The following is a 243,793-nucleotide window of genomic DNA, read 5'->3' as shown; positions in this document are numbered from 1 at the left end:
GAGCATTTGACTCATTGATCATCGCTGGCTGGTTCGGAGCTTCGTCTATTTTGTCCTCCCTAGAGTGCCTAGTAAAGGGTACCTCGTGAGTCCTCCATAAATGAAGGCCTGTGACGCAGCTGCCTTTCCCTGAGCTATACTGCTGGGCACCGCAAGAAATATTTCATGTGTTAATCCTCACAATGACCCTGTGAAGTAGATATTTATATATTTTAGTTCCTATTTTATAGAGGAGAACATTGAGATTTAGAGAGGTGAAGTAACTTAGTGTAGCCAGAATGACTGTCTCTCAAAACCCGAATGGCACCCGAAAACACCACATGAAAAGGTGCCTATTCCCCATCTTCATGTTTTTCAAAGTACCCCTGACCTGGCTAATTCAACTCTATTTCTTTCAGAAAAACAAATCTGGAGCCTCAGTCCTATTGGTCCTGGGATCTGTCGCACGTTCCCGGCCACACCCCTGCCCTCCCAAGCGTTTTCCCTCCAGAAGCCGCACACAAAGCGGATCCACCCTGCGGACGAGAGCGCGCGGGCCGCCTTTCCGCGCGCGCCCCTCCCGGGCGCGGTGCGAGGACCGGCGCGCTGATTGGTTGCGCGCGGCCCGGGCCCGCTGCCGGCTCCCGCCCCGGCTCTCATCCCGGCGCGGCGATTTGCCGAGCGGCGGCGCGCGCAGAGCCCGCAGCCCCGCGCGCCCTACCTGCCCGCTCCTACGCGCCGCTCCTGCATGGGGCGCCGCCAGCGGCCGAGGGAGCGTGACTGCGCTGCGCAGGGCGCTAGGAGGCATTGTCGCCGTAAGTGGAGCAGAAAGCGGCCCGGATCGGGGGCCCACGCTTCGTGCCCTGCACAGTAAACGTAGTCTCAGGCTAAGCGCTGGAGGGGCTGGGGGAGAGAGGGAGAGAACTGTCCCCGTTTCTGCAGCGTCCCCTCCCCTCCCCCAGGTCACCCGGTGGAAAGAGCAGTGGTGCACCAGCTGCGGCTTCTGCGGCGCCAAAGGGGCCCGGCGCCGCGCCGGCTCTGGCTTGCAGACTGCGGCTGGACCCTGGCTGGCTCAGGAGAGTGGGCACAGCAGTGCCAGGGAATAGGGAGCTCGGGGAAGCGGTCCTGAGCGGGCCTCCATTCCCCGCGGGAGGCGCCCCTGCTGGGAGAAGCCGTTGTATATTTTGTTCCTGAAGCGACACTTTCGGGGTTCGCTTCCGCTCTGGGAGCTGCAGACGCCTACCCCAGGGTGTGCCTCTCGGCCTCCTGGGAGCGCGGGAGTCCCCGGCCCTCCGCGATCACCAGCGTTCTCTCCTCTGCCTACTTTATTCTCTCCCCAGTCCCCGCCTGCCCCGAGAGCGGAGGGCCGGCGACGAGGAGCCATTGGCTGCGGGCGCCGGGGGGTGGGGTAGACGGATGAGGCGGGCTCCTTGCGCGAGGCGCGGAGACCCTGGCCTGGCCTCTGCGATCAGAGCTGGGAGGCCCAGCCCAAGGATGGTTAGATGCCCACAGGCAAGCACACGCAGGACGCTGCGAGCCCCATGGCTCAAAAACAAGGCGCCGGCCTTTCCCACTGACGCCCCAGAGGGCTTTTTTCCCTTGGGTGGAAAAGTGGGTCAACTTTGTTCTGGCTTGGAGTTGGCCTTCGGGGCTACTTGGGTCCAGTCCAGCCGGCGGCCTTTCACCTACCCGTCGGCTCCCCCGTTTGGCGTGGTCCAGAGGGCCCGCTGGAGCCGGCGGTGGGGGGAGCTTGCGCACATGGCTCAGGAGGCTCGAGTTGCCCTTTCGGGGCGGCTGCCAGGCTCTAAAGTTCCCAAGTGACCACACGAGTAACTAAATATAGGAGCAGCTGGTGCGGACGGGGTGTCGGAGCAGCTCCTTTGCACAGATCTCCGGGCTCCAGATAAGGTAGAGTTCTCGCTGGTGAGGGCGGGAGCCGTGGCAGAGGGCTGCTGTCAGGGTTTAAGCAAAAAGCACCCCTCCCCCAGCCTTCAATCTAGGGGAAACCAAGTTAGAGACGCAGGAGGACAGTGTTGCCAGCTGTCGCAAAGCAGGACTTTTTTTTCTGGCGTTCAATTCATTATATCCTAACTTACTGTCTATACCTGTTTACTCACCTGTTGGTAATGCCTTAGTGTGAGAAGTGCTTAACAGTTTGCAAAGACTTTTCTCAAAAGTTATAGATCATTTGCATCTCAGAACAGCCCAGTGAGGCAGGCGATGTTTCCATTGTACAGATGGGGCTGCTCACAATACTGATGACTTTCCAAAACTCTGGTTGGTTTGGGCAGCTCCCTTCACAAAGCTTTCCACGGTCCCCTGCGAAGAAAGAGGACAGCCTTAGAGGAGGGCCTCCAGGCCCCTGGCCCCATACAGCCTGGCTGCCTGTCTCCTCCTTTCTCTCATTTTGGGGACCTCTGCTCAGCCCCTGTCTCTGTTCCCTCCTCTCAGCCATGCTGTGTGCCTTCATGGCAGAGGGCACACGTGCTCCTTGGGTCTAGTGTCAAGGCCAGCGTCTGGCTCATTCTGCCTCTTATCCCGAGTCTCTCTTACCGGACGGGAAGCTCGTTCTGCCCCAGGCCTTGTCTCCCTCGGTGCGAGCTGTGTAGAAGGTGCCCAGGGGATGTGTTGGATTCAAACCTTCCCCGGGACTTTGACGCACACTCTGAGGAAGGGCAGTTGGGATGTGTGGAGAGGGCTGTGTTGCTGGGACAGCAGCAGTGTGAGTATGAGTTTGGATCCTGTGCAAAAGGGTCTCCAGGATTTGGAGCGCTTTCCTTGAAATTTTCTAAGGCTGCCCTCCAGTGCTTGGGACAAGCAGGGGCCAGTAGAGCCATCGGATTGGGATGCCCCAAGCCCAGACCAGACCCGTGTGGGCTGGTTCTTGTTTCTCCCCTTTGGGACACACTCTGACTTTCTGCCACCACCACCCCTGCCTTTGGGGTTGACCAGACCCCTCAAGGAGCCCAGAACTTGAGCTCGTGGGGGTGTCTTGGTGTCCTCTGGTTGGGTTCCGGCTCCAGGAGGGCTGCCGTGCACGCCGATGGCTCCCACTGGCCGGCGTGATATTTCTTTTGTGGGATGGCATGAGACTGGGTGGCCAGCAAGGTGCTGATGGGCTGATTTTGGTTGACTCAAATTGTTTATATAGACAGGGGCCCCTCACATCCTAGGGGTGGCCCTGCCTAGGGGGCTTTGCCCTCAGTCAGAAGTGGGTCTGTAACTCTCTCCCCCACATCCCCCAGGCCTCTCTCCAGGCTCCTGTTACATGCTCAATAAGTGCTTGCTGTATTTTTGTCAGAGAGGCCGTGTTGGGTTGGGGCTGAAAGGAGCAGTCAGTGAAGTTGGACAACCTTGTAGGAACCGTTTCAGGGACTCACTCCAGATTCCCACTATCCCAAGTTTATTCTTCCTTCAGTTCTGGGCCCCTTTTACCCCATCTCAGGTCTTATAACACTCGTGGCCCTGCCACCCTGTCACCTCACAGCCCTGACTGTGCCAGAGCATGACAGGCTTTGTCATCTGACCTGGGAGAGGGACTGTGAGCTGGACTTTATGAAGGAATCTTCCACTGGGGGGAGGGGTGGTTTTGCGTGCAGGGAGGGTGTTTTCCTAACCATTTAGTGTGGGTGGTTGGGTCGAGGGCACATCTATGCTACACCCAGAGCATTCTCTGGAATGTAAGGGGCCCTTCCTCCTAGTGAATTTCTCTGATGCTCAGACTTTACAGGTTGCCCCTATTCCTGCTTCGATGTCCATCCTCTGACCCATACCGTGGGGTGTCTGAGCTTGCACAAGGGCTGCGGTTTTTAATCTGACTACTTTTGGTCCTGGGCTCTATGGCCTAAGGCGCCACCACCCCCACCTGGTGGCAGCTAGTAGAATTGTAGGCATAGTGCCTGATTGAGAGTAATCAGCCTAGCCCCCACCAGGGTTAGCACAGACCCTGGGCAGCTTGGAGATTTACCTTTCCTTTCCCCTCTGCTGTGAGGCCAGGGTTGCCTCAGTGATGTTTAGAAAGTTCTTCCTCATCAGAACACAGGTCAAAGCTAATTCCTCTATTTCTAGCTGCTGCTCAATACAGCTCTGTGATTATTGATGATGAATACTGGAGATGGGGAAGGAAGGGAGCATGGTATGGTGGGAAGAATCCTGGGCTGAGAGCTACGAGACCTAGGGTTTTGTTTCCATCCAGCTGATTTTCCTCCCTTCTTGGGTCCTCAATATTCCCATTTGTGAGGGGGTTGGAGTAAATCAAGATTGCAGCAACATTGCTCTGACTCAGCTTAGGGGAATGGTCTTAAAGGGAGCATGGTGAAGGTGTTGGGTCCAGTTTGCCAGACTTCTTGCTATTCCCTCCTCTCCTACCCTGGGCCACCTTATGCAACTTGCCCACCTGGCACTGTTATGTGTTTGAATGTATGACCTTTTTCATTTAGACAGTGTCTTAGATTTGTTGTAAGAGTGAGTTGACCTGTATTTAGATTTGAAACCCAAATGATGGCTGTTGATCATCATCACCACCCTTGAGGGATACTAACTGAGCCTCTGTTTTTGGTGTGTGGTGTGAAGTGCAGGGGGAAAGCACAGTATACATCTGCTCCCTGCCCTAAGCTGCCCGCAGGCCAACTGGGGAGACAAGTGTGCGTATTAAAAAAAGCTCATAAAAAACCCAAGTGGCTTGTGCTAAGGCTTTAAGGGCCACTGAAATTCAGAGGAAGGAGAGAACACGGAGGGCTGGGGCAATCAGGGAAGACTTCCTGGAGGTGGAGAGATGGAAGTTCTATTCATTCCTCAAAGATGAGTTCCACTGAGTTGTTTGTTCAAAGTCACATGGATATGAAACTGGGATTAGATGCTAGTGTCATGTCTGCATGTGTACTGCTTTATCCTTTCAGCTAAGATTTATTGAGTACCTACATCCTGGGCCTTGGGCTAGAGCTCAGAGTAGTTAAGAATCTTTCCCACAGCTTCTCAGCTAATAAATAGCAGAGTTGGGCTTTAGGCCTGTTTTCAAAAAACAATCTTTTCCCACTGCACCGTGGTCTCAAACTTTCCGTGTCAGCCTCCTTGGGCGGAAGCACACGCATACTGGGCTCGCCACTAACTCTCCCCTAAGCAGGTGGGTGTGCTTCTCCAGCCGCCCCTCGCCTGCCCTGCCTGTCCAGTTGAGCACGTGCGGGCTTTCTCTTGGTATCTGTTAGCAGCTCTGAGCACTGCCCCATCCCCTTTCCCTCTGCCCTTCACATTCTTCTGCCTTTGACCCGACAGGGAGTTCATGAGAGCTCCCTGAGCTGCCTGTGATGCAGGGATTGGGATCTGGGGGCAAAGAAGGGTGCTGACCTTGGCCTCCAGTTCGTCCTCTCCGTGGGGTGCTGCTGCAGGTGGTGTGGGTGACTTCTGTAAAGAAGAGAGCACTGGGCGTGCAGCTGGGCTGGCTGGATCATTGCCACTTACTCACTTAGACCTTGGCCAGGTCATTTAGTCCCTCTCTATGCCTCCATTTCCTTCTCCGTAATAAACAGGGAGTTGGTGCATCCCCTGTGTCTTTAACACCTAATAATTTTGGTTGTGTTCCTCACCCTTCTTTAAGCCTCTTCTCCCCCGGGGATCCAACTTCCCCATCTCTCATGTTCCTACCCAGCCTCCCTTTCCCTCGGAGTCTTGCACATAAACTCGGTATCAGGCTGACAGTCAGGTCTGCAGGCTAAAACTGTGCCCTGCGCTCCATTTTGAGACGTGGGAAGGGAATTCTTAGAGACCCCCCCCCAACCCGCCAGACTGAGCTCTGACCAGGCAGGGCTGTGTTGCATGTGTCTTTGTGTCCCCACTTCGCAGCACACAGGAGGAGCCTGGCAGAGGCAGGTGGGCGAAGGGGAGCTGGAGGAGCCATCCTAGGGGTTGTGGACAGGGCATCAGCTCCGAGGCTGTGGAGGGACAAGTGTCTCTCCCCTGCAGTTGACTGAGCCCTGCCTCCTCCCCGCTGCTCCGCCTGTTAAGTGAGTCACAGGCCAGTGCACACCTGAGTCCTCACATGCGCCTGACCACTAGTTCAGGCCCTGGCCCCGGGTCTGATGAGGTCACAGGTGTCGATCTTCCTGGGAAACCGGTAGGGCTGGGCTGCCCCCACCCTCTGATGGGCAGATGGGCCACTCTGAAGGTCAAACTGGATGTGGCCTGGGCTCTGGGTCCCGAGGGAGGAGGTGAGTGGTCTGGGCCTCCCCACCCCCCCCCCCCCGCCCCCGCAGGCTTCCTGCAGCCTGGGTCCCGTGGGAGGGTGGATTCACGGGTGGGTTCCTGGCTGGTGGGCGGGTGTTTCACGGCCCTGTGTCTTCCTCAGGTGCAGATCCCCTTGTGAGCAGCAGACCGGCCTGGTGGCTGGCAGCAAGACACCTCGTCTGCATGCTGAAGAAGATGGGTGAGGCCGTGGCCAGAGTTGCGAGGAAGGTCAACGAGACAGTGGAGAGTGGCTCGGACACCCTGGGTGAGCGTGGGCGCGGCCTTTCCAACCGCAGGGCGCCCGTGTGTGGTTTGTGGAATCAGTTTAGAAACGAAATAGAGAGAAGAGGTGAAAGAGGCAGTATTGGTGTGGCCGCTCGCCACGAGAAGTGTTTCCCGGCATCTCTCGCAGCCGTGTTTAGCTTGTGTGTGCTGGGTCCCAGTGTAAGGCATATTTCTGACTGTGGGTTGTGGTCACAGAGGTTTGAAAACCACTGAGTGAGGGGTTCCGGCTGCCGGGGGCCTGTCTACCTGCCCTGGACTGCCGAGGACTCCAAGTGTGTGTGCCCTCGGGCCAGGTGACGGAAGCTGGCGCTGCCACGGAGCCCCAGGTACCAGGCCCTGTGCAGGTGCCTCCTGCCTGTTGCCTTACTGACTCTGCACAGCCTCCCTGTGGTAGATGGTACCCGCCAGGCATGACAAGCCCCAGTCTTCAGATCAGGAGGAGATGGAGGGTCGAAGGCAAAGTGGGCTTTTCTCCGGTCACCCAGCGGGAGGCCCCTTTTCACTCCACTGTTTGACTTGAATTGTGTCTTACGTATTTTTCGCTTTGAATTGGTCATAGCATTTTAGTCTGTACAGTTACCCCAAGACTCCAAGCTTTTAAGCAAGGCATCTCATTTAGTTGAATTCAACAGATATTCCTGACTCTCCGCCATGTGCGTGGGTCAGCAGGGGCTGCAGTGGGCGCGTCTCGCCCACTGGAGTGTGAGGGCCGCTGGAGAGCCACAGGCGTGCTGGGGGAAGCCAGAGGAGGGGAGTGCTGTCCTGCTGTGGGGGTGATCATGCAGGTGGACGGTATGGGATTCGAGGTGGGCCTTTGGCGCATGGAGAGGCATTCCGTGGGCAGGTAGAGATGTGTGTGCCTGTGTGTGTCTGTGTCTGTCTGTCAGTCTTACAATGGAGCATTTCCCTGGAGGTTACTGCCTGAGCAAAGACCCAGAGACTGGAAAGGGAGAGGCTTTCTGTGAGCAGCCTTTGTCAGGTGTGTCTGAGGCTCCTGGGAGGGGGTGGTGGCCCAGACAGCGGAGGGACACTCAGCCTTCAAGCTGAGCTTGGCCACCACCTCTTCCAGGGAGCCCTCAGCTCTACCCCGTGTACCCCTTGCTTGCTTCCTCCTCTGTAGCACCCACTGAGTATCCCTAGAGGGCAGGAGTCTGTCTTTTGTCTCTTGTCCCCCGACCCCCAAGAGCCGGGGCAGTGTCAGGCACTTTGTAGGCACAGAGCGGTGTTTGTTGGACTGAGCTGAAGTGAGAGAAGCATCTCCTCTGTGAGCAAACATACTTAAAGGCTGGCGTTGGTTTTGGAGAGAGGTCTTGGGGGGGGCGGTGCGGGGAGTCTTCAGCTGGTGAGCGGATGGCTGAGGCCCTCAGTTCTGGCATCAAGCCTGGTCACTCGCACGGTTGTACTTACCACAGTGTTCAAGGCTCTCCACTACTTACACGGCCTGGATTTGAATCCCCACTCTGCCCCCTGCTAGCCTGCGACCTCAGCAGGTCGCTTAACCTCTCTGAGCCTCGGTTTCTTCATCTGTAAAATGGGGTGGTGACTGTGCCTACCTCATTGGGGGGTTGGGAGTAATTGTAGTGTCTGTCAGGTGCTTGGCATGTAGGTGGCTCAATAAATGGCACCTATTATTTTTAAAGTTTCCTCATTCCCAAGGGCTGGAGGTGCCTAAGTCCCTCCCATCCAGTGTCACAAACACACCTCCTCCAGGTGTCAGCAGCCACCTGACTGGGGGAGCTCCTTCTCAAGCCCCTGTCCTGGGTGTGGAACCAGCTGCCCTGCCTCTCCCCTTCGGCTGGCTTCCCCTCGCTGCCTCCCTGTGCACAGGCCCAGAGGGACGGCTGCTCCACACGGGCAGGTGTCTCGCTGCAGAGTGGGAGATCCCTGGAGAGCTGGGCTGGAAGAGCTGGGCTCCAGGCTGCTCTTGCCTCGCACAGGTGGGGCAGCATCACTGGTGCCCCCAGGCGCTCCTGGGTTCTCCAGAGCCAGCTTGCCCCTCCTGCCACCTGAGCTTTGGCTCCCAGCCCTAGTCGCCCCACTCCGGGTCTCTTCACCCCCAGGAAGTGGGCTTCTTTCCGCCGGGCCCCAGTCTGCCCCTCAGCTTGAGTTGAAGCCGCCTTCCTCCAGCCCCGCACCCCTCCTCAGCTTCATCCCTTAGAGTTTTCGAATGAGCTTGCTGAGTAGAGAACTCTGCACTGTACTGAGCTCCTGTCCCCTGAACCAAGCCCTCCTCTCCAACCACACCTTTTCTCCCCACGTTACTTCTTTCCCTTTTAAAGGCTTCATGCCCATCTGGGCTTCCCTGGGTCCTCGTACCCCTGAGGGACCTCTGTCTTCCCTCCCTGGCCTCGGACGACGGCGTGTCCAGCCAGTGGACCATCAGGCCCCACAGCTCTGCTCCCCAGTCCTCCCCAGGGATGAGGCTCTAGGCCTTTGGGGCTGACTTTAAACACTGGTCGTTATCTCCGAGGAGCAGGATTTGGAAAGGCCTGGGAGAGTGTGGGACGGGAGGGCGTGGCTGGCTGGGACAGACGCACTGAGGCAAAGAGGGGAAGCAGGAAGGACCAACCAGAGCTGGGGAGGGAAGGAGCCAGCGTCTGTCTGGGGCCTGCTGCGCATCAGGCGGCCTGATGGGCACGGAGGTTTCATGTCTCTTTTCATCTTTTCTATAGTCTTTTGTACTTCCTGACCGTGTTCTTTTGAAGAAAATTCGATACCTTTAGCTCTTGGCGTGTTGCTGTCCCCCATCCCTCCAGTCTCTTTTCCTGGAATCCCCCTCAGGCCCTCCATTCTGGGCCTCTATTGCTTTTGTGTATTTTCTTTCTCTTCATCTCTCTGCTACATTCTGAGAAATTTCCTCAGATCCGCCTTCCATTTCCCTGTTTACTTCTTCATTTGTATTTAATCTGCTGTTGAAGCCATCCATTGTTTTCATTTTTAAGGTTTTATATGTATATTTTTTTTCTGGCGAGGAAGTTGCCCTGAGTTGACATCTGTTGCCTGTCTTCCTCTTTTTGCTTGAGGAAGATTGTTGCTGAGCTAACATCTGTGCCAATCTTCCTCTATTTTATGTGGGATGTCACCACAGTGTGGCTTGACGAGCGGTGCTAAGTCCGTGCCCAGGATCCGAACCTACAAATCCCAGGCCGCTGAAGCAGAGTGTGCGAACTTAACCACTACGTCACCGGGCTGGTCCCCCTGCCTTGAATTTTGAGAAATCAGCGTACAGTTTAGAGTCTGGAACTTCCTTCTCCTGGTGGGTTCCAGGGGGCTGGGCAGGCCTCTGGATATATGTGTGTGTGTGAGTGTGAGAGAGAGAGGGGATGAATATGGACATGGATATGACCCATCTCCGGGGAGCTGAACAGCTAGGCGGGAGCCGTGAGATAATCAAGTGGGGAGAGCGAGGCTGGTGAGAGAAGCATGTGCCCCCTCTCCTCCTTCCCTCCCTGCCAGGCTCACCCGCACTTTGGCCAAGTGCTTTTCGCCTCCTGCACTCACCAGCAGATGGTGCCCTGTCACCGGCCGACCAGGTGACAGGCAGCTGAGCCGGGGACTTGACCTGGCTGTTGCTGGCTGTGAATGCCTGGGTCCTGACAGGGCTTCCACTCCCGGCCCAGCTCCTCCCTGGCCGCCTCCCACAGGGATCTGATTTTGCAGGCCCTTTCTTGAGCAAGGGTACTCAGGAAGTGTGGTATTCAGGAAGCACGCAATATGTACTCAGCCAGATCAGAATAATATCTTCCCTCGGGACAGACACTGCCCCTGGCTCATTTGTCAACAAAAACACATTGAGCACCTACTGGGTGTACCCCGTGCCCCAGGAGTGCTCAGTCTGGAGGGGGAGGCAGACACACACGTGCACACACTCACACACAGTCATACTCTCGCACACTCATCCTGAGGAGGAGAGCAGCCAGGGGCCATGGTGGGAGCAGTTTTTCTGGCCTGATGGGGTGGTGGTCTTGGCCCTAGTTGGAGCTTGTCAGCCTGCAGTTCCCGACCCAGGGCCCAGGCGGCTGGTGCCGGTGGGGGTGAGGGCTGTGTGTTCTGCTGCGATGCTCCTGGCCCATGGAGGCCTGAGGGTCAGCCAGGCTCGGGTCAGCTCTGAGGGCGTGGAGGAGGGAGCGGGCTCTCACGGGGCCGCCCTCAGCCGGGCCAGGGCCGCCTGTCTGTTCACCACGAGGTCTGGAAGCCTCAGTGTTGCTGTCCTCGGCTCCCTGCCTCTCAACGGGGAAGCAGGCTGAGAGTTTGCCAGCAGCAGAGGGGACAGTGGTACCCACAGCACAGGCCCTCTGCTCCCCCAGCTCTGCTTCCCACACAGCGTGATGTGAGGGGCTGCCTAGAAGCCTTTGCCTACAACCCCCTCTCTAGACGTGGTCTCTGGACAGGGGCATCCTGGGAGGCCGAGAAGCGCCCTTCATTGTCTCCTCCACCCCCCTTAGCAGAGGGCTTTTCTCTCTTGAGGGCCCCGTACTTATTTGAAGTGAAGCCTTTGTATTCCTCTATCAGTGTTCTCAGTCTTGGCACTCTTCACTTTGGGGGCTGGATAATCCTTTGCTGGGGGCTGCCCCATGCGTTGTAGAATATTTAGCAGCATCCCTGGCCTCAACCTACCACGTGCTGGTATTACCCCTGCCACTCACTCCCAAGTTGTAACAACCAAATTTGTCTCCAGGCACTGCCAAGTGTCCCCTGGGGGCAAAACTGCCCCTACTGAGAACCACTGCTCTAGGAGGCCACGCCAGTAAGTTTTTGAGCCTGTTGTCTGGGGTGATCAGCTCTGCCAGGGCTGGACTGGAGCCGAGTGGAGTTTGGTTGGTGAGCTGAGAAGAAGATGGGAGCCCTGTTTTATGGGAAGGGCCCCAATCCAGAAATCAGGAAGCTGGGGTTCTGGACCTCACCCTAACCCCAAATGCTGGACCAGTTTCCTGTCTGGGGCTCTAGCCCTGACCTTTTGTAATTCTCTCTGTGCTAAATTATCATTGGCTTCCCCTTGCACAGAGAGTAAAACCCAAGCTGTACCACAAAGCTGGGGATGACTGACATCTGCCAACTTCTCCCACTGCACTTTGAGCTGCTTACATCCAGCCAGATTGGACACCTTTCAGTTCCTTGAACGGCTGAGCCCTTTCCAGCCTCAGGGCCTTTGCACATGCTGTTTTCTGCTCTTCATTTGGCTGGGCCCTTCTCATATGTTAAAGTTCAGCCTAAATGTTTCTTCTTTGGAAGAGGCTTCCTGACTTTTTCTAAGTCACCTTCACCCAATCATTTTTCTTAAAAAGAAGAAAAGCTGTGAAAATTTATGCATGCGTAGGAAAGTCCATAAAACCACATACACTTAGTTCAGCAGATTTTTATAAAACAAATACTGAAGTAACTACCATCCAGGTCTAGACATGGAACATTACCAGAATCTCCAGAAGCCCCGCTCCCCCCCCAGAGGTGGCCACTGTCCTAACTGGTGTCATGAACTTTTCCTCCCTTCTCTTGAGTTTGTTCATGCTTTCTTGAGTTTTTCTGGCCCCCGGATTCTGGAGAGAGCAGGCTGTGGGGGATCAGGCGGTCTTCTGTAGGCAGGATGTGCCCGTGCAGAGAAAGGGGTGGAAGTGAGGCCCTGGTTGGGGGGCGGTGTGTGAGAATATTATTCGGAGGCAAATAGCCAGTTTGGCGAGGAAAATCAATCGAACTTTCAGAGAGCCAAGGGCTTCAGTGGCGCCAGGTGGGCACGGCGCGGCGGCCTGAGGGGCAGAAATGCAGCGCTTGGGCCTGGGGTGCCCTTCTCGGTTCAGAGGCGAGTGATTGGTGTCAGCCCTGCCTGGGGCGCCTGTGGAGTTCTGCCTGCTTCTGAGCTGGACCTGGAGAAGTGGACACAGAGAATGCGTCTGGCGGGCAGGACTGAGCTCGCTGTTCCGGCAGGCCAGGGGAGGCCTGGGGGTGCCTGCAGACCTTTCGCCCCATGCCCTGGTCTGGCTTTGCCTCTCTGTGCCCAGGTCGGCATGGGCTCGGTGGGGGCCTGTCTGGACCCCAAGCCTCAGGTGCAGAAGTGGCCATGGAGGGAAAGAGAGCAGCTCAATATTGGAAGGCAGCTGTTGGATGGAGAGAGAAAAATTGTTCAGTGGAGCTAGTCAGGGCATATGCACTCAGAGAAATACTATTAAAACTGTATATGTTTAATTTTAAAAACAATAGGTATTTCACATGCCTAGTGCACAAAGCACGAGGCCCAAGGGTAAGCAGTGAGAAGCCAGGCTTTCTCCTCTGTCCTCTGTTCCCTGGGCCCTTCCTCTCTGACACAGCGTTGTGCTCAGAGCGTGTCTGTTGGGTGGGTGGATGAATTCCCTCGTCCCGTGGTTACAAATCCCTCAGCCTCTCGCCTTAGTTCTCCCCCCGATCTCATCCTTCGGTCTGCAGAAATGGACCCAGCTGTGAGAACTGGTCCCACCCTGAGGGGTCTCCAGGGAAGCTGGGGGAGGTGAGCTCCCTGCACAGCGAGGAGTCTGAGACCTAGATGGCGCCGTGACTTGAGGAGATGCCGCACGCCCTGGAGACAGCGCTGGGCAGGGAGCCGCTCACCTGGGTTGTAACATACTTTCAGACCATAGAGTGAACTAGATGAGGATGGATCCTGCTTCTCCTCTCCTGAGCGCTGGTGCAGCCTCGTGATAAGGGGGCTGCCCAGAAGAGGTGGCATTGCAGCTGAACCTTAACAGATGGAACAGGTTTGGGGGTGCAGGTGTGGGACGGGAGTGAGGGGCAGGGCATTCTAGGTGAGGGGGTCTGTGTGAGCAGAGGGGTGGGTGATGTGCAAGCCGGCGCTTGTGATGGGAAGAGCAAGGCTGTGACATGGAGGAGAAAAGGGATGGATGTGAGACCAGAGGAAGGGAAACCAGGGAAGAGGCACAGCCAGGCCTGTGCTGGGGTGGCCCTCTCTGGAGTGGGGCCAGCGGGAGGCACATGAAGAAGGAGAGGCTGTGGATGGCGGTGGGTGGCTGATTGGTTGTGGGGGGTGTACAGTTTGAAACCTGGTCATGATGTAACAGAAACAGGCAAGTCTGAGCCATTTGGGGTGGATAAGGGAATTCTGATGAGTTGGGGTTCCCGGGGGGACACCCCTGAAGAAGCACACAGCAAGGGGACTGGAATTACCAGCGTAACCAGCTGGAGATGGAGATTTCCACAGAAGTGCTGCTGCCCCAGAGGGGCCCCGTCTGTCTCGGCCCCCACCCTGATTCTGGGGCTCCTGTCAGCCCCAGTGCATCCTTCCGCCTGCCTGCAGCACAGACCCCCGCCTGCCCGTCTGCCCTATGTGTCACTGGCACTTGAAGCAGCACTTTTAGAAGGCAAAATATTTTTTGAAATCGCTTGGATAATTATGCAGCTTCACAAAACCTATGTTGGCAGAAGAATGAAAATGTTCTGCCTCAGAAAGATAACCTAAAAGATAATTATGTGGTATCAAAAGCTTGTGTCGCTCAAGGCTGAGGAGTTCATTGAAATCAAAGACTTGCAGAAATGCAAACATGGCTCTGGGCCGCGGAGGGAGCTGGGGACGGAGGTGTGTGCCGGAGGGGCCTGGCGAAGCCAGTCATTCTGGAGCGGAGCCCTGACAAACCACAAGCTGTAAGTGTGGTGACAAAGACTGAAATGAGTGATGTCTGTTTTCCCTCAGAGGTTAGAAAATTGTGGTTTATTCCGAGAGACGGGTGCTGCAAAAGGTCATTATCTTCAAAGATGAGGTTGAATTTAAAAGCTTTTTAATTGGCATCTGCCTCGTCTAGGTTGACTGTGTTTTGCTGAGATGTGTGTTTTTGCCATGCACCCATTTATCCCCAGGATTCCTTATTCTCTCCAGTTCGTTTCAGCAGGTGTGTATTCGCTGTGTGCTGTGTGTCTGTTTAACGCAATGTGGAGGGCGGGGAGGTGGGAGGAGGTGGCCAGAGCTAATCACTGAGCTCTGGCAGAGGTCCTGGTAGGCTGTGCACTTGCTGGTGTTTCTGCCTAGATTGTCCTTTGCCCAGATCTTTGCATGCCCTCCTCCTTCTTTTCACCCTTGTCTCAGCTAACTATCGCTTCCTCCGAGAAGCCCTCCCTGGCCGCCCCTGTGAGGGTTGCCCCTGCCCCTGCCTCGGTGACCTGCTCTCCCATTACGCCATTTTATTTTCTTGAGAGCAGTGTCACTGCTTGACAGCCTCTCAGGTGTTTGTCTCATCTTTACTGCTCTTCTCCCCGCTTACACTAGAGTGTAAGCCCCTTGAGGTCAGGGGCTCTGTCTTGCTCACCCCCGCATCCTTGGACAGTGCTAGCATGTACTGGGTCCTCAGGAAACACGTGTCAAGTAAATACTTGCATCGGATTTGCCTAACACCTCTGGACAGGTGGTGTTTTCACATCACTCATAGAAGCAGAAACTGAGGCACCATGAGCTGCGGTGGTTTGCCTGGATTCTTACAGCCAGCAAATCCTGTGCCAGAATTTGAACTTGAGTCTGTAGGTCCCTATGCTGCCACCCACCTCAGTGGGACCTAATCCCTGCCCTCCAGGAGCTCTCGGCCCTGCTGGGAGGAGTGAGACAGATGCATCAGTCGTTTTCACGTGAGGCGCACAGGGTGAGCGTCTGACAGGGAGCAAGCACGCCACGGGTCGGGGCTCGGGGGCAGGAGCAATCACAACAGTTGAGGACGGGAGCAAAGGCTTCATGGCCTTGTAATGTGGTGTTGACAGGAGAGGAGGTTTTTGAGGATAAGGGAGGATGTTCTACTTAATGGGAAGAGCACCAGCAAAACACAGAGGTGGGAACACAAAGGGAGTTTGCAGGAAACAGTGAGCACTCTGGCTCGCCGGAGGGTGGGAGTGGAGTCACAGCAGGATGTCCAGAAAGGGAAGTCAGACCCGGGTCCCTCAGCAGGAATGCCAGGGTACAGAGAGTGGGTCATCCGTGTGGCATGGGGAGTCCTGGAGGTTCTTGAATGGGGAGAGGTGTTCAGGTGATGGGAATGGAAGGGTGGGGGCAGGCCAGGGAGAGGCATTCCTCTGTGAAGAAACGGCCACCGTCGTTGTCAAGGGTTATAAAGCTGCTTTCTTTCAGGTGCCAGTACAACCGTATTAGAATAACCACATCGTTGCTGCAGGCGGCACAGTTCTTGCTGTGAACTCAAATCCTGGACAAATACTAGCTCGCTGTTTCCTTCATTTGTAGCCCAATTTCCCAAGGCAAAGCTTCCCGATGGTGAGGGGTACGGTGAAGTTCAGGAGTGTTTGCCCAACTCTGTGCTCGGCCTGAGGGGTGGTCAGCAGGAGGCGCACGCTCCTCCGGTCAGGCTCACCACTCAGGGATGCTGGAGGCTGGTCTGCAGGTATCCACCAGCTGGGAGGAGAGGGTCCAGGACAGGCGCTGAGGTGCGTGTCCCAGGATTGGAGGTGAGGTGGTTGAGGCACCCTTCCTGGGCAAGGTGGGCTGGCCAGAGGGTTTGTGAGGACAGGGAAGGGCCTTCAGGCTGTGGGAACAGCGTGAACTGAGTCTGGGTGGTGAGCGAGCTTGAGGACCGGCAGGTGGGCGAGGTGGGACGTGCAACTGGCAGCTGGGCCCGGGTGTTGGCTGGGTCAGAGGCTGAGCACCAGATACTGCTGGGAGGCGTCTGCTGCTGCTTCCTGCATCCACTCAGTGGTCCCACTGCGACCTCAGGAAGGCCAATTACTGCTCTGAGAAAGCCTTCCTTACAGGGCTGGATTCCTTGTTATTTCAAGCCCTGAATGATTGAGGAGGAAAAAAGGTGTTGTAAAAATCCAATCAGTCAATAACTCTGCAGCTATGTCTTGCTGGGGTGCTGCCTCTGTTGGGTAAGTGCTGTCTCCCCTGCTCAGAAGCAGGCTCCTGGCTAATTGCATTGTCTGGCATCTCATCACCCCTGGAGACACCCACACATTCCTTGAGGGTAGATGTGGGCTCCTGCCCTCTGGCCAGCAGCCTCAGCTGTGGCGAGGGTGCCACCAGGATGGTCCCAGGGTTACTCTTCTGCCTAGCAAGTGAGGCCGGGGAAATTTACTCTGGGATGTGCACCTGCTCCTCCTGGTCGGCACTGGAGGTGTTGGGGAGGATGAGAGGGGAAAGGACACTGTCCCTGCTGGCTAGGAACAAGTGTTTGCCTCCCTTTCACCATTTGCACATGACATTCATGGCTTTGGTCGTGTCAGAGAGCCAGCTGTACCCTCATTCATAGGTAGAATAAGGTGGTCTATCCAAAGTTGGGCTGCCTTGGTTTGAAGCCTGGCTCTGCCACTTATTAGCTGTGTGACCTTGAGCAAGTTACTTGAGCCCTCTGATCAAGGGGTTACTGTTTGTGTATTCCCTTTTGTACCTACATGTTACCGATGAATCATTGATTAAATTAAAATAATTTAATATCTCAAATGGGTGACTGTGTCATTTGGTTATATTCTGTGTGGGATTTACTTTTCTTTTTTAATTTGAGGAAGATTAGCCCTGAGCTAACTTCGGCTGCCAATCCTCCTCTTCTTGCTGAGGAAGACTGGCCCTGAGCTAACATCCATGCCCATCTTCCTCTACTTTATATGTGGAATGCCTACCACAGCATGGCTTGACAAGCGGTGCCATGTCTGTGCCTGGGGTCCGAACCGGTGAACCCCGGGCCCCCAAGTGGAAAATGCACACTTAACTGCTGCACCACCAGACTGGCCCCATGGGATTTACTTTTGATTTTAATTAAAGGTAGGATTTTTTTTTTAAGGTGTTTGGCTGGCTTGCCAGGAAGAAGCAGGGATGGTTTTGGCACGTCCCAGACGCCACCATAACACACAAGGTTGTCTCCCTGTCGTGAGGTTGTTAGAATAAGTGACTGCCAAGGGTCCTCTCCCTCCTTCAGGGAGCAACGGAGCTGAAGCACATCCTTGTAATGAATTCTCACGTAAACACCCTGTCTTTGCATCCTTGTAGCAGCGTCTCCTGTTTCCTGAGCACACGCTGTCTGCTGCGCTCTGCTCTAAGCCCCTCGTGGACATTATTTCATGCTCAGAACCACCCGGTTAGTTGGATCATCTTGTCCTCATTTTTTAAAAATTGAGGAGTAATACACATACCATGAAATTCACCACTTTAAAGTGTAATATTCTGTGGTTTTCAGTGTATTCATAAGGTTGTGTAACCATGACCATGATCAATTTTGGAACACTTTCATCACCCCAAACAGAAAGCCTGTACCATTAAGCGATCGTTCCCTGTTTCTCCTGTCTCCCCCAGCCCCTGGCAGCCAGCAGCCTGTTTTCTGTCTATGGATTTGCTTATTCTAGACACTATAAGTGGAATCATATAGTGTGTGGCCTTTTGTGACTGGCTTCTTCACTTAGCACACTGTTTTTGAGGTCCATCCGTGTTGTTGGTACATCATCCCTTTTCATGGCCTAATGATATTCCATTGTGGGGAGAGACCACATTTTCTTTATCCATTCCTCAGTTGATAGACACTTGAGCTATTTCTACTTTTTGGGTATTGTGGATAATGCTGCTCTGAATATGCATGTACAGGTTTTTGCATGAATTCTTGTTCTCATTTTATTGAAGGGGAAGCTGAGGCTGGGAGTAAATAACTTGCCCAAGACCCACAGCAAGAAAGAGCCGGCCCAAGAAAATCCTCGATTTGGATGCCAAGAAAGAGAAAGCCCTGGGGCCCGTGCTGCAGCCGCCACTTCCTTTTTAGGTCTCTGGCTCTGGTGTGGTTAGTCCTGACTGTTGAGTGATGGCCGCTGGCCAGGGGGCCAGAGCGCAGCTTTGTTCTCTGAGGCAGACACGTTATTTACCGGAGGCTCCGGTGGTAGGTCGGGGATCCGATCCCATGTGTGTGGCATTTGTCTTGGGCTGTGGGCTGCGGGCTGCAGGAGCCCCTCTGAGCGTGGCCCTGGCGGATGTGAGCCCCGTTCCTCATGTTCCCTTCGAGGCGGATCTGCATGGACCCAGCCCAAGCATTTAGGGAAAACCTTCCCCGTGGGAAGCTGCGTGGGAGGGATTTTACTCTCTTTGAACCAAGGATATTTGTGAGAAGTAATAGTGCTTGTAAAAATATCGCACAGTACAGAGGTCTATAAAGTGGAAGTAAAAGAAGGAATTCTCCCAGACCCACGGCCATGTTGTCAGATGGTTGGTCCCCCACCCCCACACTCCCAGAAGACGCCTCACCCACTCCCCTTCTCCTGGGTGCCTCTTTCCCTTCTCTCCACCTGCTGTCCAGGGCCCAAGATAAGGGCTATTGTGGTGGAGCTTGCTGGACTTCCGTGGTCCTCAGTGAGCTCCTTCTCCTGTGAGCTTTTCCCTCCAGAGTGCCTGGCACAGGGAGAGGCCAGGAAAGGCTGCTCTAGAGATCAGGGGTGAAACACTAGCAGAACCCCCAGAAGACCTGAAAGGCCTTGTCTCTGGAGAAGGGAATTAGTCAGGAGGGAGCAGGCTCAGGGCTTCTTTCTGTCTGAACCCTTCCAGGGCCAGTTAGCTCTGGACACGCTGTACACGAGTAGCTGTTCAAGCACAGCCTGAGTGGGCGCCGTGGTGTGCCGGAGCAGTCCTCGGTACCTGCGTACCTCACCTGCCAGCTTTGGACATCGAGTGGCGTTTCAGAGACTGGCAGCCCGGGTCACGGAGGCCCAGCTGTTGACAGTTTTGCTTCTCTCTCCCCTGGCCCTCGAATATGCCTGGGGGTGCTGGGAGGTTGCTCTTCTGTAAGGGGTGCTGGCTCTTCCCAGCAGGCCCAGATCTTTTCGTTTCCATGTCATAGAAGAAACTGTATCAGCCTCCAGAATGAGAGCCCACCCCACCCAGGCCCCTCTTCTGCTGCCTTTGCACATCCTGCGTCCCGTTCTGTTAAACTGAGCTCTCGGGGTAGGTGAGCCAGTCTGCTGGGGTTTGGGTTGCAGCTCTCCTCTGCCCACCGTGCCCCAGTTTCTGCAATGACAAGATGGGAATGAACATAGTAGTACCTGCCTCATGGGGTTGTTAAATTAGATAAAGTGTGCCAGGTACTTGGAGAAGTCTCAGGCACGTAGGAAGTGCCATATAAGGGGAAAGTATTATTATATCACTATTTTGGGGGGACTGTCCTCTGACCATGGTAGGAAGAGAATTAGTGTAGACTTATGTAGTGTCGTGGAAAGACCATGGGCTTTGAAGTCAGACTACTCTGGCTTCAAATCCCAGCTCTGTACTCACCAACAATGTGATCACCCCAATATAGTGCGTGTTCCAGCATGTTCTAAGGCACGGACATTCAGAAACGTTTGGCTACAGATTGCAGCCACTTCTCTTTGACAGGAGCACCGGCCTGAGAGACTTTGCTCAGTAGAATCATAGTCACAGAATATCCAGCCTGGCTCAGACCTCAAATATCCCATAGTCCAAACCCCCATTTTACAGAAGAGGAGACAAGCCCGTGGAGAAGTCGTTTCCCTGTGCCCCCGTGGCAGACAGCCGAGGGGCCGGGTGGAGAACGTGGGCCTCCTAACGACAGCCCAGGCTGCTTCCACACCGGGGGTCGCCTGTGCCTCCTTCAGAGCCGGAAACACGAACCAGGCAAGAGAGAGGAATGAAGAGTCAGTGGCTCTGTCGTGAAAGAGCCTGGTCTGAGGGGAAGTGGGAGGCACACAGGTAAAGTGACTTTCCGTGAGTGAGTAAACCCAAAACCCCTACACAAGCATAGACCAGCCAGCACTCAGTAAATGCGAGTTACTGTCAGCACTGTCACCATTCTCATCAGTCAGGGCCAAGTAGCCACAGCTGGTGGGAGGCCTAGTCCCTCAGAGCTGGGCATCCTCAAGCTGGAGCAAACATCAGAGTTGGAGGGCTTGTTAAACCGCAGATGGCTGGGCCCCGCCCCCAGAGCTTCTGATTCTTAGGTCCAGGTGGTGCCTGAGGATGTGCATTTCTAACAAGTGCTGAGATGATGCTGATGCTGTGGGTCTGGGGACCACACTTTGAGAACCACTGCCTTGGACCAGCCTTTACTACTGAGAGTGGTCCTTGGGCCTGCCTAGTAGAAACGCAGGGTCTCAGGCCCTGCCCTGGATCTGCAGCGTCAGAATCCTCACCTCACTAGGATCTCCAGGAGATCTATTTGCACATTATGGCTTGAGAGGCCATGGTGCCATGCAGAGTCCGCCACCCTGGCTGCATGTTAGAATCTCCTGGGCAGCTTTGGAACCCCTCCCTCCCCCATTCCCAAGCCCCAGCTCACACTAATTAAGTCAGAATCCCTGAGAGTGAGACTCGGGCATCAGAGCCTGTGAAGCTCCCTGGGTGATTCCAATGTGTGGCCAAGTGTGAGAACCACCGGCTGGAGTCCACGAAGGCAGCCGGGAGGGGTCTCAGAGAGACCAGCTCCAACCCTGGCACTTGACCTAGATGCAAACCAAGCGTGTAAGAGCCAGAGGGTCCTGCCCGAGGTCCCACAACCCATTAGTGACAAAGCCAGGCTCCTGATACTGGATAATTTTTTTTTTTAAGATTTTATTTTTTTTCCTTTTTCTCCCCAACGCCCCCCGATACATAGTTGTATATTCTTCGTTGTGGGTCCTTCTAGTTGTGGCATGCGGAAGCTGCCTCAGCGTGATTTGATGTCCGCACCCAGGATTTGAACCAACGAAACACTGGGCCGCCTGCAGTGGAGCGCGCGAACTTAACCACTCGGCCACGGGGCCAGCCCCTGGATAATTCTTTTACCAGCTCTTTCAACTCTCAGTCCCCTTAAATAGTTCCATGGTAACTGCAATATACCAGTGTCTACAGGAATCCATTGTAAATCTTGGAAGACCTGTCTGCTCGTTGGAAACATACCATCTCCCACTTTGTTTTGGAGTGGCCGACTATCCTGAGTGAGAGGTGGATATTCTAGGGAGGTTGTGTAGTATAGTGGTTAGGGGCACGTATCAGGCCCAGCTCTGCCACCTTCTAACCAAGGCCCACAGCTCTGTGCCTCAGATTCTTTCTCTAAAAACGGCAGTGGTGATAATAGTTCCCATCTCGTGGAGCTGTTGTGAGGGTTGAGTTAATATAACGATGCTGAGATCACTGACTTGCACACAGGAAGCACTTTATAAATGTTAATTATTATTTCATTACCTGGATGACCTTGAATAAGTCGTGTGACCTTGAGCAGTCCAATCCTGGACCTTCTCTGTGAGTGGGTTTTCTCCTCTGTTAACGGGGTTAGGACTAGAGCTGCCCTTACAGGGTGGTTGTGAGGGGTAGGTGAGATCGTAGGTCTGAATCCAGAGCACAGATTCTGGCTCACAGCTGAGGTCAACAAATGGCTGCAGTGCTGTGTTACAGACTGAAAGCCTGAATAAGTTCTTCTGGCTGGGGCAGGGCCTGAGCTGGGCCGGTCCCGATTCTCTGAAGGGAGCACCTGAAACCATGGTGCTTGAAGGTTGGGGAAGTTTTTGCCTGGAGAAGGCTCGTCATGTCCTTCATTCTCATGTTATGTAAAGGTTTGTGATGCAGAAGAGGGCGCAGATATACTCTGTGTGACCCAAGAAAGCAGAAGGACCAGTGGGTGTTGGCAGGGAAGCAATTATTATGTAGTTCATGAAAGAACTCGCCAACAGTTACAGTCATTCTGAGGAAGGGGAAATGAGCTCCCCATTGCTGGAGGCGTTCAAGGAGAACTCTGTGCCCTCTGGTGGAGACATTGAGAATTTCAGGCCTGAGATTAGAGGCTGTGTTACTCAGTGTTTCCCGTTTGCTCACTGATTGAAACAATGCTTGGTTACTGATTAGAAACACCTGGGATACTTGTTAAAAAAGCACAAATTCCCTGGCGCTGTGCCAGACCCACTGCAGCAGGGCCTCAGCGGGAGGGGCCCAGGACCAGCCTCTCCAGATGATTCATACTGGGAAGTTTGGAAAATGTGGGCTAAAAGACCTCATCTCCTTGTAACCCTGAGAGTCCATAAGCAAAGATGTTTTGTGAAAGAAAGATGTTCTGGGCAGGACCAGGCAGGCACACTGGCTGCAGAGTTCCTCCCACAGCCTTGGGAGTCTTGCTGTTTGGCCGGGCCGCGGAACCCTTGTGCCTGCCAGCTTGGGTGGCTGACCCCTTCTCCTTCCGCCCTGTGACTTGGTTGGCAGGGGCTCTGTGACCCTCTCTGCTCTTCCCCACTGCGGGGCGCTGTCACCAGGCCCACCTGTCAGTAGGGACTGACCAGGGGCCACAGTTCTGTGGTTCTAAGAAACAATGCAAGCTTGACCCAGCTCTCCTGACTTGCACAGAATGTTCTGTTTACTTCTTAGGTTTTGCTTCTTTTCCTCTGGTTCTGCCCACGAGTTACTTTTCATCAGGCATGCATTAGAATTAATGAGATAACCTTTAATGAAGGACCCAAGCATTTTGAATAAAAAGCTGCTTTATTAACACAAAGTACTGTCCTAATTAGAGGTTTGGGGACATGCAGTTTGGCTCTTGCAATAATAATTATAATTATGAGAATAATTACGCCTTGTGTTTATTACAGTGACTTCCCCCAAGCGTCTCTATTCTCTACTGCAGTGCAGGTGTCGGCGGCTGGAGGCCTGGGGAATTGCGTGCTGGAGTCCAGCTGTCCAGACGTTGGTGTTGCTCCCTGTCATTAGTGTGCCCAAGCCCCTGTTGGGGTCTGTGAGCGTGCACTACCAAGTAGCATGAATGATTCTGGTGCTAGAGCCTTCCTCTGAGGTCTCGCAGAGCAAGGGTGAGGCGCCAGGAAATTGTAGGAGAAGGCAGGGCTCAAAGGTGGAGTCCCAGGGGAATGAAAGTCCTCTGGGCCTTTGCTCATGCCATGGCCTATGCCTGGCTTGCCTTCTCTCTCTCCTCTCTGACTCTAGTAATCTGTCATCCATCAAGGTCCAGCCTGAATCCAGGGGGACCAACTGTCCTGAATTACCCAGGACTGAGTAGGGGTCCCCTAGGATGCAGGACTCTCGGTGCTGAAATTGGGAACATCCTGGGCAAACCAGGACACATTGGTCACCCTCCTGGAATGTTTGCATTCAGATTCATTGCACTCCATCATCTTATCAAAATGACCTTGAACCGTTTACCCATCAACACGGGCCTCATTTTCCTCCTGTGAGGGCAAGTCATGGTTGTTGTGGGAATTTAATGAGTTACCATATAAAAAGTGCCTAGGACTGTGCCTAGCACGTGGAAAATACTCAGGGATGTTAGCTACATTTGTTTTACTGAGTAGAATGGGACCTTTGAGGCCACCCGGCCTCCGCCTGGTTCAGGAATCCTCTCTGTGGTGACCCTGCTGGATCACGCTCTGTGATGCTGTACTCACCTCCTCACGTGGGAGCCTTTTCTTTATGTCTGGTGAACTGTTCCTGTACCGTCAGCTCTGAGGACCCATAGAGAATGGGACCCTCTTCTTGATAACATCCCACGGCTCCTTGAGGACGACTCACCTGTCTCCAGCCTGGGTCTTCTCTTCCCTGGGTGCGGTACCCTCTCCTTAGTGGGACCTGGCCCCCAGCCACATCCTGGCTGTGTCCTCTGGAAGTAGTACTGTCTGCCCCCGTGAGCCCCAGGGCCCAGCATTGAACTTGACTCAGCTCAGGGGGCTTTTCTGCACCACAAACAGGTATAGTGGGTATAGATAGACCTATCCTCCGAATTAGACCTGGCGAAGAATTTCCTGGGAACAAAAGGTAACTGGCTCATGAAGAAAGCTATGGGGCCTCTGTCCCCAGAATCACGGGCTCTGAACCGGAAAGGGCTACAGGAGTTTGTAGCCAAGGCCCTGGTTTCCACTAAGATGCATAGACTCCCCTTTCTCTGGCCCAGCCTAGAGGCAGGCACCTGGGCATGTTCTTGACTCAAGGGGACAGGATGCAGAATGATTAGGACCCCTGACTTCCTGACCAGCCTCACCTTTGTCTCACTCTCACTCCTCTACTTTTGGCTGTATGACCTTGGGCAAGTCACTTAATTACAGTTTCCTTGTGGGTACAGAGAGGATACTTCTTACAGCCTGGCACATATGAAATAGTAAGTGGTACTGTTTATGGTTATTGTTGTCCCCATCCCCCTGGACATGAAAGTGAAATATCGTGCTCCCTGTGCACAGATGGGAAGATGACTGGGCAGGGTTGAGATTTGTTCCAGCGTGTCTTGGTACCTGGATCTCCATATTCTTGTCCCAGGAACCGTGGAGGACTGTTCCCAAGATCATGGACTTCTTTCCACAGGGATTGATGTCCATGTGCCATGTTAGTGGCTGGTGGTGTGGCTGGATGGGGGTGTTTGCATCACATCCCAGCAGAGCGCTTTGCCATCCCTGGCAGCTAGGCTGTTGTGAGAAGGAACTTCGGGGTGTACCCCTCCACACATGTACCAGCCTCTGGCAGGCAGTTCTGGGGTCAGAGGATGGAGGGAGCAGATGGAGTCCCCAAGAACAAAGAAATGATAGTGAAGTCCCTGGGCACAATGTGTGCCCGGCACACAGTGGGGCCTTGATAGCTGTTCACGTAGAGTAAATGGAAGCAGCAGGTGTGGAGACATTCCAGGCCCTCGGCCCCCTCCAGGTGTGGGGGTGAGACTCTTCTGTGGCTGATGTCGCATGGCCAAGTGAGGCTGCAGGGGCCTGGCGTGGCTTGAATTGGAGACTGGGAGAGGGCGCGGTGGAGGGTTGGGGTGGTGTGTGTGGTGGCCCAGGTGGGAGGAACCAGGCTGTGGGCTGGGAGTTTCTGGGCTCGTCTGCTCAGGGGAGACAGCTCTTTGAGGACCCTTGGAAATAACTGGAGCTGCTTTATGGCTTTATGTCTCTTCTGCCTTCATCTTGAGCACTTTCTCTCCCCACTTTGGGGAGCAGGGGTGCGTTGTACGGTCAGTTCTTCAGTGGTGCCCGCGTCCTGCGAGTTCCATCGCGTAGTTCCTGCTCCAGTCCAGTGCAGAGCGTGGCTGACTTTCTTTTGCAGGCCTGCCTTTCTCGTTTCTCTTATTGATGAGCAGCTGGCTGCCCTCAGTTTATCCTTGAATTTGCCAGGTTATTTTTTCCAAAAAAGGCTATTTTTGTGATAAACGTTTTTCTCTTTTTTTTGGAGGAAGATTAGCCCTGAGCTAACATCTGCTGGCAATCCTCCTCTTTTTGCTGAGGAAGACCGGCCCTGAGCTAACATCCGGGCCCATCTTCCTCTACTTTATATGTGGGATGCCTACCACAGCATTGCATGCCAAGCAGTGCCATGTCCACACCTGGGATCCGAACCAGCGAACCCCGGGCTGCCGAAGTGGAACCTGTGCACTTAACCACTGCGCCACCAGGCTGGCCCCAACATTTTTCCCTTTTAAAAGTAAAGTATCACTATCTATACTTAAGAATATTTTTATATAGACATGTAGTGGTACTTTACTTATTTGGTATAAAATAAACAGTGGGACTGTAAATAGTAATAAATGGCTCACATCCTTTGTAATAACCGTTTAACATTCTGGTTACTTTCTTTTGGATCTTCTTTCCCAGGCATGTATTCTTTTGTACCTAGTTGGAATTACAGTGTGCATATAATTTTAAAATTCTGCTTAAAAAAACCCCTAGGGGCCAGCCAGTGGTGTACTGGTTAAGTTCGTGTGCTGTTCATCAGCAGCCCAGGGTTCGCAGGTTTGGATCCCAGGCACGGACATACATGCCACTCATCAAGCCATGCTGTGGCAGCATCCCACATACAAAACATAGAGGAAGACTGGCACAGATGTTGGCTCAGTGACAATCTTCCTCAAGCAAAAAAGAGGAAGCCTGGCAACAGATGTTAGCTTGGGGCCAATCTTCCTCCCCACCCCCCCCCCACCAAAAAACCTAAATGCTATAACTTGAACTATTAAATAAGAAGAACAATGAACAGACATAGGTTGATAATACTATTTGAGGAGCTTTACCAACATTTAGGGGGAAAAATGCCAGAACTCCAAATAGAAAACTAGCAAGAGACATGAAGAGGATTTTCCACAGGGGAAATAGAGATGGTTAATTCACCATGAAAGATAATCAGTTTCATTGTTGAAAGAATTGCAAATTAAAGCGGGGGATACCATTTCCCCTGATCATATTAGCAAAGATTTGTTTTTTAATCATCCTTTTACTTGTTGGACAGGATATGTGTAAATTGGAATGAATGTTCTGGAGAGCAGTGTGACAATGCAAATCAGGAACCATGTATTTGTTTAGTAATTACGTTTTCTCCCTTGTGAATATCTTATGTCCTTTTCCCATCTATCTCTTAGGTGGTCTCAATTTTTTTATTGAACTATATTGAGCATTTTAAAGATTTTTTTTTTTTTCCTTTTTCTCCCCAAAGCCCCCCGGTACATAGTTGTGTATTCTTCGTTGTGGGTCCTTCTAGTTGTGGCACGTGGGATGCTGCCTCAGCGTGGACTGACGAGCAGTGCCATGTCCGCGCCCAGGATTTGAACTAACGAAACACTGGGCCGCCTGCAGCGGAGCATGCAAACTTAACCACTCGGCCACGGGGCCAGCCCCTATATTGAGCATTTTAAATAGTAAAGGTAACTCTTTGTTAACCTATCCTATTTGACTACCCTATTTATAGATCTTTTTCACAATCTGTTGCCTTATTTATTTTTTTAAGTATCCAAGTGTTTTGTATTTTTTGTACGGTTATGTTTGTTGATTGGTTCTTTGTGATTCTTTTGTGGCTCCTACATTTAGAAAGTCATCCTGGGGCCGGCCCGGTGGCACAGCGGTTAAGTGTACATGTTCTGCTTCAGTGGCCTGGGGCTCACCCGTTCGGATCCCAGGTGCGGACACGGCACCGCTTGTCAAGCCATGCTGTGGCAGGCGTCCCACAGATAAAGTAGAGGAAGATGGGCACGGATGTTAGCTCAGGGCCCGTCTTCCTCAGCAAAAAGAGGAGGATTGGCAGCAGTTAGCTCAGGGCTAATCTTCCTCAAAAAAAAAAAGTCATCCTCATGTAAGAGGTGGTATAAATGTTAAATTCTGTTTACTTCTGATTTTTTTTTTGTTTGATTTCAAAAAATATTGTTGCTGTTCAGAATAGGATCTTTAAAACCTTTATTTTATTACCGGCATGTAGGAATATTGTTGAATTTGCATGTTTGTTTTGGAATAAGCTTCAAAGGCTTGGAGGCCTGGGGGAGCCCGGCCTCCTTGGGGAGACAGGAGATTGCTGAGAGGTGGGCAGTGCTGTCTGAGTTGGTGAGTGTCCCTGGGGTTCAGGGGTTGGGGGGGCGATCACCAGTAATGGGGTCATCCAGGAAGCTTTCCAGAAGGGCTGGGATGGGAGCTGGCCTTGAAGTATAGAGAGGATTTGGAGAGAGTCAGGGGCGCGGGGGGGGAGAGTGGGAAGGGAGGAGAGAAGGCAGGTTTGTAGCATTCCCACTACGTAGCTGGCAGGCACTTTGTTAGGACTTTTAGTACTTTTTGTTACATTTCCTTTTCCTGATACCCCTGCTGGGTAGGTGGTGACACCCCCGTTTTACAGGTGAGGAGACTGAGGCTCGTGGAGCTTAAGTGACTTAGATGAGCAGGACACCTAATTTCTGAGTCCCCGTGCTTTCAGTGTCTCCCTGCTGCCAGATATAAGAAACAGCCTTATTGAGATGCAATTCACCCCTTTAAAGTGTCCAACTCAGCGGTTTGAGTGTAGTCACAGAGTTGTGCAACTATCACCACAATCCGTTTTAGAACATGTGCGTTACCCCCACAAAGGAGCCCCCACCCCTTAGTTGCTGTCCCCCAATACCCCCAGCACGAGGTGACCGCTAATCTACTTTCTGTCTCTATCTACATATTTGCCTCTTCTGGACATTTCATACAAACGGCCTCATACGATATGTGGTCCTTGATGACTGTCTTCTTTCACTCAGCATGTTTTCAGGGTCCGTCCATGTTGTAGCCTGTGTCGGTACTTAATTCCCTTTTATGGCTGAATAATATTCCATTGTGTGGATATGCCACATTTTGCTTGTCCATTCGTCAGTTGATGAATGTTTGGGTTGCTTACACTTTTTGGCTGTTGTGAAAAATGCTGCTCTGAATTCACGTGTAACGTGTTTTTGTGTGGACGTATGGTTTCATTTCCCTCAGATGTGTACCTAGGAGTGGAATTATTGAGCCACACGGTAACTCTAAGTTTAACCACTTGAGGAACTGCCAGACTATTCTCTCCAGCAGCTTCCCTGCTGCCTCTGGTGCAGGCTTGCTTTCACAGTGACGGGACTGAGAAGAAGGTCAAACCACAAAGTCTGTGGGAATTGCCTGTTTTCAAAGAAGTAGCTTATTTGTAAAATACTCTCAAGGCTCAGCTCCACTGTGGAGACTTTGATGCTTCTGGAGGGACTAGTGAATTCTGCAGCCCTCACAGACACTGCTGTGAATGCTGGGCATCGTGGTGCCTTCTGCATTCTGGCTGGTAGGCTGTGGTAATAGAGAAGGTGCTAGAATAAACCCTGAGGTTCAGGTATGAGGTAGGGACAAGTGTGATTAATGGCGATGAGGAAGGCTCTTGGAAGGCGGAGGGCAGGGTCTCGAGCCTGGTGCAGGGGAGACAGGCAGAAGAGCAAGGAGGCCGGGAGAGGAGACAGGGCCAGGGTCCACGTGGTTTGGGGCAAGTCCTTGGACAGCTGCGGCCACTAACTCCAGTCTGCCTTTGTTCTTTGGCTGCAGATCTCGCCGAGTGTAAGCTGGTTTCCTTCCCCATCGGCATCTACAAGGTCCTGCGGAACATCACCGACCAGATCCACCTCATCACACTGGCCAACAACGAGCTCAAGTCCCTCACCAGCAAGTTCATGACCACATTCTGTCAGCTCCGAGGTAGGCCTGGTCAGTCAGGCCAGGAGGGCGTGGCTAGCCCTTGTCCTTCAGGCTCCGACCCCGTTGGGGGAATGTCACCAGGGCCAGTCCCCACTCGGCTAGATCCAGGACATCATTCCCAGGGGGAGGCTTTGAGGATGGACCTGTGTCCTCCCTGCAGCCTGGAAATCTCTAAGCATCACTCCTGCCTCTAGCTGGCTGTAAATCAGATTGACTAATGGTCAGGGGCGTGGGTCCTGGAGTGATTCTCTTTTTCTGAACAGACCAGCAGAGTGTTTGTGGTCTTGAGGCCCAGGAATAGTTATTTCTTGATAGACTTGAATGAGCTCCCTTCTGACCACCACCCCCACCCCACCCCAATCTGGCACTATTCTCTTGTGCTGCTTTCTCAGTTCGAGAGTGACAGGTGCTGGGGTGTTGATGTTTTCTCTGCTGGACATACACAGACCTAGCGGACGAAGATGCCTGGCAGGGAGATGGGCAGGAGGCCAGCAGGTGGACATTGTAGTTCTTTTGAAATGGCTCCTCCGGATGGATGAGCAGGATGCAGAGCTCCTGCAGTGCCCACTCCTCCCTCCACAGAGCAGTCCCTCCATGCTTCTGCAAGAGTCCACAGCTGCCCAGTGACCCATGGGGTAGAGCTGCAGCCTGGGCACTTGGTGTGTGTTTGTGAAATGGGGGGACAGGAGAACTGGGCGGGGGCACAAGAGGCAGAGGAGAAGTGTTTCCTGCCTTCTGGAATTCTTTATCTGATAGGAGCATGAAAAGGGTCTTAAGGGTCTGTTTAGAGAAACCAGTACATAAAATGCTGATGGAACATGAGAGACTTGAGCAAGCGTCTCTCATACAACTGATTTTAGGCTCCCTAGAGGAGCTCTGGGCATTGGGCAGAGCCCAGAGCGGAGAGGGAGGCGTGAATTGGCAAACCCAGTCTGAGGACAGGAAGCAGCCTGTACGTGGCTCAGAAGGGAGCTACAGGCAGGGCCTGGGAAGGAGGAGGGATTGGTATGTGTCGACACTTCTGAGTGAAGCTCCCGGAACTCATTGCATTTGTGCTGGCTAAGCTAAAGTACTTCGGACTGGGGGGCAGGAGCTCCTAGGGCAAGGTTTGTCTCCCCAGAGGCATCTGTGGGCACTTCGAACCAGGCCTGCCGTTCTCGTCCTTCCTTTGCTGGTGGCTGCTGCTTACATGGTGAGATGGGTCCCCACAGCCAGCAGGCCCTTTGGACCAGCAGCTCTCGCCCTGGCTGAATTAGAATAATCTGAGGAGCTTTGCTACAGACATGGTTGCCTTGGCTCTACCCTAAAACCAGTTGAATTAGAGTGTCTGGGCATGGACCTGGGCCTAGGCATCTGTTAAAGCCTGTACCAGTCATTCTAAAGTGTTGGCAGCCAAGGTTGAGACCATAGTTCAGGGGCTATAAATGCAAATGCCTAGGAGACTAGCATGTAAGTCGTGAGTGACTCAGATGGGGCATGGCATATGACGAGAGGGAGTGGTGTGGACTGTGGCAAACTAGTGCGTGCTCTGCTCAGCTTCTGCCAGGTGTGCCATGAGATTGTTCTGATTGTTTTATTCAACAGAAGCTGGAAGTATGGATTTTTATGTGGGTTTTACCAATTTTTACATAATATGGAAGCTGATAAAACACGTTTGCAAGCTAGGTTTAGCTCATGCACCACCAGCTGAGACAATCTCCTATAAATTATTAGAGCTGTCTCTGCCATCTCATTTCATGGATGGAGAGGGAAGGTCAGGGAGAGAAGGGCCTTGTCAGGCGTCTCAAAGCAGTACATCCAGGTCGCCCACCTTGCAGGCCAGGACTGCCTTTCCAGGCCACCTGCGTTAGCTCAAGGGTCCCCTAGAGATGTCTGCTTTTCAGAGGATGGTAGAAAGATAACAAACAGGTGGTAGGGGTTGTCTGGGACCTCCAGGAAGGGCACAGTCAGGCAGTGGGGCTTCCTTTGGGTAAAAGGAGAGTTCATTTGTGCTTTTCTTCATTCACCCTTCCCTTGAGTACCTGCTGTGTTCCAGACCTGTGTCCAGAGGCCGAGGAACAAAGGCCAGTAGGCCAGGTCTCCCCCTGAAGGAGCCCAGGGATGCAGAAGAGACTCGACAACAACACCGAGTGCTGATAGTGGTGTGGAAAAACCTGGGGCTGCCGGGAAGAGGAACTGATCCTTCCTGAGAGTGGCGTGGGCAGTGGGGTGGGTGTGGAGGCAAGGGCTTTCAAAGGAGTTGACATTTACCAGCGCCTTGTGGGGTAAGTTGGCCCTCTCCATGGGCATGGTGACAAGTGCTGGAGAAATGGGTCTAGAGCCCCGTGCATTCGTGCCTCAGCGTTGGAAATATATTTACCATAATACCTTTCCAGTCGGAAGTCTGTTGGGGGATGCAGTTTAACTCCCTCCTGTGCCACCGCTGGCTCCTGACACCCCCACACCGCCACCAATTACAAAGGGACGGCCGTAGTGTGCCCGGTAATTGGATTTCACAGAGGTGGCAGCGATTGAGGGATGGTGACCCCGGGCAGGGAGGGGCTGGAGCTGAGAGACGCACCTGGCTCCCGCAGAGATGGCTCTGGGCCTAGCTTTTGTTGTGGTTTTTCTTTCAAATAGAAAATCCCTCTCCTTTCATGTGTGAAGAGGAGGCTTGAATAGGCCGTCTGGACTCTGCACCATCTGCCAGCATCCTCTTCTGAGCTCTTGGTGGAGGAGTTGGGCTGCCTTGGTGCTGGGGACAGAGCCATGTGCTTACTCCCTGCCTGCAAAGTTCTTTCCCCTGGGTGCCCTGGGGACAGTTTTCTGCTAGGCTGGTGGCCTTCTCAGAGTTGGGTCATCCTTAGATGGTTCCATTGCCTTGATATCCGTCACCCATTTTATGGAAGGTAAAAGCCAGACCTGAGAAGGCCAATGGCACCATGGAATCCACCCAAAGGACAGGTGGGCCTTGTGGAGCGTGGGTCCCAATGTCTGGGTTGGCGTGCAGATTTGGCTTTCCCCAATTGGTTCTAAGTTGGAGGTGGGCCAGCAAGTAGGGAAGCTGTCAGTTAGTAATCCAGTCCTGGCCACCTGGGGCTGGTTGTTACAAGAGGTATTATTTGGCTTCCTGGATTGTCGGTAGATAGCAACCTGACTTCCTGCAAGTCTCACAGCATACTAGCTTCCTGGGCTGGTTACCGTAGCAGAGGGGCTGGTTACCGTAGCAGAGGGGCTGGTTACCGTAGTAGAGGGGCTGGTTACCGTAGCGAAGGGGCTGGTTTCCTGGGCAGGTTGTGGGTCAGAGTTCTGTTTTTATATTTGGTCTGGCCGTTGTCTGTGTGTTCAGTCTCTCACAGCCTGCCTTTCAACTCGGTTCAGCAGTGCCTCCTGAGCACCTGTTCTGGGCCCGGCCGTGTGTTCGAACACGAGAGTAATAACATGAGTCCAGGTTCACTGGGCACTTAGCCCTCCCAGCTCTAAGCTGAGGGCTTTACACGTGTCATCTGGTTTAATCCCCATAGCACCCAACATTTGGGAAGGATAAGAAAACTCAGATCTAGACCCGGTCTTTGAGGAGCCCACAGTCCCTCAAGGGAGGCAGGTGTGTAAGCAGACAGCCCTTGTAAGGTGAGGGCTGGCGAGCAGGCATTCACTCCTCGTCCGTTGGGCGTGCAGAGGGGGCCGAGGTCAGTGCTGCTCTGGGTGGGGGGCAGGTGACTTTGCTGCGTCTGCCATGTCAAAGGACTGCGTCCCGGGTGTAAGCAACAGACGCTGATTGCTCACGGTTCTGGAGGCCGCAAGTCCGACTGAGGTGTTGGCAGGTCTGGTGTCTCCTTGGGTTGCAGACGCCTCCTCACTGTGTCCTCACGTGGCCTCTCCTCTGTATCCTGGTGTCTCCCTGTGCCCTAATTTCCTTTTCACGTAAGGACACCAATTGGATTGGATTAAGGCCACCCTGAGGGCCTCATTTTAATGTAATGACCCCTTTAAAGGCCTTATCTCCAAATGCAGTCACTGTACAAGGTCCTGGGGACTAGGGCTTCAACGTAAGAATTTGGGGGGACACAGTTCAGCCCATAACAGCGGGGAAGCAGAGAATCTCTGGAGGAAATGGCTTAGAGAGGGCCCTTGACAGATGAGTAGGAGTTTGCCAGATGGAAAAGGGGAATTCCTAAGGCATCTTTCAGGAAGATGGGAGGTGTGTTTCGGAAATGACTAGAAAAATGGTTCAAGACTGACACTTCAGAGCAGAGGGATATGGTGTGTCGTCAGGGCTGGCCTGAGGGTGACATCTGCCCAAGTGGGAACATTTGGGAAGAGTCCTGGGAGAATAGGTTGGGATAGGCCTGTGGAAAAGGCAGAAAGGTGTCTCAGACAGGAGAAGCAGCGTGCGGCAATTCACGAGGCCAGGAAGGTGGGCGAGGCAGCAGCATGGCCAACAGTAGGTGTCTCATGGGCAGGACCTTGAGTGCCAAGTCCAGGCCTTATCTTTATCCAGCTCCCTGGGGAGGTCCTGGGACCCTTCCACCCCCAAAGTGGAGGGTCCCCTTACCAGGATGGCCTGCCGCAGGGCGAGGCTGGGTTCAGGCTGGCTGAGATGGGCTTCCTGGTGGCCGTGGGTGGGCAGGAGTCCCGCTGTTTTGGTCAGCTGGCTGGGTGCCTCCCCGGAGGCTAGCTGGCCTGAGGCCCTGCAGCTGGAGAAAACTGGGCCTGACAGAGCTGGGTGCCAGGGGCTCCTGAAGAGGCGATGAGTTGGGGAGCTGTCACCCGGGGGACTCCTGGGCAGCGTGGAGTGGAGACATCCTCGCTAACTTGCAGCTCGTTGCATGCTGCGATTTTTCAATAGTAACAGGCTTCTTTTCCTCTTCCTAATGTTTCCCCAAGCATGTGTTCTTTGAGCTCCCTCTGACCGGGAGATGCCAGGGAACCGTAAACCCCAGGAGGAAGTGCTGGGGTCCCTTCCTTAAAACCAAGGGCTTCACGCATGTGATATCAGGAGAGCGAGCCCTGCAGGGTGTCTGCACAGGACTCCTGCTGCTGCCAAGTAGCCTGTTGTCCTCACCACAGGTGGCTCCTGGTGGCAGCAGCTCCCTTGTTTGCTGCCAGAGAAAACGGGGTAATTTTCCTCATTACCTGAGCCATCAGGAAGCTCAAGACAGTTGGGGGAAGCCCTGGGGCTTTCCTTTGACCTTGGCAAGCCGCTGGTGCCAGGGGGGCCCCATCATTTCCTCTGCTCACCAGGGATGGACTTGGGCTCCCAGGGCCCACGTGCCAGTGCCTGGGGTGGATGCCGGCGGAGGGAAAGGAGAAGCTGGTTTGAAGAACTGGGTTCCTGCAGACAGAGGAGGGTGAAGGAAGACAGGGCTCGTCCCTCTACTCCTCAGGTCACACCATCCGAGCTGCGCTGTCCATGGGTCAGGAGTCTTTGGAGGTATTTGGGGGCAGAAGGGGGTGTACCAGTACATACTGTATGTCAGGGCCCCAGAGGGCTTCTTTCCTGGTGATCAGAGAAGGGAGGAGAGGTGGGACTGTGGGTCATTGGTGTGATAATGATCCAGAGCCACAGAGCTGGGAAACCATCCTTGGAAAGTGCATCAGGAAGGAGCTGGGGCAGGTGACCCCACCGCAGTGGGAGAAGGTGGGTCATAGCCATGATGTTCTTCTCACACTTCCCACTTGGGCTTAGCCCACTGAGTTTACTTTTCTCTAGCTGATGCCACTTAGTGGATGGAGGGGGAGAGAAGAGGGGATCCAGAACTGTGCTGGGAAAGTGGGGCAGACATTGAAGCTTGGCAGAGGTCAGATGGATGCTGATGTCTTGGTTTTAGTCTGGGATCAGGCAGATCTACTCTGTTGGGCGCACATTTTCTAGTTCCCCCTGCACAGCCCACCATTGGAATAGCAGGGTCTGGGAGGGTCCATCTCACCTGAGTTACCCATAAGGGGCAGCTCTTGGATCAAGAGAGACAATGATAAGGTTGTGGCCTTCTGCATCAGTGTTTGCCGTCAGTCCTCAAGGGTGTCTGTCCCCTGGGGTTACCTGGCTGAGCTCAGTGGGGCAAAAGCCAAGCTGTTTATGATCCCTGCCTGCATGCATATAGGCAGTGGGTCGGCTTTCCTCAGCAGAGAAGTAAAGGAACCCAAATGTCATGGGCTTCAGCATCCTTAGGATAGATTCGCAGAGATAAGATTATCAAGGCCAGCAGGTGAGCATTTTAAGCTGTTGGTACACACTATGAAGTCATCAAGCACTTGTGTCACCCTGAGCCTGGGACCCAACAGGAGATGAGGAGCAGCCTGCCCTATGGGTGGGTCAGGACCCACAAGATGAGAGGCTGGGCTGTTTGGTGTTCAAATCACAGATGCTGAGTTCGAGCCCAGTTCTGGGGTGTGATGTCTTCTGTTTGCCCTCTGGATCCACTCTCTGTGCTGATCCTAGCCCTCTCTCACCCTCTGGCTGTAGTGGGGTGCAGCCAATGGGGGGCCCCTGCAGGAGATTGGAGGAAGAGAGGAGATAAGATCCGTGAATTTGTTCCCCCGGCCACCTCCCTGGGAGGTCCACCTTTGGCTGGCTGTGCCCCTGTCCAGAGGTCCTGTCTCTCAAGACAGCCACTACACGACTCCCTCCTTCCAGGTTTCCTCTGGGTAGTAACGGCTCTCTGCCCCTAGGCCTGGGTTACTGCACAATCCCTGGAGGTTCCCCTGGAGCCTCCCACGTCTTGAATCATCCTACTTTGAGTGTACCATCTGATTCTGGTTGGGGCCCTGACTGATGCTCTCTGCCACTTATTAGCTCTGTAACCATGAGCAGTTTGTTTAACTGCTCTGTGCCTCAGTTTCCCTCTTGGTACAATGGAATAATAATGATAATAGTCTCTATCTCTTGGGGCTCTTGTGAAGATTAAATGAGTTAACCCTCTTACAGTCCTGGGAGTAGCTGCACCCCCAGCACTGTCCATCACAGTACCTGGCACATAGAACTTGGTGTTCAAAAATGAGTATCTAGTAGGTGAATGAATGACTTCCCACCACACGGTCAGCAGAATAATGACCCACCAGAGATGTCCACGTCCTAGTTCTTGGAACCTGTGACTATCTTACCTTGCATGGCAAAAGAGACTTTGCAGATGTGATTAAGTTAAGGACCTTGAGATGGGGAGGTACCCTGGATTAACTGGTGGGGCCCTTGGATGTAATCACAAGGGTCTTTATAGAGGCAGAGGTGGGAGGGCCAGAGTCAGAGAAGGACGTGCGACAATAGAAGCAGAGATTGGCGTGATGCGGCCACAAGCTTCTAGAAACTGGAAAATCAAGGAACGCATTCTCCCCTAGAACCTCCGGAAGGTACCCAGCCCTACTGACAACCTTATTTTAGTCCTCTAAGACCCATTATGATCTTCTGACCTCCAGAACTGTAAGATGATAAATACACTTTTAAGCCACTAAGTTTGTAGTGATTTTTTACAGCAGCGATAGGAAACTAATACACACCAGAAGGATTGAGGACTTCCTGCCTTGGTATCCCCATCTTGCTTGCTTTTCCTGTCCTCCCACCCTACTTCACTGTGGAGCCAGGGCTGCGCCCCAGAGGGGAAGGCTTCCCAGGGAACCACACTGCCCACTTTCCTCAGCTCCTCCAGCCTCCAGCCCCTCCTGGAGCACAGAGTCTAGATTCTGGGGGAGTTCAAAATTATTCTTGGTGTGTTTCGTTCAAATCCATGGTAGGATTTGAATAATTATTGGGCCACTCTAAGCTTCTACCTTCTCATCCTAGAGTGGACATAATGATATTACTTCATGGGAACTATAGAAATCTCATATGCTATTAATTTATCTTTATGTATCCTTATAACCAAACTATATCCTTTTTTTGGAAAGTGACAGGAGTAAATAGAATAAATTCCCTTTGGAGGGGAGTTGGGGGCAGTCTGGAGAGGTATTCCTGCCTCACAAACAGGAGAAGACAACCCCCGAAGTCAGCGGACCCCAGCTGCCCTCTACCCACGCACACCTGGAACACTGGACATTGTTTGCAGCTACATAAACTCGTGCCTCAGTCCTCTGGAGCCCAGCTAGCATTCCCACCCTCTGTAACATGGGACTTTGCAGTTTCCCTTCATTGCCTTGCTGGGGCTCTAAGCGCAGACCTCCTTTGCTCTTGGCTTTGAGATTTAAAAGAGTTTCCATCCCCCCCCCACCCTTCTTACCCACCTCCTGTGCATTTCTCTGGTTGTTATAAAGCTCTAAGGCTTCATGTGAAAGAGTTCCCGTTGGTGTTGTTGAATAAGCAATAGATGCATACAGTACGGTATTCCAAGGGTTGGAAAGGGTAGTGGGGGAATAAGGCTCCTTCCTACTCCTGCCCCCAGATAATCCAGGTCCCCCGCCCAGAGGCAACTACCATTACCAGTTCTGGAGATCTCCTGTGCCAATGTGGGCATCAGTGTATTTAATCTTGTTAGCGTTTACAGGATACCATAGGCAGGCACTGTTGTAAGCACTTTGCAAGTATAAAATTATTTAAATCTTTACAACTCTGTACGGTCAGTACTGTTTTCTCTTTGTTTTAGATGAGGAAACTGAGGCAGAGAGCACATAAGTAACTTGCCTGGGTCACACAGTGAGAAAGAAGGGGTTGGGACTGTGGGTCCAGCTCCAGAGCTCCTTTATAAACTACTGATGAGAGCAGAGTGGAGGCACTGTTTGGCAACTTGCCTTTCTTACTTCATAATATGTTTTAGCAATCGGTCCATGTCAATACAAGAGCTGCCTCATTCTTCACAGGGCGACACAATGGTTAGTAGTGCACTTCCCAGCCCCGGCCAGAAGAGTATCTGACCCCTTCCCTCTGTTGGCCCAAGGAGTGGATGTGGCTTTTGGAAACTTCACTCCTGTCTCCTCACCCTTTGTCCCCTGCGGGCAGCGGCTGTCTCTGTGCTGATCATGGCCCATTTGAAGGACACATTGCCCTGCAGGGGGGAACGTGATTGCTCATTGATGCAGGTTGCAGCCAAGATGCTGACTGGTCCTCAGTGGGCAGGTATTTTTGGTGCTGACACATTCCTCGCTGCCTGGCTACACAATTATTGCAGGCCAGCCTCATCTGTCCCTTAATGGAACCAGCAGGCCTTCTGTCTCCACTGGAGTCAGTCTGAGGCCTCTGAGTCAGCCTTGGCAGCTGTCCAAGATAAGGATGATGCGGAAGCAATAAGAAGAACTTGAGGAAGGAGCAGTCCATTTAACAGACACCGGAAACCACCGTTCAGTAGGGATAATAAGTAAGGGAATGTCATGATGGGCTGCTCTCAGGCTGGGGACAGTGTTGGGAGTGGGATGGAGAGGGTCTTCTCCAGAGCCCCTGTTCATCCGAGGAGCCCAGGTTGTTCGACTCTGAACCCTGGCGTAAGAGCGCAGGAAGAAACATCTGGAGTCCCCTAATGCAGCCCCCAGGCCCAGAGGACCTCAGCCCTCCCCATCCGAGACAGAGGACGGCAGGCCCTGGGCATTATTGGGACATCAACAATAAGAAAGAATGTGTGTGGCCCCAGTGGGGACGAGCAAAGCTGGACGAGGCTGCGGTGATGTTCAGTTGGAAGCTCAGCACACTGGCCAATCAGGTGGCTGGGCCGTTGGCCACACTGTTGTTCTTCCTCTGAAGTGGAAACAGCACAGGAAACCTCACGTGTCCAGGTTGGGGTGGCATAAATTCCCAGGAGTTAGGCAAGGCTGGGCCTTTGACAGGCATGGGGACTATATCAGGGAAACTGCTTTCTTTGCCCTCTCCCGGTGGCAAGGGGGCCTGGAAGCAGTTCCATGGTTTGGTTCCCACTCAAAACCTACCACATCTATTATGAACAACTTTGCACTCATAAATTTGACAACTTAGAAGAAATGTGCCAGTTCCTTGAAAACCACAAACTACCAAAACCGAACCAAGATGAAATAGACAATCTGAATAGTCCTATAACCATTAAAGAAATTGAATTCCTAAGTAAAAAGATCCCAAAAAAGAAGTTTCTAGGCCCAGATGATTTCACTGGAGAATTGTATCAAACTTTTAAATGAGAATTAACATCAATCTTACGTAGTTTCTTCCAGAAATAGAAGAGAAGGACACACTTTCTAAACCATACTACGAAGCCAGTGTTACTTCAGTTTCAAATCTGGAGAAGGACAGTACAAAAAGAAAAGAAAAGGAAAGAAAAATACAGACCAATATCTCTCACACAAAAATTCTCAGCAAAATACTAACAATCAAATCCAGCGATGTATAAAAAGGATTATATGCCATGACCAATGGTATTTATCAGTTTTTCCAAATGTGCAAGATCTGGCTCAACATTTGAAAATCAGTCAGTGTATCTATCATATCAAAGGCGAAAGAAGAAGAATCATACAGTCATACCTGTTGACAAAGAAAAAGCAGTTGACAAACCCCAACACCCATCCATGATTAAAAAATCAGCAAACTGGGAATACCCAGGAAGTAGCTCAACTTGGTAAGGAACATCTATGAAAGTCCCATAGCAAACATCAGACTTAACGATGAGATGCTTTCCCCGTGAGACTGGGAACAGGTAAGGATGTCTGCTCTCATCCTGAGAGTTCTAACCACTGCAGTGAGACAAGAAAAAGAAATCAAAGGCAAGTACATTGGAAATGAAGAAATAAAACTGTCTCCATTTGCAGGTGACGTGATTGTCTACATAGCAAACCCCAAGGAATCTACAAAAAAAAACCAAAGCCAAAAAACCCTCCTGGAACTAATAAATGAGTTCAGCAAGTTCCCAGGATACAAGATCAACTCAAAACCTAGCAGATTGTGCACACTCATCCTCCCAATGCTTTCCTTGGCTTCTTGTCTCCCTTGGAGTAGATCCACTGTTGTCTCATAGGTCCTGCATAACCTGGTTCCAGACGCATCTCGACAACTTTCCCTCACTCACTCCCTGCTCCAGGCATGCTGACCTCTTCTCTGTTCCTGGATGTGCCCAGTTCTTTCCTGCCTTAGGGCACTTGTCCTTGCTATTGCCCTGATAGCTTTCCCTGGGGCTCTTTGCACAACGGGTTCCTTCTCATCCTCCACTCTGGCCTTAAAGGCCTTCTTAGCCATCTGAGATCATGCTGTTGATTTGTTGTCCTTGTCATTGCTTTCTCCCCCACTGCTGTGCGGGCTTGTTGAGGGAGGGTCTAGAGTTGCACCTGATCGCCCCAGGGTCACACGGTGCTGCTGGGTGTTGTGTGTGGGTGAGCGAGTGGGGGCTGTTTTGGTATCACTGTGACTGACTTTCCTGTAAGCCCTGTGTCCCAGCGGCATCCACTTTCTCTTTTATTTCCCCTTTTGATTCTTGCATTTAATGTTAGCTTTCACTTTTATTTCCACAAAAGGCTTTACAATCCAAGAATTAAGTCTCCTGGGTCCTGTCCCTCTCTAACAGAAATAGTTCTATGTATGGACTGCTTTTACTTTCCAGAGATTATCCTTTTTGTGTGCATGTACAGGGCTGAGTATATAGTAGGAGCTTGGTAAATATCTGTGTTGTGCAGCACACCGTGCCTTTCACAGCACTCTCAACCCATCTTCACAGCCCTGCTGTAAAGGGGCAGGGGAGTCCTTCTCGTGAGGCCATCCGGAGAGAGGATGGGCCCAAGGACACCTGACCCCTCCCCTAAACAGGCGGGGATTGGCTGAGAACCTGCCCTGAGCACAGGTGCTGCAGGGACCAGGGATGCGGCAGCACAAGAGCTGGGTGCGGAATGGCCCACTTCTCTTGGGGAGTCTGGCTGGGGCTCCAATCTGGTTTGGGGGTTGGGAGAGGAAAGTCAGGTATCTGGGGGAGAGACTGGGGTTTGTGTGGACTTGGACAAGTTATTTCATCTCTCTGTAAATTGGGGGTAATGGTTATAATAAAATTAAAATGATGATTGCGTGTATACTACTAGAGTACCTGGAACATAGTAGGCCTCAACAGATGTTAGCCATCATTGTTGGTCTTTGTTGTAATCTCCATGCCCAGTGAGCTAAACCTTTGATAACCGGCAGAAGACCTCTTTCCTGGAAACCCTCCCCCTGCTCCAGCCCAGCCCTCCAGCACTTTCTGCACTGCGGCAGGAGCCTGACTCACTGGAGCGGGCCGGCCTTGCCCCTCCAGAGTGGGTCTGGGCCCCTTTGAAGCTTGGCAATGGAAAGGCTCCCCTTCCTTCCCAATTTCAGCACAGCCCCTTTGATTACTCCCATGCAGCTTACACGGCTGAATGCCAAGGATGCGAGCCCCGCCTGCCCAGCTGCCACTCCCTCTCCGCCGTCTGCTTTTCAGGAAAGCTTCTGAGCTGGCGAGAGGCCGCCTTTCAGGTGGATGCAGCCCCTCCTCCTTCAGCTGAGCCTTTCCTTAGAGCCTGCCACCAGACAGGCTGGACGTCAGAGAGCAGCCTTCCCCGGGGATGTAGAGCTGAGCTGGGGTGGGGGGGTGATTTTGTATCCACAAGTCTCTTAATCTTCAGAGCAATGATCTCCAGAGAGGGATCCACCGAGCAAGGACTTGGAAAGCTGCCTAAGCTCTACTGAGTGATAAAGCAGGTCTCAAAAGAGGATATAGTGCGTGATTCCATTTTTGTTTTTCTTAAAACAATATCTATCTAGCCATCTATTAGCGTGTACATAGAAAAATATGGAAGAATGCATACCAAACAACATCGGTCCTCTCTAGGGGTGGAAATACATGGGATTTCCATTTTTCTGTGTTCCGTATTTTTGTGATGACAGTATTTTTACAGTGAGCATGCACTGCTTTATAAACGGGAAATGCATTTAAAGTTAAACAAACTGTATCAGTCAGGATAGGCCAATTTTGCATCAGGAATAAATAATCCCAAATCTCAGTGGCTTAAAACAGCAAAATCTTGTGTTTCCAGTGGGGATAGCATTGGGTTTCTGTGGTCGTTGTCAGCGTTGTTCACGTGCCTGAATGCCAGGCTGCCTGCCACCTTCTGGAGCGATGGAGGACTGGACCAGGACTTCTGTCGAGAAAACGGCTCCAGCACAAACAAAGCCCAGGGGGTCTATGCCCAGAGTGGGAAAAATGGTAAAACAGTGATAAGAAATATCTCCCTTGGTGATAACACATTTCAGCAACAACCTCTCATTTTAAGCAGTGCGCATTTCTGAGGCTTCTCGAAGATAAACCAGCTGCAAACGTTATTCATGTCAGGGTGCTGGGAGTCAGTAAGGGGAGTGGCTAAAAGCACGGACCCTGGAGCCAGACTGGCCTGAGGTCAGACCCTGGCCCTGCCGGTTCCCACGTCTTGATGTGTAAAATGGGATTCATTCAACGCCTGCTTTAGTGAGTGAGCCTCAGGATTAAGTCGAGGTGAACCGTGATCTGCGGTTCAGAGCAGACGTTTCTGGAGGCAGGGGTGCCTTGTTTGGCTGTGCTTTGTAATTAGCTGAGCCGGTGAGGCAGCAGTCTTGGCCTTCTGACCCCTGGGCGGCAGAATGTAGGGAGTTGACACTGGTTTGTAAAGTTTGGAAGGGTAAGTCTCCTGGGGTCTATCTGGCTGTAAGCTTCTCCAGTTTCAGGGCCATCATTCTCTCCAAGCAACCCTGTTCTTAAAGCCCTTTGCCCACCCCTTTGGAGGCAGCCCAGTGTCTTTGGAGCCAGACAGGTCCAGTATAAGATTTCAGCTGCCCCACCAATACTACCGGTGTGGTGCTGGGCAAATCATGTAACATCTCTGAGCCCTCAGTTTTTTCATCTCTAAAAAAAGAGATAATAAAATCTTACCTCTGAGTTGCTATGAAAATTAAAGGAGATGATATGTGTATAGCACTTGGCATACAGTAGGTGCTCAGTAAATATTTAACTCCTTCCTTTCCTTAGGTGTAGGAAAGAGAAAGGACATAAATCATTCAGTCAAGAAAACCCAGACCATAGAAGCATGGTGGGCTGCCCCGGGCGCCCAGGACCTGGAGACAGAGCAGGGATTTGATTAGGGAGGGGCATGTCTTTTCATCTGCTGAACCTGTGACCACTGTTTAGTAGGTCCAGGCTCAGGCCCAGGCCCAGGAACAGGTAGTGAGCGCTCTGGGCAGAGAGGGTCCCTGCCCTCCTCCCTCTCCCCTAGCCCTAGGAGGAGTGGGTGTGACTGTGCAAAGGCCTGGGCACGACGTTCGTTCTAGCAGCATGTGAGCACAGGAGATTTGCAGGGCTTGAGTCATGGCTGGAGCAGGATAGAGACGTAGATCACTTTACAACATAGGAGGCAGGAACAGACAATGGGGAAAGGACGGTCTCTTCAATGAATGGTGTTGGGAAAACCAGACACCCACATGAAAAAGAACGAACTTGACCACTATCTTACACCATACACAAAATTTAACTCAAAATGGATTAAAGAATTGAATGTAAGACCTGAAACCATAAAATTCCCAGAAGAAAATATAGGTGGTAAGCTCCTTGATGTAGGTCTTGGTGATGAATTTATGGATCTGACTCTAAAAGCAAAGGCAACAAAAGCGAAAATGAATAAATGGGACTACATCAAACTGAAAAGCTTCTGCACAGCAAAGGAAACCATCAACAAAATGAAAAGGCAACCTACTGAATGGAATATCTATCCGTTAAGGGGTTAATATCCAAAATATATAAAGAACTCACACAACTCAATGACAAAGCACCAAATAATCCAATTAAACAATGGGTAGAGGATCTAAATAGACATTTTTCTAGAGAAGACATGCAGGTGGCCAAGAAGTACACGAAACAATGCTTAACGTCACTAATCATCAGGGAAATGCAAATCAAAACCACCGTGAGCTGTCACCTCACACCTGTTAGAACATCTGTTATCCAAAAGACAAGAGAGAACAAGTGTTGGTGAGCATGTAGAGAAAAGGGAATCCTTGTGCACTGTTGGTGGGAATGTAAACTGGTACAGCCACTATGGAAAACAGTATGGAGGTTCCTCAAGAAATTAAAAATAGAAGTACCGTATGATCCAGCAATTCCACTTCTGAGTATTTATCCCAAGAAAATGAAAACATTAATCTTAAAAGATATACACCTCCCTATGTTCATTGCAGTATTATTTACAATAGCCAAGATATGGAAACAGCCTAAGTGCCCATCAATGGATGAATGGATAAAGAAGATGTGAGATATATACACACACAACACATATATAGAATACTACTCAGCCATAAAAAAAAGAGTGAAATCTTGCCATTTGTACAACATGGATGGACCCTGAGATGGAAAACTCAGCAGGTCCACAACCCAAGCACTCATCTTACCCCAGCCCACCCACCTCTATCACCATCCCCTCTTCCAGCCCTTGCTAGCAAGCCGGGAGCTCAGAAGAGAGGCCACTGGGTTGGGGCGGGCAGCTTTCCAAGTCTGCATGAGGAGAAGCCGTGGCTGCAGGGGAGGAGAGCTCCCAAATGGCCGGGCCTCTTCTCCCTCTTTTCCGGTCCCCTCATTCCTCCCCCGGCCTTGCTGTGACTTAGGAGATGGGAAAAGGTGCAGTTCGGCTGCATGTGGTCTTAAGAGGCAGGGGACCTGGGTTCAGACCCTAGCTCTGCCATTTATGAGCTGTAGGATTTGGCCTTAAGTACTGAATGTCCAAGCCTCAGTCATCTTATCTGCAACATGGGGGTGACGCTAATGCCCACCTTGTGGGGTGGTCATGAGACTTAAAGGAGACCATACAGGGAAAGCAATTAGCACAGTACCAGCCCCTAAAAGGTGCTTGGTAATAGTGTTTATTTTTTTTCAGGAGAGACTGGTTGTGGGTGATCTTGGAATGGCCAGAGAAGGCAGAACCAGCTGGGCAGTGCCAAGCAGGTGGCTCTGAGTTCAGGCCCCAGCATTGGGTTCCTAGATTTAGCAAATAAAATACAGGATGCCCAGTTAAATTTGAATTTTAGATAAACAATGAATACTTTTTTAGTATAAGTATGTCCCATGTAGTATTTGAAATGTACTTATACTAAAGAAAAATTAGTTTATTTGAAATTCAAAATTGTGTCCTGCATTTTATCTGGCAACCTTCTACCAGTGGCACAAAGGCAAGGAGATGGGGGTAGGGAGTGCTGTAACTGAGGCAAAGACTTGGCCACTGCTCAGGACCCTGGCTGCTCCTGGAGTAGAGCCAAGGTGCGTGGGGTAACCTCCTCCCTCAACTGGACAGATGGACACACACACACACATACACCCTGTGCTACAGGGTAAGCGCCCTGTGCCAGGCCTGGGAGCAGCAGGAAGAATTTGGGGAATTTGTGGTCAAGTCAGCTGTCAAAGTCCGTTTATCCCTCCATTTGTTCATTCGTTCATTTGGCAAACCTTTCCTGAGCACCCTCTTGGCAGGCCTTATGCTGGGTGCACAGGAGACAAGGATGAACCGCACTGGTCCTAGCCCCTGAGGGGCTCCTGGTCTGGCTTTGGGTCCCGGTTTGGTAATGTGGCTTCAGTCTTCTCCCTTAGAGCTGAACCCTGACCTGTTCCAATTCCTGGACCTGGCCCAGGGCTTCCCAGGGCGCTGCTGTCCTCTTTGTTAGACATGCCAACCCTGCCTGCCCGCCTGCCTGAGGTTCTCACACCCCACAGGACCAGTTCTGCCTAGTTCCCCATTTTCTCTTTCTTGGGCCCCTGCCCTCTCTTCCTGGGGGCTGCTTTGCTCTTCTTGGCCCAGCAGGACCTGGGTACCCACAGTGGAGGGAGAGGTGCCTCTTCAGCCTGGGCTTTATCTATGGGACTTTGGAGCCAGGCAGAGGGCCACCCATACACCTGCTCCTGATATCAAACCTAAAGTGAGTTTGCTCACCCATCACGCAGCAAGCCAATCTCTGACACCGGGCGTAGTGGAAGAAGGTAAGAATTTTATTGCAAATCAAAACTACGATGCACGGCGTGCAACACATAGAACAGACAGGCACGCCTGTGAGGACAACTCTTAGAGCTTCAGCCCCCAGGGCCACATGCTCCCCCTCCCCTACCTAAAACCCCAAATAAAAACACTTGCTTGTAGCTTTTTGGGGAGTTTGGGATTACAGTGTGAGCTGCCCATTCTCCTTGCTCAGTGCTTTGCAATATATTTTGGCGATTGACCCCTTGTTGGATATATGATTTGTAAATATTTTCTCCCAGTTGGCGGGTTGGTTTTTTGTTTCTATCCTGGCTTCCTTTGCCTTCCAGAAGCTCTTTAGTCTGATAAAGTCCCTAGTTGATTTTTTCTTTTGTTTCCCTTGTCCAAGTAGACATGGTATTTGAAAAGATCCTTTTAAGTTTGATGTCAAAGAGTGTACTACCTACATTTTCTTCCAGAAGTTTTATGATTTCAGGTCTTACCTTCAAGTCTTTGGTCCATTTTGAGTCTGTTTTTGTGTATGGAGGAAAATACTGGTCTACTTTCATTCTTTTGCATGCAGCTGTTAATTCAGGGAAATATTAATTCCTTCACCCTCAGTTTCGCTCCTACCCTCAGCATGATGTCCCCTGAACCTGGACATGAGCAGTGAGTGCCTAGCAGCCTGCGAGGCAAGCCTGTTTGAGCTGCAGAAAGAAAGCCTCTCTGGTCATTCTGGGTACTTCTGTTTAAGGATGCCCCGGTCCCTAAACCAGCCTCAGGAAAGACCTCAAACGTGTTACCCTGAGCTGGAGTGAGGGATCCTGGGGGCTTCCTAAACTGGTCGTGACCCCTGGTTTTCGTCTCCGGGGCACTGGGCAGAACCTTCTCAGCTCTCAGTGTCCCAGACTAGATCGGCCTGTCTCCACCATCTGCAGGCTGACTGGCGGTAGGACGTTCCTACCCTGAGTATAGTGGCGGGGCAAGCAAGGCTCCCGCCAGTCAGGGACAGTCCCTTGGGGTCCTCCATGGTGGGAGCAGGCTGCCAGCTGGGGCAGGGTGCAGGGTGAGGCCTCCGAGACCTCCAGAGAGTGACCTTCTGTCAGCTTCTGTGGCCCCACGGCCCTGCACACAGAGGCAAGCTCCCAAAAGGCTATCAGAAGCTGCCTCTAGGGGTGGATGCTTCTTGCAATTCTGAGCCACTTTGTGGTTATAATTAGACTCAGGCCCAAGATGGTTTGATAAAAGCCTGTCTTTTTTTTTTTTTTAATAATTCTGAACACATCAAATATTGGAGGTAACAAAATCAAGAGATGGGAGATTCTCTTCCCCACCCCCCACAGCAGTTACCCTGGTTGCCCCCGAGCTGTGGGGTCTGGCCCTGTAGTATGAAGGGACCAAGCCAGCATATGAGACCTCTTGCAAGCTCACGCCCTGTGTGTCAGTGATGCTGTGGCCGTGTTTATCAGCTTCCCGCTGCTTGGTGCTCCAAACATCTGCTCCCCAAAGGCCTTAGGACCCTGCAGGCGCTTTTCAAGTAGCAAAGGATGGTCTTGTGTTCATACGGTATCAGGCAGAGAGCATTTTCTTCTCGTCTAAGCCTGAGTCTAGTAGGTTCTCAGTGCTAACTGGATTACTGGGTTCACTAGGTGCCCTGTGTGCTTTGCCATATCTGTCTGCCTGTCTGTCATCCATCCGTCTTTCCGTCTATCTCACATACTTACATAGGATTTACTGTGTGCCTAGCACTGTTCAGAGCCTTTTTCATGTATGAATTCATTTAAATTCACAGCACTCCTACAGAAAGGGTCTACTACTGTCCTCATTTTACAGATGAAGAAACTGAGGCAAAGATAAACAACTTGCCCTAGGTCACACAGTCAGGAAGTAGCAGAGTCTGAATTTGAACCTGGAGACATCAGGCTCCAAAGCCTGGGTTTGTCACGTTGACCTTAAACAGCCAGCCAGTTATTTCTCAAGCAAGAGTGGATCTATTCAAGATCAACAAAGAATTGCAATTTGGGATGTTCATGCTACGGCAAACCACAGGCGAATCCAGAGAGAAAAGAAAGGGCTTGTTTTTATAGAGCAAAAGGCTGGCGGGGGGGGGGGGGGGGGGGGGGGGGGGGCCTGTTGTAAAGGAAAGTCCAATGGCTACAGTAACAATTCTGGGGGTGGCGGCTCCTCCTTGGCTGGGCTGTGTTGCTTCTCGCTGGCTGGGCTGTTGCCAGGAGGGGAGGGAAATCTTCCTTTAGTAGTAAAAAGGTTGCACTTCGTGCCTGAGATGTAAGCACACCTCTCTTCCTGTTTAGAGTAATTGGCGGTGTATCACAGGGCAGGAGAGCTTCCCCTACAGATCTTCTCGACTTCAATTTAGGTGAGGTTTCTTTTATTAATTCCCACAGTCGTGCTGGCACTGGTGGCCTCTCACCAGAAGCCGTGGGAGGAGTGGTGCTGAGGGACCTCCCCTGTCTATGTGGGGCCGTACCCCAACCTCGTCTGTAACCCAGCAGATGAGACCTGCTAGGGGATGCAGTGAGTTCCAGGAAGGGAGGACCCACAGCTGGCAGTGAGGAAGCCTTCCCAGGGTGGTACAGGTGTGCTGGACTCCTGACCATGGAAACGAAACCAAACCTGGGGACAGCCAGGACAGTTGAGGATGTTGGCCACCTCCCTGTCTGCAGTGCCGAGCCATGCCTGCCACAGAACTCAGCAACTGGAGCTGTGACCTCGAAAGTGTCCTCTGATCACCAGCTGCTGTCCCGGGGAGGCCAGGCTGGCTCCCTAAGTGGTCCATTATAGGCCCCACTGGCAGACAGGCTGTGAACCTGGGATTTGGAGGTGTCGTGGCAGCCAGACCCCACAGAGCCTGGCAGTCGTGTCCCTAGAAAATGAGAGCTTAGAGAAATGCACCAAACAGGAACCAAACAGCCAGGAAAATTGGGCCATGTTCTCATCCGAGAGCAAATGTCCATTCCAGGGAAGCAGCTTCTAAGACTCCACAAGGCAGCCACACCCTGCCTGGCCCTGGCCGGCCCAGTGCCACTCACCCCCTGCCTGGAATGTGCATTCCACAACCCCCTCCACTGGCGTAAATCAGCTTGGGCCCAGATTCTTCATCTGGCAACAGCGTCCAGCGAGAATTGAATAATGCTTTTATGGAAAGCAATGATAACTGTTTCCATTTTAGACAAGTAGAAATGAACAAATCAACTTAAGTAAAAACAGTGGTATACATGGAACAGAAATTTGGCAAAATTGTGAGAGTGATACTCAAATGCATTCATTTATTCATTTGTATACTCATCAAATATTTATTGAGTGCTCGCTGTGTGCTGGGCACTGTTGTGGGCGCTTTTCTACAACAGAGGCCAGCCCCACCTCGTGCGGCTTCCATTCCCATGGGGGGAGCAGACAATATGCAAACAAGTCACAGTGTTAGGTAACAGCGATACTGTGAAAGTAAATACTGCAGGGGACAGAAACTGCTGGGAGAGGGTCCTACTTTAGTAAGGTGACATTTGAGCAAAGACACAAATGAAGTGGGGCAGCAGCCTTGCAAATATATCGGTAAAGAGCATTCTAGAAAGAGGGAACTGTAAGTGCCAAGACCTGGAGGCAGCAGCATGCTCGGAGTGTTTGAGGAAGCTGCCTGGCAAAGGCATGATTGGGAAGTGCTGGACTAGATGTTCTCTAGCGTGCCTCTGACTCTGTGACATTATAACGTGATCTGGACGGGGACGTTTTCTGGTTTAAGGCCTGGCTGTCTATGAACCTGTCTGCTGGAGGGGTCCTGGGTTTGTGTGGGGAGCACAGGTTCTGCTGACAGAGCCTTGCCTTCAGGATGTCCCTGAAGATGGGAAAATGAGAGGTAGGCCAGGCCCCCTGCGCTGTCTGTTGCCTCCTAGGGGGAGAAGAGTCATCGTTCATGAAATATTTGCTGAGTGATTGCAAGAGCCCCTCAGGGGGCTGGATGTAGGGAACAGAGATGAATCAGATACAGTTCTCGACCGCCAGAGCCCCAGCGTGGGGGAGCAGGGGGCCTGCAGTGTGGCTGGTACTCAGGTGACTCAGGTGTGTGGATCCAGAGGGCTCTGGTGGTGGGGCTCTGTCCTCCCTGTGGAACCCTGGGAGGCGCTGTAGGGACCTCAGAGAGGTTCATCTCCCACATCCCAGGGCCGCATCGTGGAGCCAGAGTGGAGTGTGGAACATGGAGAGAGAAGCAGGGCCAGCTGCATAACTGGGGGGGCGGGGGGGGGGGGGCTGGGGCAGACAGGGCAAAATGGAAAAGCAGAACCCTCGTTCAAAAAGCAGGAGAAAATTCCTGTTAAAGGGACGTAGGAAGCTTTTTCCTTTCTTCCAAGATCTCTCTCTCAGTGTGTCATGTTGCTTTTCGTTTGCTATTTAATGTCCTTCTAAGTAAGGAAAAATTAAAACTTTATTAGTGTGAATTTTACCATTCATCTTTATATTGTACAATGCCAGTTTTACATGCAAATATCAGAGCATTTAACTCACATATAGAATCATGAAATTATGCCATTTGTATTTTGCGGCTTGTTTCCAAAAAGTGCCTCGAGTGGGCCAGAAGGACAAACTCCAGCCAGGCTCGGGAAGGCTGGGAGGAGGAAGAGAGGAGGTACGGGCTCTCTCAGTGCCTGGGCTCTGGGGTCTGGGGAGGTCCAGCCAGGCATCCAAGGGTCTTTAGACCTCTGCCTCAGGATGCACTCAATCTCTGGGTCAAGGGTGGGCGAGAGGCTCCTTCCTGCCAAGAGTCAGCCTCCAGCGGCCACCCACCAGACACACTTTGATGCTGCCAGCCCAGGGGCTGGGGGAGGCGGGGCGGGGTGGGGGGAACAGCTGACACCGTGCTCCCCTCTGAGATGCCACGGGCACACGTGCCTGACTGACCCTCCCTGTGCTCAGGCCCCTCCTGGGATGGAGGGCTGCAGCAGTTGCAGAGTAGGGGCAAGGAGGGGAGGCCAGTGTTATCCTGGGGTGAGAACAGGCAGGAGAGCGGGCTGCTGAGAGCCTGTCCTGAGAAGACGGTGGGAGGCAGGACCACGTGCGAGCTGAGACTCCGTGGCTCCAGGTCTACCTGCAAAACACAGATTCAGGAGTAAAATTATTAAGGCTTTCAAGATGGCAGCGCAGAACATTCAACCCCAAGTGTGGGGCCTTTCTGAGCCTGGGGCCCTGTGGGCCTGCGCCGGTCATGTGCCCATGAAGCTGGCCCTGGGGAGAAGAGCTGAGGTCATTGTTCAGGTCACTTGGCATTTCAGGTCCTCAGTTTCCTTTAGGGCAGATGGGGTGGGAGGCTCGCTGAGGTCCCACGTGGACTGGACAGGGCCTGGGAAACCAGCAGACACCAAGGCCCCTGGGGGCGCTCTCCTCATGGTTCTGCTTCTGTCTCCCCAACTCTCCTGCTTCCTCTGCTTCCTCAGGTTCCTCCCTAACGTTTGCTGGGCATCTACTGTGTGCCAGACACTGGGTGAAGCACTTTGCATTCATCTGATCTTCACAACAGCCCTGTGCTGTGGTGATAATAATGCGCGTACGAATGCTAACCCTGTACCAGCACCCGGCCTCTCAGATGTCACCCTCACCAACCCCATGAGGCAGGAATTGTTATTAGCCCCTTCTGTAGATGAGGAAACTAAGAGCTAATAGGTTAGATAACTATCTGAGTGAACAACTTGTAGGTGGCACAGTTGGGGGTTGAACTCAGGCAGTGGGGTCCCCAGATGCCCCACAGGGGGGCCCTGCATTATGCTACCTCCCCCTGCCGCCACATTGACTCCTGGCTTCCGCCCCTCATCCCTCCCCTTGTGCAGGGCCCCTGCGGGTGCCCTGGCTCTGCAGGACACAGCATTTCGGCATCAGCCTCCACCACGCCCAGCACTGCCTCGCCAGGTTCCCAACATAGGGACTCCCACTGGCCCAGCTCACCTCCTCACACAGGTCGCCGGTCAGCTTTTGGAGCAGCTGCTCTACGGGCAGGAACCCACACGCCTCTGGTCTGCTGTGGCCGGACAGGGGAGCAGGGTCACGTGACACAGAAAGAACTTGGCTGCCCGGTGGCTCCTTGAGCAGGGAAGCCATGGAAAGTGATGTCTCTCAAATGGGCTGCGGGATGCGGGGAGCCCAGGGGCTGCCCATCCTGACCTGTCCCATCAAGGCCCAGAGTTGAGGCTTTGTCTGAGGGAGGAGCCGGCACATCCTGACCCTTCTGCTAGGCCTGGGCTTCTGTCAGGAGGGCCTTCCAGTCCTCACTGCCCTCCTGGCCCAGGCAGGGAGAGAGCACAGCGGGCAGTCACTGTGGTCTCGAGGTTGCTCCCTCTCACCTCTTCTTCTCATCCTCCCCCCACATGGCAGAGCTCCGCTTGGAAGGAAACTTCCTGCACCGTCTCCCCAATGAGGTCAGCACCCTGCAGCACCTCAAGGCCATCGACCTGTCCCGGAACCAGTTCCACGACTTCCCCGAGCAGCTCACCACCCTGCCTGCCCTGGAGACCATCAATCTGGAGGAGAACGAGATCGTGGGTGAGTGGACCCAGGCGGTCTGGCCCCTGCGTCTGTCTGCAGTTCCTCCCTTTGGGCTCCCCTTCCAGAGTGAGGCTTGCAGGGCACAAGGCACGGGGCTCTGGAGTCAGACTTTCACAGACACGAGGGCAGGGAGGGGCCTTCTGGTCTGAGATGCGCGACTACAGGGCACTGGGTCTGGGGAGGTCACCTTTATGAGGCCCTGCCACCTGCTTGGCGCAGAGGGCTGGGTTGGACACCTGCTTTCAGCTGGTGAGTAGAAGGTCTCGGCTTTCCCCACGGTGCAGCCCTGGACTAGCTGGGCCGCCTTGGGCCACAGGCTTTCCCTCTCTGGGTCTCCATCTGCCAGCCTAGGCTGCCTCTGAGACCCTTTAGCCTTGTTCCTCTAGACATTTACTCCTACCTGCATCCCCTGCTTGTCCTTCCCAGCCTGCACAGTGAGCTCATCACCATTACTAAGCCGGGGTCACTAGGCAAACATGTTTGGAACAGCCTGTCTGTGCCCTGCAGGATAAATATGCTCCCCCCAGGGAACCAGAAGTTCTCCCCCTCTGGCTCTAAAATGTGCCTTCTGCTGAGGCGGGGGAGTGGTCCCTTCTTTCCTTTTGCATCAGTTATGTACCTTTGGGTCTCCTCAGGGCCTGAGCATCCTCTCCAGCTGCTGTCTCATCTCCCTGGAGAGAACCTGGCATTGACCAGGGTCCCTCCATGCCCCTCCTCCTCGGCTCCCTGCTTTAGCTGCCTTGATGTGCTCAGGAAGCCCACCTCCAGGCCCATTTCCCCCTTTCTCACAACGCCTCTAATGTTGATGGTGTTAATGATAACCCCCTTCAGTTATGCTTTTATTTTCGTAAGCCCGTTCACAACCATTATGCCATTTGATTAAGAGCAAGGGCTCTCTAGTGGTTTGCAGCTGCTTGATGGAGAGCAGCCTGCCTTGTGCATGCGGTGGGGAGCGTCTTGTCTATCTGCCAGCAGGACTCTAGCCCTGGCTAGAGCTAACCTCTGAGATTCTGGGTCCATCCTTTTACAGTTAGGTAAACTGAGACTCAGAGAGGGTATGAGAGACCATCAGGTTCACAGTGAAACCGCAGAAGTGCCAGGATGAGAATACATGACTCCAGCTCAGCCGTGTTCCTGGGAGGGGCTCCCTTGCCTGGCCTGTGGGAAGGCCCTGGGCATGGGCCCTGGTTCAGTCTTGCCCTCCCAACACCAGGATCCCTGAGTGGTTTGCCCCTGGATTTGGCCCCCTGGCCCTTTGGGCCTCCGTGCTGTCTTTAAGTGGAAGGGACATGCCCAGAAGTGCCTTTTCGAGGTTCTCCCTCCCACGCTGCCTTGACCACCTGGAGTCTTGCCCTGAACCCTTTATTCCCTTATTACCAGGCATTCCTGGCCCTCTTTGCTGGGCCCTTCCTCCTCTGCCTCTTATTTGAGGCCTTCATGATGTGTCCACTTCCTTTTGCTGCTTGTCTAAATGGGTCAATAACCAGGCAGGGGCTACTCTGGGCCGATGCCAAGACCAGAGCCGGGCATGTAGCTGCAGGCAGGCGGGTCAGGACGGGCATTGGCCGTTGGCTTCCCCACTTTCTCGCTGCAGTCTTGGAAGACTCACATCACCTCTCTGAGCCTCAGCTTCTTCTCACCTTTCCCCTACCCCAGAAGGTGGCCCTTCACCAGGCAGGGAGCAGGGTGAGTAGGCTGGCTGCAGTATAAGAAGTGACTTTCCCTAAAGCAGGCAGTACAGGGTGGCACAGATCCCCTAATGCTTCCCCTCCCACGAGGATGACATCAGCCCTCAGTAGTAACAGCCCCCAGAGCAAAGATCGGCTGTTTTGACTCATTCTCTCACATACTTCTCTCTGCCTTTCTGCAGAGGGACAGTAATAACTACATGTGGAAGCATCTCTCAGTTTCCCAAGCATGCTCAGCACAGGCCCAAGGTAACAAGGTGTTTGTCCCCATTTGACAGATGTAGAAACTGAGGCTCTAAGAGATTCTCCTAGGCTTCATAGTACACCTGGCCAGGTAAAAGAGTCAGCCACTGGGCTGTTTCCTAGTCAATTTGACCTGTGACGGAGCCCCCTGCTGCCAGCCTGGGCCAGGCCTGGAGGATATGGAGGTGCTGGGAGCTGCCCCTGTCCAACAGGGGCTCCTGCTTCTCCTCAAGTGCCCAGCAGCTCCCAGACTCACTCAACTGATCCCAGGGCCCCCTCCACTGCAGGAGGCCTTGGGAGTTCTCCCCGCTCCCCCCCCCCCCCAACTCCAGATGGAGAGAAGGGGCACATGGAGTGATCATTCCCTTGCTGGAGTCTCCTCGCTTCTAGTTCCCACCTCTCTCCGATCCATCCTTGTTACTTGGATGGCTACAGGGAAGGGCCAGGCCACAGCCTCCATCACTGGGTTGGAGGAGAGAGGGCTGTGACCGCAGTGGAGAAGATGAGGGCTGCATAGTCCTTTATTATGGAAATAGCTTTGCACCACTCCCCAGTGTAGCTGATCTGCAGCATCTCATTGGGATAATTGCAGTGGGAGCTTAAGATGCCTGGAGGGTGGCCCTTTTCTCCCTTCAGAGCCTTGAGAGTGCTAGAAAATTTTTTTGAGAAATAAATTTGAGACACATGAGTTCTCTTAAACCTTTAGTTCAGTGAGTAGAGAACAGGCGGCTCTGAACTCGAGCCCCCAAGTGCATCAGGAGACTCCCTCTGAAGGGACCTCCCCAGAGGGTGCGACGGGCCTGCCCCAGGAAGACCTGCAGGCTGGCAGCATCCTGGGAGCTGCCAAGGTCAACTCCATCATCTTCTTTATGAATAGTGCTGCCACCCAATCTTCCTCTACTCTCTGGGCCATAATGTGGAGAGAGGAGAGAGGGCTCTAGTCCATGGAGGGGAGAAAGGACAGGACCTCAACAGGGCACAGAGGCTGGGAGAGACAGGGAACTTCTGTCTGCTTGCTGATACCAAGCACTGGGAGGTGGTGGTGCCCGTCCTTGGTGCTCACCCCTGGCTGAATGCCCTCAGGTCATGTATCTGGGTAGCACATTGTGGCCTTGTTGCTGCCACCTTGTACAGACAGTCCTCTGGTCTATGCTTGTGATGTCTCCATGTCCTCTCATCTCTGGAGCCACCTGCTCTCCGCCCCGACCCAGCATCGAGCAGGGTGTCTGGCATACAGCATGTACTCAGTTGGTTGGGAGCACTGTGCAGAGCAGGAATTCCAAAGCCTGGAAGGCCCTCTGAAATGACTGAGACTCAATGGGGCAGATTGTTTCAAGGTGCCACCTATGATAGACCACTAATGAGTCATCCCATCAAATGAGTAGGTTGAGACCAGCATGTGACAGAGTCCATCATGTAGATCCTGCTTTGTGACTTTTTATTTCACTTTTACTGTGTACTCACACAGATATATGTACTGGGTCATGATAAAAAATATCAAAAGCCACTCCCATGAGTTGCTGTGCAGAGATTTGGGTCTGTTCTCAGCCAGCCCAGCCACCTTTCCCCTCATGGAACATCCCCCACCAACACACACACCATACTTTCGTCCCTCCTCTCCTACCACCCATATCTCTGTCCCTTGTGGTCGCCACCACCTGCGTCCTCCTGGTGACTGATTGTCCAGATTGGAGGGAGGATGTACAGTGAGGTCCCCACTCACCCGAGTGTGGAGCCAGGTGGATGACAGGTTCAATGCCACCTGACTGTTTACCCCCAGCCCTCCCGCGTTACCCACCCTGCACAGCCTGCATGCTCAATCTGGAAGTCCTTCCTCCTGTCTTACTGTTTTCTCTGCCTGTGGCCACATCCCCGGAGCCTGCAGGTCTGAGCCGGTTCAGATGAACATGAAGTAGTGGAGGGCAGGGGCCTCTTGCCTGCCTCTCCCAGCTGGCCTCCTGGCACACACACAGCAGCAGAGGCCGCCATCCACGTGGAAGGGTTCCTGGTCCTTGGGGACAAGCCTGCCGGGATACGGTTGTTTGCTCTGGGCGCTTCCAAGCAGGAGGAAAGGATTTGTAGCTTAGGGTATTTGTTCAGACGACAGTCAGTTCCAAGTTTCTGGGATATGGGATGGAGCCTATAGTTTCCCAACCAGAAAGTGGTATGTGGAAGCTTCTAAGTGCTTACAAACAAGACTGCCTGGGGAAAGGATAGACTCTGGAGAGAGAGGGGCTACAAAGGTGAATGAGAAGCAGGGAAGCTGCTTCCAGGCTGGGGGGAGGTGTGAGTGGAAGCAGATAGTAAAGTACCAGATAAGACATGGTCGGAGCGCCAGGGCGAGCCCAGGGAGGATGCCAGCAGAGGGCGGCTGTCCTTGTGTCCTTATGAGGTGCAGTGCCCAGGGGAGCCCAGAGAGGGTTTCGGAGGAGGTAGAGGTGTTCAGTCTGACTGTGAGCAATGACATGGGGAGATGAGGGTCACCCACCTCATGAAAACCAGGAAGTCCGTTCTTCCACCCCAGCGCCGTCACACATGACCTGAAGGTGGGTGCAGGGGCAGCAGGAAGTCCCAGCTTCCTCACAAGAACTCAGTGCTCCCCAGCAGTGTCATCTGTTCCTGGAGCACGTGGTGGCGAAGAGCAAGTCAGGTATTTGAGAGGCTTTCTTTTGCTAAACAGGAGACTATTTCCGTTAAGCTAGAATTTAACTTTCTGTACCCCTCAATTTGCTGGGTTTTTTTCCTTGTGCACCCACTGTTCCAGAGAGAGCAAGAGATCGTAGGAAAACGAGCTCTCGTTAAGAATTTAACAAAAAGAGCAGTAGCACTTTGAAAAAGAAAATATGTGTGCCGCTCAGGGATGCTCTGGGCTGCATTTAGTTAATTCTGCCCTGGTACTGTTTCACTTCTTACTGTCAAGGCCAATGGTTCTCAAAGTGGGGTCCCAGGACCAGCAGCATCTCCTGAGAACTTGTGAGAAACACACATTCTCTACCCTGCCCTCCTCAATCGGAAACTTGGGGGAAGGGGGGCAGCAGTTTGTTTTAATAAGCCCCTCCCCAGGTGATGCGGATATGCAGTAAAGTGTGAGAACGCCTGCTAAGGCTCTGGCTTCTCAAAGTGTCACCCACAGGCCAGCAGCAGCGTGGGTATCCCCTGGGAGCTTGTTAGAAATTCCGCATCTCAGGCTCCCCCTCCACCTCCCGACTCAGAGTCTCCTCCTGAGCAAGATCTGCAGGTGACTTCTATGCACAGCACGGGCTCAGAAGTGTAAGCCTTTCCTAAAGCACCAAGTGCCGTCTCTCCGCAGCCGACTCTGCTAACGGCACCACCGTCCTCCCAAGCGCAGCCGCTCTTTAAGCCTAGTGAATTCCTCAGGGGACAGGCCACAGCTCCCACGTCCGAATCCCCCTGGAGTGCTTGTTAGAAGGGAAGACTGCCGGTTCTCTCTCAGACCTACCAAATCAGGATTTCTGTGGATGGGGCACAGGAATCGGCATTTCTGACAAGCGCCCTAGGCCGGGGCAGTGGTGTGTTGATTAAGAATCTCTGTGCACTGATGTCTCTACTGTCTTCTCCTCCTCTTTTCCCCACATCCATCCAGTCAGTGCCTAGTCGTCCTGCTCTATTTCTTGAACATCTGTTGCACATTTCACACCTGCCCCCCGACTTCAGTCTTTCATCATAGTTTATCTGGGCCATGGTGCCAGCCCTCAGACATAAGGTTTCCAAAGTACAAGACCCTTGTCCCCTGGGATATGAGGATGGGAGTAGGGGGCACTGTGGGGACTTGGAGGGAGCATGCCTGGCCCAAGAGGGGCACCTGCACCCCAGCCATGGCCCAGTGGATCACTGCAGGCCCTGGCCCTGTGTCACAGCATCTTCTCCCTTCTCTGGGCAGGTAGTGGGGGAGGGGCAGATCCTTCCAGGGAGCTGCAGCTCCACTCTGGTTGCCATCAAGAGAAGTGATCCTCCAGAATGCGATGTCCCCGCCATCCTCCCTAGCCTGGGGCATAGATGCCCACCAGGACCTCAGGATCTCCCACCCCTGACATTCACCTTGCTGTTCCAGCCTCACCCGGTTTCACAATGTCATAGGGACCAGGGGGAATGTGGCTTTGTGTCACTTTGGGGGCTCTACCAAGCTGCCCCTCAGTGAGAGGTTCTGCAGGCTCTCGTAGCTCTGGGAACGCACCTGTGGTTGGGGCATGAGAGAGAAGCACTGGCACCAAGTGCTGAGTGAGTGGTGCACGTGGAGGCGGGGCAGGGGAGGGCTTCGGGGAGGGAGGAGAGGGAGCGAGGAGGACCCGGTCCTTTTGTTCCATAGCACAGCCTCTCTGTCCCTGTGCTGGGTTGGGAGGAGAGCTCACTGCTAGTTCTTTCCCTGGAGCCCAGAAAATGGTTTTTAAACAAAGGAAATCCTGGAGGAGCAGAAGTGAAAATAATGCTCTGTTTGATCTAAAAAGATAAGTGCACAGACTTTTCAAAACCTAATCGCTATTGATGCCTCGCACAGCTCCTCTGTAATTATCTCATTTATCTGCTCAATCTGCTCTCCTGGATCGGTGGGGTTCTCCTCACTTGTCAGCTGAGATGAGAGGCTCAGGACAGTTTGCACCCTGCACAAGGACGCGGTGGAGGCAGGGTTTGAACCCAGGTCTTTGGTGCTCCAGAACCCATGTGTCTTTGATGTTCCAGAGCCTGCCAGGTCTTCGTTTGATGGAAGAGGAGGGTGTGGGTGGCTGCATGAAAAGAGGTGCAGGATGCCACGTGTCTGGTAGACACCCTTAAACTATTTGCCAGGTCAGGTTGGCAGGTTGCAAGGGGATAGCTTTCCCACACTGGCCCCCTCAGCCCTGGTGAGAGTCCTGCAGGTGCAGAGGAAGCAGCTCTCCCGGGGGGCAGGGGGCCCTGGCAAGGCCCCCTTAGCCGGTGTTTCACAAGGGGCTGATTAGCAACATACTTCCTGTAGCTCCCTGCCTGCTGCGGAAGGCTGGCAGCCTCTAAGACAGGTCAAAGCAGAGAAGTTGGCCTCTTTCCCTCCTTCCCCTTCCCCACGAGGCTGCCAGGCTCTGTGGGGGTGGAGGGCTGCTCTAACCTGAGTGTGGACTAGTAAGTGGTGCCTCGTGTCCTCCAGCACCTCTGCCCAGAGCTATAACCAGAATATAATCTGGCTGGTCGCATCTTTCGAGCTCCTGCATTTTCCGCTTTGCACCACTTGGGCTTTAGCCAAGGCCTGGTCCTGGTCAGTGGAAGATGCCAGGCCTTACAGGAGAGCCCCATTCCCAGGGAGATTTCACATTAAGGGGAGACCATGCCAAGGCCGCAAGAGCTTTGAGAGGTCAAGCCTGCTGCCCAACCCACTGACACTCATCAGGACAGGGAAGCAGGGCATAGGAAATCTTGGCCATGGCAAATGCTTCTGGATACAAGGCCCTGCCTCCTGGCAGACTGGACAGTGGCGCAGTGAGGGCTTTGGGTCTTCCCAGCTTGCCAGGGCGGCCTTGATGGGTCAGCACCAGCTGCCCTCAGAACTTCCCTGGGCCAGAGAGGCTGCTTGAAGAACGAGCAGGAAAGGCTTCTCAGTGTGTCCGCAGGCCCACCTGCCTGTCTTCTCTCTGGATGCAGAGGGATACCCTGTGTGATAACAAAAGCAGAAGTCAGGGCAGGCTCCTCTTCTGCCTCCTCCTGCTCCTCTCCTGCTGGTTTGTGGCCACTCTGGGGTCAAGAGCCGCCGACGTGGACTCCACTCAACCCTCCCTACATTGTAGTAGTCCTCCCTCCCTCATCTCGGCTTCTCAGATTCTGTCGCAGAAAAGACACAGGTCTGAAGCCCCGCTTACATCATTAGCACGAGCAAGTCACCTCACCCCTGCATGAGGTACCTCCGTTTCCTGCGGCGGCGGGGACAGGCGTGGGGTGTGGCAGTCCCAGCCTTGTGGGCTGGAGCCGGGTTCACTGCGATCCCTTCCCACCTCTGCTAATCCAGCGGCCATTCAGCCCACCCAGAATCCCTGCTGCATGCTGCCTGCCCAGCCTCTCCCCTCGCTCCTTGCCCTCCAGCCTGCTGGACCTCCTCTTGCATTTACCCAGAGACCAGAACAGAGGAGGCAGGGGACACTGCTATACGGTTAGAGGCTACCCAGTGGGCAGGGCTCCGTGGGCCAAGAAAAGTTTCCCAAAGTTATCCTTCTAGAGGATTTGGAGTGGCCAGCTCCCAGGAGAATTGTGGCATGCTCCCAGGTCCCTTGGAACCCACCTTGCCTCCCCGAACCACATACGCACACCCTGAATCAGGCTGCTGCTGTCATTCCTGATCCCACTCTCGGGTCCGAGGAAGAGGGGACTTGAGACAGGCACTTAGTAGATGAGAAGAGTGACCACAATATGCAGGCTTCAGACCTGTCAAGGATTTGACTAGGCAGGGGCCCTCTAGGCTGGCAGGTCTGGAAAGACAAAGTCATACCCCTGGATCTGGGTTCCAAGCCCATCTGGGGGAAGATGGAGCCGTCCCCTCCCTGGACATTGGGTTTGGAGTTCCCCCCAGCACAGCCAGCTGGCAATGGTCTGAGCTTTTCCCTGCCTCCCAAGCACTGTCACTGTGCCCAGGGGAGGATGACTCACCCTCCAAGGTGGCAGCTGCCCACGTGCCGCAGCAGACTCATGCTCTCTGCCCAGCCCGCCCTGTCCAGCGCCTGCCAGAGCGCTGAGTTGTGTCCATGGGCAGTGAACGGTAGGTGCAGGCATCGATCGGGCTAGCAAGCAGCTTGGAGAAGCAATCATTAGACCAACAGTGCAGGGACTGCTTGCCAGCTGTGGAGCCACGCCGAGCAAGAGTCAGCGAGTACACAAACAGGCTTCAACAGCAATTAGTGCGAATTAGACGAGGCCTCAGACACGAAGGGGAGGGAAGCTCCTGTTTGCAGCCCCTACCCATGTGTATCTGCCAGCAGAGAACTAGCAAGCCAGGTCTCTGGCGCAAGACCTTTCGCACACTTGGTCTCTGCCCGTATGGCATTCTCTGTGCCAACCGTTGCGTGGCAAAGCTTTGATTACCCAGCACCTCCAATTATACAGGATGCTGTTGGCACTCTGTGAGTAGCACACAGGCGAACAGCAGGAAAATGAGTCCTTTGACATTTAAAACAAAACAATTCCATACTCCCTTAACCAGCCAGTCTCCCATACACCTGTCCCTGTCTCTGTCCAGAGTGCTGGAGAGCAGTCCCAGGGCTCGGAACCTCAGAGGTCAGCCTGGCAGAGGCCTTATTCAGAGAAGAAGAGGCACTCAGGGACACAGGCATGGATTTAGGCTTTTGGGAAGTGTTCATTCATTCATCAGTTGTTTTTTTGATTGAGCAACTTTCTGTATGGCCGGCATTCTGCTGGAGACAGAGGGGGACAAAGCATGCTCCGTGTTCTCTCGGGGCCCGTGGCATGGCTGGTTATACCAGCTGACATTCAGTGGCCATTTACTTCACGTCCCAATCTCCTGTAAGCATTTTTCTAGTATGCTGTTGTTTAATCCTCATGACAACCTTACAAGGAAGGTACTATTATTCCCCCCAGGTAGGGAAACTGAGGCACAGGAGAGTTAAATCACTTGGCCAAAGTCATGCCACCTGGGCAGAGCCAGGATTCAAACCCGAGCAGTCTATTCAGCACAGCCTTGCGTGGGGAGAGGTTTTTGCATGTAGCTGTAGGGAGATAGGAAGGCACAGGCAAGTTATGTCTGAAGCACATAACTTTAGTTGGGAGGAAACTCCCTTGGGGTGGAAAGACGGTGTATGATAATGAGGCGGGATTCCCCAGGCCCCGCAGGCAGCCAGCCTCGCTCCCGACAGCAGTGCCTCACAGAGTGAAGCAGGTAGGCAGCATACCCCAATGGAAGTGCTATGTGAGGATTTTCACCAGATTCTCTCATTAAGCCTCACCAGGAAGGCCAGTGGTGCTCAAACTAGCTGTACACTCAAATCACCTGGGAGCTTTAAAAAAACCTGTGTCTAGACCCCACGCCAACTAAGTCAGAATTTCTTTTTTCTTTTTTTTTTTGAGGAAGATTAGCCCTGAGCTAACATCTGCCGCCAATCCTCCTCTTTTTGCTGAGGAAGACTGGCCCTGAGCCAACATTCGTGCCCATCTTCCTCTACTTTATCTGTGGGACGCCTGTCACAGCATGGCTTGCCAAGCGGTGCCATGTCCACACCCAGCGAACCCCGGGCCGCCAAAGTGGAATGTGTGAACTTAACCACTGCCCACAAGGTGGGCCCCTAAGTCAGAATTTCTGATGGTGAGTTTCACCCTTGGTGATTTTTTATAACTCCCCAGTGATTCCAGTGTGCAGGCACTGAGCTAGACCAGAACCTTCCATCAACAACTGCCTTCCATCCCTGAAGAAGCTGTAACCTCTCTCTTCCCCCTCCTCCCGTGCGTGGATGCATGCATGCATGCGTGCATGTGTGTGTGTATGTGCGTGTTTGTGTATGTATGTGTGTAGCTACATTAGGATGAGAGGAGCAACCAGCTCGGCCATGAGAGCTGCCACTTGGCTGGGAGGGTGGCAGAGGTGAGCTCTGTGGACTTGCATCTTTCCCTGGGGGTTCCTCTTTCCCCTGGACCCTGGGCATGGTGCTCTGCTGCCCCAGTGCCCACAAAAGCCCCTCTCCTGGTTTCCCTGTAGCACAGCCCGCTCACCTGGTACTTTAGGAAGGAACTTCATCTATAAGCCAAAGGCAACTGAGAACATACAGATAGCAAAACAGAAGGCCAGTTCCCAAAGAACAAGTTTGTGGCAGAGAATCCTGGTGGAAGCGGAGAGCAGTTGGCCTGAGCTCCAGCACCTCTTACTTGGGCGCCTGCGGGCCTGCCCAGGTGGGCTGCTCAAGTTGGCTCACCAGTGGCGTGCTGGAGGCGCTCACTCAAGTTCAATGACCTCTCCTGTGTAGCCTGAAATCAGCCATGGTGGGAGTATTACACCATGAAAAATCAGCAAATGCTACAAATCAGAGGTTTTTGCCCCTCAAAGAGTTAAACCTTCGCCAGCACACTGCTGGCTCACACCCTTCCCACTTCCTGCTATCATTGGTGTCCTGACCACTCTCCCCCACCACCGCCTTCAACTCACTTTGTTTCCCAGAAACTGGTTTCCCTGGTGGGGCCCTACATACCTCTTTCCCACCTGGTGGCTATCTTAGGAGCTTTCCTTCCTATTTTTCCAATTGTAAGGGAGGTCTTATTTCTCTGACAATGATCTTAAGCCTGAGAAAAAAGATTTGTAAAGTTGGTATCAGCAACCTTAACTTCCAAGCACGGAGAAGGATTTGCGAAGGAGCCATTGGCCCATCGCCCACACCCCTGGGGGAGGAGCCTTCAGGGCAGGCGCCGACTTTTCCATCCGTGTGTCCCATCACCCCGCACTTCCGGACACACGGCCGACACACGACCGATGGGGCAGTTCCGGTCCTCTGTGCGGGGGTAAGACACGTGCACGCCACCAGCTGTGAGGGAGGGAATGGGAGATGCTTCATGAGAGGTGGCAGCAGAATTGTCATTCTTCTCTGAGGCTCTCCCCAGAGCACCTAACTAAACCAATTGGAGGAAGTAAAAGAGGCCTAGAGTGTCCTGGGAGGGCTGGGGGGATGGGGCACAGGGCCCTCCAGGGGCTGAGGTGCAGGGGGCAGGTGAGGGAGGGCCTTCAGCGGGGAGGAAGGGATGGCCCAGGGGAGCAAAGACCAAAATCTGACCGGGAAGATAAGCGCCAGGCATGGGCCAGGCAATTTGAGTTGCTTATTTGGCTGTCTCCAGAGCAGCCAGTAAAAAGACTGTGTTATTTCTGAAGAGAATTGTTCGGCTCCGGCTTTGGCTGCATGTTAAATCGAGGCCGGGGAGTGTGCAGGAGAAGGCTGTGGCAGGTGGCCCACTGGATGCCATCAGCCCCGCTTTGCTGGCCAGCTGGGCGTGGAGGAGGGAATCGCAGCCAGGGCTTTGCTCCTCTTCTGTTTTTCTTTCCCTGCAGTTTGTACTTAAGGAGAAAAGAAAGTGTCTCTAGGTTCAGTAGTGGATTCTAAAGACACTCTGTGCTTCCCATCCTTCGATGGGGATGCCCACAGCACTGTCTGCATCTCAGTAACTCCATCCTTCTTGGGGAGCACCATAGGGTCCCCTCCGCCATCCCCTTTGGCTCTGTGAGGCAGGAGGACTGTTTTAAAGATGACAGGTTGAGGTTCAGAGAGTTAAGGGGCCTGCCCGAGGTTGCATGACTTTATGTGGCCTATCCGAGGTGAGAGCCTAGGTCCCTGCCCTGTCCACTCTCCCGGAGGGCCTCTCTTTCAGCAGAGAGCTGAGAACGCCTGGATCCACCAGCCTTCCCTGAGGGCCGAGGAGCTCGGCTTGCAGGATTAAGGGTGTGCAGTGTCCTCTGTGCCCCTGAGGGTAGGGGCTCTTCCTGTTTTCTTCCTGCGGCACCACCACCTCCCGCCCCCACTGCGATGCTCAGTCCAGGGCTCTGTGGGACTGAGCGAGGCTGGGTCACTGCCCCCACCTGGCTCCTGCCAAGCTTCTGAAGGGACAGACCCAGCATGAGTGAGGGATGTGTGTGAGTGTGGCCTGGGAGCCTTCTTGTTACAGGCACCATTCCCTGTCCTCACCATGTCACTGTAGTTTGCTGGCTGGTCTCTTGTGGCTTTTTGAGTGAGTGCGTGAAGCTCAGCTCAGCTCAGCTCAGCTCCGCACAGCACAGCACCCTTGATCTTAGTTGTTTTGGTCCCTAGGCACCAAGAGCTGCATCGAGGCTGAGATCTGGGCCAGGGCCGGCCTGGTTCTCAAGCATGGATGTGCACGCCACCCCCAGGGAGACCAAGGTGGTCTCCGAGGTGCCGCCCACAGGCCTGAGGCACTATGGCTGGGGTGCGGCCTTTCTATCTTTAACCAGCACCCCAGGTGCCATTGTAAGGAAGTTTTCCAAAGGTGCAGGCTCCAAGCTCACTGGCCGGGATCCCTTGGGGATGCAGAGAAGGTGAAGGGTCCTGCATTCTGTTTGGAAGGAGATCACCCAGGTCAGAAGTGGGACAGCCAGCTCTGTGCAAACTCTCCAGTGCGCTCCTGCCTGGGCAGGGTAAGGGGTGTCCTTTGTTTCTAAGCTGCCAAGGGAGCCAGAGAACTTGCTCTGGGCCACCAGGTTGGGGAGCCTCAGATCCCAGTTCCAGAAGGGACCTTCGATGTCATGGGCCCAGCCCCACCGAAGCAGGAGTCAGAGGTGGCTGGTCTGTGCTGGGAAGCTCACTCAGTGCCCCTTGCCACTTCCGTGGGCCCAGACCCTTCCTCCTCTCCTTTTAGACCGTGGGCCTCGTGTGTGAAGAAGAGCGCTCTGGAGCGCTCATTTTTGTCGTCTTGCCTCCAGCTGTCCCACTGGCACAAAACAAGTTTGCCAGTCACTGGTGCTGAAGATTAGTGAAGTGAGATCATGCTGACCTCAGGGAAGTACTTTTCTCTAAATACTGCCCACTCTGATTCTGCTATTATCAATTACTTTAAGCTTCCACCAACATAGCGGGAGGCTGGGATGGATGTCTGTGGAGGGAGCAGGCTGGGTCATCTGTGCAGCTGGGAGGAGGGCAGACGGGGCCTGGGGTCACCGGCTGCAGCCTTGTGAGATGACAAGAAGATGCAGTGGACTGTGCCCCACCTGTGCCAGGCTCACAGTGTTTAATCCAGGTGGGAGTCCTTCTTCCCTGCCCCAGGTTGCTGAGTGGCTTTACTCCCCACCCAGGGTCCTACGCCTCACAACAGAAGTCCATCAACACCACCATACGCTTGGGGGCAGTGTGAAAGTCAAAGGAACATTACTCTGGCTTCATAAAAGAATTCTAGAACCTCACATTCTACATTCTACAGTCACAGGCTGAAAGAGATGAAGTAACCCCGGAAGTCTTGTGGACTCATAGCCTCTCCTGATCTGTGTTAGTGAAAGTTGGAAACAACCTGAATGTCCAAAAATAGAAAGAGGAGCCAAAGTGTGGTCACTTTATGCCGTGGACCACCACGCAGTCATAACAATGTCACTGACTTGTAACCTGAAGAGATGTTTACATGTCATCAAGAAAAACACATTATGGCTTAGTATCTAGGATGCCATTTTTTAAATATTGGGGTGTGTGTATTTAAAAAGTTGTGTATTAAAAAGTTGGAAAGGCCATATACCAACACATTAGTATGATTGGTTCTAGATGGTGGGACATGGGTGATTTTATTTTGGCTCATCCATAATTTCTCATTTCCTAAATTGGATTACTGGTGCTAAAGGGCCAGTGTCCTATCACAACCTTGGTCCACAGAGGCCTGGCTCTGACCAGCAAACGTGCACAGAATGGGTCACGCCAGGGGAAGGGCCCCAACTCTTGAATGTGCTGTGGTCACAAAGTTGCTTAATCAAGCCGTGTTAATGGTGGATCCACTGTAGGCCCAGCCTGGGGTGGTCCTGAGCCTGAAAGAACTTATGATCTAGTTCGGGCGGTAAGACATTAATTCATTCATCCAACAAAGTTACCCTGTGGGCGCTGTGCCAGGTCCTGCATTCTCAAGGGGGACAAACATGCACAGGTTGCAGAGCATGATGCACGATACAAGCCTGGGAGAAAGGTTATGGGAGTTTGGGTGGGGACCAAGGGGAGTGCCAGAGGAGGTGGCCTTTGAGCTGGCATTCGAGGATGAGCAGCACATCGGTGAGTGGTGATAAGGGCATGGCCCATGGGAGAGGGGAGAGCTGAGGCCCCCCCTCCTCTCCAGGTGTGCCAAAGCCCAGAGGCCGGGCTTCTGTTACCCTCGGGCCACCGTGTGCCCTGTGGCCGTGGGAAGCTTGTTTAACCTCGCCAAGCCTCAGTCTCCCCATCCATAAAATGCTGATCCTACCATATCTTCCTCTCCACCCTCCAGCCATCTCCCCCTTTGTCAGGATGCTGCGAATATAAGTGATCTTTCAGCTTTGTCTAGAAACTCCCAGTTGGCCTCTTGGGCTTGTCACTTGTGAGCTCGGCTGCTCCGGTTTGTTGATTCTGCCAGTTTGACACAGTCTGCTGGCCCCATTGCTCCTTCCTGTAAGCTGCTCAGACTGTGTTAGCAGTTAAGTCAGGGGACGGAGATCCACCAGTCCCTGCTCTGTCCCTGTGAAGGCCGTCACCACCCTTCAGCCAGGCGGTTTGGAGACTGGGGCGGACCCTGGAGAGGGCAGCGCGTGGGAGACTTGAAAGTGGCCAGCTGAGAACCAGGCAGTACTGGAGACCAGGCCTGGGGGTGCAGGGATCTGCTCCGGGGCTGGGCTGCAGCTGCTCTGTGCGCCACATCCTGCACGCCTGCAGCAGCGACAGCACAGGAGACTGTCCTCTGCTCTCCCGCGCACGGCCACTCTGCAGGCTGCTGGCCTCCCCAGCTGAGGGATGGAGGAGTCACGGAGTCTAGAGTGAGAAAAGTCCTTAGCAACCCCCTTGTTTACCCTCTCTGGAGAAACTGAGGCAGAACCAGTGGTCCCCAGTGGTGGCGTATGGGGAGATAGGGTGACTTGGCAGCTCTGAGCCTCAGCCCCCATCTCTGAAGTGAGGCTGTATTGAGATGCCCTCAGCCCGGGTCCAGCCCTTAGAGTATTGCTCAGCAGAACCTGCCTGTCGAGATGACCTTCCTGGGCCAAGGCCCTGGTGGAGGGACACGGGGTCTGGCACTGGTCTTGCCCCTCTGTGTTGTGGGATGAAGCACATGGGCTTTGGGATCAAAAACTGTCCTGCCTTCACCACTTATTGGCTTGGTGGCCCTGGGCCCTGTCAGAGAAAAACCAGAGCTGAGCAGGAGTTAGAACAGTAAAAACAGATTTTATTCAGGTTATTGCAATGGGGGAAAGAGACGTCAATATAGAACCGGGCTTAATTCCAAATACAGCATCGCAAGTGGGAATTATAGCCACAGAGCAGGGTGGGGGTCAGTGGGTGGAAAATTACTAGGAGGAAGCATCAGGGGTGGGGGGGATTCTGGCTAAACCGTCTTCACAGGATTCTTGCTGAAGACAGGCCAGGGTGGTCAGACATCACCCGGGGGATGGTGGAAAATGAGGAACCCGATTAGATATCAAGGGTGATCAGATATTGAGAGTGGAGACTCTGGCTAAACCAGCTTAGCAGGATTCTCTCTCTCTCTCTCTTTTTTTTTTTTTTTGTGAGGAAGATTGGCTCTGAGCTAACATCTGTGCCAGTCTTCCTCTATATTGTATATGGGATGCCACCACAGCATGGCTTGATGAGCGGTGTGCAGGTCCACACCCAAGATCTGAACCCATGAAGCCCAGGCTGCCAAAGCCAAGTATGCGAACTTGACCACTACACCACCAGACCTGCCCCCAGGATTATTGCTAAAATTGGACAGTGAGAGACAAACACAGAAACTCAAAAGTTAGGCCTAATTGGAAAATCCAGGGGAGCCGGAGTAGAGTTAGAGAATCTTTGTCAGCCCTGAGAATCCCAGGCTCAGTTTCCTTATCAGCAAAACGGGTCATTGTGAGGAACCGTGTAGCACAGGGCCTCAAATATCAGTTCCCAGAAGTAGCCTCCTTTGCTGGGCTCATTTAGGCAAGGTGCTAAACCTCTCTGGGCCTGGATTTCCCTCTGTGTTACACAGGGGATAAAATACCCCATGAGATGATTTTACCTCTTAAAAGCTCAATGCAAGCTTTTCGTATCTGGGTGATCAGGGGCGGTGGGGATGGCGTCTGTCCTGCCCGACCACGCTGCTGGCTGTGCTGGTGGCCATGGCCATTACAGAGCTGCGGCTACTGTGAAGAAGAGGAAGCGTCCAGGTCATTAGCCCTCGTCTTCCCAGCCATCGTTGCTGAGGAAAATGGGGCCCAGGTTGCATGAAGAGAAGCTAGAACTCCCCTGGGCAGCCCCTTCCCTCAGCCCCCACTGCAGCAGCCGCTGCTCCCAGTAAGGGGCGGGGAGGAGCAGGCTGCCGGCTGCTGTACAGTGTGGCTCTAGCACACAGATAAGCTCTGGAGAAAGTGGAAGATGTGGGTGGGAACTGATACCAGCTGATTTTCTTTTTTTTCTGAGCAAGTTTCGCCCTGAGCTAACATCTGTTGCCAGTCTTCCTCTTTTCTTCTTTTTCACACGGGCTGCCGCCACAGCATGGCTACTAACAGACAAATGGCATAGGTCTGCGCCCAGGATTCGAACCCAGGCCACTGAAGTGGAGTGTGCTGAACTTAACCACCAGGCCACCAGAGCAGGCCCTGCCACCAGTTGGTCTTGCTTTCGCTCCCCTCCCTTGAGTAACGTCTGCTCACAGCCCTGCATACTGCATACGCCTTGTCTCTGCTGCTTTCGCTCCCTGAGCTTCCAAGTTTGCCCTCCACACTGGGTCCCTCCTTCGCTGCTCCTGTCCTCTCCATCCTGTAGGTCCCTGCCTGCCCGACGAGTACTGTCCAGCTCCACACACCACCCTGGAGCTGATCTTCCTGCTGGGGGCCTGCTCCTGGCTGCCGCCCAGCCTCATAACTCCCTCCCAGCTGCCCAGAGTCTTTCTGTGCCCACCATGTATGTATGCCAAGCGTGGTGTTTGGCCCTGGGGATTCAGGGATAAAGAAATGACTTTGCCCACAGAAGCTTAAGAGTTTCCTGTGCTCCCAGGGTGTGCAGGGCCACAGACTGGACCGCTGGGCTAACAAACAGAGCCAGGCCCTCAGGGAGCTCAGAGCCAGGTCACCCCAAGGTGCTAAGGGAGAGCAAAGTCCTACTGGGAGGGGCTGCCTGTTGACAGCGCCTGTGGACTCCAGTATGTCCCTCCTTTCTGGTCTAAGTGAGTCTCACCTGTCTCAGGTCAGCCTGGCCGCCCAGGGACTGGGTGATCCCGGCAAAGATGCTTCCTCCCACTGTGCCTCAGTTTCCCCAAATTCGAGAGCCCTCCCAGCTCTGATGGTCCTCTGCTGTGATGTGTATGGCCGCTGTCCAGCAACTCATGAAAATTAATACCTCAAGGAAGCTTCTGGTTGGTTCTCTCCGCTCTCAGCAGAGGCTACATCCAGGGCTTCTGACCTTCGGTGAGTGGCCGTGAGGGGCTCGGGGAGCTGTAGCACTTTTGGGAGAAATCTGAGGCCTCACATCTCTTCCCTTATCCTCCTAGTGGCAGACTCTGGCCAAGGTGTTGCTGGCCAAGCTCTGTGGCTGGTGTCTGCTTATCCTCAGGGATCTGGGTGGTGCTTGGCTGGTGTGTAGGCACCAGACTAGCCAGAGGAGCAGGGGGCCTACGCCTGTGGAGTGTGTTGCTGGAGCACTGCACTGGCATACTGCACACTGGCCTCTCCTCAGATTCTCCTGGCCTCCCTGCAAGGCAGGCAGAGTGACCCACTTTACAGATGGGAAAGCTGAGGTGCAGAGGTGCTGCCTAGAGCAAGACAGTCAGGCCCTGGAAAAGCCAGTCTCATTTTTCTGACTCAAAGCTCTGTTCCGCATCTTGACTACCTCTCCACCGCCCGCCCAGTATCATGTGGAATGAAGGATCTGGCAGCATTCGCCTGAAGAAGGTGGTGGGGTCTGCTGGCTACAAGTTTCACAAGTGTTGTTATGGACAAGAGGGACAAGTTTGTTCTACACTGTGAGCTAGAGCAGAATAAGGAGGCATGGAAAATTCCAGAATCAATCTGAGAACATCTCCAGGAAACCCTTTCTCTTAGGGCAGGTCAACAAAATGGAACGGCTGCCATGGGGACCTTAGAGGGCTCAGAGATTCTGTGACTCCTGCCCTGTGCCCCTGGCTTCTTTGGAGGTGGAGTCCCTGGGCTGTGGGTGGCCCGGAATGCTGTGAGTGTCCTGGTCAGGGGAAACTAGACACTCACGCAGAGTCCAGGGAGCCCTGCAAGAAGACTGTTTTCTATCTCCCGTTAGTGAGGAAACTCCTCGAAGGGTTGTCACGGCTGGTGGAGGGGGGAACATGCCAGGCTGGGGGCCGTTTGGGGGGTGGCATGAAGAACATGGACTCTGGAGCCAGCCAGCCTGGCTCCAGGACTTCCTAGCTGTGGACCTCGGGCAGGTTACCTAACCTCTCTGCCCTTCATTTTCCTCATCTATCAAATGGACATCATAATAGTGCTCAATTCATACAGCTATTATGAGGATTAAAAACCTTAACATAAAGAGCTTAAGTCAGCAAGCACTCAACACGTGTTAGTTAAACAAAAAAACACCATCAACAAGACTTGACCGGACATGGAGATCCCGAAGGCCTGAAGCCCTGCAGACTCCCACCTGGATGGGAACATCCTGGGCTGACGGCCTTGGGAAGAGGCCCCTGGGAACTCCCATAGTTGCTGAGTCACCTGCTGACTTGGGTTGAAGGCCTTTGGGTTGCTTTCCCTGCTCTCATCCCTGCCCACCCAGCTAGGCGCTGACACTGTGGAGCTTGCTGCGAACCACCAGGCAGCAAACCAGGGCCCAACTCTCCTGCTTCAGAGTGGAGCGTCAGTCTTTGCTCAGCCTCGGTTTCCTCATCTGTAAAGTGGGCAGAGGGGCACCTGTGCTGCTCTGCGCCCATGGCTCTGGGGAGAATCAATAGGGAAATGCTTTATCAGGTCAAGTGACATGCACCTGTGAGGAGCTGTCCTGAGCTAGTCGCCTCCCCTTCCCTTCTCAGAAGAGCTAGGAGGTAGCTACATCCCAGATACCAAGCCCGGAGGAGGGAGAGTATCTGTCTTCAGGGGATTCAGTTGTGTGGGCTCTCTCCACAGTGTAGAGAGCAGAGCCCAGAGTGGGCTCTCCTCACCCCCTTCCTGGCTGTGGAACCCCAGGCACTGCCCTCCCCTCACCGCGGAGCTCCAAGGCAGGGAAGGAAAGGGTACCACAGAATCCTTGCTGAAGTTCAGGCTCAATGTCGGCCAGCCTGGAGATGGAGGGCAGGTCCAGGCAGCCTCCATCGAAAGCCCTGGGCCAGCAGAGTGACTGGAGCTCCTGGCAGACTCAGCAGGAGTTCTGCAGAACACCTTAGATGAAGTTTACTTTGCTGGAGCAGTCAGTCCTGCTCCTGGGCATCCATCCAAAGATGTTGTCACACTGGCCCTTAAGAACAGATGGAGGCCACCTGGGTATCCCTCACTAGCAGAGTAGAGAGGTGGGGTGTGGTGGGGACACAGGATGGTGCTCTAGGCAGCAGTCCAAAGCAAACGGTTTAGACGTTCCTGGGACCTCATGGATGGATTGTGAAACATAGTTTGGTCAACGGCACTGTTAGTGTTGCGTCCCATCCCCCTCCCCACTGACTTCCTGAAGGCTGGTTCCAGGGTGGGGGCAGTGAGGACCCGAGATGCGCCTTCCTAGAAAGTAAGCAAGTGCATCAGAAAGTGCTGGGGGCACGTCAGAGACTAGAGCCAGATTGAAGGGGCGCCTGCTGGCCAACTGGGGCAATTTGAGCACCAAAATACTCCAATACGATAAGGAACTGTGAAACATAGGAGTCTACGTTGATAATCAGTAGATGAGTGGGAGAGGAGGGAGGGCTCTTGCTTAGAGTGAAATACTGGGGTTGGGAAATCTTCATTTTGCAACCATCATGAAGATCAGATCAGGCAAGCCTCCTCCGTGGGTGTTAAATCTAGGGGCGATGGATGCTAAATTTTGATGAGGAGCAGGATATTTGCATGCTCTTAAAGTGTGTCCCGACAGACTTCTTGTTAGTTGCAAAGGAGGAAAAAGAACAGTAATTATATGGTGGAGAAATCAGGTAACCCTGGACTGGGTGAAGAAAATTAACGTCACTTATGAGGGACAGATGGACACCATGTATCTCCGGATGCGACACCCCAAGAAGAACATGCCACCTGCGCAGTGTTTCAGCTGTGGATGCATAATCCCCATCTAATCCTGAGGAAACACCAGACAAACACAAAACAAGGGACTCTATCAAAAAGACAGGGGTAATGGCGTGACATTCTTCCAAAATGTCAACATCATAAAAGACAAAGGAACCCAGAGAGTCATGACAACTAAATGCAGTACCTGACCCTCCACTGGATCCTGTGCTGGACTAGGGGATGCTAAAAAGGACATTTTTAGGTCACCTGACAATGCTGAAATATGGGCCATATGTTAGATAAGCATTCTGTCAATGTAATTTATGAAATCGATAACTGTGGTTATGTAAGAGAATGTACCTATCCTTTTTTTTTTTGGTGAGGAAGATTGGCCCTGAGCTAACATCTGTTCCTAATGATCCTCTTTTTTGCTTGAGGAAGATTGTCACTGAGCTAACATCCGTGCCAATCTTACTCTATCTTGTACGTGGGATGCCACCACAGTGTGCCTTGATGAGCCGTGTGTAGGTCTGCACCCAGGATCTGAACCCATGAACCCTAGGCCACCAAAGTGGAGCATGCAAACTTAACCACCATGCCACTGGGCTGGCCCCCTAGAGAATGCCCTATTGTTAGGAAAGACACAATGAAGTAGGGATGAAGGACCTTGATATATGCATATTACCTTCAAATAATTCAAAAAACAATCGTGTGTGTGGAAACAGAGCACACTCGTGCACAAACGATAAAGCAGAGGGTAAAATGTTAACAATTGGTGAATCTTGGTAAAGGGTTTATGGTGTTCTTTGTACTGTTCTTCCTTTGTAACTTTTTATAAGTTAGAAATTATTTACAAATAAAAAGGTAAAAAGAAAATGATAACTTGAGACAATAATATTCAAAACGTCCTAAGTAAACAATTCTTACCCTGAAGGTCACATACTAGTCCTTCACCAGGCACGTTCCAGATGGTTCCACTTATATTAATTCAGGAATAGGCCAGATGAATCATGAGAAAAATCAGGGGTATAAACTGGGAAGAGAAGAAGGGACGCCTGTGGGCGTTCTTGGCACGTTCCAGTCGATCTGGACGGAGGTCCCCAGTGCAGACATGTGCACACCTCCTTGCACAGTAAGCATTTTACTGTCTGTGTATCTCCAAAACAATTTAGTGGTGCTTAGTGAAAAAACACAGAAATAGAATGAGATCTATAGCACAATACCTTTTACCTAAGCTAAAAATATGTGCATAACGTGCACCAACGTGGTCCAAAATTTAAAACAAAACAACCACAAAAACAAAAACTCCTCACCTCTGCCCAGCACACGGTGTCCTGGAGGCAGGAGCTGGCTCTCGCCATTACTGACAGCCTGCGACTGTGCCAGCTCGGAGGGGTGAGGCCCTGGCCCTGTCCTGGGCTAGGGTGGGAGGTCGTATGGGATCTGGGCTGCTCACAGAGTGGGATCACGGGGGGGTGAACACAGCCAGAGCTTCTCCCCGGACAGCGCTTGCATCCAGGGCAGCACAGCCCTGGGCCTGGATGGTATAGCATTGGGCTGGTTATCAGCTGCCTACTGTGTGTCCAGACACTGTTCTGAGTGCTTTGTGTTAACTCCTCTGATCCTTACAACAACCCCATTGGATAGGTGCTATTATTTCCCCCATTTCACCAATGAGGAAACTGAGTCACAGGAAGTTTGATTAATTGGCCTAACGATACACAGCTAGAAAATGGCAGAGCTGGAATTTGAACCCAGGTGGTCTGGATCACTCTCTAAACCACAGTATGCACCCTCCTAAGTAGAGACTTCCCTATATGGTGGTCTAAAACGGGGAACAGAAAAACAGATCAGGTTGTCCCACAGGGGTCCTGGGCCCAGGCGGGGGGCCTGGCTCCCTGAGCTGAGGGGTCCTACCGTCCTTGGTGTTCCAAACTGCCCGCAGGGCTGGGCCCCTTCTAGATGCCATTGATACAGCCTCCAGTCCCCCTGCTCCCTGCTTTCTCTGGCATGCTGCCGCATGCTTTTGCTCACCAACCTCGAACGCCCCTTCCCCTCATTCATATCCTGCCCACCCCTCAAGTCCGAGCACAGCTGCCCCCTCTGTGTCCAGGCTGGCTGCTCCCTCCCTGAGCTCCTACAGTCTTTTTGAGAACATGTGTTCCAGCCTGTGCTCAGCTAATTACAAGCTGGTTGTCTTAGGCAAGTTGACTTAACTTCTCTGGGCCTCAGTTTCCTTTAATAATATTATCTAATGTTCATTGAGTACTGTGTGGAGTTAACCACTTTAAAGTGTACAATTCAGTGGCGTTTAGTACATTCACAATGTTCTGCAACCATCGCTTCTATCTCATTCCAAAACACTGTCATCACCCCGTCCACATTAGGCAGTCACCCTCTATTCCCACCCCCCGCGGCCCCTGCAACCACTAATCTTTCTGTCTCTATGGATTTGCCTATTCTGGACTTTTCATGTAAATGGAATCATACAGTATGTGACCTTTTGCGTTTGGCTTCTTTCACTCAGCATGTTTTTGAGATTCATCCAAGTTGTAATATGTGTCAGCGCTCCATCCCTTTTCGTGTCTGAATAATATTCCCTTCTGTGGATGTACCACATTTGGTTTACCCACTTCTCCGTTGATGGACATTTGGCTATGGCGAATCTTGCTGCTGTGAATATTTGTGCACAAGCATTTGAGTACCTGTTTTCAATTCTTTTGGTTCTTCCCAGGAGTGGAATTGCTGGGATAAATGGCAATCCAAAAGTTTAACTTTATTTTGGGGGGTGCTTTCCTGCCTGTGTTGTTGTAATGCCCTGGGGGGCCCTGACAGCCTTTCGCGCCAGGCTGGGCGCCAGCAGCTGGGCCCCCCCCCACCATGCAGGGAGTGCCTCTCCAGCAGGGTGAGCTTCTCCCTGTTCCCTCGTCCTTCTTCTCTGCCTGCCTGGCCCCCTAACCTGTCCTCTCTCCCCAGCAGATGTGCCCGTGGAGAAGCTGGCCGCCATGCCCGCCTTGCGCAGCATCAACCTCCGTTTCAACCCGCTGAATGCCGAGGTGCGCGTCATTGCACCACCGCTCATCAAGTTTGACATGCTCATGTCTCCAGAGGGCGCTCGGGCACCCCCACCGTAGGCCTCTCTCCTCCTGCCCACCCACCAAGGGACAGAGGCCACCTGGCCTGACACCCTGAGGGGAGGGTGTCCCTAGGCCCATGGGAGGCCAAGCTTGGGGGACTGGGGGTGGGTGGGCGGAACAGTGCGTGGTGGGGGGGTGCAGCCAGTCCAGGATAGACAGCTTAGAGCAGTAGCGGGCCCTGGAAGGCCCAGAGAGAGGAGGCGCGGTGGGGGCTGGAGCCCAGACTCCAGGCACTCACAGCTTCCGTGCAAACTTGGGCAGACCCCCCACCCTCTCTGAGCCTTGTTATTTGGGAAAAGGGGTGGAGGGGGGAACCTTTGCCTCCTTTGGGCTCCTTGGAGGCTTTTTAGGCAAAACATGCCTCCAAGTTACCCTCCAATCCTCGGGCACCTTCTGAGCCCACAGATGAGCATCGCGGAGCATTTTCTGGGCGCCTGTGGGTTTGAGGCCTAGTTTCTAGTGCTGAGAGCCAGTCGCTGCCCTGAGACGCATAGAAGACAACCTCCATCTATTCATTGCTTCCTGAGAACCAGCCTGGATGAGGCCCTTCCCAGGGCCCTGTGGGTCTCTAGATTGGTGGGAAAGCTGTGGAGAGTGTGGCCTGGCGCTGCAGCGGGCTGAGAACATTTACATAGCAGCCCGAGGCCCAGCAGGCCGAGAGACCAGGGAACACATCAAGTCAGCTCTGTCCTTCCTCATGATGTCAGTGGGGTCAGAAGTTCTGAGTGCTCCTGGGGACGGACCAGGTGTGCCTGGCATCAACCCTTGAGCCGCAGGAGAAGTGGCCGGAGAGAAACAAAGCCACGTGTGCCTGTGGCTCTGGTCTCGGGTGATTGGGTGGCCACCCCCACCACACTCTCCTTCTGGCTGCCTTATCATTGGTCCATCTCGGGACAGAAGGCACCACGGACCACTGAATTTGTGATCAGCCAGCTCCCAGGCCACCACCCAAAGCCCTGCTGACCTAGTCACTTCTAAGCCCTCAGCCTGGAGTCTAGGATGTGACCAACCTTCCCTGTTTGCCCAGGACTGAGGGGTTCCCAGGACATGGAACTTTCACTGCTAACACTGGGACAATACCAGCAAACAGGGACAACTGGTCCCCCTGCCAGGTGGGGGCCTGGGGCTCTTGCTTTATGACAACGTCTGTGGTTTGTAGAACCCTTGACCTCTTGATCCCCAACTATCTACCCCCCACCTTCTGATCTGTGGAGCAAGCAGGCTCAGAGTCCAGAGCCCAGCTTGTCTGGACCTTGGTCTTGATCTATGGGAGACACCTGAGGCCCCATGACTTGGACAAGCCAGGCCACCCACATCCTATGTCCATGGACTGGTGGCCACTCTTCTACTCCTAGGATTAAGCTGTTCAGAGCTGAGAGCACTGGCCCTTTCTCAGAATACTCCCATTCCCTTTATCCCAGTCCTGGGGCCTGCCCCTGCCCAGGCGTCCTGTCTCTTGGCAAGAAGCTGACAGCTTGGGACCATTGTTGGTTCCTCACTGAGCACTTAGCGTTCCGAGAGATGCTGTGTTCCCTCTGCTTATCTCACAAGGCCTGGTTGGCCAAGCTCTGGGAAAGTGGTTCTCCAGGGCTGCAGAATTCAGCTGTGGACACTGGGGACAAGTTGGGGCTGCAGTAGTCCAGGCTGGCCTTGCCCCACCCACCCTGTGTCCTGGAGTGCAGTTTCTCCTTGTGGAAGAAGGGGTGCACTTTTCTGATACGCACAAAGGCGTTGTGTGGCCAGAGCCTTGCAACTCAAAGTGTGGTCTGTGGACCAGCAGTATTGGCATCCATGGGAGCTTGTTAGAAATGCAGAATCCCAGGCCCCATCGCAGACCTCCGGAATCAGAACCTACATTTCCATGAGATCCCAGGTGACTCCTGCAAGCACTTTACAGTTTGAGAGGCAAGGGCCAGGGGGCGACCCTGGGGATGTCCTCAGAGTGGAGGGTGAAAGTTCTCAACTCTCCCCCTGCCATCCCCAGGGCTCTGAGTCTGTGCTCCCCCTCCCTACACCAGCCCCCGGAAACCCTGGGCTTCTTAGAACTTTTCAGAGTCTTCATGGCACTCCCAGCGAAGGGAGTGACCAGCGGTCTCCAGGAAATGGGGGTCAGGTGTGCCTGGCCCTGTGGCCACTGCCTTTCTGGTTAACCTCTGCATGCCAAGTTCCTGCTTCCCCAGGTCCTCACCTCAGGCCTTGGGAGGGGTTGCTTCTAGAAGCTGTTTTCTTTCTGCTTGGCCAGTTTGCCCTTGCCTCTCTGGGAAAGCTGGGGCAGTCAGAGAAGCCCCAAATCAGAGCCCCCCGTGTGAATGAGCCCTTAGCTTCAGTCTGCAATAAAGAGTGCACTGGTTTCCTCTGCCTGGTTGGCGACTGACTCATTCTCACTGCACAGACCTCCCGTAGCCTGGGTGTCAACCCGCCCACCTGGGAAGAGGAGGGACTGCCCCTCTTGAAAGCGTGAGGTAAAGAAAGCCATTCAAGGTGTTCCTCAGAATATTCACGGATGGGCGCAGGCTGCAGCCACACAGGATTGACATGTGCCCTAACACAGTGCTGCTGCAGGGCAGCCGGACGTCAGCCCTGGGGGAGGCCCGGACACCTGGGAAAGGACAAAGGGACCCACTGTCCCCACATTTTTACTTTACTGATGGGAGAAATTACACTCTTGGTGGTTCATTCTGCAGGGTCTGTGCTTCCCAAAGAGGAGTCTCTGGACCAGCGGCATCGACATCACCAGGGAGCTAGTGAGACATGCACATTTCTGGCCCCACCCTGTATCTAGAACGAGACACTCTAGGGGTGTGGCCCAGCACTGTTTTAACAAGCCCCCAGCTGTTCTGATGCAAGTGAGAAACCGCTTCCGGGTACACACTTAAAGTCAGTCTTTGTTTTCTAAATCAGAAAGGCCAACCTGAATTTGCCTTGAGTTTTAGCCCAGACCCTGCATTATTTTTATTTAACAAATACATACGGAGCTCACTGGGTACCAGGCAGTGTCTAAGCGTGTTATAGATGTTAACTCCTTTAATCCCTGTGACGTCCTAGCCAGCTGTCTGAGTTGGACAAATCCCTTTCTCCAGGCCCTGTTTCTGTCTGTAAGGTGAAGGGGCTGCACCGGGAGATCCTCGAGGGCCTTTCTGGAACTCGCATGGTCACTATTTCTCCGATTCGGGGGCCCTACCATAACTGTCCCCTGAGCCTGGACTCAGGCTGCTGCCCACCCCCACCCAAAGGTCAGACGGAGGACTCCCATCTGACTCTGTCTCTTCTTGTCGAATGCTGACTCAAATATACCATCAGATCCCCCTATTGGTCCGTCAGAACTGAGCCGACTGCTCGCCGAAGGGAGAGCTCTGCCCGAGTCTGAGGAGCGTGTCGGCACCCGGAGGGCAGAGTCTCGGTGGATTTCGGGTCTGGTTTCAGGTGGGGCTCTCAGTGCAAGGGAAGACACCTCGACTGGGACTGAGTGCAGATCATGATATAGTTTAGGATCGGTGGACACAACAAGGGGTATGTTGAGGGGAGCGGTTGATCTTAAGGTGTAAATTCTCTTTTTATGCTGTTTGCTGAAGAGTTGAGCAGTTTGGTGTTCCTTTAAATGATTCTTTTGGGAATCTCCTAGAATGAACAATAAAATGATTTACAATTTACTTCCTGGGCAAGATTTTCCTGGAATAGTAGTACCGTCATGTTGAAGAAGATGGATGAATAACCAAGTCTTATTAATGTAGACAGTAGGCTGTGTGGGGTTGGAGGGGTTTTTCTTTCTTTGAGATATAATTGACACATGACATTATATTAGTTTCAGGTGTGCAACATAATGATTCAATATATGTATGTATTGCAAAATGATCACCACAATACCTCTAGTTAACATCCCTCACCAACATAGACAGCTTTGATTCTCAGTCTCCCCAGTACCATGTTGGACCCTAGACCCTTACTTTGGAGCTTCCCTTTACGTGAAATGTGTCTGTCCCTTCTCAGAAAGCCAGCCCTGGGCCGGGGAGCAGTTCCTGGAAGGGTGAGCATTGGCAGCCGCCCCAGAAGGCCTGGCCAGAGCCTGGGAGAGGTGCCAAGGCCTGGGAGATGACGTGACTCAGGGCATGGACTGGGCCGGGCCCAGGAGCAGCCAGACCTTGCTGTGGATGCGTGTCTCAGGGCCAGGTGGGGCAGAACCATTCCTCCCAAAAGGGACCCTCTGCTTTGGGTCCAAGCAAGAGCACTCTGTGAGCTCCTACTGTTTATCAGGACTGGGCAGGCACTGTATGATTTCTCATTTACTATTAGCAACACTCCTCTTGGTGCCCACTCTGCAGATGAGGCAGGAGGCTTAGTTAGGGGTCCACATGTGGCTAGGAAGGAGCAGAGCTGGGGTTTGAACTGGAGGCTGGCTTGGATAGAAGAAGCAATCACTTTTTCCAACTCGCACCTTCCTTCTCCCATCACATTCCTGTAAAGAGGCCTCTCTGAGCCTTGCTTTTCTCATCTATGAAATGGGTTCTAACCTGCCTTCCCTGATGTCGTGGGGGTTAACAGCAGAGGGTGGAGGAAAGCGGCCCTTAGTGGACAGCAGTGTGTCCATTTCACCTACCTGAGAATGTCCTCACCCATCTGCTTACGCCTGCCGTGTGTGGGCCCAGCCTATGGTGCCCTGACTAGAACCTCGCCTCCCCAGGCAGTGCAGAGCTGCCTGTCATACCTTTCTGGAGCACATCTGGATGCTGATGGGAGATTTACTCCCACAGGGAGTAAGAAGACCCACAGCCCACCGCTCATCCCATCTTCACAGTTCAGGAATCTATGAAGCTCCTGTCAGGCCTCAAGGACCACTGAAGACAGGATGATAAGGCATTCGACGCCTTGGCCAGGAGCCAGCTGGGGCTCATGCTACTCTGTGTACCTCCAACTTCTTACAGCCAAGGGACCTGTGTACCCTCTTTCCTGTAGACGGGAAGTACTTAAATTAGGGTATCTTCAAGGGTGGGACCTGCAGGACTGCCACATTGCACAATTCTGATGGGTGTCATTCACAATGCATTCCAGCTGATTGGCACCTGTTACATGGGAAACAATGTGAATGGGCCCCTGGAGTTGTGCAAGAGGTGGTGCTGGATCTCTGGACCATCAACGAGAGTCAATCACTGGAGTGCTTTAAGAAGCACATTCCCCAGCCCACCTGAGCCCCAGTAAACCAAACTCAAAGCAAGGCCCACACCGCTGCACCTTAAGTCTCTATTTCTCCTCCACACAGCACCCAGAGGGACCTTTTAAATCCTAAGTCACTCGTCTGCCCCAAGTCCCACAGTGGCTCTCCACTGCACTTCAATGTGAAGCCAAGTCCTTACAATGGTCTGCAAGGCCTGCCTTCTTCCTGTTACTTCAAGCTTTCCTTTAACACCCAGGTGTGCTCATGCCTCAGGGCCTTTGCATCCCACCAGGAAAGTTTGCTTCCAAACGACTAACAAGCAGTAGGAAGTCTTCCCCACTTTGGTCTTCCCATCCCTCCCAAGCCATGATATTGTGGCTGGGCCTTTTCCTAAGTGGAGTGGCCAAAAGCCAGAAGGCATGACCTGAGGGAAGATGTGCAGCCCTCTGATCCCCCCCACTAGCCTGCCACTGTGCCTGAAGTCCATCAGTATGAGAGCTTTGCTTCTGGTTAAGCATTGTCCTCTTCTTACCACATATAATCATAGGTTCTCTACCCACCACACAAGAGGGGCCAAATAAAAACTGGAACACCAGACTTACGGCAAGGAAAGGTTTTTATTTCGGGTGACATAAGCCAGGAGACAAGAGTGAGCCCTCAAATTTGTCCCATCTCCCTGAAATATGGAGGCCAGGGGTTTAAAGGTTGCAAGGAATGTGTCTGCTTGTGGGGAGGGGGAGCCTGTGGCCTTGCTGGTCAGCACTTTCCCACCAGCCTGCATTTGGCTGTGTGAGGCTGTTTGCAAAGAGAAAGATGGTGAGATAAAGGAATTTGCAGGTAGGTGTCCTTGGTTGTCTGTCTCCATGGTGGCTAGTGGATTCTGGTGCCAGGAAGCCAAGGAGTAAGCAGGGAAAGGGCATGAGTGCTTTGGTTTTAACCCCGTATATGCTGAGTTTAATGTAGGGGAACCAATATCAGGCCAGTATCAATTCCCCCCTATTTTATGTTCCTTCCTCAATCTTCAGGGATTTGGGGTGACAACTTCTCTAGCTTCTTCCTGCTGAATCAGAGCATAGGTTGCTCTATCTCAATGAACCAGTCTTTTAATAAGACAGTGATGCAGGTGGGCTCCCAAAGTTAGGCCTGTACTGCATAAGTAAGTAGCCAGGTATTTCATAAGAAGTGTTTCTAGAGAAACAAAAAGAAAAGGTTAATTGTTGGAGCAAATTATAAACCAGTTCCTGAGCCCAGGGGGCAGCCAATCGAAAATATTTCTAGAAGTCAGGGTTAAAGCATTTTTTGCAGTTTGAAATGTCTCTGATGGTGTCATTGGGTGTTCAGGTATCTTTCTGAATGGCTTACATAGTAGCAGGCATGAATCCCTCTTAAGTTTATATTAAGATGTCCAGCTTAAGTTTGCAGGGCTTCAGGGAAAAAAAAAAAAGAGCAAGTTCAGTTTTCAATGATTCTGAATGAAAATGATGGAAACATTGAAAATGTTAGTTTAGAGATCTGTAGCCAGATATTTCAGAAGACTAGATGAATTCAGGATCCAGTCCAGTTAACAGATATAAACCAAAACTTCAGACAATTAACAGAACTAGAATCTAATATCCATGAATGTGTATTATAGTTTTTATTTTTCTCTCTAAAATCACCCTCATTTTTACTAAAGATATCCAAATTAAGACCCCATTGGTTTGCAAAATAAGTCTAGTTTTAATAAACTTGGCTCAATTATTTACATAAGTATAGCAAGAATAGCAATTGATCATATAGGCTCTTTTAAATCTGCTTTGCTGAAAGTTTTTATAAGGAATCTCAGGTTGAACTTTAAAGGCCTCTCAAGGCCAGGAAAACCAGACCAAGAGCTTGTCATCAGACTCTGCCTGTAATATCTATAGATTTGGGTGAATTCCTCTCTTCTGAGGTCCTCAAAATATTGAGGTTCCTTGCACCTGCCAGATAAGTAACCTTCTTTACTTACCCAGGATGATTGATGGGAACACGTGAGCAAGATACCAGGCCAATATTTTCAAGTCCAGCTGCTGGACTGCTTCCCAGGAAATCTCAGTCAGCCTGGAGCTGCAGAGCCATAGGCAAGAGCCTCCTGGCTGGCTTGCCAAATTGTTACCACATATAATGATAGGTTCTTTAACCACCACACAAGAGGGGCCATATAAAAACTGGAACAGCCAGGAGACAAGAATGAGCCCTCAAATTTGTCCCATCTCCCTGAAAGATGGGAGGCCAGGGGTTTTAAATGTTGCAAGGAATGCAGCTGCTCATAGGGTAGGGGAGCCTGTGGCCTTGCTGGTTGGTGATTTCCCGCCAGCCTGCACTTAGCCTTGTGAGGCTGTTTGAAGGGAGGAGGATGGCAAGATACAGAAATCTGCAGGTGGGTATCCTTGGTTGTCTGCCTCCGTGGTGGCTAGTGGATTCTGGTGCCAGGAAGCCAAGGAGTAAGTAGGAAAAGGGTATGAGTGCTTTGATTTTAACCCCACATATACTGAGTTTAACGTAGGGGAGCCAAAATCAGGGCTGGTATCACTCTCCCTGTGACCTTATTCCAACCCTGTCAGGATTGCAAAGGGGATTCCTATAGACAAAGCTGAGAGGTTGGACCAGACCCTTTCCTCTCAGAGTGTGGTCCTCAGATGAGCAGCAGCAACAATACCCAGGGCCATGTTAGATCTGCAGAGGCTAGGTCCCTCCCCAGACCTTCTGAATCAGAATCTGCATTTTAACAAGCCCCTCCATGTGATCCAGGGGCATGTTAAAGTTTGAGAGGCATGGCATTCTGTGACTTTAAGGTCCCTCTCACCTTCTCAAAGTCTCTGTGATAGGCAGTGCCAAAGTATAACTTTGAGAAGCTAAAAACATGAATCTTGTAAATAGAAGATGAACATGTATCAAAGATTTTATTCAACTCATTAATTAATGAGGGAACCAATAAGATAGTAAAGCTGTTTCCCAGAGCATTTGAAGAACTGGAGTTATCATAGTCCTTAAAAAACAGTATTGGAATAAGATTGCTGTTACATACAACACTGATCAATGTCCTATAGGATAATAAATAGTCAACTTTAGAGTCGACTTTTTACTGGACACAAATCCACAAATTAACATGTAACTTCACAGAGTCCCTTAATTAATGGTAACTAAGAAAACCACAGTGGTACGTTCTTGTGGGCAAGCCTGTGGACCAGTGCTTCATGCGTGCAGTTATCATCTTGGCCTCACTTCTAGGTTTTAAGTAATATTTCCTAAAAAAATTCCCCTGGGAGGGCATTATTATCCCTGGGACCAAGTTGATCATCTGCTGTGTGTTTCTGTTAAATGACTGGGGACACCCAAAGCTTGAGGCAAAGGAAAGAACCAGAGGTGCAAAAAGGAGTAGAGAAGGAGAAAAGCATCTGAAATAAAAATATGTACTAGCAGCTTACCCTGTGTCTGTGACTATGCTAAGTGCCTTGCATTTCTTTTCTTATTTAATCCCCACAACAACATATAAGGTAGCTACTATTTTTATTTCCATTTTATAGATGAAGATGCTGAGGACTGGAGAAGATGAGAACCTGGCCAAGGTCAGACATTAGTCAGTGGGGCAGCTGGGATCCAAACCCAGGCCTTTTGACCAGAGTCAGTGTCTCTTAGAATCAGTGTTCAAGGCCTGGGGAATGGTTTACAAAAGGCCACGCCTCACCTGGAGGAGGCCCCTGGGCTGCCCCCAGAGAGCTGCACACCTTTCCCAAGAGGCTTCAACACCTTCCCAAAGACGTGTTCTTCCTGGCGCCATGGAGACTGACCAGAACCCCTCCTTGACCTGGAAGCCCTCACCACCGCTGCCCAGGGTGCAGGACCCAGCCAGAGAGCTGGACTGCCCCAGTGTGCCCCCCTCCCCAGCTCCTCCTCAGGAAGAAACTCCTTGCCCTGGGTTCTCCAGAGGAGAAGGTAAACTGTCAGAGTGAGAAAGTTCTGGTCCAAACCTCTCCGATTTTATAGATGGGAACACTGAGTTCCAGGGGAATGTTCGAGAGTGTTCCAGAGGGCACGTGGAGTAATCTGCTCAAGGACATGCGGGGAGCTGCTGGCAGAGCTCAAATGAATGCCCAGGTCTCCTGGCTCCTGCCCTGGTTTCCTTCTGGGCCCTTGCTTGGTCCTGACGTTTGGGAGCTCATCTGCTTAGCACTCCTGACCTCTGCTCCTTGGCCATGCTGTCCTAACTGTGCTGTGGGAATGAATCAGCCATTAGAACCCTCACTTGTCATTTATGAACGCAGATACCAACTCAGACCTCCTTCCTTGGGGAGAACTCACTAATAAGCATTTTAAAGCATTTTGAAGGAATTGGTCCTCAGAGGCTGGCTGAGGAGAGGGAGGGGTACCTCCTGGCTCCCAGGAAGGGACCCCACCAGCCTCCAGACCTCAGCCTCTCTGTAGCTCCCCTGGCTTCACTCTTCAAGGTGATAGTCCCTTCTCCCCTACCCACCACCGCCACCAAATAGATGAAAACACCAGCAGTGTGCCGGGGGTCTGCTTCCCAGGGACCATACCGCCACGAGGTTCAGACCTTCTTCCCCTTCTCTGTGGATTCTAAGCCTTTTCAAAATGGTGGCTATGCCAATGGCCTTCCTCATCCCAAAGGCCCACATGCATTTCCGATCAGGGAGCAATAGTCTGGGTCTCCCAGTGGAGATGCTTGGCTTTCCCACCACCAGGGAGGTATCCCACAGAGGACTGTGCAGCTTCATGCCAACCCTTCCTCAGGCACCTACCAACTCTCTCAGGCATCTCAGAACCCACTTCCAACTCTGCTTAGAGGAGAAGTTCAGGTGAGAGGCCAGCACAGGCCTTGTACATTCCATCCACGCCCACCGAGGGCCTGTGACCAGGAAGGATGCCAGGTCATTAAACCTCCAAGGAGAAAGGCAGTCCTTCAGTCATGGTATTGTCCCCTTTGACTTCCATCACTGCCCCCTAGAAAGCCTGATTCTAAGATCACCCTCTACCTCTTCCTCTGCTCCCTGTGGACCCAGGTCCACATTCATTCCAGTCGGCACAAGAGGCCCTTCTCCCTTCTCAATCCCACCGCCCTCCTGCCACCTCTTGGTACCCAGCTTTTCAGATGGAAATCAGTTTCCAGGATGGTAGGGCTTTCTGTGGAAAGGCCCTAGGCCACAGCTGTTGGAGGTGGGGTGGGATGGGGAGCAGCTCCCCTGAGGATGAGGAGCCAGGCCAAGGGCTTGGCCAGATTGGGCAGAGCAGGAAGCCCTGAAGAGCAAGGAAGTGATGGGACTCCTCGAGATGCACAGAGACTGGCCTGGAAGACTGCACCCGTAGTTTCTCAGATGCTCCCGGGGTGCCACGAACCTTGAGGGCAGGCTGGGGTGAGGGGCAGCAGGGCCAATGCCCAAGGAGTCCAGAGGAGTGTTCAGCCTCTTTCCTCCACTGTCCAGCTGTGCAATATTGGGTAAGGCATTAGCCTCAGTGGCTCCACGTGCAAAATAGGAACAATGGTGCCTTGCTTGTCTGAAGGGCTCTGGACTTGAGGTTCAAGGCTGGGAAGTAGCCCAGCCCTACGGTCCAGTAAACCTGGGGGAAAGGCATGCTCTGACTGTGCCTCAGGTCTCCTGGGAGCCCCTTTGGGGTAGGGAGGGGAGTGAGAGGAGGCACTTTTTTAATCTGCATGGAAAGCCCTTTCTCCAATCTATCTGGCCTCTACCCACAACTTTGGGGATGAGGACGGGCCCTGTATTTTTGGCACTTGACTTTTGATCCTCAACAACAGCCTGGAGAAGAGGATCATAAATCCCACTTTACAGATGGGGAAGATGAGGTTAGAGGGCTTAAGGGACTTTCCCTGCCCACTCATAATAAGTGGTGGAGGAAGGATTCACACCCGGGTCTTTCTATCCATGGCACTGCTCTGCCTGCCCCTCAAAGGCTGGGCCCACTGAGTTCATTCTGTGTGGTGCCAAAGGTACTTGGGCACTGGACAAATGTTCTGATGATGGAAGAAAGAAGTCTGTAGAAGAGGAGGCAGAAGGAAAAGAAGCTCTGTCATCCAGAACCATTCAAATAAAAAAGATGCGGGGAGGGGAATTGACCACAAGCTTACATTAATGCACTAGAATGATGTGGCTGCTAACAGAAGAAGAAAGGAGGGGAAAACGAAGAAGGAGAAAAAAAAGTGGAAAGAGAGACTGTTTTTAAAGCCTAGTCCAAGTATTTACTGTGGTAAGTGCTTTACTACATGGCAAATACTATTATTATCCCTATTTTGTATATCAGGGGAAACTGAGGCACAAAGAAGTTATACAACTTTCCTAAAGTCACACGTACACTAAATGGCAGTGCTGGGCCAGACTGACTTTACAGCAGTGTCCTGAACTCTGCATTGGTCAAAGGGGCTTGATAGGACTGTGACAGTTCTAGGTCCTGACCCAGAGGGATTTCAAGAACTGTGAGCACTTCCATAGGGAGGTGGACTCAAGATACTACGTAGCTACCATTTATTGAGCACTTCCCATCTGCCAGACACTCTTCCAAGGGCTTTCCACAGAGTACTCCTTTAATCTTCACACCTCTAGGAGACAGGTGGGATTATTTTCCCCATTTTACAGATGAAACTGAGGCAGGTCACAGGAAGAAAAAAGCCCAGAGAAACTCAGGTGTTTCGTCCACAGAAGGGCAGACTTGAGAGAGGGCACCCTCCCTGCCCCCTCCTGCTGCCTGAAGGGCCGTCCTGCGGGAAGAGGGCTTGATGGAAGGGCAGGAGGATCGGCTGCTGGGCCTTAGGATTGGACACCTGCCCCAGGGCAAGGTTAGACTCAATGACCTCTAAGCCCCTTCCAGCCCTGAGACTCTGCCAGCTACTTGGGGCAGAAGAAGAGCTAGAGGGAAAAGAATAGGAAGAAGCCTGATGTGACTGGTTTCCCCAGAGTCCCCCTGGAGTAAACCCATGGTCCCCAGTAAAGGAAGAAATGGGCCATTCACTCTCTTTGGTCTGCGTGGAACCAGAGATCTTGATTCATGTGATAGAAGTCTATGGTAGTGGTTGATGGGTGCCTTACCGTGGCTGAAATGGTTGGGGAGAGGCAGCCTCTCATCCAGCTCAAGGGACCATCTTTCGAGCATTTACCACGTGTTAGGCAGAATCTGACATCATCTGATTTACTCCCCATGAAATCATTTCACAAACGCAGAAACTAAGACTCAGGTGCTAGTAACACACTTGCCCAAGGATAAGCATCTAGTGAGCACCTGGGCCAGTTAACTCCACAGTCAGTGGTCATCCAAGGGACACACTGTCCCCACTCGCAGGGCTCAGAGCTGATAGGGAGGCCCACCTCCCTCCTTTGGCCCTCCTGTGTATTCACAGCTGCCTCTCATCCCCTTCTCAGGAGGGCCGCAGGGTCCTGGATACCAGCGTCGTGGCTGAAGGTCAGACTGAGTGGGGCAAGGACGAGGAGTGGGGACAGGGGTTGGGATCTGGGGCACCAGGAGAAGGGTGCAGAGTTATTGGACGTCGCTGCCAGGGCTGCAGCGGGCAGTGGGGCGTGTCCCCTAGTTTGGAGGGGTGCTCTGTCCCTTCCGAGGGAGCCGCATCAGGGAGGCGGGCCCGGGACGCCCCCGCTCGGCTGGGTGCCGCGGGCAGGGGCTGCGGCCCGCACAGGTGTGCCGGTTGCCATGGCGACGGCGCTGCCAGCCCCCTCCCGCCCGCCCGCCCCGGAGGCGCTGGGCAGCGGGGCGGCGGAGCCGGGCAGGCAGCAGCGCTGCACCAGAGTCTTCAGCCCCGGCCATTGGCCGGCTGACTCCGGGCCCGAGGGGAGCGACACCCAGCGAAGGGCTGGGGCCTGCGAGCGCACCATCCCTGCCCGCTTCCACCGGACTTCGGACTCGATCCGCGGAGCGCAGAGGCAGAGGCGCGGGCCGGGCAACCCAGCGCAGGGAGACAGCTTCTCCCCTGTCAGCTTGGAGGGGCCCGGTGCCTCCCTCCATCGGAGACTGTCCCGGAGCGGGCGGGAGTGGGCAGCATGGAGGGTGAGTGACCCGGGGACTGGGGGTGATGGGACCGGGGGTGGGCGCGGTACTGACTCAGGGGCAGTGAGAGAAGGGAAAGAAAAGGGCCTGGGGTGTCCAGTCACAGAGGGCTATCCAGAGCCAGACACTGTGACGCTGTGTGTGTGTGCATGAGACAGAGACAGAGAGACACTGAGAGAAAGACCTAGAGTGCTCTGTAGTGTGTGTGCCCGTGTGTGTGTGTGTGTGTGTGAGAGAGAGAGAGACAGAGACAGAAAGATAGAGATAGAGAGGGAGAGAAAGACCTGAGGTGTGTCGATGTGTGCATAGCATCTCCCTCCTGCCTGGGCAGGGGATCATTTGAAACCAGGTGAGGACAGCTTGGCTATTAGCTTTAGAGAAATTGTAACTGGCTTTGCCGCTAGAAGGGGTGGGAGTAGTGGGGGAGATGGAATTCTAGACAAGATCTCCATGCAGAGAGAATTTCTCTCCCTGGGGGAAAGGGGAGGGGACTATGGACCACATAAAGCTCCAAGCCCCTCTCTCAGCCAGTGTGGGCAAGGGAAACTTTATTTAAGCTAAGAAACTGGAGGACTGAAGGCTGGTCCACTGGCTTGCTGGGTGTCCTTGGGTTGGTGCCTAAACCTCACTGTGCCACTGGTTACCCACCTGTTGAAAGGAGAAACTTACATTCAGCTGGCTTCACAGGGTGGGGCTATGAAGGCTGTGAGGGTGAAAAAAGAAGATGTGTTGAATAAATTCATGCTGGTAAGAGAAGACTGCTGCAGGAGGTAATAAAACCCTGAAATTCTGAGCAAGTAATTGTAAACACTGCCGGCAAGAAAGAAAAGGGAGTTTTACAGAACATCTTGTGCGGCTGCACTTGTAGCTTTCCAGTGAGCTAGGGTTTGAAAAGTGCGCACACAAAAGATGCGATGAGGAATGCATAACCCAAGATGAGTCTGGAAGATTGGAAGGATCTCTAAGAATAGTGTTAGCAAGACTCTGAAGCCCGAGAGAAGAGAAGCTGGGGAAAACTGGGGAAGAAGCTTCAAAGTAAGTAAGGACAACAAAAAGGAATCTGCTCAGGGTTTGGGGTGCGTGGTGTAATCCTAATGCACAAGGGAGGACAGGCAGAGCAGGGCACCGGCAATTTTAATTCAAACAGTGGAATAAAGAGCATAACGAGGAAATTGAAACCCAAGACAGGCGATGGAGAGACGGCATCCAGCCACATACAGTCGGAGCCCAAATGACATCCCAGGGGCCTGGAGGCATTTGCAGATGTAATCATTGCCTCAGAGGAAATTACAGAGAGTGAAAGAAGTGCCAGAAAACTGAAGATGGGCAAATGTCCTGATTTTCAAAAAAGAAAGAGAGTTTTTTTAAAAAAAAAAACCTCTAAAGTACTAAGATTAATATCAACCTCTGCTAAAATTCCAGAATAAATAATCAAACACAGAGAACACTTAGGAGACAAAAAAGCAATCACACTTCTGAGGATTCTTTCAAAGGACGCCATTCTGTGCACTCACAAAGATAGGTGTGTGAGCGTCTGCCTCACAGTGCGCGCTTGGAAACCATGTAGATGTCCGTAAATTAAGTAAATTGAGTGACGAGACACACCTGCAGTGGCATGGCTAGGCAGACATTAAGAACTGTGTTTAGGATTTTGTTTACTGGTATAAGAATATATTCACTGCCTACTGTGAATACTACTTTTTAAAAAAAAGAAGCAGGTTTTAGAACGTGTGTACTATGATCTCCTTTATGCAAAATTACATAGGCTTATTATTGGATATATATGTAAAATATATGCAAGGAGATGGTCTTTGGATCTATCACCTAAGAGATAGGTCTAACATCTTTGAATTCTCCTGCCCCTGAAAGCATACCCTAAGAGAAGGGCTGGGTACAAGGAGTTTATTTGGGAGGTGATAACTAGAGGCAGAAGTCAGAAGGGTGAGATGGGAGAGGGAGAAAAAGCAAGGAATGGGTACATGAATGAACTGGGTTTAGCTGTGGGCACTTGAGGGTTCTATCCCTCTGGGGACCCTCTGAGAAAAGTGCAGAATGAACCTGAAATTCTGCCCACACGAGATGAGGAGCTGACTGCTGTTCGCTCCTCTCCATCGATTGAGGGTTGCCCCACTCCTGCACTTCTAGGTGGTTCCTGATCATGGCTTCAAAGAAAGCAAAGCAGAGAGACCCCTGGACGCAGGCTTGAAGGGGCACTAGAAGTGCAAGGAAGTGTCCACCCCAGCGAGAATTTTTGGGCCGAGGGGCTGTGGCAGGAAGCATCACAAAGGCGTCAGCCGTGGGGCTTCTCTCTGGGCGGGAGAGAGTTTGCTCAGTGGTGTTTGCTCTCTTCTTTCGCAGTGCTCAGAGCTGTTTTATAATAAGCACGTCATTTTTATAAAAACAAAAAAAATGTTTCAAAACGAAAGAAAATAATGTAGTGCTCATTAGGAGCCAATATTAATGCTCACTGAGAACAAATCAGCCTAAACGTACCAATTTTCCTCTTTCAGACTGGGTCTCTGAGAGATAGAAAGCTGAATTATGAGGTTTCAGCAGGATGCTGCAAAGATTTCTCAGAAAGCCCTGTGAACTGATGGAGAGACGTGGGAAAGGGGCTGGAGGACTGACAATGGAGCTTTCATTAAAGGCTTAAATGCAGCCTGGAGATCCCTTGGACTCTGACCTTGATGTGACATTAAATAATTTAGAGGGAAAGTAAAAAGCATGCTTATGAAAGCTGTGGATAAGAGCCATAACACCCACACGGCAACAGATTCAAGGTTTAAGGGTGTCTCAACATGCCAGAATGCTGGGTCCAATCTAAGAAAATGAAAGGTAAAAGTAAGTGGAATGCAAAGTCCTGAATTTAGGTCCAAAAATCAATTGCATACATTTAAAATGGGGGAGATCTGGCTTGTATTCTTGAGGAAAATTACTGGGGGGATCAAAATGTACTGACAGTAAGATGGGCCTGGAATTCCTCTCAATGAAGAGTGGAGCCCCTGAGATGTTCAGTGTGGGAAAAAGGCAGGGAGAGGGCGATGATCCTGGGGACAGCAGCTCACCTTTGTTCTCTGTGGCTCCAGAGAGCACGTTACAGTAAGACAATTCAACTCAACATCAGGAAGAACTTACTGTCACTCAGAGCTGGCCTGGAAGCTGTCTCCTCATCAGTTCTCATCCAGCTTGAGTAAAGGGGACTGAGAAGGGGGCAAAAGGGGGAATTCTTGGGTGGCTGGATCAAAAACATGGCCTGGAGGGTCTCTGAGGGCCCAGAAGCCTGCTCCCAATGCCTGAGGACAGACACTGCAGTCTGCAGAGCCCCCTGCTGCGTTGCGGGGGCCAGCCGGGCAGTAACCCCCGTCCAAGCCTTCCCACTGGGCCTTGACTGTGGTGGCGTGCTGTGCAATAAGTCAGCAAACGACAGCAAATCAGATCCACTCCTAGTGGCTTCCTCAGAGTCCCTCGTAGCCTCCACAGCTGCCTACTGGGCCTGGGAGCTCTGTGGCTGGGGGACGCCATAGGCTGGGAGGATATATGTTCACACTGGCTGGAGGAAGTGGGGACGTGGCCTGTGCAGAGGAAGGAGGCCACTGGAGAGAGGAGGTGGCGAGGAGCAAGCCAGCTGGCCTCCCTGTAGCCCAGGACACAGAAACATTTTGGAGGTCCAGGGGGGTTCTGCTTTTCCATGCCCCTTGGAAATGCTGCCAGAGACACTGTGTCCTGTTCTTTTTCACAATGCACTTCATCCCCTTGGGGTCGCCCATCCAGCCTGGGAGGTGGGCAGGGAGACAGCCTCACCCCCACTTAACAGATGATGAAACTGAGCTGAGGAGCTGCAGCTTGCCCTGGCTTGAAACTACAGTGGGTCTGCTGGCTCTCTCTGCACAAATGGCCCAGATTCTGGGGACTCTTGGGGCTGCAGCCTCCATGGAGCCCACCTATCCACTGTCTGCACCTTCCTGTCTTGCTGGGAGTGAGGAATGGGAGGAATCTCAGCTGCTGCTGGGGAGGCAGAGGCCAGGTAGATGCAGTTCTGGTTCCCACTGGGGCCATGATCTGTCCTATGGCAGTCTGTCCTGCTTCTAGCAGTGAGTAGAAGCAATAATTATAGTAACTATTTCTCCTCCAATTGTTGTGTGGCCCTTTCTATTGCAAAGACCGCAGGTTATTAGAGCCAGGAAAGGCCTGAGTAAGCAGCTGCTCAGCCTCGATTTCACAAATGAGGAAATTGAGGCACAGAGAGTGGAACTGACAACACAGCTAATTTCTACCAGATCTACTTAAGATATAAATATAAAAGAATTAAATTCAATCATTCTTTCTCAAAAACCTTTTGCTACTCTGTCATTATTAACTGAAATTGCACCATTAGAGCTTTGCTTTTTCTGATTTAAGATTTGACTCCCTTTAAAATGGAAACACCATAAAGAGACACAGCACTTTAAGTTGTTATGAGTCATTTCCTCATCCATGTGAACAAGTTTATCAGAATCTTTCCTAAAAGAAGATCCTGCTAGGAATAGGGAGAGAAAGAATATAAGTAGCTTTGGACAGGGACACTGAGACTCTAAGTGGTGATTCCTGGTTGGGAGATATTGGGTGGGGGAAGAATGAATCCCAAAGGAGGTAGGTGTTCACTTCCATTACTTCTCAGCTGAGCCCAGACTAGGCTGGCTCTCCCTCTGGCCACTGTGTGCCTGCTTCTTCAGGAAAGGTTTTAGATGACACAGGCAGTATTTGTGGTGTCAGCTTTGCAGCTGGAGCTTTGGAATGGCAATGCCCCCTTAAATCGAGGATCCTTAGTTGCTGTCCGTCAGTTGCTGTTAATGGACACTGGAAGTCTTAATAGCTGACCTGGTGATGCCCAGAGAGGATGAGAAATGGTTGAAGGTGGCAGAGCCAGAGCCAGGCTTATCTCAGACTAGGTCACCTGGCTTACTTGATTCACCCTGAATCTTGGGGCCAAGTGAAACCTAAGGCTCCACCACTGCTGCCCCCTGTGTTCTAAAAGCAAGTCTCTTTATCTTTGAGCTTTAATTTTCCTATCCGTGATGTGAAAATAATTCTCCTTTCCTTGTCAGAGACAGCTTGATGTTGTATAACAAGTATTTCAACAATAATGAAAATGGTACATATCAGAGCCTATGGAATACAGCTAAAGCAGTGCTTAGAGGAAAATTCATAGCCTTCAGGACCTATATTAATTGCCAATGTTCATTAATCATCTCTATGTTCTAGGCCTGGTGACAGATAGTGGAAAGTATTCTGAACTGAATTAGGCATAGCTTCACCCTCTGAGGCATTTCTAGCTTAGTGAAAGAAAAAAATTCTACACATAGCTGAAGGAGGAAACAGAACATGACCAGCACTGCAGGTAGACCCTGGGGAAACAGTCATAGAGCCCAGAAAGGGAGCTCCAGGGCATAGGCTTAGCCTTACCCAGAGCAAGAGAGAGGAAAACCCCTTCCCTTTCCCCCCTCACCTTAAGTCTCTTCTACCCTATTTTCTGAGGTCTGGAATGCCTTTGGATGTGCTGAGAGTGTAGGCTTAATATGTGAGTAAAGAGCAATGAGGTGACTTCAGTTTTTGCTGAGAGGTAAACACCTTGCATCAGAACCTTCTTTCCTGAATATGGGTTTTGATAGGTAAAACAGAAAACTGGAGAGCTCCAGGAGGAAGTGAGGAGAAATGAAAAGATTTCAGAGTAGGAGAAGGGAAAGGACAAAAAGAGGCTTGTTTGAGGCTCCTGCTGGCTGCTCCAGGAACTCCTCAGCACCTGTCTTTGGCCTCCGTCAACCCAAATGAGCAGGCCCACCTGCTCTCACTTGCCAAGAAGGGGCTGGGCTTGTAAAATCTATATTGCTGCGGTGGGTGCCTGGGCTGAGGTGGCTTCAGCTCGGCCTCCAGGAGGGCAGAGTGAGGTCTCAGGAAGCCTCCTCCTCAGCAGGGAGCCTCTCAGACACCCACCTTTCACTCACCTGAGTGTCCCAACACAGGCCTTGCCGAGACAGGCTTTCTCAGGAACAAACCCAAATGACTTGGACCCTCGCTGTGACCCTTCCAGCCCCTGCAGCTGCCTGGAAGATAGCTAATGCGGTCAAGAGGCAGCCCTTAGGTCAGAGAGGACCTTTATAATTTCCTGTGATATTGCACTGGGCCTGGTAGCAACCCCATGAGATGGGGAAGTGCAAGAAGCCCAGGTCATCCATGTCTGAAAGCCAAGGAGGACACAGGGAGATCAAGGGTATCTCCCCAGTTCACCTAGGAGTACCAAGGGGTGGCATAGGGAATTAGGTTCCCCCATTATCACTCTCCAAGTCACCCTAAACTGAAAATCTCCAAATAACTGTGCAAAAGCAGCTTTTTTTTTTAAAGATTGGCACCTGAGCTAACATCTGTTGCCAATCACTTTTTTTTCCTCCTTCTTCTTCTCCCCAAAGCCCCCCGCTACACAGTTGTATATTCTAGTTGTAGGCCCTTCTGTTTGTGCTATGTGGGACGCCACCTCAGCATGGCCTGATGAGCGGTGCCATGTCCACACCCAGGATCTGAACTGGCGAAACCCTGGGCCTCCGAAGCCAATCGCGCGAACTGAAGCACTCAGCCATGGGGCCAGCTCCCAAAAGCAGATTTGAGACAAGTTCCAAACCTTCTCCTTCAAACTAAGTTCCCCACCCCCCAAGCTCCTCCTATATGCAAGTTCTGGAGTGACCACCACTGGGCCAGATCTCAAGGCCGTGTTTTCTGGCTCCAGGTCAGTGTCCTTTCCCGCCTGCCTCAGTGCAGTCTCTGTGGAAGACATGGCCTGTTAGCGGCAGCATAGGGACGGCAAATACTTAACCTGGGGAGCAGGAGTCTTGGGGGTCTATGGTGCTGTCCCTACCCATCCCTACCCCTTCCGACTGTCCCTGGGGTTCTGATCCTGAACTCTGCAGACTCCAGGAGGTCCAAGGATGATCAACTTTAGTCCCCTTGTTTTAGTCAAGACACTGGGGTTACAAGCAACGGAAACTGACTCTCACTAACTTAACCAACAATGGGGATTTATCAGAAGAGTGTGGGTAAGTCATCCAGTGGAAGGAAAAGCTGTTCCGAGGACCCAGAGTCGGATCCAAAGCAGAAGTCAGATTGGCCATCCTTTGGCCAGGGGCCAGTGCAGACCCCTGATTGACAGTCCCTCTAAAGCTGCATGCAGGGAGGAGGGCTGACTCTCCAAGGGAAAAATCAATGCTAGAGAAAGGGATAACGCACGCAAGGTGCGCCACAGCTCCAGATGCCCACACTCCCCTGAAAGTGTGTGTGAAACATTGAGAGAAGATCCGCAGCTTTCAAAGACTGTAAATTCCATCTGGACAGAGACCATTTCTTGGTATAGCAAGACAAAGCTCTGGGAAAGCGTCTGTGAAATGGATTCAGGTGCATCAGGGTCTCCAAGAGTTTGGTGATCCCCAAAATGTTAACCACCACTAAACCCGAGCGTAAGCACCTTGAAGGACTGTGTAATTCAGTGGTTCTCAAATCTGGCTACACTTGCAAATCGCCAGGGAGGTTTAAATAAAAATACCAGTGCCTGGATGCCACCCCTAGAGAGTGATTCACTGGTAGGGATGGGGTCTGTCTTGTTAAAAGCCAAGTGATCTGGTGGGCCGGCCCGGTGGTGCAGTGGTTAAGTTCGCATGTTCTCCTTCAGCGGCCGGTGGTTCGCAGGCCCTGATCCCGGGTGTGGACATGGCACCGCTTGCCAAGCCATGCTGTGGCAGGCGTCCCACATATAAAGTAGAGGAAGATGGGCATGGATGTTAGCTCAGGGCCAGTCTTCTTCTTCAAAAAAAAGCCAAGTGGTTTTGCTATGAGTCCAAGCTGAGAAGCACTGCCGTAGTCAGTATGTTCATCACATTGATCAGAGCTTCCTTCTGATTAGGAAGGTCAAATGCAAGTTAGTGAAAAGGTAAATAAAAGTCACTTAAAACACCCCCTGTGACAAACACTGTTAATGTTTTTGTTTTGTCATTTGTACACACACACCCCCTTTTATATGACATGCAGATTTACAGTGCACCTACATAATACTTTGTAACCATTACAACTCTTGGTCAATATTTCCCCCCTACACCATTAGAGCTTGTTCTGTTCCTTAGGATAAACCTTAGAAGTGGACTGGCTGGCTTCGGGAGTGGGTCCCTTGTCAGGGTGCTGGACAGATGTGCCCCAATTGTGAAGGCTGAACTGATTTGTCCCTCCTCCCCCTACAGTGCACGGCCACACTCTAGCCCTCACTGAGCACTTTTCATCTCTGCCAATCTGACTGATGAAAAGCTTACCCCAATGTTCTCTCTCTCTGTTTTTTTTTTTTTGTGAGGAAGATTGGCCCTGAGCTAACATCTGTTGACAATCTTCCTCTTTTGGTTTGAGGAAGATTGTCACGGAGCTAACATCCGTGCCAGTCTTTCTCTGTTTTATGTGGGATGCCGCCACAGCATGGCTTGACGAGCGGTGCTAGGTCCATGCCCAGGACCCGAATCTTTGAACCCCAGGCCGCCAAAGCGGAGTGCATGAAATTAACTACTCAGCCACCAGGCCAGCCGCACCCAAATGTTCTTTAAAATTGCATTTCTTGGGTTACAAATGAACATGAGTGTTTTCCCTTGTTCATTAGCCCTTTGTCCTATTTTGTGTTGTGTTCTTCAGCGAATCCCCACAGCCTCTCAGCCCCGGCCGGTTCCCCCAGGACACTCTCAGGAAGCAGGTGTTGAATGGTGAACCCAGGTCCCTGGTCTGGGGCTGAGCTCCCGAGTGGTACCAGGACAGTGGAGCAGGTGGTGATAATGATGAAGTTAGTGTTAGTGGGAGAGCTGTGAACTCTGGGAAATACCCAGACTGATTCTGAGCTCAGGGCATTCGTTTTGGTGGTGGTCTCTCTCTCTCTCAGACATCTTTCAGGCTTTGCAGGGAGGCCCAAACCAAGAGTATTATAAAAATATTACTCTCAGGGGCTGGCCTGGTGGCGCAGTGGTTAAGTTCGCACATTCCGCTTCTTGTCGGCCCCGGGTTTGCCAGTTCGGGTCCCAGGTGCGGACATGGCACCACTTGGCACACCATGCTGTGGGAGGTGTCCCACATATAAAGTAGAGGAAGATGGGCGTGGATGTTAGCTCAGGGCCAGCCTTCCTCAGCTAAAAGAGGAGGACTGGCAGTAGTTAGCTCAGGGCTAATCTTCCTCAAAAAAAAAACACAAAAAAATATTACTCTCATATTCATTGTGCAGTTTAACACGGTCGACACTGCTGCTCCTGAGCTAACGTGCCGTTTTGTGCTGGTTTCAGCCTGTCAATAACCAGCGTTGTGGCTGGGCCACCCTCGTGGTTCTTAGAGTGATTGCAAGACGCCTTCAGCAAGATCCATGAGGAAACTGAAAAAATAAAGGTTTATTACTTACAAGACCTGGAAATTACACAGCACACTGGGGCCACACAGCGAGGTTGTGGGAGAGAGAGAGCGCGTGGGCCTGGGTTCTGCTTTTACCAGTGTTTGGGAGGGGGCTTAGGGCACTCACTCTTTACTGGTGAATTTAAAATATAGGAGCAGGAATTTAAAGTGCAGGAAAAGGAAAAAAAAAAACCCCACAAGTGGTCCAAATAGTTATTGAAATCAACCAAGATCTCTAAAAAAAAGCAGCCTCTGTGGGGGGAGGAGGCTGGCTCTTTTTTTTTTCCCCCTTTTCTCCCCAAAGCCCCAGTACATACTTGTGTATCCTAGTTGTAGGTCATTCTAGTTCTTCTATGTGGGACGCCGCCCCAGCACGGCCTGATGAGCAGTGCCAGGTCCACACCCAGGATCCCAACCAGTGAACCCTAGGCCGCCGAAGCGGAGTGTGCAAACTTAACCACTTGGCCACAGGGCTGGTCCCTCTTTTTACATATATACATATATATATATTTCATTGAGGTCACATTGGTTTATAACATTATATCAATTTCAGGTGTACATCATTATATTTTGTATTCTGTAGACTGCATCGTCTTCACCACCAAAAGTCTAGTTGCCAACCATCATCATACACATGTGCCCCTTTACCCCTTTCGCCCTCCCCAACTCCCCTCTCCCTCTGGTAACCACCAACCTGTTCTCTGTATCTTTGTGTTTGTTTGTTTATCTTGTTCATATGAGTGAAGTCATACAGTAATTGTTTTCTCCCTCTGACTTATTTCATTTAGCATAACACCCTCAAGGCCATTCATGTTGTTTCAAATGGCAAGATTTCATCTTTTTTATGGCTGAACAGTATTTCACTGTCTTCTATTTCACGTCTTTATCCACTGATGGGCACTTAGGTTGCTTCCATGTCTTGGCTATTACGAATAATGCTGCAATGAACATAGGGATGCAGATACCTTTTCAAATTAGTGTTTTCATGTTCTTTGGATAAATACCCAGAGGTGGAATAGCTGGATCCCATGGTATTTCTATTTTTAATTTTTTGAGGAAGCTCCACACTGGCTCTTTATCTAGTTGTGTACTGGCAATGTGTTTATTTGAGATAGCCAATGCTGAAGGGGATGCCTCTTTGAAGTGATACCTTGGCAATCAAAGCTTAAGTCAGGCACTTGCATTACAAAAAAGGAAAAAACACGACTGTCAGGGCTTGAACTACACATGCATTGAGTGCCCCATGCCTGGCGTCGCTCCAGGTTCTCGTCACACGTTATCTCGCTGACTCCTCATCACGACACCTTTGCAGTAAGTGTGAACTTATCTCCCTTTTACTAGTGAGGACTCTGGTTTCCAGAGAGGTGACATGACCTACCCAAGGTCGTAGCCAGGAAATGTGTGTTCCCATTTTAAAGATGAGAAGGGTAAGTTCCCACAGAGGTGAGGAGTGTCTTAGTCGGCTGGGGCTGCTATCACAGAATACCATAGACTGGCTGGCTTATAAACCGCAGGAATTTACTTCTCACAGTTCTGGAGGCTGGGAAGTCCAAGATCAAGGCACAGACCAGGTGGCTGGTGAGGGCCCGCTTCCTAGTTCATACGCAGCCATCTTTTCGCTGTGTCCTCACATGGCAGAAGGGACAAGGCGGCTCTCTGGGGTCTCCTTTGTAATCCCATTCATGAGAGCTTGCCTTCATGACCTAATTACCTCCCCAAGGCCCCTCCTCTAAATACCATCACACTGGGGATTAGGTTTCAGCATATGAATTTTGAGGGGACGCAAACATTCAATGTATTGCCTGAAGTCACCAGAAAGGAGAGCTGGGACTTCCCGGTCTCTGTGTATCCACTACCTCCAGGGTCTTTGCTCCAAGTCCTTTAGCTCTGTGGCTCTCCAACTGGAGAGTGCCTCGGAATCAACTGGAGGATACATTACAGCAGAGATACCTGGGGTTTTTGTTCCCTAGGGTTTCTGGTTCCCTAGATCAGGAGTGAGGCCTAAGAATTTGCATTTCTAACAGGTTCTGGGTGATGCTGCTGCTGGTTCGGGGCCACACACTGAGAGCCAGTGCATCTCCATCCTCTCTCTGGCCCTGGGCTTTCAGTGGCCTAGAGCTGGATCTCTGAGATCATCAGACGCTGTGGAGGCAACCATTATTATATCCTGAGACCTCCAGGAAGCTCCCCAAGTATGGGAATTGCTTAATTGGGCTCAGCGGATGATTTTCACAGGCTGTCATGCATCCACAAGGGCACTGGGTAGATCCCAGAATGATAAGTCCAGGGTGTTAATGAGGTCTCCAGCTGCAGGCAGGGACCCAGGAGGGGTGAGAGGGCTGCCTGCCTCCAGACCATCTCACCCCAGCCCAGGGGAGTTGCCAGGAATAGGAAGGAGTTTTTCCTCCTTGAGAAAATAAGCAGTCTATAATGCTGGAAACTCGCCTAAGTGTAGAGACTGCTGCCCAGGCTCTGCTGAGGGTCTAGTGATGGGCAGGGTTGCTTCCAGACACTTCCCAGGGACAGACTGTGGCAGGTGAACTCACTGAGCAGTTCTCTGAGGCTTAATGAAGGCAGTAGGGGAAACACACAGACTGGAGTCTAGCCAGGCAGACCGACAGATTTCCCCAAGTCATGCGGACTGATTCAGAGTTGGTTTTGAGGCTCAGCAGGGGTAAGCCACATGGGGAGGCTCCCAAAAACTCTGTGGTGGGGGTTCTTTCTAAAGGACCCTAGAGATGGCCTTCCAACGCCAGTAATGCAGTTGGGAGCAAGACTATGTCACCTGGTGTCAGGACCAATCTTTCCTTCCATTTTCTCTTCATACCAATATCTGTCCATCCAACAACCAGTTACTGAACCCTTTGCAAAGGGCAGGCGCTGACGACACACTGGGGATGTGGCTGCCAACAAGGAAGGGAAGATCCCTGCTCCCCAGGAGCTGACTTTCAAGGGTGGGAAAAACAATAAACCTAAAAACCAATAAAATATTGACAGACTAAGGAAAATAAACAGGATGCTATGAGATAATAGTGGGGTACCTACTTTAAATAAAGTGATCTGGTGAGGCTTCTCTGAGAAGACATCTAAGCCAGGAGCTAAGGGAGGGAAAGAGGCAGAGGGAATAGGAAGAGATAAAGGCCTTGAGGTTGGAAAAAGCAGGAGCGTGTAGGAGCCATCACAAGGTGGCCAGAGCATAATGGGCAAAGGGCAGAGTTGCAAAGGGTCAGGCCAGAGAGACAGCGACAGGAATCAGACCACGCAGTAAAGAGTTTGGGTTGTATCTGAGACACAGTGAAGGGTCTGGGCAATAATCATCACCAGAGCAAAGCTGATGGGGAACTTGGCAGTGGAGGGACCAGGCTGACATCTCCTGAGCCCACTGGTCAAGCTTAGCGTCAAAAAAGAGACCACCAGATAATCTGACCTAGCCTCTAGATCTGTCAATTACAGAAAATGCAGGGGACAGAGAGTAGAACACGTAAAATGACATCACCAGGGAGCAATCAGCAAAATCCAGTCTGCAAGAAATTCTACAGACAAATGACCCAGATATTTATATGACAAATAAATTGCAGAGAGAGAAAAGAGATAGAGAACCTAGAATCTAAAAGAGACTTAAGAGCCACATCAACCTGTTGACCTTAAACAAATAGGCAGCCAGTTATTTCTCCAGCAAAAATGGGTTTATTCAGAATCACCAAAATATTGCATTTTGATTTCTGCAGCCATGGCAAGCCATCTCCAAGTCCCCAGCAGCAAGGGGAGGAGAAACTCTTTTATAGAGAGGAAGAGGAAGTGGGAGGGCTATGGTAGACAGAGTCCATTGGAGGAGACTGGGAGTTCCAAGTGTAGTGGCTTTTCATTGGCTGTGACAGTCTCTTATTGGCCGAGCTGTTGCTGGGCAAGAAGAGGAAGTCTTTCTTCTTCCTCTTGGGCTCAGCAGTTGTTGTAGGGCATGAGAGCTTCTCCTTTTTGGCCTCCTGACTTCATTTTAATGAGGCTTCTGTTTATTAATTTCCACATTTTCCCCTTTTGATCGAGATCCTTCTCTGAAAGCATCTCTGACCAAGAGTCAAGTTTTCTGATTTCAGCAACTTCTTGTCCCTCAATGCCAGGGAGGACATTTCCTAGGTTTCATGTCTCATGTTGGAGGGAAAGTGCACAGACTGGAAACCTCTTGTGGCCACATTTGAGAAACAAGGAGGGGGAGAAGGGAGAACACTCCGACACTTTTAAAGTCCATGTGTTATCAAGATCATAGGCATTGGAGATCATTTGAAGCATTATGTTATCATCAAAGGTTTGGCACATAACCTTCCAACTGCCCTGGTCCAGGCATCTTGAGGAAGCTGTCTCATGAGATGTTGTCTGCTTCAATTCTGAGAAGTCCTTACTTTCAAGTCACCAGATGATGTGCACGTCCAGTCAGGATTTTGTGCTCTCTTTAGCTCTGTCACGTGAATCCAAGAGTCTATTCCTTGGAGTTCTGTGGCACAATGGTTACTTAGCAGTACCCCACAGGGGCCTTTCCACTGAGGTTGAAGGGAGTCCTTCTGATAGACAAAATCTGCAGGTTGCAAGCTGTGATGCTTAAGGTCTTCGTCTCCCTGGATCACACTGTGAAGAGATTGCTCTACCAAAATGTGGTTATTTTTAGTAGAAGTAATTAGGCCTTCACAATATTGGAGTATATCTCCTTTTATCAGCTGTAGGTCAAAAGAGGCAGGAGCCAAGTGCCCTGTGCATCCTGTGACTGTCTCAAAGGGTGAGAGGTTATGAGTTCCAAAGGGGGCAGGCCTGAGATTTATAAGAACAAAGGGCAATGCTTTTGGCCAAGGTATTTGGAGGGTCTCTACAAATTTTGCCAACTGAGTCTTAATAATGCCGTTGGTGCATTTGACTAAACCAGAGGATCGAGGGTGGTAAGCACAGTGAAAGTGTCATAAAACTGGCCAAACAGCACAGACTTGTCGAGCACCCAACCAGTGAGATGGGTTCCTTGATCACTATGAAGCTCGAGAGGAGTTCCCCGGGTAGGGATAGTCCTTTCCCAAAGGACTGTGGCCACAGAAGAGACAGTAGGCTGTCTGCAAAGGAAGGCTTCAGTCCAGTGAGAAAACATACAAACCATGGCTAAAACATATTTATATCCATGAGAGGGGAGCAACTGTAGGAAATCCATTTGCCAAATCTCAAATGGTCCACTAGACAGTCTAAAAATTCTGGGAGCAGTACGAACATAAAATACTTCCCTGGGTTGTATTCCAGACAAATGGGACAAGTGAGGTGAGTACTTTTTGTGGCCTTGTTAACGTTTCACCACCAATGCTGATTCATCAATGCTGTCATTTTGTCAGTACATCAATGGTTTAATGCACGTGCAGTGGTCAGAGGTGGGAATTTTAGAGTCTTCGTTAGGACTGGGTTGTTATTTAGTTGGAACTGGAGCTTTCTCTTTTTATCAAACCAATAATTGTTGAATTTCCACTCTTGTTTTTCCTTTTTGAGGCCAATTGTTTGGCTCCTCTAGTTGTTTTTTTAAGTTATCATTTAGGGAAATATTCCTTTAGACTATGACTGAGGTTTAGCTGCTGTCGGTTCCTTTAAGGGCGGCATTCCTTGCAGAAATATCAGTAAGGTGATTCCCTCTAGCTTCCAGGGAGTCAAGTTTAGAATGCCCTGGGATCTTAATAATAGCTAAAAGTGACAGGTAAAAGTATAGCCTCCGATAATTCCTGAATGTAGAGGCCATTTTTAATTTTATTTCTGCTGGAAGTAGGGAAGCGTTTTTGCTTCCACAACACTCCAAGATCATGAGCCACTCTGACAGATTGGCAGTTTTGCCCTTGGCTAAAGTACAAGCCCATGTTAGCGTGCGCAATTCAGCCTGTTGGGCCGAAGTAGCCATAGACAAAGAGGCAGCCCCGACAGTATCAAAATGAGTTGCAATAGCACACCCAGCACAGGGTTTGCCATTGTCACCTTTCAAATAAGAACCATCAGTGAGCTCTGGGAAGTCGGCATCACCCAAGGGGCTTCCTGCAGGTCATCACGAGGAGTCGGGAGGTGATCAGCATTAAGCAGTCGTGGGGGCCTTTGGCAGTAACCAGGAGAGAAGAGCAGCAGGGTTAAGATGATCACCACTTAAAAGGGTGATGTGAGGAGCAGTTAACAACAGGATTTCATAGAAGGTGAGATGGCTGACTGAAATATGTTGAGTGTGATGAGAATTCAGGAGGATTTCTACTGCATGAGGTACAAAAAATGGTTAAAGGGGATCCCACAATGATTTTCTCAGTGGCCTTAACCCAAAGGTCCGTGGCAGGAATGGTTCTAAGGCAAGGGGGGTATTCTTGTGCCACAGGGTCCAGTTGCTAACTATAAAACTGTGGTGGATGGTGGTCCCGTGTTTTGGGGTCTGTACCCGAAGGGCACTCCCTTCCTTCTCATATACAAAAAGGAAAATGGGAACTTGATCATTGTGATGTCCAAGGGCGGGTGGGTTCATCAAATTCCCATTTAAGGTCTTAAAGTCTATGTCGCCCAGTTCTTCCTATAAAATTGGGTTGAGGGTATTGTTCTTGAGTACAACATACAGAGGTTTGGCCATAAGAGAGAAATTTGGAATCCAATTTCAGCAATAACCAACTAGCCTGAGAACACTTCGCAGTTGGCACTTAGTTTGGGGTTTGGGGAAACTCAGGACACGATGAAGCCCATCTGGATCTAGTGTAGTCCTTGTTCCGATGTCAGATGCCCTAAACGTCAAACCTGGATTTGGGCCAACTGCAATTTCTCCTTGGCGACCTTATGGCCCTTTCAGGGTAAAAGCTTTAGCAAGAGTGGATGCTGCCTTCCTGTGAGGAGGCTTGGGAGGGAGAGCAAAGAAGCAAATCATCTGCAAGTTGCAACAAAGGAGAACCCTTAGGGAACTTTATATCATCCAGATCAGCCTTCAGGATTTGTGAGAAATAAGAAGGGTGCTCAGTAAAACTCTGAGGCAGGTGGATTGTTTTCCTTCCCATGTGAAGGCAAAAGGTGTTGACTACCTTCATCAACTGGAATGCTAAAGAATGCGCTGCTGCATAAGTAAATGCCTGTGAAGAACTCACATCCAGTGGGGATGGGTGTTAGTAGCATATGAGGGTTAGGAACCACAAGGTGTCAAAGGATAACAATGTTGTTTATTGCTTGGAGGTCGTGGACTAACCACCCTTGGCCCTTAGGTTTTCTCACAGGTAAAATAGGAGAGTTACAGGGACTAGGACAAGGGATAATGAGGCCTCGAGCCTTGTCATCCTCTATTATGGGCTTTATACCTTGAAGGGCTTCTTTACGTAATTGATTAATTCTGGGGAGAGATTTTGAGGGATCTATTTGAATCTTGATGGGAGGTGTGCTGTGAATTTTACCAATATCAGTTGGAGATTTTGCCCATGAGGAGGATGGGAGCAGATTCAATAGGGCAAATGATTACTGTTCCCAGAATCAACTATAGTACCGTCAAAGATGGAGCAAATAAAAGATGTCAAAAGGGTCATTTAATACACCTGGTTGACTGTCTTGATGACTACTGTCAAATTCCAGAATAATTTCCCCCTTTTGGGGGAAAGAAATTCCAGCATGATACTTTCGAGAAGGCTTGGCCTAATAAAAATAGGGGTGGGGGAACTAAGGAGAAAAGGCTGCAAGTCTCTCGAAGGGCCTAAGCAAAAGGGACTAGGTTCAGAGTCAGGACCCTGTTGAGGTTTATTAGAAATCCCCACCATCTGATCTGTTTTAGTCCTCGGAGGCAGGGCCTGCTTCATAGCAGTGGGGCTAGACACCGAGAGTGTGGCTCCGGGGTCAATTAGGACAGAAAGAGATTCATCTCCGATCTGGAGAGGTGTTTCTCTGAGCCGATTAAGAGAGAGGATTGAAAGAGGCCCTGTTGCTCCTCAGAGCCTTGTCACTGAGAATTTGGAGGACGCTGGAAAGGCTGGTTAGAGGGCTGAACGTGCTGGAACCCCTTAGATTTGTAACAATCCTGACATTTCTAACAACCTCTTTTTCAATCTTCTGGCTCTTCGCAATAATAATAACAGAAACGAGGAGGTTTTGGGTTTTGTTCGGGGCCTTCATTTGCTGGAGTTGAGGATTAAGAATTTTAGTGGTCTTGAGAAGGGGGCGGAGCAAAATGGCGGGGTGAGCTGACCCGGGATTCTCTCCCCTCCAAAATACAACAAAAGATTAGAAGAACTGAATTTCAGAGAATAAACATAATGCCAGCTCGTTAGAGACCTACAATACCAAGAAGGCAGAGATCATAACCTTGCTTACACCCTGGGAGGCGCTGGAACGGTAGGAGAGAACATCGCTCCCTCCCCTAGAGTCTGCGATCGCTGCGGCGCGGGTCGGGAAGGAGTGGGGGAGGGGCTGCGCGACCGGGGATCATCCAGGACTCCTGCCCTGGTTCAGTGGAGACCCGCTGACAGGGGAAAGCTTCTGTCCATGTGGACCCCATAAACCAAGGGCCCTGGGAGACCAGAGAACAGAACTGATCTGAACCCAGATCAGCGCATGTGAGTAACAGCCCCTCCCCCCCCACGCCGCAAAGCCAGTGGGCGCAGCCATCTTGCCCCAAGGCGGTGAGCTCATAACATGCCGCTCTCGACCCCCATCTAGTGGCGACAGGCTGTAACTGCAACCCAATTCTACCACCATGCGAAAAAACCGCTCCTCTACCATCCAGCAATTTATAAAAGCCCCAGACCAGAAGGAAAACAATAAAAACACAGAATTAAGTCCTGAGGACTTGGAATTAGGCAAACTAAGTGATAATGAGTTCAGAGCAGCTATAATCAAAAAACTCAATGAGGTAGAGAGAAAGATAGAGAAACAAGCCGAGTTCTGGAGTTGCTTCACAAAAGAGATTGAAATCATAAAGAGGAATCAAACAGAATTACTTGAGATGAAAAACACAATGGACCAGATAAAACAGAATACGGATTCCCTGAATGCCCGTGTAGACAACATAGAGGAGAAAATTAGCATAATCGAAGACAGACAGGCTGAATGGTGCCAGACAGAGGAAGAAAGAGAACTAAGAATAAAAAAAAATGAGGAAAATCTCCGAGAGATAATGGATTCAATGAGGAGTAAGAACATAAGGATCATAGGAATTCCCGAGAATATGGAAAAGGAAAATGGAGCAGAAAGTGTGCTTAACGAAATTATTGAAGAGAACTTCCCAGATCTAGGGGTCGATGGAGAAATGTGTGTAGAGGAGGGTTTTAGATCTCCTAGATTTGTCAATGTAAAAAGAGCTACCCCAAGGCACATAGTAGTAAAGTTGGCAAAAAGGAAAGAATACTCAGGGAAGTAAGAAAACAAAAGAGAATAACCTATAAAGGAGCCCCTATCAGACTGTCAGCAGATTTCTCTACAGAAACCCTACAAGCTAGGAGAGAATGGAGTGACATATTCAAAGCTTTAAAGGATAAAAATCTTCAGCCAAGAATACTCTATCCAGCAAGAATTTCCTTCAGATATGAGGGAGAAATTAAATCTTTTCCAGAAAAACAAAAGTTAAGGGAATTTGTAACTAAAAGCCCTCCATTACAAGAAATCCTCAGGAAGGCTCTCATACCTGAAAAAAGAAAAAAGGGAGAAAGGGGACACAAGCCACAGACTAGGGAGACCGATGGATAGAACCAGAACAGGATAGCAATTATTCAATTATAGCATTAGGGTAAAGGTAAGGAAACTACCAAAACAAGGATGATCTTAGCACTCTAACTACCAAATAATAAGACGAGTTGGAATAAAAAATGAAAATAATTATTTAGGAGGGGAAGAGCAAAGGGTCTAAATCAGTATTGGTCAAGTAAGTAAGAGACCACCAGAGAATAGACTATATTATACACGAGATTCTAATTACAAACTTCAAGGTAGACACTAAAATAAAGTACAGAACAGAGTCTCAAATCATAAATAAGGACAAATCTAAGAAACCCAGCATAAGAAATTGCAGTATTAAATGGGTAGTCTAAAGCAAACAGGAAAAGAAACACAGGAAAACAAGATAATGAGCAACAGATTAACAGCACTAAGTTCACATGCATCAATAATCACTCTCAATGTGAACGGATTGAACTCTGCAATAAAAAGACACAGAGTGGCAAAATGGATTAAAGAACACGATCCAACAATTTGTTTTTTCCAGGAAACACACCTCAGCCCCAAGGACAAACACAGACTCAGGGTGAAGGGGTGGAGGACAATACTTCAAGCAAATAGCAAGGAAAAAAAGGCAGGTCTTGCAATTCTCATATCAGACCAAGTGGATTTCAAAATAAGACAGGTAAAGAGAGACACAGAGGGACAATATATAATGATCAAAGGGACATTTCATCAAGAAGAAATAACGCTTATAAATATCTATGTACCCAACACAGGAGCACCAAGATTCACAAAGCAACTATTAACAGACCTAAGGAAGATGTTAAAAACAACACAATAATAGTAGGGGACCTCAACACCCCACTCACATCAATGACAGATCATCCAGACAGAAAATCAACAAGGAAATAGTGGAGCTAAATGAAAAACTAAAACGATTGGACTTAATAGACATACATAGATCACTTCACCCTGAGAGAGCTGAATACACATTCTTCTCAAGTGCACATGGAACATTCTCTAGGATAGACCATATGTTGGGAAACAAGGCAAGCCTCTACAAATTTAAAAAAATTGAAATAATAACAAGCGTCTTCTCAGATCATAGTGCTATAAGGCTAGAAATTAATTACAAGAAAAAAGCTGAGAAAGGCACAAAGATGTGGAGACTAAACAACACACTACTGAACAAGCAATGGATCATTGAAGAAATTAAAGAAGAAATAAAAAAATACCTGGAAACAAATGAAAATGATAGCATGCCATACCAACTCATATGGGATACAGCAAAAGCTGTATTAAGAGGAAAATTCATTGCAATACAGGCACATCTTAACAAACAAGAAAAATCCCAAATAAGCAACCTTAAAGCACATCTAACTGAACTAGAGAAAAAAGAACAAATGAAGCCCAAAGTCAGCAGAAGGAGAGAAATAATAAAAATCAGAGCAGAAATAAATACTATTGAAACGAAAAAGGCAGTAGAAAGGATCAATGAGACAAAGAGCTGGTTTTTTGAGAAGATAAATAAAATTGACAAACCACCAGCCAGACTTACAAAGAAAAAAAGGGAGAAAGCTCAAATAAACAAAATCAGAAATGAGCGAGGAGAAATAACAACAGACTCTGCAGAAATACAACAGATTATAAGAGAATACTACAAAAAACTATATGCCAACAGAATGGATAACCTAGAGGAAATGGATAAATTCTTGGACTCCTACAATCTCCCAAAGCTCACACAGGAAGAGGCAGACAATTTGAACAGACCAATCACAAGGAAAGAGATTGAAACAGCAATCAAAAACATCCCAAAGAATAAAACCCCAGGACCAGATGGCTTTCCTGGGGAATTCTACCAAACTTTCAGACAGGATTTAATACCTATCCTTTTCAAGCTATTCCAAAAAATTAGGGAAGATGGAACACTTCCTAACACATTCTATGAGGCCAACATCACGCTGATACCAAAACCTGACAAGGACACCACAAAAAAAGAGAACTACAGGCCAATATCACTGATGAACATAGATGCAAAAATTCTAAACAAAATTTTGGCAACCAGAATTCAGCAATTCATCAAAAGAATCATACATCATGATCAGGTGAGATTCATACCAGGGACACAGGGATGGTTCAACATCCGCAAATCAATCAACGTGATGCACCACATCAACAAACTGAGGAATAAAAACCACATGATCATCTCAGTAGATGCAGAGAAGGCATTTGACAAGATCCAACAGCCATTTATGATAAAAACTCTGAACAAAATGAGCATAGAAGGAAACTACCTCAACATACTAAAGGCCATATATGACAAACCCATAGCCAACATCATACTCAATGGGCAAAAACTGAACGCCATCCCCCTGAAAACAGGAATGAGACAAGGATGCCCTCTATCACCACTCTTATTTAACGTAGTACTGGAGGTCCTGGCCAGAGCAATCAGGCAAGAAAAAGGAATAAAAGGAATCCAAATAGGGAGGGAAGAAGTGAAACTCTCGCTGTTTGCAGACGACATGATCTTATATATAGAAAACCCCAAAGAATCCATTGGAAAACTGTTAGAAGTAATCAACAACTACAGCAAAGTTGCAGGGTATAAAATGAATTTGCATAAATCAGTAGCATTTCTATACTCCAGTAATGAACCAACAGAAAAAGAACTCAAGAATACAATACCATTCACAATCACAACAAAAAGAATAAAATACCTTGGGGTAAATTTAACTAAGGAAGTGAAGGACCTATATAATGAAAATTACAAGGCCTTTCTCAGAGAATTGGATGACGACATAAGGAGATGGAAAGACATTCCATGTACATGGATTGGAAGAATAAACATAGTTAAAATGTCCGTTCTACCTAAAGCAATCTACAGATTCAACGCCATCCCAATCAGAATCCCAATGACATTCTTTACAGAATTAGAACAAAGAATCCTAAAACTCATATGGGGCAACAAAAGGGCCCCGAATTTCTAAAGCAATCCTGAGAAAAAAGAACAAAACGGGAGGCATCACAATCCCTGACTTCAAAACATACTACAAAGCTACAGTAATCAAAACAGCATGGTACTGGTACAAAAACAGGTGCACAGATCAATGGAACAGAATTGAAAGCCCAGAAATAAAACCACACATCTATGGACAGCTTATCTTTGACAAAGGAGCTGAGGGCATACAATGGAGAAAAGAAAGTCTTTTCAACAAATGGTGCTGGGAAAACTGGAAAGCCACATGTAAAAGAATGAAAATTGACCATTCTTTTTCACCATTCACCAAAATAAACTCAAAATGGATCAAAGACCTAAAGGTGAGACCTGAAACCATAAGGCTTCTGGAAGAAAATGTAGGCAGTACACTCTTTGACATCAGTATTAAAAGGACACCATGCCTTCTCAGAGAAGGGAAACAATAGAAAGAATAAACAAATGGGACTTCATCAGATTAAAGAGCTTCTTCAAGGCAAATGGAAACAGGATTGAAACAAAAAAACAACCCACTAACTGGGAAAAAATATTTGCAAGTCATATATCTGACAAAGGCTTAATATCCATAATATATAAAGAACTCTCACAATTCAACAACAAAACATCAAACAACCCAATCAAAAAATGGGCTGGAGACATGAACAGACATTTCTCCAAAGAAGATATACGGATGGCCAATAGGCACATGAAAAGATGCTCATCATTGCTGATCATCAGGGAAATGCAAATCAAAACTACACTAAGATATCACCTTACACCCGTTAGAATGACAAAAATATCTAAAACTAATAGCAACAAATGTTGGACAGCTTGTGGAGAAAAAGGAACCCTCATACACTGCTGGTGGGAATGCAAACTGGTGCAGCCACTATGGAAAACAGTATGGAGATTCCTCAAAAAATTAAAAATAGAACTACCATACAATCCAGCCATCCCACTACTGGGTATTTATCCAAAGAGCCTGAAGTCAGCAATCCCAAAAGTCCTGTGCACCCCAATGTTTATTGCAGCACTGTTTACAATAGCCAAGACGTGGAAGCAACCTAAGTGCCCATCAACAGACGAATGGATAAAGAAGATGTGGTACATATATACATTGGAATACTACTCAGCTGCAAAACAGAACAAAATCATTCCATTTGCAATAACATGGATGGACCTTGAGAGAATTATGTTAAGTGAAATAAGCCAGCGAGAGAAAGATAATCTGTGTATGACTCCACTCATATGAGGAATTTAAAAGTATGGACCAAGAACAGTTTAGTGGATACCAGGGGAAAGGTGGGGTGGGGGTGGGCACAAAGGGTGAAGTGGTGCACCTACAACATGACTGACAAACATTAATGTACAACTGAAATTTCACAAGATTGTAACCTATCAATAACTCAATAAAAAAAAAAAGAATTTTAGTGGTCTTTGTTTTAGGTGACTCATCTAGAGTGCGAGAGAGCTGGTTTGCCAGATTAACAAAATCTGGGTGGGCACAGTTTCCTATTCCATCCTGGTCCTTTTTACTGGAAGGAAAGGTCCTGTTCAGACCATTAATAAACATAGAGTTAAAAGCTCCCCGGGTGGAATCAAGATCTGAAGGAAGGGCAGAATTTTCTTAAAAACAATCTGGAGTCAACTGTGGGAGCCATGGATGGGTTCATGGGGTTTTGTGCACAAGCCTGAACTTTGTTCCAATCAGCAGGTGTGGGGAAGCCCCGGGAACTGCCGGATGAAGTCACCTGCGATTGCCTGAGCCTCACCACACAACGTCAGTGGGCTGGTCACCTGGTTGTAACTCTAGAGACCTTGCAGGATTTTCCCAACTAGCGGTTTTCATCCACTGCTGGGCCTGTCCTTCACCGGAAGCATATGAATGAGCTGATAGAAGTCAGAGAAACCGGGTTGATAAGTTTGAATGACTCTGTTAAATTCCTCAGCAAATCTGTGAAGATCTTTGATTATTTTGGGAAAATCTTTGGCTATGGCTCACAGTTCAGCTTTGGTCCAGGGAATATAAGAAATTAAAGGCTTATGGACTGGTGGTTAGGAGAGGGGAAGGGGGAGGGAGGAGGTTGAAAGGCAGGTTAGGCACATGTGTGTGGGGATGGGTTGTGATTAGCCTTCGGGTGGTGAACATGATGTAGTCTACACAGAAAACAAAATATATAACAGTGTACACCTGAAATTTATATGTTATAAACCATTGTTACGGCAATTAAAAAAAAGAATAAAAAATCAAAAAAAAAGAAAGGTTTAGTTTTTGATCCCCAGAAGGCTTAATTTTAAAGGGACAGGTTCTCTGATAGGTTCAGACGCAGAGCAAGTCGGCAAAGGTTTGGGGAAGAGGGGCGTGGGTGAGAGTGAGGGTGCAGGGAGAGGTAGGCCTTACAGGAGCGGAAGAGGAAGCCTGCACAGAGGCGGGGCCTGAGTACCAGGCGCCGGGGCAGAGGACCAGGAGGCTTCCGAAACCACTTTAATTGTTCCCCTCAGTTAATCTTTAAATTTTATTTTTTTAAAGAGGCAATTTTAGACTCCTGGTGACGTTTGGAAGCCTTAGCATGCCAATCAAAACAGGCGTTCCATTCCGTTTGGAAATTACAGAGCTAGTGCTGTCCAATTCAGTTTTAAGAAAAGGAAGTTTGGGCAGTTCAAAAGTTCCCCATAATGGCCATCGGTATCCTAAATTACTTTTAAATAAATTGGTCCATTTAAATTAGAAATGTACATGAGGAATGACAGCAGTTTTTAAACATCAAATCATCCGGGGTCTCTGTCGGGGGCACCCTCAAAATAGTTAGATAACTAGGATCTCATTTCTTAGGGGTTTTTCTCTAGAGCAAAGGAATAATTCTCAAACAGCTTAAACAGCTCTAACAGCTTAAACAGCTTGAGCAGCTCAAGCAGCCTGCAGGCTTACTCCCAGCCTGTCCCAGTGGAACATGCCGAGTTCATGAAGGTGGACTGAGGGTTGGATCAACACGGTTCCAAAGAACCAGTTCCCAAGGGAATTGGACCGAAGATTGATCAATACAGTTCCAAGGGACAGTCCGCTCCCAAGAGAGTCAGGCCAAAGTCTTGATGGCACAGTTCCAATCAACAGTCCAAAAGTCGGACCCAAGGCTAACCAGTTTCAGTGGAAACAGTCCAGTTCCAAAAGAAATTGGACCGAAGATTAGTGCAGTTCGAAGGAACAGCCTGAATCAAAGAGTCAGGACGAAGTGCCACGCGAGTGAGTACTCACGGACAAACAAGGCTTTAACCAGAAAAAGAGGAAGACTTTTTTTTTTTTTCCTGAGGAAGTTTTGCCATAAACTAACATCTGTTGCCAATCTTCCTCTTTTTGCTTGAAGAAGATTGTCCCTGAGCTAACATCTGTGCCAGTCTTCCTCTGTTTTGTATATGGGTCACCGCCACAGCATGGCCACTAACAGACGAGTGGTTTAGGTCCACACCCAGGAACTGAATCCACGCCACTGAAGTGAAGCGTGCCGAACTGAACCACTAGGCCACAGGGCTGGGCTCAGGATGAAGTCTGAAAGTAGATCTCGAGTACCTGGAGAGCCTCCGACACAAAGAGGGCAGAAGCTCAGATCCAGGAGGAAGACTCACCCTCCAACTCCAGGGTCAGTGAGAAAAGCAGCCAGCTCAGTGGGCTCTGTTGTGGGTACCACACCTGTTTGCTCACCAGTCTTGGAGTCGTTGGGGGTCTTTTCTGGATCCCCCATGAGAAATTGACCATCAAATAGACAGCGATCAAAATATTGACCTTAATCAAATAGACAGCCAGTTATTTCTCCAGAAAAAATGGGTTTACCAAATTTTTGGATCACCAAAATATTGCAGTTCGGGGTCTGCAGGCATGGCAAGCCACATCCACTTCCCCAGGAGCAAAAAGAGGAAAAACTCTTTTAAAGAGAGGAAGAGGAAGTGGGAGGACTATTGTAGACAGAATCGTTGGAGGAGACTGGGAATTCCAAGTGCAGTGGCTTTTCAGTGGCTGAGTCGTGACAGTCTCTCATTGGCCGAGCTGTTGCTGGGCAAGAAGAGGAAGTCTTTCTTCTTCCTCTTGGGCTCTGAAATCATTGCAGGGTGTCAGAGCTCCCTTTTGTGGCCTCCTGAATCCATTTTAATGGGTTTCTGTTTATTGGTTTCCACAAGCCAAACTCAATGTGGAGGTGGTGGTAGATTTTACAATGACAGACCTGCACGAATCGTGATTCCCTGGGTCCACCACTCTTCTGCAGTGTAACGTTGCCACTCCTCCCGTGAAGAGGAGGAGACTGTTTCTACTCTGGCTTGAATCTGGGCCGACTTTGTGACTTGCCTTGGCCAACAGAATGTGGCAGAAGTGATGATGCGAAAATTCTGCAGCCGAGATCTTAAGAAGCCTGTAGCTTCTTCTCTTGTTGTCTTGGCCTCCTGAGACCAATAAGCTGTGCAGAAGCCCAGTCTATTCTCCTGGAGGAGGAGAGGTGTTGAGAGAACTAACACAGGGCAGCACTAACCACCAGCCATGTGAGGGAGGTCGTATTGAACCTTCCAGTCCCAGTCGAGCCATCAGATGACCACAGCTGCATGAGTGATCCAAAGAGAGACCTGCAGAAGGGCCACCCAGACTGCCAAGCCACAGTGCCACACCACTAAATTTTGGGGTAGTTTGCAGCATAATAATAGATAATAGAAACAGAAATCTTATTTGGATCGTCACTCAAACAAACCAATTATTTAAAAAATTATGTAACAATCAGGGAATTTTGAATGCTAGTTGCTGGATACTTGATAGTATTATTACATAATTGTTAATTTTGTTATGATAATGATACTATGGTTATGGGGTTTGATTTTTTTTTAGAGATACAAACTGAACTATTTATGCATGAAAGGAAGTGATGTAATATTCATTTCAAAATAATCCAAAGAGAGGTGGGGGAATGGGTGAGACATGGTTAGCCTTGAGCTGATAATTGTTGAAAGTGGATGATAGACATGTGGGAGTTCTCTCTTGTAATAGTTCATTAAACTATATACTCTTGTATATGTTCACTAAAACATTCTCTCTTCTACGTTTGACATTTTCTGTATTAAAATAAAGACGTTTGGATAAATTGGGTGCTCCTAGGGGGCCTAAGAAGGGGAGTGTCATGTCCTCCTCTTGCTGCATGCCAGAAGCTTCCAGCTTCTCCACCTCCACAAGCAGGCCCTCCACCCCCACCCGAGTGCCCCTGCTGCACCTGCTGGTCCCTGCGGTCCCTGTAGCGCCAGCTTATTAGCCCTTGCTCCCCCCAGGGTCTCCCTAGCCTCCAGGTCCCAAGCCTCCGACAGGCCTCCAGGCCAGTGGCTGAGCTTGGGATGCAACAGAAAACTCCCCAAAGACTGTTCATCCCCTGGAACAGGCCACAGTTGGTCCCACAGGAAGGCGAGAGGAGCGTTTACAAGACAACACTGTGAGTCACCACACCTAATGACTTCCCAGAGGAGCTGTGGTGGGACACTTCCAAACGAGGCTGGAGAAACACACAATAAAGCCCCGGACTGATTCAGAGACACACAGAGCAGGGCCAACTCTGCCTCATACTCCTCTGCTACCTTGAGCCAGTCACGGAACCCCTCTGATCCCAGTTCTCGGTTTTTGAATGGGGCTAATACTTAGCTGGGAGGGTTAGATAAAATAATAGGTATGGAAGTGCTTTGTGAAATGCTGTCCAAATGAAGCAGCTGATCACCACCTGCGGGGAGGTGAAGGATGGGTGCTAGCCTTGCCTTGGAATGGCTTTCTGGTGACTTGAATGTATGCCTTTGCTCCTTAGCCCTGGGTCACAATCCCCTTTCAATCTTCCTTCCTCTACTGCCTTCTTGCTTTTCCCAACTAAAGTTCTGTGGAAATGATGAGGAGCGACATCAAAGATTTTAAGGGTGTAATAGTCAGGGTCCCAGAAGAAAATGAGTGGTGCATTCAGAAAGAGTTTAACTGCAAAGAGTTAGTGGAGGGACTTTACAGGGGAGTTGGGGTTGGGGTAAGAGAACCAGCAAGGGATGGTGAAGAACCCAGGGACTGCAGAGAGGAAACAGTGTCAATGTGGCCCAAAGCTAGAGCCACAGAAGAGGAGTCACCTGACGGGAGCTGCGCCCATAAAGACAGCCCTACAGGCAGAACTGGCCAGGCAGGGAGAGAGTCTGGAGCTGAATACCCTGACCTCTCTTTCCTCCAGTCCTTCAGTCTCCTTCAGTGCCTCCCATTGGCTGAGCCCTGTCAAAAACTGGAGGGCAAGGGAACCTAGGTGAGGTAGTCCTTGGAGGTCAGCCTCTGGGGCAGAGAGGGGATTGTGTGCAAATGGATAATAGCTGACACTGGGGAACGAGTTGTGGACAGGACCAGGTGGGAGGTGTGAAATCAGGGTTTGAGTGGTTGTGGGTTGCAAGTCATGGATCAGTGCATCCAGTTGCGACTGGAGTAGAGCACAAGGTCTGGGTACTAGGGCAGGGCAGGGTGTGGAGCACAGAAGGGTCTCACCAGTAGTGAGAAGTCAGTCATCTCTTCTTTGCCCAGGATCCTGACCCATATGCTCCTTTGCTCCTAGGGAAGCAAGCCCAGCCTCCCAACAGCCGCTGGCTCCCAAGCCAGAATGGGAGTAACGCCGAGGCGACCCCGGCGGCAAACCTCACCTTCTCCTCCTACTACCAGCACTCCTCACCAGTGGCAGCCATGTTCATTGTGGCCTACGTGCTCATCTTCCTCCTCTGCATGGTGGGCAATGCTCTGGTCTGCTTCATCGTGCTCAAGAACCGGCACATGCGCACCGTCACCAACATGTTTATCCTCAACCTGGCCGTCAGTGACCTGCTGGTGGGCATCTTCTGCATGCCCACCACCCTTGTGGACAACCTCATCACTGGTGAGTGAAGGCAGTGGAGGCAGTAGGAGTACCCCTCACCCCTGAAAGCGTTGTTGCCCTGTCTCTTGGCCAAAATGCTATGGTCTCAAACTCTCAAGACCGTCTTGTGGCTGAGTAATTAGACCAGAAATAATAGAAACAATAAATTAATTATTTTCTTTGTGCTAGGCATTGTGTGATGTACTCTGCCTGCATTATCTTAATTAATCCTCACAACAATCCAATAAAGTATGTGTTATTATCATCCCCACTTAATGGATGAGGAAATTGTGGCTCAGAGTGGTTAAGGGACCGTTCTGTAGTCACACAGCTAACCGTCAAGTCCCACATTCTCACATGCCTATTTCTTACCACTACACCATTCAGCCTCACTCTCACAGGTAGCTCCCGTGTGCAGAACTAGAGCCAGTGGGAAGAAATGGTAGGGAGACAGGTTTCCTCTGAATGAGGACCTAAAAATCCACTTATTTGAGCTATTCTCCAACAAAAGAGTCTTGTCTTTCAGGCAGCGAGCTACCTGTCACTGAGTGTCTAAGCAGGGACTAGCTGGCCATTTAGCAGGGATTTGGTAGAAGGGACAGAGCTAGGAAATACATGCATGCTAACACACACACTTAAAATACACACCTTTATTTCTTTATCTCTCCCTCTGTACGTACAAATCACAATACCTCTGCTTCCAGTCCAACATCACAGGATTCATTTTAACTTCCTTCTTTTCCTCATTTGTAGCTTCTTTCTCTGACAGTGAGAAATCTAGCTCTATTTATCCACAACATATTTACTTATTTGTTCAGTCTTAGTATACACATAAGGTAGTTTTAGTATTGCTAACCCATACCTCTGTGAGAGACAAATTTCTTTTTTTTGTTTTTGTTTGTTTTTGAGGAAGATTAGCCCTGAGCTAACATCTGCTGCCAATCTTCCTCGTTTTGCTGAGAAAGACCGGCCCTGAGCTAACATCCATGCCCATCTTCCTCTACTTTATACGTGGGACACCTACCACAGCATGGCTTGCCAGGCAGTGCCATGTCCGCACCCGGGATCTGAACCGGCGAACCCCGGGCCACTAACACGGAACATGTGAACTTAACCACTGTGCTACCGGGCTGGCCCCAGAAGCAAATTTCTTAATGAGAGTACAGTATCTGTGTCCAGTTCTTAAATAGAGAGTCCGTATGCTGTTTTCCCAAGTGACTTAGGTTAGTTTCTTGTTTCCCCATGCCCCTTCACTGGGGTTATTATTCACTTGTAATACATTTAGGTTTATTTGTTATTGTTTGTCTTCCACTTTGGGTTTCCTTATGCCCTGATAAATTAATTTCTTTCTTTTTTGAGTATGTGAAACACTGCCATGGTTTTAAAGAGTCAGAGTCATAACAAAAGATACACTCAGAGAAGTGTCACTCCTCTGTCATAGCGATTCCCCCTGCCCTCCATTATTTCACCCCATTCCTACGCTTCCCTCTACAGTTAGCCAGTCTCATTATTTTCGGATTTATCCTTCTTGTGCTTCCTTTACCCAAGTGGATAAGTGTATATTTTCCTATATCCCCTTCTTTCTTACATGAAGGGTAATATACTATAGACACTCTTTGTACTTTGCTTTTTGCGCTTAGTGATATATCCTGGAAATCACTCCATATCAGTCATAGAGGGCTTCATTCTTTTCTACAGCTGTATAATACTCCATTGTGTGCATGTGCTGTAGTTTATTCAACCACTCGTGTATATGGGAATGTAGGTTGTTTAGATATTTTGCAATTACAAACAATGCTACCATGAATAGCTTGTGCATATGTATTTGCATATTGGAGGTATACCTCCAGGGTGGATCACCAGAGTGAGATTGCCCAATCAAGAGCTACGTGCACGAAGTAGGCATCGCCTGGCTCCCCTCCATGGAGCTGTATCAGTTTGCATTCCCACCGGCAATTCGAGCTCCCCTGTCTCCATGGCCTTGCTGTGGGCTTTTGCATTTTGCTAATTATGAGTGAGATTCGAACTGTTTTCATATGTTTAAGGACAATTTTTAAATCTTTCATGTGAATTGTGAAACTTTTTCACATTTTTCCATAAGGTTTTTAGTCCTCTGTCCCTCAATTTTTAAGGGTTCTTTACATATTAAGAGTAGTACCACTTTGTGGCATATGTTGCAAATATTTTCTCCCAGTTTGCCAATTCTCTTTTGACTTTATTTACACAAATTTTTGCTATAAAATTAAAAATTTTGATGATGTAGTCAAATTTATCAATCTTTTCTTTTATTGCCTCTGGATTTTAAAACATAATTAGAAAGCCTTTCTCTACACATAGATTAAAGAAGAATTCGCCTATGGGTTTTTTCTCTAGTACTTGTACAGTTTAATATTCTGCAGTTATACCCCTAATCCACTTGGGAATTATTCTTGAGTATGGAGTGAGATATGGATCTAGTTTGATCTTTTTCCGAATGGCTACCCAGTTGACCCAGCACCATTTATTAAAATGTCAGTCTTTGCACATGCTTTCAGATGCCCTCTTTATCACATACTGAACTTCTACTCTACTTGAGTCTGTTGCCGGGCTTTCTCTCCTATTCTGCTGGCCTGCTTGCTGGTCTATTCATGCACCAACACCACACTGTTTTAATTATAGACGTTTAATAGTATTTTCTAATGTCTGGTAGGGGCTGGTTCCCCTTGTCATTTTTCTTTGTCAAGATTTTCCTGGTTATTTTTGTGGATGTATTGTTAACTTAATTGAGTGGTTTTGTGTTACAGATCTCATTCTATTTCTTACTTTATTCGCTAAGCCTTCTATTGGCGTTGCCATGGGTGCATCTAACCTCTTGCTTCCAACTGCTGCCTGGTAGGCCACGGTGTGTGTCTACCACATCTTCCCTCTGACCTCCCAGGGATGGGCCCCCAGGTGGCCTCTACCTAGTGGTGTACTGGAGCCAGCTTGTCTGTGTTCAGTGACATCATGTTGATAGTATGAACTTTGCTATGTAGGGAGATTTTACACCACAGGAATTGGCAAATGCTGCAAACCAGAACCTTTTGTTTTCTTTTTTGAGAGTTGATTTACCAGCACACCACTGCCTCCGAGTCTCCATCACTATAAAAAACATTGCTGCGAACATGTTTACGGACAACGGGGAATGTCTGCAGGATAGGAACTCAGGAGAGGAATTGCTGGGCCAGGGAGTTTGCACATACCCAGTTTTCCAACAGAGAACCAACCTGCTCTCTACAGCGATGCTGACTCTCCACGACATTTAAACTCCCAGCACCCGGACCAAACTCTCACTGCTAATCCGTAGCAGGCAAAGAGACTGTAAATTAATTAATCTCCCCCTCAGTTTTCTCATCTGTAAAAAGGAGACGATAATAATAGGGTTGTTGTGAGGGTTGACTGAGACAGCGTCTGGTACTCAGTCCACGTGCAGGCAGCACGTCAACTCAGGAAAGACAGCTGGTGAAAGGAGGGCCCCAGCCTTGGGAGAGGACTCTTGTCTCTGGGCACAGTAGACAAGAATAAGGTGGGGTACCAGGCAGAGGGGGCAGAGACGCCAGGCAGTTACCAACACACGGCCTCAGGAACCAGGATGTGGATCTGGTCACCAAACCTGAGGGCAGGTGGGGCCCAGGTCTCCTGACAGAGCAGAAGCCTGGGGATCAGAGTGAGAATATTGGTAAGAGAAGATGAAGCTGCTTCTATCACCCCGAACCTGGGAGTCAGGATTGATTTGTCCTCGTGGTTCTCACCTTTGGCTACCACTCCAATCCTCTGGGTAGATTTTTAAAATACTGATGTCTCGGTCCCACCCCCAGAGATTCTGATTGTAAATGGTCCAGTCTGGGCCTGGATGCTCATTCTTTCAAAGTTCTCAGTCAATTCTAGAGAGGAGCCAGTGTTGAGAACCACTGGCCTAGAACCCGGGGCAGGGCCATGGGAGCAGAAAGCCAGGCAGGCCTGGGTGGATCCAAAGCTCATGGAGAGAAATCGCTGGTCAATATAAAAATTGTCTCTCTAATAGAACTGTCCACAGTGGTATGGGCTGGTCAGTTCCTTATTCCTAGAAGTGTGTAACCCGAGACGTATGACTAACTGGCAGTACAGAAGAAAGATCCAAGCCACAGAGGGGACGGGCTTAGATGGTCCGAGGCCCCTGGCTCTTTGTGAGTAAGACTTCTCTTACTCTATGGTGGCCTCTGTCATTGCAGGGTGGCCCTTCGACAACGCCACGTGCAAGATGAGCGGCTTGGTGCAGGGCATGTCCGTGTCGGCTTCTGTTTTCACACTGGTGGCCATTGCTGTGGAAAGGTGAGAGGCTTCCCGACTAGGTTATCGCAGGCCAACTGGGGGCCCAGCCTGGAGAAGAGCCACTGCCTTCAATGCTGGGCTGGCTGGAAGGCCGAGGCTGCTCAGCAGTGGGTGGGGCTGGATTCTGAGCCGTACAGGGAAGGATTGTGGGTCTGGCTGCCCTCTAGACTTGGAAGACCTGCAGAGGACACCATCACCTCCTTCCAGAAAGCCCAGAGACAGCTTCTAAGGAGATTTAATAGGGATTCCAGGGGACAGGGCCCATGGGCAGTGAAGGGCTGCAATGGGTTGAGGGCAGGGCTAAATTTATAAGTTATAGGTATGTGAGTTATTTTTTACTAGACAAAGGAAAAATCATTTAAAAAGTCATTAAAATGGTATCAGTGCAGGTGGCATCTGGTTATCGGGTGGTCCTCTAACTTTGGATACAAATCAGGTCAGATCAGGTCAGGACGTCCTATGCTTCCCAGAGGACATTGTAGATCGGTATGTAGGCTGGGACGCCTCGGGCTTCTCTCCCTGGGGCAGCCTGGATCCTCATCATTTATTTCCTGAGCAGCAGAAATCCTGCCATCCATGAGTCTGAGCCAGGTGAGCCAGCTTCGGCTTCACAGTGGCCTCAGCACAGCTGGGGAGGAGGGGTGTGTCCCTGCCCCTCCACTCCACCTCCACAGCCTTGCAGCTGCTTCCTGGCCATCCAGGCCCTCCTGACCCGCCATCGCCACCCTGTCTCCAGCTACTCCTGGTCTTTCAGCTCCAGATTCCATCAGATTCTCTGATAAGCATGAGTCTGCTAATGTGATGGAGCCGGGGCCAAGGAGGCTTTGCAAGCAATGAAAGACAGACCCGACTGCAAATGGTCTTTCTCCCCCTCCTCCCTCCAGGGAGCCCTTTCACTAAGTCACTTCACACTCTGAGCCTAAGTTGTCTCATCTGTAAAACGGTAAATACCCTGCAGGGTGGCTGGAAGGCTTCAGTGAGCTTCTGATTGTAGAGCTGATGCACACTATCTGGCACAGTGTCCAAATGTCAGCTCTTAATATTATTTTATTTCTTCCTTACACGCAAAATGGATGGAGGAGAATCCTGGGACACACCAGGAAGGCTTTCTGGAGGAGATGGGAACTTGAAGAATACTGCAAACACCACTGGGAGGGGTTGCATACCGCACATATCATTCAACAATGGTAACAAATGAAGATCAGTGAAGCAGAGGGACTTGCCCCAACTACCCAGCTAGTTAGTGGCCTTGCAGAGACAGGAACCCAGTTCCACCACCCCAACCGCCTACTTCATTGGGTCACAAAAGACTGGGTTTGGTAAGGGCAGAGGTGGAACTAGGATGAGGATACTAGATTCTGGAAAGGGCGGAGCTAAGAAGTGCCCATATTGGGAAGAGGACAAGGAGTTGGGTGTGCCTGTTACATAGATAGGCTCCACATCTGAACCTCCAAGGTTTTCTGGAGAATCCATAAACAGCTAAACATTGTTTTCTTTGGTACATTTACCTAATCAGCCTACTCGAGGACAGAATGTGCAGACTGATCGCTTTGCTAGCTACAAGTTTACCCCCCAAGGTGCACAGACAGGTTCATTGTTTCCCCGCCTGCAGTTCCCTCCTCCCCTCTTCTCTTGTACATCCTGTTTTTGCCTTTGTTCCTTGGCAGCTGACTCCCTCCCAGGTGAGAAACCAATTTGCTTGCAAACTAACCTAATTAACGTCTGATCTGTTTTTTGACGCTGCCTGAGGTGCGATGATGACTGTCAAGCGCCCACACCCCGCCAGCCCTCAGCCAGGCTTGGCTCTCACTTGGGGACGACTGGGACCCCCCCAGACCTCCCCGCCTCTCTTTCATCCCTCGCCGCAGGTTCCGCTGCATCGTGCACCCTTTCCGCGAGAAGCTGACCCTGCGGGAGGCGCTGGTCACCATCGCGGTCATCTGGGCCCTGGCCCTGCTCATCATGTGCCCCTCGGCCGTCACGCTGACCGTCACGCGCGAGGAGCACCACTTCATGGTGGACGCCCGCAACCGCTCCTACCCGCTCTACTCGTGCTGGGAGGCCTGGCCCGAGAAGGGCATGCGCAAGGTCTACACCACCGTGCTTTTCTCGCACATCTACCTGGCGCCGCTCGCGCTCATCGTGGTCATGTACGCCCGCATCGCCCGCAAGCTCTTCCAGGCCTCGGGCCCGGGCCGGGCGGGCGGGGCGGCGGCGGAGGGCGCGCGCGGAGCCCGGCGCAGGGCGCGCGTGGTGCACATGCTGGTCATGGTGGCGCTGTTCTTCACGCTGTCCTGGCTGCCGCTCTGGGCGCTGCTGCTGCTCATCGACTACGGGCACCTCAGCGAGCCGCAGCTGCATCTGGTCACCGTCTACGCCTTCCCCTTCGCGCACTGGCTGGCCTTCTTCAACAGCAGCGCCAACCCCATCATCTACGGCTACTTCAACGAGAACTTCCGCCGCGGTTTCCAGGCCGCCTTCCGCGCGCAGCTCTGCCCGCCGCCCTGGGGGAGCCATAGGGCGGCCTACTCGGAGCGGCGGGGCCGGCTCGTGCGCGCACGGGTCTTCGTGGAGGTGCCGCCCAGCGACTCGGGCCTGCCCTCTGAGTCGGGGCCGAGCAGTGGGGCCCCCAGGCCTGGCCGCCTCCCGCTGCGCAATGGCCGGGTGGCCCACCATGGCATGGCCGGGGAGGATCCCAGCTGCTCCCATCTGCCCCTCACCGTCCCTGCCTGGGACATTTGAGTGGTACACGGAGGACGGGCCCTGAACCTGAGGGTGCCGACTGGACATGTGATTCCTGGACCTGAAAGCAGCCCAGTGTGGTTTTGAAGAGAGTACCATAGTGCCTGTTTCTCGAATACAAGGCAGTGGGCCGCTGCTAGTGATCTCTGCTACCTTCCCCCTCAGATAGAGGCCAAGGAGGGCAAGGGAAGAGGAGCTAAGTTTCCCCAAAACCCTTCTGTGTGGTGGGCGCCACAACCGTCATCTCGTGAATCCTCACAATGCTTTGGGAATAGGCTTTTTTATCCCCCTTCTACAGATGGGAAACTGAGGCCTGGAGAGGAGACGAGGCCAGCCCACTCTCACAGCTGGAAATCTCACAGGGCCTGATTCCAGGGCCTGTTTGGTTTTTACCATCTCACCTTTCTCCAGAGGGACCCCTTAAGGAGGAGCACAGTGAAATGTGTAAATCCTCATTAGGCAGCTGGGAAGAAGCAGAAAGAAAAGCTGGCCTGTCCATTTGATGCTTTGTGTTGGTGTCCTGGAGTCCCTTATGTATTACTGAAGCCACCTTCCTTGACCGCTTCCCACAAGAACATGGTGCACCCCTCCTGCCAGCTCTGCGTAGGTTTGTCTTTGTTCCAAGAGGTGCCCAGGGCCATTCTCTTCCTAAGTACTACATCAGGACGTCATGTCTGAGCAGCTGCAGAATGAACCCCCGGGAGTCTTGCCCTCCAGGTGTTGCCCTCCCGGTCTGAGCCCAGAGAAGGGCCGGGTGAGCTCTGTTCTCTCTCCTTTCCTCATAGGGCCCACTGCCATCCCCCAGGCCCAACAAGAACTCATAATGCAACAGGCAGCTGCAAGGCCACAGGGAGGCGTGGGTTTATTTATTCATGGACAGGAGAAAGGGAGAACACAGTACCCCCTTTCAGCCTTTGGAAACGTAGCTGCTCACTAGAGCTGCAAGCACAAAGCCTTCCCCAAGGCCTCTTTTTCCCTGCTGCCTCTGGGGAATGGGCGGAGAAGTTGACCAAGGGAAGCTGTGGTGCCCTTTGGGGCTTCATGGAGGACAAACACTAAACCCCTTTCCAACACAGATAACTCATGTACCCTAAAAAGGGTTGGGGATCAGGAAGTCCCTTGTGTACTTGGCTCTCACTCAGCACACCTACATGAGCTTGAAGAAAGGAGACTGCTCCTGAGATGGAAGGAGATGGGACTGACTCGGTGGTCCTTGCACGGCCCCAATAACCTGCAGTTAACTGGACATTTCCCCCTCATCTCTATGGAAGACAAAGTGTTGCTAGAGTTTTAGTGAATAAAAAAGAACATTTCCAGGGGTCAGGGCAGCGAATGTGACTCTGAGGCTTTGACTGTATCCAATCGATACACAGTGACTTAACCGTGTTTACTCCACATTATGTACTAGATGTTGGGGCAGAAGAAAATTCTTAAGCAATTGTACAATATGTTGTCTCCAAGCATGTCCCCAGACACTGTCTCATTTGATTCATAAAATGAGGTGGAAGGAGATGTTGTTGCCATTTCACAAAGTAACAAAGGCTCAAAGTGGCCAAGGTCGCAGGCCGCAAAGGTTTGAATTAGAATTTGTCTTCTGATGGTTCCTTTCCACGCTGCATCCAGCCTTTCAAGGAAGCTGGATTGGGCATAAGGGGGAGGAGAGCGGGAAATTCTCGCGAAAGCTTTTTGCCTGATAGTGAACCAGAATCCTCACCCTCAAGATCTTGGTCCGGGAGATGGAAGTCTATTGTGTTAATTCTTGTAATATCCTTCCTGAGCTGTGCTGCACACAGTATCTATAAACCCATGTGTTGAGCGGGCTGCCAGGATCCATCACAACTCCACACGATCCAGGGGTCTGGGGTGATGGATGAGGGTCTCAAGAGAGGGTGTGCCATCCTGTCCCTCATTAGCTAGTGCATGTGTGGGCCCCATTTTTGGTACTGTATCAGTGTTATGTGTCATGTAGGACAGAGAGTTCCCAGCTGCTTACTGTGAAGAACTCTGACTCCAGGCTCTAAAAATAGGCCAGAGAAAAGGCCATCTCAAACTCAAATGCTTGTCCCTGTGCCTGGGTGGCATCTGTCCAGAGACACAGTCTGGTCTCTCCTCTGGGTGCGTTTCTCCTTTAGCATGACTGCCTCAACCACAAAATCACAGCCTCCACAGCAGGGAGAAACCAGGGCACTCACTCAAGCCAACCTTTCCACCAAGGCCCCTTTGTTTCATTTCCCCCGAAGATGCCATGCTCTGAAAGACTGTGCCTACCACAAAAACTACACTAGGTCATAACTGATGTATTCTGCTGTTATTTTTATTTCTTTTTGAAGATCAATCAAAGGTCCTGCCTGCCCATTCGGAGATTTGATCTGAGTGGTAACAGGCATGACTTGATGCTTTCGTGAGGGGTTGAGGCCTTGTGGGTACCTGTGGACTGTTCATTTTTTGTGTATGTGGTGAAACGTGCACAACATTAAATTTACCGTTGTAGCCATCTTTAAGTGTACGGTTCAGTGGCATTAAGTGCTTTCACATTATTGTGTAACCATTGCTATAACTGTTTCCAGAATTTTTTTTAACATCCCAAACTGCAACTCTGGATGCATTAAACGATAACTGCCCATCCCTCCCAGCCCCTGCGGCCCTGGCACCCACCACTCTACTTTCTGTTGTATGAATTTGACTACTCTAGGTGCCTCATACAAGTACAGTCATGCAGTATTTGTCCTTTTGAGACTGGCTTCTTTCACTGAGCATAATGTCTTCAAGGTTCATCCATGTGGCAGCATGTGCAGTACTCTGTTCCTTCTTAAGGTTGAAGAATATTCCATTGTTATATATGTGTGTGTATACACACACATATCACATTTTGTTTACCCATTCATCAGTCAATGGATACTTGGGTTGTTTTCACCTTTTGACTATTGTGAATAATGTGTGGAGTTTTAAGATATTAGAAGTAGTTCCTGAAAATAGTGCCTTTGTGAACCCTGAGGACAGAGACCCCAGTTTGGGGACCTGGGATTTCTCCCAACCTAGCATTTATGGGTAATGAAGTAGAAGCTCTGAGGAAAGCTATGATTTGTCTCACTCCCCTGTGCCCACCCCAACTGCTCTGAGCTTCTGCTGGGCTTTACTTCTGGACTAGAGTGGCTAGAAAACTGTGAGCTCCCTCCATAGGGTATTTTTGAACCTTTTTTGTAAGTGTAGCTTTATTATCCTCACTAGAATTCTGTGTCCTGACACCTGGGCCCTGTCAGAGACCTTGTCTGGCTACCCCCAGGCGTGCAATGGCAAGCAATGCAGACTTCTCCTGATGTGGCATCCTCCACCTACGGGCTGGTCAGGTCTCCTAAGGTGACTGCCTTTCACAGGCAGAAAGTTAGGAGACGAATTGGATGTGTGATGGGGAAAAGAGCCAAGGGCTTGTTGACACTGAGCACCCGCACCCCAGAGAGGCTCTTAGAGGAACTCCGTGTCCTGTCCCGCCATGTGCAGCATGAGGCGGTTGTTCTAATCATGGGTCTCCATTGATGAATGGCCTCTTGACTTCTCCAAGACCACGCAGCACTCAACAGACCAATGTGAGCTGGAGGCAGGGGCCCAGCCTAGACCCTACAAACCACAATCCGTCCAGCCCTATGAGGACTTTCTCTTGGGGCCTGGAGGACACATGAGTTGATTGGGTTGGAATGGAAGATGGAGTTGGCAAAGTAGGATGAGAGCCCCCCTATCATTAGTCTACTGTGTATTCATTCAAAAATCAAGGTGAGAGCCAAACCGAGAGCTGGATGGACAAAGCATTGCTATTAAGCTCTGTACCTTTTTGCATCCATTTCCTCAGCTCACCCCTTCCAAGTGCCACTGAGAAAAGACAGATGAGAAGGAGGTGACCCAAATGGGCCTCATTACAAGCAAACAATGTTGGCTCAACAAGAGATTCCTTGTTGAATAACCCAATTATTTATGTTTATGGCATTTTATTGTTGGTTTCTCTCTCTACAAAAGCACTCTATAATCACTGTGGAAATTTTACACAATTTAGATAAGCAAAGAGAAGAAAATAAAAAGCACCCAAATCCCACCACAAGAGATAAGCATAGAGTCATTTTCTATGCATATATATCTATATGTGTAAAAATTTTGTAACAGCTTTATTAAGAAATAATTCATTTACAATAAAATTCACCCATCTTACATGAACAGTTCAATGAGTTTTAGCTATTATATACAGTTGTATAATCACCATCACACTCAAGATATTTCCAGCATCCCCCAAAATTCCCTTGTGCCAATTTGTAGTCACCCCTCTCCCCACTCCTGGCCCCAGATAACCACCTGTCTGATTTCAGAATGTCATACACATGGAACGATAGGCTGTGTAGCCCTTGAGTATGGCTTCTTTCACTTAGCATGATGTTTTTGAGATTTGTGCATGTTGTAGCATGTATCAGTAGTTTGTTCCTTTTTATTGCTGAGTAGTATTCTATTGTATGAGTACATCACATTTTGTTTGTCCATTCATCAGTTGATAGACTCTTGGGTTGTTACCAGTTTTTATAAATTTAGAATTATGAATAATGCTGCTATGAATGTTCATATGCAAGTCCTTATATGTATATACGTTCTCAATTTTCTTGGGTAAATACCTAGGAGTGCGTTTACTGGGTTGTATGGTTTAAGTGTATAGTTTAACTGTGCCCAAGTATTTTCCAAAGTTGCTGTACCATTTTGCATTCCATCAGCAGTGTTCTTGCTCTCATGAGAGAGTTCCAGTTGTTCTTGCCAACATTTAGTAGTATCAGTCTCTTAAAAATGATCACTGGTGATGCTGGGCATCTTTTCATATGCTTATTGGTCATTGTTATATCTTCTATTGTAAAGTGTTTTCAAGTCTGTCTTTTAAAAATATGATTATTGTAGAAATTTTACTACAAAAATTTGCCTTAAATCTAAGAGAAACTTAACACCGACAGATAATTTTTAAACCCATCAAGAATGGGTTTAAAGTAAGATAAGTGGATAGAATGTGAAAGAGGTGAGAGGGCTATTTTAAAAAAAGGATTTTTGCATTTTTGTTGAGACATAATGGACACGGGAGGGCTATTTAATAGGTGGTTAGGAATGGCTTCTCTGAGGAGGTGACATTTGAGTTCAGATAAGAATGAAGTGAGAGAAGGAGCCATGGGAATAGCTGAGGAAAGAACATGCCAGACAGAGAGAATATCATGTACAAAGGCCCTGAGATAGGATAGGGATCAATGAAAAAGGAAAGAACGCATAACAAATGGTACTGAATGTCAATAATTACATTTCTGGTCAACTCAAAACATTTATGTTAAATGTTAAAAGCCAGGCACGGTCGTAAGTGCTTTGTGTGTCTGTGATTTATTTCTCACCACAGACCATAAGCTCCAGGAGGCCAGGAACTATGTCTATTTCACTCATCTTTGTGGACTCAGACCTAGAACATTGCTTGGTACAGAAGAGGCACTCAATAAATGTCTGTCGAATGAATGAAGTAATGAAATAAGAAGGTATTTATTATTATTCCCAAACTAAGGCTCAAAGAAGTTAAGTAACTTACTGAAGATCATATAATTAGGAAGTGCCAAAGCTGAGACTCACATCTTGGTCCATCTGACCAGGAAGCCCAGGGTTTTGCCACTCCCCCAAGCTGCTGTGGATCCTCCTTCCTATATTTGGGAAACTGAGGTTCAGAATAAATGAAAGAGGCTCCCCTCTAATCCTAAAAGTTAGAAAATTAAATTAAATTAAATTAAAGGGAGGTCCCCTCTAATCCTAAAAATAAATCCAGCCAGCCACAGGCTCCAGACTGCTGTTTTGGCCCGAAGACCACATTTCTATCACATTCAGTGACTTCCAAAGATTTGAGATGGAAGGAATACCAGCAGTTTAAGTAAAAGGTGTAAATTTAGTTTGACCCATCAAGCCTTCGTGCAGCCATGGGCTGAAAGAAATCAACCTTTCCACTCTCCTGCCTTGTGGTCAGGGGATGAAAGCTGCCGAACTTGCTGTACTGTGCTGCCTTGAGTTGTTTGTGCTCTCTCCCTAGCTGCAACGCCCAGGCCTTCGACTCCCATCACCAACAAATGCTGCTGTTGTCATGTGCAAGCAACCAAATGAGTGTGGCTGGAAAAACCCAAGCTTCGTGATTTGGGCAAATTAGTTTATCTGTCACAGAGCCAGTGGTGGTGGTAAATCACTCTGTGTTTGAGGAGTAATCACCCCCCACCCCACTCTGTCTTCCTTTCTGCAGGGAGATTAGAACAGCCAAAGCCAAGTTGTTTATGACAGAATAACCTACATTCATGTATTCTGACTGCCCCAAGGGAGTGCATTTTGTGTCATGCTGTCTGGCGATCCTTTGAAGTCACCTCTAATGATCATGATCACCTCCTTCATTCTCCTCTGGTCCATGTCTTTGGAACCTAATTCTTTTACCTATGCTAAAAGTGATGAAAAATAAACTCATTATAAAAGACTTCATGTTTACATTTTACTTTCTATTGCATTAGTAGTTTGCCTTTTTTTGTGTCTTTACGGTGAATGAAAAATTCCCAGGCGAAGTAATCATCCCTTCAGAAAAGGTAGACAGTAGACTATATTACCACCGACATCACATTCTTATTCCCACTTTACAGATGCGTGGAGCCCAAGGCATTTCCTTGAGGTCCCCACAGCTCCTAAGTGGTGAAATCAAAACAAACTTTAGGGCTTTGTGGGTTGCAGTTCAGTGTTCTTGACACTATATCAAATTGCCTACTTGGTTAGCTCCCCACTTTTAAGCGTATGCAGCAGTTCAGACGAAATAATTCTAGCATATGTGTGCTCAACAAAAGTAGTGTCTTTGGAGTCTGGGAACACGGACATCCCCACAGTCCAGTGCGCAGAGATGGAAAAGAAAAACATCATACTGTGGTATAGTACTTTCTTCGATGAGGCCTCGTGGTTGGCCGAAGAAGCAATGGGACAGCCTGAGGGGTGTTAGAAAAGAGCTCCCATAAGAAACTTGAAATAAGTCTTAAAAACTGAGTTGGAGACAACCAGGTAGAGGGTTTGAAGCAGGGAAGTGATGCATTCAGATCTTTATCCGTTAAAGCTCACACTGGCAGCAGGTAGAGAATGACTTGGAGGGAGACAGAGCTGGAGACAAGTGAGGTAGGAGGTACTTGCAGGAATCCACATGAGAAATCCCAGGACTGGCTGAGGCGGTAGGGATGGAGAAGAGGTGACAAATTCAAGAGATGTTTGAGAGATCAATTCAATATCTCCTGGTGCAAAGGGTTCGTGGATCCAACTCCATTGTGTGTGTGTGGAGGTTTCCCCACTCCAACAAGCGGTTCTTGGACATCAGCAGGGTGTCCCAGAATTCAATTCAGTTCTGACACTATCTACACAGAGTTGAATCAGATCCCACAGGTAAAGGGCTCAGTCCCACAGGACTGCCCTCCACTTCAGACGCCAGTGCAAGGCCCACTCATTACCTGTGCTTCTGGCCTACAAACCGGAGGTTCCAAGAAGCCCCTCCAACTCAGGATGCCAAGAGCAAGTCCAGGTTGTTACCTGTACTTCTGACCAACTGGCTATAAATCAGACGTTCCCATGACCCTCTCCTCAGGTTTGATTAATTTTCTAGAATGGCACACAGAGCTCAAGAAAACCCATTTACTGATTTGTTACAAAAGATATTAAATAATACAAATCAACACCCAGATGAAGAGATACATAGGGCAGGGTCCCAAACAAAGGAGCTCCTTTCCTTGGGGAGCTTGGGGCCTGTCACAGTGGCACATGGAACTTTTCTGGTCCCCCAGTGTGGAAGCTCTCCAAAAAAGAAGGGCCAACAAGCTATTCTTTTTGGGGTTTTATGGAGGCTTCATTAAGTAGTCATGATTGACTGAGTCATTGGCTATTGGCAACTGATTCAACCTCAAGCCCCCTTCCACTCCCCAGAAATCAGGCAGTGGGACTCAAAGTACTAATCCTTTGATCTCCTGGCCACCAGCCCCCACCCTTGGGTGGGATCCAAGAGTCACCTTCATTAACATAAACAAAACACTCATTTCACCTTTATGGCTCTGAAGCTTTCCAGGAACTGAGGACAAGAGACCAATATTATAACAAAAGATGCTCCCATTGCCCTTACGGCTCAGGAAATGCCAAGGGTTTTAAATGCTGTGAGCCAAGAGCTGTAGATGAAGACCAAATAGATAATCTGAATGACCAAATATATATATATATTTCTTATAAATCATAATATCACACCTGGTAACTGGTAGGATGTGGAAGTCATTATCAGGTCATTATCCAGGATGCTTTTAGTTGCCACTGCGAAATCTGACTCAAATTGGCTTAAACAAAAGGGACATGTTGGTTCATATAACAGTAAGCACAGAGGATTGGTTGATCCAGAGGTTCAACAATGTTATCAGGGACCCAGGTTGTCTCCATTCCTCTTCTCTGCCATCTACAGTGTCAACTTCCTCCTCAGGCTGGCTTCCCTTGTGGTGCAGAATGCAGCTATTGGCAATCAGAGCTACATGCTTTCTTGTTCACCTTGCGGGGGGGATATCTACCCCCCCTGACTTTCTCCTGAGAGAGCAAAGTACCTTCTCAGAAGGAGGCAGCAAACTTTCATTGGTTCAGATTGGGTCAGATATCCATTCCTGAACCAATTTCTGCGGCTAGGGGAATGTCATGTTCTGAATCCCATGTTCTTCAGTGGGGTTCTGGAACAGTCAAAGGGGGTAGGAGTACAATGACTGATTTAGACAAATCAAGGCCCATCTCTGGAACTAGAGTCCATCTCCAATCTAATCAACCTGAGGGAGAGGGTGAAAGACCACTGAGAAACCGTATCCATTAGAACGTTTTTCAGCCACCAAGAAACAGACTACTCTCAATCAAATTGGTTTAAACACAACAGCAAAGTCAAACTATCTCGTATAATTTATTAGCTATTAATAAGGTTAATTTATTACCTCTTCGTAAGAAGACCTGAGGCAGGGAAGGCCCAGGGTTGGTTAAGTGAGCAGCTCAATGACATTATCAAGACCCAAGGTTTTTCCACTTGGCATCTTCATGGTAAGTGTATCAATATTACCTACAGGCTACCTCTCCTCCAGGTTGTAAGACAGCTGGGCTTGGCAAATCCCAAGACAATACCCAAGAGAAGAAGAGACGGCCTCTTCTAGTGTATCTCTCATAGAAGGAACAGAACTTTACACAGAAGCCTCTATCACACTCACCTTTGACTGCCTTGGCCAGAATTGTGTCACATACCCACGATCAAACTAGTCACTGGCAAGGGGAACGGAACCACTGTGATTAACTTGGACTAATCAGACCGTCCCCTGGGGCTGGGATGACACTGCAATCCCCGAAGCACAGGGCCATGCAGGGGAAGGTGGATGCATGTCTGAACAACAACAGAGTCCTGTTGGGAAGGAGAAAGGAAGAGTGAACAGGTGTTGGGTAGGCAACCACCAGTGGCTGCTGCAAAGGTTAACCAGGGGGAGCCTGGAGGACCTTCCAGGTTGGCTGACTGGGCAGTTGTGGCACCAGTAACTGCGACAGAGGACTCAAGAGAGAAAAAGGAAAGTTCATTTTTGGATTTGGTGAATACAAGATGCTCATGGGGCAGCCAGGCAGAGAAGTCCAGAAGGCAGCTGTATATAAGAGTTGACCATAATTTCTTCCTAACACCTCCTCTTCCCCTGGCTTCTAAGACATCACAGTGCTGTGTTTTATCTCCCACCTCACTGGCATTCCTTCTCAGACCCCTTTGTGGACACCTCTTCGGCCATCTGTCCCTGGAATATTGGAATTCCTTGGGTTCTGTTCTAGACCCCCTGCTTTTTAAAAAATTATTACTCTATATACTTCCTGTAGGTGGTTTTACCTTCTCTTGTGGCTAAAATCACCCAAATCAATGACTCTGGCCAACTGTCCTTTCTTTTTTTTAAATTTTTAAAAAAGATTTATTTTTCCTTTTTTCTCCCAAAGTCCCCTGGCACATAGTTGTATATTTTCAGCTGTGGGTCCTTCTAGTGGTAGCATGTGGGATGCTGCCTTAGCGTGGCTTGATGAGTGGTGTCATGTCCGTACCCAGGATTCGAACTGGCAAAACCCTGGGCCACGGAAGCCCATAAACTTCACCACTCGGCCATGGGGCTGGCCCCTAACCTTCCTTTCTTTTCTGAGTTCAATGCCTTATATCTAACTACTCCTTGGACATCTCAACTAGGACTTTTGTTTCTCCCCACCTCCAGAATGTCTGTAAGATTCCCTCCATTATTTGTCACTGATAATTCTGGACAATTTTTTCCCTCTGTCTTATATAATGGACTACACAAATGCAATTTCAAGCTGCCTCCTCATCCAATTCTATTGCTATCCTAAGTCCCTGTTGTCATATCCATTCTTTATTCTTCCCCTGCTCAGCTGTATTTGCTGTGTAGTGGAGGAGGGGGCTGGGGTCGGCTAACCACTGTAGACTAGTTTTCTCAAGCTCCTGTGTCAGAGGAATGCACGATTATATTATTGTTCCTAATTATTCACTCTCCTCTCTGTAACAGGAATATATATCCCCACATTGCCAAGTGCCTTATGGTGCCTCTCTGAAGATGAGTATACTTCCCTGCTCCCTTGTCACTGGACCTGGCTACATAACTTGCTTTAGCCAATGGAAGGTGAGCAGAAGTTGCTAATACCAACTCCTACCAGAAGCTTTAGGAGCCATGATGAGGTTCAAGCCATTTCTCTTCTCCTTCTACTATGAGACCAAGAAAGGAGCCGTTCCCTCTGTCAGGAGCCCAGAATAATAGATACACGGAACAGAGCCAAAGCCCTGACATGTAATCTGAGAAAGAAGTGAATGTCATTGTAAGATTAGGGGGGAGGGTTGTCAGTTAACACAACATTATCTAGAAAAGCTGTCAGAGGAATTGGTGGCAGGAGCAGAATGCTTTCCTAAAAAGTGTGTCATTGGCTTTGGGACCTAGTGGTGGGCAGCAAGGACCACAGCCTTTGGTCCTGTGGAAGGCAGATAATGTACCAAGGAGCCTGTGGTTTTATGCAAAGAGGCTGGGAAACAGATTGTTACTAGTGTGCCTTGGTTGCATTTAGCTGCATTTGACAGGAAACTACAAGAAACAGATGAGCTTAGAAAAGAATTAGCTGTTTCGTAAGCAGGGATGAAAGGGATAACGGGAGACTCCGAAGTTTCAGGATCGGCAGGGTTAAAAGACTCAACTCTTGCTCATCTCAAATAAAGGAGAGAAATTAAGAAATGCTTTGAGTAACAAAGTTGATTACATGTCAAATTAAAACAGCCTTGGGAGAGAGACCAGAGCTTCTAGTACATCCTTTCTTGGATACAACGACTCAGGAAAAATACACTAAGGGGATGCTCTCCAATGGAGGCTTGATAAGTTCAAGTTACTGTAGCAATTACACCTAGAGAGAGAGGCATTTCTTGGAAAGAATTACAGGTGTGGTAACGGGCACATGGAGCTGGCTAGAATCAGATAGCTAAACACTATACAAGTTTTGAAAAGAGTTGTACTTCCAAGATGCACCAACTTGGGCTAAAAGAGGTTATGACTACTGGAGAACAACTTTTGGGCTCCCCAATTTCTGTGAGCAGGAAGGAAGGAAGTTGCAAAAGCTGCTCAATCCCTAAGGAGTATATATTTTCCAAATGTGGCCAAGAAGGATATTGGAAAAGAAAGGAACTTCCATAGAGTAAGGCCAAGGGCTCTGAAGAACAATAACAGGAGGCAACTCAAGAGAGCTGAACTGGAACTTAATCAAGGAATGTTTCCCACACCCAGTAGAATTTTGGAATTCTGACAACCAGTCATAGCTGTGTGCCTCGCATTCTTTCTTTTGATGAATAGGTGTTTATTTCACTGTTTATTCTGTCCTTGTTTAACCATTTCTTATTAGGTACAGATGTGGGGAGCAGTAGATAACATTTGTTTGTTTTAAGTGCGTAAGTCTCTGGATCAAGAGGAGCCATATCTGGACATAACACAGAAACTATCATGAGATACTAAACTGACTCTGACGTCATGATTGGTTGAGACTTTTGAGTGTCATTCTTTGTAGGGAGAGTAAGTGTATTTTTCATGCAAAAAGGGGACAAATGAATATTTACGATTAAGAAAGTACACTGTGTGTGATAAGACAGCATTCTTGTTACTATTTATTTACTTCTCTCTCTATAGGAGAATTATACATTCCTATACATGGTTACCCACTTGCAATGTCTGCTAAAGGAGGAGTTTATTTCCATGGCTCATTGGCATCAGACAAGGTCATAAGACTTGCTTTAGCTAATTGAATGTGAGTGGAAGTGATATATACTGCTTCTGATCCAAAGCTTTAGAGCCATCGTTTGGTTTGGCCATTTGTTTTCTCCCTCTGCAATAAGATCAAGATGGGGGATGCCACTTAAGCCTCAGTCTGCAAATGAGAAGACATATGGGGCAGAACCACAGCTGACCCATATCACCACCATGATATTGGAACTTGAACAAGAAATAAATGTTCATGTTCATTCTTGTAACCAATTGAAATTCTGTATATTGTTTGTTACAGTAGCATAAACTAGTCAAAATTGACTAATACAGTTGGTTTTCATCTGGGCCCAGCCAATGGGAGACCCTGACAGGAGACTGGAGGGCATGAAGCAGGGAAAGAATACGTCTCCCCTTCCCTTTTTGCCCCAGGTAGCAGCTCCAGCAGCAGCTCTATCTCCAGATGGGCAGGCCCACTGTGCTTCTAGCTTCTGTCCACAGCCCCTGAGTGACTCCCTTTGGTGACCCTGCCTCTTCCTCCTGCCTAGTCCCTCTGGCCTAGAGACGGTTGTGGCTTCCTGCTGTTGCTAATCTATATTTGGCCTCTCGCCTCTTCTATTGCTTATTTACCAATTCCCTGCATTAAAGTTCCTCTGTTTTAAACATTTTGAGTAGTTTTTGTCTGGTTGGACCTAGGTGATACACCATCTATGTACAAATTTTGGAGTAATTATTGATCACAGATGTCTTAAATTTCGCATTTTTTTAAGGAAAGATATATTTAATTATATCATTTTTTTTTTACCATCTCAACCATTTTTAAGTGTACAGTTCAGTGGCATTTAGTACATTCATACTGTCGTGCAACCATCACACCATTCATCTCCAGAACTTTTTTCTCTTCCAAAACTGAAACTCCATTAAACAACTCCCCATCCCCTCTTCCCCTCAGCACCTGACAACCACCATTATACTTTATGTCTGTGAATTTTACCACTCTAGGTGAAACTTCATGTAAGTGGAATCACACAATATTTGTCCTTTTGTGACTAGTTTATTTCACTTAGCATAATGTCTTCAAGGTTCATCCATGTTGTAGCATGTGTCAGAATTTCATTCATTTTTTAGGCTATCAGTCTATTTTAGCCAAGATGCTTTTAGTTCAATAATAGAAAACCCCAATTTAACTGGTTTAAACTCTAAGGAACTTATTATCTAACTCAATAAAAGGTTCCAGAGGCAAAGTAACTCCAGGGTTGGTTAAGTCAACAAGTCAAAGACATCTTAACAACTCAGATTCTTGCCCTATTTCTGCTTTCCTGATCTCTACATGTCAGCTTGGTTCTCAGGCAAACTCTCCTGATGACTGATGCCTTCTAAGAGGACTGCAGCCGCAGTAGCCATTTGTATTAGTTAGCTTTTGCTGGTTTAAGCTGCTATAACAAACAACCCGCCAAGTCTCTCTGGCTTCACACAACAAGCATCCAAAGTATACTCTCTTTTTAAGAGAGAGTAAATCTTTTCCAGAAACCCTCTAGCAGCCTTCCCTTCATCCCATTGGACATAATTGCATCACATTTGCGTGCCTGAAACTATCGCTGGCAACCATGATTGTCTTAGCTTGTTTAAAACTCATTCTTTGAAGACAGTGGAGGGGCTGGATGCCCTGAAGCAAATGTAAACACAGAGGAGTAGATACCTGAACAAAATCAGGATTCTTTTAGAAAGGAGGAGTAATACGCTATTGGGCAGGCTACTATCGGTGTTTGCCATAATACTCAAAACAAAGTCATCATTTTTCTCACCTTCCATCCCAACGAAACTATCTCAGTAAATGACACACCATTCAACCAGTTGTTGTCACCAGAAACCTAGAAATCATGCTCAAATTCATCTCCCTGATCTTTCACTCTGTCCAACCAATGATCAATTCCATCGATTCTCTCTTGAATTTAGCTCCATAATTAGTCTTCTCTTTGGCTACCCAAGCCCAGGGCAACACCATCATCTTTCATCTGGGCCACTGCAGCAGCCTTCTCATTGCTCTCCCTGCCTCTAGTCTTGCTAAACCTCATTCAGGCTCCAAGCTGCTAATAGAGACACTTTTTAAAGCAATTCTGATTATGTCACTTTCCTGGCAAATACCCTTCTTAGGTTTCTCATTGCTCTTAGGGAAAAGTTCAAACCCCATATGAGGCCTTCCAAGGCCCTTCACCATTTAACCCTGACCATATCTCTGGTTTCATCTCTTAATAATCCTTTTCTGGCTTCTATCTTGTCCTCCACCTTATGAACCCCTTCTCATCCTTCAGGTCACAGGTTAAGGGTCACTTCCTTCAAGAGGTTCTCTGCTCCCATAATGCAATGCCCCGTATTTCCTCTATCATTCTACATATCCAAATTTATTGTAATTATTTGTTGAAGTCTGTCTTCCCTTTAGACTGTAAGTTCTGTGAGGGCCAGCACCATGTCTTTCTAAGAGCTAGATCCCTACCATCTAGCACAGAGCATGGCCACAATAAGTGTTAAACAAAATTTATAGATTTGAAAGTTTTCATGTTATAGGACCTATAGGTGGTATTTGACACCAAATATATATATGAGATAACTTAGGGAGAGGGTATATCTAGAGAGAGAGAATATGAGAAGTAAGAAAGACAATGATGATTAAAATAAAGAGATGACGAGAAAGCTAAGGGGGAGGATGGGAAATGAGTGGCCAGAGAAGTAGAAGGAATGTCAGAAGAGAGTGCAGCCACCAGCCAAGGAGGAGAGGGCATCAGGAAATTGCAGGTACCCAACAGGATCACCCACAGCAAACAGCACAGGATACCAACCGAAAAGCGTTATCGGATTTGGTTACAGAGAAAGAAGGATAATGTCTGAGGACAGGGGTGCTCCTCTGTCAAATATACTTAAGAAGGTATTCTCCCCCTCCTTTTGATTATTTCCTCTATCCATTGGTCCAACAAAGATTCATTAAACATCTACTCTAGGCCAGATACTGGGCTCAGCCCCAGGGAGACATGAGAAAGAGAACAAGATCTACTTGTGGGGCTCACCACTCTTGTCTGCAAGGGAAAGTTACAAGGCACTGACATGAGCCCCAGCAAAGCCAGGCCTCAGTGTTTTATTGAAGTTGGTACTGATTGGCTCTCTGAACACATTTGATGACACAAGAGCTAGTGTGCCAGTCCAGAGGTCAGTAAGACTTTATTATTGTGCTATGAGCTGGCAGGAAACAAAAGCACTTGTGTGTGGCACATTATTGCATAATTTCTGTCTGTTCATAAGTCAGTCACAGAGGAGATTCTGAGTTTTTCCAAGAAAAGTAGTTCCATCTTCTCAAAGGCAGAAAATTGAGAGAGCAGGTCGATCAAAAGAGCATCCTCTTTAAAAAACTCTCTGAACTTGACCCTAATTAGTATTCACTTTGCAAAGATTCCTTTAACTTTCAACAATACATTGTTTTACTGACTAAACTACTGCTCTATTTTTTCTCTCCCCTTGTGTTCCATAGTAAAACAGTGTGGGGTAGTGTTCAAAAGGTCAGTGAGTCATGGCCTTCTGAAAATTAACGGGAGTCTGGATAGAGGCAAGGGAGAGACACTCCTTCCAACTAATTAGAAAATTATCTTACTAGGTTTTCATTTAATCAGGGAGCATCTCATTTTACAAATAGACATTGTTTTGAAAAAAAGTTTAAATTAAATTGTCTTTAAGGCACATTATCTCCAATGCCTTAGAAAAACAAGATTATTTAAAGAAACCCAGCCCATCAAAATTTTTAAATAAAGCCAGGTATTCTTTGAAATAATCATTATTATATAATCAAATTAGTGAATAACAATTTCCTAAGTTATAATTCGGATTTTGAAACATACTTTTTTTTTTTTAACATATAGGATTGGGGAAGTAAGTGATGCAATTATCTGCCCACAGCCTCAATCAGACTTTAGTTTTAGGGGTCTGGCCTGACACGATGCAAGAGTAGAAAAACAAGCTCCTAGGAGCTTATGCCTGAGAGAAACGTCCTCCAGGGACTCTGAGCTCACGCCTAGACTTTCCCAATGCTTCCATCGGCAGTCCCCGGGGATCTGGGATGGGTTGGGCAAGGAAGGGGCAGAGGGAATCCTCCCCCATCGGGGAACGTGGGAATAACAAGTTACACCGCCCGAGCGCTTACAAGGAGCCAGGCTCCTCCTCCAACTCTTGACGTGTCTCAACGCAGTTAAACATCCCTATAACCCATGAAATAGTTATTATCTCCATTTCCCAGATGAGAATCTGAGTCAGAAAGGTTAACAGCGAATTTGCCCAATATCATACACGAGAAAGCGGTGGAGCTGGTACCCAGCTGGTATCCATTTCGGGTGCCAGTGACATGCCTCAACTTCGCTTAAATGGATCAGAAAAATGCCCACCTTTGAGACCGCAGGCAGGGCGTGTCGGGTGAAGCGTATGACTTACAAACGCCTTTTGAGATAAGGAATTACTCTGCAGGGAAGGGTGTGCGAGAGCCAAACGTAGGAGAGGAGTCGACGGTCAATTCTATCTGGTCCAAGCTGAGAACTTGCGCTTTGACCCTTCTGCGTCAGAGTCGCAAACCCCACCCGCCCAGGTGGAAGACTGGAACCACAGCCTGCCGGCAGCCACGTGGCCCAGTCTGGAAGCCAGCGCGGCGCCTCGCGGAGGCGGGGCCCGAGGGGGCGGGGCTAGGGCGCGGGGACTCGCGGGCCGGGCTGAGTGCGCCTGCGCGCAGGGTGGGCCGGGCCCGCGAGCGTGAGCCGCTTTAAAGGCCGCTCTCCCTCCTTGCTCGCTGGTCCAGTCCTTGCAGTGCGCAGGCGCCGAGGTCTGTCCTTGTCACTGGGCGCCGCGTGCAGGCTTGTGGCTTTGTCGCAGCGGCGGCGACTCGTCTCCGCCACCATGAGCGGCTTCAGCAGCGAGGAGCGCGCCGCGCCCTTCACCTTCGAGTACCGAGTCTTCCTCAGTGAGTATCGGCGGCCCGCGGCCCCACCCTGCCCACTAGCCCATTCATTCCCCGGCCTCGCCCTGCGTCCCGCCCGGGCGGCTGCGGCCCGCGCTCGACCCCTTGTCCCGGCCGCGGGCGGGGCTCCTTCGGCGGGTCCCCGGGGCCTGGGCAGGCCCGGCCCTCCCATCTTTCACGTCCCGCTCGCGGGCGGGACAGCGTGGGTCGGCGTTCCTCTTTCACGCGCTTGGTTGGACCCGAACGTGGGCCAGGCCGGTTTTGCAGGTGTCCGGCTCGGGCAGTGTCTAATGGGAAAAGGATACCACTAAGTCACCCTAGAAAGGTGCCTGGAGGTAAACTAATCCTCGTAAGAGGATTGCTTAAGTTGGAGGAACGTAGGGGGGTGGCGGGGGGGGGGTGACTCCCCAAGATCTTAATTCCTTCACTGTAATTCGGATTGTGGGCACCGAGGGGGATCAAGTTCAGCCCCTCGTTCTGCAGGTGAGGAAACTGAGGCCTGGATCAGGAGCGGTCAGTGGATGACTGGACCCATCCCTTGGGGGTCCCCGTAGCGCTCATGCCTCTCCTGCGTTGTGTTTTCCCGGAGCACTGATGCTGGGAATGCGCCTTGTGAAACAGAAAGCTGGTCCCCTCCAGTCGACCAGGTGACGTCAATCTGGGAGGCAGAGTAAGAAGGTGCCAAGTTTTCACCCATGTGCAGGGAATTGGCGTCTAAGGGGTACTTCCCCCAAGTCCGCGCCTAGAGCGGCGCTGAGCCCGGGAAGCTGCGGGCTGGCGGCGCTCCGCTTTCCTCGGCGCGCCACCTTTTGCGCTGTAGGTGGAGGAAAGCTCCCTCGGGTTTATCTTTTTCCTCTACCTCCGTCCCCCAAGCTACTGGGAATAGATTATTAGAGATAACCGAGGTGTTGAAAAATGTGTCACCAAAGGCCTTTCTGTTTTAAATTCTTTACGGTTTTATGCGGAAGGAAATGGGTAGGTGCACGAGCTTCTTTAAGTTCTTGCGTGTGTTGAACGTCAGGAAAGAGGGGGGCGTAGAGGGGACGAATGAGAATAGTGAAAGAGTGAACAAATCTCCTAGCAAGAAGTAGCCTGATGCAGGAGGAGAAGGAAAGTGAACTCAAAAGTGTCCACATCCAGCTGAAGTTGACTACCGTGTAAAATCCAAGGGTGGGGCTCCCCATTTTAATTAATTTCAGAATTAAGCAGCAAGGGCAGTGCAAGAACTTTTGACGAATACGTCACTGAACTATTTTTCTGGAGTTAGTCTTGGCCCCAGAATTTCTAGGAGGGATTTGGAGAGGTGACTGGCATGATTTGGGTACTTGCCGGCGGGCTGTATGTGCAGAGCAAATGCAGTTTTTAGTTATGTATTGGTGGCGAGTATTCGATAGCCATTATAGAAGACCGACGCCACTCCTTGACTTTGGCACTGGCTAAAGTAACTGTTATCTATCGGATGGAACTCGCTGGAACTTAAGAAATACTAATAATTACAGCCACCTATATAATTATATATAATTTTGTTTCATTTGTTTTTTTCAAATCACAGATTTCTTAGCATCCTGCCTTAATAGAAGATTTTTGGCCTCTATAATGTTACATTTGCCAGTCTCTTTAAAACTCATGGTGGACTGCAAAGTCACAATTGACTCTGAAGGGACCATTGTGGTATTGGGGGTGGTCACTGTTACGTTTTTCCTATTCCACTTTGGTTTTTAAACCTGAAGGGATGCAGTGTGGACTGACCCTTAGGTTTCTTAAATATTCTTTAAGAATATTTAAGGGAGTTTTTTGGGTTTTCTTTTTAATTTTTTTAAAGATTTTATTTTTTTTCTTTTTCTCCCCAAAGCCCCCCGGTACATAGTTGTGCATTTTTAGTTGTGGGTCCTTCTAGTTGTGGCATGTGGGACACCACCTGAGCATAGCTTGATGAGCAGTGCCATGTTTGCGCCCAGGATCCCAACCGGTGAAACCCTGGGCCCCCGAAGCCAGCCGAGCAAACTTAACCACTCGGCAACCGGGCCGACCCCAGTAAGGAAGTTTTAAAATTACTTTTTGGATATGGTAGTTAGGTCTCTAGAATACAGAAATAACCTGTGAAAATGTTGCAGCTCGTTTATCCCTAAGAAAAATCATCATCTAAGATGGCTCTCTTCCTGGAGCATCACTTAAAGCAACATGGTTTCTAATTCAGCAAATTGGTCTCCTCCCTTCTCTTGGAGCCCAGTTGTTTCATTAGTTATGTAAACTGTCAAATGATGTAAGATCAACCCAAAACAATTGGAGCACCTTTTGTATGCCAGGCACTCCTAGGCTCTGGGAATATAAAGATCTCTAAGGCAGTCCCTGCCCTCATCACAGAGGTTAGTACCTGTTAGACACCTGAGGAGCACATTGGATGAAAACCTAACCCAATCTTGGAGGGGTCAAGTAGATGAAGTATATAACGAGGGAGGCTATGCACTCGTGGGAGCAGGGGTATATGGGAAATCTCTGTACCTTCTTCTCAATTGTATTGTAAACCTAAGACTGCTCTAAAAAAGTAAAATCTTTTTAAAAATAATGTGTACTTCATGCATTTGGAAATACAGTCGACCAAAAAAGTAATAACTTTTTCTAATTCATTTTGCAGAAAATGAAAAAGGACAATATATATCTCCATTTCATGATATTCCAATTTATGCAGATAAGGTAAGACATCCTTATCTTTTGAATGTAGTCACTTCACTCAGATCAGTTAGTCCTACATGGGGATTTTCTTATACGTCTTAACAAGTGCTTAACGTGCCTCGTGCTGTGACTTAAAGGTATGTTGACTAAATAAGAAGTCAGTCTTAAATCCAGATTGTTTGGTTAAAGAAGCAACTATAAATTGGGGAAGGAGTAGAAGAACAGAAGTAAATGTTTTAAAACTGCCTTGGTTAAAAAAAACCCAGATTGGTCATTTGTGTGTTTGTATGTGGAACTAAAATTTTAGTACTTCATAAGTGGTTTTAAAATTAATCAAGTGGCCAACACAAAATTTGGGCTTTGATATTTATTAAATGGTAAAAATAAACTAGACTATTAAGTGAATACAGGAAAATTCAGTACTTTTAATGGACTGGTAGAGTTAAGATCTGCAAATAGTGTTAATAAAGGTAAGTCCTCAAACTTCAAAAGAGATGGCTCTTCCTATACACACTTGTGAGCTGAAGAAATCTAACCTTAGGACAAATTGGTAAGAATATTTACTTTCCTAGGGGAAAAAGTCTGCAACTATATATTCCAAAATCTTTGTGATCCTTGGGAGGTAGATTGCTAGTGACTTTTTGTTTTTAATTTTCATTCTTGCCTTTTTCATATTTTCTAATCTTTTTTACAAAGAGCATGCATTGTTTGTACAGCTTAAATAGTTAATTTTTTTTAACAAAAAACCACAGCTTGTTTTATCCTCCTTCCCAAGAGGAGAAGTTTGTACTGTATTCAGGAACTGATACAAGGACAAATGTCTGATTCTTTTTTATACCTTTACAAAATTTTTTCATTCAGCCACGAAGCTTGATTCACAGTGAATCTTTTTGAATTGTAAGATGTCAATACATAAGACATATGAACCTCACATTCCAGTGCTTGCCTAGAATAATAGTAAAGATGAAATCTTATCCTTGCACGTGCTAAGTCTTAACTATTTTTCTGTGCTTGACTATCAGAAATAGATTCATTATACTTCTACCAGGAAGTTTGCTGCGGTTCTGTAATGACACTTGGCCACTGGCGCAAAATCCAGCCTTCATGTTGCTGCTGAGGAGCCTGCCTGAGCTGGGCTCCAGCTGTAGGCGGTGGAGCAAACAGCCCGAGGCCAATTGTGTGCCACAGTTACAGCAGGGACCTCTAATTAGCCTGTGTTCTCCTGTGGGAGTCTCAAAGTTGTATTTATTCAGAAACTCTAATTTGTTACATCTGATTTCCTGGGAGTTGCGATGCGATGCAGGATCCTTCCTTCCTCTTGAGCTGGCGTCATCTGGTTGGCGTGAGTTGTCTTCTTGTATAATTAGTCTGTATGTCAAAGTGCTTTACAATCACATCTCTGACCATTTTGAGAATGAAGAGGTATAAAATGATGACCCTAAGTTTACTGATGGCAAATTGGCATCCAGATGTGCTAAGGAAGGACATATAGCTGTTTTTTTGGTGAGTTCATGGCGTCTTTGTTTAGGCTTCTGTAACAAAATACCATAGACCGGTAGCTTATAAACAGCAGAAATTTATTGCTCACAGTTCTGGAGGCTGGAAGTCCAAGATCAGGGTGCCAGCATGGTTGGGTGAGGCCCCTCTTCTGGTCACAGACTTCTAGCTGTGTCTGTATGTGGTGGAAAGGGCTAGGGACCTTCATGGAGCCTCTGTTCTAAGGCACTAATCCCATTCGTGAGAGTTCTACTCTCATGTCTTAAGCACTTCCCAGAGGTCCCACCTGCTATACCATCACCTTTGAGGGTTAGGATTTCAACACAGGAATTTGGGGAGACACAAACGTTCAGACCATAGCTATAACCTATAAGTGACAATATTTCTAGCCAAGGACCAGAATGATCATAGCACTTGTGTTGCCTAATCTTGTTGCTGCTTCAAGTTACCCCAAAACTGGAAATTGAAACTACCTTTTGGTGTTGTGTAAAATGTCTTCACTTAGTTTACTCTAAAAGTCATGTACGGAACTCCTTGTGCCTGTACTCTAGGGTAACTCAAATGAAAACCCTGGTCTGGCTCAAAAGCACAAACTCTTGGGCCAGCCCAGTGTCGCAGGAGTTGAGTTCACATGTTCCACTTCGGTGGTTTGGGGTTTGCTGTTTTGGATCCTGGGTGCAGACCTGCACACCACTTGTCAAGCCATGCTGTGGCAGGCACCCCGCATATAAAGTAGAGGAAGATGTGTACAGATATTAGCTCAGGGCCAGTCTTCCTCAGCAAAAAGAGGAGGATTGGTGGCAGACGTTAGCTCCGGGCTGATCTGCCTCAAAAAAAGAAACAACCACAAACTCTTGCAGCAACTCCAGATTTCACCAGTGGCCCACTCAGTGAACCTCAGCATTCTGGATTCCTGCCTGAGAAGCAGGAAAGAGTTCTTTTGTTTTTAAGGAAGTTTATATAAAACATACATGAGGGTGTGCTACACTGAAGTTATTTTGGATTATAGCCTACATAAAAGATCTGATCAATTCTGGTGATTGCAAAAGAGGGTAATTTTTTTAAACATCCCAGTGTGATTAAGTATACGTAAGTACATTTTTGTGTGTGTGGCCATAGACTTTATCCCTAATGTGATCGGTCATTTGAGGGGTAATAGTGAGGGAATGGACCTTTAATACAGCTCAGTTAGCTCTACGAAGGAAAAATGCCCAAAGGCTTATATTCTGCTTCGTGTTAGGACCTTTCAATGTGGACAGCTTTCTTTTGATATATATGCCATTAGGTAATCCAGCCAGCCAGTTCTGGAGATCCTTGTGACTCAGATACATTGCTTGGATTATTTCCAAATCCATTAGGTGGAAGAAGGCAAAGGTAAAGACTCACTGGATTTTTTTAATTGTAGGTTGTCCTTTGCTTTATTTTGGGATCTAATATAAAAACACCTGTAGTTCAGAGTTTCTTCTGATAGAAATGGCGGGCCTTCTGAGATAACAGAAATTTTAAAAATCCCCAACAGAGTCAGCATAAACAGTGTGAAACACTGGTAGATTGAAGCTTTGTCTAAATCTTAAAGTGCTCAAATATCATTACTTGATGTTTTAATTTTAGAAGTTTGGTATTTTTCTGTTCCATGTTTTAAACTTTGATGTTAAATAATAGTTTGAACAATGTGGGCCTTTTGCTGGTTTTTTTTCAGGCGACTGTTGGCAGGATATATACCTAGGGAGCTGTGTTTTTCTTTTTCTCTTTTAAAAAAAAGTCAAACTTCTAATCAAATAGGTTGATGCTTCAGAAACTTAACAGAATGTTTTCTGGAGTTGTATATCGTTCTTAAATTTTTAAAGAGACTATTTTGCTGTACCTGGCACTTTGAGAGGAGATGCACTGCTCAGGCGGGTGCTTGTTAGCTCACTTCTTATAGGGTTGCTTTGTTTTGAATTTTCTATTTCTTTTTTATAGACAGCTCTGTAAGTGGAAGTTTTTAAAATGCCACTAAATAATTTAAACACTGTTTGTCTTCCCCAACTTAATAGGTATATAGAATGGTTGGGTTTTCTGGGTTGTTGTTTTTTTTTTTTTTGTCTTGTTTATCTTTTGGTTTTGCATTTTCCAAACCAAAGTTAGAAGTGGGAACATAGATGAAAACTGAGTACAAACGTAATTGACATGTCATAGCTAAGAATAAAGTCCTATTTTTTTCCTCTCAGATGAACTCTAAGGTGACTAAATTTTGAAAACAGTTATTCTAAGCATAATCTCTGTGGTTTATCAATTTTGTCAAAAAGATAAAGTTGCAATGATTAAATATGCATATAATGGGCAGCCATAATGCTTGGCTTCTAGTAAAGTCTCAATACATAATAACCAAGAAAATAAAAATAGAATTGCTGATGTTGACCACAATGACTGCTTATTTCTAAAGCCTTTCAGGGCTCTATTTTTTTTTTTTTTTTAAAGATTGGCCCTGAGCTAACATCTGTTGCCAATCTTCCTTTTTTTTTTTCCTTCTCCCCAAAGCCCCCCAGTACATAGTTGTATATTCTAGTTGTGGGTCCTTCCGGCTGTGATATGTGGGACACCACCTCAGCATGGCTTGATGAGCGGTGCTGGGTCTGTGCCAGGATCCAAACCTGTGAACCCCTGGGCTGATGAAGCAGAGCATGCGAACCCAGCCTCTCGGCCATGGGGCCAGTCCTAGGCCTCTATTTTTTGGAGTTAAGATCACTGAACTAGGAGGGAGAAATCTTGATTTTTAGTCCCGGTTTTACCACTCACTGGCTTTGTGATGTTGACCAAGTTGCTTTATCTCTGAGTACTGTTAGTCTTAGTGGGTATTTTAGATTATATTCTACACTGATGTCCCATGGTTCTGTGTGTATTATTGATAAAGCTTATTGATGAAGTTTCATTAGAGATCATTGTAAAAAAAAATTTGTTGTTAATTTATTGAATGTTTCCTTAGGCACTATACCAAAGCCCTTATGTGGATTATCTCATTTAGCCATCATGTTATTCTCTGAGCTAGCTTCTTTTATTAACCCTGCTATCCAAGGATCACTAACTAGAACTCATGAGCAATGGTGGCAGGATTTAAACTCAGGCATTCTGGCTCAGAACTTGTGGTCTTAACCATTGAGCAGCACTGCCTTGAGTGATTATGGGGATGTGTGTGGGGTGGATTTTACTTTGTGCTTTTTTGTATTTTCCAGATTTTCTGCAGTAAATATCTCTTTGATAATGAAGAAAAAAAGACTTGGTTAGGGTTTTTTTGGCTTAGAATTCAATGGAAATGAATAAGAACTTTGTTCCTTTGGGAAGGCTATAAAGTCGTCTAGTCCAAGGATTCTTGGTGGCCCCAAGGCCCTGGAATGCCCATCCATGAAACCCATGGATGAGGTTCTGTGAACTCTCTGAAATTGCGATTTGATGTAAGTGTGCATTTTTCTAGGAAAGTTTCTGTGGTCAAAATTCTTAAGTCATTGCAAATCAGAAAAGTTTGACAGCTGGGAATGCAGACTCTTTTGCTTGATTTTATAAAGAGAGGAGAGTAAAGAGAAATTATGGTTAGAATACCTGTTTTCAAAATTTAGTAATCTTTAGAGCTCATCTGAGGGGAAAAAATAGCTTATTCTGAGTTATGACATGTCAGTTCTGTTTTATTACTTTCTGTAGGTACGTATGGCACTATGTGTTACCAAACACAAGACTTTGTTGGAACTGCTGTGAGCAGAAAATCTGTGTAATTGGAAAACAAATAGGTATCACTGAAAGGTGTTTGTTGTTTGTTTGTTTTTAAAATTTAATAGGTTAACTATCTCCCCTGGACTCTTAACATAATTCATTGGGCGAATTTGTTTTGGTTGGTATAAATCAGGTTTTCCTTTGCGAAGTTAAAATTTTAAATGGATAAAGGGCACACACTGTGAACTTTGTCATCATATTTCTTTCTGTCAGCTTCTCAAACAGACTTTTGACAATGAAATAATCCAGGAACCCATTTATTTTTTCTTTTTAAAAAATTTTTTGAAACTTATTTTTTCAGATTTAATGAGGAATGATTAACAAATCATTCTATTTAAGATGTACAGTGTGATGTTTTGATATACGTATACATTGTGAAAGAATCCCCCCAATCAAGCTAATTAACCCCTCCCTCACTTCACATATTGACCTTTTGTGGGTGGGTAGGAGGTGGGTGGGTGTGTGGTGAGAACACTTAAGATCTGCCTACTTTCTTAGCAAATTTCATAGAGCTGTGCTGTACGATAGATCTCCAGAGCTTAGTCATCTTAGAACGGAAAGTTTGCACCTTTTGACCAACATCTCGGTCATTTTCCCTACCCCCTAACCCCTGGAAACCACCATTCTCCTCTCTGTTTCTGTGCGTTTGACTTTTTTAGATTCCATGTGTCAGTGAGATCATAGAGTATTTGTCTTTCTCTGTCTGATTTATTTCACTTAGCATAATATCCTCCATGTTTATCCATGTTGTCATAAATGGCAGGATCTCCTTCTTTTCTAAGGCTGAATAATATTCCATTGCACGTGTGTCTGTGTGTGTGTGTCTAAGTGTATCACTTCTTTATCCATTCATCTGTTGATAGAACTTAGGTTTCCATATCTCAGCTGTTGAACTAATGCTGCAGTGAACATGGGCGTGCAGATGTCTCTTGGAGACTCTGATTTCATTTCTTTTGGATACATACCTAGAAGTGGGCTTGCTAGGTCAGGTGGTGGTTCTGTTTTTAGTGTTTTGAGAAACCTCCATACTGTTTTCCATAGTGGCCGCACCATTTGCAATCCCACCAACAGTGCACAAGGAGGAACCTGTTACTTTTAACAACTTAAAGTATATCTTAGAATCATAAAACGGACTTTGAAGCCAAAACTTAAAAGTAAGGGTTAAGAGCCATTGTCACTTGGTGAGCCCTGAATAAACTATAATATTTTTGGAAGTGATGAAGTCTGTGACAGCTTTTCAAATGCACCTTTATGGGGGTGGAGCATCTATTAATTACGTGAGCTCTTCTAATAGAGATTTTATACTCCAAAACTACTCTCTAAGTTAAAAAAAAAAAAGCAAGCTGTCCTTGTTTTTTATTAGCTTCTTGCTTTACGTCTAATCTCTGGATGAATTTAGAAGAAAATCCTCTCTACCACTACTGTTTTTATCCAAACTTTATTGCAAAACAGAAAAATAAAAGAAAGGATGATGGAATCAGAGGGTGATTTTTGTATTTTTTCCTGTCTGGCATTTACTTAATTTCTGGAGTTATCTAGAGAGACACGTGATGAGTCGTGTTGAAAATGCTAATTTAAGCCACTTATGTAATTTTGCAAGACAGCGTGTCATGTTCACTAGGCTTCAGATCCAACGTTGGAAGCAGATCGTAATCAGGAGACGTTCGTAAATCTTCCATTAAAGACACATTTAACTTCACTACTAAGATTGAGAGATGGGATGTAATTAAGAGCATGTTCCCTATACACCTACTTAACTATGTTAGTGTTAATACCCTACCAAATAGCCATAGCTGTTATTAATGAACAACCTGACAGACTACTGACTTGATCCACAAGAAAATTAACCAGCTTGGAGGTAAGACTCATGATCACTGTACTACTGTAATATTCCTGTTTAACCATGATGTTAAAAGCCTAACCAAGCTATGTTACATTTCTTCTGTACCTAAAACAATTTTATTTTAAATCTTTTGATTAATGGAGTGATATAATTTAGACTTAACTTTCCAATCTCCTTAGAATCTGGACATCTTTAACATTAACATTCTTTTGTTTTTTTTTTTAATTGCCGGGAAGGATGCACCCTGAGGTAACATCTGTTGCCGATCTTCCTCTCTCTCTCTTTTTTTCCTTCCTCCCCAAAGCCCCAGGACATCGTGGTACATTCTAGTTGTAAGTCTTCCTAGTTCTTCCATGTGAGCTGTGGCCACAGTATGGCTACTGACAGACTGGTGATGTGGTTCCACACCCGGGAACTGAACCCGGGCCGCCGAAGCAGTGAGAGCACCAAACTTTAACCACTCGGCCATCAGGGCCGGCTCAACCTTCTGGTCCTGTTGATGAACTGATTATAAGTCTGGGAAGTAAGACTGATTGCTAGGTTATTTTATGTTTCTGACTTTGGGCAGTGAGAGCTAAAGCTGTAGTTGGCCTATCCTCTGCCTTCTCCAGCCTCGTCAGAATCGTCCTACTAGGAAGTTTCACATCTTCCTTTCTTACTCTGAAACTATGAACAGGGAGCTGAGAACTTGATGCCAAAGTAGGGACTTAGAATTTAGAAAGCATAGTAGAAGTGGAGAACAGGGGGCCGGCCCCGTGGCCTAGTGGTTAAGTGCGTGCACTCCTCTTTGGCGGCCAAGGGTTTCACTGGTTCAGATCCAGGACGCAGATATGGCACCGCTCATCAGGCCATGATGAGGTGGCGTCCCACATAGCACAAACAAAGGGCCTGCAACTAGAATATACAACTGTGTACTGGGGGGCTTTGGGGAGAAGAAGAAAAAAAAAAAGAAGATTGGCAACAGATGCTAGCTCAGGTGCCAATCTTTAAAAAAAGAAAAGTGGAGAACAGAGTTCTGGGAAGTCCTAACAATGGAGATAATAATACGATAAATCCAGGATTGAGCTAAATAGTAGTTGAAACCAGTTGGGGTTAAAGAAAGAAGGCATGAATTTGTAACTGGGTGGTACTAGATTTCCTAAAATCTTGTCTCAGTATTTTAAATACATAAATGTTGGAAATATTAGGATGCATGATTTTTTCCAGTTTTTTAATTGTAAAATACGTATAACATAAAATTACCATGTTAACTATTTTTAATTGTCCAGTTCAGTGGTATTAAGTACATTCATATTGTTGTGCAACCATCACCACCCTTCTCCAGAACTCTTCATCTTGCAAAACTGAAACTCTGTACCTGGTAAACAGTAACTCCCCATTTCCCCTCCACTGTCCCTTGGGAACCACCATTCTATTTTCTGTTTCTATGAATTTAACGTTTCTAGGTACCTCATGTAAATGGAATCGTATAGCATTTGTCTTATTGTGACTGGCTAATTTCACTTAGCGTAATGTCCTCAAGATTCATCCATGTTGTAGCATGTGTCAGAATTTCCTTCCTTTTGTAAGGCTGAATAATATTCCGTTGTGTGTATTTTGCTTATTCCATGTTTTGCTTATTCATTCATCCTTTGATGGACACTTGGGTTGCTTCTGCATTTTAGCTATTGTGAATAATGCTGCTATGAACATGGGTGTGCAAATAGCTCTCAAGACCTTGCTTTCAGTTTTTTGGGTCTATACTCAGGAGTGGAGTTGCTGGATCATATGGTAATTCTATTTTTAATTTTTTGAGAAACCATCATACTGTTTTCCACAGCAGCTATACCATTTTACATTCCTACCAACAGTGCACAAGAGTTCCAATTATAATGCATAATGTTTTAACAGTAAAAATGTTTCTATCAGTGGAGTAATTGGTTGAGTTTCTCGTATCAGTTGCACTGAAAATCCTAAGTATTACCCTTCACCTAGTGGCAACTCCCTGAACTGTAGCCATGGTGTCTAGGAGAAACAAACTGTTCCTTAGTTCCTGCTAAAGAAGGAGAACCTCCCCTGTTTTATATCAAAATATTTAAAAACATCCTCTGTTGTGATAATAATTGAGGGAGAAAATAACGACTAAAAGCTACTACAAATTCATTGTTTTAAAAAACAGATACAGGGGCTGGCCTGATGGCATAATGTTAAGTTTGGTGTTCTCTGTTTTGGCGGCCTGGGGTTCACAGGTTTGGGTCCCAGGCATGGACCTACACCACTCCTCAAGCCATACTGTGGTGGCAACCCACATACAAGATAGAGGAAGATTGGCACAGATGTTAGCTCAGGGCCACTGTTCCTCATGAAAAAGAAAGAGTGAGAGAGACAGTAATCACCACAGCATCTACATACACTTGAAAATGTGCTGAACGTGCATTTTACCCCCTAGTCCCTCATCTGGGTTTGTGGACCCCAAGCAATAGCCTGAGGCCTACAAGCTGAAACGACCTGGTTTGGGGATCCAACTCTTAGGGAGTTAAAAGAGCTTTTATTCTGTTCACTGCTAGTCTTTAACCCCTAGAGAAGTGTCTGGCACAAATTAGTGGTGCTCAGTAAATATTTGTTGAAAAATGAATGAGTTGGCTTGAGGCTCCTTGCAGGATACTCCTTGCTAATTTTGGCCCAGCTAATTTCTAAAAAGCACCAAACCTTCAGGCTTTTGGAGCTCTTCTGTTTGCAGTAGAGTTGTCTTACCATTTTCTGAAAGATGTTTTCTTTCCTGTAATGTTGGTTTTTTTCTTTTTTCCCTTTTGCTTTCCATTAGTTATGTAGGTTTGTAATATTAGGTAATGTGGTTTTGAGGATTATACGTATTTATCATTTAATCCCATTAAAGTGTTCAAAATAGTTCCAAACTTTGAATTAGTGAGTTCATCTCTATTTGCTACTTTTTCTTTTTTGAGGCAATTTGTTCATTTGGTAATATTTTCCCCCAAAAAATTAACTAATCTTGATTTTCGCATCTCAATCTTTCATGTAGTAACAGCTCCATCTTGTGAGCCGTTCGGGTATTGCTGCTGAGGACTGGCAAAGCCCTGACCTGTTCTTGTATCGCAGACACACGGATCTGTATTGTAACCCCTGAGTCGTGGTGCCAGACAGACAGAGTTCTTGAAACCTTAGAGTAAAGAGAATAAATTTGATCAGACGTTGGGTCTGAGGTTTCCTACCATGGACAATGAGCGATGCTTTTTCTAAAACCATCCAGTTATCCCTTTACAGGGAGAGAGCGGTTTGTGTTTGTTCAGTCCTGATTTAACAGTGTCTCCTTCTTTGTGGGGTGTCCTGTTGTATCAAGTAGGCGTCAGGAGGCTTGGAGCAGAAACCCACAGAATGCCCGAGTCTCCTCAGTTTGACAAGAATTTAATAAATGACACAAGTTCTACACTCTATAAATCTGGGTAGCTTTTCTGCCTGGTTAAAAGTAGCCACAAGGTCATTATTGGCTGGAAACCTTTGACTTACTCTCTTGTAGCTTATCAGTCCCTGTTTTTTGATGCAAAGTGGCAAAGAAGTAATTCTAAAAAGTTGTGTGGTGATTTTCAAATTAAGTCAACTTTTTAAAAAACCTATTTTATAACAGTAATTGCAGATTGGGCTTCGTGTGTGCCCTTTGTAGAGGCTATCAACTGAAAAACTGAATTTTTAAGATTTATTCCTTGGTAAAAATAATTTTCTATTTCAAGCTCAGCTTTAATTAGAGAACCTATTTCAAGTTGATATTTGACTATGGTATGCAAAATAAGATGACAAAGTGTGATTTTTCTTTCATTGTGTTTTTAAGTAGTAAACATCTGGAATTTCTTAATATATCATCTACTTTAATGTAGTCAGCTTAAGGCTATTAACTAATTACAACAGAACTGGTGTTGGTTAAAATATTTTTGGAACATAATATTTTATTATCAGTGTCAGACTTCTTATCTTTTTGAGGAGTGTTTGATTTTTAAAAACAGCCAAATTGGAAGAACAATGCAGGTAATCGAGCTGATTAATTTTGTTTGAGGAGCCAAGCCCCAGTGGCCCAGTGGTTCAGTGGTTAAGTTCAGTGTGCTCCACTTTGGTGGCCTGGGATCAGTTCCTGGGCACAGATCTACACCGCTCTGAGTGGCCATGCTGTGCTAAGACCCACATACTAAAAAAATCGAGGAAGATTGGCACAGATGTTAGCTCAGGGCAAACCTTCTTCAGCAAAAAGTACATAAATAAATTTGTTTGAGGCTAAAACTAAAGTATGACAAAGTAATTAAACTGATTTGGGATTTGTCTTAGAAACCACCTCTGAATTAGAAGATCCAAAAACATTGTAATTGCAGTGTCACCTGAGGAAATGAGTAGCCTTTGGAGAGGATTGCTTTAAAGATGGCCTTCCTCAGACGTACAAGTTCTGTTATGATTAAAAACTGTTTCTTTCCTTATAGAAACATTCTCCTCCCCCACCAACATTTTATTATGAAAAATTTTAAACATGCAGGAAAGTTTGAAGAATTGTACGGTGGACAGCTGTATACCCACCACCTTGATTCTACAATGAATATTTTCCTATATTTGCTTTTTCTCTTCACCCCTCAAGCTGTCTTACTTTTTGATACATTTTGTTGAAAGTCCATTGACTTCAAAGCTCTGATGCAGTGAACAGTTGAGCTTTGGAACCAGGGCATGCTCACTCAGTAAGAGAACAGGTCAGCTCCTGTGACCGTCTCCCTTTCTCTGTTTTTCAGGATGTGTTCCACATGGTAGTGGAAGTACCACGCTGGTCTAATGCAAAAATGGAGGTATGTTTCATCTTATGTTGATGGTCAGACGGAGGAGATTAGTTTTGACCCAGCCACACTGATTTCCTCAAAGGTTAAACAGCTGAAGTCCATGGTTTTCTGTTGTCTGGTCCCAGTTTGTTTTCCAGTTACTCCTCCCATTACCTGCCAGGCTTCCTTCAGTCCTCCATCTGACCTGAGCCATTTCTATTTGCAAATATGCTTCAGACTTTCCTACCCCACCTTCTGCTGCTTGCGTTCCCAAAGTCTGGAATTATCTTTTTCTCCCTTCTCTTGTTCTCTTTAAGTCCATCACTGACTCCTCTACAGAGGCAATGGGCTTTCCGTAGTCACCCCAGCCAAAGATCCAAAAATGATCTTTTTGGAATTTATGTTGCATTTTGTAAATTTCTTTCTGATGACACCTGACATATTTAGCTTTTTGTTATGGATATCTATTATGTATTTCATGTCACTTAATTAAGCTTTTTGAGAGGAAGCACACTTTGTATGTAATAGACACTCAAATATTTGAATAATTTTAAATGCTTAATGGAAAGCTGAAGTTGGGTAATATTTATTTTGCCCTTTTAATAAAAATCTTAGTACTTTTATTTCTCAAGTGTTAGGATTTATTCCAGCTAATTTTAGATTTTGTTTTCTGAAATTTGTAAATGTTCTTTTTCCCTTCTCAGTAGTTCCTGTTTACCTCAAATAAATTTTCCACTTAAAGGCTGATTATGGATAAACTTTTATTTCAAATTATAACAATATTGGGGGTAAAATATATCATTAAAGTGGAATTAGGGGAGGTTCCGTCCATTATTTATTTCCTTAAATCCTTATTTGAAAAGTACTTCACAATGACTTGAAATTTCTTATTTTAGATTGCTACAAAGGACCCTTTAAACCCAATTAAACAAGATGTGAAGAAAGGAAAACTTCGATACGTTGCAAATTTGTTCCCTTATAAAGGATATATCTGGAACTATGGTGCCATCCCTCAGGTATGTCTCTGTGCAAAATGTGCTTTTTAGCGTACAAAAATTAATCTTGCTGTTATTAAAAAAAAAAAAATTAAACACCTTCAGAAAGGTTTTGCTATGGTAGGTTTAAAAAATGTAAAGGATGAGGGGGCAGCCCCATGGCCGAGTGGTTAAGTTCACACACTCTGCTTCAACAGCCTGGGGTTTGCTGGTTTGGATCCTGGGTACAGACCTGGCACTGCTCATCAAGCCATGCTGTGGTGGCGTCCCACACAGAAGAACTAGAATGACCTACAACTAGGATATACAACTATGTAGTGGGGCTTTGTGGAGAAAAAAATAAAGGGAGATTGGCAATAGATGTTAGCTCAGGGCCAATCTTCCTCGTGAAAAAAACATAAGGAATAATTAAGTCATTTTATCATTTCTTTGAACAACTTATTGTCAAGATAAACTGAAAGGTAAATATTTACAGTGTTTAAATTCACATTTGAAAGTTTGTTCTTTTATGAAATGTTTATTTTTCTATATGGACTGGTTATAAACTATAAAAGTTCTTTCTTTACAGAATGAGTGGCACATCTATTAAGAGAGCCAGTATAAGCCAGTGGTTAAAAGCACTGAGTTTTGGCCCCAGACAGACTAAGCTTCAAATCCTGAGTCTGCCCCTTCCGGCTTACCTGACTTGCCCGTGTCTTCCTCCCTGTGTCATTGGTGTCTTCCCTGAGATATTAGTAGGGCTTACCTCATGTGGTTACTGTGAGCAATAAAGCCCTTGGTGACCTGCCACATGTCACTTCTCACAGCTGTTGACTTTTAGTCATTCCTTCTTCTTTAAGCCAAGTTCTTTGTGGTAAAGCAGTAATGGGATTGTATTTTCCTAAATAGCCAACCTTTGAGGAGGGGAATGTCTGCATTGTTTACCAGTTTATCCCCAGCACAATGCCAGTGTGTGTGGTACGTTTTTATATAATGCTTGAATGAACAATCACTTGAATCATGTCTATTAGGAGTAAATGATGGATATTGAATTCTGATTTGGCTAGGCTAATGCTGTGGCACTTATGATTTCTACATGAACTATTCAATGTATTTTTTCCTGTTGATAAATGGTTTGTTTTTACGAACCATTAAGCCTATTAGGTAGAATCTACTGTGAAACAATCTGTAAGTTACCAAAACATGGGTCGAACTCGTCTTGCTTATTAGGAAATCATGAAGCCATTTCTCTGCCTGAATTACAGCACTCACCTTGTACTCAGTTGGTTTAGCATTTCCCCTCCGTCCCTCTGGGAAGGCGTTGCTGAAATACTTCTTCTGGAGGTTGGATTTGGCTTTGTTGGGTCCAGTCTTCTCTGTCCCCCTGCACTTTTATCTTTTTGCCTTTACTCTGGCTTAGCAGGCAAGTAAATCCAAGTAACGTGTTCCAGATTGGGGGCGAAAAGAACCAGAACAACAGTGACGTTTTAAACCTGAGCTGGGGGCAGGCGCAGGTCATCCATTGTTTTGAGATGCTCTGCAGGACTCGGTTTTGCGATTTACCAGGAAAGAAAGCTTCAGAAAATCCTGGTTAAACCTTTCAGTCTTGGGTCCTGGTCAGCGGTGACACTTTGACCATCAGAACACATCATTTCCATTTTAGTATTACTGCCTAGCCACCTCTGCTTTGGAAATCTACTTTAAAGAAAATCTAGTTAGTAGAAGATAGTGTGTATGAAGAGTTCATCAGCGCACTTTTCTTTTAATATATTTTTAAAGTAAATATTTGGGTCTATTCTTGTGTTTACCTGTTGTCTCATTTATTAGGTGACTGTTTTTTGTTTGTTTTAAATAGTATCATTGTCAGTTTTAAAGCTTAAATTTAGTTTAGCATTATATGCATATAGGAGCCCTAACATTTAATTAAAATTATTGTGTGTAGTTATGATTCTTAGATGTGAATAAAGAATTTCTTAAAAATGAGAAAACAAATAGCTAAAGATTCATATTTTCACAGAAAGACTCATGGATGTTGTCTTCTAATATCAACAGGATCCTCTTTGTCAGTAGCGTGTATAGGAATGATAAACTCGGGGCCGGCCCTGTGGCCGATGGTTACGTTCAAGCGCTCTGCCTCTGAGGCCCAGGGTTTGGCCGGTTCGGATCCTGGGCACAGACATGGCACCACTCGTCAGGCCACACTGAGGCGGTGTCCCACATGCCACAACTAGAAGGACCCACAACTAAAATATACAACTATGTACTGGGGGGATTTAGGGAGAAAAAGCAGGGAAAAAAAAAGGAATGATAAACTCTAAGCCTTATTTTTTTTTTTTTAGACGTGGGAAGACCCAGGACATAATGACCAACACACTGGCTGTTGTGGTGACAATGACCCAATCGATGTGTGTGAAATTGGAAGCAAGGTAATGGAAATATTTTTCTTTAGGATTAAGATGATATTAATGAAATATACAAAGTTCATATTAAAATATATGACTTGTGAAATATTGATGTCTCTCTGGGTGATAAATTAAAAGCTTCCATTGTATCTAAGCATTTGTATATTGCAATTTATACATTTAAACCTAGTTTGGAAAGAATCTGTATATGTACGTGTATGACTACCTACCTGTGGAAGAAGTGGATGTGTTCTGCATTGCTTTAGAGGGCAGATGACTAGTTAATAGCTGAAGAGCGCCAGGGGGCAAATTTCCTCTCGATACGAGACAGACCTTGCCCAGTGATTTGGAGCGGTCAGTGAATTGGCCCACGACAAATAACCTCATGAGCTGGAGATTTGTGGTAGGGATTCCTCTTTCAAAACAGGCTTGCTCTAAGATTCCTTATGATTTTTTTTAGGCTCAGGGAAATAGTAAACAACTGAAAAGAAAGTTGTCATTCAGTTTTTAAGTCATCAAGTTAAGTCATTTGTATGACTTGCCTAACTCAGTGCGTCTATAAAATAAAAAGGAAAGCACATTTAAGTATGTATTTGAAACAAATTGTGCTTTGGCACAATCAATGACAGTTCAGAAAACATTAATTGCCCTGAACTGTGTTACTGACTTTCTTAGGACCTAGAAATAGTAAAGGGGTACCTATTTTCAACTTTGATAGGACTGACAAGTGCTTACTTATTTAGCTTTTTAAAAATTGCTTAAAGGAGCAATCTTAAGATAAGTGTGCTGACACTCAGCATCTTCCTTATCTCCTATTATCCACCAAGTGAAACTTTCTTCTAGACTCTTCATTCTGTAGTATTGTCCTCACTCTGGTTATTGACTCTCAGGTATGTGCAAGAGGTGAAATAATCGCGGTGAAAGTTCTGGGCATCTTGGCTATGATTGATGAAGGGGAAACCGACTGGAAAGTCATTGCCATTAATGTGGATGATCCTGACGCAGCCAATTATAATGGTAAGGAAATCAGAAGAGTCAGAGTCTTTATACCTATATCTTACATACCACCAACCTTACCCTGTGCTGACAGGGTTGTAAGCCCATGCCTTCAAACTGTCAAAGAATGGGGGAGCCAAACCTCTAGCAAAGCACTGTTATTTCTGCTACTGAACTTCAATAATTAACTAAGTAAACTTTCTCCTTCATTCCAGGAAAGAAAAAATCTGATAGTTTGTGTTTACTGTTTTTTCCTTTCCTTTCATACATATTGGCACTCAGTTGCTCAATTATTTAAAAAAACATTTTAAATTAAGATATAATCCACACACCATAAAATTCACCGTTTTAAAATATACGATTCTATGATTCTTCATATATTCGCTCGGTTGTGCAACCATCACCACTATCTAATTCCAGAATATTTTCACCACTTTACCAGGAAGCCTGGTGCCCGTTAGCAGTCACTCCCTATGCCCACTTCCCTCAGTCCCTGGCAACCACTACTCTATTGTCTGTCTTTGTGGATTTGTCTGTTCGGAACATTTCACATAAGTGGAGTCATATGATGGTATGTCTGGCTTCTTTCACAGAGCATATTTTCCAGGTTCATCCACATTGTAACATTTATCAGTGCTTCATTCCTCTTTTTTGGTGGTAAAATTCACTTGACATAAAATTTAGCATTTTAACCATTATAAAGTGTACAATTCTGTAGCATTTAGTACATTCATAAGGTTGTGCAACCATCACCACTATCGCGTTCCAGGACGTTTTCATCACTCCAGAGGGACACTCCGTACCTCTGAGCAGTCACTCCCTATTCCCTCGTACTCCCAGGCTCTGCAACTGCTAATTTGCTTTCCGTTTTCCTTTTCCATAAAGGATTTGCCCATTCGGGATATTTCATATATGTGGAATCGTAAAGGATGTGGCCTTTTGTGTTTGGTTTCTTTTACTTACGGTGTTTTCTGGGTTCGTCCACATTGTATGTATCAGTACTCCTTCCTTTTTATGGTTGAATTATATTCCATTGTGTGGATATGTACCATTTTGTTTATCCATTCATCTGTTGATAGACATTTGGGTTGTTTTTGGCAATTAGGAATAATGCTGCCGTGAATATTCCAGTACGAGGTTTTGTGTAGACATATGTTTTTAATCCTCTTGGGCTTATATACCTGGGGGTGGAGTTGCTGAATCATATGGTAATTTTGATGTTTAATCTTTTGAGAAATTGCCAACTTTTTCCCAAAGCAGCTGCACCATTTTACAGTCCTGCCAGCAGTGCGTATATGTTCTGATTTCTCTGCTTCCTTGCCTTACACTTGTTATTACTTATCTTTTTTTATTATAGCCATTCTAGTGAGTCTTTTTATTGTTGAATTCTAAGAGTTATTTATATATTCTTGACCTTTATCAGATATATGATTCATCCATATTTTCTTCCATTTTGTGGATTGTCCTTTCATTTTCTTTTTTTGCTGAGGAAGGTTTGCCCTGAGCTAATATCCACGCCAGTCTTCCTCTGTTTTGTAATATGTGGGCCACCAGCATGGCATGGCCACTAACAGAGTGGTGTAGGTCTGTGCCTAGGAGCCAAACCCAGGCTGCCAAAGTGGAGTATGCTGAACTTGACTGCCAGGCCAGTGGGGCTGGCCCCTTTTCATTTTCTTAAGCACTCAAGTTTTTCATTTTTATGTAGTCTGATTTATCAGAGTTTTCTTTTGTCGCTTGTGCTTTTGATGTCATAGCTAAGAAATCATTGCCTAATGCAAGGTCACAAAGATTTACATTTATATTTCCTTCCAAGAGTTTTATGAATTTACCTCTTACATTTAGGTCTTGGATCTCCCTCTCAGGATCCTAACCTTAATCACATCTGAAAGTCCATCTGCCACCAAAGGTAACACACTCACACGTGCTAGGGATTAGGTGGTGGACGGCTCTGGAAGGGGGGGCATTATCCCGCTACCGTAAAACTCTATAGGTTTTGACAAATGTGCGGCATCATGTATTCACTGTCACAGTGTCACCACTTGTGGTGGGCAGAATATCGCCTAGAGAAGCCTAAGGAGACATGACTAAATGTAATGTGGTATCCTGGGTGGGATCCTGGAACAGATAAAGACTTCAGTTAATAATAATGTATCAATATTGGTTCTTCATTTGGGACAAATGTATTGTGCTTATATAAGATGCTAATAATGGGGGAAACGAGGTGTAGAGTATCTGGGAACTCTTTGTACTGTGGTATCTTCACAACTTTTCTGTAAATCTAAAACTATTCTAAAAGTTTATTAGAAAAAATAGGCAATTGGAATAGTTTAAGAGCATGATTAATAGGATGTGAGGTGCTATTGAGAAGGTCTAGAAAGTGTGTAAGCCAAATATATTTGAGTGTAATCTCTCAAACAATTCTGTAGATGTTAACAGGGCTGATGGCTACGTTTCAGTCGTTGGGAAGAACACAAGTCAGTGTCCAACAGGTTGTGAAGTTTTGATTGTTCTTTCTCATTGGGATTCTACAGTGAGACAGTGACCTGAGAGTCACGTTGCTTGTGCCTGCAGAAGTACTCTGCTCTGTTAACTCTCTGAAAAGGGAACACCCTAGGCTGGTGATGGAGGTCCTCGTGTGCACTTGCCAGTGAATCCTGTGTTCCGTACTGCAGCTGCTTAACCATGATTAGAAAACAATGTTTTATAGACTCCAGAGATGCAGCCAGTCCAAAGGGACGGCTGTACAGGGGCCTTGGTGAGCTCTGAGGCCACGTTTACCCTAACAACTTCAACTACAACGTTATCAGACTCAATAAGATGTGTGTGTAAAAGATTTGGGTGTTCCTCCAGAAAATCATGTGGTTTCTGTGCCACTTGAAAGGGGGCAGCCTAAGAACTGCAGAGGACAGACTTGTGATATCTGTTGGGTTGTGCTTTATCTCTTGGGTTCTTGGGTCTAATTAAGGCATTTGGTTCTTGTAACCCAATTAAAATTTGAGATTTCCTATGCAAGAGTCAACATCTTTACATTTATCACGAGAGGAGTGTTTATGGTTTTAGATGTTTAATGGGATTACAGCAACCAGCCTACAGCTATCAGGTGGTAAAGTTTGTAGCTGATTTCAGAAATCCTCGTAGTGGTCCATGCTTTCTCCTAGGCATTGTATTTTCTTAATCACAGTTGTGTGAGCTAGGAGATCTCAAAGTGCTATTATTCTGACATTACTAAGTAGTGCCAAGAAGGCTCTTTGTCTTGTTAAGATTAATAAGAAAGATCTGTCCTGTGAATGGAAAGAGCATTGGACTAGGTGCTGAGATGTGGATTCCTTGGCTTATTGGCTGTATAACTTTGGGTAAGTTCATAATTCTCTGTAAATACTGTGATTTTGTGGTGGTCATCAAATGAGAGACTGTAGATGGAAAGGTTTTGCAAAAGTAAAAAACACTATATGAAGGGAGGATAAACTGCCACCTTCTCCTTTTACACTAGCAATATTTTTCAAATATCCCAAATAAGATTGTTTTCTAGAGCACTTATAGAAAATTGGCATTATCATCAATATCACCTTGACCCAGCAATTCTACTTTAAGTATCTATTCCATGGCATTCCTCATAAATATATACAGAGATGTATGTGCCAGAATATTCACTGCAGCATTGTTTATGGTAGCAGAAACCTGGAAAGAGCCTAAATGTCCATCACCAGTTGGATGGTTAAATAATTATGGTCTGTCCAGACGATGGAATATTGAGTGACCATTACAAAGGGTGAGGTAGGCTTGTGTATACAGATGTGGAAAGATCACTATGGCAAAATGGTGGTATTCCTTTCTGCTGTTATCTTTAACATACAGAGCATGATCTCATGTATGTTTAAATATATGTATATTTGCATAAGTAGGTAAGTTCATTAAAAACTACTAGAAGAACACCAGTCCTTTAATAGTGCAGTAGGAAGAAGGATGAAGAGAGACTGACTTTTTGTTTCACATACTTCTGTGTTGTTTAAATTTTGTACAGCTAGAATGCATTCGTACCATTTGCTAACCCCTGACGGTAGAGCTCTGATTCTCTTGATTGTTGTGTCCGTCTTGACATGTACTGCTTAGACTAGACTGCACGTGCTAAGTGGCGTGCTGTGGCCACAGTTAGTGAAGCCACACCTGTCATTGTGTTAGCACAATCTTGCTAGGGCCTCATTTCCCTGCAGTAGAGGTTATTAGAACCCTGAAAACTTTCTCTGGGTCGCTGGGCCCATGGCGCGAGTAGCATGTAGCTTTCCCTAAATGTCAAACTAAGGCAGTGTCTGTCTGTCATCAGTTATACTCTGAAGGGTTTATTGGCATTTCTAGATAGAGAGAACTCCTGACTAGCCACAACTTTGGGAGGGATAGCACAGAGCCATGGAAAAGGACAGGCCACCCACTAAAGCAACCTGGTCGGTCACTTTGATCCTCCTCGTTGTCGTGGGGCCCACAACAGCCAGACTACCCTCCTGCTTGGTTGTGGGAATCATTGAAAGTGAGCCTTACATTCCGTGCATGCTACAGCACTGCCTGGCTGGCAGGAAAGCCGAACCCAGGAAGGAGCCGTGTGGAATTGGTGCTGTCGTTGGTAGGGTCTTGGTGTGGCCTCAGGAGGCAATTCAGGTAGCTCTGCAGACTTGTCTACATACATAGAACGTACAACACGAGGAACAAAAATTGAGGGGTTTTTTTCCTTAATTTTTCCTTCTTGGTCTGGTGTTCAGGGTTTCTCAGTCTGGATCCAGCATACCTTTCAATGTTTGGTTCACAATCAGAGAGTTAATCAGCTCTTTTATTTTTCCTTGCTGTGGTATAATATAAAAATATATTTGGTTTTTGTCTCCAGTTCCTGGCAAAGATGTCCTAACCCTTTGGAATTTCCTGAGTGTTTGTGGTGTCTTTTGTTCATAATGAGTCCCTTTCCTCACACCTGAGCTTAAGGTGACTTAGGGTTAGGGCGTCTAGCTAGCCTTAGACTGGGGCTGGTCAGCAGAAAGACCAAGTGATTAGAGGATGACAACGTTCAGCCCTACCAACCGACCTCTGAGATGCTGGGAGGCTGGAGATGGAACTCCGTAGAACTCTTGAATAATGAGATTCGGAGGGCTTCTGAGTTGGTGAACACATCAGGTGCTGGGAGGGTGGTGGCCCACCCTGACAGGGCACGGAAGCTCCGCAGCCCTCTTCCTGTACCTGGGTCTATACGTCTCTTCCCTCTGGCTGTTCCTGAGTCATGTCCTTCATAATAAACCAGCAGACGTAAGTGAAGTGTTTCCTGAGTTCTAGCACATTAACCCTGAGGAGGGAGTTGTGGGACCCTCATTTATAGCAGTCAGTCAGAAGTGTGAGTGCCTTGGGACTTGGAACTGGTGTCTGAAGTGGGGTCAGTTTTGTGGGACTGATCCCTTTAACTTGTGGGATGTGACGCTAATTCCAGATAGATAGTGTCGGAATTGGGTTGACTTGTTGGACACCAGATTGGTGCCCGGAGAATTGGAGAATCAGTTATTGGTGTTGGAAAACACCCTACACTTGCATTTTGGATTTCTGGATTTTTGGGTTTTCAAATTATTTCTTATCTGGTGACACATTTTATGTTAATTATAAGTTCTTTGAAGTTTATGTTTAACATTTCCCAGTTCACTTTGCGAACTTTCTGTACTTTTAGTGGTATGATAATAGAGTGCATGATATTCTCTAACTATGTAGATTATAAATTGGACTTAAGCAAAGTTATTTGATACAAGTATAAATAAGCTTCTATTGTTGAATATATTCCTCCTTTCAATAATACTTTTCCTGATTGATTTCTTTAGCACTTGTATCTTCTGTTTGCTTGCATTGAGCAACAGTTTTGTCATTTAAAATTGTTTGATGACGTTGAAGCTAGCCTTTTTTGATGGCTGTACAGAAACTTCTAAAAGTTTTTTTAAACAGGATTCTCTTCTGTTGGCCAGAAATAAAACAACGTGATATAGAATGCCCATACTATAGAGCAAGAAAAGTCTATAGTCACTTACTGTGTAACCTATCAATGGATATCAGTGTAATCGGTTTTTCTTGTCTTTCAGAATGTAATTTGGGGTGTGATCCTCTGAATATAGCCTCAACCTGTCTTTTTTAATATCTTCTGTCCTTCCCATAAAAGTTATCCACACTTGCCAAACTATTCTTTCCTTATGTAGCCCAGTCATTTCTACCTCTTCTTATCTAGTAGAAGTTACTATGGTACTGATTATTCTCTCAGTACTTAACATCAGAGCTATTCTAAGACACTAGATCGTTTCTTTTTAATGTGTGTATGTGCTCTCTTCTCAACAAGGTGGTTAGCTCTAACATTATCTTGAATTTTTTGATAATCCATCCTGTAGCTCTTTCAAAGTAAGTACTTGATATTTTTATTGAATGCATAAATAATTACATATATATCTTGCAATCTGCTTATTCTCTTCATAGATATTAATGATGTCAAGCGGCTGAAACCTGGTTACCTAGAAGCTACTGTGGACTGGTTTAGAAGGTACAAGGTTCCTGATGGAAAACCAGAGAACCAGTTTGCTTTCAATGCAGAATTTAAAGATAAGGTAATGTATCATTCAGAACTGTAGCTTTAGGCCTGTTTATTTGAGACATAATTTAACTATATATTGTTACCATTTAAAGACTATATGATCATAAAACAAATGTCTAAAGACATAAGACAGCCTTGATGTTGATTTATTCATTTAAATATTTTCTTCCATTTTTGACACACGGAAGTGATTCAAAAGAGACAGAGTTCTCAGGCTTTGGGAAAATGTTGATAATAAGAAAAGAACATTTTTCTATCATTGTAATGCACATCTCTTCAAATTATAGGACTTTGCAATTGATATTATTAAAAGCACTCACGATTATTGGAGAGCACTGGTGACGAAGAAAATCGATGGAAAAGGAATCAGTTGGTAAGCATTAGCTCTTCTCTGCATGTTTAGCACACAAAGCAGACCAGCTTGCTCCAAAGGTTTCGATAACCATAACACACTGTACAGTTATATTCACTTAGGAAAGAGACTGTCCGTTTTGTTAGTGCTCATGTGAGTGGGAAGGTAGGTAGTTACACGACTGAAAAGTGCCTGTAAGATGCTCTCTGGACAAGTATGAACTAAAACTATAAAGGGGACAGTGAGGTCAGAGCTTTGTGAGGGTAACTGGGAACAGCTGCCTAGCGTCAGGGTGCTCGGAATGTAATGGATAAAATCAGGTTGAGTGCAAGCTGTGGTATTCTCTGGTATAAATATGTAAGATACATTGCAACTAGACCTCTGGCTACCATGCACTCGAAATTTACTGCCACTAAAATAATAGCTAATATTTATTGAGCAGTTAATATTTGCCAGGCACGTAACAGAGATGGAGATTAAACTTAACCAAAGTAATCCCACATAAGTGTTTTGGAGTTAGGACTCGCATCCAATTCTGTCTGAGCCCCCCAACCCATATTCAGGACAATATACTTCCTCTTAGCTATTTAAAGATTTATAAGAGAATGCCCAGGGGCTGGCCCCGTGGCCGAGTGGTTAAGTTCACATGCTCCACTTCAGCGGCCCAGGGTTTCGCCATTCCAGACCCTGGGCACGGACATGGCACCACTCATCAGGCCATGCTCAGGCAGCATCCCAAATGCCACAACTAGAGGCACTCACAACTAGAATATACAACTATGTACTAGGGGGCTTTGGGAAGGAAAAAAAAAAAAGAAGATTAGCGACAGTTGTTAGCTCAGGTGCCAATCTTTAAAAAAGAAAAAAAGAAAAGGAGAGAGAGAATTCCCTCTATCATCACTTAACTAATATTGTTCTGGAAATAGTAGTCAATGAAGTAAATAAGAGAAATGATGTGTTTTGATGCAGGAATATTGGAAAAGGGGGAGCAAATTGTGTCAAATGGTATGATTGTGTACCCAGAAAACCCTAGAAAAAATAAAGAATTCAGCAAGATGACTGATTACAGAATGAGTGTATATGTGTATTGATAGCTTTCTATACAAACTGTAACAGAAACTATAATGGAGGAAAAGATCCCATAGAGAATAGTATTTTTTTTTAAAAAACCACCAAAGTATAAAGAAGACATCTGCAGGACCTAGAAGAAGAACACTTGAAGACTATTGAGAAATATAAAAGATATTAAATAGAAAGGTGTACTATGTTCATGAATAATATGCAGTTTCATCTAGAAAAAATTTGCATGTGAAAATAGCCAGAAAAAATCCTGAAAATTCTGTAGGTGGTGGTGGAGAGGAGTGTTAATTATTTTAGTATTGTTTAGTAACATTGTTTTACTAAGAGTTTGGTATTGAAGAAAGTCAGATTATTCAGTTCTGTTAGAGTTTAGTAGACCTAAAGATGTTTGGGAATTTAGTTTATAATGAAGAAGGTATTATGAATGAGTGGTATTGGACCAACTGGCTGTTTAGGAAGAAAATAGACTAGATCTCTCTCTTGCTTCTGACACTCCTTATGCCAGAGATGCACGCTGGCAACCACCACTATGTTCTGGCTGTTGGATTCTGGTTTTAAAACGTGCTATAACCAGGCAGGTGCTTCGCGAGCACGCTGTAGAAGCAGCCCAGGCCCAGTGTTCTTACGTCCAGCTGCTTTATGCCCGTGTGGTAGCTGGGTGCTGTTGGTCGGCATTTGAGTTTGCAACCTTTGTCTTACATTGATATTTAATTCCAGACAGACAAATTGTAATGTTAAAAAATTCTGGAAAAAGTGCAGGTGAATTTATTTATTAGCTTGTAGTAGGGAAGGCTTTTCTAAACAGAACACAAACTCAAAATCCATAAAAGAAAGTTTTACTTTAGAATATTTTTTATGTATCAGGAGACAGTTTTTCCCAGTTTCTTTTCTTTTTTAACAACACATGACAAAGGGCTAAATTCCTTAATTTATAAACAGCATATTCAAGTCGAGAAGTAAAAGACCAACAACTCAATAGATGGATGAAAAAAGATAGGGAAAGGAAGTTTGCATGTAAGGAGGTGTATAGTCTCACTCATAATTTAAAATGCAATTCAGCAAGATAATGTTATTCCCCGTTAGATTTGTAGAAATTTAAAAAATTAGATAATAGCTAAGGATGCCAAGAACACACACACACATCTATCTATCTAGCTATCTATATATATAGTTGGTGAGAGTATAAATGGGTACAGCCTTTTTTCTTTCTTTTTTTTTTTTTTTTTTGGTGGATGATTAGCCCTGAGCTAACTGCTGCCGATCCTCCTCCTCTTGCCGAGGAAGACTGGCCCTGAGCTAACATCCGTGCCCATCTTCCTCTACTTTATATGTGGGCCGCCTACCACAGCATGGAATGACAAGCGGTGCCACGTCTGCACCCAGGATCCGAACCAGGGAACCCCGGGCCGCCGGAGTGGAATGTGCAAACTTAACCGCTGCGCCACTGGGCCGGCCCCTGGGTACAGCCTTTATGAAGGGCAATTCCACAATATCCAGTCTAAAAATTAATATTGCATGTATTTCTTCATCCCACCACTGCTAGGAATGTATCCTTTAGCTGTATTCCAAAAGCTCACCAAGATATATTTATAAGGATGTTCATTCTAGTGTCACTTGTAATAGCATAAAGTTAGGAACAACCAGAATAGAATGTGAAGTACATCAATACAGTCGCGCGTCGCCTGAGTTTTGAGAGGTGGAACTTCTCTATCAAAACATGAACTTTTAAAAAAGTTTTGGACATGTTTTACCAGATTATTTTTCAGGATTGTTGAATTGGTGTTGCTCCTGCGGGAAGGTCTGTTTATTTCAGGTGCCTCACCAGCACTGATGGGAAATGGTTGTGTCTGTTTTTTCATTTTATCTCATTTGGAAAACTGTGATTCTCCTTTTAATGTGCATTTCTTAGCTATTTCAGTGAAAATTACAAAGCTTTCCATCTCAGATTTCTAAATCTGAACTTAAGGTATTTAGATAAAGTTGACAATGAGAATAACTGTAACTTGCCAAAATAAATACTTAGAATATTTAACATAGGTGAGAAAGCTTTCACTAACTAAACTTGAATCTCATCAGGCCTACCATCTTCAACTTGTTGTTTTTGAACTCTGAAGAGAGAAGTTTTTGTTATTGTGACTCATGACTGCTTTTCTTTTATTTAATAGCATAAATACCACGGTGTCTGAGAGCCCCTTCAAGTGTGATCCTGATGCTGCCAAAGCCATTGTGGATGCTGTATGTAAAAGTTTCCTGGAAAAGGGACATACCTGGGGGCTAAAACATATGGTGCTAAATGGGGAGGGAAAATACTTCTTTGAACAAGTATTTGAGACCTCCTGTATGCATATTACTATGTGAGGTCTTGAAATTACAAACCTTGAACACACACAAGTAGACATTTGACTGAGGGGAGAAGCTGAGGAGGGATCTGTCGACCCTAAATTGGGCAGATAGCAAAGCAGTACAGTTTGTAACAATCAGAATGATTCCAGAATGTTCTGACTAACCCCAGTGCCTCTGTATTGATGATAAGCCATTCTTCACAAAAGAACCAATGGGAACTTACTTGACTTGGTTATGACAAGGACTGATAAAGTTATCAAATCTCCGATACCATTGCAGAGTGGTTCATAATCTTAGAAAAGACTTTCACATGAGGTAGTAAACCATCCATAAAAGAAATAATTTTGATTTTGTACTATTTTTAACTGTCTGATTTAGATTAACCAAAAGACTGAACTAGATCCTCTTATTTTAATTTACAATATTACATAAGAAAAACAAAAGAAAATGAGGTATGTCTTTTTATTGCCTTGTAAATGAGGTAGTACGAGGAAAAAGAGCAATTGAACAAAGAAGCCAATGCATTTAGATTTATCTGTATTTATATATGAATTCCAAGAAAATTGAGATGGATAAGAAAAACTGGAAAGAAAAAGCCTTTGGTTAATCATAACGTTTCAGTGAGAATACTGCCTACATTTTATATATATGTGTATATATAAAATCATTATATATGCATAAATCCAGTTTTTATTCTTCAAAAAACTTTTTTTTAATTCTCTGGTGTATCATTAAAAGTTTTGAATTTGTTAGCATTTCTTAGCAGTAGAGCAAACCTTGAGTTGTTCTCATATAAGTTATTTTTAGAACCTAAAAATTGACCTGGTTGTCTTCTGTTCAGATTCTTTTTGATTTTTGTGTCAGTATACTTTTTTAGCTTATTTTTTTTTCTGAGATTAGACTAATACATTTTAATATTTTACTTTAGTTACCACCGCCATGTGAATCTGCCTGCACAGTACCAACAGATGGTAAGATCTATATTCTAGTAAAATTACATTAAACATATGTGTATGTGTGGGAAAATTACCTCTGTATCTATAGATATCTTTCATACCACATATGAAGGAAGGAGAGAAGAAACATTTTTAGAGTTCCATAGTATACGTGGGAAGAAAGATGGCCATACATACCACCTTTACTGCTGCCCCCATCACAGCAGTTTCCACACCATGACCCATGCGCTCCTCGGAGTTCCGGGGAAATGCCTTGTGGACGTTGGAGCGGGCTGGGCTCTGCATCCCCATTTGGCCACAGGCTGCTTTGCCCTGAAAACAGTTCTCTCCCAGTTACAGTTCTCTGTAAGGTTCTTTTGGTGAGAATCACGTGTCTGTATGATTAGTATCAGGAGTAAGGAAGCCCAAAAGAAAACGCTGTGATAAGTTACCTGTTTTTGTCATAGCGAAACTTTGCGTGTATGTGGGTTTGCTTTAAGATAATCCATAGTACGATATGTTAAAGCAAGTATATTATTCTTTGTTATATGTTGGGTGTATTTTGATTCTAATTTGTTTTTCTTTTTCTCTCAACACAGTGGATAAGTGGTTCCATCACCAGAAAAACTAAGGATATGTCTTGGAATACAAGCTTACATTGCTGCATCCTATTCGTCTGCAAGTATTAGATGCAAAAGTGGTAGCTGTTCAAAGCTTTAAATTATAGAACTAACATAAGTAAGGCAAATTCTGCTGTGACCAATCCAATATATTCAATGTATATTCCAGTAATTTATGTTACCCATCTAAAAGCATTTTTCATATCTCCACTAAGATAACTTGTAGTACATGCTTAAATATCAAAGCAGTTGTTGTAATTTGGAAGTTATTTGTGAATAAATGTGCAAGATAAGTAGATATTGGATGTATATGTTTACCATGTCTCAGGAAATAAAATTATTTTGCTGAAACTTGGTTTATGATATTTTTATTTGAATCTGAAGCCTGACATTACCAAGCAGGCATGGGTACTGTTTGGTGTTTGTTTTCTATCAATGATCTTATAATTCAATTTTTTTTTTTTTTTTTTTTACTTTCTATTAGGATTATGATAGTTTACAACCTTGTGAAATTTCAGTTGTACATTATTGTCAGTCATGTTGTAGGTGCACCACTTCACCCTTTGCACCCTCCCCCCACCCCCCTTTCCCCTGGTAACCACCAATCAGTTCTCTTTGTCTACATGTTTAACTTCCACCTATGAGTGGAGTCATGCAGAGTTTGTCTTTCTCTATCTGGCTTATTTCACTTACCATAATACCCTCAAAGTCCATCCATGTTGTTGTGAATGGGACTATTTTATCCTTTTTTATGGCTGAGTCGTATTCCATTGTATATATAGACCATATCTTCTTTATCCAGTCATCAGTTGATGGGCACTTAGGTTGCTTCCACATCTTGGCTATTGTGAATAATGCTGCGATGAACATAGGGGTGCATGGGACTTTTGGAATTGCTGATTTCAAGTTCTTTGGATAGATACCCAGCAGTGGGATGGCTGGATCATATGGTATTTCTATTTTTAGTTTTTTGAGAAATCTCCAAACCATTTTCCATAGTGGCTGCACCAGTTTGCATTCCCACCAGCAGTGTATGAGGGTTCCTTTTTCTCCACAACCTCTCCAACATTTGTCACTTTTTGTTTTGGTTATTTTTGCCATTCTAACAGGTATGAGGTGATATCTTAGTGTAGTTTTGATTTGCATTTCCCTGATGATTAGTGATGATGAGCATCTCTTTTATAATTCAATTTTATAATTATTAAACTAAAACTTTATTTTTAGAAACATGAGATTGAAATCCCTTATATTTACAGTGGTCTTGATACTATGCTCTTACCTAATTTCTAGCATCCCATAATAAAGCAAAAGCTTTTTAGTTTATATCATATTAGCAGAAGGCACAACCTTGCTCACCTATTGAAATGTAGTTACTTCCTTTTCTTCTCTAATCAACTAATTGGACCATTAAGTCATTGATGTTATATTCTGAGTTGTCAGCTGGAATAGCAGTGTGATTAAGTTCATGGGCTTGGGATCTGCACAGACCTGGATTCTTAATCCTAGCCCATCTTATTAGCTCTGTAATAGGTCAGTTACCAACCACTCGACTTCACTTCCCTCATTTGTAAGACAGATGTTATTCACGTAATCACATGTACCAAGCATTCAGATTTCTTTTTAACTGAAATTTTTATTGAGATCATTATAGGTTCACATGCAGTTATAAGAAATAATAGAGATTCTTGGATAAAGAAGATGTGGTATATATATACAATGGAATACTACTCAGCTGTAAAACAGAACAAAATCATCCCATTTGCAACAACATGGATGGACCTTGAGGGAATTATGTTAAGTGAAATAAGCCAGTTAGAGAAGGATAATCTCTGTATGACTCCACTCATATGAGGAATTTAAAAATGTGGACAAAGAGAACAGATTAGTGGCTCCCAGGGGAAAGGTGGGGTGGGGGGTGGGCACAAAGGGTGAAGTGGTGCACCTACAACACGAATGACAAACATTAATGTACAATTGAAATTTCACAAGATTGTAACCTATCATTAACTCAATAAAAAAAAAGAAAGAAAGAATAGAGATTCTCCCTATGCCTTGCCCAGTTTCCTGCAAAGGTAAGATTTTGTAAAACTAGTAGAATGTCACAACCAGGACATTGACTTTGATACAATCCATCGATCTTCAGATTTCCAGTTTTGCTTGTATTTATTATACTGTATTGTTCCATACAATTTCATCCCCTGTGTAGGTTCCTGTCTCCTACAAGATCCTGAACAGTTCTAACATCACAAGGATCCCTTGTGTTGCACTTTTATAACCACACCCACTTCTCTCATGTTCCCCCCACACCCCCATTATTAATCTCTGGCAACTACTAATCTGTCCTCCATTTCTAAAGTTTTGCCATTTCAGGAACATCATATAAATGGAATCATACAGTATGTAACCTTTTGGGGGTGGCTTTTTCTCACTCAGCATAATTCCCTGGAGATTGATCTAGGTTGTTGCGTGCATCAATAGTTCATTCGTCGTGTTTTTTTGATGAGTAGTACTCCATGGTATGTGTCTACCAGAATTTGTTTTGCCTGTTGAAGGACATCTAGGCTCTTTCCTGTTTGGGGCTATTACAAATAAAGCTGCTATGTACATTCATACATAGAATGATACACCAGTATAACTTTTCGTTGCAATTGCTAGGTCATATGATACATATTTAGTTTTATATGAACCTGCCAAACTGTTTTCCAGAGTGATTGTACTATTTGACACTTCCAATAGCAATGTATGAGTGATTCAGTTTCTCTACATCCTTGCCAGCATTTGGCTTGTCACTATTTTTTATTTTGGCCATTCTGTTAGGTGAGTGGTAATATCTCACTGGTTTTAATTTGCATTTCTCCAGTGGCTAATGATGTTGAGCATCTTTTCATGGGTTTATTTGCCATCCGTGTATCCTCGTTGGGGGAGTATCTGTTCGTGTCTTTTACCCATTTTCTAATTGGATTATTTGGTTTTTTACTGATAAGTTTCGACTGTCCTTTGTCAGCTATGTGGCTTGCAAATATTTTCTCCCAACCTGTAACTTGTTTTTTCATTCTCTTTACGTGGGCTTTCACAGAGCAAAAATTTTAATTTTGATAAAATCCGCCTTATCAGATTTTCCTTTTATGGATCATGTTTTTGGTACCGAGTTTAACTCTTTGCCTAGATCCCAAAGATTCTCTCCCATGTTTTTCTCTAAAAGTTGCATAGTTTGACATTTTACATTTAAATCTATGATACATTTTGAGGTTCTTTTTATATAAGGTGTGAGGTTTAGGTCGAGGTTCATTTTCTTCCCTCTAGATGTCCAATGACTCAGCGCCATTTGTTGAAAGTTATTCTTCCATTGAATGGGTTTAGTGCTTTTGTCAAATGTCAGTTGAGCATATTTTTGTGGGTCTGTTTCTGGGTCCTCTGTTCAGTTCCACTGATCTATATGTCCATCCTTCTGTCAGTACCACACTCTTGATTACTGTAGCTGTATGGTAAGCCTTACTACCAAACAGTACTTCCTCTCACTTTATTCCTTGTCAAGATTACTTACTCTAGGGCCTGTGCCTTTTCATATAAATTTTAAAATAAATTTGCCTATATCTATTGTCTATGCCTATAAAAAACCTTATTGGGATTTTGATAAGGCCCTGCATGAACCCTCAGATCAATCTTTAGCCATGTGTCTAGTTTCCTAATGAGTTTCTGTCAGTGGTTTCCAGTTTGATTCTATTATGGTCAGAAGACACTCTGTATGATTTCAATTCTTTTTAATAGATTGGGGTGGTTTTATGGCCTAGGGTGTGGTCTGTCTTGGGAAATGTCCCATAGTGTTAGAAAAAGGAATGTGTATTTTGGTGTCGTTGGGTGGAGTATTCTATTTATGTCAACTAAATCCTGTTGATTGGCCATGTCGTTCAGCTCTTCTGTATCCTTGCTGATTTTCTCTCTATTCATTTTTCAATTGCTGAAAGGGGGGTGATGAAGTCTTCAATTATAACTGGATTTGTCTGTTTCATCTTTCAGCTCTATCAGTTTGTTCATATATTTTGAGGCTGTTCTTGGTGTGCACACATTTAGGATCTTAATGTCTTCCAAGTGGAGTGAGCCTTCTGTCGTTACGTAATGTTAATTTTTGTCTCTGGCAATGTTCTTTGCTCTGTAGTCTACTTTATCAGCTATTAATATAACCACTCCCCTTTTTTTTAATTAACGTTTGCATGGTATATCTTTTTCTATTTTTTTACTTTCAACCTACATATGTTGTTGAATTTGAAGTGAGTTTCTTATAAGTAACATAGTTGAGTTGTATTTTTTAGTCCACTCTGCCAGTCTCTTTTAATTGATATATTTAGACCATTTACATTTAAGATAGTTATTGCTATGTTAGCACTTTATCCTGTTTAGGGTTTGCTCAGCTTCTTGGGTCTGTAAGTTTGTGTCTTTCACCAAATTTGGGAATTTTTCAGCCATATTTCTTCAAATACTCTTTCGGCACCAGCCCCACTCTCCTTTTTTAATGGGACTCTGATGATACAAATGTTGGATCTTCTGATGTTGTCCTACAGGTCCATGAGCTGTGCTTGTGTGTTTTTTCTTTTTTCTAGTCTATTTTCTGCCTTTTTCAGACTGAATGAGTTGTATTGTTCTGTCCTCAAGTTCACTGAGTCTGTCCTCTGTCTTCTCCACTCTAATATTGAAACTACCCAGCAGTTTTTCATTTCTGTTATTGTATTTTTCAGTTCTATAATTTCCATTTGGTCCTTTTTTATAACTTCTATTTCTTTGCTGAGGTTTTCTATTTTTTAACTTGTTTCAAGGAAGTTTCTAATTGACAGTCTAAGTGCAATTTTAAGACGGCTGCTTTAAAATCCATGTCAAGATTCATCTCAGTGTTGGCATCCGTTGATTGTCTTTCTCATTCAAGTTGTGATTTTCTTGGTTCTTGATATGATGTGTGATTGTTAATAGTATCCTAGACATTTTGTCTGTCATAGTTGGAGACCCTAGGTCCTATTTAAATCTTTTATTCTAACAGGCTTCACCCTGTGTAGAGTCAGCGCGTGGGTCCTGGCCTCCTTTTGTAGACTGTGGTTTCAGCAGCTTTGCAGTGTTAGTTAGGTCTGCTTGGATTATCTGGGGCTGTGGGGACTTCTCTTGGTTCCTGCTAGTGCTGCCTGGGTCCCCCAACTGGTTCTCCCACCCCACTGCACCACCCTAGTGTCTGTGGGTGGAGGAGGGGAGTCTTAGGCTGCAGAGATAAAGAGGCTTCCTGAACCAGTCCACCTGCTAGAGCTGGATTTCTCCCTCAGGCTCAGCCTACCCACCGACCTAGGTAACTCTTGGTCACAAAAGGAGTCTCATCCCTTGCGAGGAAGGAGAGTGCCTCCCCTGGAGGCTTATTTCTGGCTGGGCTCCCAGTGATCCCCCTTGCCAGGTGGTGTCATGCCCACCAGAGGGACCCCCGTTCTCTACGGGGGAGGGATGAGCCTATCTGGGCTGCCATGTGTTGCTGGGTGAGGGTCGGGAAGGACTCCTTCTGTTGGGTGATAGGATGCAGTGCCCCACCACTCTTCTCAGGTCCTGGGGTCCCATGCCAGCTCCCCATCTTAGCACCTTTCAGAGCTTTCCTTTGGTTGTTATAAAGATTGTCACCTGAGCTGACAACTGTTGCCAATCTTCTTTTTTTTAATTGCTTTTTCTCCCCAAATCCCCCCAGTACATAGTTGTATAAGTTTTGGTTGTGGGTCCTTCTAGCTGTGGCATGTGGGATGCCGCCTCAACATGGCCTAATGAGTGGTGCCATGTCCACGCTCAGGATCTGAACCAGCGAAAACCTGGGCTGCTGAAGCAGAGCACGAACCCAACCACTTGGCCACGGGGATGGCCCCTGTAAGTCCTATTTTTCAATGCTGACTCGGTCATTGTAATATGGATTTCTGAAGTAATTTGTTTGGTGGGATAAGAAATATGTTTTCTGATGAAAGGTTATGCAGTGTGAGGGACTTCACGAGTATTGGCCCAATAGATAGGAATCACCCGTGGATATTTATGGAAAGGAAAGGCGATAGAATACCAATGTCAGCAGTAGTTGTCCTGTATGATCCTCCGTAGAAAGCTGCCACTCCTCTGTCAAAGCAAGGAGAGGTATAATACTCTTGCATTGGCTTGCTAGGGCTGCTGTAACAAAGCACTTCGAACTGGTTGGGTTAAACCAAGAAATTTATTCTCACACTTCTGGAGGCTGGAAGTCCAAGGGCAGGGTGTCCGCAGGCCACGCTCCCCTTGAAGGCTCCAGGGGAGGATCGTTCCAGCCTCTCTCCCTGCTTCTGGTAGTTCCTAGCTGTGGCAGCAGAACGCTAAACTTCACGTGGCATTCTCCCCACGTGCTTGTTTGTGTCCAAATTCTCCCTTTTTATAAGGACACCAATCATCGGATTAGGGGCCCACCTACTCCGGTATGATCTCCTCTGAACTAATTACATCTACAAAGATCCTATTTCCAAACAAGGTCACATGCTGAGGGCTGGAGGTTAAGACGTCAACATAGGAGTTTTCGTGGGACAAATTCTACTCCCAAGGAGAAGCTTGAATATTTGGAAAGCTCTCTTCTTTGTCATCAATGCTGGATAAAAGTTATCTGCATACTGAAGCCAAAAAGAAATCCTAAGCCTGGTACAACAGGCTGGAAAGGATAAATTTCCAGGGATAGATTGCAAGGTCATGGAATATAGACATTTGTTTTTTATTGAGGTCATAAAAGCTTATAACATTGTGAAATTTCAGTTGTCCATTATTATGATTATTTGTCAGTCATCATATATATGTGCCCCTTATGCCCAGACCCCTACCCACTTCCCCTTTGGTAACCACTAATCTGTTCACTCTGTCAAGTGTTTATCTTCCACATATGAGAGAAACCATACGGTGTTTGTCTTTCTCTGTTTAACTTATTTCACTTAATACTCTCAAGGTCTGTCCATGTTGTTGCAAATGGGATTTTCTTTTTTATGGCTGAGTAGTATTCTATTGTATATATATACCACATCTTTATCCATTCATCAGTTTTGGGTCATTTGGGTTGCTTCCACATCTTAGCTATTGTGAATAATGCTGCAATGAACATAGGGGTGCATAAGTCTCTTTGGATGTTGATTTCAAGTTGTTTGGATAGATACCCAGTAGTGGGATAGCTGGGTCATATGGTAGTTCTACTTTTAGTTTTTTGAGGAATCTCCATACTGTTTTCCATAGTGGCTGCACCAGTTTGTATTCCCACCAGCAGTGTATGAGGGTTCCCTTCTCTCCACACCCTCTCCAACATTTATTTTTAGTCTTAGTGATTATAGCCATTTTAACAGGTGTAAGGTGGTATCTTAGTGTAGTTTTGATTTGCATTTCCCTGATGATTAGTGATGCTGAACATCTTTTCATGTGTTCATTGGCCATCTGTATATCTTCTTTGGAAAAATATCTGTTCATATCCTCTGTCCGTTTTTGATCGGGCTGTTTGTTTTTTTGTTGTTCAGTTGTGTGAGTTCTTCATATATTTTGGAGATTAACCCCTTGTTGGATATATGATTTGCAAATATTTTCTCCAAATTACTGGATTGTCCTTTTGTTTTGATCCTAGTTTCTTTTTCCTTGCAGAAGCTCTTTAGTCCGATGAAGTCACACTTGTTTATTTTTTTTTGTTTCCCTTGTCTGCGAAGACATGGTATTTGAAAAGATCCTTTTAAATTTGATGTCACAGAGTGCATTACCTATATTATCTTCCAGGAATTTTATGGTTTCAGGATTTATCTTCAATCTTTGACCCATTTTGAGTTTATTTTTGTGTATGGTGTGAGATAATGGTCTACTTTCATTCTTTTGCAAGTGATTGTCCAGATTTCCCAACACCATTTATTGAAGAGCCTATCTTTTCTCTATTGTATGTTCTTGGCACCTTTGTCAAAGATTAGCTGTCCATAGATGTGTGGATTTATTTCTGGGCATTCAGTTCTGTCCCATTGATCTGTGTGCCTGCTTTTGTACCAGTACCATGCTGTTTTGATTACTATGGCTTTGTAGTACATTTTGAAGTCAGGGATTGTGATGCCTCCAACTTTGTTCCTTTTTTTCAGGATTGTTTTAGCAATTTGGGGTCTTTGGTTGCCCCATATGAATTTTAGGATTCTTTGTTCTATTTCTGTGAAGAATGTCATTGGGATTCTGATTGGGATTGCACTGAACCCATAGATTGCTTTTGGTAGTATGGGACATTTTGACTATGTTTATTCTTCTAATCCTTGTGCATGGATATCTTTCCATTTCTCTATGTCATCATCAATTTCTTTCAATAATGTCTTATAGTTTTCATTGTATAGGTCTTTCACCTCCTTGGTTAAATTTATTCCTAGATATTTTATTCTTTTTGTTGCAATTGTAAATGGGATTGTATTCTTGAGTTCTCTTTCTGTTAGTTCATTATTAGAGTGTAGAAATGCAACTGATCTTTGTAAGTTGATTTTGTACCTGCAATTTTGTTGTAGTTGTTGGTTATTTCTAATAGTTTTTTGATGGATTCTTTAGGGTTTTCTATGTATAAAATCATGTTGTCTGCAAACAGCAAGTTGGTCACTTCTTCCTTGCCAATTTGGATACCTTTTATTTCTTTTTCTTGACTAATTGCTTTGGCCGGAACCTCTAGTACTATGTTGAATAAGAGTGGCAAGAGTGGGCACCCTTGTCTTCTTCCTGTTCTCAGAGGGATGGCTTTCAGTTTTTCCCTGTTGAGTATGATGTAGGCTGTGGATTTGTCATATATGGCCTTTATTATGTTGAGGTACTCTCCTTCTATACCCACTTTATTGAGAGTTTTATCATAAATGGATGTTGGCTCTTGTTAAATGCTTTCTCTGCATCTATTGAGATGATCATGTGGTGTATCACATTGATCGACTTGTGGATGTTGAACCATCGCTGAGTCCCTGGTGTAAATCCCACTTGATCATGGTGTATGATCCTTTTAATGTATTGCTGTATTCGGTTTGCCCATATTTTGTTGAGGACTTTTGCGTCTGTGTTCATCAACAATATTGACTTGTAATTTTCCTGCTTTCTGTTGTCCTTGTCTGGCTTTGGGCTCAGGATTATGTTGGCCTCATAGAATGTGTTAGGAAGTGTTCCAACTTCTTCAATTTTTTGGAATAGTTTGAGAAGAATAGGTATTAAATCTTCTTCGAATGTTTGGTAGAATTCTCCAGAGAAGCCATCCAGTCCTGGACTTTGATTTTTTTGGAGGTTCTTTTTTTGGGGGGTTAGGAAGATTGGCCCTAACTCTGTCTTAAATTTCTTTACTTGTGATTGGTCTATTCAGATTATCTATTTCTTCTTGATTCAGTTTTGGGAGGTTTATGAGTCTAAGAATTTATCCATTTCTTCTAGATTGTGCAATTTGTTGGCATACAGTTTTTCATCGTATTCTCTTATAATCCTTTGTATTTCTGTGGTATCTGTTTTAGTTTCTCCTCTTCCATTTCTAATTTTGTTTATTTGAGCCTTCTCTCATTTTTTCTTAGTGAATCTCGCTAAAGGTATGTCAATTTTGTTTATCTTCTCAAAGAACCAGCTCATAGTTTGATTCATCCTTTCTTTTGTTTTTTGGTTTCAATTTCATTTATTTACGCTCTAATTTTTATTTCCCACCTGCTGAATTTGGACTTGTTTTGGTTCTTCTTTTTCTAGTTCTGTTAGGTGTAGTTTAAGATTGCTTATTTGAGATTATTCTTGTTTGTTAAGCTGGCTCTGTATTGCTATGAATTCCCCTCTTAGGACTGATTTTGCTGCATCCCATATGAGTTGGTATGGTGTATTTTCATTCATTTGTCTCCAGATAGTTTTTGATTTCTCCTTTAATTTCTTCAATGATCCATTTGTTGTTCAGTAGCATGTTGTTTAGTCTCCACATATTGGTCAGTTTCCCAGCTATTTTCTTGTAGGGGATTTCTAGTTTCATAGCATTATGGTCAGAAAAGATGTTTGATATGATTTCAATCTTCTTAAATTTATTGGGGCTTGCCTTGTTTCCCAACATATGGTCCTTCTTTGAGAATGTTCCCTGTGCACTTGAGAAGAATGTGTATTCTGCTGTTTTTGGATGGAGTGTTCTATATATATCTATTAAATCCATCTGGTCTAGTTTTTCATGTAATTCCACTGTTTACTTGTTGACTTTCTGTCTGGATGATATATCCATTGATGTAAGTGGGGTGTTAAAGTCCCCAACTACTATTATGTTGCTGTTAATATCTCCTTTTAGGTCTGTTAATAGTTGCTTTATGTATTTTGTTGCTCCTGTGTTGGGTGCATATATATTCATAAATGTTACGTCCTCTTGGTTGAGTGTCCCTTTTATCATTATATACTAGCCCTCTTTGTCTCTCATTGCCTTTTTTATCTTGAAGTCTACTTTAATGTAAGTATGGCAACTCCTGCTTTCTTTTGTTTGCTGTTAGCTTGGAGTATCATCTTCCATCCCTTCACTCTGAGCCTGTGGTTTGTCTTTACAGCTGAGATGTGTTTCCTGAGGCAGCATATTTTGGGGTTTTGTTTTTTAATCCACCCAGCCACTCTGTGTCTTTTGATTGGAGAATTCAATCCATTCACATTTAGAGTGACTATTGATGTACGAGAGCTTCATACTGCCATTTTATAGCTTGTTCCCGATTGTTCTGTATTTTCCTTGTTTCTTGTCCCATGTATTTCCAACTGACAATTCAGCTTGGTGGTTCTCTATGAAGGTTTTCTCAGTTTTCTCCTTATTTATCATTTGCGTCTCTGTTCTATTTTTTTTGTAGTGGTTTACTTCTATAAAAGCTCTCATAGATGAGATAGTCCATTTTCTGACAGCCTTTTATTTCCTTAGTCTAAGCAGCTTCCATTCCTTTCCTCTTCCCATCTAAGTTATTGTTGTCACAATTTATTCCATTTTGTGTTGTGAGTTTGTGGTTAAAATGAAGTGATTATAGTTATTTTTGATGTTTTTCCTTCCCTTTATCTTTAATGTTATAATTAAGTGTTTGCTAACCTGCTATGGTAGAGAGCTGCAATTTTCTGATTTTGTTGGTCTATTTATCTCCTTGCTCAGAACTTCCTGAACCGTTTTTTTGTAAACACTTTTTTTTAATTCAGGTATGAGGGCCTTCTTAATCATTTCTTGTAATCAGGGGTCCTGTGGTGATGAACGCCCTCAGCTTTTGTTTGTCTGGGAAGGTTTTTATTTCTCCTTCATATCTGAAGGATATTTTTGCTGAGTAGAGTATTCTTGGCTGAAAGTTCTTGTCTTTCAGAATTTTGACTATATCATTCCACTGTCTCCTAGCCTGTAAAGTTTCTGCTGAGAAATCTGCTGAAAGCCTGATAGGGGTTCCTTTGTAAGTTATTTTCTTCTGCCTTGCTGCCTTAATGTTTTTTCTTTGTCATCGACTTTTGCGAGTTTTACTACTATATGCCTTGGAGGTCTTTTTACATTGATGTAATTAGGAGCTCTATTAACTTCATTTACTTGTAATTCCAGCTCCTTACCCAGGTTTGGGAAGTTCTCAGCTATTATTTCTTTAAACAAGCTCTCTGTTCTTTTCTCCCTCCCTTCTCCCTCTGAAATACCTATAATACTTGTGTTGCATTTCCTAATTGAGTCAGATATTTCTTGGAGAGTTTTTTCTTTTCTTTTTAGTCTTAGTTCTTTCTCTTCCTCCATCTGAAGTATTTCTATATTTCTGTCCTCTAAATTGCTAATTGTGTCCTCCATAATATCAGCTCTGTTATTTAAGGACTCCAGATTTTTCTTTATCTCATTTATTTTGATTTTCATGTCCAACATTTCTGATTGGTGTTTTTCATAGTTTCAATTACTGTTGTGAAGAATTTCCTTGTTCATTAATTTTATTCCTGGTTTCATTGAAATGAGGCTTTCTGAGTTTTCTTGTAACTTGAGTTTTTTATGATAGATATTTTGAATTCTCTGTCATTTAGATTGTAAATTTCTGTGACTTCAGGGTTGATTTCTGGGTATTTGTCATTTTCCCTCTGGCCTGGAGTGTTGATATACCTCCTCGTGCTATTTGATGGGGTCGATTTGTGCCAACGCACATCACATAGTGGTAGCACCTGGTTGCAGATCCCACCTGCTGCCACTGGGGAGGGGGCAGGAGCTGAGTATTCTGAGCCCGCCATGATCCTTGACAGCTGTGCCTGTCCTTTGGAAGCTGTGCTAATAAGGCCCATCTGCGTTTGCCCCCTGGCCCTCACTGCTTTACACATGTAGGCATGCAGGCACTCTGGCGGAGTTTCCTTGCTCTAGCCAACTGGCCAAGCTGGTGCACCAGGCAGGGAGAGGGGAGCTTTCTTTCACATGCATGATCCTGGGGGTGGTCCCAGTCTGCACTTGCTCTCTGCCCTCCTGGGCTGCTTGGCTTGGTGAAGATGCCCCTGTGATTGCTTAGCCTCCTCCATGTGGAATCTTCCCATGGGCTGGGAGGCAACTCAAAGAGCAAAGGCATTCCTACGGAGGGCTGCCCTTTCCTCCCTCCTCTCAGAGCCATGCACAGTCCCATGCCCTAGTTTGCTGCCATTTGGGGAAGGAGAGGAGATCCCCTTATCTCATTCCACTGCCTCCCAGGGGGTCCAGCACCTCCACCTTCAGACATATGGCTGTGTGGATCTCTCAGACATCTATTGTGTTGTGTGAGTGTCCTCTGTTTGTTTATGAATGTCCTTTTCATTGTATCCTAGTGGGGAGAGACTAAGGGAAGAGCTCACTCCACCATGATGCTGACATCACTCCTAGAATATAGATATTTTTGTTCCTCTTGTTTTCCACAGTGTTTTGCTAGTTTTCAATGCAGCATATGATTGCATTTTTTTCCCATGGGATGGGAAATCAGACACAGCTGACTCTATTACCATGGTTAAATTACTTAACTTACTTTAGCATTATTAATTTTCCCATCCATAAATGGTGATCATCACAGGGTGGAGGGGATGTAGGTGAAGGACTTAGCCCAGTGCCAGGGTCCTAGTGGGTGCTCAGTGAAGGCTGGTTGTTCATAATTGAAATCGCAACAACACTGAGAGTGATCAATGCATTTTTTAAGGTAAGGGAATAGGAAGCATTGGCCCAATTGTGTAAAGGGTCTGAATGAGAATGGAAATTCAAAATTCATGTTCACCATTGCTGAGCACAGGCCTGCCTGTGCTGCAGCTATCATGGCAATTATGTCCTATCTGATCGGCATATTTGCTCTGCAAGGGCTTCAATTGTGCTTTTGCACAGAATGTTCTCTACTTTTAGAGAAAGCTGCCCTGACTGCTTTCTGGGAGTCTGGGAAGAAGGGAATTTGCTTTCACATGAACAAGAATGCAGTGCAAATCGCTTCATGGTGGGCAAGTATTTATAGACAGTTATAAACTTGAGTCAATTGCCAAACAGTTCATTGCTCACTCTGTCGGTCTTTGGGATCATTCCCTTAGTTTTTACGAAACCTTTAAATTAATGGAAAATATTCACCAGGAGTAACAGTAAGCAATGAAGATCACAAGGTTATGTGGCAATCTGAATTTTTTGAAAAGCCTGAGGGCAATTTGGCAATCTCTGTCAAAATTTTAAATTCCTACTTACCCTCTGGGTCAGCAATTCTGCTCTAAGAATTCATTCCGGTGGACTAAGATTAGTCAACCAAGCACACAGTGTGTGGCAGCTTTGTTCACTATAACAAAACCTGGAAAATATCTAACTGTCCAACTGAGGAATGGCCGTATGTATTATCTGTACCACGTGGCAGTTAATGAAGTCACTGCATGGGCAGATATGGAAAAGATGTTCAAAATATATAAATGAAAAGAGAAAGCCATAGTGCTCTTTAGCAGCCAGCTCCAGCCTGTGGGCTAAATGCAGCCGGCCACCTGTGTGGTCAATAAAGTGTTATTGGAACACAGCCACACCCATTCATTTACGAATTGCTGTGGCTGCCTTCGAGCTACAATGGAGAGTTTAGTAGTTGGGACAGAGACCAGATGGCCTGCAACGTGAAAAATATTTACTGTTTGACCCTTTACTGAAAGCATCTGCCAGTCTCTGCTCTAGCCAATGATCCTATTTGTGTTTTTTACAAAGGGAGCACCAGGGAGAAAGAAATACAGTAATGGATATGATTGTACTGGCATGGACAATTTCTGGAAACAAAAACAAACCACAGTTTGCAATGATTATCTCGGCACGGTGGGAATGTAGAGTTAAGCATGGAAGAAGGGGGCTCTGGGGAGTTTCGCTCCACTGTATAAGCTTCTGTGCTTTTTGAATTGCTTTTCCTAGAAGCATGTAGACCTTATTTTAATTTTTTTTAAGAAAGTCAAATGGAGTAGGAGAACACCAATAGATGGTGCTCAGCACAGCTAGTGGCAGAGGGCTCCTGGCTCAAGGCAGCTTCTCTCCCAGTGGTCCCTGAACCACCAGCACTGAATCACCTGAGATATTTATTAAAATATATATATGTGTGTGTGTATACACACACACCTACTGAATTAGAACAGGAGGGGCCGCGCCCTGGAATCTAATTTTTAACCAGTTCCCTGGGTGATTCTTACATACCTCAATGTTTGAAACCATGGCTCGAGTCATAAATCTCAGATCAACGAAAGCTTTCTCAGTGGCTTGTAACCTGATCAGCATGAGATAATCCAGCAAATTTCTACCACAGCAAGAGCAGCAATGATACGAGTTCCCATTTGCGAGAACTTCCTAAATGTCCGGCCCTGTGCTATAGACTTTGTGCACTTCATCTTGTTTAATTCACTTGCAACACTGAGCCAGAAAGCCTCAGTGACCTGCCTAAGGTCTTTGAGCACCTCTTTGGGTCAGGCCCTTAATATAACTCTTCTCCATTTATAAAAATTTTCAGCGTTATATAAAGTGACTCAGGCAATTAGTTACATAATGAAGATATAGTTCACTTAACCACCTATAATTTGCCTTTCGGTTTATTTCCCGTTTCTTACAATTTTCAATAATGCTGCAATGAATGAATATCTTCATAAATAAATCTCAGAAAATAGCTCTGATTTTTTGAGCATAAATACCTAGAAGTGGAACTACAGAGTCCATGAATAGGCAGATTTACAAGGATTTTGACGTGTGCTCAATTGCCCTCCAGAAAGGTCTCATCAGTTTGCCCTCTTGCCAGCTCCTTAGGAGAGTGCCTCAAATCTCAGAGTTTTGGACATAAAACATGTCTCTTAGCTTATTAAATGTACCTTTTCCTTCCTCCTAGTAATGTCTAATTAACCCTCAAAAGAATGCTCTAATGTTTCTCAAACTTCAGTGTGCCTCAGAATCGTGCCGAGGGCTTGCTAAAACCAATTGCTGGCCCCACCCCCAGAGATTTTGATTTCGTAGATCTAGGGTGGAACCTGAGAACAGGTGTTTCTAACAAGCTCCTGGGTGATGCTGGTCTGCGGACTGCACTTGGAGAGCACTGCACCAGGGAGAGACTTTCTCGATTCATGGTGCAGAACAAATTTTTCCTGTGGAACCTGCCTTGTTCTGTACTGTGAATTGTGCTAAGTGGTCTGTCTTACTCTGTACTCTGCATCTTGCTTCCTACTGACACATCATTGCTAGCAGAATGGGCACTTCATAAGCTTTCTAATATCTAATAAGCATGTGTTGTTGCAAGTGACCCTATGTTGGCACTGGGCTAAGAGCCCGCGTGACAGAATACCACAGTTTAACACTCTTTGCCTCCAGCAAGTTCACCGGTAGGAGTGAATGCTTCAAGGAGATACATTAAAGAGTTCTTGTAGATGTGGAGCAGCAGTTGGACCCCCTCATACGCTGCTGGTGGGAACGTAAAACAGTGCAGCCACTTTGGGAAATAGGCAGTTCCTCAAAAGGTTAAATGTGTTACCAGATCACGTAGCAATTCCACTCCTAGGTATATACCTAAGAGAACGTATGTCCACACAAAAATTTGTACACAAATATTCATAGCAGCATTATTCATAATAGCCAAAAAATGTAAATACCCCAAATGTCCATCAACTGATGAATGGATAAACAAAATGTGGTATAATCGTAGAGTGAATACTATTCAGCCATGAATATGAATGAAAATAAGGAACGAAATGCTGATACACAACTCAATATGGATGAACCTAGAAAACATTAAGCTAAGTGAAAGAAGCCAAACACAAAAGGCCACATATTATATGATTTCGTTTACATGAAAGTCTAGAATGGCAAATCCATTGAGACAAAGTAGATTAGTGATTGCCAGAGCCTGGAGTGATGGGGGAAGGATGGAGAGTGATGTCAATGGGTGTGAGGTTTCTTTAGAGGACGGTAAAAGTTTCTTAAAATTGGGATGATGATTGTCCAACTCTGTGAACATACTAAAAACCACTGAATTGTATACTTTAAATAAAATGAATTCTATGAATTTTATGGTATGTGAATTATATCTCAATAAAGCCATTACCAAAACCCCCAAAATCATGTAAACCAACGTCAGAGGTGCTATAATGGTAGAAAAGAAGATAGAGGGATAATATGGGGAGAGGCCAGCTGGGGAAGACTGACTAGGGGGGTTTTGCTTGACCTGAGTCTGGAGCAACAAGGTGCAAAAGAGACAGAAGGGCGCTCCAGAAGGAGGGAATAGCCCATGCAAAGGTATAGAGTCAAGAAGGACCCCAAGGCTCAAGAGGATGTTGAATATTGAATGTTTTGATTGTGCCAGCAAACTAGAATTAATGTAATCTTATTTAATCTCCATAAAAATTATTTCTTTACTCAATTATTGAATAAATTTCATTGGGCACCTACTATATGCCAGGAACTGTGCTATCTACCAGAGACACGATAGTGAGGCAGACACTGTTATTGTCCATTTTATGCATACTCAGGTTAAAGAAGTTACCCAAAGTTACAGAGTGAGTAAGTAGAAGAAGTGGGATTCAAACCCAGGCCATCTTACTCCAGAGCTCATTTTCAAAAAATGTTATCATCTTATACATCCCAATAAATAGTCACAATTTAACATAAATGCATTAATACCATTACACATTTCTCCATCTCTCTCTCACTTTCTCGTTGTCACTCTCTCTCTCTCTAGCTTTATTGAGATAATATTGACAATGACATTACGTAAGTTTAAGGCATACAACCTGCTGATTCGATACACTTATTTATGGCAAAATGATTACCACCATAGCATTAGCTAACACCTCCAACAATGAGAACATTTAAGATTTACTCTCTTAGCAACTTTCAAGTATATAATACAGTATTGTTAACTATAATCACCATGCTGTACATTAGATCTCCAGAACTTATTTATCTTCTAACTGGAAGTTTGTATCCTTTGACCACCTCTCCCTATTTGTCCCACGCCTCAGCCTCTGCTAACCACCACGCTACTCTGTTTCTATGAATTTGGCTTTTTTAGATTCCACATATAAGTGATGTCATTTATCTTTCTCTGTCTACTTATTTCACTTAGTGTATTGTCCTCTAGTTTCATCCATGTTGTCAGAAATGGCAGGATTTCCTTCTTTCTCCTGGCTGAATAATTTTTCATTGTATATACATACCACATCTTCTTTATCCATTCATCCACTGACGGACACTGAGGTTGTTTCCGTGTCTTAGCTCTTGTGAACAATGCTGCAGTTGAACGTGGGAGTGCAGATACCTCTTCAATATCCTGTTTTCATTTCCTTTGGATAGCTACCCAGAAGTGGAATTGCTGGGTCATATAGTGATTCTATTTATAATTTTTTGAGGAACCTCCATGCTGTTTTCCATGGTGGCTGCACCAGTTTACATTCTCACCAACAATGTACAAGGGTTCCCTTTTCTCCACATCCTTAACAAAACTTGTTATCTCGTGTCTTTTTATGTTAGCCATTCTAACAGGTGTGAGGTGATGTCTCACTGTGGTTTTGATTTGCATTTCCTTGATGACTAGTGATGTCGAGCACTGTTTCATGTGCCTGTTGGCCGTTTGTATGTCTTCTTTGGAAAAATGTACATTCAGTTCCTCTGCCTATTTTTCACTCAGATTTTTTACTGCTGAGTTGTATGAGTTCTTTATATATTTTGGATACTAACCCCTTACCAGGCATATGATTTGCAGATATTTTTTCCCATTCTGTAGATTGCCTTTTCACTTTATTGATTGTTTCTTTTGTCATGCAGAAGCTTTTTAGTTAGATGTAGTCCCACTTATTAATTTTTGTTTTTGTTGCTTGTGCTTTTGGTGTCATGTCTAAAAAATGTTGTCAAGGAGCTTTTTCTCCATGTTTTCTTCTAGGAGTTTTACAGTTTCAGTTCTTATGTTTAAGTCTCTAATCCATTTTGAGTTGATTTTTGTGAGTTATGTAAAATAGGGGTCCAATTTCATTCTTCTGCATGTGGGTATCTAGTTTTCCGAGCACCATTTATTGAAGAAACTACCCTTTCCCTATTGAGTATTCTTGGATCCCTTGTCAAAGATTAGTTGACCACATATGTGAGGGTTTATTTCTGGGCTCTCAATTCTGTTCTATTAGTCTATGTGTCTGTTTTCACATCAGTACCATACTATTTTGATCACTATAGTTTTGTAGTATAGTTTGAAATCATATGCTCATCTCAGTAGATGCAGAAAAAGCACTGGACAAAATATGACATCCTTTCATGACAAAAATGCTCATCAAATTGAGTATAGAAGGAACATACCTTAACACAATAAAGGCCATATATGAAAAACCCATAGCCAACATCAAACTCAATGGTGAAAGGTTGAAAGCTTTTCTTCTAAGATCAGAACTAGGACAAGGGTGCCCACTCTCACCACTCCCATTCAACACGGTACTAGGAATCCTAGCCAAGTCAATCAGAAAAAGAAATAAAAGGCATCCAAATAGGAAAAGAAGAAGTAAAACAGTCTTTGTTTGCAGATGATATGATTTTATAGAGAGAAAATGCTAAATACTCCACCAAAAACAGTTAGAACCAATCCACTAATTCAGTAAAGTTGTAGCACACAAAATCAACATATAAAAATCAGTTGCATTTCTGTACACTAACAAAGAAACATCTGAAGAAGAAATAAAGAAAACAACCCCATTCACAATAGCATCAAAAATAAAATACTTATGAATAAATTTAAGAAGGTGAAAGATCTGTACACTGAAAACTATAAGACTTTGATGAAAGAAATTGAAGAAGATAGGAACAAATGGAAAGATATCTCATGTTCATGGATCAGAATAATTAATATTGTTAAAATGTCCACACTACCCAAAGCAATCTACAGATTCAATGCAATCTCTAGCAAAAGTCCAATGGTATTTTTCATAGAAGTAGAAAAAATGATCCTAAAATTTGTATGGAACCACAAAAGACCCCAAATAGCCAAAGCAATCCCAAGAAAGAAGAACACAGCTGGAGGCTTCACACTTCTTGATGTCAATCTTTTTCTTTTTTGTCTATGCCCCTCTGCCTCTGTCCTTCCCTCTTGACAGTCCCCACCCCCTGAACTCAGATTCTTTGTGAGGAAAGAGTGGGACTAAAGTAGTTTTATTTATTTTAAAATAAAATTTTAGGGGCCAGCCCCGTGGCTGAGTGGTTAAGTTCACTCTCTCCGCTTTGGTGGCCCAGGGTTTCACTGGTTTGGATCCTGGGCTCAGACATGGCAGTGCTCATCAGGCCATGCCGGGGAGGCGTCCCACATGCCACAACTAGAAGGACTCACAACTGAAATATACAACTAGGTACTGGAGGGCTTTGAGGAGAAGAAGGAAATATAAAAAAAATCTTTAAAAAAATTAATAAAATAAAATGTTAATTTTAAAACATTTTTACATTTACAGGAAAATTGAAAATTAGTACAGAAAGTTCCCATATACCCCATTTCCCTATTACTAACATCTTACATTACTATGGTACATTTGTAACAATTAATGAATGAATATTGATACATTATTATTAACTAAGGCCCATTGAGATTTCCTTAGTTTTTACCTAATGTCTTTTTCTGTTTCAGGATCTCACATTATGTTTAGTTGTCACATCTCCCTAGGTTCCTCTTGGCTGTGACAATTTCTCAGACTTTCCTGTTTTGGACGACCTCGACAGTTTTGAGGAGTGCTGGTCAGGTATCTTGTAGAATGTCTCTCAGTTGGGATTTGTCTGCTGTCTTTCTCATGATTACAGTGGGGTAAGGTGTTTTAGGGGGAAGATCACAGAGGTAAAGTGCCATTCTCATCATATCGCATGCAGGGTACATACTATCAACGTGATGGATCACTGTTGATGTTAAGCGTGATCACCTGGCTGAGACAGTTTGTCAGGTTTCTGCACTGTGAAGATATCCTCCCCCACCCCTCTCCTTACTGGACTCTTTGGATGGAAGTCACTATGTGCTGCCCACAGGTGAGGGGTGAGTTGTATTCCACCTCCTTGAGGACAGAGTGTCTACATTATTATTTGGAATTAGTGTGTGTGGGAGATGTGTCTATTCTCTCCCATCTATTTATTTATTCAGTCATTTATTTATGTCAGTGTGGAGTCATGGACATTTATTTTATACTTTGGGCTATAATCCAACACTACTTTACTTATTTTATTGCTCGAATTGTTCCAGTTTGGGCCATTCGGAGCTCGTTTTCCCTTTGACATGCCCCCCCAACTTTGGGTGTTTTTTAGGGTGTGTGTGGGAGGCACCTCTTTACTTTCTGGCACTACAAGATGCTCCAGGCTCATCTGGGCTTCCCTGCCCCAGCCCTAGAATCAGCCATTTCTCCAAGGAGACTTGGTTCCTTTTATTGGAAAATGGTATTAGCAACTAAGATCTGAGCATTAGGTGTGCTCATTGCTACCGAGTCGCTGTTGCTTCTAGGTGCTCTCAGCCGACATAGCAAGAAAATATATGTGTGTATACTAACCTGTGTATATACACATACCTATAAATACTTCCGCATATAACCAACTCTATCTATATTGAGCTAAACAGGAGTTCACACCGATGTTTCCACCTCTAATCTATTACCACATGGATCATTCTAGCTTTCTCCCCTTGCTTATCTATAACCTCCCACTCCAACAGTGAGAAACCTGATGGTTTCCCCTCAACCATCCATTTACTTAATTGTTAAATTCCAGTATACATGTACAGTCATGTGCTGCATAATGACGTTTTGGTCAATGATGGACAGCGTATAGGATGGTGGTCCCATAAGATTAGTACCATATAGCCTGGGTGTGAGTAGGCTACACCATTTAGGTTTGCGTAAGTATACTCTATGATGTTCGCACAATGACTAAATCGCCTAATGACGTATTTCACAGAATATATCACTGTCGTTAAGTGACTCTTGACTGTATTGTGGTTTCCAAATTGTGGACCTGTACCCCTGTGGGAAACAACTTTATCAGCTAGAGTACAGTACTTACACAGTTCCTTTTGCCTTTAGTCCTACAGACTCCACTAGCACTCATTTCCAGAGATACATAGTTCAGTATCTTTTCTCCCTACCCTCTTTAGTGAGGCTTTTCATACATTTATAATATAGATTATTGTGTCCCATTCTGTATTCCATCCTAGGATCCCCCAATTTCCTAAATGATTTTATGTTTAGAAATGTAGCTTCACCTATTTAATTTTTATTTTTCCAACTTTATTGAGATATGATTGAATATAACGTGTTAAGTTTAAGGTGTACAACATGTTGATTTAATACACTTATATATTGCAAAAGGATTACCACCATAAGCATTGGCTAACACCTCCATCATGTCACATAATAACCATTTCATTTTTGAGGTGAGAACATTTAAGACCTCCTAAATGATATTTTTAAGAAATTTGCATACATTAATAATCTGTGTGTAATGATCTGTGGGTTTTGACAAATGTATGTAGTCATGTATTCATTATTATTTATTTTTAAAGTTACACAAATTCTAATATGTTAAAAATTAAAAAAATACAGATAAAGTCCTCCTTGCTCTCAGTCCCACTCCCTTCTTAGAGATTAACCACTGTTATCAGTTTGGTATGAATATTTCTAGATTTCTCTTTATGCTTTTATGCACATATATTTAAATATATATATATAAACATATAATTTAGTGTTTTTTTAAGTATGCATGGGATCATGCTTATATACGTTTTGAGATTTCATGTTACTACTTATGGATCTACCTAATTCTTTTAAACTGGTGTAAAGATAATACAGATGTACTGTTGAACACATATTCTTTTGTTTTTTAAGATTGGCATCTGAGCTAACAACTGTTGCCAATCTTTTTTTTTTTCCTTTTTCTCCCCAAACCCTCCCAGTACATAGTTGTATATTTCAGTTGTGGGTCTTCTAGTCGTGGCATGTGGGACGCCACCTCAGTGTGGCCTGATTGAGTGGTGCCATGTCTGTGCCCAGGATCCGAACTAGCAAAACCCTGGGCCACCAAAGCAGAGCGCGTGAACTTAACCACTTGGCCACCGGGCTGGCCCCTGAACACATATGCTTTTTTTTTTTGAGGTAACTACTGCTAATCCTCCTCTTTTTGCTGAAGAAGACTGGCCCTGAGCTAACATTCATGCCCATCTTCCTCTACTTTATATGTGGGACGCCTATCACAGCATGGCTTGCCAAGCGGTGGCATGTCCACACCCGGGATCCGAACCAGTGAACCCCAGGCCACCGAGAAGCGGAACGTGCGAACTTAACCGCTGCGCCACTGGGCCGGCCCCTGAACGCATATTCTTAATCCACTCCCTGTGACATGTTCCAGAAACCTAATGTGTTGTAGGTAGCTGGGATGCTGGTTGCAAACTGGAGAATAGAAGGAGGGCAGGCAAGAGAGGTAGGCAGGGATCAGATAATGAAAGGTCTCAAGCTCTCTTGCTAAGGATACCCTGGACTTTAGGAAGCCCTGGAGAGGCACCAAGAGTTTTTAAAGCTGGAAAGGAACATATCTTATTTCTGCAGTGGGTACAGAAGCATTTTAAGGAATCCTAGTGACTTGCAATGCTCTTTGATAAAATATCTTTTTCACCTCATACTCTTCCATTAGAAATGTCCAAGCATGTTTGTTGACTGCAAGACTGTTCTATAAATACTGGAGTAGTAGCCATAGTATGATATAGCATTTGAACACACTCATTCCACCAGGATTTCCTGGGTGGTCTGTGGGGGAGAGTGAAGGGGAGTACAATGTGGTGCAGTGGTTTTCAAAGCAGGTCCCAGCCTTCTGGAGGTGCCAGAGGGTCTTCCAATTGGACCACTAAAACCTCGGAGGTGATTTCCAAGTGCCACTAGACTGCAAGCTCCATGAGGGCAGGGACCCCATCTCCTTTGTTCCCTGCTGTATCCCCAGCACCTGGCATAGGTCCTCACATATACCACGTGCTTCACAAATATTGAATGAATTAACTAATCCAAACATACAAATTCTTTCATTGCTTCCTAAAGGCAAATAGTTATGTACCAAAATACGACCATAATTTATTTACAAACTAAAACATGTATTTCTGGAGTTTATTAAGGACTCTAATTCAATATTCTACTAAATATAGTGAGCTATCACATCATACTTGGAAATTTTGTAAAGCTTGCCACATTCAGGCTTTTTTTTTTTCTTTTTCTTTTTTGCATATATGAAGGTAGTTGGAATTTCTGCAATGTGAGGAAAGACAGCTTTATTACTGCTGCATCCTCAAAACTTCCTGAGCTGCCTGGTGACCTCAACTAATGCTTTTAAATTAGGAATTAATATTAATTTAGTCTACTAACATCAATGTAGTATGCTGTGGGTGTTGGGTTAACCTTCTAATGTGAACAGGTGCATCTTTGCATCAGTTGTACTTTTGGCCTGTAATGTACCCAATGACTAGATTTTTTTTTTAACCATCTTAAACTGTTTTTAAGTGTCCAATCACTGGACTTTTAAGACATGCATGCATGGTGTTGCAAATAAAAGTCATCCATAACCCTAGCTCCAAAGGAGATTATGCCCCATCCCCCAACTCTGGTTATACAGCGGCATTTCAACACTACTGAAACTTCTTTTTCCCCTGGACGGCAGGCAGAGGTAGGGTAGGTTAGTCTCTGTGACATCTCCCTGCTTAAGAAGACCAGTTTGGGGGGGCCAAACCCGTGGTGCAGCAGTTAAGTTTGCACACTCCGCTTCGGTGGCCCCAGGTTCGCCGGTTCGGATCCCGGGTGCGGACACAGCATTGCTTGGCAAGCCAAGCCGTGGTAGGCGTCCCACATATAAAATAGAGGAAGATGGGCACGGATGTTGGCTCAGGGCCAGTCTTCCTCAGCAAAAAGAGGAGGGTTGGCAGCAGATGTTAGCTTAGGGCTAATCTTCCTCAAAATAAAAAAAAAGGAAGAAGAAGAAGAAGACCAGTTTGAGTCACCCGATTGCTTAGGCAGGAGGATTTCTGCACTCTGGTCTGCCCAGGAGCAGGGGCTGAGGTGGTTCCCATGATGCAGGATTTCTGGTTTTAAAATTGGGTGGTCCTGGGCAAACTGGGAGGAGTTGGTTGCCCTACCTGGAGCTCCAGAGGCTAGCTTGGTCTCAACCAATTAGAGAAGGAACTATTTCTGGAAAAATCCTGTGGACTTAATAACAGTTGCTGTTGTGGTCTGTGAGAGAGAGAAGACTCATGAGTTCTGTAAGAAGGAAGGACTTCCCAACATACAGGAAGGAGGCAGACTGAGTTCCACGTGTGCCAGGCACTCTGAAGCAACATGACCTTCGCGAACATGACCTCATGGACTAGTGAATTCCGTGAGGTGGGACTACGATTCTTGCCAAGTATAATCCAAGAAGATCCAACAAAGCAGCTCCTCTCTTGCTGCCCACTCAATGAAAGAAGTGAGGCGGCTTTCCAGAGGAGGTGAAAGTAGGTCAGCCCAAGGTACATCAAGAGAACAGGAAAGGCCATCTGGGCAGGGGTGGGAGCTGGGGCTTAGGTGAAATGACCTGGATTGCTATCCTGCTTCTGGAATGCTCTGTGGCCTTGGGCAAGTCCTTTTCCCTCCCAGGGTGGCAGCTCACTGTCATGAGAGCTTTGTCCTGAACAATCTTAAAGTTCCTTTGGATGCCCTGTCACGAAGAGAGACGGGTCGGGAATTCCAGAAAGCAGTGATGTGTCTGGGGAGTGAGAAGCTCTTTTGCTAGTCCTTGGGCCTGATGTGGGAGCATACAGAGACAGCCACAGGGCACAGGAGAGAGGCCAGCATCCTTGGTTTTCTCAGGCTGCGCCTTGCTGAGGTCAGAGAAGGCTGGGATACTTACACTTCAGGAGATGACGGGGTCTTGTCAAATTGAAGACATGTTAGGGCCGGCCCCATGGCTGAGTGGTTAAGTTCACGCGCTCTGCTTCAGCGGCCCAGGGTTCTGCTGGTTCAGATCCTGGGCACAGACATGGCACCACTCGTCAGGCCATGCTGAGGCGGCATCCCGTATGCCACGACTAGAAGGACCCCCAACTAAAAAAATATACAACTATGTACTCGGGGGATTTGGGAAGAAAAAGCACACACACACACAAAAGATTGGCAACAGTTGTTAGCTCAGGTGCCAATCTTTAAAAAAAAAATTTAAGAGAGTTCTCGTCAAGATGGCACTGTTGACGTTGTTGACTGCAGACGTTGAACTCGCCTCCTCCCACAAACACAACCAGGTTACAACAATTTTAGGAAGAATCACCCTGGATTGAAAACTGAAAACTGGATAAAAAGAACCCCCACAACAAGGGACAGTCCTGACGAAAGCAGAAGAGGCAGTAACTCCGGCCAGAGAGGAAAAAAGCCACCTTTGGGAGTGGTGGAGCTTCTCAGCTGGCCAGGCAGGAGCCAACCTAAGGAACCAGCCCTTCCTGGAGGAGTGAGGTCCGGAGCGGGGGCAATACTGCTATAACCATCCTTCGGACTCAGCCCAACTGAGAGGCAGGTCTTACTGTCTGGCTTTGCTAGCTATTAACTGCAGCAAGGACACCCCAGAAAAGCTATCGGCCGAAAGCCGAAAAGATCTGGGTCTTAAAGGGCCCATGCACAAACACTCATTGCAGCAACCTAAAATCACCAGAGAGAAGGCTGACTGTCCTTTGGTGAAACGAGACTCACCTGGTGGGCTCTGGGGGCATCTTGGTGAGAGGAGGATCCTCGCCAGAGACTGAGACATTGGTGGGGGCCGTTGTTCTGAGCTGGTCCAGGCGTGCTGATACGGACCAGGTGGGGGCCAGTGAGGTGCGTCCCTTGGGCTGTTAGCCCAGGGGTCTGCCACACCCACTAGAGCACAGATTTAATCCAGTTCAGCCAGGGCAGGCTACCCGCCCTAGGGGCTGGCCCCACCTAACAGCAAGCCCTCAGGCTACTTTTCAGCCTGCATTGACTGAGTGCCTTGATCCTCTACAGGCAGGCAAAGGTGTCTGCCTCTGTGGGGCAGGGCTTGTGTGAGGACCAGGTGGACTGTGGGGGGCATTGGGGCAGAGGTGGGGGCCTCTGCAGTGTGGCAGTGGGGTACGCTCCAGGGGGTTGAGAAGTGTGCACGGACCAGGACTGTGCTGACAGTGTATGTGGTCCAGAGGGGGGTGAGGGTTATCAGAGGCAGAAGACTTGTGTTTCACAAATAGCCATAAAAAGGATCAGCCCCACCTTCCAAAGCCTGAAACAACTGAGTGCCTCCATGCCAAGGGCTAGCCCTACTCAGCTGCACTCCTAAGAGGACTGACATCAGCCTTGTTGGCCTCAGGCCCATCACAACTGTATACCCCTGAGCCTAGCAACCAGCTACACTGGGTACCCACCCAATTAAGAGGACAATTGCAATAAGAGTGTGCTATTAGGCGGGACCAAGATGGCAGAGTGAGTGGTCTTCTTTGTCTCTCCCCAATCGAATCTACAACTAATTGGACATTCACCAATTAACAAAGGATATCCAGATAGCATCTCAAGACGCCTAAGAGTCTCCTGCTACTATACATCGGAAGGTGGACGGACTTCCCCCCCAGGAGGAGGTGGAAATAGGTGAAAACTCTCCGACCCCTGACCCCCGGACAGCCTAGTTCCTGCAGGAGGCTCTCTTCCAGTGGACTCCCCCATAGCATCGCCACACACCAAGGGCAGGAGTGTGCACTCACCAGCAGAGTGACAGTGGAAACAGGTGACAACAGCCCTACTCAAGCCCCCTGCGATTACACCTAAGCCCAGGGGGAATCCCCAGGGTCCCACACCCACTGGCAGGGAAGGCCTCCGCTTGCCATTAGCAGGGAGGCCCCGCCCAGAATCCAGAACAAAGGGAAGCTCCCGGCGGGCGGATTCCCCGGCACGGCACCAGACCGCAAGCTGCTGCTGGGCCCACGGTCTCCGGCGCACGGGTCGGTGCAGGGGGCACCTGGACTTCCCGTGGACATGCTTGGGGACTGGGTGGAGCTCCAACACCCGGCTCTGCAGCCCAGGGTGACAGTCCAGGGTCCTGCACTCCCCCAGCAGGGAGGGCCTCTGCTCGCCATTGGCAGGGAGGCTCCACCCAGCATTCAGAACACCAGGAAGCTCCCTGGAGCAGAATTCCCCACAAGGCAGCAGCTTACAAGCCACTGCCAGGCCCACGGACTCTGGCCGTGTCCCAGATGAGGCAAGGGGCTCCCAGAGATCCCGTGAGAGTGGAGTGGGGCAGAGTGGAGCTCCGGTGAAACAGCTACATAGCCCAGGGGGGAACTCCAGGTTCCTACAGCAGCCTGAGTGAAAGCCTCTGCTCAGCACTAGTGGAGAGGTCCCGACTGGCAATCGCAAGGTGGGAAGGCCCTAGGGCAAAAGTAGCACAGCTAGGTGAGCTAACGACAGACTGCAGAAGATACCCATAGCTCTGCTGGGACCCATAGCAGACAAGTGTGATCTTGTGGGCTCTATTAGGGACAAAGCGGCAATTACAGGTGATCCTGCTCCTGGCTGCTGGGAAAGCCCACAACACTGCTGCAGACCACAAGGAGGGAGCGCGTCTAAGTGGGCTGCAACAGTAGGCACCAGCAGCCTGAGGCAGCCTTGCGATTGCCCCCACAACTGATGAGGGACCCCCACAGGACCACTGTGACTACGAGGAGGGGTCCAGGTCCAGTCAGTAACAGTTGACAGGGTTCCTGGTTGGTGCAGTCTAAACAGCTGCCCCCCCCTACACACCAGTCGCAACAAGTGGAAGAAGCAACTAAACTCTATCTCTATGTGGAGGCACAAATCCATGCCATCAAGCAGTATGAAAAAATATATTAAATCTCCAGAACAGGAGGAAAACGATAAACACCCAGAAAACAATCCCAAAGACAATGAAATCTATAACCTAAATGATGATGATTTCAAAACTGCCATTATTAAAAAACTCAACGAGTTAAAAGAGAATTCAGATAGACAACTCAATGAGTTCAGGAGCTATGTCACAAAAGAGCTTGACACTATAAAGAAGAACCAATTAGAAATACTGGAGATGAAGAACAAAATGGAGGAGATTAAGAAAAATCTGGACTCTCTGAACAGTAGAGTTGATAATATGGAGGACAGAATTAGCAATTTGGAGGATAGGAATATAGAAATGTTGCAGACAGAGGAGGAGAGAGAACTAAGACTAAAAAGAAATGAAGAAACTCTCCGAGAATTATCTGACTCAATTAGGAGATGCAACATAAGGATTATAGGTATAGAAGAGGAAGAAGAGTAGGAGAAGGGGGCAGAAGGCCTGTTCGAAGAAATAATAGCTGAGAACTTTCCAAACTTGGGAAGAGAGATGGAACTTCATGTGACAGAAGCCAACAGATCTCCAAACTTTATTAAGGCAAGAAAGACCAACCCGAAGGCATATAGTAGTGAAACTAGCAAAAGTCAATGACAAAGAGAAAATACTAAGGGCAGCCAGGCAGAAGAAAATAACTTACAAAGGAAACCCCATAAGGCTATCAGCAGATTTCTCAGGAGAGACCTTACAGGCTAGAAAAGATTGGAATGAAATATTCAAAACTCTGAAGGACAAAAACGTGCAGCCAAGAATACTCTACCCAGCAAAAATATCCTTCAAATACAATGGAGAAATAAAAACTTTCCCAGATAAACAAAAGTTAAGGGAGTTCATCGCCACAAAACCTCCTCTTCAAGAAATGCTCAGGAAGAACCTCATTCCTGAAAAATCAAAAAAAGGAAAGGGGTTACAAAATCCAGAACAAAGGAGATAAGCAGAAGGACAATAACACAAAGTAACAGCTCTCTATCAGGACAAAATGCAAAAGAACCGGAAAACAAGTGATAAAATGGCAACAGTAGGCCCCCACATCTCAATAATCACTCTAAACATGAATGGATTGAATTCTCCAATCAAAAGGCACAGAGTGGCAGGATGGATCAAAGAACAAGATCCAACAATATGCTGCCTCCAGGAAACACACCTCAGCCCCAAAGACAAATACAGACTCTAAGTGAAGGGATGGAAGACAATACTCCAAGCTAATAATGAACAAAAGAAAGCAAGTGTTGCCACACTTATATCAGACAAAGTAGACTTCAAAGCAAAACAGATAAAGAAAGACAAAGAGGGGCAGTATATAATGATAAAAGGGATGTTCCACCAAGATGACATAACACTTATAAATATATATGCACCTAACACAGGAGCACCAAAATTCGTAAAGAAACTATTAACAAAACTAAAAGCAGACATCAAAAGCAATACAACAATAGTAGGGGACCTCAACACCCCATTAACACCAATGGACAGATCATCCAGACAGAAAATCAACAAGGAAATTATAGAATAAAATGAAAAATTAGATCAGATGGACCTAATAGATATATATAGGACACTTCATCCAAAAACAGCAGGTTACACATTCTTCTCAAGCGCGCATGGAACATTCTCAAGGATAGACCATATCTTGGGAAACAAAGCAAGCATCAATAAGTTCAAGAGGGTTGAAATAATATCAAGCATCTCTTCTGATCATAATGCTATGAAACTAGAAATCAACTACAAGAATAAAGCTGGGAAAGGGCCAAAAATGTGGAGACTAAACAACATGCTACTGAACAAACAATGGATTATTGAAGAAATTAAAGAAGAAATCAAATATTATCTGGAGACAAATGAAAATGAAAACACACCATACCAAATGATTTGGGACGCAGCAAAGGCAGTCGTAAGAGGGAAATTCATTGCAATACAGGCTCACCTCAATGAGCAAGAAAAATCTTACACAAACAACCTCAAACGACACCTAATGGAATTAGAAAAAGAAGAACAAACAAAGCCCAAAGTCAGTAGAAGGAGGGAAATAATAAAAATTAGAGCAGAAATAAATGATATTGAAACAAAAAAGACAGTAGAAAGGATCACTGAAACGAAGAGTTGATTCTTCGAAAAAATTAACAAAATTGACAAACCCTTAGCCAGACTCACTAAAAAAAAACGAGAGAAGTCTCAAATAAATAAAATTAGAAACGAGAGAGGAGAAATCACAACAGATACCAAAGAAATACAAAGGATCATAAGACAATACTATGAAAAACTATATACCAACAAATTGAACAACCTAGAAGAAATGGATAAATTCCTAGACTCATACAACCTACACAAACTGAATCAGGAAGAAATAGAGAATCTGAATAGACCAATCACAAGTAAAGAAACAGAAACAGTAATCAAAAACCTCCCCAAAAATAGAGTCCAGGACCAGACGGCTTCTCTGGAGGATTCTACCCAACATTCAAAGAAGATTTAATACCTATCCTTCTCAAACTATTCGAGAAAATAGAGGAAGATGGAGCACTCCCTAATACATTCTATGAAGCCAACATCACCCTGATCCCCAAATCTGACAAGGACAACACAAAGAAGGAAAACTACAGGCCAATATCACTGATGAACATAGATGCAAAAATCCTCAACAAAATTTTGGCAAACCGAATACAGCAATATATCAAAAAGATTATACACCATGATCAAGTAGGATTTATACCAGGGACACAGGGATGGTTCAACATCCACAAGTGAATCAATGTGATTCACTGCATTAACAAAATGAGAAACAAAAATCACAGGATCATCTCAATAGATGCAGAGAAAGCATTCGACAAGAACCAACATCTATTTATGATAAAAACCCTCAATAAAATAGGTATAGAAGGAAAGTACCTCAACATAATAAAGGCCATATATGACAAACCCACAGCCAACATCATACTCAACGGACAAAAACTGAAACCCATCCCTCTCAGAACAGGAACAAGACAAGGGTGCCCACTTTCACCACTCTTATTCAACATAGTACTGGAGGTTTTGGCCAGAGCAATTTGGCAGGAAAAAGAAATAAAAGGAATCCAAATAGGCAATGAAGAAGTAAAACTCTCGCTGTTTGCAGATGACATGATCTTATATATAGAAAACCCCAAAGAATCCATAGAAAAACTATTAGAAACAATCAACAACTGAAGAAAAGTTGCAGGGTATAAAATCAACATACATAAATCAGTGGCATTTCTATATGCTAACAATGAACTAACAGAAAAAGATCTCAAGAACTCAATCCCATTCACGATCGCAACCAAAAGAATAAAATACCTTGGGATAAATTTAACCAAGGAAGTGAAAGACCTATACAACGAAAACTACAAGACCTTCTTGAAAGAAATCGATGACGACATAAAGAGATGGAAAGATATTCCATGCACACGGATTGGAAGAATAAACATAGTTAAAATGTCCATACTACCTAAAGCAATCTACAGATTCAATGCTATCCCAATCAGAATTCCAACATCATTCTTTACAGAAATTGAACAAAGAATCCTAAAATTCATATGGGGCAACAAAAGACCCCGAATTTCTAAAGCAATCCTGAGAAAGAAGAACAAAGCTGGAGGCATCACAATCCCTGACTTCAAAACATACTACAAAGCTACAGTAATCAAAACAGCATGGTACTGGTACAAAAACAGATGCACAGATCAATGGAACAGAATTGAAAGCCCAGAAATAAAACCACACATCTATGGACAGCTAATCTTTGACAAAGGAGCTGAAGGCCTACAATGGAGGAAAGAAAGTCTCTTCAACAAATGGTGCTGGGAAAACTGGACAGCCACATGTAAAAGAATGAAAATCGACCATTCTTTTTCACCATTTACTAAAATAAACTCAAAATGGATCAAAGACCTAAAGATTAGGCCTGAAACAATAAGTCTTCTAGAAGAGAATATTGGCAGTACACTCTTTGACATCAGCTTCAAAAGAATCTTTTCGGACACCATAACCCCTCACATGAGGGAAACAATAGAAAGAATAAACAAATGGGACTTCATCAGACTAAAGAGCTTCTTCAAGGCAAGGGAAAACAGGATTGAAACAAAAAAACAGCCCACTAATTGGGAAAAAATATTCACAAGTTATTTATCCGACAAAGGGTTAATCTCCATAATATACAAAGAACTCACACAACTCAACAATAAAAAGTCAAACAACCCAATTACAAAATGGGTAGGGGACATCAACAGACATTTCTCCAAAGAAGATATACGGATGGCCAATAGACACATGAGAAGATGCTCATCATCACTAATCATCAGGGAAATGCAAATCAAAACTACACTAAGATATCACCTTACACCTGTTAGAAAGGCAAAAATATCCAAAACCAAGAGTGACAAATGTTGGAGAGGCTGTGAAGAAAAGGGAACCCTCATACACTGTTGGTGGGAATGCAAACTGGTGCAGCCACTATTGAAAACAGTATGGAGATTCCTCAAAAAGTTAAGAATAGAAATACCTTATGACCCAGCCATCCCACTACTGGGTATCTATCCCAAGAACCTGAAATCAGCAATTCCAAAAGTTCCATGAGCCCCTATGTTCATTGTAGCATTATTCACAATAGCCAAGTCATGGAACCAACCTAAGTGCCCAGCAACTGATGATTGGATAAAGAAGATGTGGTATATATATACAATGGAATACTAGTCAGCCATAAAAAAGGACAAAGTCGTCCCATTCACAACAACATGGATAGACCTTGAGGGTATTATGTTGAGTGAAATAAGCCAGACAGAGAAAGACGAACTCTGTATGACTCCACTCATAGGTGGTAGTTAACATATGGACAAAGAGAACTGATCGGTGGTTGCCAGGGGAAAGGGGGGTGGGGGGAGGGCACTAGGGGTGAAGTGGTGTACCTACAACATGACTAATAATGATGTACAACTGCAATTTCACAAGGATGTTAACTTTCATAACCTTAATGAAAAAAAAAAATTTAAGACATGCCAAATCAGGGTCACAAGAGTCATGGAATATTTTAAATGTCTACATTTACATATTTTTAAATGTTTACATTTACCAAATTAATGCATTTAACACACATTAAAAAACAGAGCAGTGTAAAGAAGAGAGACCTGGACGACCAAAGTCTGCACACTACTGCCTCCTGGCATCTAGTGCCCATGATCACCATCACCACCAGGCTCCATCACCACCAGGCCCAAGAGAAAGGCTGAAGGGCATGCTAAAGGAGATAAAGCCAAGGTGAACGACAACCACAGAGCTGATCTGCGAGGTTATCTGCTGAACCTGCTCCTCCAAAGCAAGAGCCCAAGACTAAAAAGGCCCCTGCAAAGAAAGGAGAGACGGGACCCAAAGAAAACAAGGGGAAAGCCAATGCTGACAAGGATGGGAATAACTCTGCAGAAGATGGAGATGCCAAAACAGACAGGCACAGAAAAAAAATTTTTTTAATTGTGGCAAAATACACACAAAATTTACCATCTTAACCATTTTTAAATGTACAGTTCAATAGTGTTAAGTACATTCACAGTGTTGTGCAACAGATCTCCAGAATTCTTTTCATCTTGTAAAACTGAAACTTTATAGGCATTAAACAACTCCCCATTTCCCCCTCCTCCCAGCCCTTGGCAGCCCCCCTTCTACTTTCTGTCTCTATGAATTTGACTACCCTAGGTACTGCATATAAATGGAATTATATAATATTTATCTTTTTGTTACTGGCTTATTTCAATTAGCATGTCTTCCAGATTCATTCACATTGTATAGTATCCATCAGAATTGCCCTCCTTTTTAAGGCTGAATAACATTCATTGTGTGTATATACCACATTTTGTTTATCCACTCAGCGATTGATGGACACTTGTGTGGCTTCCACCTCTTGGCTATTGCAAATAATGCTGCTGTGAGTGTACAAATATCTGAGACTCTTCTTTCAATTCTTTGGGATATGTATTCAGAAGTGGAATTGCTGGATCAGAAGGTAATTCTGTTTTCAAATTTTTGAGCAGCCTGCATACTGTTTTCCATAAGGGTTGCACCAGTTCACATTCTCACCAACAGTGCCTGAGGGTTTCACGATCTCCCCATCCTCACTAACTCTTATTTTCTGTTTTTTTGATAGACATCCCAATGGGTGTGCAGTGGTATTTCATTGTGGGTTTCATTTGCATTTCTCTGATGATTAATGATATTGGGCATCTTTTTACACTGGTTGGCCATTTGTGTATCGTTGGAGAAATATCTATTCAAGGCTTTTGCCCATTTTTTTCCCCTTTTTGAGAGTGCTCTATTTGACTGGAATGAAATGGTATTATGTAAAACCACTGATACAAAGATAAGGCATTATTATGACTATAAACAAGATAAAAAAGGCTTGAAAATTCTCCCTGAGTGTCACAGCTCATTTGCTGTAATCTAGTTTCTTGGTAGATTAAAGGTGTAAAGGTATTTTCTTTCTTTCTCCTTTTTTTGGCACCTGAGCTGACACCTGTTCCCAATCTTTTCTTCTTGTTCTTCTTCTTCTCCCCAAAGCCTCCAAGTACATGGTTGTATATTCTACTTGTAGGTGCTTCTGGTTCTGCCGTGGGGGACGCCGCCTCAGCATGGCTTGATGAGCGGTGCCGTGTCTGCACCCAGGATCCGAACCGGTGAAACCCTGGGCCACCGAAGCAGAGTGCGCGAACTCAACCACTCGGCCACGGGGCCGGCCCCAGTATTTTCCACTGAAGACACAGGAAGCTCTGATTAGCCTTTTTCTTCTTAGTCATTTTGGAAAGAGTGGGAGAAGGGACTATTTTGCTTATCAGGGTCCTCAACTCCTACAAAGATACAACAAGGGATGAACAACAGTAATTTACTATTCAGAAGGATGTGGGGTGTATTTGGAATAAAAATACAATGGAAAAAAATAATTGTTTCTTTGTGTGATTTTGCTGACTCCAAAACCCTTTCAGTTTTGGACGGATTCGCTGTCCAGGAGGAAATCTAAGGTAAGTCATTAAGATCTCACAGATCTTCCCTGGTTGACCACAATCTGCTCATCTAATCATATTTGACAATAAACTTAATTATCCAAGAAATTTTATTGACGTTTTCTATCTCTGCCTCCTTTAGATGAGTGTCATTTTAAACTATGCTACACGGAGAACAGTCAAGAATTGTATCTTGCATTTGATTTAAGAAGCTACATTCAAAAATTAAAACTTGCGTTTATATAATTATCATGATCAGGGAAATTAGAAACCAACCAGAGAGAAATTTATAAAAACATATTTCAGGAAAGGACTTAAAGTTAGATGCCCCTGCCAACTTCTTTGTAAACTGGAGAACATACAATTACTTAAAGAAGAATTAAGTTTTCCTAATTGCACTCTAGATTATGTCAAGATAAAACATTTGGAAATCTTAAGATTTTTACCTCCTCAAATTTTAGATGGACTGCTCTCCAGAATGATTTTTCTAATCAACATTATATGAAATCCTCTAGCTGATAAAAGGCCAAGCATTTACTTCTTCTCAAGCATTGAATGAATTTTTATCTATGAACACAGATGGTATTCTAGTTTTTACCATACTGAGCAGGAAGGAATAATTAATTTTCCTTATCCATGCCCTTTCTGCTTCCTGGTCTCTCCTCTCCTTCACAGCCACATTCTAAATGGCATTGTCCAGGGTCACTGCCCCATTTCCTCCCCTCTCAGTCTCTCCTCAGTTCACTCCAGTCCAGCATCCATCCCCAATTCTCCCCCGAAACTGCATTTATCAAGGTCACCCATGACCTCCATGCTGACAATTCCAATAGATGATGTGACGGTTAATTTTATGTGTCAATTTGACTGGGCTAAGGGATGCCCAGATAAAACAGGTGAAACAGATATAGCAGGTAAAACATTACTTCTGGGTGTGTCTGTGAGGATGTTTCTGGAAGAGATTAGCATTTGATTCAGTAGACTGAATAAAGAAGACCACCCTCAACAATGTGGGTGGGCATCATGCAATCCACTCAGGGCCCAAATGGAACAAAAATGCAAAGGAAGGGCAAATTCTCTCTCTCTCTTCTTGAGCTGGGACATCCACCTTTCCTGCCCTTGGACATCAGAGCTGCTGGTTCTCAGGGCTTCAAACTCCAGGACTTACACCAGGAGCCCCCTGATTGTCAGGCCTTTGAACTCAAACTGAATTATACCAGTGACTTTCCTGGTTCTCCAGCTTGCAGATGGTAGATCGTAGGATTTCTTGGCCTCCATAACTGCGTGAGCCAATTCCAATAATAAATCTTCTCTTGCATATATGTCCGTACATCCTATTGGTTCTGTCTCTCAGAACCCTGATTGATACAGATACTTGTCAGTCTCCATTTTAGTTTCTGAGAGCCTGTCTACCTAATATTGAGCATGCGAAGGGGAGTAAGAATACAGTGGGGAGAATTACATAAAACTCCTCTGCTCAAACCCTCCATTGGCTCTCCAGCTCACTCACAATAAAAGTTAACGTCCTCACAGTGGCCTACAAGGCTCTAAAAATTTGCCCCCTGTTGGGAGGCAATTCTCCATGAATTTCTTGCATTTCTGCACTTCTTGGAGCAGAGGTAGTGGCTGCCTTTGTTTGGACTCTCTTTTCAAGGATGTTTATATAACACACAGGCTCAAAGACAGGATCTCCGTCTGGGGCAGAGGACAGGTTCGTTTACTGTCCGGTGTCGTAATGTCTCCCACTGAGTCAAAGGTCAGGCAGGTTTGCTTGCTGTCCATTATGCAAGATTTGGGTTCCCTAAGTTCTGGGTTCCTCACCTGTGATGCAAACCCACTCTATGGGCAGCATCCACCTGGACTGCTCTGCATCGCCCCCAAAGGACTTGAGGGAGCCAAATGGAAAAGATACAAACATGAACCTCATGCTACTTGCTATGCTTAAGGTAATAAAATTCTTTATCTCTGCCCCAGGAGTCTCGTGTCTCTGCCAGTATTGTGCCAGGCTAAACCATTAGCTGGCAAGTGACATAAAGTCTTGGACCTTCCCAGTTCTTATCTGCCTATCCCACACCTCTCTCATCTCATCTCCTGCTCCTCCCTTGTCACCCTGCCTGGCTACACTGGCCTCCCAGCTGTTCCTGGAACCTGCTGAGCACACACCTGCCGCAGGGGCTCTGCACATGCTCTGCTGTCAGCCTGGAACATTTCATCACCCGACATCCCTCAGGTTCTGTCCAAATGGCACCTTCACCGGCCTTCCTCAACTCCTCTATTTAAAATAGCCTTGCCACCAGTAAACAGGTGGACTTTTGCCAATCTGATAGGTGAAAATGATATCTCACTGAGTTTTAAATTTATCTTTATTTTCTATATATACTTTACAACACCTATTATATTTCTATTATTAGTTTATTATGCTTAAGAACTATTTATATTTCCTGTGACTTGTCTCGTCCTATCCTTTATCTATTTTTCTATTGTATTATTAGTCTTTTGCACATACATTTTTCACTGGCCTATGACGTGATTACACATATTTTTTCTCAACTTATCGGTCTTTTGAGTTCATAGCGTTATCCTTGTTGTTTTTTTGCCATATAAAAGCTTTTAATGTTTCTGTAGTTGAACTTATCAATATTTTACGGCTTCTAGATTTTCAATCACAACCGGAAAGGTCTTGTCCGTTCCAAGATTATAAGGAATTCATCCATGCTTTCTTCTATTTTTCTAGTACCTTAACGGTGTCATTTTAAAATAGACAGACCTTTGAATCATTTGGAAGTGACTTGGTGTAGTATGAGACTTATGGATTCAACTTTTAGGTTTTTGACTACCAATTGCCTCAACCTTTTTATTATTTATTTATTTTAAAAACATAATTGAAACATTTATTGAAAATAGACTCTTGAAAAATTGCTTCCATGCACAACAATGCCTCTTTCACCCATTTTAGAGGTGAGTATACTGTGACCTAGGGCATTTGTCAACAATCCCAAGACTGCCCAGTTGGTAAACAGAGTTCGCGGCTCCCTTGAGAATCTGCCCTCGTGCTTCCTCTTTCCTCCTGAGGCCCCCAAGACGTCCTTGTGGTTTGGGACCCCCCCCTACTTCTTGCAACCAGTCTTATAGCAGGGCCGGCAATCCAATGCATTAGCTTGCACTGGGGCAGCCCTGTGCCTCCAGGGTGCATACACTGGGGTTCCAAACCCTCTGGACACAGTTCCCCTGGTTTAGCTAAAGCTGGTGAGACGCCTTAGAACACGGCCTGACCCCGTTGTGTGTCTGGGCAGGATTCAGACTCAATGCAGAAGACCCACAGGATGAAAGGGGGGGCTTGCCCATCCAGCCTCCTCTGAGTATAGTTGGAGGTGCCAGGTGCCACTTTAATTTTATTTCTGCATGTACGTGGGTCTATTTCTGTACTTTGTTCCATTGGTTTGTTTGGCTTTCTCTGCACTGGTACCAAACTGTTTGAATTACTGGGATCTATAATATGTTGTAATATCTGATAGTGCTTCCCCTCTCCTTGTTCTACTTTTTTTTTTTTTTTTTTATTAAAGATTTTATTTTTCCTTTTTCTCCCCAAAGCCCCCCGGTACACAGTTGTATATTCTTCGCTGTGGGTCCCTCCAGCTGTGGCATGCGGGACGCCGCCTCAGCGTGGCCCGATGAGCAGTGCCATGTCCGCGCCCAGGATTCGAACCAACGAAACACTGGGCCGCCTGCAGCGGAGCGCGCGAACTCAACCACTCGGCCACGGGGCCAGCCCCGTCCTTGTTCTACTTTTTCAGAGCCTGTTTCCTGACTAGTCTTGTTTATTTTTCCATTTGAATTTTAGGAACAAACAGGGTAGTTTAAAAAGCACACGCATAACCTATTAATCCTATTAGTACTTGTATACGAATTATGTTAAATTTATAATCTTACTTAAGGAGAATTGAGATCTTTATGATATTGAATCTTCCTATCCAAAAACATCATTCATCCTTCCACCATTTGACTCATTTTTCTTATCTGTAAAATGGGAGTCATAATACCAATCTCATAGGGCTGTCCTCAGAATTTAACGAGAAAGCGTGAAGGACAGCATAGTAGGAGCCAAGGTGTTGCTTGGCTGCTTCCTAGCGTCTGAACTGGGGCTTCCTTCCTAGATAATCCTGAACTTCGTTCTTTCATTTGTAAGCTGGGGATGGTTATAACAGTATCTGCTTCACAGGACTGTAATGACGGTCAAAGGAGATGAGGCATGCAAAGTACCGCGCCCTGCCTGGAGCATAAGTGCCCAACGACTATCAGCTGTTCTAAAAAACGGGCTATCACAGGGAAACGTGACTTAAAGCAAAAGCCTGCTGGGATCCACCTTAGGTCGAGGGCTCTCAGGTCAACTCTTTTTTCCGAGAGCCCACTCACCGTCACTCGCCACTTCTGATTTTCCCCGTGCCCCCCGGTAGACAGTCGCATCGGAAGCCGCGATCGCTAGCGCCCAGACCCACCGCGGGACTCCAGGAGGCCGTCCCCACCCCCGGGCCGCGGCGCTGCCACGTCTCGCGCGCCAAGTTCGCCATACGGGAGGAGGCGGGGCCGAGTCGGGCCAGTCCCCGAGCGCGCTGCATCACGCCTGAGGCCCGCCCCTCCGCGGCCCGCGTCGCTGGGAGCACGGCACCGGGGATGAGGAGCGCCGTGACGCTACGAAGGGGCGGGGGCAAGCACGCGCCCGGAAGTGCTGGGGGAGGGGTGTGACGTATATCCGGCGAGTAGCTGGCGGTCCCGGGTGCTGTTTCGCTGTGTGCTGTGAGGGAGGGTCGAAGCTGCCCGCCGCCGCCGGAGGAGCTCCTGGGGCCGTGAGTCAGGGGGCCGCGGCGAGGGAGGGAGCCGGGGCCGGAGGGGCTGGGGCGGACGGCGAGGAGGGTCGGGGCGGAGGCCGGCGCAGGCGGGGTCGTGGGGGGGAAGTGACACGCAGGCGGTTCTGTGGGGCCGCGGGGCTGGTTCTGGGCGGGGACCGGCCGGGTCTGCTCGGTCCCCTGCCGGCCTCTGGGGTGTCGGGTCGATCTGCGTTCCGCTCGGGGGGCTGCCGCTGCTGGGCGGGGTAACAGCTTGTACTGTGCGCTCCAGTTTACGAAGCGGCCTCACATCCCCTGTCTCGGATGAGCCTCGGCGGAGGCGAGTGGAAGTCCTTGATGATTATCCTTGTTTTACACACTCGGGGGCTGAGGCTCGCCGAATTGGCCGAGGCCCCGCATGTCGCGAGTGTGAGAGTTCCAAACAGGTCTCCTGGCTCCCAGTCCACGGCACCCCCCCCCACCCCACCCCCCACTCCCCCCCCCACTCCCCCACTGCAGCCCTGTGTTATCTGATGTCCTGGGTCGAACCCCGTGCTTTCTCGTTCCACCTCCCTCTTTTTTCCTCTCTCTCTTCAGTGCATGGAAAAATTCTTTCATGTGCGTTTCCTATATGGATTGATGCTTTCTGCACAATTCTAGCCGAGATGTCAGGAGCACACTTGTGAGAGTTGGCACTAAATTTTCTGTTAGCATTCTCCCTTGCCCTTGGCTTTTCCCCTTTACCTCGCTCCATCTGCATAGGTTGTGACAGGGGGCCTATGGAGCTTTACAAGAGGACTGACCCTTGACATTTGCCCTGCAGCTAAGCAGAGTTTCTTAGCTAAAAGCCAGCTGCCTGCTACTCCAGATCTGTCTGGAATGGTGTCTCAAAGTTGCTCTGAGGATGTATAAAAAGTAATGAGTATGTATAAGAAGTGGTGTATGGATTCTTTATGGGCTAATGGTCAGCTTGCTGCTCCTCTTTTTTATTTGAATCAGTCAGTCCTGGAATTTGCAAATTTTAGTTTTCGGTCCATTGGCAGTCCTTTTGTTGGTAGTTTAGAGCCCTTAAATTTCAGACTACTCTAATTTGCCACAAGATGCTATAAAGTGGTAGAGTGGATCAAGGATAGGAAATGAATAGAATGCTACTTATTAACATACCATTCAAAAGATATGATGTCTTGTAAGGAAGAAAACTACAAGATTATCATGTGTAGTTGGTGGAAGTTTTATCTTTTTATTTGGATTTGAAATATATGTGATAGTAACAGGAAGGGCTTTGGCTTTGGCTTCAAAAGAGGAGAGTGTAAGTCCTGGCACTGTTAAAACTTTTTCAGTTGAGCAGTCCTGGTTAAGCCAGCTAAACTAGGGGTGTCAGCATCCTCATCTTGTTAAATGAGGCCAAGGATTCTTGCCTGTTAGGGTTGGTGTGAGGTTGAAATGAGATATATGTGTAGGTACTGTAAAAATACTCATGAGGTGGTACAGAGGAGAGGCACATTGTTCTCTTACTTTCCTATAATGGAAAGTTAACGCAGGAGCTTTGTTAGTGAATTTACGTTATTGGACTTCTTAAAGTGTGGACTAAGTTTCCAGTCAAAATTATTACTTAACATGCTAGATTTGGTCTTTCTGCCAAAATATATTTTGATTTTACTGAAAAAGGCAAAAAAACCTTATTATCTTTTCATAAAAGCTTTTGCCTTTAGTTTCCACCCCCACCCAAACTCCCAAGCTTCGTTTGGCCCGCCGGGGTAACAGCCATAGAAAAGAATCATTAAGCAGTCCCTAAAGTTTATCAAGCCACAGGACTAATTAAAAAACCCAGTAATTGGATGAAAAAGAAAATTAACATATACTATCCATTTTTCAGTTTCTTTTTCATCTAGCATTCTTTGAATGGAGAATATAGGTGGGTTTTTGTGGATGATCCTTTTACAGGTCACCAGTAAAAGTAATAAAACAACTTTTGTTTGCTTTCTTTTTTGAGGAAGATTAGCCCTGAGCTAACATCTGCTGCCGATCCTCCTCTTTTTGCTGAGGAAGACTGGCCCTGAGCTAACATCCGTGCCCATCTTCCTTTGCTTTATATGTGGGATGCCTACCACAGCATGGCTTGAGAAGCAGTGCGTAGGTCTGCGCCCGTGATCGCAACCAGCAAACGCTGGGCCACCGAAGCGGAACATGTGAACTTAACCGCTGCACTACCGGGCCGGCCCCTTGTTTGCTTTCTTAAAAAAACAAAACTTCATTAAAGTTTTGTTTGGTAGCAGTTGGTCACATCTAGTATAAAGCCTTGTGTTCAGATGCTGTTGCTGATTGAGAGGAAGGAAGTGCAGGATCCTTCTTTTTTCTGTAGCACATCTGAGATATTGAGGCAAAAGTTCAGTGTGACCAGGAAATGCTGCCTCTGAGAAACCCTAACACCCACCATTGGCTCTAGATCCTACCCTCTTAACTCCATTCACAGGTCCCCTTGCTTATTACCCATGTACCAGTGTACACCTTTTAGTGCCTCTGGGTCAGCTTTTATTTTGTCTAGGCCTATGGGAAACAGGAAAAGTGGTATTAGTAGCAGTACTAATTAAGATATTTACTTAGCTAGGAACCTACCACTATGCTCTGAATGAATATTCTTATTTTTATTTATTTATTTTTAAGATTTTATTTTTCTTTTTTCTCCCCAAAGCTCCCCGGTACATAGATGTGTTTTTTTTTTTAGTTGTGGGTCCTTCTAGTTGTGGCATGTGGGACGCCGCCTCAGCATGGCCTGATGAGCGGTGCCATGTCCGCGCCCAGGATTCGAACTGGCAAAACCCTGGGCTGCCGAAGCGGAGCTGGAGAACTTAACCACTCGGCCACCGGCCTGGCCCCATGAATATTGTTATTTTAAGAAAATCTAGGGGCTAGCCCCGTGGCCAAGTGGTTAAGTTCTCGCTCTCCGCTTCAGCGGCCCATGGTTCGGATCCTGGGCGCAGACATGGCACCACTCATTAGGCCGTGTTGAGGCGGTGTCCCACATGCCACAACTAGAAGGACCCACAACTAAAAATATACAACTATGTACTGGGGGGATTTGGGGAGAAAAAAAAAAGCAGGGAAAAAAAAAGAAGATTGGCAACAGTTATTAGCTCAGGTGCCAATCTTTTAAAAAAAAAAAAGAAAATCTATATTTATAAAATGGGTTCGATCTTGATTCACATTATGAAAAGATTCTCTTTTTATCGTTTCATGGCTCTCCAAAATAGTGATATCATCTCTTTTTGTAAGTTGAGACACATATCTGCAAGAGGGGTTAAATAAATATTGTTTAAGAAGGGATAGCACTGGTAAATGGAGCAGGGCAAATTGTGCCAGCTGGTAGGATTTTGGTGACTTTGTGTTTTAGAGCTGTATACAAGGATGGGTTAATCTGCTTTTTGTTCAGGTTAATATGCTTTTCATTTTTTTCTACTTACTGCATCGATGTGACATTTTGATCCAGATTATTGACGGGGCTGATTTCCTGGAGGTTTTGCTAACTGGTAGACAACAGTGATGTATCTAGGGAATGTGAATGAGCAGCTACCTGGAGGAGTGAGTCAGATAGTAAAAGAGGAAAGTATATCTTCAACTCCTAGTTCTCTAAGTATCATAGATTGAAAACTGTTTGGTTCTGCCTAAAAACCAAATGGTAAACCAAACCAAACCACGAGTTTGTGCAGATCCGAGGCCCCCAGAGATTGCCCTCCAGGATGCACAATCATTTGTTTTCTTATGCCTGAATACATGGGACTGTAAACATGCATCAAGGCCAGGGAATAACTGTTAACTTCTCCAAAACTGTACTGGCATTCAGAAAGCTAATGTTTGTTGCTTTCGTCTTTCATACAGGTAGTAAGCATTAATAATGTCTTTCATCTTTGAGTGGATCTACAATGGCTTCAGCAGTGTGCTCCAATTCCTAGGTAAAGCCATTTCCTTGGAATATATCATAGGTTTCAGACTGTGTGTATTTCCTTCAACAATTTAAATATAAGCAGCCTTTGGTATGTATAGAGCAAAATTACGTTCAATTTTTTTTCTCTTTTAGGACTCTACAAGAAATCTGGAAAACTTGTATTCTTGGGTTTGGACAATGCAGGCAAAACCACTCTTCTACATATGCTCAAAGATGACAGATTGGGCCAGCATGTTCCAACATTGCATCCGAGTAGGTTTGAAAATACCAGGTGACCTTTTGATATTTGAAGGTCACCGTCAGGGTCAGAGGATGAATCCCCAATTGATGCAGTTCTTGTATTAACTGAGGTCCCAAAACACAGCTCACTTGAGAAAAATTCTCTATAGCACACACTCACGTCACATAGTCGTAAATCTGAACCTTTGGAACTTTGTCACTATCTATTCTTACCAGTCCTGTAATGGGACACATCTCCTATATCTACTTCTAAAAAGCAGCGAACACCTTGGAGAAAAAGAAAATTGGCTTTTTAGAATAATTTAGGAACATTTTCACCCTATATTATTCTCTTTACAAGGTGAAAGCTTCATTAGGTTTTGCAATGGTATTGGGTTACTGGGCCTTGTTGGATGGAGAAGTTTATTTCTTTCTTCTTTTCTGACAATTTTTCAGCATCAGAAGAGCTGACAATTGCTGGAATGACTTTTACAACTTTTGATCTTGGTGGGCATGAGCAAGGTAAGAGACAATTCAGTGGAAGGATGGTATTGACTTGTGGTTTATTTCATGCCCCTCCTCTTTTTTTTAAAGCAGGGTGTCATTTTTTTTATTTACAATTTGTCATTTATTTAGAATATGTCATTTAGAATTGAGATCTTATTCCTTTAATGAAATTGTTTTATTCACTTATTTTTAAGTAATTTCAAATTTGTTGAAAGTTGCATAATTAATACAGAGAAATCTACTCCTTTATACTTTTTGCCCAGATTTATTAGTCTCTCTCTTTATACAATGCATATTAATATTATTTTTCTTCAAACATTTCTGAATTCATCATACTCTTTTATTCCTTAATTCTTTAATGTATATTTCCTAAGAACAAGAATATTCCCTATATAGTCATAATGGTTATCAAACCCAAGTGGTTTTATTTTTATCTACTGTATAGTGTATACTCCTTTTTTGTCAGTTGTCCCAATGATCTCCCTTATAGCATTTTTCCTCTTAATCAAGATCCAGTACAATATCACACATCAAATTTAATCATGTCTCTTTTGTATTCTTTATTAATGGAGTATAAATATGTAGAAAATTAAGTTATTCTTTGTAAGTAGTTTCAAACTTGTCAAAAGTTGCGAAAATAATACAGTGACTACTTGTGACCACTGATCTAAATTGATATTTTGTGTACTCTACCTGTTTGGAGCAGTTGGGGAACGTTTTCTTCTACCTTCTTGTTCTCCTCCAGTGCTTTTTGCCTTACTCAGGTGTGTCTGTTTGCTTCCCAGGCTCCTCTTAGGTGTCTTGTATGTGTTTTAGAGATATACAGAATGAGGCATCTTTATGTGATGGACACTCACTTTACATTTGGCAAGACTCTAGGCTTAGGCGTAAAACATTTAAGATGTGGGGATAAATATTTTGGGAAAGTAGAAAAAAGAAACTATTCAGATTCTGTCAGATTTATTCATTTGTTTTTAAATTGAGTTGAGAGCATTTGAAGCATTATATTAGGTTTAATCTAATATAGTTTTTTAAAAGTAGAGTTAAAAAAAGAGAATATTGGTAATTTTAATCATTCAGCCAAATAATTTTGGCCAAAAGCCTGAGAAGCGGTCCAAGTAATTTTATAGTCAGTGATTTCGTTAACATATAATTATATTTATTTTATTGAATATTTATATCCTACATATATGTAGTATGATCACAATCACATAAAATACCTGTACAGAAAAAAGATTGAAAGAAAATATACAGAAACATTAGCAGTGAGTGTGTTTTGATGGAGGATTATAGATTATCTTACTTCCTTTTTTTCTATGATGAGATTGTATTATTTTCATTTGGATAGGAGTGGCTGTATGGTGTCTTTTCTGCTTCTTTCAAAAGGATTTATAACTGCTTACAAATTTAAATTCAGAGATAATACAATTATAAGTTGCATATAGACCATCTGGAGAATGCAGGAGTAGGTGTTTTTAAGACACCTGAACTGAGAATTGTGTATTATTTGGTGTGATAAATTTAGCTTTCAGCTTTTGATAGACTAACAAGGGAAATGTGTTGATGTATGTAGTGTTGTTTTGTTTGACTGAGGAAAAGTTACTTACAGAAACACTTTTTCATCATAACCTCGCCACTGTTTTACAGAAGTGACTACAGTGCTGACTAGAGTACATTTGGAGGTTTCCTTTTTTTTGTATAACTTAAAAAAATTTAACTTATAGAAGTAGTCCAGGGTCAATATAACAAATTCAGTCGACAGTCAGTATATAAATAGGGAAGGTAAGAGTGAAAGTTCCTCCCGCTCTCCTTCCCAGTCCGGCGCTTCACAGGCCATCATTGTTAACTGTCTCATGTAGAGATGCGTCTGTATTCAGCCCATTGAAAGGACTAGAAATGAGTGGCTTAGAAATTATAATATAATTAAAGCATTGCTTTCCAAAACATTATCACTTCATGTCAAACCAAAAAAAATGTATAGAGCACACTGGGTTAAATATAGGAGGCTGAGGTAATTGGCCTGGGAACTTCAACCACCTGTCAGGCCCAATGTACCTGAGGGCTGAGTGGATAAGTTATATACTGGTTAGGCAGGAACTAACTTGGGACTAAAGTTATATGGACAATTTGTATCCTGATATTTTAACTCAGAGGTTGCAAACTGAATTGACCCGAGGGGTGAGGTAGGTCATTTACGTGAGTGACATTGACTGAGTGTAGAAGACAGTAGGGAGTGGTGGAAACTTTGGCAAACCGAAGAGCCCAGACCTCGTCTAAAGGGGAAGCCACAACTCAGTTCCTGCTGATTATTGATGTGTGAGTAGGCAGGCATGGGATTTTCAGAAAATCAGGCACAAAACCCTGATTGTCGAATTTTAAAAAATCAGATTAAGTTCATGGACCATCAGTTTATACCCTCTGTTCTGACTTAATACTGGCTAGGACTTGGAGAATCCATATGAAGTCTAATGCTATTGAAACCTGGCCAAGATTTTCCTACTTTATAGACCATTAGGTTATTTGATTTCAAAATATATATATTTTTTAATTGATGCAGCTACAAACTTTGTCTTTTAGCACGTCGGGTTTGGAAAAATTATCTCCCAGCAATTAATGGGATTGTCTTTCTGGTGGACTGTGCAGACCATCCTCGCCTCATGGAATCCAAAGTTGAGCTTAATGTACGTTTATATTTTTTTTCCTTTTTTGGCCTCTGTTTCTTTTAAGGAATACGGCTCAGTAGTGCCAATACTTAATCATTCCAGTTAGCATTTCATGAAAGTCCTCGTTACAAGAAGAAAGTGTTTTAAAATCTAAGACATTGCTTTTCAATGTCTTGAGGAAACTCAGCTTGAATTGAGTAAACTAACTTTGTTTATAACTATCATAGGGTGACTGTATGTCTGATTTGCTCAGGACACCCCTCAGAGTATGCCTGTCCCAGCATAATCAGTGTCTTTCCCTTCAAGTATCACATATGGTCACTCTTTATGAAGTGTGGGCATAGTGAAAACTTGAAAGAGGGATTAGAATTCTTTACGTTTTTAGATCTACGTTCTCAGCTTCTACCTGCCCACCTTTGCACTTAGCAGTCTGTTCTCAGTCTTCAGTTTTGGTCTTGTGCAGCGTTTGGTACTATCAAGGACTTGCTTCAAGTTTTTTCTTTTCTCAACAGTGCGTTTTCTTGCCTTGACAATTTCTGTAATGTTGCCTTTATTATCCCTACTGCTTCACCCTGCGCCTCTTCTTTCTCTGTGATTAACTCTCTCTCTGCACTCTTGGTCCTGGCAGTTTGAACCTGTCTCAAGTTTGTTTGTAAGAATGTTTCTTGAATCCATAGTTCTAGTCTCAGGTAGAATCACCTGGAAGGCAGTCCTTCCCTTACTTGACCTCTTGGCACTGGCCATTCTTTCTTTCTTCAAACTCCCCTTTACATTCTTGGTTTGGGTGCTCTGTCTCTGGCCAGTACCTCGCAAGCTCTTTCATAAGCCCCTGTTCCTCTGCTTAGGCCTTAAATCTTGGTGTTCCCCAGAGTCTGTACTCTCTCCTAGGCTAGTCCAGGCTACTCCATTCCTTCATCTGCCACCCCCATGCTAATGACTCCCAAATGGATTTCTCTCGTCTAAACCTCTCTTGAGCTCCAGCCTCATACTTAATGCAGGCTACTAGACAACTCCACCTACCAATCTGTTCTCCTAGAATGGAACTATTCATCTTTCCCATCATCTACCTGGATACACGATCCAGAATCCTGTGAATTACTGTAGCTTCCAGTAGAAGGAACTTTCTCAGACTTGTCATTGCCCTACTTAATATCCGTTAATCTCTATCACCTTTGGGATGAAATCCACAAATCTTTTGCACAGCACAGAGGATCTTTCACGAGCTTTCCTCTATTTATTTCTCCAACTTCTTTTCTCTCTACTGCCTACCTTGAACTATATTTGAGACATAGAGAACAACTTGTCCTTTCTTAAGTATACGGAAGTAGTTATCCCTGCCTGGCTTTCTTACCTGACCCCCTACCTCCATTTGCTGGTAAATTTCGAAATGTCTTTTAAGAGATCTCAGAGTTCAGATATGAGCATTTCTAGGAAGCCTTTCCTGACCTCTCAGACTGTTAGACTCTCCACCTTATCAGTGTCTGTTGTATTTACTGGTTTTGTATAGGTCTGTCCCGCTGGACCATGAATTTAGATGGTAAGGACCTTATCTTATTTCTTTGTGAAACCTCTGCACCTAGCAAAACATTGGATACATAGTAGGTACTTTGTTAGTATTTAATAAATGAATGACATCCTTACTTTGATTTTGTCTAACATTTCCTGGAACTGAAGATGGTCAAAGCATGTTCCCCTTTATTCCTTCAACTCCACTCTCCTTTCCTAGCTTTTCCTATCAGTGAGAACTAGATTCCCAGGCTTGAAATCTGTCAGCTTTGACTCCTCTTTTGTCTCTTGTCATTTAGACATCAGTCTCTTCACTTCTTCAAAATGCCTGCTACACTATTTATTACATGCTTCCATCTTAGGCTAGATCATCATCTCTTACTTGAGCACCACAGATAGATACTTTTTGTGAATTCATTGTACTAAAAGTGCAGATTCTATCCAGTAATTTCTGAATTTAGGGTCTTTAGGATCTGTTGCAGCTAACTTCTCAGACTGACGCCATGATGTTGGTCATCGCTTCCCATCCCATTTACTCTGTCATTACATGTCAGTGTAAATGCTTTAATCCAGTCGGGTGGTACTCCATCTGGCTTCCTGAATTCTTTTCCTACTGTAAAGCCATTGCTTGTATTCTTCCTTCTCCTTTCCACCTATTGAAATCCTCCCCCTCCTTCAGAGCCCAGTTTAGGTCCCACCTCTTTGCTAATTAGACGTCCCTCAAGCCCACCTTGCCATTTTATTTCCCTGAACGTCTTTTAAGTACTTATATTCTGTCCCCACTTGTTGTGACACTTAATCATCCACTTGCCTTGCTTTGTTGACAGATACGTGAATGTAGAGTGAGGATTTCTTGAGGCCAGGAATGTGTCTCATCCTTCCTTTTGTAGCCCTCTCAGTGCCTGAGATTGCTCTTTGCACACATGGGGCACTCAGTAAATCCTTGGGGGGTCCTGTAGCCATCTCTGAGGCTCTGGAGTCAGAGCATTCGCTCTCGGAGGATTGTGCTCAGTGGGTAGCCCGAGGATGGTCTTTGGTGAGTGATTTAGCTCACAGTTAAGGTTGGGCAGTTCTGCTGCCTTGTAAATAGATACAGCCTTAAGTTGAAATTGTTTTGAGGATCTTTACCTAATGTCAAGGTAATTTTTATGTAATGCTAAGGGTGTTATATAATGTCAAGATGAACTTTTAGTTGATCGCTCAGGTCTAAAGATGATCGCATTTCCGCTTTACGTCTGCTGCGTTACAGACAAGTGGAAGTCACAGTCGCTTCATTACCTAGTGGGCTCGCGCAGATCTTCACTCAGCTCCTCTTTATCTCATCTCTAGGCGTTAATGACTGATGAGACAATATCCAATGTGCCAATCCTTATTTTGGGTAACAAAATTGACAGAACAGATGCAATCAGTGAAGAAAAACTCCGTGAGATTTTTGGGCTTTATGGACAGACCACAGGAAAGGTAAGAAAATCTTCAGGGAACCTATTATAAAAGAAATTCACAGCTTTTTTTTAACGTTCGTGTTTTGCTGTCTAGATTTTACTTTGCTTTAAAAAGTTTACCTGGGCTCAAGATTTGTTTTCCTCTAGGTAAACTCTCTGAAGACAAACATGTTCTTAGTTTAACCATTTTTTCTTTTTTAAGATTGGCACCTGAGCTAACATCTGTTGCCAGTCTTCTTTTTGTTTGCCGCCTCCTTCTCCCAAAAGCCCCCCATACATAGTTGTATACTCTACTTGTGAGTGCCTGTGGTTGTGCTATGTGGGATGCCGCCTCAGCATGGCCTGATGAGTGGTGCCATGTCCACGCCCAGGATCTGAGCGGGCGAAATCCTGGGCCACCAAGCAGAGCGCACAAACTTAACCACTCGGCCACGGGGGCAGCCCCTAACCATTTTCTAATAAGATATATTCCTCAGGTATTTAAAGATGAAGAGAATGGTAGAAAAGGCAAACTTGCTATTTTAAGAATTTTCTGACTGTCTTTCAAATCTGATTCTGGGAAATCTCTTTTGAAAGAGCCCTTCTTAGCCAGAAATCTTTTTGTTTGACTGGAGATTTCAGGTTATGAAGAAGAGTGATCATTTATATCACTTACCAAGCATTGAAATCAAAGCTCTGGATTATCCTCAGTGCTCTTTGCTGAGATTGGTAGGACTGTTGTCCTATTTCGAAGATGAGGAAACTCTGAGAGTGATTTGTAAGTCGGTGATAAAACTAGGAATAGAACCTGAGTCTTCCGGATCAGTAGGTTATGCTGTCTCCAGTTGGAAGGGGAACTCTGTTGCAGAAAAGTATGCTTGTGAGAGAGAAAATCTAGATTAGCTATAATTAAGCGTGAATCCTGGTCTTTTCAGCTCAGATTTTGGCATATTTACATTTTATTTTTATTTTTTTAAAGATTGGCACCTGAGCTAACAACTGTTGTCAGTCTTCTTTTTTTTTCTTCCCAAAGCCCCCCAGTACATAGTTGTCTGTTGTTGTTGTGGGTGCCTCTGGTTGTGCTATGTGGGACGCCACCTCAGCATGGCTTGATGAGCAGTGCCATGTCTGCGCCCAGGATGCGAACTGGCGAAACTCTGGGCTGCCAAAGCAGAGCGCACGAACTTAACCACTCAGCCATGGGGCTGGCCCCATATTTACTTTTTAAAATTTTCCTTTTCTGAGATCTGTGATAATTTCGTGACTTTTTTACATGGTTCCTTAGTCTTGCCTCTTCTTGGTTCGTTCTTTCTAGAAATGCTTCCTTTAATTCACTTAGTTTCCCCTCTTCTGCATGAGTGTTACACATGAATTCTTAATTTCCTTGATGTAACCTCTTATTAGTGTATATTTCTGAATGCTTGTGTTAATGAGAGTGTCCTTATTTCCAAAAAGTCCCAGACTCCTTTTGTCCATTAAAGAGCATGCTGGTTCTCTGGGTCCCAGTGGCCTTTTTCTTGGTTTGCTGCCATAGCTTTCCAGATGAATATTGATGTGTTCAAAGCAAATGCTCTTCGCAGAGAGAGAGAGGCTAGGAATGAGAGACTATTCTGTCCTGAAAGGATGAAGCCCTGGGGAAGTCATCTGTAGGGCCTTGACCACATTTCTGTAATTAATCCCTGTTTAGATTTGCTTTTGAGGAATGGAGAAAGTGATTTCTGTGATCCCCCTTTCAAGCCTTTCCACCATGGAGATGCTAACAGGCCTTTCTTGGTTTTGTCTCCCTTAGGGCAATGTGACCCTGAAGGAACTGAATGCCCGCCCCATGGAAGTGTTCATGTGCAGTGTGCTCAAGAGGCAAGGCTACGGCGAGGGCTTCCGCTGGCTCTCCCAGTATATTGACTGATGTTTGGACAGTGAAAATAAAAGAGTTTTACTTCTCTGGACTGATCCTATTCACAGCTTCCTCATGAACTTTTCTAATAGAACAAGGAAAGCTCTCCAACCATGTCTGGCGTTGAGAAGCCAAGAGTCTCTGTCAGCTCTCATCGCCCAGTGGTGACATGTGCTCTTCTCCACACTGTTGGGAGGTAACGCTGCCCCACGTGCTGGTGCAGGTCAGCATCCCGGGACTTGGAAGCTGGCAGGATTTGCCGGGTAAAGCTGTGTGCCATCATGGGGCACCTGAAAAGAAAAACACGTCTCACCACTGTGGTTGATTTCAAAAGAAAGTGATTCTATTTTTTAAAGATGGTGTTGTTAATGTAATTGGTGTCCCTCCTAACTTTTTGAGTTAACAATTTACTTGGTCCAGAGTTTTCTATCCTTTTTTTTTTTAATCTAGTGAATGGCATTTAGATACTTCATAAAATTATGCACAGATACATCTTGAAGGCCAGCGCTCAGTCAAGTGAACTTACTCCTGTTGGTTAGCAGGCAAGTGAGAGATGTGAGAGATGCGCCCCTGTTTCTCACTGCCTTCTAGTGGGTGGCGTCACCTTGAGCACCGAGAACAGGAAAGGGTAGAGCCCTGGCCTCACATTTGCGGCAGGTTTCCACTGGCATGCTGGGGTCATTCCTCATCACGGAATGCACAGCAGATTGTTCACTGCAGAGGAGTTAATCGTACAGTGGGTTGTTGCTATTACTATTTTTACTTAGAAAGTTACAAATTTCAGCTAGTCTCTGCTTTTATACTGTTGGGAAATCTCATTTCTCTCTAGCACCTTTTTCATTTTCAGTTCTAAAAAGTGACTTTCGCCTCAAAGTTGAGAACATCTCTCATGTTGTCATACACTGCAGTATGTCTCAGTTACTTTTGCACAGATTCCTTTCAGAGAATATCTTCTGAATTGGAGAGTCACACAGGACAAACTTAACAGCTTAAGAGCTCTGAATTCTGTGAGTTGAGAACTTAAAAATCTGGTCGTGCAGCATTTGTTTGAATCTAGGAAGGATTTACGCAGTGGGCTTTCAAATTTTCACTTGCAGAATTTGGTCTCTATTGGACTGTTCATAAGCTCTGTCTTTTGATCAGTTACCAATTTTTTTGGTGTCTAAAGGTTAACATCTGTAGCTTTTCCAGATTTTTTTTTTTTTTTGGTATGAAATTGCCTTTCTCCATTCCAGAAATAAGCTGGGGAAACTCTAATCCAAGAACTTTGTGTAGAGCTGTTCCTTTTGAGCCAGCATCACTTATTGTCAGTAAGCACCCCAGCATCCCCTGTAGTGTGATGACTATTTTTATAGCATTCCATTTTCTTAATGCCACATATGAAATTGGATTTTCATGATCTTAGCTAATATTCTACCCTTGTAGTAAAAGATGAAGGAATAGGAGGTGGTCTTAAGATAGGAGAATACCTTCATTCTTTTTCCTTTAATGAAAGATTAAAGGTAGTTTTGTTAAAATTCAAAGTTATAATGATGCTTATTTACAGAGGATTGAACGAAATTGAGTGGATTCTTGCTTCTAATGTGAGGGTAGGGAAGGTGTGGATAACATATTCCAGGAGTGAGATATTGTTCTTTAGTTGGATTTCTCGTTGTTAGTCTTCACTACTGACTGTTGGGAAAGCATACTTTTTTACAGGTACCAAATGCAGAGGCTCAATGAAGTATAAGTCTGGGAAGAGCATGCCTTTCATTTATTAGCAAGCATAGCTGGATTAAGACAAAATGGTGGGTTTGGAAAAGGGTTAAAGCCTTAAGTGAACAAATGTAGCTAACGGGGAATGAACTGGCTAGTTAACTTGCATACTTTTAATTTCCTTTGGCTAAAGGTAACCCATACTTCTCCATTCAGAGACATGAGAAGTATGAGTGCTTCAGTGTTAGTTTTCTTGTTTTTGTTTTTTTCCTATTTTTCCCTAGTCACTTTGTAGCAAGCTAGAAAACTATGGATTCTAGACAGGGCAGCTCTTTGTGAAAGTGGCTTATTTTGGCCACTGGAGAAAGGGGATTGAAAAGTCAAGTGGCACCAGTCTACTCCTCACCCCACAGAAAACACCCTTCCTGTACTAAGATAGTGGAAAGAAGCTGATGTGAGGAGCTTGGCTCCTAACACTGAGGATTGGAGCTTTGTACAGGAACCCCCATGAACTGAGACTTTTCATTCTGTTTTATCAGAGTGCATATATGTCCTATTTCAGGAAAAGTAAAATGGTCATTTACAAAAGAAAGTCAATCTGTATCCTTAGCATTTTAATAAAAACTTAAAAGAAACTTGCTGGCTTCATTCCTATGTGTGTGTTGGTTTGTTTTGATTTGAACATATCATGACATTTGTTCTTGGGGGGAAAGCACAAATTCTTTCTGGGAAGAAATATTTATAGTGGATGTGGTGGGCTTAAGTTTTGCTATCAGGAAAAAAAAGGGCTAGGCCAGTTCACACATTCCACTAGAAGTCATCAATTTAGGACTGTGTGAGAGCCTTGGGACATGCGGTGGTCCCAGGATTGGTGGTCATGTCTGCAACAGGATGGACGTGGCAGACTTTTGAACAAAATCACATTAACATGCTAGCAAGGACTAGATCCAGTTTAGCTGTGTTTCACTCATCATTTTCTACAAAATAGGAGAGATTCAGTTGACTGCTACATTTGGCAAAATAGAGGAATGAAACCTGTGCTTGTGCATTTACGAGGCTTGTAGGAAGACTTGCTTTTAGAAAACCCAAATGAGATCCCAAAACTAAGGTATTAGGACAAATAGATTGGGAAGCAAAATGGAACAGTTTCTTTTTGATGAGTATTAAAATTGAAGGCATCTTGTGATTGAAACTAATGTCCCTGTTACTATGAAATGATGCCGTGGGTTCTGTGTTTATGTGGATTTGTTTGTGTCCAAGTTTGGTGTGGAACATGAGAATTAAAGGTGGAGTAACTGAGTCCAGCACTCAAGGGGTCTTACCTTGGCTGTTGGCCGTGACTTGGGACTCTGTACTGTGATGCCGTAAACACACACAGTCTGATGCATAACAGTTCATGCTGGGGGCTTGAGAGAGAAACTCCTAATTGCCAGGAAGTAGGGGTAGTCAAGAGGTTTTACTGCGATCAAGCCATCTTCTGTGTTACAGAACTTAAAGGATGGTGCCTCCTCTGGGAAGACTGCTAATTTCAGACCTACTTCACTGTAATGGATCGTCATTTGCCTTTCTCAGACTTGAGTCCCTGGGAGCATTGCGAGCATTGCCCTGTGTTGTGCTGGGGATACACCAAGCAGCATTAGTTTTATTTAAAAGTTTGAGGCAGAAAAGTTAGATAATTTAAGTAATAATTGGATATTGTTTTCATTAATGCTGACATAAATACTAAAATAATCTTAAAAATTAATGTGTATTTTAGTGATAGAGTGATAAACAGACCTTTGTAAAATGTCTAGCTTGTGGTGACTGCTTTGGGGATAGCCTGAAGCGCCCAAAACATACTTGTTCGTGCTCCTGTGTCCTCAGGGATACTTCTTTGGGAAAGTCGGGACGTTTATGTTAGATTAGATCAGGGATGGCAGAACACAGCTGGTGGTCCAAATCTGGCCTGCTGCCCGTTTTTGTATGGCCTGTGAGAAAAAAAAAAGGATGCTGCTTTGTGACGTGAAAATTATATGAAATTCAAATTTCATTGTCTATAAGTGCAGTTTTGTTAGAACACAGCCACCTCATTCCTTTAGCTTGTGCATGCTACAACTGCAGAGTTGAGTATTTCAGACAGGAACGTATGGCCCACAAAACTGAACTATTTACACTCTGGTCCTTTACAGGAGAAGCTTTTGGCCCCGGACCTAGATAAATCCTGGTTGGTGGTTATAAATGCCATGTTAAATGTGCATACTGCAAAATATAGGGTTGTATAATTAAAAACTTTGACCTCAGTTACTGTTCGTCATAGTCAATTTTAAAGGGCACTTTCATTTTGAGCAAATCCAGTTTCTATGAGATTTGTCGGTGGGCTTTGGCATCAAAAGGCCTTAGACGTAATCTCGTGAACTCCATGTCCCCTAGTGGATTGCCGTAGGGTTTACTTTCAACATTTCAAAATACCGAATCTGCCAAAGATTTCTTTGCCCGTATTATCCTAGGGGTTAGGGGCTGAATGTCGCCTAGACCTGGACGGATGCTGACAGGTCCTGTCATGGCCTGGGCAAGCCTAGCCACGTCAGCGCTCATTTCTGTTCCCCTTCCCGCAGCCCAGCGAACAGAGAAGAGACTGGGTTCCGAGAAACCTGCTCACCTCCCGTCTCCCGGTAAAGCCACAAGCCTGTCATTCCCGTGGCTCGTCCTTCCGGGAGTGCTTCGCCCCCTACGTTGCACAGGTAGCCTAAACCAGGGCGGGGAAAGGTGGGGTCAGCCTCTGCAGCCAATCGGGACTCTGCCCCGTGCCCAGCCAATCGGGCCGGGCCAGCTGGGGCTCAGCCAATCCAGCCTGACAAGGAAGACGTGCGCCTGAGTCAGTGCCTGCGCCTCTCGCTTCCAGCTCTGGGCGGCGCTGCGTGCTGTCGGCGGGTCTTGGCCGGGGTCCTCCCTCGCCCCCTAGTTCTCCGCGAAGCCGGTGTGCACTATCCTGGAGGCCATGGGGCGACAGTGGGGGCCCGCCATGAGGGCGGCCGAGCAGGCGGGCTGCGTGGTGAGCGCCTTCCGGGCCGGGCAGCCGGAGGCGGGCTCGTGGAGCTGCAGCGGGGTGATCCTGAGCCGCAGGCCGGGCCTAGTGCTGTGCCACGGGGGCATTTTCACCCCGTTCCTGCGGGCCGGCAGTGGGGCGCTGACAGCGGCGGGCGCCGCCTTCCTGCCCGGCGACAGTTGCGGCGACGACCTGCGCCTACACGTGCAGTGGGGCCCAACGGCCGCGAGTCCCGCAGGCCGCGCGGAGCGGGGCCGCACCGGGCTGTGCACGCCCCACTGCGCCGGCCTGGAGCCCAGCCCACCGGCCCGGCCCCGCGGGCGGCCCCTGCGGCCCCCGCGCCCCGCCGAGCTGCTGCTGCTGCTGAGCTGCCCGGCCTTCCGGGCCCACTTCGCGCGCCTCTTCGGGGGCGAGGCGGCCGAGCAGTGGCACTTCGCGAATGCGGCGCCGGACGACGAGGTGTCGGAGGACGAAGAGGAGGATCAGTTGAGAGCTCTGGGCTGGTTCGCGCTGCTGCGCGTGCGGCCGGGTCATGGGGAGGAGGCGGAGGAGCGCGGGCCGGCCGTGGCCGTGGCGCCTCTCGGGGCCGTGCCCAAGGGCGCGCCGCTGATGGCCTGCGGCTCCCCGTTCGGGGCCTTCTGCCCGGACATCTTTCTCAACACGCTGAGCCGGGGCGTGCTCAGCAACTCGGCCGGCCCGCTGCTGCTCACTGACGCGCGCTGCCTGCCGGGCACAGAGGGCGGCGGCGTGTTCGCGGCGCGGCCCGCGGGGGCGCTGGTGGCGCTAGTGGCGGCCCCCCTCTGCTGGAAGGCCCGCGAGTGGGTGGGCCTCACCCTACTCTGCGCCGCTGCCCCTCTCCTCCGCGCCGCCCGAGCCGCGCTCGGCCGCCTGCACCCCGGCGCCACGGCCCTGGCTGCCCTCCTGCCGCCCGAGATGGGTGCCCCGTGGGGCCTGCCCCTCCGAGACCCGGGACCCCCGTGGGCAACCGCAGCCGTGCTGGTGGAGTGCAGCACCGTATGGGGCTCCGGAGTGGCCGTGGCGCCCCGCCTCGTGGTGACCTGCCGGCATGTGGCTCCTCGGGAGGCGACCAGGGTTCTGGTGCGCTCCACCACCCCCAAGTAAGGCCCGCAAAGTTACTCCCGCTCTACCCCCTCACCAGGTCTGAGGTCTGGATCTCAGGTCTCGGGTCATCATTCTGAGGATTATGGAGGCCTTCTAGCGTGACGCTGATGCTTTGGTGGTGTAATGTGGGTAGACACCTGGGACCCTTCTCTCATCCTTGGCACCCCGAATCCCAGTGTAAGGGATTCTGGGCCTCCTGGCGGGCAGTGAATGAGGCTTGGGCAAGATACCAAGCAGCTCTGATTTTGAGAACTGTGGGGCGTCCCTGCGTCCGCGCCTGGGCACCTTTGAGCTCCCTTCCCAGTCTGAATTCCTTCTGCACGACTTCTCTGTCTCGTAGCCCTACACCCACACACCACTGGCCCTTTGAGTGGAGACTTCCTAACCCCGCCCTCTCTCCCCTGAAACGCAGTGAGGTCCCAGGGGCCCAGGATGCTACCCTCTTGCGGTAATGAGAGGGGCCTGCCCCTCTTACTTGATTTCTCTCTTAGATCTTGACCAGAGCTGTCCATCTGCATCAAAATTACAGGTGTGGGATTCCACCTAATTAGACTGGGAGTAGGGCCGGGGCAGATAGATATATTTTGAACAAACTTTGGGTGATCCTGGCAGCCGGCTTGGGACTTCAGACAGTCATTTGTTCCCTCTCTGTCGGGAAAAGCACTCTTGCCTCCTTTACTTCCATTTGCTCTGATGGTGCAGTGACCTTGGCTCCCTGGCTTCTTGTTCCAGTACCTCTTCGTTCTGTTTTCTCTGTAGTCCCAGGTGCTTAATTTGGCCAAAGCAAAGCACCTTGGTGTTAATGCCTGATGTTCTCCTGTACCTGGCTCAACCCAGCCTCACAGCCCAGGCCTTTCCAGATCTCTCCGCTGAGTTTCTGAGGTTAGCCTAGCCTGGCTTTGCCATAGAGGTCCACACTGGCAGCCCACAGGACAGCCATGACTTTATAGGGAAGACTGATGAGAATTTCCCAGTGTGGCCCCCAATTCCTTAACCTCTCCCCCACTCCCCCACACTCTTGCTTCTAGGGAAATCACCAGGTCTGCAGGAAGCTACCCCTGCAGAGTGTGTAGCAGGAATCCCCTGTGTGATCTTGGGCAAGTCACTTAATCTGTCTAAGCTGCCTCCCCATGAGTTGACATGTAAAGTCTTGGAACAGAGCCTGGCACATAGTAAGAGCTATAGAAGTGCTAGCATCTATGTAAACCAGGGCCCAGAGGGATGAAATCATATCATACTTGCCCCACCAACTGACAGGATTGTCAGTATCAAATGAGGCAGTGAAGGAAAATACTGGGAATGTTTTCCCTGGCTCCTATGACTTACTCTGTGACCTTGGGAAAGTTACTCAACCTCTCTGGGCCTCAAATGCACTATCTAAAATGGAGATAATATCAGTGCCCAGTTCCTAGGGCTGCTGTGAGGACTGAATGGAATGATGTTCATAAAGCATTAACACCAGGCCTGGCCCACAGTGCTCGCTAGGTGGCAGGTGTCTATGATAGTGTTGAGGGCCAGGCACCTTTACATAGAAGTACTCTACAGTTGGTAAAGCCTGTTTGGGAATACCACAGAATGTTTCAGTGACGTGCCCAGAGTTGCTGCCTGGTAGGTTTCAGGCCTGACACCAGATCTTTTGACTCTCAAGTCCATGACTTACCGTCACTCATCTTGCTTCTTTCCAGCACTAAAGGGTCAGAAAGCTAGCTTGTCATTTTGCTTTCCTTGCTCCCAGGAGTGCCATGATCTGGGGACATGTGGTATTTGCCACCCAGGAGACATCTCCCTATGATATAGCCGTGGTGAGCCTGGACGAGGACCTAGATGGTATCCCCATGCCTGTGCCTGCTGAGCATTTCCATGAAGGTAAAGAGCAAAGGTGCCTTCTGGTGTGGGGTGGGCCTCGGAAAGGAAAGTCAGCGTGGGGCCCTCCAACCCTGCAGATCAGGGGCCAGTCCCCTAGGCCAGCTCCCTTCCTACCCCTCCTAGATTAATGAGTCAGGGCGGCATCAAACTGGCGAGAAATCCTCTGGTTGTAGTCCTTGGCTCCGGGCTGCTCTTGGAGGCCTCCCTGCTTGTGCCCAGCATGCCCAAGGGGCTGGGAGGCAGGAGGAATCCCCGGGGAAGGCTCAGGCACACCTCTTCCTGAGGCCCTGCAGCAGTGTAGTCTGGATGTGCTGAGCCTTGGGGGCTCCTTATAACACTGCAGACTGGCTGGAGAGGTGTCGTGCTTTTGAGGCTCCAATGGCATGATTTAACAAAAGGCTCCGTGTTGCTGCCATAGAAGTAGCAGAGGTCTCACTTTGTGGATGTGATGTCATATAATGACAAAGTACGGGCTCTCTGAGTTGGCATCTCCTGCCATTTACTAGCCCTGTGTCCTTGGACTGGCAACTTAATGTGCCCTGTCTCAGTTTCCACATCTGAAAAATGGGCCTAATGCTCCTTGCTCCTGGCTGTTGTGAGGCTTGGGTGAAATGTTGCTTGTAAAGCACTTAGCTCCATGCCCCGTGCCTTCAAAGTACTTGATAAAGGAAGGTGGCTACTTTGTAGTCCTCATCCCCATTTTTTTTCACCAGGAGACTTCTTAGTCCTAGAAGGAGATGGGTATTAATTCCCCAAACATTTATTGAGCACGTGGCTAAGTGTAAGAACCTAAAAAATGACTGCCCAGTCCAGCAGGGACCAAGGCTGGAGAACAGCCTGACGCTGAGGAGAAGTGGCTGAGTAGGGGCAGTGCTGGGAGCTCAGGGGAGGTCCTGGCCTCTTCCTGTGGGGACCTGGGGAAGGCTCTCTGGAGACAGGAGTATCTGAGCAGAAACTCCAAGGACAGACAGGGTTTGGAACTTTGGAGAGGGCAGGGATGGGCTTGGGGAATGGGAGTCCTGCCAGATGGAGGGGCTCCCCAGCTTCACCCTCCTTTCCGCCCTGGCAGGTGAGGCTGTCACTGTGGTGGGCTTCGGCGTCTTCGGCCAGACTTGTGGGCCCTCGGTGACCACAGGCATCCTGTCAGCTGTGGTGCAGGTGGATGACACACCAGTGATGCTTCAGACCACATGTGCTGTGCATGGCGGCTCCAGTGGGGGACCCCTCTTCTCCACTGGCTCAGGAGAACTCCTGGGTAACCAGCTCCTTGGCCCTCTCCCAGCTTCCCCTTGCCAGAGCCTCAGTCCCATCTAGCGAGTGCTTGGCGTCCAGCCCTGGGTGCCACTCTGTCTGGGAAGCGGTGGTCCTTATGCCCAGGAGGTAGTTAGCCATGGTTTTCAGGCTGTTTTGCTCCTGAAGGCGGGAAGGGAAGGATGCTGAGCTGGGAGGAAAGAGATCTGGGTTCTGGTCCCTTCTCTGCCACTAAGCCACTGCTCACCTTAGGTAAGTCACTTAATCTCATTTGATCTGTCACACTCAGGAGTTGGATTAGTCCAAGGGTCACAAACTCAAAAGTCTACAGAGGCTGCGCAGGTAAAGTGAATGAATGAGTGAGTGGAGACAACAGGAAGCGGAGAGTCAAGGGTGAACTGGGGTGAACACAACTCAGCACCTGTACGTTGTTGCCTCCTTGTGAAGGAATGTGGCCTCACACTGGCTGATTCTCCAGTTTTTCACAGGAAGCTGTGAACCTTTTTTTAAAAAAATAATAATAATAATATGTAGTTGTTAAATCTTTCCATTTTAAAATTTTTGTAATTCACATTTTTTAAAAAAAATCTGTTTATCTATTTTAAAAAAAGCCAACCACGAGTCCATATGGATACCTCCAACTGCAGTCCAGCACACAGGGTTCCTGTGAGCATCCCCTTCTCTAATTTCTGACTTCTCCTCCCACAGTGAGAGACCTTGCTCTTGCTGGCTACAATGGATTTACTTATTTCTTCAACCGTAGCATACAAATGAAATCAACCATGAGTTTTTAAAATATATACACAGATAAGTGGATGCAGAAATAAATATAGATGTGTGTATACATGAGTTAGTGTGTGTATGTATATATATATGATATATGATATATATCATATATGTATATCCTAGCTCTGTCTGCTGACAAGGGCTAGAAGCAGTAACACCCCAGCTGCAGCGAGCACACCAAGAGCACAGATCTTGGTTGCTAAGAGCCATTCTCTAATGAAAGGAACCTGGAACTGATTGATTCCAGGACTGGGACAGGGACAATCCAAGAGGAGCCTGGAGCACTTTGTGGTGCTGGAAAAGAAGGAAATGCTAGCAACAACAACAAAATGATGGGCATGTCAAATGTTGAGAGAACCAAGAGCCAACTTGAAGGAGCTCCCATGGAACAACTTGAGCCACAGAACAGACAATAGTATTGGTTTATAACCCCCCAAAAAGAATGAATATCTATGAGTCCACACTGATGTAAATAAATAACCAAATCAATTTAAAAATAGAGACAAGCGACAACTCTTCCTTCCAGATTTCCAATTAGTAAACGTAGAAGAAATGAGGGAAATAGAAGCTCACTATTAGGACACCACAGGAGGATGTACCGATGGATGCTAAAATCAGTGGGCAAAGTTTAAGTAGAAACAGAATATGTGCATAACCCTAAAATATTTAGTACTTTACAAAGAGGAAAATAGTAAGTCCAGAGTGGAGAAACCTGGCAGAGCACCTTAGCCAAGAGATCAAAGTTAACATCACAAGTAATGCTTGTAGACATCATACACCTCCTGATTCGATGCCCTGAGAAGGATGCATCACTTCTATGGGACTCTTCTCAATTATATATAACCTCAGTCTTATCATGAGAAAACATCAAGTAAACCCAGATTGAGAGACATTCTACAGAATAACTGACCTGTACTCTTCAAAGTGTCAAGGACATGAGAGAGAAAGAAAGACTAAGGAACTGACTCAGATTAGAGGAGACTTAGGAGACATGACAACTAAATGCCGTGTGGGATCCTGGATTGCATCCTGGGACAGAAAAAGAGCCCCAATGGAAACACTGGTGAAATCCAAAGGAGTCCTGTACTTTAGTTCATATCATTGTATAAAGGTTAATTTCTTGATTTTGGTAAGTGTTTTATGGTGACATAAGATACTAATGTAAGGGAAAGCTGGATGAAGGATATACAGGAACTTTTGGCAAGGCTTCTGTAAGTCTAAAATTGTCTCAAAAAATACGTACATACATGTGCACTAAGCAGGCCAAACAAAACTTGTCTGTGGGTCTGATTCATTTATTCTTTCACTCAACAAGTGTTTGTTGAGTGCCTCCTCTGTGCCAGGCGCTCTTCTAGGTCCTGGGGAGACTGCCTGAACAAGGCACAAAAGTCCTACCCTCAGGGAGCTGACACTAGTTGGAGAGAAAGACAACAAAGTACAGTCATGCACCGCATAACATTTCTGTTAACAACAGATGCAGATACGACTGTGTTCCCATAAGATTAGTACCATATAGCCTAGGTGTGTAATAGGCTATACTATCTAGATTTGTTCTGTGATGTTTGTGCCATGACGAAATCACCTAATGATGCCTTTCTTAGAACGTATCCCCCTCATTAAGCAGCGCACAACTGTAAGTGAAACTGTGTTAGATACTGATAATATTAAGGAGAAAGTAAAGCTGGGAAGGGGGACCAGGATGTGGGGAGCTGGTGTCCGTGAAGGGAAGCCTACAGTCTGTCTCAGTGAGGAGGCTTCAAGACCCCAACAGGTGTAGGGCCTCCAGCATGGAGATGGGCCTCCCTTCCCACCTGTCTATCTATCCCCTGGCTCATACCCTCTTTTCCTCTTTGACTCCTCAACAGGCATCGTTGCCAGCAACACCCGGGACAATAACACGGGGGCCACCTACCCCCACCTGAACTTCAGCATCCCCATCACAGTGCTCCAACCAGCCCTGCAGAAGTACAGTCAGACAGGTGACCTGGGCGGCCTCCGTGAGCTGGACCGTGCCACTGAGCCAGTGAGGGTGGTGTGGCGGCTGCAACGGCCCCTGGCAGAGGCCCTGCGGAGCAAGCTCTGAGGCTGTGTCACCCCTCTGGATAGAAGAGCAACCATTTTATGCCATGAGAAGTGCTGAGGCTGGCAGCCTCAGGATCCTGACACGGCACGCCCCAACTGGGCTGCCTCCCCATTACCACCCACCGTGTTCAGCCCTGGAGACTGGATCAAACTTCTCTTCAGCCCCGTGGGTCTCCAACCTGGCAGCTTGTTTTGGGGTGCTTTCTGGAGCCCCCACCACTCTCTGCCCCCTTGCACTAGACTCAGCTCTGTTGTTTCCCCTTGTGGGGAGCCCAGTACAACTACACATCAGCCCTGGTCCTGACAGATGCTGGCTGGAAGGCAGGTCCAGCCCTGGTTTTGCATCTGTTCCCTGTCTCCTGATAGCCACTGGCCACCTGGGGCCGCCGCTTCACTGGGGCCTTGGCTCCTTTCTGCTCTCAGTCAGACTTGGGCTGACACGGCACTGGGGCTTCCTCAGGAAACCTTGGCAGAGAGGCCCTGCTCTGAGGACCTGAGACAAAAGGAAAAGAGCATCTTCCTGTTCTGCCAGGTCTACGGGGAGGCAGCGTTCCTGAAAGTCAGGACTCCTGGGTCTGTATGTCAAGCGTTGCTGACCTACAGGGGCATTCTGACACAGTGCCTTGATTTTCCAACCCATAAAATGGGCCTCAGGGATCTTGGAGGGTGGAATGTGTGGTTGGGGTTTGGGAATAAACAGGACATACAGAAGGACCTCTATACTTCTATAGATCAGATTCTTTTTTTCTCTTTGTTTGGAGAATGGAATTGGGAATAGGAAAGTGCCAGGCACAGAAATACACCTTTACTTTTTTTTTTTTTTTAAAGATTTTATTTTTTTCCCTTTTTCTCCCCAAAGCCCCCCGGTACATAGTTGTATATATTCTTTAGTTGTGGATCCTTCTAGCTGTGGCACGTGGGATGCTGCCTCAGCATGGCCTGACGAGCGGTGCCATGTTCGTACCCAGGATCCGAACCGGTGAAACCCTGGGCCGCTGCGGTGGAGCGCACGAACTTAACCACTCGGCCATGGGGCCGGCCCCAGAAATACACCTTTTCTGTCCTGCTTTCTTGGCAGGGTTTAATCTAACAGGATATTCTTATGCCAGACTGGTCCTTGTAGCTGTTCATGACACCAATCAGCACTAGGTGGGGCTTGCATATCCTGTAAGGTGGTGGTTTTGGCCTGGCAGCCAGTGTTTATAGAGTGCCCGGCTGTGCCCAGGCCTGTGCTACCTGTGATGGTTGTTCTCCCCTTTGTGGATTAGGAATGTGTCCAGAGGGCAAAGGTAGCTTGAGAGAAATCCCATAATACATTAATGGAGGCAGGGGCTGAGGGCTGACTTTGCTGGGAGGGGAGGAGGAGGATTTATATAGCATGTGTGGGTATCAAGGAGCTCTGGCTGTTATGGGGAGACTGGTGTGTCAACCCATTAGTGCCATGAGGAGGGCAGCTCTGTCCTGCTCAGATGGAAGACTATGTTCAGGGGCCCAGGGAGGGAGGATCAGGCAAGGCTTCATCAAGGTGACTCATGAGCTGAACCCCGCAAGGAGAGTAGGTGTTTACCAAATAGACTGGGAACAGGGGGGTGTCCCAGATTGAGAGCAGTAGGAGTTGGAACAAGGAAGTGTGAAACCACGTGCATGTTCTGGCATTGCTAGGAGGAGAGAAAACTGGAAAGGAGTAGGACTGCCGGCTGGAGAACCAGTTACAACGGCCCTGCTGAGGGAGACGACGGCTAAAGCAGGACTGGTGGGCATGGAGATCAAGTGATGACAGAGGAGGTGGAACTGAATGGAAGTGGGGCAATGCAGAGAGAGAAAAAGGTCAGATGGTGCCTGAACTTCTGACTGGGATAATGATGAGTGGCTGACAAGGTTAGGGACAAGATGTTTCCCTTGAGGTGTCTGTGGGACCTCAAGTAGAGTGGTATAGCAGGCTGTTGAATAAGTGGATGAGTTAGGATAATGCAGTGAAAGATCCCCCCACCCCGTCCCACTCCCACCATCTCAGTGGCTTAAGACAATGGAAGTTTACTTCTTGCTCATATAAAGTCCAGTGTACAGTGTACCTGACCGGGAAGGCAAGGGTGGCACTCGTGCAATGATGGTTGAGGGACCCAGGCTCCTTCTGTGGCTCTGTCATTGGGTCTGGCACCTCAGAGTCCTCTGCCAGGTCTTCTGTATCTGGCTGGGGATGGGGGAAGGGAGAGAGAAGATATTCCTGCTTTTAAAAAAAAATCTTGAAACAATTTCAAACTTACAGAAAAGTTGCAAGAATCCTCCTACACCCTTCACCCAGACACCCTGTTTCACTTTTGCCAAATGCCCCACTGATGGTCTTTGTAACAAAAACATCTCATTTGGGATCATGAGTTGCACCCACTTGCCAGGGCTCTCTTCCGCCTTGACTTGGAGCAGCTCCTCAGTCTTTGAGGTCGATGCCCTTGACCTTCCCAAAGATAACAGGGCAGTCATTTCAGAGAATGTGCCTAGCTTGGGTTTTGCCACCCTTCCTCATCATTAGATTGAGGATGAGCATCTTTGGCTGGGATATCACATTAGTGATGTTGTCCTACTGGGCGCCTTATGATGTTTATTTGTCTCACTACAGATGATAACATTGATCATTTGAATAAGGTGGTGCCTGCTAGGTTTTTCCACTGTAAAGTTGTTTTTTTTCCTTTGTACTTAGTGTTTTGTATGGAAATACTTTGAGACTATGTAAATATACTGTTTCTTATCCCACTTTCTCCTACTATATTTATCATCCATTGATGTCTCTTGGCTGAATAACTTTAATGGATGCCAGATGGCAATTTTTAAATTTTCATTATTCCTCCTACATTTATTAGTTGGCATTCTATTGTAAGTAAGAGCTTTCCCTTCTCTCTGTTTAATTATATCTTTGTGGACTCATATTTTATTCAATGGATTATAATCTGTTATTATCATTATTTATTTTGGCGCTCAAATTGTCCTATATTGGCTGGTGAGAGCTTTAAACTAGCTTCTGTGTTCTTTTGGCATCTCCCCATCATTCTTCGAGTACTTCTTTCAAAACAAAATGTTCTAGGCTTACCTTGCAATTTCCCTGGAATCAGCCATTTCTCCAGGATTCCTTTTACTGGAGAATGATATTTAGAAGCCAAGATCTAGGTACTGGGTGTGCTTATTATGCTGAGGTGTTGCTGCTCCTAGGCCCTCCTGGTAGACAGACCTTACATGTATATTTGTATCTCTGTATATCATAAGCCGTGAGTTAACACGAGTAGTTCCAATTCAAATTCAATACAAGATTCATTCTAGCTTTCCGCTGGTCATATTTGTACTCCCCTCCCCTGAGTGAGAAACATGGCTCCGTCTTCCTCCATTTACTTGTTTGCTCCATCCCCTGCATGTGGCCAATCTTTTAACACCACCAGGCTGCCCCTGCCACCCTGCTCTGATGCTGTTCTTACATGGGCCGCCATTACTCTTCCACACAAGCCTGCCTAGTGGTTTTCGGCTTCATTAAGGAGAGGGAAGGAAGCCACCCTTCTTAACTGCTGCAGCCCAGAAGTGACACATATCACTCCTGCCCACATTCCTTTGGTAAGAGTTTGGCCCTACCCAGAAGCGAGGGGTAGTGGTGGGAGATGTAGTCCCGTGGCTGGGCAGATGCTCTTCAGCAGGCCCCCTGTGCCACAGTAGGGAGAATGACCTTTGCAGAGAGCTGGCTGGCTCTGCCAAGCTGGATCTTTTCCTAGTGCTGCTTTGGAACCACAGCCTCACTCCTGTGACCTAAATAAAAGCAGGTTTAGTGTTCAGACCCTCCTGGACAGGTGCCAGAAAGCTCCTTGACCTGGAGAAACTCTAGGGGCCACCAAGTGTAAGTGATGACTCAGTATCCTTCTCTGCTTTGTTCAGTCCCTCTGGCCTCCTCTGCAGAGTCTCTCCTTCCTCATAAGTACAGTTTGCATTTGGCCATCCAGACCTTTCTGGCCCTTCTCTCCCTGACCTTTTATCTAGCTCTCCTTATCACATTCCCCATTATCAGATTTCCTCAATAAATGCCCAAGAGAGCAAATATCTGATTGGGCCCATCCTCTTCTCATGCCTTGCTACACCGGGGGCTATCCCTTCAGAGAAGTGGTGGGCAGGGTGGACTCCTTTAGGCTGTGAGAGGATCTACACCATGGTCTGGGCTGCAGCGAAGCTGGGTGCTACCAGCTGAAGCTGTGCGAGAAGGTGCAGTGAAGGGCCTGGGGCCACCAGTGTGTAAGGCCTAGAGGCAGAGCAGGAGCCTGCAAGGGGCTGAAAAGAGACAAGCAGAGGCACAGGGAGGAAACCAGGGAGGCCTGGACCTAGGGCACCAGGGCAGACACCCGTTAGCCCCTCACCAAAATCTGCTTTCCCCCTTCTTCCTGGGCATACAGTAGACGGCATTTCCTGGCCACCCTCAGTGAGGTGTGTCCGTGCGTTCCAGCTCCTGGAAGGAGAATAGAAGCAAGGTGCGCCACTGCCAGGCGTGGCCCATAAGGTTACCTTCTACCTGGCCTTCTCCGTGCTCTTCCCCCTCCCCCTGGTGGGAATGGAGGCTACCCCTAAAAAGAGACCTTGGAAGCCACTTGTTAAAGATGGCCTCTGTCAGTCTGGTCCCTGGATAACTGTACGGAGGTGGCAGCCTCATTAACCAGTCCACCAGCCTGTACTAGTACCCAGGCAAGAAATGCACTTCTGTTGTATTTGAGCCATTAGATTTGGGGGTCTATTTGTCACAACAGTAGAACTTATCCTCACGAATATAGTCTTTCTGTGGCTGGGAGTTCTACACCAGACCACAGTTTCGGGGAGGGGCTCGTGAATTTAGCTGGAACTACAGATGGAAAAGGAAAACACTTCAGGGGCTCTTTAGAGTTAAAGATTGACTCTTCCTCAAGTGGGGATACACCCTTTGTGTCTCGGGCCTCTGAGGTGACCCCAGTACCTTAGAGCTCCGCCCAGCCCTGGGAGCCAGCAGTGAAGTCACCTGTTGTCTGTCAGGGAACATCCTCTGGCTCATCCTCATGGCTGAGCTCATTATGGGTGAGAGCTAGCAATGCTTTCTCCTCTTAAATTCGGTGATGTTAGACAATCTGCCTACCATTCCTCCTAATCATTAAAGTTCCGTACAGGGGCCGGCCCGGTGGCACAGTGGTTAAGTTCGCACGTTCCACTTCTTGGTGTCCTGGGGTTCATGGGTTCGGATCCTGGGTGCGGATATGGCACCACTTGGCAAAGGTCATGCTGTGGTAGGCGTCCCACGTATAAAATAGAGGAAGATGGGCATGAATGTTAGCTCAGGGCCAGTCTTCCTCAGCAAAAAGAGGAGGATTGGCAGTAGTTCGCTCAGGGCTAATCTTCCTCAAAAAAAAAAATTCTATAGAACTTCCAGTGTTTCAGCATCCAAACCACACCTTCTTACTGCCTCTGGCACCTGGAAGTTCAAAGACAAAAGTCCTTTGTTAGGCAAGGAGCCCTGATTTTCAGTTCCAAAGTGATGGGCACTGTTGAGTGGGAAGAGAGGAGGGATGTGGGGTGAACTGCCTGGGAAAGGTCACAAGAGGGTTCGCACTGAAACCCTCTCCCCTCTCTTGGACCAAAGTGTCCTCTGGTCATCAAGAAGGTGGTGAATGACAATTAGACAACTTCCCGGACTTTCGTGGTTTGAGGCAGGTCCTTGGAGATGGACCACACCAGCTCTGACAAGCCAAGCCCCAAGCCCAAAATGGGGCC

General features: G+C 46.9%; 5 protein-coding genes and 2 long non-coding RNA genes across 13 annotated transcripts; 5 read left to right on the top strand and 2 right to left on the bottom strand.

The window, feature by feature from the left end:
* The first annotated feature begins 502 nt into the window (after positions 1–502).
* On the top strand, positions 503–78,915 carry LRRC20 (leucine rich repeat containing 20). 6 transcript variants are annotated; one of them, XM_014840314.3, is made up of 5 exons: positions 503–794; positions 6,320–6,463; positions 29,158–29,307; positions 52,504–52,671; positions 76,399–78,915. In XM_014840314.3, the coding sequence occupies exons 1-5, from the start codon at positions 728–730 to the stop codon at positions 76,551–76,553; spliced, it is 684 nt and encodes a 227-aa protein (XP_014695800.3). In that variant the 5' UTR covers positions 503–727; the 3' UTR covers positions 76,554–78,915. The 6 variants fall into 6 exon arrangements, with proteins under 6 accessions (XP_014695800.3, XP_070345509.1, XP_044612384.2 ...); XM_070489408.1 differs by having other exon boundaries at positions 512–794; positions 76,396–78,915; XM_044756449.2 differs by lacking the exon at positions 76,399–78,915 and adding an exon at positions 65,940–76,389 and having other exon boundaries at positions 512–794.
* Positions 78,916–89,397: 10,482 nt separating this feature from the next.
* NPFFR1 (neuropeptide FF receptor 1) lies at positions 89,398–133,812 on the top strand. The gene is made up of 4 exons (XM_070519351.1): positions 89,398–89,751; positions 118,380–118,725; positions 122,934–123,033; positions 124,902–133,812. Exons 1-4 carry the CDS (start codon positions 89,398–89,400, stop codon positions 125,773–125,775), a joined length of 1,674 nt encoding a protein of 557 aa, XP_070375452.1. The 3' UTR covers positions 125,776–133,812.
* An 8,985-nt stretch (positions 133,813–142,797) lies between these two features.
* On the top strand, positions 142,798–174,280 carry PPA1 (inorganic pyrophosphatase 1). 2 transcript variants are annotated; one of them, XM_014840317.3, is made up of 11 exons: positions 142,798–143,091; positions 145,724–145,782; positions 157,606–157,659; positions 158,526–158,645; positions 160,943–161,029; positions 161,896–162,022; positions 168,485–168,612; positions 168,887–168,972; positions 172,197–172,266; positions 173,303–173,345; positions 173,909–174,280. In XM_014840317.3, exons 1-11 carry the CDS (start codon positions 143,028–143,030, stop codon positions 173,938–173,940), a joined length of 870 nt encoding a protein of 289 aa, XP_014695803.1. In that variant the 5' UTR covers positions 142,798–143,027; the 3' UTR covers positions 173,941–174,280. The 2 variants fall into 2 exon arrangements, with proteins under 2 accessions (XP_014695803.1, XP_070345504.1); XM_070489403.1 differs by lacking the exons at positions 142,798–143,091; positions 145,724–145,782 and adding an exon at positions 152,619–152,860.
* Positions 174,281–213,863: 39,583 nt separating this feature from the next.
* SAR1A (secretion associated Ras related GTPase 1A) lies at positions 213,864–228,539 on the top strand. The gene is made up of 7 exons (XM_070489377.1): positions 213,864–214,077; positions 217,933–218,006; positions 218,132–218,251; positions 218,675–218,740; positions 221,303–221,406; positions 224,224–224,355; positions 226,105–228,539. Exons 2-7 carry the CDS (start codon positions 217,949–217,951, stop codon positions 226,219–226,221), a joined length of 597 nt encoding a protein of 198 aa, XP_070345478.1. The 5' UTR covers positions 213,864–214,077; positions 217,933–217,948; the 3' UTR covers positions 226,222–228,539.
* An 839-nt stretch (positions 228,540–229,378) lies between these two features.
* Positions 229,379–230,742, bottom strand: LOC106845028 (uncharacterized). The gene is made up of 3 exons (XR_006518529.2): positions 230,543–230,742; positions 229,744–229,871; positions 229,379–229,519 (listed from the first exon to the last, which is right to left on the bottom strand). It is a non-coding gene; the product is annotated as an uncharacterized lncRNA (long non-coding RNA).
* On the top strand, positions 230,742–238,750 carry TYSND1 (trypsin like peroxisomal matrix peptidase 1). Its single transcript, XM_044756402.2, has 4 exons — positions 230,742–232,047; positions 233,787–233,917; positions 234,987–235,172; positions 237,820–238,750. Exons 1-4 carry the CDS (start codon positions 230,882–230,884, stop codon positions 238,035–238,037), a joined length of 1,701 nt encoding a protein of 566 aa, XP_044612337.1. The 5' UTR covers positions 230,742–230,881; the 3' UTR covers positions 238,038–238,750.
* A 1,358-nt stretch (positions 238,751–240,108) lies between these two features.
* LOC139041036 (uncharacterized) lies at positions 240,109–243,298 on the bottom strand. The gene is made up of 3 exons (XR_011495504.1): positions 243,162–243,298; positions 242,419–242,507; positions 240,109–240,227 (listed from the first exon to the last, which is right to left on the bottom strand). It is a non-coding gene; the product is annotated as an uncharacterized lncRNA (long non-coding RNA).
* Between the last annotated feature and the right edge of the window lie 495 nt (positions 243,299–243,793).

Source organism: Equus asinus, chromosome 2, assembly GCF_041296235.1.
Source record: "Equus asinus isolate D_3611 breed Donkey chromosome 2, EquAss-T2T_v2, whole genome shotgun sequence".
Classification (NCBI taxonomy): domain Eukaryota; kingdom Metazoa; phylum Chordata; class Mammalia; order Perissodactyla; family Equidae; genus Equus; species Equus asinus.
The sequence above is the reverse complement of the archived record's forward strand: the minus strand, read 5'-3'. Positions and strand labels throughout refer to the sequence as shown.

Coding starts and splice junctions, on each gene's coding strand:
- LRRC20 (XM_070489408.1), top strand. CDS start 728: ATGGGGCGCCGCCAGCGGCCGAGGGAGCGTGACTGCGCTGCGCAGGGC. Junction 6,464..29,157: donor GAGTGGCTCGGACACCCTGG/GTGAGCGTGGGC, acceptor CTTTGGCTGCAG/ATCTCGCCGAGTGTAAGCTG. Junction 29,308..52,503: donor CACATTCTGTCAGCTCCGAG/GTAGGCCTGGTC, acceptor CCCACATGGCAG/AGCTCCGCTTGGAAGGAAAC.
- NPFFR1 (XM_070519351.1), top strand. CDS start 89,398: ATGGCGACGGCGCTGCCAGCCCCCTCCCGCCCGCCCGCCCCGGAGGCG. Junction 118,726..122,933: donor TGTGGACAACCTCATCACTG/GTGAGTGAAGGC, acceptor CTGTCATTGCAG/GGTGGCCCTTCGACAACGCC. Junction 123,034..124,901: donor GTGGCCATTGCTGTGGAAAG/GTGAGAGGCTTC, acceptor CCCTCGCCGCAG/GTTCCGCTGCATCGTGCACC.
- PPA1 (XM_014840317.3), top strand. CDS start 143,028: ATGAGCGGCTTCAGCAGCGAGGAGCGCGCCGCGCCCTTCACCTTCGAG. Junction 145,783..157,605: donor TTCCAATTTATGCAGATAAG/GTAAGACATCCT, acceptor TCTGTTTTTCAG/GATGTGTTCCACATGGTAGT. Junction 168,973..172,196: donor GATGGAAAAGGAATCAGTTG/GTAAGCATTAGC, acceptor TTTATTTAATAG/CATAAATACCACGGTGTCTG.
- SAR1A (XM_070489377.1), top strand. CDS start 217,949: ATGTCTTTCATCTTTGAGTGGATCTACAATGGCTTCAGCAGTGTGCTC. Junction 218,741..221,302: donor TCTTGGTGGGCATGAGCAAG/GTAAGAGACAAT, acceptor TTTGTCTTTTAG/CACGTCGGGTTTGGAAAAAT. Junction 224,356..226,104: donor ATGGACAGACCACAGGAAAG/GTAAGAAAATCT, acceptor TGTCTCCCTTAG/GGCAATGTGACCCTGAAGGA.
- TYSND1 (XM_044756402.2), top strand. CDS start 230,882: ATGGGGCGACAGTGGGGGCCCGCCATGAGGGCGGCCGAGCAGGCGGGC. Junction 233,918..234,986: donor TGCTGAGCATTTCCATGAAG/GTAAAGAGCAAA, acceptor CCGCCCTGGCAG/GTGAGGCTGTCACTGTGGTG. Junction 235,173..237,819: donor TGGCTCAGGAGAACTCCTGG/GTAACCAGCTCC, acceptor ACTCCTCAACAG/GCATCGTTGCCAGCAACACC.